We start from the raw sequence: 243,793 nt of genomic DNA on the forward strand, positions 1-243,793 counted from the left end.
ATTGAAACAGGAGTAAAAAAATAGTCAATTCTAACTAATTTTTTATGAGGGTAAGAATAAAACGTATACCCAGTATCTTGTGGTCTTAATTGCCCCCACACATCCACCAACCCATGGTCCTGTGCTAAGCTTGCCAACGCCTTGTATACTTTTGGTTTGCTGCCTTTGTACATAGCCAGCCCTTCCTTTATAGCAGTATTAGTCAAATTTATGTTCATATCTCCACAAATAATTATAGGTTGGGCCCAAGTAGTTAACTCAATATTCATTTCCACTAAAGCCTCTGGGTCATCTAAGTTTGAGCCATAAATATTACAAAGCGTTAGCTTCTTACCTTCTACACTTATTTCCGCTATTGCCCATCTTCCCTTTTTATCCGCCAAAGTTTTACCTATTACAGCAGTGTTGCCTTTAGACATAATAGCAACACCCCTAATCAGACTAGTTTGACCTGTAGCGGTTACAAGTGTATATCCCAATTCTCTTAAGACCAATCTCTTAGACCAAGGTAAGTGAGTCTCCTGTATGCATATGATATGTGGTCCTATATACCTCAATTCAGCAGCGACTTTCTGCCTTTTATTCACATTATTGAGTCCTGATACATTTAGAGAACAGATTTTTAAACGCTTAGTTGCCATTGAAAAAGTCTAGATAAATATCCTTTTAATCTAATATTTCGAGTTATATTCAAGATCCAAGTAATTTCTAAACACTCACATACAACAAAAAACATAATACTCCATACCAGCGCTAAATCACAATTAGACTTCTCAATTTGCAGTTCACTGTGCCCAAGAACTATTTTTTCCCACTTTTCCTCCCTACACCTCCCCACTGTGCCACCCACAACCCCCCCCCCCCAAACAAGTGTGCCCTTCCCCCCTCCCCAACCCTTTATTGAGGCTTTAGGACTTATGGTCCTCTTGATTGCGAGCTTGCCCCATTCTCCCTGCCTTCGCCCGCGAACTTAGTACTGATTTAAAGAAAAGAAAACGGCATGATATACTCATATGCGTCCTCCTACTGACCTGAGGCCTAGGCCGTATACATAATTACCCAGCTCTTAGATAAACCTCTAAAGATGTAGTATAATCATTATGTACTCATTTCACTACATAAGCTTACACATTAACTAAATCTAATTACATTGAATCCAAAAAAGTCTTAGCTGCCAGTGATGTTGTGAAATAATGAGTACGGTCTTTATAAACAATTTTCATTTTCGCAGGAAACATAAGATAGACCTGAGCTCCTTTGGATTGAAAAAGAGGAATAAGCTGTCGCAATTGCCATCTCAAATCCACCATTTGTTTACACAGATCCGGGCGGACAAAATATTCACAACCAAGTGCGCTGATTTTCTTATCTGGCCTTGCCTTCTTATATACTTCCTCTCGCGCTAAAAAGCTATTAAATGCCACTAATAAAGCTCTTGGTCTCTGATCGCGCTGTTCCGAATGGTTTGACCGTATTTTGAAAGGGAAACGGTGCGCTCTTTCAACTTCCCGGTCCCAATCCCATCTGGTTGAATCTGGGAATGATTTTTTAAGAAGCTCGATTATAAAGCCACGAGGATCTGACCCCTCTTTTCCTTCCATAATTTGTAAAAATCGCAAGTTATTTCTCCGCGCGCGATTTTCTAGATCAATGACTTTCCAGTTAATCTCTTCTTTATGGGTCAGTTGTTCGGCTATGATCCTCTTCTGATGTGTTACCTCATCCTCTAAAGGCGATATGCGCGTCTCAGCCTCAGTAACTCTGCCCAGGAACTCTGCATGAGATTTAGCCAGCCGCCTGACAGAATTTTGTAATTTTTTACATGAGTTCTGCACTCTTAGACTGTCTTGTCTATGCTCCTCTCTGTGTATCATGATGGTCTTGTAAATAAGCTCGAGTGATATCTCTTCATCTTGCTCCTCTCCAGACTGTGAGGCAGCTCCTGTGTGATCATAATGCCCATCCTGTGTCAACCGCAATCGGCGTACAGTCTGTCCAGACTGTCCATTCATTTGCTCAGAACTCCCATCTTCAGCCTCATAGCTGCTATTAAAGCTTCCTTCAGCCATACTCATCTGTACTGCATACTGTTGAGCAAGATCCTCCGTAGATGATATGGAGTGCTCTGAAAGAGAGTAAAAATCTGCAGAGTCTGTACTCTCAATTTATTTGACGGGGGTAATACCAGCAGGGAGACCAACATTATCTACAGCCTCTTGAACCATGACAGTCTCAACCGACTGTATCTCATTCTCTTCGCACAATCCTCCACCCTCACTGTCATCATTATTTAACTGTGCCTCTTCACTCAACAAATTATCAGAGCCTCCTTGTGGCCCCTGACCAGTCTCGATACGCTCTATCAGAGCCTCAACAGATTCTACAGGCACAGAATCATTACCAGAGTCCTGACGTGGAATGTGCTTTGTACCTTTTAAGAGCTCCTTATTTTTCATAGTATTAAAAAGTTCAGGAATACCTTTAGTCACTTTAACAGTCTTAACAGTCTTAGATGCCTCGTACAGTGCACTCTCCAACTCCTTCTCATGCATTCGTGGATTACCTTTTCCAGCCTTTTCAGGTTCCTTGGCCGGTGCCTCCGCTTGATTGTTGCCTTTGCTCGGAGTGTTCTGCGTAGGTGTTGAAGCAGCGTTATCTGCTCCCGAATTCGGACGCTCTCCCTGTATCTCAGCCTGTGTCTCAGTCCCGGGGGCGGCCTGCCCCCGGCCCCTTCGCCCCTTAGGAGGCATTTCTTAAATATTATATTTGCCAAGTGATTGCCAAATCCGAGACAGAAGCCGTGTCTCCGTTGTTATTCTTACGGCTCGGCTCTGCTCTCCGAGCCCCGACACCCGCGCTGCAGCTGCCACTGTAACCAGCGCGGTGCAGCCGCTACGGTCTCCTCTATCCCTCTCCAATCGAAGCCGTTACCAAAAGCAAAGTGTCCGCTTGCCGCTCCCAAGTTCTCCGAGACAGCCTCCACATACAATCCCTCATCAGCAATAGTAGCGGAGGTTATTTTGTCCTTCCATCAACTTTCCAAGCCCCAGCTTTCAGCCGAAGACGCCGAAGTTCGCAAGGTCAGGCAGAGCAGCTAGTTCACGCGACCGTTAAGGTCGCCATCTTGCCTCCCACCTTCGCCCTGTATTTTGAGTTTGACTGTATTTGTATAAGTATTGTGATAAAATCATTTGGTAAATTAATGTGGTTAGTGAGTCAGGTTTTTGCAATAAAGTGCAGTACTAAAAAATGTAGAATGTGTGCAGTCAGTTAAATGTTTTAGTTTGGTAAATGTGTTTTGGTAAAATTTATGGTTTTAAATAATTTGACTAGAATCACACTGAGCATCTGTGTAAATTAAGGATTTATAGTTGCACCTTTTTCCATAATCTTCGCCGTTTTTCCTGACAGTCTACCACTTTCTGCTTATACTGTCTGCTCTCTTGTGATATTTTCTCTCTTTCTTTATTTTTAATTGTCTTTCCTTATAGTGTTGCTTGTTGTCATAGTCCCTTCTGTACTCTAGGTGTCTCTCTGTCCTTATTGTCTCCTTTGTTTTTTAATAGTCTCCCTTCTTTTTATACTGGCTTCTCTGACATTTTACAGAATACATAGACTGCTGTATACAGTCTTAGGTAGATTTACAAGCCCCATGGGCTTGTTTCTTGTTTTATTGTGTCTCACTTTTGGGTGTAATGTTGATAAAAAAATAATGCAGCAAATTGGAAATGTATTTGGAAAATGTGTCATAATTGTCAACTGAAATGTAGTGGTTATATACATAGAATGTTTTCAGTCAGTTAAACATTTTATTATGGGAAATGTGTTTTGGTAAAATGTATGGTTTTAAATAATTTGTCTGCACCATCCCTCTCCCTCTGCCTGCACCCTCTCCTCCGCCTGCTGCTATTTTTACTCTTTTCTCTTCACCTTCTCCCCTCCTCCTACCCCATGGTTTGTCCCTCACAGTTCTCGGCTTTTCTGAAAGTCATTGAAATAAAGATATGAAATGTGCTTTGAATTTGTGCGTGCACTGCTGAAATAAGTTTAAATAGGCTTAGAGCAAAGGTGAGGCTGCAGAGCCGTGTTACATACATAGTGTAAGCAGGTGGTGTCACTGTATGTGAGGGTATCACCCGGTGCGGTCTGCACCCTCTCCACCCCTCTAGTGACACCACTGACAAGCCCCTTAGCCCCTTAGCCCCTTAGGCCTATGTCGTGTACTATTGTGTCTCACTTTTGGGTGTAATGTTGGCAAAAAAAGAATGTAGCAAATTGGAAATGTATTTGGAAAATGTGTCACAATTATCAACTGAAATGTAGTGGTTATATACATAGAATGTTTTCAGTCAGTTAAACATTTTAGTGTGGGAAATGTGTTTTGGTAAAATGTATGTTTTTTCTAGAATCACACTGAGCATCTATGTAAATTAAGGAATTATAGTTGCAGCTTTTTCCATAATCTTCACAATGTCTGCTGACAGTCTACCTGTGTCTGCTTATACTGTCTTCTCTGGATATTTTCCGTCTTTCTTTATTTTCACTTGTCTTTTGTTATAGTGCTGCTTATTCTAACATCGTAAAGTGACCGGGGAAGAAAAGTGGTGGACGGTCTTTCTCACTGCTGTGGAGCTCTCAGTCATGGCGGGGGGTCATTCTGGTTGGGGTTGCGGGTGGATTTGCCTTACCAGGCTGGTGGTGGGTATTGCCAGCCTGGCGGGGGCAATCTGCCTGCCATCGTAATGGGCCGAGTGTGTGTTTCTGCCCTCATTGTCTCGTCTCTCTCCTAATAGTCACACTTCTTTTTATACTCCCTTGTGTAACCTCTTTTTATATTGTCTCCTGTCTTCTCATACTATGTATCTTTCTTTTCATAGTCTCTCTTCTCTCCTCATACTGCTACCTTTCTCCTCATAATCCTCATTATCTCTTCATATGTTCCTGTCTTTTCATACTCTATTTATCCCCTTATACTCCATTGTCTGCTTATTTCCTCTTTTCTATTTATATTTCATATTGTCTTGTATTCCTCTTTCTCTTGTTGTAAGTCCTTCTATTTTCATATTCTTATGTTTGTTGTCATAATCTCTCCTGTCTTCTTATAAGTAATATCCACTATCCAGCGCCCCCCAACGCAAGTCGTTGTAACGTCTTGTGTTGTTATACCTGCGTTGTAAAGGCATGCGTGGTAAAGACATACAACCGCTAACAGTAGTGTGCGCAAAGTAAACAATACTGTGACTGTTTCTGTAAATAAGAGAAAAAACAGGAGTCATGGAACAACTTCAGAAAAAAATGTATATAGTAAAAGGAGGATCAATCAATTTAACGACATAAGAAGGAAGATGTTTTATAATAGAATTTTGTTAAATTTGAGTAAGTTAATAAAGAATTGTAAGAAGAAAACTACATTTTATAAGAAGAGAAAATGTATTGTGAATATAGTTAAGAAAGCCTTTGAATTAAAAAGAAAACTTTTTATTTTAGTAATCAATAGAATTCGATCACTTGATAAGCCAATCCATTTAATGAAGAGCAAAAGTAAATCGAGAAGAGTAATTAATAGAAATAATTTTTCTGAAGATTTTTTAGGTGAATAGAAACATAGTTCAAGTTCTGAGCCTTTTTTTAATGATGAGTCTTATTTTCAGAGTAATGAGTTGTTGTGTTGCATGCAGTTGACACTACAGGTCGTGCTTATGAGGTTAAAAATGGTTGTCCTATTGAGAAAGAGAAAATTGTTCTTAGAAATGTAGAAGAGGTGTTAGCTGATGAAGTTTTAGAGAGAAGTCCTAAACCTCCAGTGTACGCTTGGAATTGCAGTAGTATTTGTAGTGTACGGCAGGAATCTATTGTTTTTTTACTGAATTTCTTACGTAACTATACTAAGAAAAGTGTTAAACAAAAGATTCAGATGTTGCAAGGATTAGACCCTTGCAGAGTGAGAGAAAATACTGGTTTGCAAGGACACTCTTTGGCTTGTCTCTCTAGAAGATAGTGCAGAAATTGATATGTTAGTAGTAGGAAATATAGAAGAGAATGTACAACATTGCAGTACAGAAACATTTGAGCAAGAAATTACAAAGTTTAAGGTGATTTCAGTTGAAACACCAAATTATTCTTGTATTTGTTGTCGACGTACTCATTATAAAAATCAGACTAGGAATGTTGATTTGTATTTAAAATGTGAAAAAGAAAATAATAAGGAGTAGATGGAATTTGTAACTCATTTTTTGGTAGAGAATACTTTTGATTTGGGTTGTGATCAGCGTATTCGTAAATATTGTTATAACAAATTAGACGAAAATAAAATGCCTGCTAGAGCTGTGCATAATAATTTTGAGTTGATAAAAATTTCTGCTGAACTGGTGGATTTAAATACCTATGAGTGTATTCTTATTCAATGTGTGCATCCTTTTCAGGCTATTGTTCGTATGGAGCCTAAAACAGGGAAATTGCCTCCTTCAGATTTAGAGAGGATTAAAGGGAAGAGTTGTGTATTTGCCATTAGATTTAAAGAAAAATATTGAAACAGTTGGTGTAGAAAATGTAGAAGATGAACCTTTAGTTATTCTTGTTAATGGCGTACCTACATAGAATAAGAAAATCTGGCAGGAATTAGTGGATGTTAGGAAAGTAAAAAAAGGCAACGTTGTATCTGATGAAAAATAATCAATATTAAAAAGACGTGTTTATGAGTGAAGAAGAAATAACAGTAGAAGAAGATAGTGACTTGCCATCTGGACAAATTGAAAAAGTGGATGTGTCCAGAACTGAAGAAATCTACGAACACTACAGTGTTCATCCACTGCATTCCAAAGGAGTGATGGGGAATACTATAGAGTTATTACAAATGAAAGAAGCAAAGGGAAGTCCCATTATTGTGTGGGAAAAAAGCTTGGAAGCTCGTTGTTTCCCTCATTTGTTTCCCACAGGAACAGGAGGACGATATCATGACCGACCTGTGCAGGTTCCTGCATCTGAATAATGGACATTAAGATTGTATGCAGAAGATCCAAGATTTCGACAATGTATTCCGTATTTGTTTCATCAATTGATTGAGAGTGATTTGTCTGGACTTTCTTATGCAGTAAATCATATATTGAAAAAAGGTGTACATCTGCAAAATGTTTCGGCAAAGGAATTTATGGATAAAGTACACCAGAAAGATACTGTTTTGGAATCTCAGCTAATTATTCTCATGGCATGTCAGCATGGTACTAATGAGTACTCGTACCATCGTCATGGAGAACTTAAATGTATGCTAAGGAATTTAGGAACTCCTACATGGTTCCTTACTCTAAGCTGTGCTGAATATGCTTGGGATAATTTACTTCAATTTCTTCGAGAGGCAAATCCAAAGTACTAAATATTGAATACAAGACACCTGGAGAATTGTGCTCTTTGGATCCAGTTAATGTATGCAGTTATTTCAATCATAGATTTGAAGCTATGATGTCTTTTATCACCAATAAGAAAAATCCTCCTTTTGGAGAGCTTGTGGACTTCTTTTGGAGACAGGAGTATCAAGCAAGAGGTGCTCCTCACATACACATGCTAATATGGATGAAAGATGCTCCCAAATTTGGAACAGAGTCAGATGATACTGTGATGTCTTTTATTGAACAATACGCTACATGTGATATACCCAAAAGCACACAGAATAAGGACTTAAGACAACAGGTCTTACGATTCCAAAGCCATCGTTGTGGGAAATACTGTTGTAAAAGTACAAATCTAAGGATAAATTTTACACCAAATGCCGTTTTGCATTTCCACGTCCAGTAATGTCAAAAGGAAGAGTGAACAGTTTTATGTCATCTTCGCGACATACTATCACAAGAAAGTTTCCTAAAAATACCTACAACTTAAGAAGAAATGAAGAGTCGAAATACATTTTGTCCATGTGGAATGCTAACATGGATATTCAATATGTTGCAGACAATTTCAGTGCTGTTGCTCGATATGTAACATCATACATAACAAAATAAGAAAAGACAGAATTGAAGAAAATGTGAGAAGAGATTTCCCACAAGTAGAGTCTAAGTAAGAAATTATATACTTACAGTTTAAAGATGTTATCTCATCGAGAAATTGGAGTGTATGAATGCTCGGATTGCTTATCATCTGCAAGTCTATATTCCAAATCTAGAAGAATCATTTGGGTGAGTCTAGGTCTTGCTGCAACACGAAACCGAGTACTTTAACCTGTACAAGAAATTGAATATTTAGCTGAAAAGGAGCCAATAAGTACAGATATTGTGAAAACAAATATGTTGGATACATATTATCCAAACAGAAGTCATCATCTTGATAACATTTGCCTCTATGAAGTGCTGCAAAACTATATTTTTAAAATGAATATTACAGAAAATATCAATAATGGTATATATGCCGTGTTTGGTTCTGAAGAATTTCTGGTGAAACAAAGAAGAGGACATTTAATTAATCACCTTAAACTGAGTTGTGAAACACCTGACAAAAGGGAATTTTACTATTTAGCTCTTTTGCAACTTTTCAAGCCATGGCGGTCAGAATTAGAATTAATTGGAGATTTCGAGAGCTATGAAGATTCCTTCAATGCAACTAAAAATACTACAGAATGTCCTGTTTTTGCAAATTATGTGAACATGTTGAACAATGAAATTGAGCAAGAAGCTACAATTGCAGCTGAGATTGCTAGAGATAGTTCTCAAGAGAGTCAAACTTCTGCTTCGTTGAGTCAGGGCCCACTAGGAGAACCGATTGTTCAAAATGAAGCAGCAACTGCTATGGAAGAGGTGGAAACAGTGATGTATCAAGCTCAAGAAGATGTAAGAAACTTAGGAAACGTAGAAGAACAATTAAATGTTGAGCAGAAACAAATATATGAGCAAGTGAGAGAGCAGATTAACCATGGATTACTTCATGAAAAGAAAGAGTGCTCTTGCTCATCGTTTCAACCTATCCGATTGTACGTGAGTGGACAAGCTGGGACAGGAAAAAGTTTTTTAATTAAAGTAATTTCAACTTATCTACAGAAAACTACTGACTCGTATTTGTCTTGTGTTGTCACTGCTCCAACTGGGTTGGCAACACACAATATTAAAGGAAATACCTTACATCCTTTATTAATGCTACCAGTGGAGCATGAAAATAAATTAGAATACCACAAGCTATCTGGAGAAGCTTGTTTCGAAGTTTCAAGAGTCTTGAAGAAAATGAAACTTCTCATTATTGATGAGGTAAGCATGGAATCAAACGTAATGCTTGCATTTGTGCATTTGTGAATGCGCAAATTCTTAAAACAGAGTATGACGTATTATTTGGAGGAAAACACGTCATAGTTTTTGGAGATCTACTACAACTTACTCCTGTAAAAGGACAACCAGTGTTTAGAACACTGAAACATGAAGATACCAGAAAGTCTTTGGGAAGTATTGGAAATGTTAACATTTGGTCATTTTTGCAATATAAGGAACTTATTAGAAATATGCGTCAGGCAAATGATGCTGATTAAGGAACTATTCTTTAAGATATAGGAATAGGAAAAGTGACAGAACATGGCAAACAAGCTTTACAGAGACAATTGCTTCCCAATTTGTTTCCTGAGAAAATAAATATGAAAATTGCAGAAAACAAGTCTGTAATTTGCTTAATGCCAACACTACGTGAATGTTCTGTATTCAATGAAGAAATGTTAAAGTTGGAAAATGAAGAAATTATAAAATTGGAAGCTATTGACAAAATTGAACATGAAGGAATCACTATTATTTTGACTGAAAAGTTGAAGAAGAAATTGGATTCTTTAGAGAAGTCGATAAGTAAAACTGCTGGTTTAGAAAAGAATTTGTATGCATGTGTAAACTGTAGGGTAATTTTACGCCGTAGTTTGATTGTGGAAAAAGGTTTAGGAAATGGAGCAATGGGTAAAATTATTGATTTTGTTAATTATGTAAATAGAGATGGGATTGAATTCTTGAAGATCAAATTTGATGAAATTGCAGAAATACAACAATTTAGTCGTTGGTCATCTCGGTTCTTGCTTGTAAAAGATTTGTATGTACGCAGAAAACAGTTTCCCATTTGTTTGGCTTATGCGGTGACCATTCATAAATCTCAAGGTTTAAGTGTAGATGGTGCTTTAGTAAATATTGGAAGTACTATGTTTAAAGAGGGTGTGGCATATGTTGCTTTGTCCCGAGTCAGTACTTTATCTGGATTGTACTTGATTGATTTTGATGAGACAAAGGTTAGTGCAGATGCAAATTGTGTCAAAGAGTATAATAGATTAAGAAGAGAATATGCTCCCAATTTAGGTTAATATCCAGTATTTGAAAAGCGTGTGGTAGGTAGAAAAAGAAGATTCGAGAATATCTGTAGTGAAACTGTAGAGAAAGAAAAAAAACAAGATGAAGCTGTGTCTTCAAGCAAAAAGGACAGTGCTGAAGAGAATGTTGGTTATTGGTTTGAAAATAGTTGTGGTGTCAACTGCTATGCTAATGTAGTTGTTAATGTTGTTTTATTTCTTGAAAGTTTGCAACAGAAAATATTTGAAAATCGGGACGAAAGATTCTGTTCATTGTTGTATTCTGTTTATGAGAAATGTAGTAGAGATACAAGTAAAATACAAAGGGGTCCATTAGGATGGCGGGTGGGCTTTGCCCGCCCGCCACCCTATCGGTAAAAGGGACCGCCCGCCTTAGGGCGGGGGTCTCGACGCCAGCATTAGGATGTGCCCGCCACAGTGGCGGGCACATCCTGCATTTGTAGCATTGTGGCGGGCGGTGCTCTCAGCACCGCCCGCCACAATGCCAGAAATGCATTTCTGCATTTGCATTAACAAAGCGGCAGGCACTGCGCGGTGCCTGCCGCTTTGTTAATGCAAATGAAGGGGGGTACCACAGGTACCCCCCCATGTGCAATACCCCCCTCCTTCACTCTGGGGGCCCGCTTGGGGCCCCCAGAGTGAAGACCGCATGCCTTTCCGTGGCGGCCTCTCCGCCACGGAAAGGCATCACCCTCAGCCCATCGTAATATGTCTGGCGGTGTCTGCTTGACACCGCCACCATATGAATCATTTTCCGACCCGGCCGCAATGTGACCGGGGCGGAGAAGTGGCGGGCGGTGTTTTGCTCCGCCTAGGTCTCCCCCGCCATTCTAATATGGCGGGGGGAATACAGGGAAGGATGGCGGGCGGATTGCCCCCGCCAGGCTGGCGGTGGCTATTGCCAGCCTGGCGTGGGCAATCCGCCCGCCATCCTAATGGACCCCAAAGTGTTTCTGATATTCGAAATGTTTTGGACATATTTTCTGGTTCTGGTACACAGAATATTCAGCAAGATTGTCAGGAATTTTTAAAGTTTACGCTTAATGTACTGGAAGATGAAGGTATAGGTATTGAACATATTTTTGGCCTTTCTTATAAATGGCAATATGACTGTCAAAATTGTTTGTTTACATGTACTACTAATATAGACACAGAAGGATTCATATATTTGACTTTGGAGGAAATCTAAACTGGATTCAGCCAGGAACCTCTATCGAACCTCCCTCAATGCATATAAAAAACATATCACGCTTGCCAAAGCCGATTATTATGAATCCCGCTTAAGCAAGGCAGCCAACGTGCAGAAAGAGACTTTCAAGATTCTGTCGGAGTTGACTAAAAAACCAGACAGTGTCAAGTCCCCTATAAACTGTAATTCCTTTCAGGGATACTTTCTGGAGAAAGTAAGAATTATTATCCAGGAGATAAAAAGTGGTATGTCAAGTGGGATGGTTGCACACATAGCCCCTCATAAATCCGTTGACTGTTCCATCGCACTGTTTCCAGAGATTGACACTCTGAGTTTGCAACAGTTGATGGATAGAATCAAGTCTGGATCTCCAGCGGACCCGTGTCCACCTAAAGTCTTTCAGGCAGCCCGTCCCTTATTGGAGGAACGTGGCATCTCCCTACTAAACAGGTCCTTGGAGACAGGACAATTACCAGCAGAACTCAAAGAAGCGCGTGTGAGACCTTTGCTGAAAAAGCCAGGCGCTGACCCCGCAATATTAAAAAACTACAGGCCGATCTCTCAACTACCATTCCTCTCTAAAGTACTGGAACAACACGTACTAAAATCCCTGTCTATGTATCTGGAGTCTCACCATCTACTTCATGAGCGACAGGCAGGGTTTCGAGCGCATCATAGCACCGAGTTGGTGATGCTCTCGGTGCTGGATGAATTGAGAGGCCTGGCTGACGGTAAAAAACCGAGCGCCCTGATCTTGTTAGACCTTTCAGCGGCGTTCGATACCGTCAGCCATGCTTTGCTGCTGGAAAGATTGAGCGACTTTGGCATCAAAGGCCGGGCCTTCAGATGGCTGCAATCCTTTTTGTCAGGAAGGACCCAAAGAATACAACTTGGGGAAGAAACATCCGAAGTGGGGAAATTAGAATGTTGGGTGCCTCAGGGCTCGGCCCTGTCCCCACTTCTATTTAATCTATATCTGCAGCCTCTGATTGCTTCTTTGGCGCGCATGGGCTGCACAGTATTCAACTATGCGGACGACACGCAGCTGTTGCTGAGTGTCGACAACACCAGTGCCGCTCAAATCCATACTCAGAACATCTTGAGACATACAGTCCAATGGATGACAGGGAACCTTTTAAAAATCAACCCAGATAAGAATGAGGTACTGGTGATTCCATCCGCCACTTCACCATGGTGTGACCTCTACTGGCCCGCAGAGCTAGGCCCGGCTCCAAAACCTAGCCTGAATGTGAAGAGTCTGGGAATTAAATTAGACTGTGACCTATCAATGGGTAATCAGATCTCTTCAGTGGTGGGTAGCTGTACCAATATCATCCGACAGCTACGGAAGCTAGTACCCGTCATCTCCCAATCCATGCTACGCTCCATTGTCGCAGCCACCGTGCTCTCAAGGATAGACTATGGAAATGCCCTCTACCTTGGTCTGCCAAAAACCCTGACAAACAGGCTACAGGTGGTGATGAATGATGCTGCTCGACTCATTTTTAGATTGCCAAGACGAACTAAAGCATCTCCCCTGTTACAGAGCCTCCACTGGCTCCCTATTAAGGAGCGAGTGGAATTCAAAAGTTTATTTATAGCCCACAAAGCCATCTATGGCATGGCGCCTGCATACATTAAAGACCGTGTGGCGGTGTACAGCCCAATGAGAACTCTCAGATCCTCAGACTCTCAACTGTTGGTCTGCCCTCGGTATAAATTTGTCACCAAGGGTGGAAGAGCCTTCTCGGTGTTGGTTCCTCAACTATGGAACACACTACCTGAACCGCTGCGCAGGGAAGAGAACCTCCTACGCTTTAGAAAGGGGTTAAAAACGCTGCTGTTTAGGAGTTCCTTGAGTGCCAACTAGGGTAGTGGTTGCCTCTCTGTGTTGCTAAAGTTGTTGTTTGCACCATCGATTTCCGAGCGCTTAGAGGCCTGCAGGTGATTGGGCGCATTACAAATCAAAAATAACAATAACAACAACTTTACCAGACTGTGAATCAGTGTCTTTTAACAATCTAGTTAGAGGAGCTAGTCAAAACATGGAGTGTAGCAAATGTAAATCAGAAATGTCATCAGCATTATTTATACAAAGATACGGACAGTATGTTATTTTAATGCTGCAACGTTGTAGAGCTGATGGAAGAAAATTGGAAACTTTAATAAAAATCTTTGTAGCTGGTCAAGTTTCAATATCAGGAAGAACTTTTATAGCTGTTGCAATTATTTTTCATGATGGACCTTCTACAACATCTGGACATTACACTGTTTATTTAAAATGTCTGAAAGGTTGGATACATTGTAATGATAGTCAATTAGTTTTTAAGCAACGTCTGTCTAAAGAGTTACCAAATTCTTACCTAATATTTTTAAAGCCAAAATTTTAAGATCAAAATTTGGCCTTTTAGAATTACTGGTGTAAAGGTAGATTAGTCTGGTGTTGTGGAATATTTTGTAACTGAGGGTGTAGAGCTTGAAGGAAATCCTCTTGTTGATGTTGAGGAAGTGTAGCTGTATCATGTTGTGGGTGATGTGGCTGTCGCATGGGACTTTGAAGATCAGTTATGTGGATTGTAGGTTGTGTATATGGACAGTAGGTGTTGGTACTGTTTACAATGTAGTTGGCCAGCAGGAGTCATCTGAAGCTGAGGGGGTGGGTCCGAGGATGACTATCTTCATGTTGTGCGAGTTCAGATTTAGAGAGCTGCTCCTTAGACACTTGGTGATGTCCTTAATTACGTTGTAGCGGTTGTTTTTTATGGTATGTGGCTCCTTGGTGAGCAAGAGGATGAGATGGGTGTCGTCGACGTAAGCGATGATGTTGTGGTTGAGATGGCGGGATATTTGTGTGACGGTAGTCATGAAGATGTTGAATAGCGTTGGGCTGAGAGATCAACACTTGGGGACGGTGCAAATGATATCAGTGGTTTTGGATCAGAAGGCTGGAAAACAGATGCTAACAGTTACTATTAAACTACTTTCAAACTAAGAATTTTACGCATACTATTTGGCCATGCGGAAAAGTATCTGAAACCTTTAATAACTTTTTGTTCCAACTTTTCTCAGCATATATTTGTAAGTAACATTATTTACAATGGAATAACATTAATGATGGTATTTTGTTTTTTCAGGATTGTTTGACATATCTCATAGTTACGTAAGAAATTGGTCTTAGAAAAAAACATTTAAGATATGTATTATTTCTATTTTTTAGATTCTTATTGAGATTGTTTTTTTTTTTTTAAGATAATCTTCTTGATTGTCTTTTTTTTGCCCGCTGTTATGTGATGAGTACTATTGAACTCACTGTTTCTAGGGAAATTCAATATATTCTGAGAACAGCAAAAAAGGCAAATGAAATGCTTTAGAAATTATTTTGTGTTGTAAAAGATAAATTGTAACTATTTTTTTTGTCTTCTACAGATACTAAATTTGTAATAATTATTATTTTTTTTAATTTGTTATTTTGAAGGTAAGTATACCTAACTGTTAAAAATAATTGATGGAATGTACTTCTACAGAGATGTAGTAACAGAACGTCCATGGTGTAAAAAAGTTTGTAAAGACGGTTTGTATCTTTGAAACACATTTCAAGAAATTAAAAAATATATATACTGAGTGTACTTGTGTTCTTTGTATTTTACTACAACACATCAACTAGTTTGAAGCTGAATAGATATTTTTTTACTTTTTTTAGTACTGCATTTTATTATAATAGCCTTAGTTTGTTTTTTATACTGATAAAGAGTGACTGGTTTGAAAATGTTATAACTAAAAATTCATATAAGCAAATTTCATAGATATATCATATAAAGTAGTTGAGAATGGTTTTCGCATAATATTTTTTAAAGAGCAAAATAGTTGATAAAGCTAATTTTGTATTATGTATTAGGGAAAATGATAAAATGAAGTGTTTATGTTTTTCTGGAAGGAAAAACAACATAATAAAATTCACTATGGAAGAGGAGCAGAAGAATATGGAACAGAGGGGCATATTACCAAGCAATAGCGATAATTATCGCTATTGCTTGGTTAGCGGGAAAAAAATATCGCCGAGCACCGAGGATTTTTACCGCTGAGATACCTTGATATTATCAAGGTTTATCTCAAAAGCGGTAAAAATCCTGCGAAATACATGAATATCGCTGAAAAATCAGCGATATTCATGCATTATCATGACAATGCTCTTAGCCATGTTATCCACCTTCCATTGGATAACATGGCTAAGAACTGCTTTTAGCAGGCGTTAGCTTTTGGAGATATTTGCGCTTAGCGCGAATATTTCCAAAAGTTGTTAATAGGAGTTAGAGATGTTAGCGACTGTTTTTAGTCGCTAACATCTTGGCACGCCCACTTTGCATGGCATTAGCGATAATTATCGCTGACATGCAAAGTGGGCCCCTAAATGCCCGCTATCGCCTACAAGCTGTCGCTGACTGGTGTTAGCGACAGCTTGGTAATAGGGCGATAAAATTATCACCGCATTAGCGGGAAAAAGTCCAGCTAATGCGGCGATAATGCCCTTGGTAATATGCCCCAGAGTTTTGAAATTACTAACTCTCTGATAGAAGAGTTAAATATACCTTTCATGGAGAGTGAGAATGAAGAAGAAAGTATTGGTGCAGGAGATATTACGTGCGATTTTTTTGATGAAACTTTAGACGAGAATTTTCTTGAAGCGTTAAACGACATTGAGTTTCATGTTATGATGAAGAAAACTAAATTTCAGAAGAAATCATGCTGGAAGTTCTATTAAATTATGAAATGTTACAAAAATAAATTTATGATTAAAAAATAAAAATGGTTTGAGATACTCTTCTTGCAGAATTGTAATCATTCAGGTAGTATCCAAGTTCTCATGGCACAAACTGGGTCTTAGAACATAGACTGCTTCAAACCTTTATAGATTATGTATGCACTGTTCTATGCACCAGCAAACTTGTGTTTCATCATTTTTATTTCCAGGTGTATATCCTTTGACTTACAGCAAAGTGTCTGTGATTGGTGATTCTATATTGTACAGAGCTATTCAACAGAATATCCTTCAGTATGCACTGTGCTAAAAATTAATTATTTAAAATTCAGTAGGCAGTCTGCTTGCAGAACTGTAATCATCTAGTCAGTATCTAAATATTCATGGAGGACAGTACGTCTTAGGCTGTGGACTGCTTTAAACTTCCATAGACTATCCTTACAGTCTTCTATGTACCTACAAACTAGTGTTTTCTATATTGAATTCTCCAGTCTGTATTATCACACTTTCATCAATCACTCTCCCTCTACTGTTTCAGTATTGTATTGAGCCATACAGCACTATGTGCTTATATATAAACTATTAGAACATTGGAATGTTGGGATCTCCACTGATAACAATGGAGTGCTCTTGGCTTATAATGACTGGTATACGCCTGGAGCTCCAACATTCCAATGTTACTTTGCTCATTGCTCTGACTGTGAATAAAGGCTTCAGGGAGCCTGACGGGATTCCAATCCACTCACACTCTCTGAAGGCTTTGTTCTTTTTTGTTAGAACATTCTGCCTTCTAATGGTAGAATGTTATAATACTCTTATAGCCCTTTGTAGCTGGGCTATACCGGCTATTAAAGTCCCTCTCCCTTGTTAAAGGGCCTCACCTTCAACTCGGGCCTTTAATACTGAAAAGAGCCTTTAATAGCCGGTATAGCCCTTTACGGTGAGCTATAAGGCTATATTCTAAAAGTGAAGATGCTATATATTCAACCAGACAGTTGACATTCAATCAGCATGCAGCTTGTGCTCTGGAAGGTATGCGTAGTGTACGCATACTGTACAGAGTATAGTATAGAGTACAGTAAGCTTCTATAGATATACTTATGGTTTTACTTATGATTTTATGAGGATGGTTTCTAGTCACTTTTTGTGATGTTCTGTGGCACAACTGTCAGTGTAATATTTATCAGGCAGCACTAATGCATTCTTTTGGGTGTACTATTGCTTGATATATATCAAACCTTTTAATGTAGTATTCTGGGTTAAAGGGGTGTGCAATGGGTGTTGCTGGGGGTGTTTCTAGCAACACCTATGACCTTTTGACACTGCTCTACATTTACAAGAAATTGTCAATCTGAGGCACTGCAAAAAACTTATGCCTCCACAGGCGAGGCATAAAGAAGGTGCAATAGGGAAAAATAGTTTTATTTCTCCGCCTTTTTTTCTTTTCTCTATGTGTGCTGATTTCTGCAACATACGTAGAAAAAGGAAAAGTATCTTGAGATTATTTTTGTACAGAAAGGTTTGCCTATCCCTACAAAAATAATCATCTTTGCAACACAGATACCTTTGCTCCATTGTGCAAAGGTTTGTTCATTGGTGCAGGCAGATCACTGTGAACTAGCGCAAGGGAAAAAGATAGAAATATGCTGCATGTTATAGATATGGCACATTCCTGTTTTTTCTTTTGCCATGGGGAAACATAGCAGGAAGGCCTGCTGCACTTTACTAGGGTAAAATCTCATAAATGAGGCCTATGTGAGTAGTCAATTACTCATCGTGCAAAGTAGGCCCAAGGGCATCAAGTGCTTCAAACCCCTACAGACTGTGCATACATTGTTATATGCACCTGCAAATTTGCCTTTTTTATGTTGAATTTTGCAATTTCTATCTTTTCACTTCCAGTAAACACACTTTTACTCTTGGTATACTTTTCTAGTGACTCATTGAAGAGTGTGTAGTAAGGCATTCACTACATTAAAACAGTAATTAGTAGATGTACAATAACTGGTGGATCCCCAGAGATATGACAGTTATTGTGCACTGTGACATTACCACCATGGATGCATCATATTTAGAATGTGGTGCACTATGAGGCAAAAGTGGTGCAGATATGTGATGAATCTGTGCTGCGAAGATGGCACATTGCTTGATTTGCATTGCAAGCAAAATGCAGCTGCAGTAATGCTATTTGGGCCCTATGCTCATAATGATGTGTCAATCCGTACACCTGCTTCAAACAGGTGCAGGGTTTTGACGCAGTATAAGCCCAAAAGTGACTGAATGAAATCTTATAAATTTCACGTAGTCACTTTAAGGAGGCGTTCCTGCACCTGAACATCCCCCATCTATGCAGGAAAGCCCCCTTTTTGCACACGGCTTTACAATGTGACAACCTTCTAATTACGTCAGATTGTAAATAGTATACATCATGGTACATCTTTTGCACCACCGCTGTATCACAAATGTGATGCAACTGTTGTGTAAAAGAGGCACAAGGGGGTTGTAAAACTGCCCTTAATACATACAAATTCATCCACACAGTTTCACCAATAGTGCAAATTGAAGCATAGACTTGTAACATATTTATATGCATATGTTACATTCAAGTCCTTCAAAGGTACTACAGTATACTATAGGTAAACACCGTATAGATTTATGCTGTATCACATCCTTATAGTTTTGCACTTTCATATTCATTCATTTATTTATGAACTACACATTCTTTCTGACCAGTAGAGGTAGTTCTAAAAAGAACTGGTTTTGTTTCTATGTTGTTTTATATTTTTTTGTAGTTTTGTCAACAATTTTAGAAATATGGAACTTTTCCAAACAAAAAACTGTGGACCTGTATTAGAAATTGAAAAAAAAATCAGTTTGAGGGCATTGGTGGTGCTCCTGCCTCCTTACAATCAGGTCCGCTGACTGTTCCCCATAACATAAGAGTTTGTTGCAATATTTGCACTGGAACTTTATATTTGCAAACTGGGGAACAATTACATGCGTTGGGGTGCTTCCTGATGGTGATGCACTGGAGGTGCTTGCCACTGCAGGTGGTGGAACATTCTGTCGGCTACGTGTTGCCTTCCTCGCATAGTTATGTGGATGTAAATTCTTGACATGCCTGTCCATGATTGCAGTCCCAAATGAGTATTTTTTAGTCAGGTCCCCACGAGACAGTGTCACTTGGCATATATTGCAAGTGACCTTTGGAGCATTCACTTTCTTCTGACCATCTGGAAAACTAAAAAATGTCCAGACGAAAGCCTCCTTCTTCTGAGGAGGAGGAGGCTCAGGTAGATAAGAGTTCTCATCAGAAGAGTGGTCTGATGGTGATGGAGACCGAGCAGCCATATTAATAAGGTAGAGTTGCCTTGAAAGAAAATATCCTGCTTGTCTGAAAGTCCAAGTAGAATGAACATAATGGGAGGGGTCTTTCAATATTTGGAGTTGGAAGTATTATGAACCAATGAAATCTCTTCTTTTAATGTCACATGACTGTACATACTCTTACGGTGCGTGTACGCGGGACGTACGATCGTGATGTTCGTAATTTAAAAAAGTACGGTTCTTAAAAGTAAAAAGAAAAAAATTCTTGATTATCCCAGATAATGTCTACCGTTAAAATTTACAGGAAATACATCAATATATTGTTTTTAACATTATAAAACTTTCGGAGGTGCCCGTACGGGGGTCGTACAAGTGTAGATGACGTCACACGGAAGCGCTGATGCGCCGCGTAACGTCAAAACGTACTCGGGACGTACAATTTACAGTACAAATTATGGTGCGTTTACCGAACGCGTACGGTGCGACTATGTAAAAAAAAAGGAATAATATAAAATTTTATTTTTATATATATTTTTTTAAATAATTAATAAAGAAATATATGTTTGTATTTAGTTTTGTTATTATTTTACATTATAATATGAAATATAAATAAAACAAAATAATATGTAAATATTTATTTAAAAAATATTTAAATTTAATAAAACTGAATTTTTGTAAAATAATGAATAGATTTAAGAATTATCAATTACAAAACCTTTCAAATTCACAGAAAAACTCATAGGTTTCTTCCGCGTTATATTGAAAAATTAGCATTTAAAAAACCTTAGAAATTCACTGAAAAAACCATAGGTTTCACAAATGTTAGAGTTAAAAATTAGCATTTAAAAAACCTCACAAATTCACTGAAAAAACCATAGGTTTCACACATGTTATAGTTATCTGGACATTTCACTCATACAAAACCATTGAAATTCCCCGGCTATAGTTAACTATAACTCGCGCACTCGCAATGCACTGCTGATGATGTCACATATTACATCACTGATGACATCATCCAGTGAATGTTGTCTTTCAGAAAAAAAATATTTTTTATATATGTATATCTAAAGGTCGATGGAAGAATAAATGGGTAAATAAGTCTCTAAATGGATGTTTTTTTCGTTAAAGTGATTGCATAACTGACTTATTAAGTGTATCTTTGTGAATACATGGGTTAGTGAGTAATGTTTAAATATGTAAATATCTGTATCAGTCTCACACATTTTTTTGAATAAGTGGCTTCAAGGGTTGTTGAGTAGCTACATGAGTGTCTGTATAGGTTATTAGTTAATTTTTTGAGTATCAGTATGAGTGTCTGAGTGTCTATATGTTTCGGTGGGGGATATTACTTAGCTCATGGATGCAGGAATGAGTGACTCACTGTTTGTATGCGTTTTGAAGACAGCATGTGTGCAGGACTGTATTGGTGGATGAGTGTGTGTATAGGTGTGTTAGTGAGTGAATGACTGTCTCAATACTGTCTTTATGACTAAGTACATATGCTTTAAACTACTATATGTGAGTATTGGTGTATATAAGTGAGTATATATGAGAGTGAGAGATTGGAAGAGTTCCTGTATAACTAAGTAAGTATTTCTATAAGTAAGTAAGTATTTCTATAAGTAAGTTAGCTGAACTAACTATAACAGGGGAATTTTAATGGTTTTGTATGAGTGAAATGTCCAGCTAACTATAACATGTGTGAAATACGAAATAACTGCTTTGTGAGGCTAAGGTTTTCCCTGTTCTTTAAAGTGCATCTGTTTGTCAGTGTTTGCTGCTGCAGCTTTAGGTCTGCACTGGGAGTAACAACCTGATGGCTTTAGGGATCCCACACTGCTGTGGGCACTGGTGCTAAACTGCTGAAGGCAATTAGATCCCTATAGGAAGATACTTGGGTGCGGGTTAAAAGAAGTGCTGGCACAACGTCTCCAAATATAACAATGAATAATGGGCTCAAACAAGGATGTGTGCTGGCCCCCATCCTTTTTAACCTGCATACCGCAAATCTGGGGGATGCTCTGAACTTAGTTGCCCCTAGGCTTGGAAGTGGGAGGCTGCCGGTATTACAATATGCTGACGACACAGCCATAATGGACCATACGAAGGCGGGTCTACAAAGAGCCCTAAATGTGCTGAATCGATTCAATACCGACAACTGCTTGACAGTCAACCAGGGGAAGGCCTAAGTAATCATTTTTGGGAGCTACCATCTTAAAAGGAAAGCACAGTGGCAAATGGGAGACTTGCAAATCAGCACAGTGGTTTCATACAGCTTACTGGGGGTTTGTCTCTCAGAACGGGCCATGGTGAACGTCCATCTGAAACATCAGACCTCCAAGGCCAACAATGTTACACACTTGTTACAGCAACTGAGCCAACACCTGATAATCCCTTCTGCCGGACCAATACTGACTATCCTAAAAGCAAAATTGGTCCCAGCCTTTAACTATGGCCACCTGGCCTTCCCTGGGTCACTGGATGCCTTCCTAAACGCAGCCCAAGTCAAATCATATAAATCAGTGCTCCTCATCCCAAGGTCAGCCAGGAAATCACGGCTGAGATTGGAGCTAGGTCTGGGGAGGCCAGATTTGATGTGTCGGGGTAGATCATAAAGCTACATCTAAGGATTTTAAGCGCTCCAGCCGACTACTTAAGACATCAATTGAGATCCATTTTCGAGGGGACAGATTCGGCCTGGCACACCAGCCTTGGTAATGCTATCAATATACTGAAGATTGAGGAAGTGTCTCTACAGTCATCTGTAATCCCACTGAACGCTTTGAAAAAAGTGAGAAATAGACAAGTGCGTGAAATATCTTTTGAGCATTACACCAAGTTTCTCCGTTCAAACTCCCACCTAGATCCATTGAACAATTCCTACATGTCAGGAAAAGCGCAACCCTACCTAAGCGAGACCCTCACACCATAAGTCCGAAGCAAAATACTTTTTATGGGACTAATTACACTAGGAATTGCTGATTTTAACCCCGCATGGGTCCGCAAGGGGAAGCCAAAAATTGCAGGCTGTGTTACTACATGAGGGAATCTTGGTTGCACCTCCTATGCTGCTGCCCCAACCTGTACAACGAACGTTGGCGGCTCTTGCGCCCGATCTGCATTGCCAACGGAATAAAGACTTGTAGCAAAGCATCAGCGCTGTGCTTTTCCAAAACAAAAACTATGATCTTAGCAAGACTCGGGAAATTCATGCATCGGATCAGGGTCTCCCTAAAGGCCGCTAATGAATGCAACCAAATTCTGGCGACAGGCATGGCAAATCCAGCGGAAGCAAGCAGTCTGGCCCCCGATAAACACCCCTTCATTAGCCCTATCAAGATTGTGCTTTTATTGATTTCTAATGAGGTAATGATTTATAGATTTATTAAATAGAACATTTTTATTGGGGGCTCCATAAACTTGCGCAAGGGCACATCTTAATGATTTCAAACCTAGGTGCTTGTTGATCGAGTGGGTGCCGGGGGGGAGGCAATTTTACTAAACAAAAACTTGAGTTTCTCCATTTGGTATGTCTCTATTTTTTTAATACGTCGTTTGTCTTTACAGTAATGATTTTAATTAATTGAACAGTCAATAAAATTCATTCATTCACTGGTGCTTGGAATGACGTTAGCTAAGCACTTAAGCTTGCACTTATGCTTGTTCACAAAGCAGGCAAAGCTGACTTCACAGTAAACAAATGTGTAAGAGCCAGGAAGAAGGGAGAATAATACATATCTGCATTCGTATCAGTGCCCTTTTGAGGACCAGAAAGCGATGAGCTGCATCGCTGGTACATGCGTGAACATGTCAGCATCTTTATACCACACAAACCTGAATGAAGAGTAGTGACAGGGTCTGAGGTTCTGCCACGGGTTGTATTGAAGTCCAGTCAGACTCCAGGTGTCGGGCACGGTAGGCAAGATTGACAGGAATTCCATCAGTGAGCAGGATGTGGAGCAGGGGCGAGGCGTAAGTTGGGCAGAGTTTGATCTCTCTTACTATGATTGGGCCCAGAGTTATTCACACATCTCTGTATTAGAACCTGTGATTTGCAAGCACTACATCCCTGCAGTCCAAAGTTGCATAAACATTGCAGAAATAGGGGAATTACCCCACTGAGCACTCTAGTTGGTATTAAAACCTGGGATATTCAGTCCCTAGAGCCTTGCATCCTAGAGTTGCAAATAAAACATGTTGTAAGTACTCCAGTGAACTTTCTGGCTGGTAATGGAACATGTGATTCTCAAGATATACAAATCTATAGTCGACAAATAACCTCCAAGGAACGTATCCGTCCAGGTACTGGTGGCCTAGTGCCTACAGCAGTCTCCAATATTTGCATAAAACTCACATTTTAACCTTGAACTTTGATTTATAATTTTTTCACTTGCTATGGGGCATATTATCAAGAATCGGAGTTAAAATTATTGCCGTTTGAGCAGCAGAAAACTGCAGCTAAAGTGGCGATAATGGGTTTGATAATATACCCTTGAGAATTCCAATAGAAGCACATGTTCTGGTGTCATATTCTCTTGTGGTTCCTCCTCCAGTCTCTCCATTCTGCTCCTTTGTGTGTGACTTGGCCTGTCGGTGATTTGTCACTGCTGTTAGTGGTGCACCTGCAGCAGTTCTTGAACAAACATGGACAGGAGTGTCACAAAAGAAGCTTGGAATGTGACAGCAGATGGATAGCCAGGTCAGTGTAAGTAACCCTTAGGGACATGTCCACTCACTCGAGAGGTCAGAGTTTGCTCTTCATACTCAGTGGAGACGCCCCAGAGACCATAGTTGGGGTCCCTAGTCTGCAACTGTGGTGCGCCTCTTCACAAGCTCTTTTACTTCAATAAACCGGCAATTTGGCATTTATTTATCACTCCCGGCCCTCCTGCGAAGTTAGAGCCCTTCCATTGCTGATGCTTTGCAGCAGTTTTAAGATGATCTTAGAGCTGCTCGTTGCTCAAATGGTTGTAATTTCTGATATTTTATGTTTCTTCATTGGTTGACTTAGCTCTCCAGAAAGAGTCACTCATAGTCGTTGAATGTCACTCAAAAATATACTGAAATTATGAAAATGTCACACATAAGCAATCTGAAACCTTGGCAGCTATGTCAGTGCTGCCTGTGACATGCAACGGGCGCTTAATTTTTTGTTTATTTACATTATCTACCTTAATGCACACATCCTCACCAAAGCCGACTTAGTACATTAAAAAATGTTTCTTCCTACCTGATAAAAATTGGGGCCATCAGTAAACCAGTTTGAATGTAGCACAGCCTGGCACATGCGGAAGCCACAGGCGGAACCGCAATCAGACCAGAAAATGTTTACCTGCAACATGTACCGCCGAGAACATGTTGGAAGCAACATGGCCAAGCGGTGCAGTAAAGCACACTTTCCAAACGAGCCAAAAAGTGTTCAGGAGGGTACATCTGATATTTCTGTATGCTGCACTATTCGGGTGCTGGATTTCTATGCAGCAGCTATCAATATCATGAACTTGAAACATAAATCGGAATGGGAGCAGCTGCCTATTGCTACACACCAGGGGCCTCATTTATGAAAAGTGACGCATCGCTGCGTGAAAACAGCGATGCGTCACTTTTCACTGCACCCTCCTTGCAAGACCAATGATGCGTCATATTTACAGTATGATGCATCATGGCGCAAGGCGGTACAGATACGCCAGTATTTCTGACGTATCAGTCTGGCGCAAAAGTGACGCATTGCTGGAATGTGTCACAAAAGTGACGCAACTCCAGCAATGTGTACTTTCACATCGGGAAAGCCCCATGTGAAAGGGCCTGCGTCAGTCCTACGCCTGCTGTGAGGCAGGCGTAAGAAATTGACGCATTTTTGTCCTAGAAGTGGCGCAGTGAAATCTTATAGATTTCACTGCATCACTTCTATGACCCTGTCTTGCGTCAGAACGCCCCCCTGCATACATTATACCTGGCGTAGGTATAATGTAGCGCAGGGGTTTACAAAGTGAAACATCTACCTAGATGCGTCACTTTGTAAATATGGTGCAACATGGCACATTTTTTACGCTGCTGGTGCGTCACAAAAAGTGACGCACTGGTGGCGTAAAAGTGATGCACGACCTCATAAATGAGGCTGGGGGAGCGACCGAGCTCTTTGCCGGGCCGGTTTTCGGTCGATTTTGTTACAGGGGCCGATATTGCAGCTATACTGCAAAAAACGGCCCTGTAACAAAAACGGCCCCCACCCTTGCGGGGCACTGGGGGATTGACTGGTGCCCACAATGGCCAGTCCGGCCCTGGAAGCGCCCCATTAGAAATGTTCTTTCCCGGTCTGGCGAAACAAACCCTTCTGCCCAGCCCGCTGCAGCTGAAAGGTGTCCCGGTGCACCGCAGGCCTTCCCTGGACCCAGGGCGTGTAAGCAGGCTGCTGAAGAGGAAAAGGCCTATCTGTTAACTAACTGTCTAATACTTACCGAGCTGGAAAGCACAGATGGGATGTCACACAACTTTTATATCTCGTGGAACTTTTTTGGCAATTTTTATTTAATGTGAACTCGCTTTGGGGCATTACTCCACTTGCCCATAATCACAAGGTTTTGAGCCGAAGCCAGGACTTGTTAATTCCTGTTAATGAACACTTCCTCCCATCCTGTTTTCCACACCCAGCTGAATAGCAAAGCCAATCACGTTTTCTATATGTCCTGGCTCTCCAGCTTTTCCAATTTTCTGTTGCCCCTTTGTCTTTCTTTGTTTGTATATTTGTCTTCTATTGCTCTTGTGGCTGTCTGCTTTTTTCACAGTTCCCTTCTTTGCATTCTCTCTCGTGGCGTTCTTCTTCCTGTGTTAACCTCTGCGTCTTATTTCTTTGTGCATTAGTCTGCTTCTGTTTTATATCTTGTCTATGTACTGTTCCTCACGTCTTTCCCTTTTGTGGCCTGTCCTCTACTGTCCTTCTTGGTCCATTCCTGTCCCCTCTACCTGACTGTGTCTGTTGCTTTTACAGAGTGTGTGTTTCTGTGTCTGCCTTTCTCTCTGGCTCTCTTCAATGTTCTTTTGTTGTTCCCCTCTGTCACTTCTCTTTATTGGCTGGCGAGGCCAAGACATTAGGGGTCCCCGAAAGTGCCCAGTTAACATGTTCAAACGAAAGCTCAAACATGTATTGAGCAAGGAGCAATATCAACAAGATACATTTATTTTAGGCCTTAAGGCACCTTAAGGCTGCTTAGAATTTGTGGAGCAGATTTACAAGAACTGACGCATCTCTGCATTTTAACAGAGATGCGTCAGTTTAATTGCGTCACACATAAAAAACCTTGCGCCACCATGGATGTGTCGCATTTACAAACACAGCGCACCGTGGCGCAAGGATTGACAGATGCGTCACGCATCTGTTGTCGTAAAGGTAAAGCATTGCTGGAGTTGTGCCGCTACTGCGACGCAACTCCAGCAATGCTCAGGAATTGTGGTAAATAAATAATTAAATACCTGTACTATTTTTCGGAATAATTAATTAACAGATAGCTCAATAAATAAGAGTCAAGATTCGAGGTAGCTGGAGTTTGCAGGTTTTAATACAGCATAAAGGACAGGAACAGGACAACCTGCACGGGAATAGGATGGCAGCTGCCGGGGGGGCAGGAATAGGCTGAACTTTAATAACAGTACATTAGTATATATAGTTGAACAGTTGCATTGCAGTACATACAGTAGGCGTAGCAGTGGGTGGAGTTTGTAGCAGTCGCGAAAGATAAGGCAGAAAGTAGGTGTAACAAGAGGCGAATACATAGACATGTGATGTAAACGTAACAGAATATGTCATGGATGGGGCGGAAACATGGAGGGGGCTACCTAAGGAGCCGGGACCTCTGACCTAGTGGTGCGCGCAAGCTGGCAATGACGTGTTACTAGGAGAAGCTGGGGGCTATGACTTCTGCGCTAGAAGAGGAGACGAAAGTCTGGAGAGTCAGAGCGACATGTACCTAAACACTATCTAGTATCTGATATTTAGAGAACATGTTGATAGAATCCAAAAGTTATCAGGGCAAAGGCTAACAGACTCTTAAGACTGGTGCATGCATTATTCTACATGTAGTGCGTGTTGAGAAATATTAAATGACCATTAATACAGTATTTCTCTCACATGGAGACGAAAAGGCTAGACGATGACTAAAACTATTGATGCGATTCAGTAGCTTAGAAATGCAGAGAAGGAGGGCTGGACTGATAACTAGAATCATAACATACTCTTGGCAGACTGGCAGGCAGAGCCAGGCCGAGCCGGGCACTGTGAGGCAGGAAGTAAGTGAAGGGTCAGGGATACAGGTGGGGGCTGTATCGCTCCTCAGCGAGGGTTCAGGAGACAGGAGCTGAATCTGGTGTCCGGGCCCTTTTGAGGCCTAGAAACGGGGACTTTTACTGAATTAACGTGCACACTGTGAAACGTGGCAACATAGCTTTACATAGGCCTAATACTCGTAGCTTTCACGAGAACTGGAAACTGGCATACTAGAGATGGACACAACTAGAATTGCGTCTTTAATCGATCATAAGGGAATACATATGCATATTAATCATGCATATATAACATAAGATGGGGAACACGTAGGGACACAGAACATGGCAAAATTTACTTTTCCACATTCCCTCCTTGTCACTACGTTTCCATCAGGAAACATCAATATTCATGATACCATCTATCATTTCATACAGTATCATTTGCTCGTCTCGAATTGGCTTAGAACGGGACTTAGGACTAGGAATACAGGATGTAGCACAAATGCCGCAAATCGCAGGGCCACATTGTAAACAGAGGCAGCAACTGAAAATGATCATTACTGCTATACCTAGGAATGAGAATACTTTCCATCCCCAGACAGAAATTATACTCCAGAGCCAACCGGACCATGTCCAGGTGCCTGGATTTTGGTGTAACTGATGGGCAATTTTATGAAGTCTGGTTATAGCTGAATAAACAGACGGCGCGTTATTAGGAATGAAAATGCAGCAACTAGATCCGATGACTCTACATGCTCCTCCTCTATCGGCCAGTATGACGTCAAGAACGAGACGATTTTGGAGCACAACAAATCTCATAGCAGATTGCTCTTCAGTTAAGTTACCTAGAGCAGAAGTAGTCTCATTCACTACTGCTTCAAGGGTTCTGGTTAACCTACGTATTAGCTTACTGTTCTGGATGGGGCCTATAAAGAAGAAGAATCCTTTATTAAAGTCTGTATATTGTTCTAGAGCAGTTTCAGTTTGATCGACAATCGGGGACTCGATCTCCCTTCTATGTCTAATGTGTACTAGATGTGTGTTTCTGTGATAATCAGATGGGGCTAGAAAAACTGGTGGCAGTAGGAAGGCAATGTAACAGGTTCCATCCCAATCGAGGGGCAGACGAACATATGCGGTCTGACCACAAATAAAATATGAATGACGTGAGGCTTTGAAAATAGATTTCCCACTGTCACTATACTTGACAATAGTAGTACAATCACTATGTCCTACATGTGCGGAACCATTCTTTCGGACACATAATTCGCCTTTGACTGGTAGTACTGAAATAGCAGGCAAATCTGGAGTAGTATCAGACTGAACATTCAGGACCATAAAATTCGAAGAATAATTACCTAAATTATACACTTCATTTTCTAGATCTAACCCGGTTCTATGGGTAAGACCTTGCTTGTCTGGAAAACATGTACTGTTCAGAAGGGACATATCAGTTGAGGATGACGTTAACGTGGACCATGCTCCACACGAACCATTATGTGAAAATGGATAAGGAAAAGAGTGGCAGAACTCCCTTCGGTGTCTGGAAAGGGGGGAGTCGACCACACACCCAACAATTAGTGGCATTGCTGGTCTGGTGTGAATAATGCAACATTCTGATAAATGTATTGTTTCGCATAGCAAGACGATAGGATAGCTCGTGAGGAGGCAGATCACTGAATGTGTGCTCTACTGTAGCATTAGAAAACTTATTTACATGAGAAATTGAAAAACATAAATGCAATGCATAACTTGTGCAGGTAACCATCAAACTCAAAAATAGAAGAAAACATAGAATAACGATACATCTGATAGAGTTTTGACTAACTCTCTCACTATGGGGGTCTATCTCATACATGTCAGAAACCTGTCTAACCGTTTCACCCGAGGGGGACTTAGACAATTAAACTGGCTGACTTATTTTACTAGACCGGAGCTTCTTTTTATACTCCTGCTGCGGAGTTTCCTCTAACAGGGGAGGCTTGGAATCAAAGTTTGTAGCGGGACAGTCCTTAGAAATAGGGCAGTTTTTAAAGTTCTGGCAGTCCTTGAAAATGGAACAGTCCAAAGTTTTTATGCGACATCCATGAAATTTCTTGACGTGAGACAGGTGCACCCAGCCTTTTCTGCCTTCCAACTTCACGGCCGTGCAGGTGGTCAGAAGGACTTGCTTCGGTTCCTTCCAGCGAGGCTCCAGCGGACTTGAACGATCAAAATTCCGGACGAGGACCAGGCTTCCTGGAACGATTTCATGCGGTTTCACCTCGGTATTGTCTGGAAATGCAGCGGCAACCTGTGAACGACAAGAGTGTAGGGCAGACATCAAGGGAGCTAGGTAATCTGTCAGCATATTACTGGAAACATCGGTAATACTTCGGGGTCTAGGTGTACCCCACATGTTCGGGGGGCGGCCGAATACGACCTCATAAGGGGACAGACCTGATCTGGAATGTGCGACCATGCGCATATAAAACAAGGCGACTGGCAGAGCTACTAGCCAGTCTACACCTTTCTCTTTACAGACTTTGGCGATGCGGATTTTGAAGGTCTGATTATGTGTCTCTACGAGACCTGCTGCTTCAGGATGGCGTACACAATGAAACTTCCACTGGTACCCTAACAGAAGGGAAACATGCTTCATTAACTCAGATGAGAATGGCTGGCCGTTGTCTGAATACACGACCCTAGGGAGTCCATAGCGTGGGAAGAATTCACGAACCAGTTGCTTGGCAGTGGTCGCGGCTGTGTAATCTGGGACTGGATATGCTTCTGTCCACCTGGACAAGGCACATACAACTACAAGGACATACTTGAAACCTCGACATCGCTCCATCTGAATATAATCCATCTGGAGGACTTCAAAAGGGTGGTCAGGAGGCTGGAATCCCCCTTGTTCCACCGGGACACTTTTACCTGGATTGAACTGGCAACATATCATACAGGTACGGACTTTCTGCTTGGCTGCAGCTCGTAAATGCTTGTTGAACCAAATGTTCTGGATACTGTCTAACATGGCTTTTTCTCCTAAATGTGCAGGACTATGTGCGGTATTGATAATGACTTGAACCATAGAGTCGGGGAGAAACCATGTGGCTTTTCCCTTCGTCAACCATCCCTGATCTGTCTGGACCCCTCCTTGTTCGGACCATTTCCTGATTTCTTCGGGAGTAGCATGTGACTGGATATCGATGACATCTTGAGTGGGGTCCTTAACTGTCATACATGTAGTCGGATCTGGAGTGTGTGTCATGTTAACTGGAATGTCTGGAGTCTGGGCTGTGAGCTTGGCTGTTTGGTCTGCTAGATCATTACCTTGAGAAATAATGTCAGTGACTTTCGTATGTGCTTTGCACTTCATGATAGCGATAGCTGTCGGTAAATGTATTGCTTCTAACAGAGCTTGAATGAGGAGACCATGCTGAATCTTGGTTCCATGAGAAGTCATAAAACCTCTTTCTTGCCAGAGCACTCCAAAGTCGTGTACGACTCCGAATGCATAACGTGAATCTGTGTAAATGTTAACTTTCAAGTTCTTGGCACGTATGCAGGCTTGGGTCAGAGCAACTAGCTCTGCTGCTTGAGTGGACAGGGTGTCAATACGGTGTGTCTCTATAACTTCAGTGTCAGTAGTCACTGCATACGCGGCTACTAGTTCTCCTGTACTTGTTCTCATACATGAACCATCCACATAAAGTGTCAGGTCTTGATCTGGTAATGGAATATCTGTCAGGTCTTGTCTTGGCTTTGTCATAGTGTTAACTACTTCCACACAATCATGTGTGGCAGGATTTGAAGTAACTGACGGTAACAGTGTAGCAGGATTTAGAACGTTGCAGCGCCTGATTTCTATGTGTGGCTGGAACAGTGTCAATTCATAACCTGTTAAACGTGCAATTGTCAAGTGCTGAGTCTGTGTGCGGTTTAAAAGAACTTCCACGGAGTGTGGAACTTGTACTGTCAGGGGGTGTCCTAACACTATGGAATCACTTTGTCTGATAGCTAGAGCTGTGGCTGCAACTGACTTGAGGCACGCAGGCAGAGCCTGGGCTACTGGATCTAATGTGCTCGAAAAATAAGCACAGGGCTTGTATTGTCCTGCTTGATCTTGTGTGAGAACAGATAATGCTGTACCTTCGCGTTCTGTGACAAAAAGTGTAAAAGGCTTACTGTAGTTCGGTGTTGCTAGAACCGGTGCTTGGCATAAAGCTTTCTTTAATTCATTAAAAGCAAGTGTATATTCAGATGTCCAAGGGAGGACAGTCGATACGGCTGCCTCCTGTGTCGTTAACTGTATCAGTGGTTTGGCTAGAAATGCATACTGAGGAATCCATTGTCTGCAATAAGAAGTGAGGCCGATAAAAGCTCGTACCTCCTTCTGGGTCTTGGGCTGAGGAAGACTCGCTATTAACTGGATACGGTCAGGTGTCAACTGCCTACCCCTCTTGGACAGTAAGTGGCCTAAATAGATCACTTGCTGGACACAGAATTGAAGCTTCGAAGGGGACACCTTGTGCCCCATCTCGGCTAGGAAATACAGAACTGTAAGTGACGCTCGCTCGCAGTCACGTTCAGAACCGGCTGTGATCAGTAGATCATCGACATACTGGAGCAGGGCAGTGTCAGTTGGCATGTGAATATTGTCTAGTTGTCTTTTAAGTGCTTGACTGTATATGCTAGGACTTTCTGTGAAACCTTGAGGAGCTCGTGTGAATTTATAGCTCCTTCCATTTAAACAGAATCCGAAAAGGAACTGGCTGTCTGGATGAATGAGGACACTGAAAAATGCGTTCTTGAGGTCGATGACAGTAAAAAACGTGGCTTCAGAATCAATGGCTGTCAATAGGGAAGAAATATCTGGAACAACTGGGTACTGGGGAATGATACATTTATTAAGTTCTCGAAGGTCAATCACTAATCGATATACTGGAGGTGCATTTGGATCAGTACGTTTCATGACTGGAATGATAGGAGAATTACATACATTGGAGTCAGTTTCTACAACCACTCCTTGAGCAATGAGCTCGTCAATAATTTTGGATAGGGCTGCTACAGCCTCAGGCGGCAATCTGTACTGTCTGATTCGTGGTAACACTACACCTGGTTTCAGAGTCACACGGTGGGGTGTGATTTGCATAAAACCAACATCAGTTGGACCTTGTGCCCATAGATGCTGCGGGACATTCAGTAATCTTGGATCAAAATCACGTAATACATAGTGACCCTTAAAGTCACGTAAAAACAAACGTATTCCTTCTGGGGAGCAACAAATAACTGCACCTAATTCTTTCAATGTCTTAATGCCTAACAAATTTTCTGGACATGATTTCGTAAGTAACAGGTCAGTAGTACGGGACAATGGACCTACTTCTAGAGAAACTGGTTTGGATATCTCGTTTACAATTGGCTTTCCTGAAAATCCAAGGGAAACATTTCTAGAGCCTGAGAGCGGAGCCCCTGGAACCTCGTCATGACTGATAGTAGTCCTACTTGCCCCTGTATCAATCAGAAACTTTCTGTCTTTCCCTAATACTTGACTGTGAACATAGGGACCCTCTTGATCTACAGGTATCTCGATGAGAGGCAAGCCTACCTCCCTCTCTAGGCTGTTTCATGAATACTGCTGGTACTCTGGATACTCGGACTGTGCATACTGGTACATCTGCTGTGTAACATGCTGTGTTGCAGCTATAGGCTGCGGTGCTGGAGCTGTCTGTGGTGCATTCTGTGGTAACTGAGAAGTCTGTGAAACTTGTTCTTGTCTAGGCGGAGGACGTGGTCTTTCTTTAGTCTTACCGGTAGCTATGTTGTGTTTCAGAACTGCACACTCGTTTATAAAATGACCTGGCTGTTTACAGTAATTGCAGGTCCCTTTAACGGGAACCGCAGGATGACTGGCTTGATTCGGACCCCTCTTCTGACTGTCTTGAGGAATAGATTGTGCAACTAATACTTTCATTTTCGTGTCTTTCATACGTCTTCTCTCGTGTTCTTGCTCTTCTCTGATTCTATTCTGGTGATATTGAAGCATCTGAAGCATTTGGGACGGAGTATTAGCTTGCCAGGTACTCTCGACTTTCAAAACTCGATTCTTAACTTGTGGACTTGAATTCTCGACTAATTTAGTAACAAAAAGATGAGGGTATGACTCACTACTCGTCTTCAAACCACTGTTGATGCTAAAACATTTCTCAAACCTAGAATAAAAATCACTAGTATCTTCGTCTGGTTTCTGTTTACAGGCTGAGATTGCATCCCAGTCTTCCTTTGTCGTGGCTAGTAATCTTGGCAAAACTTGTATTAATAGCTCGGGTAGTTCTTTACATTTGTCCCCAAGACCGGTACCTGGTACTCGTATTTTATCTTCAGCTTCTAGAGCTGCCCAATCTATCTTTTTCTCTCCCACCTCCCATTCCTTTTCCTTGAGTTTTTCATATGTGCCCGCAGGCAACAGGACCTTTAACATTTTAATGATATCTGGATACGTGTATTCTCCCATACGGAGCATGTCTTTTAATTCACGGTGGAACCCTGCTGGATCTTTGTCGTGACAGGGAATTAACTTCTTCATTTCTAAGAGTTCCATCTTTGTAATCGGGGTGTAAACAAATACTCGTTGCATTTCACCACCCGGTGTCCTAACTGGGTGTACTTCTCGTAACGGATGCTGTCTATCTATGTAAAACGGTTTATTTTCTGGAGGTGAGACATGAACAAAATGTGGATTCAGAAATGTTCTATATTTGTGGCGCTGTTCTAGAATGATACTAATTAAATCGGTACCTAGACCTCTCCATCTATACTGGAGTAACTCGTTCAGAACATCATGTAACGGACCTGGATCGGAATGCTGACCCTCATACAGAGTGATGAGGTGCTGGATCATATACATACCCACCAGTCGCTGCTCGGCTGGGGGCAGTTTCAGAAACATTTGTGCCACTATTTCGTCTGGAAAAGTGGTAGAATCAGTAGCCCATCGGACTGCTGATCGGGCTTGTTCTTGTTCATGCATGGTACTAAGTTCACTATAACCGATACGTGATTTCAGAATGTGATCGGTAGCTTGAAATACTTGTTCCAGAGAACCTTGTTCTGGTGCTGGATGATAAAAGACTTTCTTGTGTTCTAGACGGGAATGTCGGTCGGGAAGTCTAGATTTACCTACATACGCTATTCTGGCGGGATTCTCGTCGTCTACCTCTTCAGTAGGAGAGTCATTTTCTTTCTCGCTTCCTAGAGCTTCTTTGCGTTGTTCGTGTAACCTTATTATTTCTTTACGTATTTTCTTGTACATACTCTCTATACTATTGAGTGTCTTGTGCTTACCCTCGGCTATATTATCACTCCACCTTGTCAGAATTTTCATTTCGTTCGGATCTTTAGTTGGGGAATCTTGTTCCCTAATTAAACAATTGATCAGAAACTTTAATAACATGAACTGGATCTCAGCTTTCCTGAGAGACATGACTTCACCAATACTTTCTGGATCGTCTCCTGTACGAATGAAACGATACATTCTGTCTAGATCTTCTTTCATTTTCGGTAGGGTGACCAAATACTCGGTCACCCGTCTTACACGCAATGAATATATGAGCATACTATCATCACCTGGGACTGGATCATAACGGCATTCAGTAAGAGCTCGTCTGATATCTGCAACGGACTGATATTTGGGCGTACGCTGTAACGCACGTTCATGTAACTCGACTAAGGTTATACGTTTGTTTGGCGGCGGGGTTCCCGGGGGACCTCCTCCCGCGGCCCCTAAGCTGGAATCGTCGACTGATACTCTTCGTGCTGGCAGAGTGACTGATGTAGCGGGAACTTGTAATGTAGGCTGGACCGGGGGTACCGTAACAGGTGCTGTAACAGGTGCCCCGGTGGCTGGAGGACCATGAATTACATTATTTACAGGAGCTGGTGGAACAGGATTTGCATATTCTGGGACTGTGTCGTCCAAATAGGACGAGAGAAAAATATCAGCTGCGGTCGGTTTGTGACGTAGCTTGGTCGGAACTAAGGGTGGCTGGAAATTACTGGATGCCTCCGGGGTTGCTTTTGGCAAGCCCTCGGCAAGAAGAGGATACATACCCTTAATGAGGGCATTTCTCTGTCTGTCTGACTGTTCGGTTTTAACTCGTTCACCTATTTCGATTAATTCCCTTTCTTGGGCTCTTTCTGAGGATTCTCTACTTAATTCTGACTTTCTGATTTCTTTTTCGGTTCTTTTATGAGATTCTTTGCGCCATAACTCGATGGCATCTTTCTGTGACTGTCTGGCTTTCTTTTTCCATAATGCTTCTTCTACTCGCATGATGCACTCGGCATCCCACGTACCTGATACGGGCCATCTATACTTTTCTTCTAATTCCTTGGTGTACTCCACCCATAAATCTAGATATAATATGGCACTTATGCCATGCTTATGATACATAAAATGACCTGGACTGTCCCTAGGCGGGACAGGAACTGCTTCCTCGAGCAGACATTTTCTGGTTCTTAGCTGACGCAATTTTGAGAACAGAGGCATGACGTGAACTGAGATCTGGACACAATACAATACACAATGAACACAATAATGACTTGAGACTGATCACTCATACCGCGACATTGAAAACACATTGAAATGACATTTAAAATAACAGTTCGAACAGAAACATTACCTGGAATACTTGAGAACAGAAACACATGAATTTCTCGAGAACAGAACTTACTAGAATTACTAGATGCACTGCTGAAACAGTACGAAACATACCGGTCTCATGAAGAGACACGTCAGGACCCGCATCCACCTAGGTGGACACTTCGTGTTGGATTTGCGTACCCAAACCCACGGACCAGAGACAAATTAATTGACCCTGTCTAGATACTACCCCAGCAACGGTACTCACCGGGCAGCAAGAACGGAAGGCCTCGGACTGGACTGGACTGCTACGACGACGGACTACGAACTTCGGACTTCAGTTACGGGTGGGCCTCCGGATACCTCGGACCTTGGACTCTCGGCTTGGGCTCTGGTCGGGACTCGCCGCGTTCCTCCACCGCCTCGTCTGGATGCTGGACCGCAACCTCCGTCTCCTCCGTGGGCCTGAGGGATACTTGAAGCAGAAATATCTGCACGTGGCCGGTATGGTTCCGTCACGGCTGCAGAGGGTCAGGGGGCTGGCGTGGCTTCTCCGGCGCGTGGGGAAAGGGCAAGTCCCTATTCGGGCGCCATAATGTGGTAAATAAATAATTAAATACCTGTACTATTTTTCGGAATAATTAATTAACAGATAGCTCAATAAATAAGAGTCAAGATTCGAGGTAGCTGGAGTTTGCAGGTTTTAATACAGCATAAAGGACAGGAACAGGACAACCTGCATGGGAATAGGATGGCAGCTGCCGGGGGGGCAGGAATAGGCTGAACTTTAATAACAGTACATTAGTATATATAGTTGAACAGTTGCATTGCAGTACATACAGTAGGCGTAGCAGTGGGTGGAGTTTGTAGCAGTCGCGAAAGATAAGGCAGAAAGTAGGTGTAACAAGAGGCGTATACATAGACATGTGATGTAAACGTAACAGAATATGTCATGGATGGGGCGGAAACATGGAGGGGGCTACCTAAGGAGCCGGGACCTCTGACCTAGTGGTGCGCGCAAGCTGGCAATGACGTGTTACTAGGAGAAGCTGGGGGCTATGACTTCTGCGCTAGAAGAGGAGACGAAAGTCTGGAGAGTCAGAGCGACATGTACCTAAACACTATCTAGTATCTGATATTTAGAGAACATGTTGATAGAATCCAAAAGTTATCAGGGCAAAGGCTAACAGACTCTTAAGACTGGTGCATGCATTATTCTACATGTAGTGCGTGTTGAGAAATATTAAATGACCATTAATACAGTATTTCTCTCACATGGAGACGAAAAGGCTAGACGATGACTAAAACTATTGATGCGATTCAGTAGCTTAGGAATGCAGAGAAGGAGGGCTGGACTGATAACTAGAATCATAACATACTCTTGGCAGACTGGCAGGCAGAGCCAGGCCGAGCCGGGCACTGTGAGGCAGGAAGTAAGTGAAGGGTCAGGGATACAGGTGGGGGCTGTATCGCTCCTCAGCGAGGATTCAGGAGACAGGAGCTGAATCTGGTGTCCGGGCCCTTTTGAGGCCTAGAAACGGGGACTTTTACTGAATTAACGTGCACACTGTGAAACGTGGCAACATAGCTTTACATAGGCCTAATACTCGTAGCTTTCACGAGAACTGGAAACTGGCATACTAGAGATGGACACAACTAGAATTGCGTCTTTAATCGATCATAAGGGAATACATATGCATATTAATCATGCATATATAACATAAGATGGGGAACACGTAGGGACACAGAACATGGCAAAATTTACTTTTCCACAGAATGCCTATTGCTATTGTGCTGCATCACTCCTTACGCCTGCTTCAAGCAGGCGTATGGTTTTGGCGCAGTGGTGTCGTAGAAGTGACGCATTAAATCTTGTAGATTTCACTATGTCACTTTTACGAGGATTTCTTGCGTCGGAACGCCCACCCTGTATACATTATACCTGACGCAGGTATAATGTGACGCATGGCGTTACAGCGTGATGCATCTCCCTGGATCAGAGGTCTTCAAACTTTTGTAGGTTGAGCCCCCCAGCCGAATTTTTTTAGATGTTGGGCCCCCCCACCATCTACTAAACAACAAACTTAGGGGTCTATTTAGAAATCCAGAAGTGATTCTATGCTTTTGTAATCATGTCAAAAGTACACGAGAAACAAACACAGCAGATCCAACAAACCATACCACCAAAAAGTGAAGCACCAGTAAACGTGAGTCACCCCTGGTTAAGGATTCCCATCAAAAGTCTTGTATGGATCAATATTCTCATTTGGTAGTCCTTATCGGGTATCGTGTCTCTTGATCATTGAGACTGGCATACCCCGACAACCAGTTAGGGGTAGCGACCCACAATCACTCGGTACTACCACATGATGTTGATACAATGGGAAGTGCAGTGCAAAAGCAAAAAACGTGGTGATTTAAAACAGGATAGGGAACCTAACACAAACCAGTTTTAATAAACGTTAGCCCCTTCCCCTTTAAAAACAAGAACAGTATAATAGCATCAACGCAGTCCACACAAATAGCTGCGAGGAGACCAACATTTTCAGCCCCAGTGGGAAAATTGCCCAGGCTTTCGTCAGGGTCTCTGTTCTACATACATGCTACTGCATTATGAGTGATAAACGTGTGAAAAACTAAACAAAAAAACACACAAGTGAAAACCAGAAAAGGATATAATTCTCCTTCAACTGTATCAACTCCTCTCTTCGGCACCTGGTCGATTTAGTACTGTATGTTGGGAACAAACATACCGGTAAATCACAATCAGTAAACATGGTCTGCTGACGGAGGTTACACTATACCTCAATTATTCTCAAATTCATTACTCACCCAGGGTGTCCGGGGAGTGGACCTCACCTCTTCCTGGACCTGGCTCAGGATATATGAGACCCCGCTCTAAAACAACAGAAACCCGCTCCGTCACTACACAGTGTAGAGGAAGCAAGTATTACTCTAATCTAACACTGTGAGTTTGACGAAGACACAAGGTCTCCTGTACATAGAGTACTTCAACAACTGTCAGAATACTATCAATACAAACTGCTGTCCACACCCACCACCAACCACTGACCTAATGGCCATGGGTATCATATTCACTAAAGTCCACAATCAAGTCAAGGCACACCTGTTGCACCATTAGTAGGAGAGATAAGGATATGTGTCCTACCTGTCCGTCGTTGTCTCTGGCTCTGAGACTGAGTCAGGGGGAGGCACTGAACATCCATTATTCTCCCTACTTGACTCGTCTTGTCCACCAGATTGAGCCAATCGGTGAAGATGTAGGAGGGGCACAGTGTGTAACCCCTAATTACTCAGCGTCCGCTGAGATGCCAAATAGGTTGAAAACCGGGGAGCCAGGTCCGTGTTACCGACTGCCCACGGTGTTTAGACAAATCATCGATGTTTGGGAACCCTCGCGCGTACTCTCGCGAGACTCCCGCATCGAAACTACAAAATGACGTCACGCGTCTGACTCTTGTAGTTCAATCATGCCCGGGCTCGGTGTGTTCGCCCTAACTGTTCAGCGTCCGCTGAGATGCCCAAGAAATGAAAAACAATGGGCCCAGTCCAAGTTAACGACTGGCCTCAGTATTAGGAAAAGTCCTTGATGCTTAGAGAGCCCTCGCGCATACTCTCGCGAGATTACCATATCAAAACTACACGATGACGTCATGCGTCTGGCTGTAGTAGTTCCAAGCTGCCATTTACGCCCTGTGCATAGATTAGTGTTTCGAGGTGGCTGCTAGTCGCTGTAAAATCACAAAACTGGAACCTCTCCATGCCTGATGATTTATAAGATATAAGCATGCAAAGAAACCCAGTCTGACCACTATAGTTATGTGCACAAGCCTTTGTGTAATGAAAAGTGATAAATACAATTATGAGTAATTAATCATCTGTTCATAACTGGACACCGCAAATGCGACAAGGCACACCCGCAAACTGCTCCACCATAACAGAAAGAGTCCACACAACAGGAAAGTCTGGTGTGGATGTGGCGCTACAAGATTATTACTATAGCCCAGTTTTCAACTATACACAGGTATTTAGAAGGCTGTTGGACAACAACATTAGTCACACCAGCCCTGTGCAGATCACACTAACAAACCTATGTGCCTCATATTACGATAGATTGACCCAGGGTATATCGTCGTTCAATCCTCGTCTGTCTGTGCCCAATTTAAAGACCCACTTTTGTTCACGTAAGAACAGAAATCTCGACACGTCACTCACATGTGGTGGGATGAATGGTTTTTCCAGGACATGCCACTTAAAGTCTGTTTCAGCATGATTGTGTGTTATGAAATGCTTAGTGAGTTTTGAGATGTCCTTTTTGCACCGAAAGGTGCTCCTGTGCTCTTGCATCCTTACGCGCACCTTCCGCGTGGTCATACCCACGTACCGTTCATTGCACGTGCAGGTAATGAGGTAAATTAAGTTAGTACTGTTGCAGTTTGAAAACTGCCGCAGTTCCCAAGGCCGATCAGTCCCAATGTCCACACTTGTGATTTTGGTAGTCAAAGGACAAACAGAACAGGCTCCGCATGGATGGTGGCCCACCACCGCAGGTAAGTCCCAAAGAGTGCCTACCTCTCTCCTAGGTGTAGCTTTAGGGCGAGTGTGAACTAGCTGGTCCCTTAGGCTTCTGGAGCGTTTAAATGCAAAGAGTGGAAAAGCAATTTTCTCTTTGCCGCTGTTTAAAATCCTCCAGTGTTTCTTAATCACTTTCTGGACATAGTTGGACTTAGAATTGAAAGTGGTCACTAGTGTCAGGCGATCCAGAGGTGGTTTCTCTGGGCGTGGTTCCAGTAACGCAGCCCGATGGTTGTTCGCTGCACGTTTGTATGAACGCTGGACCAGTTTCTTAGGGTAATGTCTTGCAGTCAACTGCTTAGATAGTTCGCCTGCATGTCGTTTGAACGTCTCTGTCCTGGAACAGTTCCGACGAACTCGAAGAAACTGTCCAAAAGGCAGATTCTCCCTCAGAGACTTCGGATGTTGGCTTTCGTACAACAGCAAAGAGTTCCTTGCCATAGGCTTGCGGTATAGCTCGCTCTCTAGGCCACTCTCTGTGCCTAGAGAGCGAGCTATACCGCAAGCCTATGGCAAGGAACTCTTTGCTGTTGTACGAAAGCCAACATCCGAAGTCTCTCTGGGCCACCATCCATGCGGAGCCTGTTCTGTTCTGTTTGTCCTTTGACTACCAAAATCACAAGTGTGGACATTGGGACTGATCGGCCTTGGGAACTGCGGCAGTTTTCAAACTGCAACAGTACTAACTTAATTTACCTCATTACCTGCACGTGCAATGAACGGTACGTGGGTATGACCACGCGGAAGGTGCGCGTAAGGATGCAAGAGCACAGGAGCACCTTTCGGTGCAAAAAGGACATCTCAAAACTCACTAAGCATTTCATAACACACAATCATGCTGAAACAGACTTTAAGTGGCATGTCCTGGAAAAACCATTCATCCCACCACATGTGAGTGACGTGTCGAGATTTCTGTTCTTACGTGAACAAAAGTGGGTCTTTAAATTGGGCACAGACAGACGAGGATTGAACGACGATATACCCTGGGTCAATCTATCGTAATATGAGGCACATAGGTTTGTTAGTGTGATCTGCACAGGGCTGGTGTGACTAATGTTGTTGTCCAACAGCCTTCTAAATACCTGTGTATAGTTGAAAACTGGGCTTTAGTAATACTCTTGTAGCGCCACATCCACACCAGACTTTCCTGTTGTGTGGACTCTTTCTGTTATGGTGGAGCAGTTTGCGGGTGTGCCTTGTCGCATTTGCGGTGTCCAGTTATGAACAGATGATTAATTACTCATAATTGTATTTATCACTTTTCATTACACAAAGGCTTGTGCACATAACTATAGTGGTCAGACTGGGTTTCTTTGCATGCTTATATCTTATAAATCATCAGGCATGGAGAGGTTCCAGTTTTGTGATTTTACAGCGACTAGCAGCCACCTCGAAACACTAATCTATGCACAGGGCGTAAATGGCAGCTTGGAACTACTACAGCCAGACGCATGACGTCATCGTGTAGTTTTGATATGGTAATCTCGCGAGAGTATGCGCGAGGGCTCTCTAAGCATCAAGGACTTTTCCTAATACTGAGGCCAGTCGTTAACTTGGACTGGGCCCATTGTTTTTCATTTCTTGGGCATCTCAGCGGACGCTGAACAGTTAGGGCGAACACACCGAGCCCGGGCATGATTGAACTACAAGAGTCAGACGCGTGACGTCATTTTGTAGTTTCGATGCGGGAGTCTCGCGAGAGTACGCGCGAGGGTTCCCAAACATCGATGATTTGTCTAAACACCGTGGGCAGTCGGTAACACGGACCTGGCTCCCCGGTTTTCAACCTATTTGGCATCTCAGCGGACGCTGAGTAATTAGGGGTTACACACTGTGCCCCTCCTACATCTTCACCGATTGGCTCAATCTGGTGGACAAGACGAGTCAAGTAGGGAGAATAATGGATGTTCAGTGCCTCCCCCTGACTCAGTCTCAGAGCCAGAGACAACGACGGACAGGTAGGACACATATCCTTATCTCTCCTACTAATGGTGCAACAGGTGTGCCTTGACTTGATTGTGGACTTTAGTGAATATGATACCCATGGCCATTAGGTCAGTGGTTGGTGGTGGGTGTGGATAGCAGTTTGTATTGATAGTATTCTGACAGTTGTTGAAGTACTCTATGTACAGGAGACCTTGTGTCTTCGTCAAACTCACAGTGTTAGATTAGAGTAATACTTGCTTCCTCTGCACTGTGTAGTGACGGAGCGGGTTTCTGTTGTTTTAGAGCGGGGTCTCATATATCCTGAGCCAGGTCCAGGAAGAGGTGAGGTCCACTCCCCGGACACCCTGGGTGAGTAATGAATTTGAGAATAATTGAGGTATAGTGTAACCTCCGTCAGCAGACCATGTTTACTGATTGTGATTTACCGGTATGTTTGTTCCCAACATACAGTACTAAATCGACCAGGTGCCGAAGAGAGGAGTTGATACAGTTGAAGGAGAATTATATCCTTTTCTGGTTTTCACTTGTGTGTTTTTTTGTTTAGTTTTTCACACGTTTATCACTCATAATGCAGTAGCATGTATGTAGAACAGAGACCCTGACGAAAGCCTGGGCAATTTTCCCACTGGGGCTGAAACATGTTGGTCTCCTCGCAGCTATTTGTGTGGACTGCGTTGATGCTATTATACTGTTCTTGTTTTTAAAGGGGAAGGGGCTAACGTTTATTAAAACTGGTTTGTGTTAGGTTCCCTATCCTGTTTTAAATCACCACGTTTTTTGCTTTTGCACTGCACTTCCCATTGTATCAACATCATGTGGTAGTACCGAGTGATTGTGGGTCGCTACCCCTAACTGGTTGTCGGGGTATGCCAGTCTCAATGATCAAGAGACACGATACCCGATAAGGACTACCAAATGAGAATATTGATCCATACAAGACTTTTGATGGGAATCCTTAACCAGGGGTGACTCACGTTTACTGGTGCTTCACTTTTTGGTGGTATGGTTTGTTGGATCTGCTGTGTTTGTTTCTCGTGTACTTTTGACATGATTACAAAAGCATAGAATCACTTCTGGATTTCTAAATAGACCCCTAAGTTTGTTGTTTAGTAGTCTGTTCCTGTGGGGGATACTACTTAGGCTTGGTCTTTTAAACGTCCCTCTAGCCCTGCAATACTGTGTAGTTATTCCCCCCCACCATCTGACAGAAATTTCTAGAATCTGGTACACTACATAATCGACTGCCACGTGCATATCACCGGCCATATTCGTCAAATAATGTTTAACACAATAAGAGTGTTTACACCAGCGACGTCCCACCCTCGCAAGACCTGTGCGACTCGCTGGCCACTTTCTTCCACCGCAAGATCACAGACATCCACGACAGTTTCAACGCCACGACCGACCCGACAACCACTGGGACCTCAACCCCCACGACCACCATCCGCTCCAACCGCCTGCTTTACTGGACCAACATCAACGACGATGACACCATCAAGATCATGAACACCATCCACTCCGGATCTCCGTCAGATCCATGCCCACACTACATCTTCAACAAAGCCAGCACATCAATCGCACCCCATCTCCGGAAAGTCATCAACACCTCCTTTGAGACAGCAACCTTCCTGGAGAGCTGGAAGCACGCTGAGATCAACGCCTCACTCAAGAAACCCAAGGCGGACCCCAAGGACCTCAAGAACTTCCGGCCCATCTCCCTGCTCCCGTTCCCGGCAAAGGTCATCGAGAAGACCGTCAAGGAACAACTGACCCGCTACCTCGAGGAGAAAAATATCCTGGACCCTTCCCAGTCCGGGTTCCGCAGCAACCACAGCACCGAGACTGCCCTCATCGCCGCAACCGATGACATCAAGTCCCTGCTGGACAACGGAGAAACGGCGGCCCTCATCCTCCTGGACCTGTCAGCCGCCTTCGACGCGGTCTGTCACCACACACTACGAGCACACCTCCACAACGCTGGGATCCAAGAGAAGGACCTGGACTGGACCACCTCCTTCCTCTCCAGCAGAACACAGAGCATCCGCCTTCCCCCCTTCCGCTCCGAAGTCACAGAGATCATCTGCGGCGTACCCCAGGGCTCATCCCTCAGCCCAACCCTGTTTAACATCTACATGGCACCGCTCACCAACGTCGCCCGTCGGCATGACCTCAACATCCTCTCCTATGCCGATGACACCCATCTGATACTCTCCCTCACCAAGGACCCCCACACCACCAAAACCAAACTTCACGAAGGAATGAAGCCGTTGATGAATGGATGAGGAACAGCCGACTGAAGCTGAACTCGGACAAGACGGAGGTCCTCATCCTCGGATCCAACCCTTCGGCCTGGGACGACTCCTCTGTGGTCGACCGCACTGGGAACCGCTCCAACACCCACTGACCACGCACGCAACCTAGGGGTCATCCTCGACTCCACCCTCTCCATGACTAAACAGGTCAACGCCGTCTCCTCCTCCTGCTTCAACACCCTACGCATGCTCCGTAGGATCTACAAGTGGATCCCCACTGAAACGAGAAGAAAAGTCACTAGGGGGCCCTTGTCAGCAGCAGGTTGGACTATGGAAACGCCCTCTACGCAGGAGCCTCGGCCAAACTCCTCAGACGGCTCCAACACATCCAGAACGCCTCTGCACGCCTGATCCTCGACATCCCTCGCCGCAGCCACATCACACTCCACCTGCACTGGCTCCCGGTCAACAAGAGGATAACCTTCAAGCTCCTCACCCACGCACACAAGGCACTCCACAACACCGGACCAACGTACCTCAACAGACGACTCAGCTTCTACACCCCCACTCGCCAGCTCCGCTCCGCCAACCTCGCCCTCTCTACAGTCCCCCGCTTCCGAAGAGCGACCTCAGGTGGCAGATCGTTCTCCCACCTCGCCGCCAAGACTTGGAACACCCTCCCCATCCACCCACGACAGACCAAAGACCTGCTGACCTTCTGAAAACTCCTCAAGACCTGGCTTTTTGAGCAGTAGCAGCATCTCCCACCCCAGGGCCTTGAGACCCTCACGGGTGAGTAGTGCGCTTTACAAATGATATGATTGATTGATTGATTGATAGTAAACTGCAGGTTTGTGAATGGGTGTGGTGAAATGACAGAGGCTTATTACACATCTCAAAACACAATTTTCCAAGATTAAATGTGCGCAAATTCTTTTTACTAGGATGCTTTCTTTTACACATGACCTAGATTAGTAATAACACCACCAACATAAATGTGTGGACCCATTTTGATCTAAGATTGCATGAAACAAAAACATTTCTCTGCAAATAGTAATAGACTCTCTCACATCAATCACATTAAAAAGAAATGAAACAAAACAGTATTTACAAGAATCTGTTTAGGACTTATTCCAGGCCATCAGGGCAAAAACAGAGCTGCCTCTATTAACCGCATGCGTGCGGGCGGAATTCCGCCCGTACGCTGAGTTTTTTTAAATCGCATGTTACGTGACGAGCTGGGCTCGTCATGAGCGTGCGAGGAGGCTACCTCATGACGAGCCCAGCTCGTCATGAGCGTGGAAGGGGTTAAGGGAACCCCTGAAAGGCTGGATTGCAGTGCTGGACTATTGTGCTACTCCTGAGGCGGAAAGCCGGGAGTCTGTTTTGAGCCTAATTTTAAATATTTTGTGTATTTACTGTTTTTAAAGCTGAAATTTGCACTTGTTCTACCTGGCACTTACCCTGATCGCGCAGTGCAGCTGACAACTAGCTCACACTGCCTGTCCCCCACAACGCTGCTTTCTGGGCGCCATTGGCACGCCGAGGGAGAGTGTAGCCACGCCCACACTTGCTGGCCACGCCCCCCCCCCTACCGCATCGCTTAAAGCGCGCTGAGAACGAGCGGCGCTTTACTATTGTGCTACTCCTGAGGCGGAAAGCCGGGAGTCTGTTTTGAGCCTAATTTTAAATATTTTGTGTATTTACTGTTTTTAAAGCTGAAATTTGCACTTGTTCTACCTGGCACTTACCCTGATCGCGCAGTGCAGCTGACAACTAGCTCACACTGCCTGTCCCCCACAACGCTGCTTTCTGGGCGCCATTGGCACGCCGAGGGAGAGTGTAGCCACGCCCACACTTGCTGGCCACGCCCCCCCCCTACCGCATCGCTTAAAGCGCGCTGAGAACGAGCGGCGCTTTACTATTGTGCTACTCCTGAGGCGGAAAGCCGGGAGTCTGTTTTGAGCCTAATTTTAAATATTTTGTGTATTTACTGTTTTTAAAGCTGAAATTTGCACTTGTTCTACCTGGCACTTACCCTGATCGCGCAGTGCAGCTGACAACTAGCTCACACTGCCTGTCCCCCACAACGCTGCTTTCTGGGCGCCATTGGCACGCCGAGGGAGAGTGTAGCCACGCCCACACTTGCTGGCCACGCCCCCCCCTACCGCATCGCTTAAAGCGCGCTGAGAACGAGCGGCGCTTTACTATTGTGCTACTCCTGAGGCGGAAAGCCGGGAGTCTGTTTTGAGCCTAATTTTAAATATTTTGTGTATTTTACTGTTTTTAAAGCTGAAATTTGCACTTGTTCTACCTGGCACTTACCCTGATCGCGCAGTGCAGCTGACAACTAGCTCACACTGCCTGTCCCCCACAACGCTGCTTTCTGGGCGCCATTGGCACGCCGAGGGGTAGAGTGTAGCCACGCCCACACTTGCTGGCCACGCCCCCCCCCTACCGCATCGCTTAAAGGGCGCTGAGAACGAGCGGCGCTTTACTATTGTGCTACTCCTGAGGCGGAAAGCCGGGAGTCTGTTTTGAGCCTAATTTTAAATATTTTGTGTATTTACTGTTTTTAAAGCTGAAATTTGCACTTGTTCTACCTGGCACTTACCCTGATCGCGCAGTGCAGCTGACAACTAGCTCACACTGCCTGTCCCCCACAACGCTGCTTTCTGGGCGCCATTGGCACGCCGAGGGAGAGTGTAGCCACGCCCACACTTGCTGGCCACGCCCCCTCTAACGTCATCAGTCGCCACTATAAACTATGTGTCAATATCGGAAGCGCAGCGGACGAGCGCAGCGGGCGCGCCGGTTGCGCGCCGAAGGCGCGCTAAAGGCAAGCTCGTCTGCGCTCGTCCGCGACGAGGACGCGACCAGCGCCTCCACCTCTGGCCTAATCGACTCGCAGCCCTCACGCTATACCCGGGACACATTGCTTTATTTACAAAGATCCGCACCCGAAGGTAAGCTTACCTTTGAGGACACTGCGTTTCCCCTAACTGACTTCTCCCGTAGGGGCCTGATCTCAGGAGGCCTATTGAATGTCCGATCACTACCTAAACACGCGACGGAAATTAGCCTCCTTATAGAAACACACTATCTTGATGTCCTGTTTCTAATCGAGACCTGGACGCAGGCCGATTGTAACATTGATCTTGCATCCGCATGTCCACTCAACTTTAATATCCTGCACCTCCCTAGACCAAAAGGCCGCGGGGCGGAGTTGGTATTATATTCCGTGCCTCCTGGACTGTTGACACTATAGACATAGACCCAGTGCCTGGGGTCGAGCTCCTCGGTCTGGCCATAAATTGCCACTTGGGAGATATCTTTACGGTCATTATTTGTTACCGGCCCCCAGGAGCCTTCCCCCTTCCGCAACAACAAGCACTTCTTACCACTTTCACAAATATGGCAACCTCCCATAACAAATTAATTATCGTGGGAGATTTTAATCTCTGGCCTAATGGCAACCTTGACACAGCACTAGACAACCTCTTGGTTTCTTGTGACAGTGTGGGGCTCCACCAACTAATAAGGCAACCTACCCACTCTGCAGGCAATCGACTAGATCTTATTTTTTCGAGTGCAGGCCTAACACAAGTGGGCAACATTCTGGCTATGAGCTGGACCGACCACTCACTCATCAAATTATACATCACTAGTACCACCGCTAACAAGCCCAAAAACTGTCTTCCAGCCGAATTTACATACCGGAACTGGAAAGCTCTAGGAAAGCCCGGCTCTGCCACCCCAGTCTTTAATATAGATGACAGTGTTTCCCCCACAAGCTCGGTGGAAAACAACTATAGAACCTTCAGTAGCAGGATAACATCCATCTCGGATTCCATTGTCCCTTTAAAACACGGTAATCCTAAAGGGCAAAGATCTGCTCCCTGGTTCACTGATTCTTTGAAAACCCTCAAGTCAGCTTGTAAGCAGGCCGAGAGGAAGTGAAGACACGGCTACTGTGACATCAATAAAACCCTTTGGAAAAATAAACTTATTGAATATAAAGCGGCTATCAGAGTGAGCAAATCGGCCTATTATTGCTCCTCAATCGTCAATGCAGCTAACAGCTCAAAAAACATATTTCAGATCTTAGAGAATCTTATACACCCGGACTGTGCGAAGAAAACTATCCCTCCATCCCAGACGCTCTGTGATAATCTCGCAGAGTTCTTTCTGGATAAAATTATGACAATCATTAATAACCTGGGATTCTCTCCATCCCAATACCCGCCTACCTCCCCTGCAACCTGCCCCACAAACTACCCCCCCAGTCTAGTCGGTTTGCCCAGGGAAAGTCTTCTGGCTTTCCCCCAGATTCCCGAAGCAGATTTTGAAAGACTGGCACTGGGCATCACCTCTGGGTCCCCTCTTGACCCACTGCCCCCAAAAATCTGGAAAGCATACGGGCACGAGCTATTCCACACCCTTCGGAGGATTTGCAACCAATCTCTCCACAGTGGAGTGGTTCCATACCCCTGGAAGCAAGCGTTAATCACCCCGCTTTTGAAAAAACCATCCCTGAATCCAGAATGCCTTTCCAATTTTCGACCCATATCGCTTCTGCCCTTTCCGGCGAAAGTGGTGGAGCGATGGGTCAGCACCTGCCTGTCATCCCACCTCGAGCAGAATCACGTTCTGGACGACTTCCAATTTGGATTTCGTCCAGTCCATGGCACTGAAACAGCTGTACTTACGGCCATGGAAGAACTCCGACTGCGTGCAGACAGGGGCCAGGCGGTGGCCTTGATCCTGCTGGACCTGTCTGCCGCATTCGATACCGTCAACCACGTGATCCTGCTAGAGAGGTTGAGAGCGGCGGGGGTTGATGGCTCAGCCCTGCTCTGGTTCCACTCTTTTCTCAGTGACAGGAAACAGGCTGTATCCCTCCCCCCTTTTCAATCTGCTTTTTCCCCAGTCCCTCACGGTGTACCCCAGGGTTCCTCTATCACTCCGATTCTCTTTAACGTTTACTTATTACCACTGGTCTCTCTCATTAAATCACATAACATGACCACAGTAAACTACGCAGACGATACCCAGCTTATTTTTTCCTGGGAGGGTGAAGACTCTATTACTTTAGAAGCATTCCACAACTGCCTGAGAGATACTGCGGGCTGGTTACACCATAACTCCCTCCAATTTAATTCCTCTAAAACCGAGGTCCTGTTCTGCCCAGCCAGCCGCATACCTCGCCCTTTGCCTGCTGATTTCTGGCCTCCGGAAAATTCAGACAACCCGCCACCTGTGGCCAGTGTTCGGAATTTGGGCGTCATGCTGAATAACAAACTGAGCATGGAAACACAGGTATCAAGAACTGTCGCCACCTGCTCGGCCCTTATGCGATCACTACGTAAAATCCTGCCACTACTTCCACTACCCGCTAGAGCACAGATAGTCAGGTGCACCATCCTTAGTCGCATTGACTATTGCAATGCTCTCCTGCTCAACTCCCCCTTGGTACTGCTGGACCGACTCCAACGCGTCCAGTCAGCAGCAGCCAAACTGGCCCTTGGATGGACCAGGAGATCTTCAACCACGGCTGCTTTAGCCGAGCTGCACTGGCTTCCCCTGAAGCAACGTATTGTCTTCAAGTCTCTTTGCTTGGTCTTTAAGGCATTACACGGGCTAGGACCTATACCTCTACAACGGATGTTCACCTGGTACACACCAACCAGAGCTCTGCGATCCGCTACCGCTCGACTTGTAATAGTACCCAGATTCAAGAGAGCTAGGATCGGGGGAAGATCATTCCGAGTGGCGGCTGCAAAGCTCTGGAACAGTTTGCCCGCTGACATTCGCCATACTTCACAGCTCCTGCCTTTTCGAAAACTAATAAAGACTTGGCTTTTCCCCTAGAATCCCCCTCCACTACCGTCTAACAATCTCCCACTGTTTCTATCTTAGGAGTAAGCCAACCCAGCGCCAGGATGCCTGCCAGGCGACAGTTGCGCTCTATAAGTGTTTTAAATAAATGTAAATATGTCCTTTTGTAATTTATGACAAAAACCTTGATGGGGTACGACATGCCCATACTTGTGTACAGGGGCGCAACTAGACCCGAACTTCGGGGGGAGGGGGGTAACACTCCCATCCATGGCTTGCCCTAGCATTGGTCGCACACTGTGCAACGGTCTGTTTTGGCGCCCCTCCTCCATTTCCTCTTTCTCCATGAATTCTCACTACCACTCATCAAACAATGCACCCCATGTCTCGAAAGCACCTTTCTGGCAAACATTTCATTTTTTTTATAGCGCTACTCATAGTTTACCCACACTCAGTTTTTTGATCTGCATGGTACACATTCTTTGTAGCAGGCACATTAAACCTCTGCGCTGTGTGGGTGTCAGGAGTTCCTATGTAACTGCACGTTGAGCGATGTGACACTGTGGGAGTAGGGTAAGGAGTGACTGCAGGGTGAGTGAGGTCAAATTGAATTTGGGTGCGGATGTAAGTGCAGAGTGGGACAAATGAATGTATGGTTAGTGATGGTCATGCATGAGTATGCACTTTGAGCAGTGAGTGGGACAGGTGAGTGAAGTGTCACATACGTGCAGGGTGAGTAGTGTGCTTGTGTGACTGCAGGGTGAGGTACAGAGTGAACAGCACAAGTGCAGTGTGCGTGCAGAGTGATCACTGTGAGTTCAGGGTGAGCGTGTGATCAGTGTAAGTCCATGGTGATCAGTGTGAGTGCCTGGTGATCAGTGTGAGTGCATTGTGGTCATTGTGAGTGCAGAATGATTACTGTGAGGGCAGGGTGAGTGGGTGAATGGTGTGAGTGCATGGTGATCAGAGTGAGTGCATGGTGATCAGAGTGAGTGCATGGTGATCAGAGTCAGTGCACGGTGATCATTGTGAGTGCAGAGTGATCAGTGTGAGTGCAGGGTGAGGGAGTGATCAGTGTGAGTGCATTGTGATCGCTGTGAGTGCAGGGTGAATGGTAGAAGTGCATGGTGATCAGTGTGAGTGCATTGAGATCGCTGTGATTGCAGGGTGAGAGGGTGAATGGTGTGAGTGCATGGTGATCAGTGTGAGTGCAGGGTGAATGGTGGGAGTGCATGGTGATCAGTGTGAGTGCAGGGTGAATGGTGGGAGTGCATGGTGATCAGCCTGAGTGCATTGAGATCGCTCTGAGTGCAGGGTGAGAGGGTGAATGGTGTGAGTGCATTGTGATCACTGTGAGTGCGGGGTGAGCATGAAAGTGAAGGGCGAGAATGAGTTGTCTGAATGCAGGGTGAATTCCCAGACACTTGAACTAACTCAGCAGGTTATTGACGGCAGTGTAGGGTTCCAGATATATTGAACTATTGCTATTATGGCATTAACCAGGGATCAGGGTGGAGGAAATAAATGTTCAGATCTTGCAACAAACTACCAGTTTTATGGTTAGGGTTGTCAGCTCATTATTTTGATGGCCCAGTTGGTACAAAAATAAACAGTCACCTAAAGCTATATTGTCAGCACTTGTCTGTGCATACTTCAAACAGCAAATATAAATAGTAGCACTTTTAATTGTGTTCTAGGGCTGCCTGAATGGTTCATGACTGCTAATAAAATGGAACAAAGACAGAAAAGTCACATTACAAATGTATACATATTTATTTATAAGCGTATTTGGTGTCACAACAAGCAATGTGTAGGAGGTTTAAAAAACACATGGCTGGCTGGCATTTTTCTTTGGTTGTATGACATTACAACGCATGCTTTTACATCGCATGCTTTTACAACGCGGTTTTTACAACGCATACCATTACAACGCATAGTGCTTTTAGGCGCTGGATAGTGAATAGTTTAATTTACTATCCCAACTCCAGTCCCCGTGGATAGTATGGAAGGTGTTGGATAGTACATTAAACATATTCCCTATCCTAGAGCGCCCCCCAGTGCAATGCGTTGTAATGGTGTGCGTTGTAAAAGTTGCGTTGTTAAGGCACTTTGTGGTAAAAGTTGCGTTGTAAAGGTTGTTTACCTTTTTCTTTTGGTAACTTGATGCCCTGTGGGCGGTGCCTGCCTGCCTGTGTAAATTTAAAAGAAACTTTGTCTCCTTTCTGCTGAGAGCTTCCTCCCAGGACGGGGTTAAACTGGTAGAGCTGAAATGATTCAGCTGCTTTGGGAGGCAGGATGTCTCCTTTGATAAAACTGAAAGCATAGACAGTCATTTCAGCTGCAGTGGGAGGTAAGGAGTCTCATCTGCTATGAAATCGAACACAAATGAACAGGACTGTCTGTTTGCTATCCTTTTTAGCAGAGGAGACACTGCCTCCCACTGCAGCCCAAGTATTTCAGCACTACTAATTAACCCCCTCCTGGGAAGGTTAACTGTTTACTCTTTACAGGACAAAAGCGCAAGTCGTTCCTTATCCATCCCCTCCTCCTCCAGCCCTCAGTTACTGGAGCTCGCCAATAAACAGATTCCTGTTTGAAAGGGGTGAAGACTTGCACGCCTCGGGACAGTAAAAGGAAGATCTTGATGTGGAGTGTGCGACCCCCTGAGAAAGTGTCGCACCCCCCTGGGTGGCGCGCCCCACAGATTGCAGAACTCTACCCTAGATGCATCACGTTGTAACTGTGTTGAAACGTGGCGCATTTTTTACAACGCCGCTGAGTCACGAAAGTGACGCAACAGCAGTGTAAAAGTGTTGCAAGGGGCTTGTAAATCTGCCCCTGTATTTCTGCTTTGGGGTGCCCGCTTCTCAACATCATCGTAACCTACAAACACTCAGGACTTATCTAATTTGGGATGATACTAACCGTTCCCGCAAGCATGAATGTTTAAATATATTGTTGCTCATAAAATGTTCTCACGACTTTCATGGTTACCTCGGGGAGCCGCTTGATGCAAGGACCCATCTCCCTAATGCAATAATCACACTGATCCCTTATTGCGAATGTGAGCTTTTTAGCGAAATATGGCAGCGCAGGGACTCACTTTACACCGCATCTGTTTGCTCCTGAGAAATGCCAGAGCTCGCAGCAGTGCTAAGAAGTGCTTCAGATAAAACATGTGCAGGGACTCTGAGACAGAGAGGTCCTTCTCATTACATCTCTGCCTGTAGTAGCACTAACCCTCGCCGGTTGTTTTCTCAATGTCTCAGACAAGGACGGGCCCCTGCAAAGTGGCTTGGGGCAGCTGTCTTACAAGTGTCTTGATTCGCTACTCACTTAGGTAACTTGATGGAGCAGTCCCAGCATTTCGATACTGCGCTTCTTGCAGTTGGGGGGTGAAACTGCCCATACACTCAGCCCCCTATCATACCCTAAAGGCCTTAATAGATGCGCACTGGCTTCTGGAAGTACTGGGTGTTCCTTGAAAAGTTCACATAGCTTAAAAACCTGGATTGGCGTCATAAACGGAGGAGGGCAGAAGGGCAGATGTTCCTGTATCCTACTTTAGGAGTCCAGGTTAGTTGGGCTGCGCTTTTGAGCGGCATACTTGCACAACACATGTTTTGTGGCCTAGTTACTATTCTTTCAGCATTTTAGGCCTGTTCTGCCCAGATAACGAGGTTATTTATAACGTGAAAAGCCTGAGGGGTTTTGCACCCACAGGGGCTTATGTTGTGGATTTTTCTAGTAGTAATATAGTATTTTTACATTTCTGGGTGACCTATAGTGATTGATGTATTTGTAGCCCTACCAAACTGCTTCATACTCACGCCCTGATTTTGTGATGTATGTTGTTTTTTCTCTCACTTTGCCAGGACTTGCATAGGATGCATAGCAGGGATGATTTATGTATGTTATAATCGGATGTTATGCTTATGTTGTGTTATACCTTGCTATGGCACGATCATGAGTATAATTTCAGGATTTGCATATTATATACCGTGATGGTGTTTTTTTGACGTGTATAACATATAGGTCTTTAACTTATTACACTAACTGTGATGTCATGACAATTGCCTTGTTGGTAAAGTGATTATTGCTTTATTGTGTTTTAGGCCATGTTTATTTGCAATACAGATGAATATTTGTATATACTACTGTGTAGTGTCTCTTTTGTTGTGTATTTATTGTGTCACTGGTGCGAGTGTGTTGCACAAATGCTTTACACGTTGTATTTGGGGATAAGTCTGACTGCTCTGTTCCAAGCTACCGGGGGTGAGCACAGGTTATCTTTGGTGTGTCACAACAAAAATGACTACAAAAAAGAAGAAGAGTAAGCAAGTACACAGTCTAAGTTGCTTGCGAAGGAAACCTTTTCCGGTTGATTTGAAAGCCCTCACTCACCAACCTGTTTGGTGACATGCTTCATCATCGAGCCCCACCGGGAGTGGCCGACGGAGGTTGACGTTACGGAGATCATCGACGTCGAGATGAGAAAAATCCTCCTAACTTAAGAGAATCTACTCCTCATCTGAGTCTCATTCCAGATCTCCTTTACTGGTTGAGATACCTGCGTCTCCCATCCAGGTCTCTTCTCCACTGAACTCAGCAGCTCCAGCAACGTCACTACCTCCAGCGTAACTGGCTTGGCCTCCTCGTCCAGTACCTCAGCTTCTGGGACTTCCAGCTTTACCAGCACCTGTACTGCCTGCTCCTGGGGTGCCTCAGACTCCTGCACACGCTCCTAGGAGATCACAGCCAAGGACGCGCCATCTCCCTCGACATGGACGCTCATACTCCTCCACAAGATCACACATTCACATCTTCACTCTTACCGCAGGTCAAAATCACACTCACACCACCAGCGCCATAGGGATACATCTTCTTCCACCAGCAACTATTCCTCTACGTTGACAGATTCGCCTCAACCTCGGACCTCTCCAATTGATGACATCAACACGTTTCAAAAGATCCTGGGTTGCGGTGCATCAAAAATGAACATACCTATGGAGACCCCTACCGTCATCTTTGAGACGCTTGACCAACTCATGCCCTCTAGACCGTTATTTCCACTAGTGCCAGGCCTCCTGGAGCCAGCCATGGAATTGTTCCTTACGCCTGGTGTAGCAAAATCAGCACTACCGAGGCACCAAAAGAAATATCAGCCACCAGTGCAGAATCCGCTGTTCTTGCGTGCCAACCCTCCTCCAAAATCAGTGGTGATTTTAGCTGCATGTAAATCTCACGCCACCTTTCCAGCTGCTGCTTCTCCCTCGATAAGGAGAGCAAAAAGGTGGATTTATCAGGATGTAAGATTTTCAGTTCAGATGCTATGTCTTTAAATGCGGCCAGTGCCACAGCCCTCTAAGGAAGGAACAACCGTGCCTTGTGGGATTCTATCCTCCATTTTGCAGACCACCTCCCAAAAGAGCACCAGGAAGATTTTCTAGAAATTGTCCAGGAGGCGGCTATTGTCTCAAATCAAGTCATCAGCGCGGCAGCGGACTCCCCACGAAATCACTTTACGTCAACATGCATGGCTGCGATTAACATCCCTGAAGCCAGACGCCCAGTTACATCTGCAGAATTTACCCTGTTCTAGCTCCACCCTCTTCGGATTGTACGCCAGCCATGAAATGACGAGAATGAAAACAGAAATTGATATCTTGAAAGCGATGGAATTAGAAAAATCTAAAGAACAACAACATTCTTTCCGCCCTTGCCACCTACGTTTCTCTGCACAAAGGGTTCAAACCCCTCAATGACAGTCAGGCAAATCGCAACAATACCAGCAACCGTACCAGTGGCTGTGCGAAACACAGAAAGGTTGAAACTCACAACAAACTAACCAGGGAGGACATCAACCCACTGCAGCAAAACCCTGAATCATCTCTTACCGCTCTTCTGTAACCCACTCCAGTAAGGGGAAGCATTGTGAATTATCTGGCAGAGTGGCAACGCATAACAACGGACACCTGGGTCTTAAATATTGTTAAACATGGCTATTGTCTCAGATTCACTGCCTCTCCTCTATCCATTCCTCCGAGGTTGTCCACGTCTCCCCTCAAGCTCTTACAAGAGGAAGTCAACACTCTGTGCCACAAGAAAGTGGTGGAACCAGTCCCTCTAAACCAACAAGGTAAAGTTATCTACTCCAGTTACTTCCTAGTGCAAAAGAAAGGCTGACAAGTTCAGGACGATTCTCGACCTTTGCAATCGTAAACACTTGGATCCAGAGGGGAAAATTCAGGATGCTAGCCTCACACCAAATTTACCCTCAACTTCAAGGGGGAAACTGGCTCTGTTCAATAGATCTACAAGACGCATATTTTTATAAATACTGATCGCAAGGTCCCATCAGAACTTGCTCAGGTTTGTTGTGGGAAATAACCACTACCAATATGTGGTTCTCCCATTCAGCCTCAAGTCAGTGGCCAGAACATTCTCCAAATGCATGGAGGTGGTGGCAGCGCACCTTCAGAAACACAAAATCTTTGTATATCCCTACCTGGACGATTCGCTGATCAGGGCATCCACATTCACAGAAGCCCAAGAACACTTTCTATGGACGTGCGATCTGCTTCATTGCTTGGGGCTGCACGTCAATGTTAAAAACTCCACGTCATCTCTGGTTCAGATTCTACATTACTTAGGAGCTATCATCAATACGTTGCATGAAAAGGTTTTTCCTTCGGAGGAACAACGGTAATCCATTCTCCTAAAATGTCTCAATCTTCAATGGATAACCCATCCATCAGTACGCATAGTTTCCTCTCTCCTCAGCTTGATGGTGTCCTGCATATTTCTGACTCCCAATGCTTGCCTCCACAGGTGCCATCTCCAGGAGGGCTTAGATGACCAGTGTAACCAGTTCTCAGGGAACTGGGAGCACAAGATCACTCTCTCAACTCATGCGGTGGAATCTCTGCAATCGGGGTGTTCACAGTAGAATCTCCTGAAGGGAATGCCTTTACAACACCATCCACGAACACAGACCATGGTCACGGATGCCTCACTGCTTAGGTGGGGAGCCCACATGGATCACCTACAGATACAAGGGCTGTTGTCCTCGAGAGAACAAACATATCATATCAACCTTCTGGAACTCTGAGCAGTACACCTGGCACTCTGGGCTTTTCCTCCTTCATTCACGACCAACAACCTCCTTGTTCAGACGGACAATACGACCAGCTTGTACTATGCAGGGGGTAACGCGGTCCATAGCCCTGTCGCAAGAAGCCCAATTGATCTGGCACTGGCTCTCATCATCAGGATTCTAACGTTAGTAGTTGTGCATCTGCCAGGGAAGCAGAATATCCACACAGATGCGCTCAGCAGGTTCTAGACAAAAACCACAAATGGGTGCTGAACGAAGAAGTCGTGCAAGGTATCTTCAGCTCTTGGGGCACACCTTCTACTGATCTGTTCACCACAGAGGAAAACAAAAAATGCCGCAACTTCGCCTCCAGATTTTAACATCCAAGGTCACTAGGGAATGCCCTATGGGTCGACTGGTAAAACAAATTTCTTTACGCTTTTCCTTCAATACCACAAATACTGGCGGTCCTGTACAAACTGGTGTCCACAACAGCTCAAATAATACTCATTGCCCCAGAATGGCCGAGGCAACTGTGGTTTCCAGACCTCCTTCACAAGTCTATCTGTCCACATCTCAGAGTGCCTTGCGGACTAGATCTTCTCATGAAGTTCGGAGGTCAACTGCTACACCCCAGCCTTTCCTCCTTGAGTTTGGCAGCATGGCTCCTGAGATAGTGCAGTATGGTCATCTAAATCTGCCCCAGGACTGTATGGACATTCTAAAAGAAGCGAAGCGACCATCTACATGAACAGCTTATGCTTTTAAATAGAAACAATTCTGTATTTGGTGCTCCTCCAAACTAATTGATCCCACTTCTTGCCAGGAAGAAGTCATTCTCCCATATTTATTACACCTTGCCAAATCTGGTCTTCAGTACTCCTCAATCAGAATCCACCTGTCTGCTCTCACAGCATGCAGGAAAAGTCCTTCACGAATCTCTTTCTTTGGCATTCCAGTTATTAAAGATTTCCTGAGGGATTTAAGAAGGTCTTCCCTCCCATTAGACGTCCTCCTCCTCCTCCATTGGATATGAATGAGGTACTGGCATCTTTTTCCGGGAGCTCTATTTCTGCCTATTATCAAAAACACGGTAAGACCCACTGCCAGGACCAGGGGGCGTTATCAAAAACACGATAAGACCCACTGCCAGGACCAGGGGGCGTTATCAAAAACACGATAAGACCCACTGCCAGGACCAGGGGGCGTTATCAAAAACACGATAAGACCCACTGCCAGGACCAGGGGGTGTTATCAAAAACACTGTAAGACCCACTGCCAGGACCAGGGGGTGTTATCAAAAACACGGTAAGACCCACTGCCAGGACCAGGGGGTGTTATCAAAAACACGGTAAGACCCACTGCCAGGACCAGGGGGTGTTATCAAAAACACGGTAAGACCCACTGCCAGGACCAGGGGGTGTTATCAAAAACACTGTAAGACCCACTGCCAGGACCAGGGGGTGTTATCAAAAACTCTGTAAGACCCACTGCCAGGACCAGGGGGTGTTATCAAAAACACTGTAAGACCCACTGCCAGGACCAGGGGGTGTTATCAAAAACTCTGTAAGACCCACTGCCAGGACCAGGGGGTGTTATCAAAAACACGGTAAGACCCAGTGCTAATGTGACGACAGTAGGGAGCATCGAAAAACGTGAGAGGGGCCAATGGAAGCTATGCTTAAGGGGTCCTTACACTCACATTAGGAACTGTTTCACTAAAATGCTGTTTTGGAAAGTAGTAAAAAGTCTATTTGTGATATGGATAATGCTGGTTTGTTAGTGATTTCCCTGAGTATGCCTTACTTTAATTAAGATTATTTCCATTTGGAATGTAAGCGATTTTGAAACAGAAATGCTAAAGTTTATTGGAGAATTAAAATGCACAAACTTGGTCCAAACGCATTGCAGCTATTTATATGAGCACGAGTTATGTAACAGAGGGATACAAGAAATATTTTGTTTGTAAGCATTCTCATTTTTTTTCTGACAGGGACAGGGAGTCTGTTTCAGGACTGGAGCAATGGCGAGGTATGTAGGGAAAGGCAGAGGCAGAGAGGCGGCCTGCTGCAAAGGGCTGCAGCTATCATTAGTGCAGCAGGTACACTGCATTGAGGCCCAGGAGTGTGAGGGGCTCACGGCACCTTCATTGTGTGGGGCAGAGATGTTTGATCAATTTTGGTTTTTGTGTTATGTATTTGCTCTTTAATGCTGGTCACATTTAGTGCAGACTTTGAGCTACAGAAAAGTGCCCCCTACGTTATCTCAAACTCCCAGCCCCCTACACTCAGTCTGACCACTCCCGCTCCTCCATGTCTCGCCAAAAAGGTTTGGAGGGGGCCGGACTTCAACATATTTTCTTTAGAGGGGCTGAGAGTGAAACAGTTTGCTGATCTCTGCCTTAGACTGAGGTCAGGCTGAACCCCCACCCATGGGTTAACGAAGGCCTCCCTTTGCCTCACGTATCATCATTAGTGCGTCAGGCCTTCTGAAACTGACATCATTTGTCGCGCATGCTCAGAGTGATGAATACTGGACCCCCGTGCCCCGCCAACCCTGCCCTTAACCCTCACCAATCCCATGCGCCATAGCTCGAGATGCTGTTTGCAGTGTGATGTTGTTTCCATCCCTTATCCCAGGTGGGACCCTGGTGCGGGGTTGTCAAGTGGCAGTAGGTCATTGGTCTTTGCTAATGAACACACGCGCACATTCCTGTGCGGTGTAACTGGCAGTGATTACGCGTTAAATACTCATTGAAACCGCCCTGGTTTCCAGCCCAGAGGGGATACTGTGCCTTCCCTCGAGTGCCTCTCCCTGTTTCCATCACTAATCATCTCCCCATGTCCAAGTTTCTGCTGACTTAGCCGGTGAGTTCCAGACTGTGAAGAATGGAGAGCACTTATGAGGTCAGAGGTCAGCTGATGACGCTCCGCTTTAGTGCACACCTTTCGGGATGACGTGCTTAGGCCATGACCCCTGACCCCTGCAGGGCCTGGGGGCTCTCGATGGAGCTCTGTAAGACGTGCAGCTGCACACGTTTCTGGGCAGCAGGAAGCATGTGTTGCTGTTGTCCTGGGAGGTGATTGACGTCTGACCCCCTACGGACCCCCCACCCCGCTCCTCGCTGTTATAAGGCACCCCAAGACCCATGAGAGGCAGGAGAAGGAGTGTGAAGAGCGAAGAGAAGAGAGACTCAGAAGAGGACATTATCCTGAGACTGTCGGCCATGGACGTCACCACAGCCGTCGCCATTGTGCTGTCTGTGCTGCACCTCACGCTGGGCAGACCCCTGGAGGTAAGGAGCCCCCCCCCCCTTGTATCTGACAGCTCACGCTGGGCCGACCCCTGGAGGTAAGGAGCCCCCCCCCCTGTATCTGACAGCTCACGCCCCCCAGAGAAGCAGCCGCACTTGATGAAGTCGAGAGAGGGTCGCGGTTGGTCTGCTAGAGACGCCTGACACCTGGTGCGAGGCCTCCTGAGGGCGTGGGACCAGCGCTTTGCGAACTGATAACTGAATGATAAATCTAGGCGCTATGGAATGTTCATGCCTGAAAGTGCACCCCTGGGCCTGGCAGCGGGTCTTACAGTGTTTTTAATTTTAGGCAGAGAGTTGCAAGTCCCTCCCAGTTTTGCAGTGTTTTTGATAAAAGGCAGAGAAAGAGCTCCTGGAAACGGGGTGAGTGCTGAAAGTGATAGGGGGGGGGGGGGGGGGGGGGCGCTCCGATGGAAAGGAGCGGAGGGGGAGCAGTGTTGAGGCTCCAGCCTGCGGATGAATCCTTGAATGCTGGAGGGACGGGGGTGCCCGGGGCTGTGGGCTGAACATAGGAAGAGAGGGCTGCGCGAGGGCACCTGGGAGGGTTACCAGCAGGGAGCGGGTTGTCTACAAGTCCATTTACCGAGTAACATAGTGTTAGTCCTGCTTCACACGGTGAGCTCACTCACACACGGGCGCAATTACTTCAAGGGGCACACACGGTCAACATTGGAGCTAGGACGATGCGCAGCGCTCCACATACTGGTGAAACACTTGTGGGAAGTGCACCGAGGCAGCTGCCACTGGGAAACACATAATACTGCTTTATTGTCCTGAGCAAGATAAGTACACAGGTCTCGGGAGGAAGGAAAGCCTGGCCTGGCCATGAAGGCGGGACTGGGGGAAACATCCTTTACAACGCAACTTTTACTACGCAGTGCCTTTACAACGCAAACCATTACAACGCATTGCGCTGGAGGGCGCTCTAGGATAGGGAATAGGTTTAATTTACTGTCCAACACCTTCCCTACTATCCACGGGGACTGGAGTTGGAATAGTAAATTAAACTATTCACTATCCAGCGCCCCAAAGCACTATGCGTTGTAATGGTATGCGTTGTAAAAACCGCGTTGTAAAAGCATGCGATGTAAAAGCATACGTTGTAATGTCATACATCCCGGGACTGGTGCTCGTTGTAGCACGGTCGGGCTGGGGCAAACAACAGACCCGAACACTAAAATAAAAGTGGCCCCGTTAGCGCAGCAGAGCTGAGTAACCAGCGGCCACGTTTGCAAAGCGGGCTAGTGTTGAACTTGAAAGACGCGCTGGTTTGTTGTGCTGTGTGCCTTGTGTTTCCTGCGGGCACTGTTTGTGGTAATATCAGAAAAACCCTCAGTAAACCCGCCCCAGCAGACCATAACAGCGGCCCACGCTGACCTGTCAGAGCAGTCGACGGGGGCGGCCCGGTCACCCCACAGGCCAGTCCGACCTCGAACTCGGCACGAGCCAGGTGTGTTTGTGGCCCTTGTGTCCGTGCATTATTAGGAGTCACGCGCGGCTCAGGGCGGCGTCGGGGGGAGCTCGATCCTTGACAGTTTTGTCGAATGACTCTGGGCAGCAGGTTTGACAAATCCGACCTGCATTGCATATTTATAGATGGGATTTATCAGACAAGAGAGGGGAAGGCGGATGGTACCTGCTGTCTGATTTACAGAGGGCAGGTATTTCATATCACATTATTGTAAAGTTAGAGTTCAGTAAAGTCGCTCAGTGCTTCGAAGCCCCATGTTCGCTGCTGAGACGGCTCAGCGAGTGAAGCGATTTCTGCCCCAGTGGTTTCAGTTTCCGTTTCGTGAGCTCAGGCGGTGTATTCGAGCTGTCTGACTCGTTACTTGTGAGTAATATGTCTGTTTTGTTGCTTATTTCACTGCTTCTTATCTGGCCATGAGATCAGTGGCGTCACTAGGGTTGGTGTCACCCGGTGCGGGTAACTCATGGTGTCACCCCCTCACAACTTACCGGATGGACCAACTCACCCCCTGCCGGCACCATCTTTCCCTCAGCCTACACCATCTCACCCTCTGCCTGCACCATCTCCCCTCTGCCTGCACTATCTCCCCTCTGGTTGCACCATCTCTCCATGTGTCCACACCATCTCCCCTCTGCCTGCACCATCTCTCCCTCTCCCTCTGCCTTCACCATCTCCCTTCTGCATGCACCATCTCCCCTCCGCCTGCACCATCTCACCCCCTGCCTGCACCATCTCTCCCTCTGCCTGCACCATCTCCTTCTGCCTGCACCATCTCCACTCTGCCTGCACCATCTCTCCCTCTGCCTGCACCATCTCTCCCTCTGCCTGCACCATCTCACCCTCTGCCTGCACCATCTCCCCTCTGCCTGCACGATTTCTTCCTTTGTCCACACTGTCTCCCCTCTGCCTGCACCATCTCTCCCTCTGCCTGCACCATCTCTCCCTCTGCCTGCACCATCTCTCCCTCTGCCTGCACCATCTCATCCTCTGCCTGCACCATCTCCCCTCTGCCTGCACGATTTCTCCCTTTGTCCACACTATCTCCCCTCTGCCTGCACCATCTCTCCCTCTGCCTGCACCATCTCTCCCTCTGCCTGCACCATCTCCCCTCCACCTGCAACATCTCTCCCTCTGTCTGCACCATCTCCCCTCCGCCTGCACCATCTCCACTCTGCCTGCACCATCTCTCCCTCTGCCTGCACCATCTCTCCCTCTGCCTGCACCATCTCACCCTCTGCCTGCACCATCTCCCCTCTGCCTGCACGATTTCTTCCTTTGTCCACACTGTCTCCCCTCTGCCTGCACCATCTCTCCCTCTGCCTGCACCATCTCTCCCTCTGCCTGCACCATCTCTCCCTCTGCCTGCACCATCTCATCCTCTGCCTGCACCATCTCCCCTCTGCCTGCACGATTTCTCCCTTTGTCCACACCATCTCCCCTCTGCCTGCACCATCTCTCCCTCTGCCTGCACCATCTCTCCCTCTGCCTGCACCATCTCCCCTCCACCTGCAACATCTCTCCCTCTGTCTGCACCATCTCCCCTCCGCCTGCACCATCTCACCCCCTGCCTGCACCATCTCACCCTCTGCTGCTTGCACCATCTCCCCTCTGCCTGCACCATCCCCCCTCTGCCTGCACCATCTCTCCCTTTGTCCACACTGTCTCCCTACCGCCTGCACCCTCTCTCTCTCTGCCTTTCTGCCTGCACCATCTCACCCTCTGCCTGCACCATCTCCCCTCTGCCTGCACCATCTCTCCCTTTGTCCACACTATCTCCCCTCTGCCTGCACCATCTCTCCCTCTGCCTGCACTATCTCTCCCTCTGCCTGCACCATCTCTCCCTCTTCCTGCACCATCTCCCCTCCGCCTGCACCATCTCTCCCTCTGTCTGCACCATCTCCCGTCCGCCTGACCATCTCTCCCTTTGTCCACACCATCTCCCTTCCGCCTGCACCATCTCTCTCTGCCTGCACCATGTCCCCTCCGCCTGCACCATCTCCCCCTCAGCCTGCACCATCTCACCCTCTGCCTGCACCATCTCACCCTCTGCCTGCACCATCTCTTCCTCTACCTTCACCTTCTCCCTCTCTGCCTGCACCATCTGCCTCCTCGCCTGCACCATCTCCCCCTCTGCCTGCACCATCTCCCCTCCGCTGCACCATCTCACCCCCTGCCTGCACCATCTCTCTCTCTGCCTGCACCATCTCACCCTCTGCCTGCACCATCTCCCCTCTGCCTGCACCATCTCTCCCTCTGCCTGCACCATCTCCCCTCCGCCTGCACCATCTCACCCTCTGCCTGCACCATCTCCCTCTCTGCCTGCACCATCCCTCCCCCTCTGCCTGCACCCCCTCCCCTACCTGCTGCTCTTTTAACACTTTCCTCATCCCCTTCTCCACCCCCACCCCCATGGTTTCTCCCTCACAGTTCTCGGCTTTTCTCAAAGTGACTGAAATTAACACGTGAAATGTGCTTTGAATTCGTGCGCTCGCCCCTGAGGACAAGTTTAAATAGACACAGAGCAGAGGCAAAGCTGCAGAGCTGTGTTACATACACAGCATAACCAGATGGTGTCACCCCATGTGAGGGTGTCACCCGGTGCGGTCCGCACCACCCCCCTAGTGACGCCACTGCAGGAGATGTGTCTGACACCAGAATGCCGGCTCCTGCACCAGGATGTTTCAGACAGAGGATGTACATACAAACGGGCAGTCCTGTGTACATTAAGGGCGCGTGCGCAGCTTACAAGCTCTCCTTTGCCTTAGACATCACAGGTTCTCAAGGCTGTCAGTAGAAGATCGTCAACAGACAGCTTGCCGCCTTCCTCGAGACGAACGGATCCCTTGACCCCTCGCAGTCCGGTTTCAGAGCCAACCACAGCACCGAGACCGCCCTCATCGCAGCCACCGACGACATCCGAGCCCTGCTCGACAACGGGGAAACAGCGGCACTCATCCTCCTGGACCTCTCTGCTGCGTTCGACACTGTCTGCCACCGCACCCTAGTTCAACGCCTCAGCAACATCGGCATCCAAGAGAAGGCACTGGAGTGGATCACCTCATTCCTCGCCGGAAGAACACAGAGAGTCCGCCTCCCCCCGTTTCGATCCGAGGCCACCGAAGTCATCTGCGGCGTTCCGCAAGGATCTTCACTCAGCCCCACCCTCTTCAATGTCTACATGAGACCTCTTGCAGCCATCGCACGCCAACACAACCTCAACATCATCTCCTACGCCGACGACACCCAGCTGATCCTCTCCCTCACCAGAGACCCCGACACCGCCAGAACCTGCCTACACGAAGGGATGAAAGACGTCGCCGAGTGGATGAAGAACAGCCGCCTGAAACTGAACTCAGACGAGACGGAAGTCCTCATCCTGGGACCATCGCCCTCCACCTGGGACGACTCCTGGTGGCCCCCCGCCCTGGGCACCGCACCCAAGCCAACCGACCACGCACCCAACCTGGGCTTCATCCTGGACTCTTCCCTCTCGATGACCAGACAAGTCAACGCCGTCTCCTCTTCGTGCTTCAACACCCTGTGTATGCTCCGAAAGATCTTCCGATGGATCCCGACCGAAACCAGGAAGACGGTCACCCAAGCACTCGTCACCAGCCGACTGGACTACGGAAACACCCTCTATGCCGGAACCACAGCCAAGCTACAGAAAAAACTCCAACGCATCCAGAACGGCTCCGGCCGACTCATCCTGGACATCCCCCGACGCAGCCACATCTCCGGCCACCTGAAAGACCTGCACTGGCTCCCCGTCAACAAGAGGATCACGTTTCGGCTCCTCACCCACGCACACAAGTCTCTCCACGACCTGGGCCCCAAGTACCTCAACGACCGCCTGACCTTCTACACGCCCACCTGCCAGCTACGGTCCACCAGCCTCGCCCTCGCCGCCGTACCACGCATCCGAAGAGCCACCGCCGGAGGAAGATCCTTCTCCTACCTGGCGGCCAAGACATGGAACTCCCTCCCCATCCACCTTCGGCTGACCCAGGACCATCTCGCCTTCAGGAGACAACTCAAGACCTGGCTGTTCGAGCAGTAGCATACCCCTTCTCCCAAGCGCCTTGAGACCCTTCCGGGTGAGTAGTGCGCTATACAAGTGTTATGATTGATTGATTGATTGAGTAGTCTCACTCCTACATTCAGTGTGATAGTGTGTGTAGTGTCTGGGTAATGACAATCTCATGCCACCCTCTAAGGCGCGTGGAAGCTGCATTATTTCCGTTGAAGGAGCTGCAGAGCTCTGCATGGTTCCCATCCTTTCCTCACCTGCCTCTTACTTCACCTCTTCCTCCTTCCTCCCCCTTCAATTGTGTTGTCTTCTTTTAAAATTTTAACCCAAGTGCTATTCTTCTTTTGCATTGGATTATTTAATGCTATTGATATGTCGCTTTTATGAAATAGATTATCAACATCTAGCTCTCAAAGCTCCGCGTGAAGCATGGTAAAAGAACAATTCAATATTGTCTTTGATTGATTTATCTGTCTGGAAATTTCCTCCCAGGATTTCCATCGATTCCCTGAGAGGAAATCCTCAATCTTCTCGAAGCCATTGTCCTTCCATAATCGCGCTATATTTTTGTCCAGGCATCCCCCTTCCCCGAAACTGAGATTAGTTAAAGCAGTTGAACCCCTTATTCTAAAGATACCATAACATTTCAGGAGCTGGGTTTTCTGTTTAAATAGCTACTGTAAGGACTTATAACGTACCTTCTTTGGATATTTCGTGATTGTGGCGGGATCAATAATTTTAGTTTCCAACAACATCTTCCTCATAAAAAAATTATCCGTCTCGTGATCGTCTAAGAAAAAAAACCTAATACTATGGTGTGCGAAAGTAGCAAAACAATATTCTCTAATGTTTGGGAGGGACAACCCTCCCTGTAGAGACGAAAGGTGCAAAGTGCTCAGTGCGAGTCTTGGAATTTTTCTTGCCCAGAGAAAGGAGGAAATCATGGCATCCACTTTTTAAAAAAAAGAGAACTGTATTGCGCAGGGGGCTGCATTAAAAAGGAAGTTAAAAAGAGGTAAAATAGACATACGTATTAGAGCAGCCCCTCCCATTATAGACAACGGTAATAGATTCCAACGATTTAATTGGGAACCAACCTTTTTTAACAGAGGTATATAATTTAACGAATACAGATCTTCCAAGTTATCGGAGATAAATATTCCCAGGTATCTCTTTGGTCTTGTATTATAGATAATCCTAAATTCCGGCAATAAAGTGTCTACAGTGCAGTTGGCTAAAATTATTTCCGTCTGGTTAACATTAATCTTATAACCCCCTAACTTTTGAAAATCAGAGAACATTTTTAAAATTTTTGCCTGACTTGAGGGCTTAAGATCTAAAAACAGGGCAATGTTGTCGGCATATAATTTAATATTTGTCATGCCGGCTACGGGTACTGTGTCGGTCATTGTGCCCCTGATTGCAATCGCCAGAGGTTCAATAAATAAGGCAAATAAAATTGGCGACAAAGGGCAGCCTTGGCGCGTGCCTCTGCTGACCTGGCATGTCCCAATGTTAAAATTATTAATAATAATCTGTGCCCTAGAATTCATATAGAGTTGTTTCAATAGAAAAATAAAAACAATTGGAAAATCGAAGCTGTGCAAAATTGCAAAAAGGCAGTTCCATGACACCAAATCGAAAGCTTTTTCTGCATCTAATAGCCAAACTTGCGCTTTCACCTTATTAGTCTTAAAATAGTCCAGTGCCTCCAGTAAAAATTTTGTATTCGTGTGGAGGTGCCTTCCAGCTATAAAACCCCACTGGTCGGGGACAATAAGAGGCCCTACTATTTTATTCAACCGGTTCGTTAAAAGTTTCGTAAACATTTTATAATCTGTGTTTAAAAGACTTATGGGCCTGTATGAATTAATGTTTTCCTTATCCTTTCCCTTTTTTAAAATGCTAACCACCACTGCCGAATGAAAAGAGTCCGGTGGTGATCCTCCTTTTATAAAAAAATTGGCTAGTAGTAAAAATTTGTTACGTAGAGTACCCTAAAAAATTTTTTAAAATTCCACGGGGAGCCCGTCCTCGCCGTTAGCCTTACAGTTGGGGAGAGAACAAATTACCTCATCAAGTTCTGACTTTGTAAACTCCTTGGTCAACAGTTTATTCCCCTCAGAATTTAATTTAGGTATTTCTAGTGTCTCTAAAATTTCCACAATCATTTCGGATGCAACTCCTTCAGTAGCTTGGGAAACTCCCTCATAATGTTTTAAAAACAACTCACCGATAGAAGCTGTACTCTTCACCTGCACTTTGGTAACAGGGTCAATTAATTGCTCTATCCTATTTCGGGCCTGATTTTCTTTGGCTTGCCACTCCGAAAGTTTCCCGGTATATTCACTATCTTCGTATAAGTTTTGAACATAAAGATTGCTATTGATCTCGCCTAAATCATAATAAAAATCCTTCATCTTTCTCTTAGCTTCGGATACCCTTTGTCCCGAAAGTGAGGATCTCGCCCTATAATGTTCTTGGGTTGCCTGCGAAAGGTTCGTTTGTAATTTAATTTTCACCTCCCTTCTTGCCTTCTGCTCTGGGATTTCTTTGGAGGTAATTATTCACCGCAAAGGGGCCTTTAATGCAGATCGTGTTCAGCGCCGAGATGCCCTAGGGCCTTTGTTCGTGCTATATAAATGTTTTAATAAATAAATAAATAAATAAATAAAGGGGCTGTACCTCTGTTTCGTTCAAAGAACTCCTCAATCTCTTCCTCAATATCTGCACAACATTGAATATCCGAGAGGTTCAAATTGTTGAAGTACCATCTCCTAGGTGCCTCTGTTTCTTGCCTCCCTATTCTTATCTCCATATAGAGTGCTGCATGATCTGAAAACGCGTTTGGTAGATGAGCATACTTATGTACCTCTAACCCGTATGATGTTAACAAAAAGTCTAGCCTAGATGCTGTGTTATATTTCCCAGTGTGGCAAGAGTATTCACGTTTAAGAGTATTACAGGAGCGCCAATGATCGATAACATCTAGATCAAGTTTGCAACTTTGTATGGCAATAGCAACTTGGGGTTTATTCTGGCGTCGATTTTTTTAAATAATAATAATAATAATAATAAAAACATTTATTAAGCGCCTGAATACACTAAAAACAGTGCGTCTCCGCGCTAGGATGCGTTCCAACACAACTAAGAAATCGGGATCAGACCACGGAAAAGAGAGGGGACATGGAAGAGAAACCCTAGATTTAAACTAAACTTCAGGAAATAAATAGGTCTTCAGTTTCTGCCGGAACCTGATTTCTGACGGCTCCATCCGCAGCTCAACAGGAAGTTCATTCCATTGTTTGCTGGCCAGGGATCTGAAAGATCGCCCTCCCATCTGTGCTTTATAAATGCGGGGAATCGAAAACTGCATGCCGCCCATGGATCTCAAAAGACGCCTAGGACGGTAGATAGTTAGCAACTTGTGAAGGTAGACCGGGCCCCTGCCATGTGCAATACGATGGCTAATGCACAAGGTCTTGAACCGAGTGCCTTCCCGCATGGGGAGCCAGTGCAAGCTCTGAAGCGCGCGTTTTCCTGACAACCTCCTCGGCAGCTTCAGAACAAGCCTGGCTGCCGCCTTTTGGACACGTTGCAACTGGGTCATTCCCCTTTTACTGAGGCCACAGAGCAGGGCATTCCCATAATCAAGATGGGACGTAACCAGTGCATGGACCAAAGTTTTCCTGTCTCTAATAGGTAAGAGATCCAAGATTTTACGCAGGACCTTCAATATGCCATAGCATAACCCCGCCATCTTACCTATGTGTTGGGAGTATGTTAGATTGGAGTCCAAAAGAACACCCAGATTCTTTACAGTGTCAGAGGGAATAGGTGTAGGACCCAGGTCAGTGGGCCACCAGGCTGAAGTCCAGATTGAAGGAGAGGAGCCAATCACAAGAAGTTCAGTCTTATTACCGTTTAGGCGAAGGCAGTTACACTTCAGTTTGCCAGAGCCACAAGACACGCAGAGAAATTATCCGCCGTCTCAACTGGGTTGTGGGATAGAGTAACCACCAGTTGCGTATCATCCGCATATGATACGATATCCACCCCATACGATTCCACCATCCTGGCCAGGGGTTCCATATACAGATTAAACAGTACAGGACTTAGAATGGAACCCTGCAGGACCCCTTGATTTAAATGCGAGGCGTGGATCTGAAGGGGCGGCAATGTATTTGAAATTTCCTACCCGCCAGGAAGGAGACCATCCATTCGTGCGCCGGGCCAGAAACTCCGATTTCGCTCAGACGGGCAAGCAGTCTAGAGTGCGATACGGTATCAAATGCCGCACTTAAGTCCAGCAATATCAGGGCGGCTGTTTGTCCTTCATCCACTTTCTGTCGAAGCAATTCTGTGGAAATAAGGAGGGCAGTTTCAGTCGAATGCTTCGCCCTAAATCCAGATTGGGAGGGGTGTAAAAGATGGTTATCTTCCACAAATTTTACCAACTGATTGGTGACCAGTTTTGCCACCCCCTTGGTACAGAACGGTAAGAGAGAGATGGGCCTCAGATTGTCCAAGTGAGAGATGTTCAGGTTAGCCTTCTTTTTAATCGGGACTACCTGTGCAAGTTTCCATTCCTCAGGCACTTGCCTTTCTTGAAAGGAAAGAAGAGCTAGATTGCCTATATAGCTCCATAGGAGGTGAACATGGTTCCTAAGAATTTTAGGGGGAGCAACATCCGAAGGGGAACCTGACTGGATGCTCATAATTATCTTTATCAGCTCCTCCCTCGGAGGGACCATGAATTCTTTAGGACAGGCGTTCATAGTCGGTCCTTTGCCGATGTCCCTATCCAATACTTCTTCAGCTGTCCCCTGTTGAAAAGACACATATATCCGCTCCACCTTGTTTACAAAGTCATCAGCGATAGATTCGCATATTTCAGGGGAGACGAGGTCTTTGGTCTCTGTCCTAGTAAGTGCTGTGAGCTCCTTATAGATGGAGAAGAGCTCCTTGGAGGAGTTTTCGGCAGATACAATCCTCTCTTTAAAGAATAGTATTTTCGCCTTATTAATCCGCCCATGGTACTCCTTCAAACTGTTCTTATATAACTCTTCCAGGACATCATCGTAGTCTTTGCGCCACAGACGTTCCAGTTTTTTACATCTGGCTTTAGCTGCACACAGTTCCTCATTGTACCAAGGGGCGGACTTAGTCCTGCGTGCTGGGGCTTTAAGGGTCCATGGGGCCACCATATCTAATGCCTTTGATATCCATTTATCATACCCTTCCGTGCTTCCTTAAAAGTTTTACTGAGTGGAGGTTTCCCCAGCATAAGCATAGATTCAAATGTCTCCTGACTAAAGTTGTTCCATTTCCTACGTTTCAGAAAAATAGGTCGCTTAAGTATATCCCTTCTGGGTCTGCCTGTTATTGTGATTGGGATAAGATGATGGTCAGACCACGGAATTCTAATTGGGGGAAGCACCCTAATTCCGTTCCAGTTAGAAAATATGGGATCCAGAAGATGACCCGCCTGATGCGTTGGCATCTCACACAAGAGAGTGAGCATCAGGGATTTCAGAGAGGAGATCATAGATTGGGCCTCTACACATTTCGCATCTTCAAAGTGTAGGTTAAGATCACCTAGTATGAGGAATTTGTTATAGCGTAAGGCCGGTTGGGTCACCGATTCCAATAGGCTATCAACAAACAGTGTAGAGCCCCCAGGGGGACGATAAATGAGATAGCCCAAGATAGTACACTCAGGGGAGATTTTAATGGAAAAGAGACCAGCTTCACAGTTACTAATTTTTACTTGCTCCAATGAGCACTCGAACTTTGTATTGTATACCATTGCAATGCCTCCCCCTCTTTGGACCCCTCTATCAATTCTCAGCAAACTGTATGCTGGAGGGAGAGCCTCCAAGATCTCAGGTGAGGAAGATTCATCTAACCACGTGTCCGTTAAAAACATCAAATTTGCGTGGTAATCGGTGAGGACATCATAGATGTCTAAACTATGTTTTTTAAATGAGCGGCAGTTGACTAATAACCCCCTTAATTGGTCCCCACTTTGGATGTTCGTCAGGGCTAGGGCAGGATTAAAATGACACGCCCTACACTTCTGCGCCCCATCTACCGCCAAAATACTGTGAATACAGGCTGCATTAACAGAAGGGCGGAGACTCATCAATTGCTCAACCGTGTATTTTATGTTTTTTACCTGTCTCCCGGAGTTGATAACAGGACTCCAGGCCTCTGGCCGCAGACGGTCGCGGACGGGAGCGGACGGGCGCAGACGGGCTTGCCTTGTGCGCGCCTTTGGCACGCACTCGGCGCGCCCGCTGCGCGGACGCTGACCTGACGTCATTATATGGGGTCCAGCAATAAAAAAAACTAGAGCGCTACCCTGAGCGCAGAGTATGCAGGAAGTGGTGTATTCCTCACCCTCCGCGCAAACGCCCACAATGAACGCGGCGGACCGGGGCGGGACCAAGAAGGAAGATACAAGTAATTACGAAGCTAAGTAAGCAGTGAGTGACAATTTAAAAAATATTCAGCAGGTTATAGCAGCATATTGTTTAAAACACACAAGAGTACAATTCATTAAAAATGCGGGTCCAATTCACTGCGTAAGCCTCCCCTTCACCCCCCACACCGTGGTAGTCTTAAGAGATCGAGTGGAGGTATCTGTCACTGCCACTGACAGAGTTCGCATCGCATTTTAGATGAATCGACTAAGGGATTTTGTAAAAATTTGAAATCCCCTCCCCCATATTATTTGCCCAGGCAGACCAGTTAGGGCTTGTTTTAATTGTAAGATTGGGAGGGGGTCGTCTATAACTGGTGCATAAATTGTAGCTAATATTATATTTGCATGATTTAATTTACCATATGCAAGCGCCGATCTACCATTGGAGTCTGTAAGTGACCCTTCTAGGGAGAAGCCGACATGTCTTCCTATTAAAATGCATACTCCCCTCTGTGAAAGCCCGGCTACTGAAGAAATTTTGTGCCCTACCCATCCCTTAAAAATTTTGTCAGAGTCAGCCTGGGTTTTATGATGGGTTTCTTGAAAATAGATAACATCCGGACTGAGACTTTTTAACCAGCACTCGATAGCATTTTTTTTAAGAACGTTGTTCAGACCATTTGCATTATAAGAAACAAACTTTAGCATATTACACTTTTAGTTAAGATACTTAAGAAAGAGAATACAGATAAGATCTATTCGAGGTGAGTTTCAACCTGCAAAATTGTTGGGCCAGGCAGAGCCTTGCTTCAGATGTATAGGAAAACAACTCCGGAAGATGGCCGCCGAGTAGGAGCTCTCTTGCAAGAGCTCCAGGGTAGGGATCTCTGTATCGGAAAATATCCCTCGTTATACCCACCATCCAGCCGTTTCCCTCGACCTTCAAGCCTCGCTACAAGCAACTGGATTAGCATAAAGAAAAGAAAAATATCTCCCACTTACCTGGACGACGCTCTACACTGATACGACCGGGACCTTCCTGCCTCATCGATCCCCTCCTGCCTGGGCACCTCGAGGATGTCTCGCCGTTCACGCTGGAGACCCGACACTCCTCCTGGCCCCCAACCGCCCAACGATTAACCCGCCTGCAGGGTCCGGCCTGGATTGCCACAGAGACCTTAACATCGGGTCTGTGCTTTCTGCTCAGAGGCTGCATGTGCTGGGCAGCATCTTCCTTTCATCGCCGCCGTGCGCCTGGGAGTACACGGCTCATTCCCTGCTTCCTCAGAGTGAGGTCTGTGCTCTCTGCTCAGAGGCTGCATGTGCTGGGAAGCATCTTCCTTTCATCGCCGCCGTGCACCTGGGAGTACACGGCTCATTCCCTGCCTCCTCAGAGTGCCTGTAATCTGCCAGGCGCCTTGGAACGTTTCAGCGCTCACACTCCTTCCGCGGCTTGCACAGTCTGCCGCCCAGCTCTTCATGCCCATTTCACGGCCTCGATGCTGGATGACCCGACTGCCCAACCAACTTCTGATTGTGCGTCGTCCCTCCACCGGATAAAATTGCTGCTGGTGTGGTGATCCCACACAAACACAAGGTGAGACCTGCCCCTTGCGCTGCCTTGTCCCTGCTCAGGCTTCAGAATCCGACATTGCTCACGCTTCTCCCTAACACCCCTCATCTCACTTAACCTTGTGAGATAAGACTCACAAGTTCAGCTGATTGGATTCTGAACAGAGATTGCAGGATAATTTGGAATTCAATATCGGCACCAAGTGAGGCCTTCCTCGCCAATGCCTGAAATACCCTAATTCTTTAGGTAATTGCTGGTTTAACTTGAGAAAAGACACCTCCTGGAAACGCTGATTATAAATTGCGTAACTTGAGAAAAGTCACCTCCAGGGAGCGCCGATTATAAATTGTTTTAACTTGAGAAAAGACACCTTCTGGGAGCGCTGATTATACATTTAGGGTTTCATATTTGTAGTGGCAGAGCAGAGTGAAATTCAGGAGCTAAGCAGCGCTGACATCAATGGAGTAATAACAGCTGAAACAATATTGCGTGATCTAATCTAGCCTTACAAAATGGTGCCAAGCCAAGATCTGACGACTTCGAGGCCCCTCAAGATGGACGCGCTGCCACTAGAACAAAAGAGCCACTTTTTCAACTGAAACACTCCTGACTTATTTTTCCTTGGAATTTTAAATTGCTCCCTTCCTTAGCCTGGAGCTCCACCTTGTGGCCTTATCCTGAACTTCGTCCCACTATGTTGACGTATCCTACATGTCCTGTTAAATTATTTTTTTCTCGATCTGCCCCGCATATGCTTTTTTTATGGTTTTGACTTTTGATGTTTCTAACTAGCGCCAGATATTATATGTCTTAATTATCTTCCACTGCTCTATGGCCCATAACCTTCTTTTATGTATCTGTGATATGATTGTTTTGATTCGCTGGACTGTTTTACCAATGCACCCAACTTGTGAATATGTGCAGTCTAATGACCCAGTACTCTTGGTCCTAAATCCCAGCGATCCTCACCCTGTATAGCTTTGCGGGGATTGATTGTTTGCTGTTTTTGGGGATATTTCAACATTGCCTTAATATTGCTTCCACCATATGCAACGGTGATGTGATTTGTCTGTTTCGCTGGACTTTGTTCTGCTCACTCCCTTCGTATCTTACTTAACTCATATTCTCTTGACGAAGGTGGAGACACGCCCACACGTGAGACCACGCCCACCCGCAGGCATTCTTAAGCGCTGTCTACGAGCGCTGTCTACGAGCGCTGACTACGAGCGCGCCATTTGAATGTGTGTTAACCTCTGAGGCGGAAGCCGGAGGACTTGTTCCTTTTAAAATTGTATTTTCTGTCTTTTTAAAAACAAAATACTCACTCTCACTAGCACTCTCCACCGCGCCGAGCAATCTCCCGCATACCCCCTGACACAGCGGATCCTTTCGCTGCACCAGGGATTTCCCTCTACCGCCATCGCGGCTCGAAGGCGGAGACACGCCCACACGTGAGACCACGCCCTCTCCCCTCCCTTCAAATGTGCCAGCCACGCAAGCGCAGCGGACGAGCGCAGCGGGAGCGCCGTTTGCGCGCCGAAGGCGCGCTTAAGGCAAACCCGTCTGCGCCCGTCCGCGCTCGAACGGGCTCAGGGCTACAATCCCTGCCGGAACAAGCTCCCACCAGGGTAATATACTCGCGCCGAGACCTTCTCAGTCTCAGACCCACCAACAACAGCACCTGCAACTATGTTCATGACCTAGACGGTCAATTCACTAGCTGCACAATTTGCCACCCAGCCCAGCTACAACTATCCATTCCACGCGTCTCTCACCCGGGCCTTAAACTTGCCTCATTGAACTGCAGGTCACTCCCCATGCATGCCCTGCTCATTAACCACCTAATAGAAGACCACGAACTAGACATTCTATTCCTCACGGAAACGTGGATCACCGACCACTCGGACTCAGACGTGGTCTTAGCCCTTCCCCCGGACTATAATATCCGGTCCCAACAACGTCCATCTGGCAGAGGAGGCGGACTGGCCATCCTCTACAGGAATCATTTTTCCTGTAGAACCTACGATGCCCACATCTTGGACTCTGAAAGCCTTCATTTCACCATCCAGCTAGCACCGACTAGCACGCTGTCAGGCCTCCTAGTTTATCGCTCCCCTGGCCACTATGGCCCGTTTGCTAGCGCCCTCTTAGAGTCAATAGCTTCTTTGGCCCATTCCACCTCCAATTTCACTATACTAGGAGACCTAAACATCCATTTCGACGACCCCCTTGACATTGGGGCAGCCGATTTGATCACTGACCTGGCGGCCTATGGCCTCATACTTACCAACTCCGGAGCCACACACACTAAGGGTCATTTACTAGACCCTGTGTTTACTAACCTCCACACCCTACAAACCAAAGAGTCCCTCCCCCTCCCGTGGACGGACCATTTTTTGGTCCCCTTCCGCTTACCAGGGGATTTTAGGAAACCCCATAAACCCGCCACCTATACTAGGGATAGAGCATGGTCCAGACTTTCGGCTGAGGATTGGGCCAAAGCCCTGGACCAGGCAACCCCTAGTCCATCGGAGGACCCAGCCACCGCGGACAGAAAGTTCAGGGAGTGGATCTCAACCTCCCTCGACTCCATCCTCCCCATAAAAACCCGTGAGGATAAAAACGGGAAAACTGGGTCAGCTCCATGGTACAGCCCGGAACTAAGAACTCTCCGCATTGAGTGTAAAAAAACGGAGCGACTATGGAGAAGGGACTGGCTCCATACTAACAAGGACGCCTACCGTAGGTCGGTGAGATCTTACAAAGCCGCCTTGAGGTGCACCAAAGCCGCATATTATGACACCAGAATAAGGAATGCCACCAACTCAGCGAGAGAATCTTACCTCATCGCCAAAGAACTGCTGAAAATACCGGCGCCCCCTTCTTACAATTCATCTTCGCCGGACAGAAGCGATGAACTGGCAACCTACTTCGACTCTAAAATCACCCGTATCCTAGTCTCCCTCCCGCCTCCTAGTCTACCTAATCACATGTACTCTGACGCACTCACCAATCAGACAGGAAATATACTGCCCCCACAACTCACTGCCTTTAGGGCAGTATCATTGGACGAAGTAGGATCAGCCCTGGCCAAACTGAATAGCGGCTCCCCCCTTGACCCCGTACCAATCAGATTCCTGAAAGCAGTCGTTCCCACTATCCTCCCCACCATCACGGAACTCATCAACATCTCGCTATCCCAGGGCTCTGTTCCACCGAGCTGGAAGAGCGCTGTAGTTAAGGCTCTTCTCAAAAAGCCCCAACTAGACCCCTCCGACTTGGCCAATTATCGGCCAATCTCGCTCCTCCCCAGTATCAGCAAAATAGCCGAGAAACTGGTAAACGTCCAACTGTCCCAGTTCCTTGAATCAAACAACCTTCTACGTCGGTCCCAAACTGGGTTCCGCCCTGGCCACGGTACAGACACCGCCCTCCTCGCTGTCATCGAGGAGGCTAGGTGCATTCTGGATTCAGGAGGGTCAGTGGCAGTGATCCTCCTGGACCTCAGTGCAGCCTTTGACACGGTGAATCACTGTGTCCTACTCCACCGGCTGGCCATGGCGGGACTCGCGGACACGGCGCTTGCGTGGATAGAATCTCTCCTATCAGGCCGCTCTTTCCAGGTATGGGACGGCAATTCCCGCTCAGCCCCTTTCCCCCTCACTAGTGGAGTTCCCCAGGGGTCGTCATTAAGCCCTACTTTGTTCAACGCTTATATGGCCCCCCTTGAGGATGTCGTCTCCCCTTTCGGAATCAAGATAGTGAGCTATGCGGACGACACGCAACTGGTCGTCTCACTCTCTCATCTTGACAATCACCCGGACAATCTGTTGAACTGCCTCCAGGAAATCCACCACTGGATGTGCGAGTCATCATTGAAGCTCAACGGATCGAAAACCGAAGTCATGCTCATGGGCAAGAAATGGTCCACCATCCCACCTTCGGTCTGGCCAGACGCTTTCGGTGAGGTGCCCTCCCCGAAACCAGAAATCAAGACCTTGGGAGTCTGGCTTGAACCGGAGTTGTCCATGAAGACCCAGGCAGCCAAAACAGCAGGCACCTGCTTCGGACTTATGCGTTCCATCCGTAAAATCCTCCCACTACTCCCGCCCCTATCTAGGAAACTCTTGATTCAAGGTTTGATCCTTGCCCGGCTAGACTATAGCAATGCTGTCTATCTGGGAGCCCCTAAATCTACCCTGGCCAAACTCCAGCGAACTCAAAACGCGGCAGCCCGGCTCCTTATGGACCTCCCTTCCAGAACCTCTGCCAGACCAGCGCTGAAGGCCCTACATTGGCTTCCAGTGCGGCAGAGGGTAGAATTCAAGGCGATGTGCACTGCCCACAAACTCCTCAATGGTCTTGGCCCTTCTATCCTGAGAGACATGGTCACCCCCTACAAGGCCCCTAGACCCCTACGCTCTGACAACGAACGCCTGGCCACCGTCCCGAGATTCAGGAAGGCACGCACTGGCGGTAGACGGTTCGCAGTAAAAGCGTCTGCAGGATGGAACTCACTCCCCCGCTTCCTGCGACTGGAACCCTGCCACCTCCTCTTCCGTAAAAAACTGAAAACTCTGCTTTTCCCCAAATAAGCTCCCCTTCCCCCTCTGGTCTTCACTTGTATCATTAGCGCGGGGATGCCTCCGGGTCACCAGGCGCTTTATAAATCGCTAAATAAATAAATAAAAAATAAAATGCACAAAAAAATACTTCAAAAAAGAACAAATAATTAAGAAATGATTGGGGAGGAGGAGCATTTAAAGTGCAATAGTGCAAGCTGTGCTTAAAGGACATAACGCCCTTATGTGCAAAATATGCAATTCTCATCATCCGTATAGAAGGCAGGTATGCAACTACCATATTTAAAGTGCAAATACGTGCTAATTATACGAAACCCGAGATAGGAGGTCAGAGCGGGCAATAGTATAAAAACCATGCTACTAGGGGTAGGGAATCTATGACCTCCTGTATCTGACCAATGTGCAAAAGAGCAAAATAAAGTGCAACTGATAGAAGACTCAGACCTTACAGCCTTTTCCACTCTGAAAGAGGTTATCATGGTTATGCAATATTGTCAATGTAAAAGGTCAAGGCGAGCAATAGTGTAAAGACCATGCTACTAAGGACAGGGAATCCATGACCTCCTATATCTGACCTCTGTGTAAAAAAAGCAAATAAGGTGCAACTAATAAAAGACTCAGACCTTACCACCTTTTCCGCTCTTAAACAGGTTGACATGGTTTAAACAACACTACCATGATTACTTATAATAAGACACCATATCTTAGATCTTAGATATCTTCCCATATTGAGAAGAAAGAAAAAAAAATCCCCTCCTTCTTTTTTTTTTTTTTTTGCAGAGTTTTATATAGCGCGAACTAGACCCGAACCGAATCGGGTATCAGAGCGCTTTACATAGCACCAGTTACGTTACAACAGGACACACATTAATTTTAGGCACAGGGAGATTAAGTGATTTGCCCAGAATCACAGGAGGTTTTTGGCGTTGTTACCGAGACTAGAACCCTGATCCCCAGGTCCGAGGTCGAGCCCCCTACCCGTTAGGCCAACTCCTCTCCCTTCCTCCCCCTTCGAGTCCATCTCGTTTTCACACCTGTCCCCAGGCAGTTCTTGTCTGGGCCTCGATGCCCTCTGGTCTGCTACAGTTCGTGGTCAGCAAGAGAACTGACCTATGTGAATCTCAGGGCCCTGTGGCGAGCTAGATAGAGCACTGACCTATGGGTGCGTTAGTGCCCTGTGGTCAGCTAGAGCACTGACCTATGGGTGCCTCAGTGCCCTGTGGTCAGCTAGCACATGGACATGTGTGCCTCAGTGCCCTGTGGTCAGCTAGAACAGTGATTTCCCTGCCCTGTGGTCAGCCGGAGGAGTGACCCATGTTGACCTCAGTGCCCTGTTCTCAGTTAGGTACAAAAGGGGGTGGTGATGGACGGAGCATCTGAACCAATCAAACACTCACACCCAGTCAAAAGATCTGGGTTTAATCCATCACCGTTCTTTAGCCCACACTGCCACCCCAGTTCAGACATGGCCATATGCAAATCAGTCTGACCCTGTGCCTCATGGGAACAGTCCAGCCTGAACTGCCAAGCCATGCCTTCCCTGGACCTGAAACCAGCTTCCTAGGACCGGTTTCTGGCATTCCAGCCATCTTCAGCCAGGCTTTCTTGAATCCGTGGCAAAGTGAGCAGGGGACTCACGTATGAGCATACCCTGCCAACTTATTGCGAACAAAGCGGTACAAAAGGGGGTGGTGATGGACGAAGCATCTGAACCAATCAAACACTCACACCCAGTCAAAAGGTCTGGGTTTAATCCATCATCGTTCTTTAGCCCACACTGCCACCCCAGTTCAGACATGGCCATATGCAAATCAGTCTGACCTCTGTTCTCAGTTAGAGCACAGACCTGTGTGGTCCATTGTCTCTTCAGTTGGGTCCATTACATCTGCCCACACTGACAGAGTTAGATGTTAGGACATTTGCTTACATCCACAGATGTAAGACGAGGCTCAGTGATTGTCTCTTTCCCACGTAGATAGTGTCTCCTTGGGGCTTCTGTTGATTGTGTCTCCTTGAGGCATCTGTTGATTGTGTCTCCCTTGAGGCTTCTGTTTATTGTGTCTCCTTGAGGCTTCTGTTGATTGTGTCTCCTTAATGTTTCTGTTGACTCTCTTTGATGCTTCTGTTGATTGTGTCTCCTTGATGCTTCTGCTGATAGTGTCTCCTTGATGCTTCTATTGATTGTGTCTCCTTGAGGCTTCTGTTGATTGTGTCTCCTTGATGCTTCTGTTGAGTCTCCTTGATGCTTCCGTTGATAGTGTCTCCTTGAGGCTTCTGTTGATTGTGTCTCCTCGAGGCTTCTGTTGATTGTGTCTCCTTGATGCTTCTGTTAAGTCTCTTTGATGCTTCTGTTGATTGTGTCTCCTTGAGACTTCTGTTGATTGTGTCTCCTTGATGCTTCTGTTGAGTCTCCTTGATGCTTCTGTTGATTGTGTCTCCTTCTGTTGATAGTGTCTCCTTGATGCTTCTGTTGATTGTGTCTCCTTGATGCTTCTGTTGATAGTGTCTCCTTGCTTCTGTTGATTGTGTCTCCTTGAGGCTTCTGTTGATTGTGTCTCCTTGATGCTTCTGTTGAGTCTCCTTGATGCTTCTGTTGATTGTTGATAGTGTCTCCTTGATGCTTCTGTTGTGTCTCCTTAATGCGTCTGTTGATAGTGTCTCCTTGATGCTTCTGCTGATTGTTGATAGTGTCTCCTTGATGCTTCTGTTGATTGTTGATAGTGTCTCCTTGATGCTTCCGTTGTGTCTCCTTGAGGCTTCTGTTGATTGTGTCTCCTTGATGCTTCTATTGATTGTGTCTGTTGAGTCTGCTTGATGCTTCTTTTGATAGTGTCTCCTTGAGGCTTCTGTTGATTGTGTCTCCTTGAGGCTTCTGTTGATTGTGTCTCCTTGATGCTTCTGTTGAGTCTCTTTGATGCTTCTGTTGATTGTGTCTCCTTGAGGCTTCTGTTGATTGTGTCTCCTTGATGCTTCTGTTGAGTCTCCTGGAGGCTTCTGTTGATTGTGTCTCCTTAAGGCTTCTGTTGAGTCTCCTTGATGCTTCTGCTGATTGTGTATCCTTGATGTGTCTGTTGAGTCTCTTTGAGGCTTCTGTTGATAGTGTCTCCTTGATGCTTCTGTTGATTGTATCTCCTTGATGCTTCTGTTGATAGTGTCTCCTTGATGCTTCTGTTGAGTCTCCTTGATGCTTCTGTTGATTGTGTCTCTTTGAGGCTTCTGTTGATTGTGTCTCCTTGATGCTTCTGTTGAGTCTCCTTGATGCTTCTGTTGATTGTGTCTCCTTGAGGCTTCTGTTGTTTGTGTCTCCTTGATGCTTATGTTGAGTCTCCTTGATGCTTCTGTTGATTGTGTCTCCTTGATGCTTCAGTTGATTGTGTCTCTTTGAGGCTTCTGTTGATTGTGTCTCCTTGATGCTTCTGTTGAGTCTCCTTGATGCTTCTGTTGATTGTGTCTCCTTGAGGCTTCTGTTGTTTGTGTCTCCTTGATGCTTATGTTGAGTCTCCTTGATGCTTCTGTTGATTGTGTCTCCTTGAGGCTTCTGTTGATAGTGTCTCCGTGAGGCTTCTTGGGTGCCCTTTCTCACCGTGACAGTGAACTTCTGTCATCTTCTAGAGCAGGGTAGTTGGTGTCATTCTAGTTGGTTTCCAGGTCTTCATATTCTAACTCAACTGGGCTCTAGAGTTCCCAGGTATGTCTTGGAGTGGGAAATGTTTCAAATCGGCTCTCGGCCATTGGCTTTCATGGTTGTCAGCCGTTCCGGGCTGTGGCTCGCGTTAGCGCAGTATGGCATTCTGGGTCACCCACTCTTCATAGTCTGTGTTTGCTTCAGTAATGCCCAGTCACATACACCGATGCCAGCGGTGCATGCATGCCTTCTCTTGTTGGTAAGCTGTTTCATCTTTTTTTGCCCTTCCGGTCTTGCAGACGTACCTCTACAGATGTGGCTGTGGGAATGTCTCTGTCCTGCTAGGAATGAGGGTGCGGGTCTGTTGTCCCAGCATCAGTCATTGCCCGGTGGGACTGTGTGGGGTGGGGTGTTGCACTATACCCTCAGAATAATGTTGAGATTCTATTGGACAGTTCAAGAGACTGATCAATACGGCTTGACACAGCAGGCTGACACAACGAACAGGAATATCAGGGACACTGCAGGACCGACCCGCCCAGATGGGGCCCTTCCCACGAGCAAAAGCTTTGGCCCACTACTAAGGATAACAACAGCATTTTCAAGCAAGTGCAGAGGTACTGGAACCATATGTACGGGCAGTAAATCCCAGCCACATCGTGTTATCTCGTTCACTCACTCCCTCCTGGAAGATAGTCCCACGAAAACAGCACAGCAGGAACAACAATCTAAAAAGCTCCGTACAAGCGTCAAGCAAGACCACTGCCAAAGTTGACATCCAAAATACACGGAAAGCAAACACCATAACGCAATTGCAAAACATTAATTTGGAATTGTCACAAAACTTGCTGGATTGCTGCTTTTGCTCGAGGGACCCAGACGCATCTGTGCCTTAAAAGCGGCGCAGGAGTTGCGTCGCAAGCGCAACACAGCTCCAGCAATGCTCTGGGGGGCCCTATTGTTACAATGCTGCGTCAATCCTAACGCCTGCTTCAAGCAGGCGCAGGGTTTTGATGCAGCATGGGCCCAAAAGTGACTGAGTAAAATCTTGTAGATTTCACTCAGCCACTTTTAGGAGGTGTTCCTGCGCCGGAACGCCCCCCCCCCCAGCGCAGGACCGCCTCCTTCTGGTGCAGGGCTTCACAACGTGATGCATCTCCCAGATGCGGTACAAAAGGGGGTGGTGATGGACGGAGCATCAGAATCAATCAAACACTCACACCCAGTCAAAAGATCTGGGTTTGATCCATCACCGTTCTTTAGCCCACTCTGCCACCCCAGTTCAGACATGGCTATATGCAAATCAGTCTGACCCTGTGCCTCATGGGAACAGTCCAGCCCGAACTGCCAAGCCATGCCTTCCCTGGACCGGAAACAAGCTTCCGAGGACCGGTTTCTGGCATTCCAGCCGTCTTCAGTCCGGCTTGCTTGAATCCCGTGGCAAAGTGAGCAAGGGACTCACATCTGAGCATACGCTGCCACACTTATGGCGGCCAAAGCGGTACAAAAGGGGTTGTGATGGACGGAGCATCAGAACCAATCAAACACTCACACCCAGTCAAAAGATCTGGGTTTGATCCATCACCGTTCTTTAGCCCACTCTGCCACCCCAGTTCAGACATGGCTATATGCAAATCAGTCTGACCCTGTGCCTCATGGGAACAGTCCAGCCCGAACTGCCAAGCCATGCCTTCCCTGGACCGGAAACAAGCTTCTGAGGACCGGTTTCTGGCATTCCAGCCGTCTTCAGCCTGGCTTGTTTGAATCCAGTGGCAAAGTGAGCAAGGGACTCACGTCTGAGCATACCCTGCCACACTTATGGCGGCCAAAGCGGTACAAAAGGGGGTGGTGATGGACGGAGCATCAGAACCAATCAAACACTCACACCCAGTCAAAAGATCTGGGTTTGATCCATCACTGTTCTTTAGCCCACTCTGCCACCCCAGTTCTGACATGGCTATATGCAAATCAGTCTGACCCTGTGCCTCATGGGAACAGCCCAGCCCGAACTGCCAAGCCATGCCTTTCCTGGAACGGAAACAAGCTTCCGAGGACCAGTTTCTGGCATTCCAGCCGTCTTCAGCCCGGCTTGCTTGAATCCAGTGGCAAAGTGAGCAAGGGACTCACATCTGTGCATACCCTGCCACACTTATGGCGGCCAAAGCGGTACAAAAGGGGGTGGTGATGGACGGAGCATCAGAACCAATCAAACACTCACACCCAGTCAAAAGATCTGGGTTTGATCCATCACCGTTCTTTAGCCCACTCTGCCACCCCAGTTCAGACATGGCTATATGCAAATCAGTCTGACCCTGTGCCTCATGGGAACAGTCCAGCCCGAACTGCCAAGCCATGCCTTCCCTGGACCGGAAACAAGCTTCCGAGGACCGGTTTCTGGCGTTCCAGCCGTCTTCAGCCCGGCTGTAGAGCTTGCGAAGCAAACAGAGGGTGTTGAAGCAGGAGGAGGAGACGGCATTGACTTGTTGGGTCATTGACAGAGAGGAGTCCAAGATGAAACACAGGTTGCGTGCGTGTTCTCATTCACCGGTGCATGGAGATTTGAGTTGTAAATGGGGGCCAGTTATCAGTTTTGATGACCTGTGGATTTCCCCAGACAACAAACACCTCATCTAGTGCATGGATGATGGAGTTGGAGCTGGTTGATGTCATTGACTTAGCTACAGCGAAGCATGAAGCGCGAGTTCTTGTCCCTTACAACATAGATGTATTTGCCTGACTTCAGGGAGCTAAAAAATACTTAGAACATTTTGCCAGACTCGGTCAGAAAGTGACAACCTCTACAGTGGGAGGTGGAGAGAGTTCCCCTTAACTGCTTGGCAAGGGGCACCGGCTTGCAGTGTCTCTTCAACTAGGTTGTGGAATCCTACCTGGTCTCCTATAGCTCTTTTTTGTGGCAACTATCCCCCAATGTACCTTATGTGCTAGGTCTACAATTTGTTGCTGTTTAGTTGTTGGGCTTATGAGACACTTCTCTCTGAGCCCATCGGAGGTGACTGCAAGTTCATCTTACATGTGACAAAATGTGGAGATCTCACTTTCGGCTCCCGTTGTCTTTTCAAGGTGTTTCCTTTTGTCTTGTTCTTTCTCTTCTTTACTTCCTATGGTTGGGGTCACTGAGTGTGTTCTCAAATAGTTTGGACAGGGACAGATCACGCTGTGACTTGGTTTTCGATGATGTAAACATAGTCTTTGGCTCTGAATTTTCTGTTATTGTAGGCCAGTAACAAATGCCGTGACATGTAATAAATCCACATTTGTAAAGCGCACAATCACCCGTAAGGGTCTCTAGGCACTGGGGGCCGTCGGGAAGATTAAGCAAGCTATAGCCCAGAGTTACATGGTGCTGTGCTAATCTGCCGCCGGTGCCGGGGATCGAATTGTGATCCCCAGATTCCGGAGTCAGTCGCCCTAGCCACGGCTGGGTTGTCGTCTTTCCCTGGTTTGTGGATTATGGAGTAGATGGATTCTTTTAGGCAAATCTCCCACCTCTTCATGCGTTGTCGCATTTTTTGCTGTTGGATTTCTGAAGATTGTTGTGAGGACCTGATGGTCTGTGTTACTATGGTGAAGTCCTTCCTATACACAAAGACAAGATAGTGTTCGCAGGCTCGCACAATGGCTAGGCAGTCTTTCCGTTGCTAATACGCCCTTTTAGTGCCTGTGAGGCTTCGACTATCATAGAATACAACATGCCTCTGTTCGAATCCTTTCTTGGGTTGGGCCAATATGGCACAGTCCTACTGAGCTGGCATCAACAGTTAATTCGGTGCATAGTGTAGAGTCAAACTAAGGTATGCTAGTGATGTGATGTGATGTGAAAGATTCTTATATAGCGCAACTAACACCTGAAGGTTTCTTGGCGCTTGTGTGGGGGAGGCAGAAAAGAAAAGGTGAAAAAGAGCTAATTATAGGCTTCAGTGAACAAAAAAGTTTTTAGAAGAGATCTGAACCTGATATAGGTGGAGGGTAGCCTTAGAGAGAGGGGAAGGGCATTCCAGAAAGAAGGGGCTAAAAAAGAAAACCTAAGGCCGCCGTGTTTCTTCCTCTTAAATCTAGGGACTGTCAGCAAGGCCAGCTGAGACGAACGAAGGCTGCGAGAGGGAACATAGGGGTGAAGAAGGGAAGAAATAAATGAGGGGCCTCCGCCTGCAAGGGATTTAAAAATTATGCAGCCTAGTTTAAACTTGCAGCGAGCAGTGTCCGGTAGCCAATGTAGGCTTTTCAAAAGGGGGCGAACGTGTTGATGTCTGGGTTGGTGAGAGATGAGGCGGGCGGCCTGATTTTGGATCAGCTGCAGTCTTTTGGTCAGATAGTCGGGAATGCCTACATAGAGTGCATTTGCGTAGTCAATTCGTGAAATGACTAACGCCAATAAAGCCAGAGTGAGGGCCTCGGTGGTGAGGAGGCGAGAGATTTTGCGGATCTTCCTAAGCTGGAAATGACTGGAAGATACTACCGCATTAATCTGGGACTTCATTGAGAGGTCACTACTAATAATGACCCCCAGGCTTTTTGCAGAGTTGACTGGGCAAGGTGGACTGCCCAGTCTTGTTGGCCAGAAGGAGGGCTGCCAAAGGTTAGGAGATCCCCCGACAAGCACTAGCTCGGTCTTGTCGGGGCTGAGCTTAAGATGGTTTGAGCTCATCCAATCGCTGATGAAACAGAGGGTGGTTTGAAAAGTGGAGATTGACTGATCCGAAGGGTCGATGGTAAAGACCAGTTGAATGTCATCCGCGTAATTAAACGAGGTGACATTCAGGCTGCGGAGGGAACGGATCAGGGGAGCCAGATATAGATTAAAAAGAAGTGGGGACAGGGAGGATCCCTGGGGCACGCCACAGGTTAGCCCAACCTGACCGGCTGAAAACTGAGACAGCCTGACAGCTTGTTTGCGTTCAGACAAAAAAGAGTGGACCCAGTTAAGGGCAGTACCCCGAATGCCGGCTTCTCTGACACGGTCAACAGGAATATCATGGTCGACCGTGTCAAAGGCGGCTGACAGGTCCAGCAGGACCAGGGCCTGACAGATGTTAGCGTCAGCCCCTCTACGCAGTTCCTCCATAACAGAGAGTATGACAGCCTCTGTAGAGTGCGCGGGTCTAAACCCGGCCTGCTGGGAGTCTAGAAAACCGGATTCCTCGATAAAGGTGCTGAGAGTATTGGTAACATGTGACTCCAGCACCTTACTGAGGAAGGGAAGAAGAGATATGGGGCGAAAGTTACTCATTATCAGAGGGTCTGCCGAGGGCTTTTTTAAAATAGCCACCACCTCTGCCTGCTTAAAAGAGCAGGGGATCTCACCCATAGCCAGAGAGTTGTTCAGAAGGGCCAGGGGGGGTTCAGGGCATACGGAGAAGGCTTCACGAAGAACGATGGGAGGGCAGCAGTCGCTCGGTGAGCCAGAGGAGACTTTATGAAGCAAAGTAACAAAGCCTTCCTTCGAAATGGGAGGGATCTGGGATAGGGTATGGAAATCAAATGGAGGGCAGGAAGCGTCCAATAAAGGGAGAATAGGCGGGACTTGAGTAGAAATACTGTTTTTAATCTTAGTTATCTTATCGATAAAAAAATGGTTGAGGGAGTCACAAAGTGACTGGGAAGGGAGAGGTGCAATGGTAACTCTGTTAGGGTTGGATAACTCCTCTACTATGGAGAAGATGTCTTTGGATTTATTGGTGGAGTCCAGGATCTTTTTTGAAAAATACACTGTCTTAGCTAAAGATATGGCTGCTTTGTACTCTTTGAGTAAGGTGGAAAATGCCAATTTTGTATCTAAGCTATAGCCCCGGCGCCAACGCCATTCAGCCTGTCGGAGGCCAAGTTTCAGGGCTTTAAGTTCCTCAGTGAACCACCTTTGGGCGTCATGACGGCGCCTGGCTCTGATCGACTTTAAAGGTGCCACAGAGTCAGAAGCAGAGGTGAGCCAACTGGTCAGTTCCTGGGCTTGTGTGTTGATGGATCCGAGGCTGGAGGGGGCAGAAATACTGAGAAGGGAGGTGAATTGACTAAGATCCGCCCTGCTCCAATTACGAGCAGAAAAATTAGTCTCTAGGGCATTGGTGACAATAAGGGGCATAGCTAGGGAAAAGGTGATCATGTAGTGATCGGACCATAAGCAAGGAAGGACCAGGGGAGTGGAGATGTCCAGACAAGAGGTCCAGACCTGGTCCAAAATGTGGCCCTTAATATGTGTAGGTGAATGAATGTGCTGGAAGCAATTTAGGCCCAACATAAGGTCGGAAAAGGCTAAAGAGCATGGGGATTCATGAGGGTCAGAGGGCAGTAGTTAAAATCGCCAGCGACCAGGATATTCGTGTTATTGACAGCGAGTTGAAACATGAGATCGCCAAACTGAGCAGAAAAATTGGGCATGGGCTGGGGAGGGCGATAGACCAGGACACATATAAGAGATGAGCCAGGCTGCTCCAGCCTGAGTGCTAGACAGTCGGTCATGTGAATAGTAGGGATGACTACAGGAGAAAAGCGAATTGAGTGCTTAATAATGGCTGCCACACCTCCGCCAGGTTTACCGGGGGAGCGGTTTGCCTGGAGGATATAGTAGCCCGGCGGAATAGCCGCGAGGATATCAGGGGACGAGTCCTCATTGAGCCAAGTCTCGGTAAGAAGTAAAAGGTCAGGTTGCTCGGATCCCAGGAGTTGAAATATATCAAGCTGATGACTCACCAAGGAACGGGTATTAAGATACATTTCTGAGAGCTTGGGTTTGTGGGTCCTAATGGAGGGGGAAGGGCTGAGCCGAGAAGGCCGGGCGGGGGAATTGGGAGCATCAGAAAAGGCTAGGATTTCCGGAAAGGCTCTTCTAGACATAGATAGGCCCGGTGAAGAGTATCTAAGTGAGGGCTCAGGGGGAGGGAGTGCGGAGTCATGAAGATGGACAAGATCCGACCGGGTATATATCAGGTGACGGGCAGAATGGCATGCCCCGTGCCCCGGTCAGACATGGACGAGCGCAGACGGGCTTAACTCAGGCGCAACTCCGGCGCGCCTTCGTCGCGCCCGCTGCGCTCGTCCGCTGCGCTCGTCCGCTGCGCTAACACATAGGGCACGTTTAAATAGGGCCGGATCTCGGGGGTGTGGCGATGAAGTAGTGGTGCTACTGGCTCACATCTAGATAGCTTGGAAGATTTGTTCCTATTCCTGTGTGTACTCGAACCTGCAACCTTGTTTTGTGAATTCCTTTTAACCCGTTGAGTGCTCATGACGAGCTCAGCTCGTCATGATGCACGGTTGAGCTGCACTCATGACGAGCTCAGCTCGTCACGGCCGTTGGAACTTTCGGACGCGGGGATAATTTCCCAGCTGTGCTGAACGTTCCAAAACGGGTGTGGCTGTGACCAGCTCAGCTCGTCATGAGTGCAGCTCCACTGTGCCTCATGATGAGCTGAGCTCGTCACAAGCACAGCAGCACGGCGCGCGGCCCCCCTCCCCCCGCAGTGAAGGGGTTAAGGGGCTGCTCATGGTGGCTTAGTTCTTGATGCATCTAGAGCTTCCTAGTGACATGCAGAACCTGTGTACCGTGGTGTAGAGGTGTGTCTCGTGTAGGAGCCTGTACTGGAAGCATACCCTTCCAGGACAACATTGGCTGCCTAGACAAACTCTGTAAGATTACACACACTGAATGTGTGCTATGCAGTGAAGCATGTTGAATGTTTCGAGAACGTAAAATATTCCTCCTTCTTAGCACCTTCTTCAAGGAGGCAATAGCTTTAGTCACAAAGCCTGGTCTGGCTGTCCCTCTAGAGTGGTTTGTTTGGAAAACTATGGAAATTTATGCAGATGCACTCAAGTAACACCCAAGTACTGCTCCTTGATGCAAAGTGGCGCAAAGCAGTGAGGAACACTATTTATGCTGAGAAATGGGCACCGTTTGAGCACTAAAGACCGTTAACACTTAAACGTTAGTGCCCTTGAAGTCTTTGCAGGAGTTTGTGCCCGTGCAAAGTTTTTGTAAATCTGTGCAGAGGAGAGTAGAAACAAACCAAGGGCCATATTTTCAAGAAAGGGCGATACATTATCGCCGCTTTTATCGGCAGGAAACTGCCACTAAAGCGGCGATAATAGGCTTGATAATATGCCCTTGTGAATTCCCATAGAAGCCCAGGTTCTGGTGTAACCTGGGCTTCTATGGGAATTCACAAGGGCAGATTATCAAGCCCATTATTGCTGCTTTAACTGCAGTTTCCTGCCGATAAAAGCGGCGATAATGAATCGCCCTGTCTTGATAATATGGCCCCAAGTTAGTTAAACGTTTGTTGTTGAGGCCTCTTTAGAGTTCAAAATTGTTAAAGCCATTGAGATTCGCTCACTTGAAATATTGCAGTGAATGTTTATTATTGTGAGTTGTTGTGGATTTAATAGACAGATTACCAAGGAAGTGAAAGACCCACCGGCAATCATGGGCATTCAGTGGAGCACATGCCTTTTTAGGTTGGGGCTTCTGACCCAATGTCTGCCATGCTTTTTTCATAGCAGGAAAGAAACAATAGGGCAGATTTACAAGTCCCTTGCGCTACTTTTGCTACACTTTTCCCACGTAAAAAATTACGCAAAAGTGTCACAAGGGCCTTGTAAATAAGCCCCAATGTCCCTAAACGTTGGAAGAATAAACCTAGGGGCAGATGTAGGTAATTTCCATTTTGCGATTCGCAAATAGCGTTTTTTAAGGAATCGGTATTTGAGCATAGCAAAATGAATGTAGGTAATAATTTGCAAATTTTTTGCGAATCTCTAACATTCCTTATTTGCGATTAGCAAATTGCGAATCGCAATTAAGGAATGAGTGTCCATTCATTCCTATGGGCCAAAAGGCCCATTGGAATGAATGGGGATACATTGTCAAATTGCGATTTTCTGCGAGAAAATTGCAATTTGAGAATAGCAATTCCAAGGGTGCCATGGTGTCCAAAGGACACCTGTTGCACCACTGGAATGTGTCTGTAAGTACATGTGCCGTACATACATGCCCTAAGGGCATGTCTGTGCGCCACATGGAACTCAGAATAAAAAAAAAAAATCATTTTGAAAGGAAATCGCAAAATACCATCTACTTGAAGTAGGTGGTATTTTGCGATTCCTTATGCAAAAATCGCAATTTTTAAGGCACCCCTACATATTTTTAAGGCACCCCGTCCTGACTCGTCAGAAGCGGTCGCTCCTCCTCACGCTGCTTCCCCGACCTTCATTGTGGTATCGTGACCTGCATTTAACTGCGCCAGATTTGTTGATTTATTCTCCTTCGTGAGCCAGATCGCCACTTAGCGCTCCATTAACTTACAACTTGTGCAGATTGACATATTAGCGTAGCGCTACTCCCAATTGTGCTGATTAGCATATTAACATAGCGCTAGCCTTCCATAGCGCGCTGCAACGCTCTGCTTTGTTTGTGCTGCCTGCATTCAACTTTTTGATTAATTGTGTCCCAACCCTGCATTGAATTTGGCCGACTGCCATCTTGTCTAGCTTGTTGTTGTTTTGCCTTCCCTCCCCGGATCCCTACCCCGCCTCCCGCCTCCCAGCTGCTCCGCCCTTGCCCCTCCCCCCTCCACTATCTATATATGACAGATGTCTTTTCGCGCAGCAATCACGCGCAGCGGAAGCGCCCGATGTGTGCCGAAGGTAAGCCCGTCTACGCCCGTCCGCGCCTGGACCGCGCCCAGCGCCATACCCCCTGGTCCTCGCAAACCGCTCCCCTCCCGCATAATGTATGACGCCGCCACCCTCCTAGCCCTTAACCCCGGACACTCCCCTCTATGCTGCGTAGCTTCCCCAGGCCACACCCATGGACCCTTCGCCTGCCACTCCTGCAAATATACCAGCATCAAGACCCATACCACTTCCACTAACCCCAAACACAGCTCCGACTCCAACCACCTGAAGTGCATCCTGCTGAACACCCGCTCAATCCACAGACACGCCACCGAACTCTGGGATCTACTCGACACTACATCACCGGACGTCGCCTTCCTTACTGAAACATGGATGAACGCATCATCAACACCCGACATCGCCATAGCCATCCCGGACAATTACAAGATCATCCGAAAAGACCGCACCGCCAAAACAGGAGGAGGCATCGCCATCGTCCATAAGAACACCATCAAAATCACGACCAGCTCCGACGATAACCTTACAACCGCCGAACACCTTCACTTCCAGATCCACACCGACCCGATGACCACACTCAGAGGCACCCTCATCTACAGGCCTCCAGGAACCCGTAAACAATTCAGCAAAGACATCACTGACTTCATCAGTCCACATGCCCTCGCCTCCGAGAACTACATTCTACTAGGAGACCTCAACTTCCACCTGGAAAAGAAAAACGACAGCAACACCGCCACCCTTCTTGACAACCTAGCCAATCTCGGCCTCAAACAACTTGTTGACACCCCCACCCATTCAGCCGGACATACGCTCGACCCAATCTTCACCTCAAGCAAACACATCTCCTTCGATCGCACCACAGCTCTCCATTGGACGGACCACAGCTGTGTTCACTTCAGCTACAAAACCACCTCGACCCACAACCCCCCACAACCTATTCCCCGAAGAAAATGGAACAAAATCACCACCGACCAACTCCTCACATCGCTCAACCAAAACCCACCCGCCCTCTCATCGGACCCAAACCAAGCTGCCATTAAATTCAAACAATGGATCACTCACAGCGCTGACGAATTAGCACCCTTGAAAAACCATCACACCAAACAAGACAGCAAAAAGGCCCCCTGGTTCAACGATGACCTTAAGAAATCCAAGAAACTTTGCCGTACTCTCGAGAAAACATGGAGAAAAAACCCAACCACCGACAACATGACCACCTTCAAGGCAGCCACCCGCAAACACCACCAGCTGATTCGATCCACCAAGAAATCAGCATTCAAGAATCGACTCGACAACAACGCCCATAACAGCAAGGAACTATTCAACATCGTCAAAGAATTCACCAACCCCACCGCAGCCTCAAACGACATCACTCCCTCCCAAGACCTCTGCGATTTGCTATCCTCCTTCTTCTACAACAAAATTGCCGACATACATAACAGCTTCGAAAACAGCTCCAACGAACAATGCTCTCCACCCCCCTCAGAACCTAAACCGCCCTCTAACAACCTCAGCGCATGGAACCCAATCACCACTGAAGACACCATCCGCCTAATGAACTCCATCCACTCTGGCTCGCCAACCGACCCATGTCCCCACCACATCTTCAACAAAGCAGACTCCATCATCGCACCCCATCTCCGTGATGTCATCAACTGCTCCTTCAACTCTGCTACCTTCCCAGAAAGCTGGAAACATGCCGAAGTCAGCGCCCTCCTGAAGAAACCCACAGCAGACCCCTCTGAACTTAGAAACTACCGCCCCATATCCCTCCTCCCATTCCCGGCCAAAGTCATTGAGAAAGCCGTCAATAGCCAACTCGCCGCCTTCCTCGAATCCAACAACTCCCTCGATCCCTCACAGTCCGGCTTTCGAGCCAAACACAGCACCGAAACCGCCCTCATCGCAGCAACAGACGACATCCGAACACTACTGGACAACGGAGAAACAGTGGCCCTCATTCTACTCGACCTCTCCGCCACCTTCAACACTGTCTGTCACAGCACCATCATACAACGCCTCAGCAACATCGGCATAAAAGGAAAAGCCCTGGACTGGATCATCTCGTTCCTAGCTGGGAGAACTCAGAGAGTCCAACTTCCCCCATTCAAATCAGAGGCCACTGAAGTCATCTGCGGTGTACCACAAGGATCATCACTCAGTCCCACCCTCTTCAACGTTTACATGAGTCCACTCGCTTCCATCGCGCGTCAACACAACCTTAACATCATCTCCTACGCTGACGACACCCAGCTGATCCTTTCCCTCACCAAAGACCCCAACACCGCCAAGACCAATCTTCACGAAGGCATGAAAGAAGTAGCCGTATGGATGAAAAACAGCCGCCTAAAACTTAATTCGGACAAAACGGAAGTGCTCATCCTAGGATCATCCCCTCTGCCTGGAACGACTCAGGGTGGCCTTCGGATCTGGGCTCAGCACCCATACCCACAGACCACGCACGTAACCTTGACTTCATCCTAGACTCCTCACTCTCGATGACCAAACAAGTCAACGCCGTCTTATCCTCCTGCTTCAACGTACTTCGTATGCTCAACAAAATCTTCCATTGGATCCCCGCCGAGACAAGAAAGACTGTCACCCACGCACTGGTTACGAGCCGACTAGACTACGGAAACACCCTCTACGCCGGAATTACAGCCAAATTACAGAAAAAACTCCAACGCATCCAAAACGCATCAGCGAGACTCATCTTGGACATCCCTCGCCAAGATCACATTACCGGCCACCTGAAAGACCTCCACTGGCTTCCCGTCAACAAGAGAATAACATTCCGTCTCCTCACCCACGCACACAAGGCCCTCTACAAACTAGGGCCCGAATGCCTCAACACTCGACTATCCTTCTACACACCCAGCCGCCAACTAAGATCCTCCAATCAAGGCCTCGCCGCAGTTCCGCGTATCCAAAGATCCACCATGGGAGGTAGATCCTTTTCCTACTTGGCAGCCAAGACCTGGAACTCACTCCCCACTCACCTCCGCCTTATACAGAACCACATCTCCTTCAGAAAAGAACTTAAAACCTGGCTATTCGATAAATAACGAACCCCTTCCCCAAGTGCCTTGAGACCCTCTGGGTGAGTAGTGCGCTATATAAATTCTTGAACTTGAACTTGAACATAGCATGCCACCTACATACCAAATGGGCGTTTGCGAATTAAGGCGTTTGTGATTTGCAAAAGCCTTCCTACATATGCCCTCTAGTGTGCTAGGGACAATCATTTTTCATTAAAAAAAAAATCCAGTCATTCGGTTTTGTTGGCCTGGCTAGTGTGGCATTGTGCACATTCAGAAAATGTGCTTCTGCATATTGGCAGAAGAACTTTCAGCATAATAGCCAATCATATGCAGGAAACTTTCTGGCCTGTTATTTGCCTTGATAGTCGCTGGCTCTATATACTGTGTGATTGAGCATAAAATAAAACCTATTGAATTATGCAGGTGCAGATTGTAATACATCTCTATTGTTTCTTCCACAGTTGGCCATCAGTGAGCAAATAACTGGTAAGCAAACAAGAATACCTTTAAACAAGAAATGTACATTGACCGTCAGAGAAGGGTGGATTGTCTTTGCTGACAAAAAAAGATTGTTTTTCATTTGAAACCTAAATTGTGCTCTATTGGCTCAGTGTTTGAGGCTGGGTTAGAATATGGTGCACACTTATTTAAGTGGGCACCCTGCACTAATCCAGACAACCCTTATGGCGATGTTAGTGGTCTTAGACAACCTTAGAAAGCTCTCTAAATGGTAGCTGTGGAGAGCAGCCTTCAGGAGTGTAAAGCATCTTGTTTTACCAGAACGTAATCTTATAGGTATAGATTAAGGGAAATAGAACGACACAGAATATTTACAAAAAATAAGTATTTAGTATAAGACACCCACAAACACATACACATATCTCCTACCCGGCGATATACCCAATTTACACAATACTTTGCAATAAAAACAGGTAGTTAGCACAAATACACAATGATCAACAGGGGGAGACCAAACCATATACTACACGGGGTGCTCCGAGGACTTTCTTGCCATATTGCTGGGGGCCACTTACCTGCCTGTTGCTGTCGCTGTCCTCCTCCTCTCGCTCGCCGCTGCCGCAGCCCACCACCAACGCAGCGCGGCTAAGGAGCGAGGAGAACCTCAACCCCCAGAAGCCCTAGCGGCGGAAGCCGCCCACACAGCGCCCGGAGGCGCTTAAATCAGCACAGAGCCCCGGTGGAGCGGGTGCTCCGAGGACTTTCTTGCCATATTGCTGGGGCCCACACCGAGCCCGGAGGTGCTTCAATCAGCACAGAGCCCCCGCATCGCGGGACGCGCGCGGGCCGCGCCGGGCGAAGCCCGGGACGCGGACGGGCCCGTTTTAGCCCCTTCTAGGCCGGACAAGGACGTGACAGACCATCCCTCTAACATTCATCAGTTTATCTAAGGTTAGTGAGCAGCAGCTAATACTCTGTTTGTAAATTCATTAACAGTTAGTGGAATCCCCCCGGTTAATATATCTGCTACTCCATCTACTGGGAGGGACATTAGAACATCCACGGGAGGAATGCTAATGGGCACTTTGGACAATTTTTTAGTTAGAGTGTCCTCAGCTCTAGCAAAGGACATTGAGCTAACGGAAAAAAGACTGTCCTTGGACATTGCCTTCGATAAAAGATCTTCTTTGGGTGGGCTAGCCGAAGTTCGGTCTCCAGACTTGCAACGGATTGACATCCAAGTCTCTATAATATCTTCGGGGGGGGGGGGAGAGAGGAGTCAGTCACCAGTTTTAGCTGGGCCCTCGACATGTCAGCCACCCTGTCCTATCACTACAACTACAACAGACAAGAGACTGGCTAAAAAAACATGCACTCTGACTGAGATCACACGTTCACCCAATATTAAGACCCGGTCAGCTAGCAGTGCCAGTGCCAAGGCGGGGTTGTCCCAAAATTTACAGGGCTTGCCAGGAAAGCGGAAACATATTGGTGCTATAGCACAGATATCTGGGAGGAAAACAAAATTAGGGACAGTCTCTTCGCTTAACAACTCCCTAACTCAAGGTCCTCCTCATAACTCTGAAAGCTCAATCCCTCCAAGTGAAGGAAGTACACCTCGTGTGGAAGAAACGGGTCTGAGCAAGATGGGACCATCATTTTGGACAAGGCTGGAACGCCTCCTTAAGAAGGCTTGTGTATTATTATGTGAAAGATTGGACTCAATTGAATCTAGATTGGTGTGCCTTGAACTGTCGGTTGCTTCATCACGGGCTAGGGAGGGAAAGCAAATTAGTGGGTCAACCAATAATCAAGTAGGTGTCCTTGGGTCAAATGTAACAGTTGTAGACCCTGCCCCCAAAGTATTGAGTGAAGAGAGTGACAGTGGTAACCTGGCAGGCCCCCGGGTTCAATGCCCTGTATCGGCCCGAATAATATGTTAACCGCCAAACGATCTAGAGATAGGGATAGGCCGCAGTCAAGGGAGCCCAGCCAGTCGGTAATTCACCAGGGGAGATGACAATGTGTGGGTCAAGCCCCAGTTCTTTTTCTGCTCTTGCAATTTCTGATGATAAAGCACCCACGGCAGAGGTTAAATAGGAAATAATTGACGGCAACGTTCTACGTGATTTAGCGTTGGCATTCTCCTGGTCAGGTGAACGATGTAATTTGCGCTTACCCATTTCTTCTTGGAGCAACGACATGGGGTGGCCCAGCCCGGCCTCCTTCCGCCCGACGGCCACAGACGGCCCGCCCTTTGCCCGGGCTTTGCCTGGCGCTCCCACGCAGCGGGGGCCTCAGGTTGAGTATGTAGGGGGCGCGATGACCATTGGGCGGGGCTGAGCTGCGAACGCAGACCAGGTGGTGCAGGTCACGCAGGGACTCCTGGATGACTGAGTCCCTGCAGTGCTCAGGCACCCCTCTCAGCACCCCTCCGCCGCCCGCAGCACAGCGTCCAGACCGGCAGCAACAACACCTCCCCGGGTGTCTCCAGGCACGAAGCGGCACCCGTGGAGCGGGTGCGGCGAGTTGTGGGCTCTGTCCCCAGAAGTTCCTCCACCGCTGTTCTGCTAATTCAAGGCTCCACACAGTGTTAGAAACAGAAGCAGTTCCCGTGTGTGATCAGGGAACACCGGGATAAAAGGGAGCAATGACCATTGGGCGGGGCTGAGCTGCGAACGCAGACCTGGTGGTGCAGGTCACGCAGGGACTCCTGGATGACTGAGTCCCTGCAGCACTCAGGCAGCCCTCTCAGCACCCCTCCAACGCCCGCAGCACAGCGTCCAGACCGGCAGCAACAACACCTCCCCGGGTGTCTCCAGGCACGAAGCGGCACCCGCGGAGCGGTGTGGCGAGTTGTGGGCTCCTTCCCCAGAAGTTCCTCCACCTCAGTTCTGCTAAATCAAGGCTCCACACAGTGTTAGAAACAGAAGCAGTTCCCGTGTGTGATCAGGGAGCACCGGGATTTAAAGGGCGCGATGACCATTGGGTGGGGCTGAGCTGCGAACGCAGACCTGGTGGTGCAGGTCACGCAGGGACTCCTGGATGACTGAGTCCCTGCAGCGCTCAGGCAGCCCTCTCAGCACCCCTCCACCGCCCGCAGCACAGCGTCCAGACCGGCAGCAACAACACCTCCCCGGGTGTCTCCCGGCACGGAGCGGCACCCGCGGAGCGGGTGCGGCGAGTTGTGGGCTCTGTCCCCAGAAGTTCCTCCACCGCTGTTCTGCTAAATCAAGGCTCCACACAGTGTTAGAAACAGAAGCAGTTCCCGTGTGTGATCAGGGAACACCGGGATTTAAAGGGCGCGATGACCATTGGGCGGGGCTGAGCTGCGAACGCAGACCAGGTGGTGCAGGTCACGCAGGGACTCCTGGATGACTGAGTCCCTGCAGCGCTCAGGAAGCCCTCTCAGCAGCCCTCCGCCGCCCGCAGCACAGCGTCCAGACCGGCAACAAAAACACCTCCCCGGGTGTCTCCCGGCATGAAGCGGCACCCGCGGAGCGGGCGCGGCGAGTTGTGGGCTCTGTCCCCAGGAGTTCCTCCACCGCTGTTCTGCTAAATCAAGGCTCCACACAGTGTTAGAAACAGTAGCAGTATTTTTTCAGTATCCAGTCTACCACTTTTAAGTGAACAGTACAGTCACATTGCATTAGGGCTTCTATACATTTAAAAGGACAGTAGCAACAGTTTTCAGTTGGGTTCCTGAAATGGACAGAAGAAACCCATCTAATCAGGCATTCTATACCTTTCAGTGGGCAGTACCAATGTTTCAGAAGGAAGCTTCCATAGCATTAAGTGGACACTTCCAACACTTTACATCAGGGCTTCCAGTACCTTAAAGTGGACTGTTCCAACACTCTACGATTGAGCTTCAGTAGCTTTACATGGACAGTATTAACATTTCTCATCATGCCTTCTGTATTATTAAATGGACAGTCTCAACCCTTCACAATGTCTTTTCTCATCAGGGCTTCTGCACAGTATCAACACAGCTAATCAAGCATTCTGTGCCTTTAAGGCAACAGTAACACAACTCATGAGAGCCTCAATTCATATGTGTGAACAGTACCAGCACTTTTCTTCAGGCTTTCTAGACATTAAGGGGGATTTTTATTAAATTAGTGGCGCTGGGCAGGACAGGAAAGCGCCGTATTCATCCAATACGGAGCATTGCTGTCTTTCCTTCTTGCAATTGCACCGTTTTGGCTGTCTAGTGCCAACGCAGGCACCCTTGCACCATGGTGTCAGAGTGCCTCCGTTGCTTGCAGGATTGTTTTTTGTGCAGCAAGGGACACCTTCCTGCACAAAAACGATTCTGAGAGGCTGTTTAATTTTTCTTTGTGAGCTAGAGAGTGCAGCATATGTAGAAAGAAGAAAAACAGAAGAAAAATGAATATATTTCTCCTTGTTAGGCCTTGCCTGGGGAGGCATAAGATTTTGGCACATTCTCATCGTTTGGGATGCCCAAACAACGTATCGGTTCTCGACCCAAAGAGTTGTTCCCTTCTATAGCCCAGTTGGGCCTGGATGCGAAATCAAACATCCTGAAAGTGTGTCAGATGAAATGTATAGTGTATAGCTGATGCCAAATGTAATATACAGCGACTGTTTCACTCTCCTTGCCTGTCCTAAACCTCTTTTGTTTTCACCACAAATTTTTCTGTCCTTTCCTTCTTGCCTTTCTTTCGCTCTCAAAATACAGACAGAAGGGGCTAGCTATATAAACACCAATGTAAAAACGACTACTACGCATTCTAGGCTAACTCTGTAACAGCAGTGGTGATTGTATTCTTTATAAAAATAATAAAAAAAGAAAAGAAAAAGAAAAAAAAAGATTTTGGCACATTCTCAGGTTTATAGGTCCTTGAAAATCTGAGAATGCTTCAAAAACCATGGGAGTTGTGTGGTAACACCCTCTGCAACGCCCATGGACGCACGCGTCATTTGCACAGAGTAAGGCAGCACAGCGATGTGCACTGCATTGCATTACTCCAGAGTTTTTGAAGCCATTCAGAGCCTCGCAAAGTGGCCTTTGCGTGACTTCATGAATCTGACTTAGAGTCTTGCCTCACACATGTACCACTTAGTGGCCTGATGCAAATGTGATGCAAGCCTCTCATAAATATGTCCTTGAGTCTACAGTAAACGATTACAGTGCCAAATTCTGTTTATATTGGTCCACAAACGCAGTCCTGTGCTCCGCACAACTTTAACAGAAGCCAAGCGATGGATGGGATTGACGTGGAAGAGTGAGGCTATATGGATGTAGATTCACTTCTCGGAATCTATGTGGGATTCTGGTGCCTTTGTGAACACATTATGGTTTCTTTGAGCCCTCAGTAGGTGCAAGGGTGCCACATTCTCTGACGTGTTCTCACATCCAGTTTATAACACTTGTCACATGTCACTTTCACCCTAGATTCCACGGTGCTGGAGCAGGTCCTACAAGCCCTCAAGTCTATCCCAGAAGACTGTAAGGAGGCCCAGGACATCCTTAGGACAATCATCAAGGCACAAACTGGTGAGTGACTGAGAGCAGGCAAGTGCCTGAGACAAGTCTTCTGGTCTGAGGAAAGGTTCAGGGCAACAGAGTAAGAGAGGAGGGGAGGGGAAGGGACCAGGCGTGGAGAGGGGAAGGGAAGTCGAGGAGATGGGGATGGGGAGAAGAGGAGAAGGCACGAGAAATTATCAGAAGCTGGGACTAAGGATGAGATTAGAGGACTACAGATGAAAAGAGAAGATAGGAAAGAGGAGAGGATGCGAGGGGAGAAGAGATAAGGAAAGCAGAGAAGACACAAGAGGGGAGGAGAGGGAAAAGAGAGAGGAAAGGAGAAGAGATGAGAGGAGAGGAGAGTGGAGTGGAGTAGAAAAGCAGAGAAGAGAGAAGTAGAGAGGAGTGTAGAGAAGAAGCAAAGAGAAGAGAAAAGTTAATAGGAAAGAAGAGGGGTGAGGAAAGCAATAAAGGAGAGAAGAGTAAAAAAGAAGAGATGAGAAGATAGAGAGAGAGAGGGGAGCTGAAATGATAATGGGGTAGAGAAGACGAGGACGGAGGAGAGGAGATGGGTTGCACAAGAATTCAAACGAGAAAAGAATTCTTACATGCAATGTTGTCATCAAAATATGTCGGGTTTTTTTTCGGACAATTGTGCCAACTCATTTTAATACTGTGAGTTTGGTATCCTACATCTGCTCTAAATGCAGATACATCTGTTCACGTCCAGAACATTCGTTTAGGGGCTGGGGAATAACATGTTACCCTTTAGGGTTGGGAAGGGGTCGGGTGGCATTTCGCTTATTTTCCCTTTGGTTTTGTTTGAGTCAAACGGCAAGAAGAGCTGCTTGCAATAATTATGGTGATATTCTTATAATGTCATGATGCTGTTGCATGCGATAATTATGCAGTATGAGTTGAATGTTTTTGCAAAATTAACTGCTGTAAGATGTAAACTTTGTAGTATGTTGTCTATGTTCATTGTTTTAAGATATATAAATGTAGCACCAAAATACCTTTCTTTTGAATGAGAAAGGTTGTTAATCAGCTGAAACACGTCTCTATTCTATGTCGAGGGAGGCCCAACGCATTCAAAGGCAGTGATTTCTGCAGTCTTCGAGTGCTTGCTCTCTTCTTTGAAGGACCTTGGGACTACAAAAAATCACATGGTCACAGCAAAAACTGTTGGTCGCTTCTTATTGGGTGTGCTTACCTATGATAAAGGCTCACTGGGAGCCGATCGCTTTCAAGTGTCGCCGCCCACCCCATTATGTTTAACAAAGCACCTATGCTCCAAGTAAAGTTTCAGAGCTCTTTTCTCTTTGGATATTGAATCGACAGGTTTCTCCGTGCCTGTTTTGCTGAAACCACCCTGGAGGGTCTGTGACTCACTATCATATGAGTACTTGTGTGATTACTGCAAGCGCAGCTTTGTGAGCCCGACCCGCTTGCCCCCACTTTAGAAAAAGAAATGGACAATTCCCTGATTTAAATATTTACTGTGGCTGCAAGAAAGGGAGACTTGGGGCGCTGGTTGGCAAAGGACATCGGGAGATTTGGCGACGATATGTAACACTACTCAACGGAGCGCCATGCCATGAAAATACTTTTATGTGTGGTTACAGTGCAAGATACAGAGGCAAAACAACAACGTCCACTGCCAATAACTGTCCAAGAAGCGCCCCTAGCCGTAAGCATTGGTGGAACTGAACACTCATTCGCCGCTCACCAGAACAGAAACGCCTAACTGCCTGATCCAAAGATGGTGGCGAAACAGGGACCATTGACTGTCGAAGCGCTCCTCTTAACAATAGGGCAAGGAGCAATACCTGCAATTTAAAAACCCTCATAGAATACCCAGAGAAGAACTGTATACACTGGCCTCAAAGACATACACTGAGCAGAACTGTATACACTGGTCCCAAAAGCGCCCGAAGCACTGAGTTTACTGGGATACCTGTCACTGAGATGGCTGCTCAACAGAACAGAAGAGCCTGACCCAAAGATGATGGCGCATTGAGCACACATACTGACCTACCACCTCTCATAACAATTGCTTGAGGATCAGCTCAGTTAATATACAAACCCAAAGGTAGAAGTAGAGGACAAACAGAGAGAAGCTTCTAAGGGAGAATCAAACAGCTGCTCTGAGTGATAAGCTGCAAAAAGTCTCCCCCGAGCGGCAGGAATGGCCCCCTTCCACTGCCATTAAGAACAAGATTGTACTCCGGAGAATCTTTGGAAAAGAACAAAGACAGGGACTACCCACCGACACAGCGACACTTGAATTACTATCCTACAAAAAAACGCAGACCCAGGATCTTGAGAAACAGGTCATATTACCCCTCTGTCTGTTCCCAAAAGGGAAGATTCCAACCTACACTAATCACTCACTAAGCTGACCAATGCCCTCGACACCCACCTCCACTGCCCTCATGGTCCTACTAAACATGTCAATACGAACCACTGAGGCACAGACCCCTAATATCGAAAGGCTCACCACACTACATCTCCCCACAGCACACAATGCCAGTTAAGATGGTGGCTCCAGGCCATATTTGACCTATACCATCTGTTAAAGCTTATAACTTCCCCCCCACGGAAACATAACAAACCTATCCCTAAGGGAGTCATCCTCCCATCCGACTAAAACATAATGCCATATGCCACACTAACTTACATCAGCCCCTCCACACTGAATTAACTAAAACCACATGACCTGAACTCCTTCTCTATCAGTTTCTCCCCGAACCTTGCACCGAAAGCAAAAAGAAAATTCAAGCACAGACTGATCAGACAACACCCAGATGCACTATTCGCGAACATATATCACTACTCCTCCAAAGGACAGATGAAAATGGATCTAATTTTTCACACGGAAAGACACGAAAATTGGAACTCCATTCTCAGATCACAGCCACACATATCCAAAACAACTAACACCCCCTATAGCTGCAAACTGACTATCTGAATACCTAACTGCCCTATGCAGAGCGGTACCACCTCTGCGACCATCTACTCTAATGGCACAGTCCTGATCCAAGCCAGTAATGACAACCTAGATGCATTTGACTCCCTCTTCCCCTTGCTAAGAAATGCCTCCTCTCTCACACATCCCCCAGGCCTGACCTACTCCCAATCCCTGCACAGCCTGACATGACAGGAGAGCCCACAAACCAACCCGACGCCCTGTGCCAACACACCAACCTTTCCCCTAGACACCAACCGCACCGACATTCTCCCCGCATAAAACAGCGCAATAAATGCACCCTCTCCAATTCTAAGCGGAGGGACACCGTGAACAAGGCTCTCCAAACCCTTGCTGACTGCCACCTACCCCCCTCATATCACCACCACCAAATAACAACGAACGACCCCAACCCACTGTCAACGACCCTCAATGACCTCCCTCTACCCACACGCAAGAGGACGAGGAAACCACAACACGATCTACCACACCCCATGCCCACGGCCCCTCACAGAGTCAATACTGACAGCGAAAAAAAAAAAAGGCGACACAACATTGATAAGCTCCCTCCTTCTCAGGGCGTCCCCACTCTCAACACCCCCACCACCACCTCTGGGGAGACTGCACATCGTCTCGTCCTGCTAGAAACCCAGTGAGAAACTATAATCCCGGGCCTTAATCAAATTGCACTGAACCTTGCCGCACTCCGAAAGCCCAGCCAACGCCCTCACCTGATTCCCACCTTATCCAGCTCCACACACCAAAGGACTTCCAAGGCTCTGTGCCCCAGCCGATCGCAACCGTCCTCTCGAACCAGAAACAGAGACCCATAAGAACAAGATCTTCAAAGTCCCCAAGCGAAGCGTCGAATCTTGCCTCCTCATACAACACTTCCTCCACTGGCTCCCCAAACTCCAAGATCCAGGTGATCACGGGACTCAGAAGACACCACTCCCCTCCAAGATCCCTAAGACGCCCTGCCTTCCTCACCAAAATCCCCAGGGCCCCCCTAATGAAGACACCCAAAAAGAGGGTACTTCCACCAAGTGCATGCTAATAAACTGCAGATCAGCCACCAAACATGCAACAGAGCTAGCAGAATCAATCCTCAAACATGACATAGACAACACGTTCATCACCGAGACGTGGCTAAAAGATTTCTCTTCCCCAATAATGGATATGCTGGTGCCCCAGGCTTTGCAATCGTCAACAAAGACAGAAAAGACCAACGAGGAGGGGGTATAGCAATCATACAAAAGAACATCTCCATAACGGAACATCTCCTCTACCATCCGCCAGGCAACAACACCACATTCGGAGAACACTTGTTGGAATTGATAGCACACTGCTCACTCCGAGACTCAAAAAAAATCATTCTAGGTGACCTCAACCTACACTGGAACGAAGAAAACAGCTCGCTAATCCAAACCCTGAATGAGCTCCTACGCACCAACAACCTTACCCAAAACTGCTCAGAGGAAACTCATAACAGAGGAGCTATCCTAGATGCCATTATTGCCCAACGAGAGACAGTGGCGATAGACCACATCCTGCCCGTTGACTGGTCCAACCACCACATCATCATATTCCACATCAACCAAACGAACCGATACCTACCCCACACGCACGACCCCCCCTAAATGGGTGAAAAATCTAACTCAGATTCCCTTGGCTGACCTAGAGGAAAAGGTAAGCTCTCTCCTTCCCATCCCCTCAGAGGATCTCGAACAACAGAACTCATCTCCCATTACAACTCAACTATGACCTCCATTCTGGATCAGTTAGCCTGCTTGAAACTAAAAAGAGTGAGGAATATTCCAAAAGACTACTAAGAGCTTCAGAAAGACGCTGGCGGAACAACCCTTCCAAAACCCTCCACGATCAACTCAAATCAGTTTGCAGGAAGTACAACAAACACATAACGAAAAAAACTATTTTTTCTGCAGCGCTCTAGACAAAGCAAATAACAGGCCCAAATAACTCTTCAACCTCATTAGGCAGCAAACTTCCAAACCCCCTACATCCTCAGGTCAGTCCTCCAAAGATCGGCGCAACAACTTCACCAACTATTCCAATGACAAAATCTCCAAGATCGGGCTTTCACTGGACAACAACCATGGCCCCCCTCACAAGATCCCAGCACCAGGGATAGAAGATTTCACACCCAAGAACCCCCCTAAACCCTGGAAATCCTTCAACCCCATCCCAGAAGCAGAGATATTCAAACTTATCTCCACCTCCAAACCCTCATCCCACGTCCTAGATCCAATACCCACCCAACTGGCCAAAATGCTTAAACTCTCCCTAGCCCTGCTCTGGAGCAAGATCATAAATAGCTCACTAAAAGGGCTTCAGAAAAGGCTGCAGCACTGAGACTGAAATCCTCAACGTCATATACGATATCCACAAGTCACTCGATACAGACCATTGGTGCCTACTCATACTCCTAGACCTATCGGCAGCCTTGGAAACGGTTGATCATAACCAGCTCATTAAGGTCCTCCAAGAAAGGGTAGGTGTAGATGAGGTGGTTTTACTCTGGTTCTCCTCCTTCCTCCACAACCTTACCCAAAGAATAAAAATCAAAAACTTCTCATCCGACTTACACCCCGTCAGCAGGGGTGTCCCCCAAGGAACAGTACTTTCCCTGCAACTTTTCAACATCTACATGTGACCCCTCACCAACATGCTTAAAAAAGCCAACATTCCTTTACACCTCTATGCAGATGACACCCAGATCTATCTCGAAACCTCCTCCATTGATGACATTCAGAGACTCAACGATACTCTAAGAGAAGTTCAACACTGGCCATCATTAAATCATCTAAAACTCATCCAAGACAAAACCGAAATCCTCCTCACCTCCAATAAAGAAGAGAACCCCCAAATCCTAGAATGGCTAAAAGCTATTGATGCTCTCAACAGCAATCTCACCATATCCGACTCTGTCAAATTGCTGGGAATCACCCTAGACCCAAAACTTGACATGGCTAAAGACATCTAGAACTCTGCAAAGAGCGCCTTTCTCAACTTGAAACTACTCAACAAAATAAAACACTTTATCCTGCCCAAGGGCCTCAAACAAGTGACTCAATCGCTGGTGCTGTCTAGACGTGAATACCATCCTCACAGGTACAGCAAAATCCCACTTAGCTCCCGTCAGCACAACCCTCAACGCAGCAGCCAGAATGGTCACCAGAGTTAAGAATTATGATCACATCTCACCCGCACTTAGAGAACTAAAATGTCTCCCACTTGAAATGCGTTCCAGCTTCAGAACTGCCTGCCTAACGCACAAAGCCCTGCACACAGGGATACCACACTACCTGGCCTCCAAACTCAAAAAGGCCGGCCAGACAAGGAACCTCAGGAGCACCAACACTCTACTCCTCATCCACCTGAAAACATGCACAAAAAAAACGCTGCCCGGTGCTTCCCTGGAAATGCGCCCAAAATCTGGAACTCCATTCAAGTCCATATCAGGACCATCCCCTCCTTTGTAAAATTCAAAAGACAGCTCAAAGACCTCTTCATCAATCGGTCTCTCCTGAACCGATAGCTACCGTCGAAGTCCACTAGCCAAAACACACTGCAGCGCACTTTAATCGGGAAATTAAGACTTCTACCTCCTCCACCTCCCTGACCCCTGCCTCTATCCCACCTCCCCGTAGGAGGCACAGTTCAAGCCAACAGGCACACAACTTGAATACTACTTGACGTCCATGCATTAACTTACAAAGCGCCTTGAGACAATATGTATACTTCTTGCCAGATTGTGTGACTCATGCATGACAACTGTTGTAAAGCGCTCCGATACCTTAGAGTCTGGCCAGCGCTATATAAAACTCCTAACTAAATAATAATAAATAAATAAATATTAACATTCCGGCATGGTGCAATCTGGGCATCGAAGGACCTTGGGACTACAAAAAATCGCTAGGTCACAGCAACAACTGTTGGTCGCTTCGTATTGGGTGTGGCTCCCTATAATAAAGGCTCAATGAGAACCAAAACGTGTCAGGTGTCACCGCCCACCCCGTAATGTTTACTAAAGCACCTGTGCTCCAAGTAGAGTTTCAGCACTCTTTTCTCATTGGATATTGAATCAACAGGCTTCTCTATGCCTGTTTTGCTGAAACCACCGTGCAGGGCCTGTGGCTTGCTTACATCCGAGTACTTGTGTGATTACTGCGAGCGCAGCTTTGTGAGCCCGACTCGCTTTTTCCCACCTTAAAAAAAGAAAAGGACACTGCCCTGAGTTAAATATTCACTGTGGCGGCAAGAAAGGCAAACGTGAGGTGTTATTTGCCTCGTTCCGACTTGGGGCGCTGATTGCCAAAGGACATTGGGAGCTTTGGTGATGATATTTACCACTACTCAACGGAGCGCCATGCAATGAAAATACTTTTATGGGTGCCTCCAGTGCAAGATACAGTGGCAAAACAACAAAGTGCACTGCAGTCCACTGTGAATATTAACATTTCGGCATGGTGCAGTCTGGGCATCAAAGGCCCCTGGGACTACAAAAAATCACGTGATCAGAGCAACAAATGTTGCTTGCTTCGTATTGGGTGTGCCTACCTATGATTAAGGCTCATTGGGAGCCGAAACGCGTCAGTTGTCGCCGCGTACCCCGTAATGTTTTATAAAGTACCTGTGCTCCAAGTGGAGTTTCAGTGCTCTTTTTTTCTTTGGATATTGAATCGACAGGCTGCTCTCTGGCAGTTTTGCTGAATCCGGTGTGCAGGGTCTGTGGCTCGCTTTCATCCGAGTACTTGTGTGATTACTGCGAGCGCAGCTTTATGAGCCCGACTCGCTTTTCCCCACTTTAAAAAAAGAAAAGGACACTGCCCTGAGTTGAATATTCACTGTGGCGGCAAGAAAGGGAAATATGAGGTGTCATTTGCCTCTTTGCAACTTGTGGTGCTGGTTGCCAAAGGACATTGGGAGATTTGGCGACGATCTGTAACACTACTCAACGGAGCACCATGCAATGAAAATACTTTTATGGGTGGCTACAGTACAAGATACAGTGGCAAAACAACAACATGCACTGCAGTCCACTGTGAATATTAACATTCCGGCATGGTGCACTCTGAGCATCGAAAGACCTTGGGACAGCAAAAAATCACGTGGTTACAGCAACAACTGTTTGTCGCTTCGTATTGGGTGTGCATACCTATGATTAAGGCTCACTGGGAGCCGAAACGCGTCAGGTGTCGCCGCCCACCCCGTAACGTTTAATAAAGCATCCATGCTCCATGTAGAGTTTCAGCGCTCTTTTCTCTTTGGATATATATAATATATATATCTCAACTGCCACTCTAACGTCATTCCGGCTGTCGCCTTGAAAACACCAGAGCATGGACCACAGTTTGGTGCAGAATCAGCGTTTATTTGCTCTTCTCATGCACAGCCATGACGCGTTTCGACCCCTGAGGGCCTTGATCACAACTAATGTTGAATACCGGATTCTCAATTAGCTAAGATAACCGATTTTCAGAAATCATAGGTGGAACGGTAGGTGAGAAAATATTACGTGTTTAAGCCCATAACTAAGACTGTTTTTGCACTGTGGCTTTCTTGTCGAATGCGCATCTGTATTTTAAAGAATTAAGTTTAAGGATTAAAGGAATAAAGACAAAGTTTTTCTACAATCAAAACTTGACCATTTTCTTTTTCAATTGGGAAGCAATCTGGTATACTTTGTTCTGCTGTATATTATGGTCTATAATTGCCTTCATAAATAGTCCACTTGTATGTTTCGAGTGCAGGGACATTTGTGTTTACTAATTGACCACTAATCCTTTTGGGTTCTGGTAGTGTACTACTCTCCGAGAAAGCTCCTCGACGCCTTGGCAGGGTTAGTAAGCGCTATATAAATGCAAATACAGTGCAATTCAATGTATTTCTCATATCCAGATTTTCTAAAAAAAAAACTCAATTTATTGAGCGATAAAATGAAAAATGTCCAACGTCTGCGGCTGTTAGTGAGACTATGCTACAATGCCTTTACTTGTCCTCCCCCCAACACTGCTGGTTACGATCTCTTCCACTGTATACCTCTTGCTTCAGGCCTCCATTTCATTTCCATTGAGCACTGGTCATGTTTTATTCGGTAAAGGGAATGAAATTCGCTGGTATTCTATAAAAAGAATGTTTATTTTCAGTGCACAATGCTCTATTGAAACATGTAAACATTTTACAAGCTTTTCCAAAGGGAAGTTGAGGCAATGATGCTGTTTGATTACATGACAAATTCTAGAAAAGGAATTTTGTTTACTTTCACAATAAACCATATTGCAAATTCTTAGCTCAATCAAGTGACTGTTCAGTATTTCTGAAAATCACATTACTGTTGAATTGGTAATGTGAAATAGATGCCACACACCGGCAAAGTGTGACACAGAATTAGGACAAGTAAAACCACATGAACACAACCCGCAGTAAATCAGGGCCGAGGAGAGAACCAGGACTCGCCTAGAGGTATCTCTTTAACCCCTTCGCTGCGGCGGCTATTCCGCCGCAGCGCTAAGGGGGAGGCGGGGCTGCGCGGCGGTCCCGTGCTCGTGTCGGAACCGCTCCGTCACGGCCCTCGGGTGAGCTGTGCTTGTGACGGAACGGTTCCGTCACGGACCCGCCCGCCCATTAGAACGTCAGCGCAGGCGTGGAATTCGCGCCACGCAGGCGCGGCGAGCGGGCCGTGACGGAACCGTTCCGTCACCAGCACAGCCCATCCGAGGCTCGTGACGGAACGGTTCCGTCACGAGCATGGGAGGGGTTAAGAGAGATCTCCAGGATGGTCCTCAGAGCAGGAGACAGACCGCTCCAGACAGAGACAGCAACCACGTCTCCGGATTAGAGGCAAGAGAAACCAAGCCTTGAAAGAGAGGATAAACAAAACTGGAAACTAAAAACAGAGAGAAACAGAAGCTAGCGGAAAAGTGCGAGAGTGAGAAGAGAGTGGGTGAGGAAGAATGGGGAAGAAAGGTAAATAAAGAGACAGGAAGATGGGAGAGAAATATAGGGACAGAGAGACAGAGGGAGTGAAAAGAGAGGAAGAGGAAGACAGATGCGGTGTCAGAGGAAGAAAGAAAGAGAGGACGTTTGAGAAAGTTACTCAGAAAAAGCGAGAGCGAGAGAGAGGTCTGGAGTGAGCTGGAAAGAAGAATAGACAGAGATTGTGGGAGAAGGAGGAAGAGAAAGCGGGGGAGAAGCTACGAGAGAGAGCGAAACAGAGTGAAAGAGAAGTGGAGAGAGAACGAGAGAGAGCGAGGGGCAGAGAAGCAGGGATTGAAGGTGAGAGGAGAGGAACAGAGTGATTCTAGCAGTAAACACACTGGGGCTTATTTACAACCCTTGCGACACCCGTCGGTCACTTTTCCCATGTTAAAAATGACACTACCTGGTCACATTGTGTTTTATGCACTCGTGAAGTGATGACGTCTATATATTAAATATTAAATGTCACGTGCTCACTGTTATAACATATTTTAACATGAATCTTCTTTGCAGATTACTCCCACACACTACTCTTGTAGGCTAGGCATACACACACAGCACAATATTAATTCAAAAAGTAAACCAGAACCTGTTCTTTTATATATCACAAAGCTACACGTGGAAATGCGCAGAAAGATGTTTATCTGCAGTCTCATCCAGGCCTATTTCATTCACATGTCCGGGACTAATATTCACTCAGACCCACAGATAGTAAAAGTACTCAAATGTCAGGGATTAAGTGTTGCTTTATATGTTTGTAGGCTCTACAGAATTAAAGGAAGCTGTCTTATCTCTCCAAAGACTGGCAGAGCAGAAGGGTGAAGCAACAAAGAGCGTAAAATTCATCTTCACTCAAATTCTGGAATCCAACAAAGGTAAGAGAGACAACACTGCTAACAAAGAATAGTCCAAAACATGGACTTTCTGAGTGAGTGGTGGAGAGTAATAGACATTGATCGGAAATTGGGTTACTAGTTGAAGTAGGTGAAACCCTACTCAACCACAATCTCAGTCAGGGTGAAACACAAGCAAACCCCAAATGAACCTGGGCTTAACCCTCTGGTAGCTTGGCACAAAATAGTCAGGCTTAACTTGGAGACAATGTGTAAAGTATTTATGCAGAACTTCAAACAGTAATAAAGTAAAAACACAACCCAAGCAAAATCCCACACTATTTCAGAAAAATAGAGTAAAATGTAATGAATTATTTGACACTAATCCAATTAGTGGAAGCAGAGTTATGCAATTTTGAAGATGTAGGTAAAAGTAGTGCTTAAAAGCACAAAGCGCCATATGCGGTTAACTGGTTGTGCCGAACCGGGACAAAGTGTAAAATTCAGACTAACCACGATACTGTGCAGGCCAGATACGACTATCATATTAGACCTGCTGAGCAGTGTACCTTAAATCCTAGTTCTCAAGCGTTGCCTCATGCAGCAGCAGTCCAGAGAAGCAGTGAGGTCTTCATTTATGAAGTGTTGAGGATGAATCTTGCAGGGGCTGTTCCGATGAGCTGTGAGGGCTTCAATGAAGTCTGCTGGGAAGGCTGAGATGCAGGTTTGCATCGTAGCTGCATTGGTTTCGATGAGGCACTTAGGAGAGCTGTGTCGGGTTTACATCGCGTTGTGTTGGTTCTGGTGAGACCACAGCTGAGTTGGCAGCTCACCTGTAAACCTGCTTCCAAGGGTTCAGCACTTGAGGGGCACCACTCGAAGCAGGAATGGGTCCAGGTGCCGGGTTCAAGATGGTTGGAGCCTTTTGTCTTCCTAAGGCTCTGTTCAGTAGGCCAGTTAACTAGCAATTGTGGTCACTCTGGTGGTCCTGGGTTGAATATGCAGGTCCAGGCCTTTCCACTCATGTAACAGGGTAGCAGGGTAGCATAACAGTCCTTATTCTGAGTCTTCTACTGGTCCAGAAGTGTACTGAACAGTTGGGCCTGGGAGTTCACTACTTACACCTAATGCCCTTTGGAGTGGGAGAAGCTTTTGAACAATCCCCTACAGACATTCTTGGAATTTCCTGCCTCAGTGCCCTGGCCCTAACATATCTGGGGCACAAAAGACTAGTACCCTTTGTGGGTGTGCTGAGGCAGAGCCTTTGTAATGTGCAAGTGTGGTAGGTGACAGTTCCCCTCTTCATCCTGAAAGAGATGGCCCTTCATGCAAACACCTAATCCACCTTTGTCTCACTGTTGGGGAGTAATACACAAAGACCAACTGCCAGCTACACCCAGTCATGTGACCCATGATATAGGCAGCAAGCACCAAATGGTTGTGACATGAAACTGCCAACTTTTAAAAAGTGGCATGTTCAGAATTGCGACTTAAAATCCAACTTTACCATTAACGATAACTTTAAATTACAATATTTTAGAGACCAAACTCTGCAATCTTACCTGCTCCCATTTGAAAGGTATCACTTATTAATGTAATAAGGTAATCCAATGTTATCACATGGGAGAGGTAGGCCTTGCAAATGTCAGAGTTTTTCACTACCAGTGGCCAGATGTAGGTAAATCTCATTTACCGATTCATAAATACCGAATTTTACCGATTCGGTATTTATGAATCTGTAAATGAGATGTAGGTAAAAATTCGGTATTTTTTACCGAATCGGAAAGATTCGGTATTTACCGATTCGGTAAATACTGAATCGGTATTTGCTATTGAATCCTATGGGCCTTGAAGCCCATAGGATTCAATAGCAAATACTGATTCGGTATTTACCGAATCGGTAAAAATACCGAATTGCTAAGGGGGACAGGGTGTCACTCTGACACCCTGTTGCACCCCTGTAACTGGCTTTTGCGCCATGTGGCACACATTCATGCCCTTAGGGCATGTCTGTGTGCCACATAGCACAGGTGTACTTGCACAGATGTGCATGTACACAAGAATTCGTAATTTACCATGCAATTGTATTGCATGGTAAATACCGAATTCTCAAGGCCCTGTAGCACTGTTAGAAGGGCTACCTACATCTTGAAATACATATTCGGTAATTTTACCGAATGGTAATTTTACCGAATCGGTAAACTTTACAGAATCAGTAAATTTACCGATTCTGTAATTTTAACGATTCGGTAAAATTACCGAATCAGTAAAATTACCGAATATGTCCGTTTTTTGTGCCCCTACATCTCCATAGCCCTTTACCGGTCGGAAACGGCCGAAAATCGGTATTTTCGTCCGATTCCGACCGGTAAAGGGCTACCTACATCTGGCCCCAGGACTTGTAAAACTTAAAAGTACATGTACTTAAAAGTACATGTCCTACTTTATAACTACACTGAACTCTGTTCTATTGGCTGCTAAGACCTATCCTAGGGGATACCTATATGTATTACAAAGGAAGATTTGGGCCTGGCAAAAGGTTTATTTTGCTAGGTGAAAATGTCAGTTAGAAGCTGCACACAGTGGCTGCAGTGCCAAGCCTGAGACATGTTTTAAAGGCTACTGAAGTGGTTGGCTGCAGGCCCACCAGTAGGACTTAATTCACAGGGATTGGTTACTTGTAGTACCACTTTACTAGGGTCTTACAAATTAATTAAATGTGCCAATTAGGTGTAAGCCAATGTTACTAAGTTTTAGGGAGGGAGCACAAGCACTTTAGCACTGGTTAGCAATGGTAAAGTGTGCAGAGCCCTAAGGCCAGCAAAAACATGTAGTCAACAAAACCAGGAGGATTGCTGGCAAAAAGTTGGGGAAAACCACACCAAGTATGCTAGGCCCAACAGACATGTTGAGATACATTCCTATGTGGGAGTGAGGGGGAGAGTTTTTGTGAAGAATGGTGGGTTTGACAAAGGATGGTAAAGGAGGGCGGTGATGTGAACATCTACACAATTTATTGACAGTAGAGTAGGATGGGCCAAGTGGGCATCTGAGTGTGCATACTAGGCCATTGTGTCTGACGGAGGGTCACAGAGGTCAGATGTGTGCTTGTCTGAAGAGCGAGGATGTACAGCTATGGAGAGGGTATGCCATAATGGTAGTTTAATGTAAATGTGTTTGGAGGGAGGGAGTGGTTGTGCATGTCTTGTGGTATTTACCTTTTGTTGGGATGATGCAAACTTTATTGGGGATCCCAGATTGGCATTTATCAAGAAACCCATAGAGTGATAAGAATTGGGGAAGGGAACCAGCTTTGAGTCTTGGTGCTTATGATTCTCGGCAACTCAGTTAATCTCCTTGTGACTAAAGCAAGTAAAACATTTATTGAATTTTACCTTGTGTATTGTAATCTGGTGCTCATAAAACAGCAAAAAAATCCTCAAACTTCCCAGATGCATTTTCTTCTGTGAGTATGCCAGCGATTGGCAGCTAAGCAAAAAGTCTCTTATTTTTCAGGCCAGAATGTCCCTTCCCATCCCTGTCAGCATCTTGATTAAAAAATGTGAGTGAAAGAAGGTGTTCAAGAGGGTGGTCTCATTAAGGTGGAAAGTGAATGAATACTTTTTGAAGGGTGATATCATGTGTTAAAGCAGGTGACCCAATTGAACTCGATAGAGGCTTTTTTGATGGCAGGGCGGTGACTGAAAGTCATTTCGATTTTTCACAGCCGGCTGGGCAGAAAATCTGGATTACAGGATTACAGAATACAGATAAAGAATTTATCTAAAAAGTTTAAAAATACACTATATTTTACAAATAAAGTGTACTACGGTGTATTTTCAATTGTTTACATAGTTACTTTTTCAAAAAAATAAGTAACACAGCACCGCAATATTACCCAGAAAAATTGTACTACTTGAAATCTTGTTTTTTTAAAAATATGTAAAAAAAATGCACTGCACTACACAATAATTAAAGATATAGGGCCAGATGTAGGAAGCCAAACTGCGAACGTAAACACTAAAAATCGCAGAATTTCAGCATTTGCAATCGCAATTTGCCTGTGAGCAATGTAGGTAGGCAAATACCCGCACGCAAAATAAGGAATCGCAAAAATTGTGATTCCTTATTTTGTGCAAGCATTTAGAGAATCACAATTTGCGATTCCCTAAATGCTATGCTGGTAGGCATCGCAAATTGTGATTTTGCCTTAATGAATAGCAAAATACCACCAACTTTGAGTTCGGGTATTTTGCGTTTTCATTTCAAAAAGCACTTTTTGGCTTTTTACAGAGTGCCATGTGGGACACATACATGCCGTTAGGGCATGTATGTGCTCCACGTGCACACATGCACATTTCAGGGGTGCAACAGGGTGTTCTTTTGAAACCCTTGCACCCTTGAAATTGCGCCTGCAATTTGCCAGTGTCTCTTGGTTACTCGCAAATTGCGGGCACATATCCTATGCATTCCTATGGGCATATTGGTCCATAGGAATGAATGGTTTCTGGCTCTCTTCATGGAGTTCATGACATGACGTCAGGGATATTCTCTCTGTCTCAATTTTTTAGCAAGGATTTGTGCCTCAGTTTTATAGTCAGCTATAGAGATACTATTTGTCCTAATGCGCAAAAATTGCCCAAAGGGCAAGTTATCTTTAAGGGCTCTCGGGTGGTGACTACTGTACAATGACAAACTGTTCCTGTTTGTAGGTTTCTTGTAGTGAGTAGTGTTCAAGTGTCCATCTTGGTGTCTGATGTTGAGATCCAAGAACGGGACACAGGAGTCTGTTATGGTGTGGGTGAAATTGAGATATTCATTCTGTTTGTTAATCCATTGGCAAAAGGTTTAGCAGGTAGTTAGATCTCCTTTCCAAAAAATGAGAATACCATCTACGTACCTTTGCCACAACCTCAAGTTGTTGATATATGGGTTGCGTGGGTGTAGGATGACCTGCTCCTCAAAGGCGGCCATATAGAGGCAAAATGCAAAGACTATCACAGTTCTTTTCAACATACTCAAACAACCCTAAACCTTCTTTATAAACTAGGTTTCACAGTCAACGCAGTTAAATCTCACCTGCAACTTTTACAAATACAGCCTTTCTTAGGGGTTATCCTCAATTCACAAATAGAAATAGCTTACCTAAATGCAGTACGGATTCAATCTTTCAAAACCCTCATCCTGCTGTTTCAGCCATAATCATAGGCACCTGTCCAATAAATAGAGGCACTTCAGGGGTGCAACAGGGTGTTCTTTTGAAACCCTTGCATCCTTGAAATTGCGCCTGCAATTTGCCAGTGTCTCTTGGTTACTCACAAATTGCGGGCACAAATCCTATTCATTCCTATGGGCCTACTGGCCCATAGGAATGAATGGTTACTGGCTCTCTTCATGGAGTTCATGACACACCCTTCTCTGATCACTACTGCAATAACCATTGGTTAACCTCCGGATGGAGGAAGCATACAAAACGAACCAGATGATGATGCTGCCACGTTTTTAAGAACAGGGTGGAGAATCAAGATATACCGCCTTTCCTGACCTCTGTATGTGAATGAGAGTTTTTTTATAGGTATCCTACACGAAATTTCCAAACCCTGGTTACTCAGGTCAAGTAAGTGATCCAATCCCCTGCCACCTTTTGATATTCATCAATAAATAGAGGCACCAGACAAGGGAGTCCTCTTCCACCGATTTTATTTGCATTATTTATAGAGCCACTAGCATTAGCAATCAGACAGAAAAAGGTGTATACCCTCCCCCTTCAAGGGATGGCTAAAATAAAACTGTATGCTGATGATATTCTTTTTTTAAATCCTAAAAATGACACCCAGGTGGAAATCAAGAGGATTTTCTCAGATTTCCAGGCAATAGGAGGCTATAAAATAAATAAGTCCAAAATGGAGATCTTACTATGCAACTGTTCTACCGACTCATTATTGCCAGATTTTGGAACCGTCTACAACACTCACCCAAAGAGATACTTAGGGATCTATGTGACGGAGAAAGTAGAAGATATATTCCATTTGAACTATACCCCGTTGATCCAAAAAGTGAAACGCCTTTTAGCATGATGGAACCAACTCCCATTACTAATATTTGGTCGAGTGGCACTAATTTGTATGTCTATTCTGCCATTATTTAACGTCCTATTTACCGCGGCCCCGTGAGCACTACAAGCATAATTTTTTTAAAGCGATAGATAGCATGTTTTCCTCCTTCTTATGGTCTAATAAAACACTGAGGCTGGCACTGGGCACTTTAAGCTACCCTGTTGCTGAGGGAGGGTTGTCCCTTCCAAATATTAGGAACTACTAACACACAAGTTTTGCACATAATAGCTGTAGATTTTTATCTGAATCAGACCCCCCGGAGGCAGATCATTTCTTTATGAATAAAATCTTAATGGAGTATAATATTGTTGATCCTACTAGAATAGTTAAGTACCCTAAGAAAGTACGATATAAGACCCTCCAATGGATGTTTAAGCAAAAATCTCAATTCCTAACATTTTATGGTATTCCAAGAATCAATAGCTCGACAAGGCTGTCCCATTTTTATACGGAGGAGAGATGTTTGTTAGATATCTGTATTTTTAAAAAAATAGGAAGAAAATGGGTATGCACAGATTCTGGATTTTGCCATAGGCAACTGCTGGAAGTCATGGCCCGATATAGAAATGGGGCTCCTACACACTAAAGCAATATTGAAATGGTCATTCATCATAATTAATCCCCTTTTGGAAAATTTGACTTAAGAAATATATCTTTAAGAGCAGGCATCAGTGAAGTATTTGATACCCCGACACACAGTCGTCGGTCAGTGCATGAGTCAACATTTTTGACGAAAATAAGTCTCTCCCCGTATATGAAAAAATTTGAGGGGATGCAGCTCTCAAAACTAGCTAGGAGCAGAATTAATAAACTAAATGTTTCAGCACCGAGAGGCGCAAATCTTAAGCGTATGCAATTTTATTCATAATGGCTAATCTATAGGACTCCTTCTTTCCTACATAATATCTATACCATAAATTGAAGACAGGTGTCTTTGCTGCGCTAAAGAGAATGGTGGCACCTGGTCACACATTGTCTGGGAATGTTAAAGAATCACCAAAGATCCCTCCATTTCCATCGACATATCCATTGCAGTTTTGAGGTGCTCTCCCAATAGAATGCTAAGCACCACACAAGAAGAGTGCTTATACATTGCAGCACTAGTAGCAAGATCTTTAATCTTACAGAGCTGGCGAACCAATAAGATACCTTCCTTCCAAGCCTGGAGAGTGAAACTAAGCAAAATCAAAGAATGTAAAAAAAAATGCTTTAAGATCAGGGTCATCAAGGAAGGGAGCTCCTTGGGGAACTAGTCCAGAGTCAAGGGAAAATGTCTTCAATTGAAAGGCTTAAAATGGGCTGAGGAGGTGGCTGGTTTTGGATCGAATAGCTAAGCCTGAGATAGTTTGAATCTCGATGGTTTACCTCCGAAACTATTGTTATTCTATGTTATGCATTTATGCACTTTATGTATCTCTTACTTTTTGCCATATGAATGTTCCGTTCCTTTTCTGCAACATGTTTACTTGTAAGACAGTTTCAGTATGTATATCCTTAATGTTTTGCACTTTGCACTGTGGATCTGTACTGTTGTATCTTTTCTCTGTACGGTGTTTAACTGTAAGGCAGCTCAAGTATCAATACCCTGATCGTCGTGCACTATACACTTTATTTTGCAGTACTGTATTTCTGTATCCTCTTGAACTCTCAATAAAAAAAATCTGAAAAAAAATCCTGCTATTTCAGCCAAGCAAACAGTTACCAGTTAGAACTGTTAAGTATTTACTAGTAACTATGGCACCATGCACATCAATAGAGCCACATTCCAGGCTCAAGATGCGACCATTACAGCAATGCCTAGTCAATCAATGGTCTCAAGTGGAGGGTCAGCTAGAGGATCTAGTGTTGATCAGCTGCCAAGATTGCCACTGTATGCAATTGCGAAAGTCGCCTATTCTCCTAAAGGGACGGCTGTTTCTAGACCCTGTACCGCAGAGGACCATAACAACTGTTGCACCACTTACATAGACCTGTTGGCAACTGCAGAAAATGCATAATGACTAAACTTTGCCTCAAGGTTCCAACACACTCAATCCAAGGGCAATGCACTATGGGTGAGCTGGTCAGGGATATTTGCTTACGCTTTCCACCTCTCCTACAGCTTCTGTTTTTGGTTACCAAACTTCAACATGCATCTCTAACCCTCATCCATTAACTTTGTACATGTCCCACGTTTAAATACCATGCACCCTACCTTTTGGGCTAAGCAGCTAGTGAATATTATGTAATTTCTCAAAATTCCAATTTGGAGTAGGTGCAATCTGCCTCACGTCATTAATATTAATGAGGATGGTCACAAGTTGTGACTTACTCTGATTGGATGCCATCACAGGGATGGTGGCCAGCTGGTGACAAAGATTACAATATCATGAAATAATTTACAAGTTCCTAAAAGAGGATTAGTACATATTAGAAAACAATTTTACCTTCCTCAAACAGCAAATCCGATGTTTGCAACTATACAAATGTTTTATACATCAGGTCTGTGGTTATCCTATGATATGTTTTTTAAAGGGACCATCTATACACTTTAAATATATAATATTACAAATATATTGACAAAATATAGTTTCTTATAGGAAAATATGAAAACCATTCCTGACATTTTCCAGTAGCCCAGGGTCAGACACAGTACCTAGAAGCATTATATCTTTACAATAGTAAATTAAGCATTTGCTTAAAAGATTATTATGTTCTCCTTCTTTACAACTGGTTGAGCTTACAATACTTCAGCTGTTGCTGACTAAAAAGCAGCACACTGTTTTAGGACTTACAGAGGGTCCCCCGTCTCCTGCATTGCAAGTTGGAAAGGGACAGAAAACACTCTATAATTGTTTGTTATTTACTTTTAGAATAGCAGTTGCCTCTTGGATGGAAATGACTAACACCTTAGTTTGTACTGATGATCTGATGGACAAAGAGTTTGATCAAAAACCATAACTCTGCAGCGAACTCAATCATGGGTGCATATATTTAATTCAACCGCTTGCCAATTACATCTCACCCTTCATGTTCAGAACGGGAGCTCCCATATTTCCCCCGAAGTCCACGGAAGATCTTCAAATTGCCCAAAAGAGGTGCTTTGATATCTTCTAAGAATGGAGAGTATTGGTAGTCAGTGGACGATGACTTTGCCATGGGTTTGAATATTGGTCAGTATACAACTGAAACTGGCATGATAAAAGTTATAGATGCCAGTAGTTAGCACCCATGTTCCAATGGGGGGCTGAGCCTGGAAATCTGACATGGTTGGGGCCAATGTGTGCCTACCTCAGATGCCGCTGCACTGCTTGGCTTGGTTTGGTGGCCGCATATTCCTTCTCAAATGACTAACCTATTATCATAGAGGCAACTACTTTCAATGAGTTTGTTATTCGGTGAGACAAGATCAACCAGATTATAACCTGTGTTTAAAACAACCAGAATGTAATCTGAATTCAGATTAACCAAAATGTAATCTGTGTTTAGATCAACCAGAATGTAATATGTGTTTCTGCTGTCTGATAAAGAATGCTGTTCCTTAATCTTCAGAATATCAGTGTATGCAGCAAGAGTGTCTAACAAACCAAGATATTCTGCTTGCAAGCAACAGTCCCCTACTCAAGCCCTTATTTCCTCTTTTTCCAGGAAGTCCAATCCTTTTGTTCCAGGGTGACATCAGGAAGCAGCTGACCCGCAGTGCTGTGACGTGTAATCAATGCATCTGGCCAAGCTCCACAAATGGGGGCGTCATTGTGCCCTTCGTTATAGCTCCTGAATTTAGTGAGATATATGTATTGTTCTTCTATATACTAGGTGGTTACAGCACTGTGCATTATGACTGGGCTCCTGGTGGAGGGGGATAAGCCCTTTAACCATATCGTCTCCAGAGAGTGTATGCCACAGTGGCGTATCAGGCTTTCTACTCATCACTGTCTTTTGTAAAGTCCTCATGTAAAACTGACTGGTTGGGAGGAAAACTTTATACTTGGTGACATCAGGAGCGAGTACTCCTTCTGCATATACTGCTTGATGTGTGTAATCAGAGGGCGGGTTACTAGATTATCTTAAGTGCATGTTAACTTCTTCATAATACATGCTGATGAGACTTAGGGGGATTTTCTTCCCAATATAGGCTATGGGGAGTTAGGGGTTGGTGGTTCTCCTTCACAATACAAGCTGATAGGATTTAGGGGTTGTCCTATTCTATACAGGCTGATGGTTCTCCTTCTCAAAACAGGCTGATGGGAGTTAGGGGTTCTGCTTAACAATACAGGCTGAGGGGAATTAGGGACTGATGGCTCTTCTTCACAATACAGGCTGATAGGATTTAGGGGTTGTCCTACTCAATACAGGCTGATGGTTCTCCTTCACAACATAGGCTGATGGGAGCTAGAGTTTCTCCCACACAAGATCATGCAGAAGTATTTGAAGCAGAGGTCAGGCTGATAGAAGGAGGTCTTCATTTATACCACTGGTTACTGGAGGGGTCCTCGTCCACCTTGCATGTAGACAGAGATATGAGGTCTCCTTCATACCACTGGTGAGTGTCCACATTCACTCCGGGGTTCCTAGTAGTATGAGTTCTCTTTCAGACAGTTGAGCTTGGATGGGGTCATCACCTAGAGTGCGAGCTCAGTGGGGATGAGGGTCTCCTCAATACAGTGGTTATTGGTTGCTCTTGATGGAACACCCAGGCTCCTTCCAAATACTGGTTAAGGCATCTTTGCAGAATCAGGAGATAGAGAACACCTGCACAGTATTGGCTAATATGGGGTGGAGTAAACACCTGGTGCCTTTGAAGACCATTGCAATGTGGATGAAATCAATTGCAGGTTTACTACCTCCCAAGAGTTGTCTGATTTTTCCATAGATCAATCTTCAAATGACAAGTATGCTGATTCTCAGTGCAGCTGCTATATTTGTGTTTTGTGAGCTCCAGGAAGTTCTGGTGTAGATGTCAGTGTCACCCTCCTTCCATCCTAACTTTACTTTCAATCCTTTGTGTCCCACCCTCACCCAGGCGATAGCTCCAAGACTCTGATCCGGGAAGCACTACAGGAGTTTAACATGCTGACCTGCGTCCACTTCACTGACCGCATTATGGAGACTGACTACTTGAACATCGGCTCTGGGACGGGGTAAGTCTTATCAGAACCTACAGACATAAACACAGAATCTCATCTGGACATAATGCCAAGGCTAGTTTCTACCTCTTACCTCATGTATTTGTGAAACCCTTGTGTTGTCATCTCCACAATAATAATCATGAAAGCAGACTTGAATCAGCAGGTCTACTACTATTACAAAGTGACACACAAGGCCCTATTCCAGGTCTATACCTGCACATTGCTCACCGTTAGCACAGTGGTGCGACAAGGATGGACACCATCTACTCTGTGAGCAGAAAGACATCTGAGACATGTTTTCCTCCTTACAGAGATAGCATTCTAATTTGCATGGTGCTGTTCAAAGAGCTTCAAGCATATTTCTCGATGCCGCTCTGCATGCTGCTGGTTACTCTGATTTCCTAGGGTCTAAACGTAGGGCACATCTAAGGTGAGGACTCAGGCTTCCCAGTTCATATCCCACAAGTGTGCTCCTGGAGCACATCTAGGTGAAACAGCTATATATAAAACGTTCCTGTTGAGTAATTTCCTTCCTTCCTTACCTTTACATGTGCTGACATTGTCTAATTCTGAAATTCAAGTAATAGCCGCAAAGGGGATTACAAAAATGCCCAAAACTGTAAGCAATATTACACAAAACTCTGGTCTGCCATTGTACCCCTATTTTAGGTCAAAGCCTACCAGACAGCGCAGCTGTCTTGGTTTGCTAACAACATCTTGGGGACATTTGTAAAACTTCCCTGGGAATGCATTCCGCCCATTTCTTACCATTAGCTTTGTGGTTTTTAGCTCAAATTTGCTTGCTTTCTATTTTCTGGCTTTATTTGCTTTAGGCTTTCCATCTTGAGTTTACCCCTTCCATTGCCTAAACCTTATTTACTGTATGCTTCCACCAGTGCTCTATTTCTATAAACAGGACTTTAAATCATGTTCTTATTTTGTGAGAATTGCTGTACGTTCAAAGACAGAGGTCAAATGTCAGGTGCTGTCTTCCAGTGAGCTTGCTGTTTACTTTTCTTTCTCCGACTTCAAAGAGAGAGAATTTATGTGACAATCATGCTGGCTTCTGGTGGTGTACTTGAGGAAGACTGTACAATGCTGTTATGTTTTTTCTAGCACACAACACAATGTTAATGTCTGCAAATGAACTGTGCAGATAATTCAGAATATATCAGAACAAGAAAAGCACAAAGGGAGCGCATTCTTTAGTAATTATGAAGTGTGATGGGAACAAATATTTAAAAATGAGCAAAACAAATCAGTACACTAAGGGGGAATATGTATAAGCACCTTGCAACACCAGAGCATCACGTGTTGTGACGCTATGGTGGCGCAAATCACAAATTCATATTTATGAGGCCACGCAAAGCTACTATGTGTTGCTTTGAATGGCTTCATAGATATAGAGTAAGTAAGACAAGGCAGCGCAAATCGCTTCATTGCCTTACTTTGTGCTTGGGAGGTGTTCCATTGGTGCTCCCATGGATTTTGACACTTACCCAGATTTACGAGACCATGTAAATTCGGGGAAGCACCAGAACCTCATGCCTCCTGTGGTGAGGCATAACAAGGAGAAATAACTTCATTTCTCCTTGTTTTTTCCTCTTTCTATGTGTGCTGCATACTTCATCACACATAGAAAGAGGAAAACACCTCTTAGGATTGTTTCTGTGTTGGAAGGTGCCACTTCCCGCACAAAAACAATCCTGTTGACAACACAGGCACCCTTGCACCGTGGTGCAAGGGTGCCTGCATTGGCACTGGGCTGCAGAAACGGCACCAGTGCAGGGGGAAAGGACAGGAATGCACTTTATTGCATAAAAACGGTGCATTCCTGCCCTTTCACTTTGGCTCAGGGCAGTACAGGAAGCTGACTTGCACCTCTGCACTGCCCTACGCCAGATCCCCATGAATAAGGGCCTAGATGATGATTTGCTGCACTGCCCTACGCCAAATCCCCATAAATGAGGGCCTAGGTGAGGACATTTCCACAAATTATAGTTTGTCTGCTATATACTGTTATCAGTAAAACTGAGCAAATGTATTGGCCAGTTTAATTGAAGATGTGTATTCTGTAATGCCAGTTCAGTACCACACCAGGCATACTTCACTTTACTCCACTCCACACCACTTCAATTTTATGTGCACCAATTCACACTGTCCCTCCACCCCACTCCTTACTGCGTCACTGCACTCTACTCTGCACAAATGTAATTTGTACTTGTAAAGCGCACTAATACCCCAACTGGGGTGTCCTGGCGCTGTAACGCATACCGCTGTGGAACCCTTCCTGGCTTTTCCCTGTGAAGTGCCCCCTCCTGGGCACCCCCAAGGTGAGGCCAGGCATCCCAGCGCTGTTGGGGCCGTTGTGGAGATTAAGCAAGCTATTGCCCAGAGTTGCAGAGTGGGAACCATAATTAGAGTAGGCACCGTGGCGAGAATTATCAGGTCCGAGGAAATTGAGCCCAAGACCCGCCGAGGCGGGAATTGAACCCTGGTCACGGGCCAGACCTCTGCATCAGGGTCTGCCGCTCTAACCATTGAGCCACACTTCTCCACCCAATATCCAATCCCCAATCCAATACCCAAATCCATTTATCACCTCTTTACTCCACACCGCTCTACCCTATGCCAATGTGTTCTACCTCACAATACTATACTATGCACCACTGTACTCTTTGCAACTGCACTCTACTCAGTGCCACTCCATGCTACACCGGTGCACTCTACCAAACAACCCTATGCCACTCTAATCTACTCTCCACTCTATGCTGCTTTACTCTCCACCACTGCACTCCACGCCAATCTACCCTGCACCACCGCATGCTACACCACCATACTCTGTACCACTATACTCGGTGCCACTATACTCTATGCCACCTCACTCTATGCCACTGCCCTATACACCATTATACTCTACATCACTACACTCTATTCCACTCTATTTTACTCTGCAACACTGTACTATACACCAGTGCACTCAATGCCACTCTACTCTGCACCACTCTAGGGCAGAGCACTCCACGTCAATGCACTCTACACCACATCACTATATGTTAATGCACTCTACACCAAAACACTCTATGCCACTACACTTTACCCTGCACCACTCCACTCTAGTCTGCATCACTCCACTCTATGCTACTTTACTCTGCAACATTGCACTCTCAGTCATTGAACTCTACGCCGTTCTTCTCTGCACCACTGCACTTTACTCTAAACCACCCTACTGCACTCTACAACAATGCACTGTATGTCACTACACTCTACACCACTCTACTTTGAATTTCCCCACTCTACACCATTAAAATCTACCCTGCGCCACTCCACTCCGTTCTATGCCCCTGCACTCTACGCCACTGCACTCAATGCCAATAAACTCCACACCACTTTACTCAAAACCAATACACTCTATGCCATTGCACTGTACACCACTGCAACCTACTGTTCGACACTCCATTCTGCTTTATTCTACGCCTCTGCACTCTACGCAAGTGCACTCTACGTCACTCCACTTAACACCACTTTACTCAAACCCACTATACTTTACACCACTATACTCTACTCTACACCATTGCAAACTATGTCAGTTTACTCTTTACCGATCTATGCCACTGCACTTTACGCCACTCTAAACCACTGCACTCTACAAAACTCTACTCTGTGCCGTTGCACTATGCGCCGCTGCACTCTGCGCCACTAAACTCTGTGCCACTCTACTCTGCCCCATGCACTCTCTTCCACTACACTCTATTCTACTCTAATCTACTATGCAACATTGCATTCTATGACACTGCAGTCCACCCCACTACACTCTACGCCTCTCTACACTCAACTATGCACTACTGCACCACTGCAGTCTACAACACTCCACGCTACGCCACTCAAGTCTGCCCTTCTACTCTGTGCCACTGCACTCTATGCCACAACTCCATTGATAACTTTATTTCGGCCACCAGGACCATAAAAGCACATAATAAAACACATTTACATAATACAATTTAGAATAAATATGTTAGTGATAATAATAAATTAGGCATGTTATAAAAACAACCAAGATAAAAACTGATAAAACCATGTAAAGTAGTTATCATGAGAATTCAATAATTGTCAGCAAAAACAATAGCAAAAAGTTAATCAGGTAATCATTGAGTAAGGGAGTTACGTTGCTTCTGCCACATTGCGTTTAAAAAGCGGGACACTGCAAAGACTATTGGGGGGTTTGTGTCTCTCAGAGCCGTGGAACAATCCCTGAATCCGAGGTTCCTGCAGATTGGTTTGACCCAGCATCTGAGTGCTGCCTGGTATTTAGGACAGAAAAAGAGTACATGAGTTTTGTTTTCTAGATGGTAATTACATGATGGGCACTCCGTGGTTTCGTTGGTAACCCATTTACTAGTAAAGTATTTAATTGGCAAACTGCCCATTCTGAACTGCATGTACAATTTCCTCAATATTGCCGGGAAGATCACATCCAGAAACTGCTCCATTTTGTACTCTACTTTTACCTCTAGGAACTGGGAAGTCAACTTGCCGAGTCTAGTACTCCTGTGCAAGAGAGTAAGGTTGAATTGCCTAAATTGGTGCACCAGGTTAGCCTTAGTTATTGTTGCGCAAGCTACTTCTGGTGTTTCCCACATCTCTTGCAGACCAATCCTAGTGGTATAATTCTTAATGTGATTTAACCATGGAATCTTTTTATCTCTGAAATCTGCCCAGACATTGCTAAACTCATTCTTGTAGGCAGATAATTCAGGAGAAATCCACAGTCTTCTCCAGAATATTAGTGGTCTTAGTGCCGCCTCCTCTTCAATGGGGAGGAGCCCTAGATCCAGTCTAAAGGGTAGTAGGGGCGTACTGACAGGCAGCCCCAACAGGTTCCTCATAAATGTATTTTCAATTTTCGTGAGGTTAGTAAACTTGCTGTGTCCCCATAGCTCAGCTCCATACATTGATGCTGCTCTAACCTGAACTTTGTAAATTTCTAAGGGAGGTGCAGCAGGCTTGGAGGCCGAGAGTCTATACATTTTGGTTAGCCCTCCTATTTTTTGTCCCATTTTGAGAGCCGCCTTTGACAGCTGGGTACCCCAATTCAGATGTTCTTCGAGCGTAATTCCCAGATACTCAAAGGTTTTCACCCTCTCTAGAGGAGTACCATCTATTACTGGGTTTTGGCGGGTCTTACTGGGGGGGTTGAAAATCATAAACTTGGTTTTAGCCAAATTGATTTCCAGTCCTCTCAGTGCACAGAAGTTCGCAAAACCGTCCAGGACACGTTGCAACCCCATTGAAGTTCTGAAAACCAACAAGGTGTCATCCGCGAACATCAATGCGGGCACACCGCCTGAGGCCAGCCTCGGGGCATCGATGTCCTTTATGCCCACCAAATGGTCCACGAGGCCGTTTATATAAATACTGAAAAGGGTAGGGGCCAGGACGCACCCCTGGCGTACTAACTTTCCTACCGGAAACCGTTTGGAAATCTCTCCTTGTCTCCCACACCTGACCTGAGCATAAGTTTCTGTGTGTAGCCTGATTAGGACATCCAAAAGGTAAGGGGGTAGACCTAGTTCTGCGAGAACTTTCCACAGTTTCCCCCTAGGCACTAGATCGAATGCAGACTTCAGGTCCACAAAAATGAGGTAGAGGCTGCCACCCTCTACACTCACTGCCCTCCAATAAAGGACCTGGAGTCTGAATAACTGATTAGTGGTTAGCGTGCCTGCCCTGAAGCCAGCCTGGAGAGGAGTCAAGATCTCATTTTCCTCAATCCAAGCTTGCACCCTACCTAGGGTAATTCGACCCATCAGCTTCTGAGTGTTATCTATTAGACTGATGGGCCTGTAATTTGATGGTAGGAGAGGGCAGCCTTTTTTGTAAATGGGTACTATTTCTGCCGCCCCGCCAACTTTCAGGTGGATCCATTCCCCTCAGGATAGAGTTGTAGAGCACACAGAGATAAGGGGCCCATATTTCAGGTTGGGACCTAAACAGGTCCCCGGGAAGTCTGTCCAATCCGGGTGCCTTATTTGGCACTAGTTGTTAATAGCAGATAGAACTTATAGAAGAGTAATTTCCTGTTCCCCACCCAATGGGTACTCATGGGTAGGGGAGGGGGCAAAAGATGCTAATGCATCTACACTTAAACAAGCGTACAAAGATCCAAAGTGTCCCTCCCATATAATCGGGGCTATATTAAATTCAATTGCCACTTTAGGCTCTTGCCCACCACCACTCACTATGGCCCAGAACGATTTTGAATCTCTATTCTGGAGCGTAACTCTCAATTCCTCCCATTTGTTAGCATCCCAATCTTTCTTGGCGTTTATAATGGCCCGCTTATATAGATGTCTGTGTTCCTTGATACCTGTCTTATCTTTCGCTTTAATTGCTTCTAATAAATCTTTCTTGATACTTCAGCAAGACGAGTTATACCAAGGATGTGACGGCAGGGGTTTTGCCTTTATGCTAACTTTTGGGTAAAACATATCCTGGAGACTAGCAGTCAGCTGGCTATGGATTTCTAGTGGCCTGGTCGCCTGGCCAGCTTGCGGGCACATTTGCACCACCTCTGCCATTTCCTTAAGATAAGGCACGACCCACTGATAAATACTTGCCAATTTGTCTGGGCAATCCTGAATATAGGGCCATTTTAACCTCCTCCTATTGTTATGTAGCAGGAATGGCTCGTGTACTAGTGGGAGTGGTTCAAGATTGTTCACCAGGCCCCAACTTCCTGGCTTGAGTGACATAACTAGAGCATTATGGTCACTGTCACTCCTTCTAACGATCTGAAAATCTGAAATCCTATCCCAGGAGCGACACTCAAACATAATATAGTCTATAATTGAGCCATGCCCTTCTCTATTAAACGTATTTTGCCCCGGACTATCTAATTTAAACCACCCGTTACAGGCCCTCAGTGAAAAGGACAGTGTTAAGGAATTTATTTGGAGGACCAACGGAGTCCACGCTCTTACAGGGGGAATGCATGGTTCCATAATGTTCCAAAGTTGGTTCTCACTATCCTCATCAATCTCATTACTCTTATTGTCTATGGGTTCAAACTGGGAGTTGAAGTCCCCCCTACTATTAAAATGGTCTCAGGGTCTAGAGTTGGCAAGTAATTACTAAGATGTTCTACAGTTATAGATTCTGACCCATTCTGAGTCGGCCTAGAGTAGACATTGATTAAGGCAAGTCTTTTTCCGGTTGGCAATGTTAAGAGGACACATTGGATGTCAATTGAGTTTGTAGGCAAGTGCTCTGCTGTTGCACTGAGGTGCGTACCTATCCAAATACTAAGGCCTCCCGAAGGTCTACCCCTGGTCTTTTTTGTAGCCATTATGTCAAATATAGCATAACCAGTTCGTTTATTGCTTTCGAGAGCCAATGTTTCCTGTAGTAGACAGATATCATGCTTGCCTATAAATGTATCCGAGGCAGGGCATAATAGTTTGTTTTTGATCCCTTCAAGGTTCCATGAGAGGATAAGTATACTCCCTTGTTTCACTCGTGGTCCATCCACGTGGACTTTCTCCACTTCTCAGTCTGCTGTCACTAAAGTCCCCTCATCTAATTGGGATGTTTCGCTTGGACTGCCCTCCTCCACGTTCAGATGAATGGTTCCTATTTCAACTTGCCGATTTGTCGACTTCACCCCAACTGGATTTATTTCATCGTTCCTCCCAATACTCATATTGTTACCACTCCTTCTTCTGAAAGTCACCCCCTTAGTCTCACTACTGTGCAACCCAAGCTGTGCTTCAGGGTGATCAGCTCCTCCTGGAAAGGGGTTTACAACAACAGTATCCCTTCTCGCGGGAGCAACTGGTGTTGTCACACTGCGCCTCAACTGTCAATCAACAAGATCCAAAGTGCTGAAACGGTTATAGTGATAAAACATGGCCAAGTCTGGCGTACAATTCTGGGGCCCGGACCACATGTCCCTCTCTGCCTGCACATAGTGATCAAAGTTGGCCCTTGTCTCCCACAATTCCCTTCTTGGTGTTCTATCTGGATTGGCAGCGATAGAGACGGCCGGATAAAAATGGGTCAAGGGTAGGGATTGAATCTGTGTCATTGATCTACCCATTGGCCAGTTACAAATGTGATCTACAGCCCTTCTGTCCCTAAAATTAATCACCACGCTGTCGCCCTGTATCTGTTTGGCCCGTGTGCCTAGCCAAGCCACACGCCTTGCGAAAAGGATCTCACCGGAGACTTGATTTGGAAGCGACCTATTTTGTCTCAGCCAATGAATGCATTTGTTTTTAAGGTCTCTATATGTTTCTCTTTTCCCTTCCTTCAATTCAGGAACCTCTGCTAATACTACCACATATGGTGTGGACTCTGGGGGAAGGTCAAGGCGAGAAAGGGCATTTAGATCCTGTGGCGGGTTTACCCTGTTTGTAGATTTTTTAATCTCCTCCCCGCCTCTTTCCTGGCCCTGCTCAGCCCTAATTTCACTTTCCCCAGTATTTGGCAAATCATTTCTTCTTGAACAATAATCATTTAAGGGTAGTGCAGTTGGTATTGCTTGAGCAGCATTGCAGACGTCTGTTATTACGGGGTTAGGCACCACAGTAACTGGTATAGGGGGCGTTACAGGCCCTTCATTGGTTACTGCCCCACAATCAGCCCGCATTCCACCCCCAGCATGCACAGTAGAAAAGAGTGTCTCTAAATGGGTCAACCTAGCTTCTATAGAGTTCAATCTGTCATAAATAGGTAGACACGTCTCAGTAAAAACAAGCTCCAGTTTGACCTAAAAGTCTTCTCCTTGGTCAAAGTTGGCCGTCTTTCCAGTGTCTATATTTGTCGTAGATAGGTGCCCAGCCGTCTGAGGAGACTCCACAGTAGGTATAGACATTTGGTGCCGATTAGATTCCTGATCCTCGTGCACTTGAGTTTTGGCCTTCTTGTTAAAGTTATTTTTGTTCAAGGCCCCGCCTCGCTTTCTTTTAACTGCAGGATCAGGTGCCGTATTGGTGTACATGGGTTTGGCTCTGTTGGTGGACCGCGATCTAAGTCTCGGTTTAGCTATTTCCTGGCTTTCATGGGCGGTTGAATCAAGTGGTAAACCAGTTACAGCAGTGTTCGCGATTTCTAAGACTCTCGGGGTACTGGTTGAAGCCATCTGTGGTTGTAAAACCTCTCCTTCGAGGGTGGGAGTTAAGGCTACAATCTCGACCAATTGTGTAGTTACTGGTGACAAAGCTTGGGCAATCTCACCCAGTGATGACCGTTTGTGAGAAAGTAGTTCTGTGGAGAGTCTTTTTTCTGTGAGCTCAATCTCATGGGACAGCAATCTAGAAGCTCTTATTAGGAATTGATCTAAGGTGCCCACAATTGTTGTTCCACCAGTGAGGGATTTTCTTCCCTTTCCTTGCTTGTTGGTATTCATGGCAGCCTTGCATTAGTGCTGTAATAACAGGTTAGAAAATGTAAGGTTACAACAATGAGCTAATAGTCTCTGACCTTTAGTGCGGTGTTGAATGCAGTCAAAGGGGTGGCCCCGCCCCGTCCCTGGACATTCTCGGACGGGCTCAGACGGGCCCGCCCACGCGCACGTCCCGCAGGGCCAGAAGTAGAAACTAGCTAAATAGCCACCAGTAGCAAGTGGGTGTGGTTGGCGCCTGCCGCGTCCTCCCGCAGCCTCCTGGTAGGTCAGTGTGCTTCAGTAGACTTCATCAAACTCGCGCTGCGTCTCCCGCTTCAGGTCCGTTTTTTAAGTGCTCTGGTAGCAAGGGGGTGTGGCCGCCGCCTGCCGCGTCCTCCCGCAGCCTCCTGGTAGGTCTGTGTGCTTCAGTGGACTTCAGCAAACTCGCGCTGCGTCTCCCGTACCTATTTACCTCATATGGTCACCATCTGTGACCACGGCCCTCCAGGGCCGTGATGAAGGGAGATCCAGCCTCCTCACTTGCCTCTGGAGTACTGGTCCCAATCGCAATGTACAGGAAATGTCCACTCGTGCAGTTGTTAGTCTCTTTCTCCTCCCACTCTCCTGGGGCCGATTGCCCCCCGATACTGCTGCTCCTCAGCCCTCCGTCTCCTCTGCTCTCCGTCTCGCTTCTCTCCCTGTTCGTCGCCTCGCTGTTTCTGTCGTCCTCCCACTCCTCTCGCCGAGCCACAACTCTGTCACACCACATTACGCCACTCTGATCTACTGTGCACCACTGTACTCTGTGCCACTTCACACTATTCTGCACCACTCTAGTCCATGGCAATGCACTCTACCCCACTCTACTATTCTCCACTGCACTCTAATGTGCACCACTCCACTCTAATCTGATACCATCTACGTTACGCCACTGCACTCGGTGCCACCTACCCTGCGCCACTGAACTCTACTCGTCACCTCTGCACTCTACGCCACTATACTCTACAGCGCTATACTCTAGGCTACTGCACTCTATGCCACTGCACTCTCTGCCATTGTTCTCTACATCACCACATTCTATGCCACTCTATTTTACTCTGCACCACTGTACTCTACTCCACTGCTCTCTACACTACTCTACTCTGCACTAGTGTGTGACACTACACTTCCCACCAATACAGTATACGCCACTTTACTATTTGCTAATGCACTCTATGACAGTGCACTCTACATCACTACACTGTACCCTGCACCATTCCACTCCACTCTGCATCACTCCACTCTACGCTACTTCACTCTACTCTGCAACACTGCACTCTTCATCACTCTACTTTACTCGACAACAATGCACTCCAGGCAAGGGTAGGGGTGTCAGGGAGAGGGGCAGTAAAACATAGGCTCACAGGTACAAGAAAGCAGAGGAATGAAGAGAGGCAATGGTTTATCAAGTTTGCCACAATGACTACCACGAAAAAGGCAAACAGGAGCTCCCCAGACACCCAATCCCTCATCCTCATGAGCACCATGGAGTGTTGGAAATCTGGGAAATAGTGGATTGAAAAGTGCCTTAACCAGGTAATTACAGTGAAAACTGGCTAAAAATATAGAGAATGTTGTAAGTGGTTTGCCCTTTTACTCACTATCAGATACATTCTTCTGAAAAAGTCATCGTAAGTAGTACATTAGTGAGCACAAAAGATGTGTAACATTGGTCGTAACTGGATAGTGTTGATTACTAGGGGTGGGTGGGACTTGGTTTTGAATTTTCAACGTAGGGTTTTTAATAAAAACGTGTGGCAAATAATCACACTGATGCAGAAACATGGTTCAAACCTATATTTAAGGATAATTGTGCAGAGGAAGCCCTCAATAAGGGCTAGATGTAAGTAATTCCGATGTACCTACTCTTAAATACCGAATTTTACCGATTCGGTATTTAAGAGTAGGTAAATAGGAAGGAGGCAGAAGTAGGTAATTTTAAATTCAGAATTATTGAATCTGTAACATTCGGTATTTACCGATTCTGTAAATACAGAATCGGTATTTCCCATTGATTCCTATGGGCTTTGAAGGCCATCGGAATCAATGGTAAATACCGATTCTGTATTTCTGTATTTACAGAATCGGTAAATACCGAATCCTGTAAGGGTGCAGGGGGTGTCACTTTGACACCCTCTAGCACCCCTAGTACAGGCTTGTGTGACATCTGGCACACATACATGCCCTAAGGGCATGTCTGTGTGTCACATTGCACAGGTGTGCATGCACAGATGTGCATGCACACCTGATTTCGGTATTTTACCACACAATAGGATTGTGTGGTAAAATACCGACTCTTAAGGGCCTGTGGCACTGTAAACTGTGCCACCTACAATTTGAATTACAGAATCGGTATATTTACCGATTCGGTAATTTACCGAATCGGTAATTTTACCGAATCGGTAAATATACCGATTCTGTAATTTTCAGCCCCCTACATCTGAAAACCCTAATACCGGTCGGAAACGGCCGAAATCTCCCGTTTCCGACCGGTATTAGGACTCCTACATCTGGCCCCTAATTTCTTGTTTTTTTTTGTTTTTAAACATTTGTATTAGATTTAATCATAAAAACAAGAGTAAATGTGGAGTTTGATTTAGCTGGGAGAGGAAGTGGACATGAGTCACAAAAATCTACCTACTTCCCCACTGAGATTCACTATCCCTATTCCCACCCTGCAGTTGAGTGTAAAGCACTGTGAGGAAGGAGGGGAAAAGGCTGAGGGACAGGACCTTTGACTGTGATGCGGTTGATGAGCGCCCAGGGTTCCACAGCAGCCATTTTGGAAGGCTGAGCCCAGGCGCTGACCAATCAGAGGATTGGAGCAGATCATTGTTCCACACAAGCCACAATGGCAGTGTTGACTCCAGTGCAGTGAGACAGATGGAGTCTGGCCCACTGCCGTAACTGCACACTGGAAGGAATCAAGTGGACAAGGCAATGGGTGACAGACCACAAGGGGAAGGTGCACGACAGTGGAGGGGATCCCACAGGAAATGGCTGGGAGGACTCAAGTGACCTTCAGACCATGAGTGCTCCATGAAGAGGGCATATATATGAGGGGTCTCCCCCCTGAAGATACAGTCCTTTCGGTTGGAACTCCTAACAAGAGCTCAATGGGAAGGTAGGGGTACCTCATGCTCTGGCTACTCTTTCCACCTTGAATAACTGCGTAGCAGCTGGCCACATACAAGCGGGGTCAGACCCGCTTGTGGCCATTGTAGAGTCATGGCATGTAGAGAACTGAGGGTATATAGAGGCTGTGACATTGGAAACGAGCAGCCTAATGCAACAGCTTCTCCTCGTCATCTCTAGGCAGTTACTTCTAGCAGCAAAGAAAGGACAGATAGTGGTGTCAAGAGCCCCCGATCCCTGGGAGAGGAGAGTCCTCAAGGCCTCGCTTGGCGGGTGAGATGAGGTGAGGTGAGCCGAGGTCCAAATTTACTTAGAAACCCACTGATGAATCATGTAGAGGGTGAGCCCCTGCTGCCTGTGCTCAATTCCCCTTTTAATCCTTCTGTCCACATAATTCGGAAGGCTGCTACTGTGTGACATTGGAACAGGATAGTGGTAGTTGCTGGGTACCCACTCTTGGCAAGTGGCAACCACCCTGGTGAATGTGGCATCGATGCGGCTTGCATCGAGGCTCCCAGTGAGCCTTTCCAGGTTGCCCTTCTCCCATCCTGCTGTTTCAGACGGGTTACCACATACAGTTAGTAGGCAATAGTAGCTAACAACAATAGTGTACAGTAAGAGCGGCCCAAGTGCTTGCCTACCCTCCAATCCTCCAGATCCCTGCACTGGCACCTTCTATTAAAGGGTGCATTTCCCACGCTCCCAGGAATATACATACAGATAATCTGGACTTTGCCGGTGGTCAAGATGCGTTAACAGCACTCTGCATTTTTAAACTCTTAAAGTATTTTGTACTTACATAAAGACAATCTGGTCTTTGCCATTCATTTAGATGTTCTAACAGAACTTTGCTTTTGGAGATGTTATTTCCTTTGAGGATTTTAATCATGGTAGATTTACAACATGGCTTTGACAAAGATTGCTCCTCGTAAATTCTTCCCTTTGCTTGTGGGGTCGAGCAAGGGATCATTCAGCCCCACCTTTTTTAATATATACTCACAACCACTGTCAGATATTGGAGCCCCCTTTGGAATCTCTATAGTCTTCTATGTGGATGACACCCAGCTGTTTTCCTCCCTTGCCTCAGATTCGAATCCCCTAGCATCTACTCTTGAACCCTGCCTGGAGCAGGTTGCCAGCTGGATGAATAAGTCCTGTCTGAAGTTTAATGGAGCTAAAACAGAACTAATGATTCTTGGGAACAGTGCATCTAACAAGCAAAGTCTGAGTAGGTCTACTGGCCATGCCCCCCCCCAACCCCTAAGGCTGTTATAAAAAGCTTGAGGATGTGGTATGGAGATACTTTGACAATTGAAGTCCAGGCCACTAAAATCTTGTCAGTTGTTTTGAAATGTCACTCAATCGCCTGTCCTTGCTCTTGCAGACCTCGAGACAAGTGGTGGTACAAGCTCTCATCTTATCTTGCCTGGACTACAGTAACTCACGCTACCTGGGGTCTCCTAAAGGAAAGAGTAAACCTGAAAATTGAAAGTTGTGCAAAATGCAGCTACACACAGTCTGCTTGGAATTCCCAGATCACAGTCAGTTAGAGAAGGACTGAGGGCCAGATGTAGGAGAATTGTATTTACCGATTCATAAATACCGAATTTTACTGATTCGGTATTTATGAATCGGTAAATATCAAGGAGGGAGATTTAGGAAGAATCGGTAATTGAATTACCGATTCTTTAAAATTCGGTATTTACCGATTCGGTAAATACCGATTCGGTATTTCCTATTGATTCCTATGGGCTGGAAAGCCTATAGGAATCAATGGGAAATACCGATTCGGTAATTACCGAATCGGTAAATACCGATTCCTGCAAGGGTGCAGGGGGTGTCACTTTGACACCCTCTAGCACCCCAAATACAGGCATGTGTGCCATGTGGCACACAGACATGCCCTAAGGGCATGTCTGTCTGTCACATGGCATAGGTGTGCATGCACACATGTGCATGCACACCTGGATTCGGTATTTTACCACCCAATTGAATTGGGTGGTAAAATACCGATTCTGTAAGGCCTTTGGGACTCTGAAGAGTCCCACCTACATCTGCAAGTTACCGAATCGGTGAAAATACCGATTCGGTAAATTTACAGATTCGGTAAATTTACCGAATCGGTAAAATTGCCCCCCTACATGCCAATTCTTAAATACCGGACCGGTATTTAGGCTCCTACATCTGGCCCTGAGAGATCTACATTAACGTCCGATTTCCCACAGAATAGAATTAAAGTCACTATATCACCCAACAAGCTTTACAGGGTCAAGGTCTACTTACCCTACGCCATTTCGTCATACCCATATCCCTAACAGATCACTTCGATCTTTGAACCTTCATTTGGCCACCATCCCTGTTATTAAAAGAGCTAGAAGGGGTGGTTGATCCTTCAGTTTTAATGCTGCAAAGCTCTAGCATTCTCTTCCCTTGGCTAGCTGAGCTATAGAGAATGAATTACGTTTCCAGAAAGCGCTTAAAACCTGGCTTTTTTTAATAGATTGAGGGGCATATTACCAACGATTAGCGATATTTATCGCTAACGAGGCTTAGCAACGATTTTTTTATCGCTAAGCATCGCCGGAAATTATCGCAGAGATAACTGGCTATTAGCAAGGATTATTTCAGAAGTGATAAAAATCCTTGCGCTAACTGCCAAATGAGAGATTATCGCTGGAAAACCAACAATAATCTCTCGAAGTTTGGCGTTAGCTTGATGATAGGGGCTCACAAACTTAGCCATGATATCCACCTTCCATAGGATATAATGGCTAAGTCAGGAAAATACCAGGTGTAAAAAAAGCAGCGCTAACCACGGTTAGCGCTAGCGAAATCCTTGATAGTAGGAGAAATGTAGCTTAACAACATTTCTCCTATTATTTTTCTCTGGAACGCACCCTTTGCATCTCATTAGAGATGCAAGGGGAAGCGTAGAGAAAATGCGAATATGCGTGTTAGCACCCTGTTGCTGATAGGGAGATCATTTTATCTCCGCTTTCTTGGCTTTTAAAGCCAAAAAAGCGAAGACAAATCCCTTGATAATATGCCCCTTAGTTTTAGGTTTTAGGTATGTTTCTCGTTCTGTTATAGTGCTACCACAGGTCGCCATGCACTTTATAAATGGTCTCATAGTGGGCTTTCGCGGCTGCCAGCATGGGATCCGGTGTTCCTGCTACAAGAAATGCCTCGCCCGGAAAACAGGTGCTTTCCGGTGACTGGGCACCGCTGAAGCAAATGGCGATGCGGTGAGGTGGTTCCGGCAGAAACATCATTTTGTTGAGGGGTCGCCCTCAACCCCGAGTTTATGTCTGATTGTAAATACATCCATGCTGCCAGGTATTTGCCTCTGCTCCAGGTTCATCCATTTATTAAAAAGTCCGACCCAGCTAAAACAACAATTGTTGACTTGTGCCTGCTTATAGTAACTGTTTATTGTGGGGCATAATGGGACCGGTAGTCCCGAGGGGTGTGTTGTACAGGCTCAAATATTGACATTGAGTTTAAAATACATTCGATGTTGGAAAATGTGACCCCGAGGTGAGACTATTCAATCAATCAATCAATCATGCCATTTGTATAGCGCACTACTCACTCGGGAGGGTCTCAAGGTGCTTGGGGGGAGGGGTATGCTACTGCTCGAACAGCCAGGTCTTGAGTTGTTTCCTGAAGGCGAGATGGTCCTGGGTCAGCCGAAGGTGGAAGGGGAGGGAGTTCCAAGTCTTGGCAGCCAGGTAAGAGAAGGATCTTCCTCCGGCGGTGGCTCTTCGGATGCGTGGTACGGCTGCGAGGGCGAGGCTGGTGGACCGTAGCTGGCGGGTGGGCATGTAGAAGGTCAGGCGGTCGTTGAGGTACTTGGGGCCCAGGTCGTGGAGAGACTTGTGTGCGTGGGTGAGGAGCCGGAACGTGATCCTCTTGTCGACGGGGAGCCAGTGCAGGTTCCTCAGATGGCTGGAGATGTGGCTGCGTCGGGGGGACATCAAGGATGAGTCGGGCGGAGGCGTTCTGGATGCGCTGGAGTCTTTTCTGTAGCTTATCATCCGATCTCTTCACAAACAATTATGGCAGCTTGGCAGGCAACCTTTTCAACAATTTTAAACATGTGCAGCTGAGAGCAAAGGACGCGATGAACGGATGAACGGAAATATTATCGGCTCGAGGGAGCTTTCTGGGTCTAAGGTGCCTGACATTTTGGACTAACAGTCATGTTCGGCAGCATGGACTTTTCAGTATATTTTAATTATATTACTTGATACAGACTTTACAGGACTACGAGTTTGGCTGAAGATTTTATTTGCCTTCAGAATTCTTACTGTGGCGTAATTTATTGCATATGTCTTATTTACTCTGTATGCTCCAATGGGATTCCCCATCAGTTGAGTTTACATAGTTCGCGAAATCTATTTTTACGTTATGTTTGACCTGTTATGTTGCAGACTTCATACTGTATTTCACATACACACACATGCATTATTTGGGCATTGTGACGATTGGTTACACAAGAATGTGTTTTCTATGTCCATTATGAGGTCCAGTGGGAAGGGCTATATAATGTGCTTGATTAATGGCGCCAAACTAGATTGACAAAGGCCTCTGTGCAGGCTGAAACGCGTCTCTTGTACCTGGGATTGACGGCGACATGATTAATTAAATTGATGCCGAATCCTGAAACCACTTCGTGCCTGTGCCTTCTTCCATGGAGTTTGTCTTTGTGAGAGCTGGATGTTCTGTTCATATATATATATATATATATTTGGTGTCTCTCCGTTCTTTTCGGAGATGAAAGGATCTCTTGGTGACATATATATATATATATATATTCACTGAAAAAACCATAGGTTATAGACCATATATAGTTAGGAATTAGCATTTAAAAAACCTTATTTTACTCACACAAAACCATTGAAATTCCATATATAGTTAGTTGCACTAACTATATATCGCGCACCTGCAATCCACTGCTGATCATGTCACATATTACATCATTCATGACATGGTCAGTGACATCACTGATGACATCACTGATGACATCTCAAATGACATCACTGATGACATCACTGATGACAACATCCAGTGACTGTATGTTTCTGTAAAGTTAAAATATATCTTACATATTGAAGAATGAGTGGATGTATAAGTGTCTGGATGAAGGATTTAGTAGGTGCGTGACTGACTGTATGAGTGAGTGATTAAATGTGTCTCACTGAATGCATGGGTTAGTGACTAAACTGTCTTAATTTGTGCATCATTATGTCTGTTGTTCTGTAAACTGCTGCATGTGTTGATCATTAGCTATACGAGAGGCTATATGTGTTATTAATTGCTTGCCCAAGTATTTCTATGGGAGATTGAGTTTGTGTGGGGGTGGCTGGAAGGTGTGTGACTCTATGCATAGATGTGTGAACAGTTTATTCACTAGGTGTATGAGTTCAAGAGTGCATGTGGAAACAGCTACATGGGCAGTTGACTGTGTGCATGAGTGTATTGATGAGTGAATGGATATCTCAATGCTACATGTCATAGTAAGTACATATGTAAAACACAGTACATGTGAGAGTTGGCATATATAAATAACTGTGCATGAGAGCCACCGAATGAGTGAGTGGTTGTATCGATCATTGTGAACTTGTATCAGGGATTGTATAAGAGAGTAAATATGTGTTAGTATATGTTTCAATAAGTAAGGTGTGTTTAACTGTATAGTTGAAGAAATGGAGATGAGATTGTTTCTTTGCATGACTGACTGGGTGTGTGAGTAACTCCATGGATGAGTGGAAGTGTGTGAGTGTCTGTATACACTGAGTGTATCTAAGGTTATATTAGAGTCTGAAGAGGTTTATCGTATTAGCACAAGAATGATGTCAAATGAGATGTCATCAGTGATGTCATCAGTGATGTCATTTGAGATGTCATCAGTGATGTCATCAGTGATGTCACTGACCATGTCATGAATGATGTAATATGTGACATGATCAGCAGTGGATTGCAGGTGCGCGATATATAGTTAGTGCAACTAACTATATATGGAATTTCAATGGTTTTGTGTGAGTAAAATAAGGTTTTTTAAATGCTAATTCCTAACTATATATGGTCTATAACCTATGGTTTTTTCAGTGAATTTTCAAGGTTTTGTAAATGCTAATTCCTAACTATATATGGTCTATAACCTATGGTTTTTTCAGTGAATTTCAATGGTTTTTTAATAGCAAATATCATAAGCTGTCGAATGTCAAGTACGTGGTAAGTGAAAACATTTTCGTGTTTATGCACACTGATCTGCTTTGAATGCTGCCCCCCCCCCCCCTCATTTCTATTAGGAGTACTCTCTCTTTGCAGATAGTGAAAGGTAGTTAACGCAGGTCTTTGCCCCCATTGTAATCCGTCGTGCCTGCTTCTCTCTCCATTTGATTGATTGTTATCCAAGTATTTACTGTTTTAGAATTAGTTCTCTTTGGTTCATTCTCTATTTACAAACAAACACAGAGTCGCAATACTCTGTTCAGTCTTTGCAGATAACGAAAAATCGTGTAAAAAAAAAAGAAAAGGAATCGAGCAAAATCAGTAGGCCACTAATGGGATCTCTTTTTGACCTCGCTAAAATAGAAACATTAGGAACAACCCCTCATGACAAATACAAAACTAGTGAGATGAACTGAACTCCACACAATGATGGCTGCAAAACAACTCGGCTCCGCCACCCACCCCGCCCAAAATAACGATAAAGAACGGCTGCCATGATTGGTTGCGGAATGACCACGACGGAGCTACGAAATGGTGCTGCTCTCATGCTAACCCCAGCTTCAGTCTGAAACATCCAGAAACACTGTAGACTACCAATTCGATCAGTTCCGGTAGCGCCCCAATGTAACCCGGTAGAGAAGAACTAGCTCTCCCCTCTTTGACTGATGGTTCTTGTTGCCTGTCCCTTCTGTTGTCATTTAACAGAACTATTTAGCCTGCTGAAAGGGGTTGTGTTCCAACCGCTGGTTGGTGGAGACATTTTGACTATATTCTGTACCTGCGTTGTCGCGTAATGCGTCATATGACGCGCCGCGTTAGCGCATCCGGAAGTCATCCGGGGCGCGCAGCGCGTAACGTAAGCATAACAAGTCATGTGACTTGTTAATAAAACTTTTCATTGGTTCATTTTACTTTTCTTATTGTAATGATGAAAGGCTTGGTCATATGACCTAAAAATTACGCTTTTCATTACTTCCGAACATTATTTTTTCTTAAATATATGTTATAATGTTCCAGGCTAATGTACTTTCCCGGAAATTTTACAACTGTCCTGCAAGTAAAATATATTCTTTTTTCGAGAAAAAGAGCGTTTCTTCGTCCCATGACGGAGCCGTTGAGCAAAAGAGGGTCGACCTGCTGTCTTAGTCGCCGATACGCCTGAATATGAGATTCTTATCGATCACTTTATGTTGCAGGAATAGAAAACACAACAGCCCTTGACCATTTATCTTTACTGCGTTCCTTCGTATTATACCTTTTACCCTTCATGTAATTGGTCTGCTTTATTTCACTTGCCTTTTAATGATTCTAAAACAGTCACTATTATTAAAAACTTTACCAATGTATATACTACTACCATGTTTTCTTTTAAAAACCTTTATTGAGAAAATTTCATTATACAAATACGAGCCTATAACCACGTGGGCCTGCCACAGAGCAAACTGTAATCGTATATGATGAATAGACATTTACACTGTAGAGGAACGTAACGGGCGGGCCATTAGGTTGCAAGAACTAAGGTGTCTAACAGTTACGGAATCGGTGGACGTACATTTTATAATTAAAATACGACAGGGCCAGTTACAATAAAATTATCTAGATATACATTTGCGGGCAAGTACCATGGGTGACGTTAATTCGAACTTTCAACAGTACAGTAATCAATAACACATCAGAACTTAATATCAATAGGGATGTCGAAATATTCAATCAATTTTCGTCCCCGCCCGCCATGTGCTTCAAAACTGCATACGTATCTCGTGATTTCAAGGTTCCGCTACTTCGTTGTTTTTCTCTAAAAATGTTTATATGTTATTACTATTTTTGTTTTCTTGTATATATTTATAAATTATTAAAGTTTTATAATCTTACTACTTTGTCGGAGTGCTATATATTTTTAATGTGACACATAATTGTAAAAACTTTGATGTACAAAGAGTCATCCCTGGAATCTTCCGCTTCACGCTCGGTCCCCTCCCCAATCACAATACAGGATGGTTTTCAGATAATAGCAACGCTTCTGCTGTGACGGATCTCATCGAGTGTGGGCCTTGATCTACTATAACTCCTTTGAAGAGGGGTGATTCTTTACAGCTGTGGCCATAAACTACATCTGCAGGGCTAGCTGATAGCCTAGGACCGGCCTGGACAATCGGACACAGAGGAAAAGGAGTGTCAGAGGGTGCGGTAGTGAATAGGGCGAAAGGGAGGTGTCGGGCGGGCACAGGGTGTGATTCTCAGGGAAGAGCAGCGCAGATGGGGGGAGGTTTATTACCCATGCATAAGACAGAGAGCGGGGGTGACCACTGCCTGGGTGAGATGCTTGCGAGGGTGGGGAGCCATGCTAAGGATCGACAGCGTGCACAGAGTGGGTCTGGTCAAGGCATCTAAAATGGCTGCCGTGCACGACAAAAGTGTGGCATTTGAAAAAAGACAAGATGGCGCACACAATGTTTTTCAACAATTCCTGATTTCCTTCGAATCGAACGTTAACAGACGTTGGGGCATATTACCAAAGTTAAGCGATATTTATCCCTAACGATGCATTGCAAAGATTTTTTTACCGTCAGAAATTATCGAAGATAAACCTTGCTATTATCAAGGTTTATCGCAAATACGATAAAAAACGAGCGCAATGCATTAATATCGCTGAAAACTCCGCGATATTCATGCATTACCGAGCTAATGCTCTTAGCCATGTTATCCACCTCCCATTGGATAACATGGCTAAGAACTGCTCAGGGCAGCTGTTACTTTTTGGAGATATTCGCGCTTATCTCGAATATTTCCAAAAGTTGATAATAGGAGATAGCGATGTTAGCGACTGTTTCCAGTCGCTAACATCTTGGCATGCCCACTTTGCATGTCATTAGTGATAAATATCACTCACATGCAAAGTGGGACCCAAGATGGTCGCTATCTCCTACTAGCCGTCGCTAACTGGTGTTAGCAACAGCTAGGTAATACAGATATAATTTTATCTCCGCGAAGCGGAGCGCTGTTACAGATATATATCTTGTTTTTGAACGTTAATTTCTCAAAATGCACTGAAGCACATATATTGAGACATAGCAAAGGCACATCGGGCTACCAGTCCCTAATATTTTACCAAGTTTCGTGCAAATCCATTCAGCCGTTCGATTATTATTATTATTTTTTTTTTTTGCCCCGCGGGGCCCTTTTAAAACCTCCACATCAAACCTAGGGGGTCAGCGAGGATCTACTATGCCCCCTTATGGTCATTTGCCCCTTCGCTTTGGCCTCCTCTTGTCTCTCGATCCTACCGAGAGACAAGATGGCGGCCGCTACGTACTGTTTGGAATGTTTACAGACACCGGAGAGCCAATCAGCTTCGCTTCGCAAAGCTCCGTAACGCGAAAAGTACGCGAAGCGGTGCGCTGTTACAGATATATATCTTTTTTTGAACGTTAATTTCTCAAAATCCACTGAAGCACATATATTGAGACCTAGCAAAGGCACATCGGGCTACCAGTCCCTACAATTTTGCCAAGTTTCGTGCAAATCCATTCAGCCGTTCGATTATTATTATTATTATTTTTTTTTGCCCCGCGGGGCCCTTTTAAAACCTCCACATCAAACCTAGGGGGTCAGCGAGGATCTACTATGCCCCCTTATAGTTATTTCCCCCTTTGTTTTGACCTCCTCTTGTCTCTCGATCCTACCGAGAGACAAGATGGCGGCCGCTACGGACTGTTTGGAATGTTGACAGACGCCGGAGAACCAATCAGCTTCGCTTCACAAAGCTCCGTTGCGCGAAAAGTCCGCGAACCAGTGCGCTGCCTGGTCCGCGCTTACAGATATATATCTTTTTTTAAACGTTAATTTCTCAAAATCCACTGGAGCACATACATTGAGACCTACAAAAGGCACATCGGGCTACCAGTCCCTACAATTTTGCCAAGTTTCGTGCAAATCCATTCAGCCGTTCGGGCTAAAAGTGAGGCCAACCGCCCTATGGAAAACTCAATGTTAAAAACACGTTTTGGGACCCCCCTTTTTTCTCGGCCCCCACTGGACGAACCCCCCCCCAAATTTTCAAGGGCTGCTCAGAAACAAAATGTGCCATTTTCCTGAAAATTTCAGCCAATTCCGTCCACAAACGCCAAAGTTATTAGACATAGAATTTTCAAAAAACCCATAGAGAAAAAATCCTAACTATATATACCTACTGGCGACCGCCAGTAGGTAATATATATTTATATATATATATGTTTATTTTTGTGTCTAGGAAATACTGTGTCTATCTTTCCATGTAATGAGTTTTAGTAACTGATCATGATTAAATGTATCTCAAGTGACTTGACATAGACCTGAAGCAAGTAAACATATGCTAGCCGCATTGCACTCAGCAAGTTCATACTGTCCCAGAATGGGAAGAAATTATTAAAAGAAGAGAAAATGCTTGAACCAAAGAAAATATCTCATGGAAAGAAGACCACAGTGACAGAGGTGGCACCAGAAGTGAAAATAACTCCAAGAGTTGATACTATGTACTGCACCCATCAGGCAGCAGGGGAGCTTTGTTAATTAATACAATACTACTACTAAAATAATACAAAGTGCTATTCACAAATCTATGAGTGTAAATGTCTACTTCCACCTCTCCTTTCTATGGGAAGATAGACACACATGTAGGTTTACTGCATAGTTGTAAATGTTGGATTGACCAGGGGAGTGGCATAGGGAGGAGTAAAGAGGCTATTAGGAAAGTGTTTAGAGATGGATATGCACTAACCCACCCAACAGTAATCCCATTTGTAGTCTCAAAATGTATTTCTAAAGTTACTGTAGCCAAAACGTGGCCCAAAGCAGTGGAAATTGCTCCAATACAGAGCAGAAATAAGTCCAGAACCACGCTTGGCCAACCGCTCATACTGCAACCCACTGTTATAGAAAATAATAAAAGTAGCAACATTTAAAAATCTATAGAAAAAAAATATTTTAAGTAGTGAAAATATAAATACATATTTCATCTTAAAAAACTAAAAATAGAACATATTTAATATTTTAATATATTTTACCAACCTTTTTTGAATGTATACATTATTGTACAACACATTTTTGTTTATAATTAAATGACTTTAAAATAATTGCATACATTCACTTTTAGTAATCATTATTTCATAATAAAAGATATAATGGTTTTACTTTAAATGGGAATTTATTTTTTATTTAAACATTTTTAATTTAATATAAATAAATTAATTAAAGATTTAATTCATGATGAAGGTAATGCTGCTGAAACTTTTTTATGTTGGTCTAAATTCATAGTAAATATATAAATTCAATTCACCAAAGTCTGCCAAGAAAGCTGTTCGCCTGCCAATTGAACATTGGTGCCAGCTGTGGCCGCAGTCAGCTACATTACATGCAAAATTCAGTCCACAGTTCGAGGAAAGAGGCGGCACACCATTCCACTGGTATTTTAGAGCATCAGAGGGCGATTACTAACTTGGATTCTAATTATCCAGTCACCAGACACTTCTACAATGCACACAACCGTGGTAAAAAACGACATACTTTTTGTGGCATTGATAGGATCCTGAAACACATCCGGGGAGGGGACAGAGAAAAACAACTACGTATCCTCTAATCAAGGTACATGATTGGCCTAAAAACAAGGATCCATTATGGACTCAATAGGGAGGAAGAACTGTGTACCCATATAGGCATATAATGAATTATGTACCCTTGCCATTATGTCCGTATCTTTAGTTACGGGACCATGTCCTTTTAACGGATTTTTGTAAATAGATGAATATTTTCCCCTTTCCCAACTTTTTCCTCCTGATATTGGGTAGGAGAATAACCCGATATATAATTTTATTTTATCTTATACATTGGGCGCACTTTCACATGGGACCTAGAAATTGTGGCCATTGGCTAGGGGCACTTGCCCACGGTATTCCCTTTGAATCATCCATCACACAGGACCCTTAAAAGGAATACCCTTGATCATTGTCTTTTGGGCATGTTCCCGTGTGACTTATTGGCATATATCCACCGCATATATTAAGTGGAATATATGAGATTTCAGCTTCCGTCGCAGTATAGGTCCATATAGAATTTTGGGCACAAGAAAAGTGTTTCACATGTTTGGATTACACAGGAATTACAGTTATACTCAGCCTCAACCCACACATTCCTTAGTTTACTACCCTATGTAAGGCTAGAAGATGTCAAGTAGAATAGGTATTATTACTCAACAATAATTTTGGGTTTATGCTGTATTGTTTATTCAGCATACTGTAATTTTATGACTGTGATGCGGGGACCCTGTTTCTATAATTTGGAGTGCCAGGTAATGTATTAGCATTTGCTATTGTCTAATTACAGACCACCTGATAAGAGGTATGGTAATAATATAACTGGCGCTCATATTACTTATGGGAACTCGTTTTTGTTCCTTTGTGGATTTACGGTAAACTGTATTACAGCGGTCCCCATTTTTCTCACTATTTTGGCTTATAAACACCATTGCTGAGCAATATGAAATTCATTCTGAGATCAATTAGAATTATCCTGTTGATGAATGGAGGTATTTTGGAAATGATTAGTATTTCTTCTATTTCTATCATTTTGTCGCAACGATAATATTATGTTTTCAAATCAGTATTTTACTTAAAAAAAATATGGATTGTATATTTGAAATTTATGTACTCATATTATTCATTATGAATATCATTTCTTTGTAATCATGTATTATTCATCCATTTGGAGTGTAATGTTGCGGTGTTACCTCTATGTCTATCATGATGTCATGAATTTAAAACGGCGACTAAGGTAATGTCAAGCAACTTGACAAAGGCCGTTTTATGGCTGAATGGCTGAAACGCATTGTTCTTGGGGAATAAAGTATTCGACCGTGGAATGGTGTACCGCCTATTTTGTAAATATATAAATTTAAATATAAATAATTTACATTAATATTTAACATGACAATATATTCACTAAATGTGTTTGTGTTCAATAAGCGCTTACTTATACTTTACCATAGGAAGACTCCACAGTCAGGGAACATTTTAATTATCAGCCTCTAAAGCTAAAATATTCTAAGCTTGTGTACTGCATCTGTTTCCTTTAAAAAAGGTTGGAAAAAGCGTTTGTCTTTTTACATATTCGATGCTAATGATTCTCAAATTATTTCAGATGATCAAAATGTAGCCAAAATAAGCTGCAGATAAGCTTTTATGAATGAGGATACTCTGGGGAAATGTATTAATGAAACATATATTAAAAAATGTTCAGGGATCTAGCAAGTTTGGGTTGCTTCAGGACTTTTAATGTGGATTGCCCTGGCTGGTTGTGTTGCATTCTGCATCGTTTCAGAATCATCGGGTTTATTCCTGCCGTATCCTTGTATCCCTATTTTCTAATGGGATAGTACAGGGAAAAGAATGCCATTCTTTTAGAATGAACACATCTTTGCTTTTGAAAAGGTGAATCTGACATAGTGATGTTAGCAGACAGTATCAAAGTTTAGATCTAGAAAGTTGAACCCTACCTCCCTGCGCATACAGGACTGGCCATGAAATACCTGTCCCATAAATACATGATGGTTAATGGAGAGTCACACAGCTTTTTCCCAGCTGCTAGATGGGTTCCATAATAAAGCTGGCAGGTCCTCTTCATTGCATTATAATTATAATGTGACACCCATCACACAGCTCAGACATGGCATGACACTGGCCCTCATAAAATCTCTGATGGGTCTTTTGCTTTGATCTCACTCTGGTGGATGGTTGGGTGAAGTGCTGCAGACCATGAGTTTGAAGGCCAAAAGATTCAACACAATGTTGTACCCTTCTATGCTTGAAAAAATAGTACCCCAGAGTCGGGCAATTATCAGGGGGCTGCTAGAGTTTGAATCTACCACAGATGCCTTCAGAAGAAAGAGAAGCTTCATACCTCTGACTCCAGATCACCAACCACACACAGTCTAAACAGCACAGGTCCTCTAACTTCACTCACCAGCAGCTCCCTAGGTTATGCCAGGAGAAGCATTTTGATCCCAGTTTCTCTGCAGTGTCCCATATATTCTTTCTTGCCTTCTCTTCAAGACCAATCTGATCTTCCTAAGGTCAGAAACAATCTTGTAGTGGGCACAGGTTTAAAGGTATTCCAAATATTCAAACTTTACAGTGTCCATTTTTTCCTCTTCTACAAGTACATTTTCTTCTATTTTTATGCGAGGGACTTCTTCAAACCCATGTTCTCCTGACACATACAGTTTAAAAAACAAACTATGGGGGCGTGGCCAAGATGGCAGCCGGAGCAGACGCCTAAACGAGTGGCTCCTCGTCCCGGACCCCCTTAACACCCCTTACAGCTAGCTGAATCCCCCACTTGCCCTGGTGAGCGGCGTTTCCTGGGCCAGTGAGTACGGGGCTCCACCTGTGGTGTGCAGATTGCGGCAAGCGAGGCGCCTGGGACCCTCGACGGCGACGTGTTCCGGAGCAGGCCGGGGCTCACCCGGGAGCAGTTGGACGCACTGGTGGCCTAAGATCGGGCCACTCCCTGGCCGGGAGCTGGCCGGAGCCCTGTCGGTGTCACTCTGCAGATGACCGATGGGACAGTGTGCTGAGCTGGAGCCCGGCGCCATAGACCCATCTGCGGTGTAGTGAGGAGCGGCCCCGGAGCACTAATCGAGGCCCCGGCGCGGGCCTACACCCACGAGCCCTCCAGCAAGCAGCGCGGCCGCCGGACGATACAGTGGGCCGATCGCCCAAGGGGGGCCATCCCAGAGGTGAGCAGCGGGGAGTGTGGCAGTGTCGGGGGGCTGGGAGTTCGTGTCCCCGGCGGGAGGAGTAGAGAGCCCCTACCGGCGCCAGCCCTAGAGCACCTCTGCGAGTCAGTACCGGGCGGCCGGCAGCATCGGAGGCCCGCACGACCAAGGGGAAGAGCCCGGGAACATTGAGAGACGAGGCCGCACTGGGCCTTCGCGAAGCCCCGAGGCGGAGTTGGGGGCCCTGCCCGAGGGAGCAGCTCGGACTCGGGGGGCATAAATTGAGCCCCCGGCGCGAGGCCGAGCGGGACCTGCCCGGCTCCGACCGACACAGGCCTAGGGCGGCACATTGAGTCGGTACCGGGAGGCTGCAGCGGCTGCGACAAAGGGGGGCCCAGAGACATTTGAGGGCCGGGGCCACACGGGGCTTCCACGGGACCCCGGGGCAAGGTTTGGAGATCTGCCCACGGGGGTGGCACAGACTCGGGGGTGGAAATCGAGCCCCCGGTGCGAGGCCTAGACAGGCCTGCTCGGCCCCAACCACGAGAGCCCCACCACACACGAGGCGAGGGTCCGGGAGCGGTCGGAGGGGCCAACTGCCAGCACATAGGCACAGGATCCCGAGCGATACGCCCAGGGGCGCAACCCGCGGCCTGATGAAGGGCAGAAAGGGTTAGGGGGCGATTGTCGAGCCCCCCGGGAGGACTCTGCAGAGACCGGCCCTGCAGCATCAGGAGGCCCAGACCCTTGATATAGCCGGCGACAAGGGGTGAGGCGTCCCCACATCAGCTGCAAGAGTGGAGCCCAGGGGCTGTGGAGCACGTCGGCGGGGCCCGCGGAGTTGCCAGATTACAAGGTTGGCGAGCATCCTGCGCGGAGCCGCGTGCCTCTAGCCCAGCCTAGACCTGATCCGGGAGAGGGGCCGGGGGGCGGGGTTCTACTTCCCCCTCACACAAGTCGGGCCCCCCAGCACCGACACTGAGCGGCCTCCTGGGTGGGGGACATCGCGGCCACCCTGCACAGGGGTCACGACATGGCGAACCGCAGGGGAGGACGCACAATCCCCGACATGCTGGCCAGGGGCAGCCCCAAAGGGACGAAGAGCCCGGAACAGGAGCAGCCGGCGGAACATCCCAAAACACAGCCGGAAGGGGAGATCCCCATCACGAGGGCCTTCATGGAGACCCTCTTCAGCTCCCTCAGAGAGGATTTCCAGACACTTAAGCAGGAAATGGCCGGGGAGCACAGGGAGGTCGGGTGCGACGTCGACGGCCTTGGGGAACGTGTGGCGGCGGTGGAGGACTCGGTGAACAATAGGAGCGGGGAGATCAAACTCTTGCAACAGGAGATCGTCAGACTACAGGACCAACAAACAGACCTGCAGGCGCATTCTGAGGACCTTGAGAACCGCTCTCGTCGCAACAACATACGGGTCCGAGGAGTGCCGTCTAAATCAGAGGGGAGTGACATGACGGCCTTCCTGCAAGAGCTGTTTCGAGACATACTGGGGGAACCAGAAGAATTTGAAGTCCGGATAGACCGAGCACACAGGGTGGGCCTGGCTCGCCGGGCTCCTGCTCCGCCGCCTGACATCCTGGCCTTTCTTCCTGACTACCCAATAAAAAAGCGCATTCTGAAAATGGCAAGGCAGAAACAACCTCTTCAGTTCCGGGGCTATGCGGTGGCGCTCTTTCAGGACTTGTCGGTTATCACATTATAGAAAAGGAAAGCGTTCAGGGTAGTCACAACCTTCTTAAGGGATGAAGGGGTTCCCTACTCCTGGGGACACCCCTTCAGGCTCATCTTCAAATGGAAGGGGACCATTTGAAGATGAGCCTCTCCTAGATACTTGCGCACTGCTGGGCATCACCGTGGAGGCCGACGACGAAGAGGAGAGCACGTCCCCGCGGTCCTCCCCGGCGAATTCTCAGTCAAGGGCAGGCGATGGCTGGCAGCATGTGCGACGGTGGCGCTCCCACAAAAGCACTCTCAAACCGGATCCCACAACTATGGCTCAAGAACACGTGGCGGCGATTCATGAAGTCGCCAACGACACTTCCCCTGGAACATGATGTCACACTGTCGGGGGGCTCTGAATGAACGCATCTTCCTAGCATGGGGTGGGGGGGCAGGACAGGGGGCCACCGAGGTTGCCTTGGTCACACGTTTCCTCACTTCGAAAGACACCACGGGCCTGAAAAGAGACAGGCCCGGGACAATGATTCCTAGTTTGGGGTTTGACTTTATTTATTTATTTATTTATTTATTGTTGGCATTTGTACAGCGCTCTGTTACCCGTAGGTGTCCTGGCGCTAAGTGTTGCTCCTGAGATAGAGGCTGGTCAGGGAATCAGATGGTAAACAGCCATGTCTTTAAAGCTCTTCTAAAGGCCATGTGATCCGTAATTTTTCTGAGGGCATGAGGCAAGGCATTCCAAGCTTTGGCTGCGCCCAGCACAAAGCTTCTGCCTCCCCAGCGGGCTCTCTTGATACGAGGCACCGCGATCAGCCCCATGTCAGCTGATCTGAGGTTTCTAGTCGGCCGGTACCAATAAAAGTACCGCCGAAAGAATAAGGGTCCCTTGCCTTGTAAGGACTTGAATACTAGGCATAATGCTTTAAAAACAATTCTCTTTCGCATTGGAAGCCAATGCAGCTTGACCAGCTCCTGAGACACGGGGACAAATATCGGAATCTCCAAAATGAGTCTAGCCGCCGCATTTTGTAGTACCTGAAGTTTATTGAGTACCCCCTGTTGGGCCCCAAGAAAAAGACTGTTGCAGTAATCCAACTTTGCCATGACCAATGTTGTGACCACTGTTTTCCTATCGTTGCCAGGGATAAATGGAAGGATCTTACAAATGGATTTGAGCAGGTAGGCCACCGAGGAAGATAGTGCATTGACCTGGGGACGAAAAGTGAGTTGATCATCGATCAACACCCCCAGGTTTTTCACCTTCGCTACTGGGGTAGGGGCCTTGCCCATCTCGTCTGGCCACCAGCTTGGGCTCCAGAAGTTAGAGTTTGAACCAAACACTATAACTTTGGTTTTAGCCGAATTTAATTTAAGGCTGTTAACTGCCATCCAGTTTCCAACCGCCAGCATACAATCCTGGAGATTCCTAGCTACACATTCTTCCATCCCTGGTAATACCGACACCACAATCTGGGTGTTGTCAGCATATGATGTGAGATCAAAACCATGTGCCCGAATTACAGGAGCCAATGAGCTGACATAAACGTTGAATAACGTAGGACTCAGAGACGAGCCCTGAGGGACTCCACAGGGCACGATGAAGGGTTTTGACTCATATTCTCCTAAGGCCACCGTCTGGACTCTGCCGGACAGGAAGGCTTTAAGTATGTCAGTATGTATGTATGTCAAGCGGTTTCCCTTGGACTCCGCAGGCCTTCAAACGGTCAAGTAAAATCCCATGGTGGACCGTGTCGAAAGCCGCGGAGAGGTCCAGCAGCACCAGGGCAGCCCTCCCTCCCGCATCGGTCACCGCTCTAATCTCCTCAGTTGTTTTAATGAGGGTGGATTCCGTGCTATGGTGAGGTCTAAAACCATGTGGAGAGGGGTCCAGAGATTGAGTGGTAGCCAGAAAGGAGCTTAGTTGAGTGTTCAGTGCCTTTTCTATTAATTTAGCTGGTAAAGGGAGCCTAGCTATTGGGCTGTAGTTATTTGGGTCCCTAATATCCAGGTTAGGTTTTTTTAGTAGGGGCAAAATTGATGCCTGTTTCCAACACGCTGGGAAACCTCCTGTAGCAAGCATTTTGTTAAAAACGGTCACCAGCGATGAAACTATCAGATCTGGGGCCATTTTTATCACAGCCACCGGACAGGGTCTGATGGAGCACCTGATTTTGCTGCTAACAGTAGCCGCCTAATTTCTTCCCCATTTGCTGGCGAAAAACTATCCAGAATTTGTCTTGAGGATGACTGCATAACGTCTTCTAAAGAGACCGTCTGGCTATTCAACCTCTCCTGACTAGAGAAGGCTTTAAAAATCGTCTCTACCTTACCTAGAAAGAATCTGGCAAGATCTTCACATAATTCAGAACTTGCAGGAATGGCCGCGGGCACCGGGTCAGCCAAAGCTGCCACCATAGTAAACAGTTCCTTCGCAGAGTTCTTAGCCAAGTTTATACGATTGGTATAGTACTCTTGTTTTGCATTCCCCACCGTTTTTTTGTATGTTAAGAGACTTTATTTAAGAAGCATTCTGTCACTTTCCCTGTATTCCTTCCGCCAAACCCTTTTCATGTTTTTTACATTCCAACTTGTGATTTCTTAATTCCTCCGAAAACCACGGCGCTGAGGGCTGGGCTCTGGTCAGGAGGCGTAGTTTGGGTGGGGCTAAGATGTTACAGGCTTTCTCAATCCAGCTACTATGGGCGAGCGCCGCCGCCTCCACCTCTAATGGAGGGGGCTCCTTTGAGGAGAGCAAATACTCTTCCAATGCGCTACCCTCAATTTTATTCCAGGCCCTGCATACCTTGGCTACTTTAGGCGGGCATCCCCCACCTTGGGATTTAGGCACAGAGATGGCAAATAGCAGCGCCCTGTGATCGGTCGAGGTGAGCGGTAAAGATTTAGTAAAGCCCAGAGTGGGGTGGTTCGAGAAAATCCCGTCTAGGGTATGGCAGGCCTTATGCGTGGGACCACTAACCAGTTGTTTAAGCTTGGCGCCATCCATCAGGTCAATAAATGCGATGGTGTCCGCATCCGTGGGGTTTTCTAAATGAAAATTAAAGTCTGTAAAGTCCTTAGAGCAGAGTCCCTCCTCCAGAATACTTCCCACAGAGCTCAGGAAGATGTTTTTAGAACCAGCGGGTCTATAGACTAAACAACCATTAAAAGAATGATGATTGCCTAAGGTAAAATTAAAAGCTACCGCTTCACAGCCGTCCACCGTCAACGGGTGAAAGAGGGCGTTGAAGGGGTTATGATAGATAACTGCCAGACCTCCACCTTTCCTCAGTGGCCGGTCTCTCGTAAAACTAAGGTAGCCAGGGGGAGTGGCATTAACTAAGTCCGGGCCCGAAGCGGCATCCGTCCATGATTCAGTCACAAAAGTGATTTTAATATTTTCTTCCTGTATTAACAGTGCACACTCCAAGCTGTGCTTTACCAACGATCTAGCATTCAACAGGAGGCACTCAAAATTACATCCTATTGCTGTATAATTTACTTGATGTACTCTGGATAGGACCTTAATCGGGGACATTAATACGGCTGGGATCGCTCTCATACACCCTGAGCATGCACACGGGCCTGATGATTGGTCCTTATTCAGATTTAGTACTATGCAATTGGGTTTTCTCCCTTGTCCCATCAGGTCTCGCAATGTTTCTGCGCTATATGTCACCCTATTTGGATCCCCCCTAGTGTAACCGGCAGGGTGCGTGGCCCTAGGCCCGGGCCAGGCTCGGACGGGCGCAGATGGGCTTGCCTTTGGCGCGCTGCGCGCGTCCGCTGTGCGGTCGCGTCATCGCGACCTTTATGCAACAGGGGAACAGTGGAGGAGAAAGACTAGACTGGTCGGCCTTGGCCCACCACAAGATGCCGGCCGTCCAGGCGAGCGTCGATTCGCAGTTCCCCCCTCCCTGTCTCCGACCTTGTGCTAGGCAAAGGGCACAGGCGCTCGTGAATCAGCCTGCCCCTCCTGCCTGAAAATCAATATTATTTAAAAATGTGGGGTAAGTTGATAAAAAATCCCTCCGTAACTTGGGAGCAGCGCACCGGCCCCAGTAAAACACAATAGCACACAGTAAGAGTTAAAAGATAATAAAAACAATGTAGCCTCCCTAGCTCCCGGCTCACGCCTCCGGAGCAATTATTTAGTAGGGAGTTACTGGTTGGGGTTAGGGAGGGATCCGGGTGGGACTTGGGGAGCAGGACGGGAGGGGTGGTTGAGGGACATAAGAGGGAGGAGGGGAGGGCCGGGAACGGGGGAGATTCGGGAGGGGTGGGAGGGAAGGGGGGGGCGGCCCTCCTTGTCCAAGATCCTTTTCTTTTGAAATTCTACGTAATGCCACACAAGAAGCGCCGCGCAGCACAGGCCCGAATACCCGCTTAAGATGTCCCGTCCACTTAAAATTCTTTCCCTCAATGTGCGAGGGCTTAATAAGCGTAGGGCGATACTCTCCCTCCTGGAACATACCGCGGCTGATATATGCCTCCTACAGGAGACGCATTTGCTGCCAAAAGATCATCACCGCCTTAAATCTCGGTCCTTCACCCTGCAATTTTTTTCCTCGGCAGCTAAGAAGGTTGCGGGAGTAGCAATCTTAGTATCCAAATCCTTTCAGGGACAGGCCCTACAGAAGGAAGCAGAGAATAAAGGCAGGCTGCTCATACACCGCTTCATGATTGGGGGACACACACTACTAGTGGGTTCCATTTACGCACCTAACGAGAGACAGGAGAAATTCCTCCACACAGCACTAGAGACGGCCACAGCTAACACACACCCACACCTACTCCTGGGAGGGGATCTCAACATAGTGTTCCCCAACACGGCAGATTGCAATAACCAAAGTTACGGGCAAGTAGGGGTACTTTCTAAAGCAGGTCACGCCCATCTCTCAGACCTAGCCCTGGCTGACCTATGGAGACATTTTCATCCGCAAGCCACGGCTTACACCCACTACTCGGCAGCACATAAGTCTTACGCACGGCTTGATTATTTTCTATGCTCCCTGCAACTAGTCCTCCGCACACAAGACGTGGAGATCCTCCTGACCTCCCTGTCGGATCATTCCCCGATGTTGGCAGCTTTCATCTTCCCGAGTATGCCCGGTCCGCAACAGCACTGGCACTTACGGGACACCCTGCTCCAGAGCCCTACCATAGTGGAGCGAATTGGGACCGCCATCACTCAATTTCTCACTCACAGCGCCAATACGGATACTACTAAGGCCACCCAATGGGCCGCGCTCAAGGCAGTCCTCCGGGGAGAATTCATCTCCATAGCATCGGCTAATAACAGAGAACGTGGTCAGAAAAGAGCAAAAATAGCCCAGCGTGTCACGGAGCTCGAGCAGATGCACCAGCGCACGGGAGCGGCACGGGCATGGCGCCAACTCTGCACAGAGAGGAAAATGCTGGCAGCCATAGACCAGGACGTAGTGGAGTACGTCGCCATACGTCTCCGGCATGCCTACTATACCGGGGGAGATCGTTGCGGGAAGCTTTTGGCGAGTAAATTACGTGAGCAACGTCAAAGGCAGGGCATTCGCACTATTAGGTCCAATCGAGGTGAGCAGATCACGGATGATGCGGCGATTGCCGCAGCATTCGGAGACTTCTACGCCGACTTATATGCGGCAGACACTCTTGACGTACAAGCAGGCCAGGCATATTTGGAGAGTGCGTCCCTCCCGTCCTTGAACGAGGCGCAAGCAGAGTTCCTCGAGCGGCCTATTGGGCTAGATGAGGTGATATCGGCGATATCCCGCCTCAAACTAGGGAAATCGCTGGGCCCGATGGCTACTCAGCGGCCTTCTACAAAACCTACTGCCACCAGGTGGCTCCGATTCTATGAGACCTCTTCAACACCTTTGACTAACCAGGTGCAATCCCTGCAGACCTATTGGAAGCGGCGATATCGGTTCTACCTAAACCAGGCCGTGACCACACCCAGTGTAGCTCCTACAGACCGATCTCCCTTCTAAATATTGATCTTAAGCTCTATACTGGAATTCTGGCAAACAGATTGGCATCGTACATACAGCAGTTAATGGAAACTGACCAGGCAGGCTTCATCCCCCAACGACAGACCAGCGACAACACCAAACGAGTCCTCCATCTCATAGAGGCAGGGTCTCTGACGAGGCCAGGCTGCATGTTGCTCACCATCGATGCCCAGAAGGCCTTCGATAGGGTACACTGGCCCTATCTAGAACTCGTGCTGCGGCGATTCGGTGTAGGGGAGTCTCTCTGCAACCGCATATTGAATTGCAATCGCCAGCCTAACGTTACGGTTTGGGTTAACGGGCACACCTCCCCGCGTTTTCCAATAGGCAGGGGCACCAGACAAGGGTGTCCTCTTTCCCCAATCTTGTTTGCGCTCTACATGGAGCCGTTGGCGCAGCAGATCCGGCAGCACGACCTCATTAAAGGGATCAAATTCGGCGGAGACATACACAAGATTAGCCTGTATGCAGATGACATTCTGCTCTCCCTGACAGAACCGATGCAATCCCTTAGGGCCCTCTTTATTGAGCTCCATACCTTCGTGATGGCATCCGGTTTTAAAATTAATATAGAGAAGTCAGAGACCCTGAACCTATCTTTGTCAGTGGAGGTGCTCGCCGATGCCAAGGGTGCGTTTGATCTGAAATGGTCCGACTCCCCGATCCCATACCTGGGAGTCCTATTGGCCCGACCTTACAGGCTACCGCAGACGCCAACTATGCCAGGCTCCGCTCCCGCCTCAACGAAGACCTCAGGAGATGGAAGCGGCACCCGCTCTCCTGGCTAGGGCGGATTGCGGCCGTCAAGATGGCCTTGCTGCCGCAATTCCTTTACGTGTTCCAGACCCTCCCGCTACGCCCCCCAATGGGCTGGCTCCAACGAACGCAGTCTGATTTGGCACGCTTCATCTGGTACGGTCGCTGTCAGCGCTTCAGGCATGCCATCGCTATACTCCACCCCGAACACAGCGGGGTAGTGGTAGCTGATCTTACTTTATATTACCAAGCAACACAACTTCGCACCCTGGTGGAATGGCACCAATTAGAGTCAGGTAAAAATTGGCTCTTTCAGGACAAGGCAGTAGCTGCCAGACCCCTCCAGGGAATTCCGTTCCTGCCTCGTGGCCATAGGCCCCCCAACCTATACGCGTCACAAATCACAAGCACGGTCCCGGAGGTGTGGGACAGGGTGGCGGTCAAACATGGCCTTACTTCGTTCCCCTCCCCGATGACCCCGCTCTTCGATTACCCCGTTTCTCCCCAGGCCTGGATCCTAAGGCGTTTGCAGCCTGGAGGCGCACGCCCTGCAGGGATCTGGGGCACCTATTCGACCTGAACGGGATCCTTCCCTTTCAGAAATTGAAGGAGAACTATGGCATATCGGAAGCGGATCGCCTGCCCTACCTGCAAGCTCAACACTACAGCCAACAATCAGGCCAGGCGCACAACGCTTTGTCACCTCATACGAAAAGTGGTTATTGACACGCACCTCAGATAAGAAACTGATCTCAGACCTCTACCAACAACTCCTCCTTACCAATCAACAACTCCTCCTTACCAATCAATACACATACAACGCAGGGAGGGTCAGGTGGGAGAGAGACTTGGGGAGACAACTTACACATAAAGAATGGGGAGGCATATACCACAGGGCCAGGCACTCGGCCTATCACACCGGGCTCACGAGACCCTGACCAAAGTGGCCACCTACTGGTACCACACACCAGAACGCTTACACCACTGGGATCCCCGCGTCAGTGACCATTGCTGGAGGGGCTGTGGAGAACTCGGCACGTTAGAACACTTGTTTTGGAGTTGTGACCGCCTGCAGCCCTACCGAAATTCCATCCTGGATGAGATAGACTCCCATTTAGACACTCAGCTTCCCAGATTCCCAGCCTATGTTCTCCTCGGGCTCCCCAACACACTAATGTATCCCTTGAAATCCAGGAGGGGAAGACTTATAGCGATAGCATTAGGGGCAGCTGTCCAGAACATTGTGACGCACTGGAGGACCACCCAGCCCCCCCCCCATACTCCGGCTGGCTACACAGATTGAGGATGATACTAGGGATGGAGTAGTTATCACTGGCAAAGGCGGGACGAGGAGAGGAGTTTGCTGCACTCTGGCGGCCGTTTCTGACCTTACTTACGGGAGAATTCAGGGAACTAAGCTGTCCCCGGTACCTGCGCTTACTGCGTTTAGCAGGCACCCCAATTGAAGAACCCAAAGCTAAGCCGTGCAAACGAAAGACCCAAACTGAGGTTTAATGTGCATCCTCACACTCGGACAGAGGGCTGTCTTATCACACTTTGCTTTTCTTTCTTCTTGCTTTGCTTAAATGGACAAGGAGGGGGCGAGGGTGGGTTGAGGGGGGAAGAGGGGGGGAGAATTTGAGAACAATATTCCCCGCGGCTGGAACCCTCTCCAACGGACTCACACTTGGTGGGGGTTCCTTGCACGTGGTTCAGCACTGACGTATCGAATGACGGATTTGGTCTCTTTGTTTTTCCTGTTTTGATGAAAACAATAAAAGATTTAAACCATAAAAAACAAACTATTGAAAATTGATTTTAAGGAGTAAACCTTTGCAGCGTTATGTACCCTATACAATCGTCATCCTTTCCTCTTCAACACAAGTTGTGCTTTTCCACATGGACAGAATCAGTTGCCCCACAGCCCCTCTCCCCTTTATCATGGTTCATGTTTAATTTGCAAGCTTTTAACTACATATCCTCCTATCTCTTCTCCTCCTTCCCATATTACTACATGCTTTGGACAGCCCACACATGCATTACAATTGACTAATAATTACTAACTGCAAACACCACAACACTCAGTCTGTGGTCTATGGAGAAGAAGAAATCTGTTGTACTACTGCATGACGACCGTCCTCACAATAGTTGTCTTTCTACAGCTGCTGGTCCTACATTGGGAAGATTGGCGGGAGTCAGTTTGTTTCAGTGGAGGAAGCGGGTTGCATGTCAAAAGGCATCATACAACATGAGATTGAGCACGCCTTGGGGATCTACCACGAGCACACAAGATCGGACCGCGACCAATATGTGGACATCCTGTGGTACAACATAGCTGAGGGTATGGATTTCGTCTACTGTCATGTTCTGTAAGATTGTAGAGAATGCTTGTGTTACATAGAGAATTCTCTGCTTGTCAAAGTATGAAGGGGATCCTGGAAGCAGAAGTGGGAAGGTGTACAGTATATAGCAGTTTATATGTTTCTTACCATCCCACACAAAACAGCTAACTCTTCCTGTATAGTTGCTGCAAAAGTCATCCTGCACCCATATCCATGATGTGACAGCTTTAGATGTCATTAGCTACATCTGAATACAAAGACATTACTTCTATTTTTGAAAAAAATATGAACACATCAAAACCCATGAGCAACCTTCTGGAACAGAATATTACAGTAGAAGAAATCAGAAAAAAAGTTAATAGGGACATATATCTACTACTATGGTTTGGAGTGGATGTTCATAGTGGAAGTTTAGGTCAATAGTTATGATGGTGTGATAGGATTTTTGAAGTATGTGCAATTGCATTTCATTAGATTCCATGTAGATGACCCCTTCTTGTTGCAGTGATCAAAATGGGGCGAGCGTGATCTGATATATGTATAAAGTGATGTAAACAGAGACTCACATTTTTTCACCTGGTCTCTGAGTACTGGGACCCTTTTAGAGGGCTAAACGAGCCAGTCGGCACAAAAAATCACCTGGCACTGGGGGCTCCTGATCCACTGCAATTGAACAAATGGAAAAGAGATATGGATTTGTGCATGATGGCTGAGAAGACAATATGAAGGAATAGAGCTATCCAAGTAAATAGACAAAAATATGGGGATGTTGGCAATCACATAGGGAAAAATGAGACAGAGACAAACAGGGCCTGAATCACAAAAGTAAACTTAGACGTTTGGTCTAAACTTAGATCAAACGTCTACGTGTATGAATATGGGAATTCACAAAGGGTATTTACGGGTACTATCTTTATATGTGCACTCGGGCAGGGATCCGTCGGACCAAAAACCTAATTTTATCTTTGTGAATAAGGCACTTAGAGCATGGACTTTTGGTGGTGGTGGGGGATGAGTGGTCTGCCTTGCAGACTGCAGTCAGGGAAACCAGAGAAACTCCTGTGAAGCGGTGTGATATTTGCTGTTCTCTGTACTTAATGGCGCATGAAAATGCAAATGTGGCTCTTACGTTAACAATAAAATGTTATGAAAAAAATAAAAAATTATAAAAGTGTAGTTGGTCCAGAAAAGAAGTTGATGCATGACATGAATGTGTAGTCGAGGTCCAGGATATTTCCTTCACTGTGGATGGCCTGTGCGATTAATTCTGAGATATTGGCGGTGGCCAGCAGCACAAGAAGAGCGTTCTTCAGGGTCAACATGAACAGATCACCTTTAAAGTTGAAGTCATCCTAGAATATTTTTGTAATCCATGTGCAAGCAGCCATATCAAGTTTTACAATTTCAGCACTGAGTGATGAGTTCTGACTAGATGGTCAGTAGATTCAGTGATGTGCGACAGTCTACATGGCTATTAGAAGAAGGTGTCAGGAGAAGACTTCAAAGTACTTGAACATCAGTTGTGACTGTGGTGTGGAGGGCCATGTCATTCAGTATTTAATTGTTACTCCTCCTCATTGGTGACACCTCATAATGGTCAAAGTGTATCTTTACAGTAGTTTATAATTTATTGTCTGATTACTTAAAATCTTTGCAATGCCTTAAAAATGCCAACACACATTAGTTATGCTAAAAACAAATTAAAATATTCTAGTAGATTCACTATGGACGTGAAACATGGAGTCGCGAAGGGGGGTTAGCAGGTCTAGTATCAAAGTACCACGTGCCATGGGTCAGATCAAAAGCAAGAACTTTATACGAAGATTAAGACACGAAGATTGCAAAATAATTAACTTATGCTAGCAAACAGTTCAATAAAAAAGCCACAACAAAATGGTAAAACAAATAGAATCATTAAGAACATGGACCATCGGATCCCCAAATAAGAAAAAGCAACATGGAGGACAAGAGTCCAAATAATTCAAATGCCTTGTGCCATAATTCAAAATCAAAGCAGGTGCAGTATGCGGTGATTAGAAGACAATGCAAAGTGTTTACCTTATGTGTTCAAACTTTTGAAAACACGCATTGGCAAAGCTAACAGGTCTCTACAATCCAAGAGGTATCTGCTCTGGCAATTGAAATGCAATTGTGTGTGTATGGCTCTGGGGCTGTTTTTATTGATATACACAAATGCATTAACATTGCCAACGCCTAAAGCTCTCATTTTGTCGAGACCTATTGGATTTAGCAATGCTTGTTTTATGTGCAAACGGATGTGCAACCCCACCAGACTTATTACCGCTCACGACAAAACTATAAAATTACTTCAACTCCTTTTAATTGCTAGTCTAGCTGCTTTCAACTTTTGCAGCAACCCTATTCATGCAACTAAAGTAAGTTGCAAAGATACATTGAGGAATGTTATGTTATGTTACATAAATTTGTAACGCGCACAGCTACTCATGAGTATCCCGGCGAAGTGCCCACCAGGGTATGGAACAAGAATCGGACAAAGAGATGTGTTTTTAGTTTCTTCTTAAAAACCATTGGTTACTGAATAAAACGCAGGACAAGAGGAAGAGCATTCCAGGCAGCAGCAGCCTTCACTGCAAAGGACCTGCCCCCATGCCTCTGAAGCTTGAAGCGGGGAATCTGAGCAAAACGTAGGGATGAGGAGCGAAGGGGGCGTGTAGGAACATAGAACAAAAAACGTCCCTGCAGGTAAAGAAGACCACAGCCATGAAGGGCATAATGGCCCAGGAACAGTGATTTAAATTTGACTCTTTCCACCACTAGGGGCCAATGAAGGCATCACAACTGAAGTCGGGCACTGTTCCCAGCTGATGTGCCCAGTAGGAGTCTAGCTGCCGCGTTCTGAACCACCTGTAACTTCCTCAACAGGTAGCCCGGAATGCCAGCAAAAAGGGCATTGGCATAGTCCAGCCGTGACAGGATCAGTGCACAAGTCACCTTCTGAGAGTTTTGAGAAGGCCAGAACAACAGCCGGCCAGCTTCGTAATGTGTGTTGAAAAGGAAAGACCCTCATCAAACCATACCCCCAGATTTTTAGTGGGCTTCCCTGTGGAGGTAGGCAATGGAAACTCAGGAGGTCAAAGGAGCTCTCGAAAGTTAGGAGGGAATTTCCCAAACAACAGAATCTCTGACTTCTCTTCATTGCACTTGAGCTGTGCACCTGTCAGCCATTTAAAAATAGAGGATAGACAGTGTTGAACCAGAAGCACAGAATCTGCATCTTTGTCCTAGGTGAAAAGAAGCTGGGTGTCATCAGCATAGGCCATCACTTTGGCCCCCAACTCCTCCGCAGATGTATCAGCGGAGTCACATAGATATTAAAGAAAAGGGGGCTAAGGGAGGATCCCTGGGGGACTCCTGTAGTCACTGGCTGAGGGGAGGAGGAAAATAGTGAGAGCCAAATCTTCTCAACTCGACTCTCCAAAAAAGACTAGAGCCAAACCCAAGCGGCACCCACCACACCTATCCTGGCCAATCGTGCCAGGAGAAGTGAGTGCGGGACCTTGTCGAATGCCGCCGAGAGGTCCTGCAATATTAATGCAGCCCTCCCACTGGCATCCAAACACTCACAAGTGGCCTCTGACACCGCAACCAGAACTGATTCTGTACTATGGGATGCCCGGAACTCTGATTGGGCTGGATGCAGGAGCGCCTCCCTTTCCACAAATTCCGTAAGCTGTTTGTTAGCCACTTTCTCACACACCTTGGCCAAAGCAGGAAGGAGGGAGATAGGCCAATAGTTGCCGGGGCTAAGGGGGTCCAATGACAGCTTTTTTAGAAGTGGCAAGATTTTAGCCAACTTCCAAGCCTGTGGCACCACCCCTTTCTTAAGGGATATATTAATGATGGTATTCACTTCTGTGTTCATGGTGGCTGCCATTGCTGCCAATAGCCTAGCTGGACAGGGGTCCGAGGGTGAACCAGACTTTAGACCCTTTATAATTTTTAAGGATTCCATGGGGTCAACTGTCCTAAATGTGGACAGGGTTGGCAGATTGGGAATCCACTGGCACCCCAATGCTGGTGTCACAGAGTGTGAACGTACCTGAATAGTCCGGATCTTATCCCTAAAAAACAAGAGAGAGTATTACACCAGGTAGTCGAAGATGGCGACACGTTAGCTTGGACCAGGAGAGTGGTAAATCACTGAATGATAGAGAAAATTTCTTTTGAGCTGTTACTGGCTGATTCAATGCGGGCTGAATAAAATTGCCCTTTAGCCAACGTAACAGCATCATAGTATACTTTTTGTCTGTCTCTGAGCTTCCGCTTTTCTGCCGGACAATATCCATCCTTGCGCCAAGCCCGCTCAAGGAGCTTACAATCATGCTTCAGAGCTTTCAGCGTCGGATTATACCAGGGTTTAGATGGAGATTCCCTAGCCAGCCTGACAGGCCGTGGTGGGACCACATGGCTACTGCCTTGGCAACCCAGCTAGTGAACCTATCCAAATGCTCCTCTAGCTCACCTGCTAAAACGGGTCTAGAAGTTTCCAAGGTCAGGTTGAACTTAAGCGGGTCAATTTTCCCAAAAGCTGGTTTACAGCATGAGCGGGCTAGCGGCTCAGCATTGGACACTTCCCACGAAAAATAGGTTAGAAAATGATCTGACCAAGAGACCGGACAGTGATCCTTCACAAGGATAGGAAAGTTGGTACACATAGGGTCAAGGATATGGCCGGCCTGATGAGTGGGAAGGATGACATGCTGGTCAAGTTGAACCAGATGTAAAATATCCAGCAGATCACATGCATCCTTAGTATCTGCTTTATCCAGATGGATGTTAAGATCACCCAGGACCATGTAGTGAGCAAATCTAACTGCCCTAGAACTTATTGTGTCCCCCCAAGCCTGGAGAAAGGATCCCACCTGGCCAGGGGGCGTATAAATCAAGGAGCCACCTAGGGTAAAATATGCAGAGAAACGAATGCTGAAGTCAAGAGCTCAGAACTTATAAACCATCCACGTATCACTCAAACGGGTGCACTCCCGCAAATAAGCACAAGCATTGGCAAAACTGAATGTGAAATTTCACGCACTGTGGTGCACCCGGCACAGCACATGTTTTAGTATTTAATCCCGTCTTGACTCAGAGGTAGTAGGTACATATTTATGCCCACATTTATTTATTTGCTCAGTACTCATGCTTGTAGTAGCAACTCAACCTTAAACACAAACCTGCAGGAAAGGTGACTGAGCCTGCTCAGCCCTCCTTGGTTAGGAGTCTATATTTGGTTTCACATAGAGCTGAAAAAGGGTTTACTTATCTTTACAAACCTCACAAGTGAAACTGAAATATAGTAAAGCCACAACCCCACATTTACCCATATGACCCATCTTTTAGAGTCAATCAGAGAGTCCTGGGCATTTTCTTTTACTAATTTGTAATCAAAAGCAAGCAGGGCAGTCTGTCTTTCCCTTGTGTTGCTTAGGTAATATCTAGTACCTTAAGTTGGATGAAAAATAAGTTGGGAAAGTCTCTAGAGCAGTGGTCTTCAAACTTTTTAATGCACCCTCCCCTCTGAAGATAAATAATTGGGTATCCATCAGATTTTTTCACAATTATTCCACTAAAATGATAATGTTTAAAAATGTTTAGACTTATTTAAACATTACAGTGAAATTGAGTTACCGTTTTAAAAATGCATTTTAATACATGATTGATAAACATACTGTTCTGCTCAGGGAGGCCTTACTCATTTTTAAAAGTATCCACAGTGTGATTAATAGAAATGGGTGTGGGGGTTTTAAAGAATATTTGGAGTCCCTTCCCTTTTGACACCTTCTCCCAGCCAGGATATAAAGTACAAAAGAAGTTACTAATGGCACACTACAGAGCATCCTTCTGCTCCCCATTTTTTCTGCGTAAAACAAAGCACTGTTATCAGAATTTTGCTACTTTAAGCCAGAGCCTTGCGCCCCCACCTCCCCGGAACAGTTGAGTTTGAAGACCCCTGCTCTAGAAGGAGCATGGCCAAAGAAGCGTGCCCAGAAAATCTAAAAATGAGCAAGAACAATTCAATTAAGGGCGGAGCTTTACACAAGTACACCAACATCCTGTGCTTCAAACAGCTACAGCAGTTGGTTTTGCCAATGCTTGTTAGCTGTATTAGTTATATAAACAATGATTTTGTTGTGAAGGATTAGAATTGGAATTGTTTCAATTCTGAAAATACAAGTCTCATAGGCAAGGGTCTCTCCCCCTTTTTTATGCACATCTTTTGGCCGTTTCTGCCCCCCCTCATGGGCAGGTCAGCTATAAGTTTAGGCTCATCTGCCTCCAGGGGGGCAGGAAACCACTAGATAGCAGGAAATGTTTCTGTGTGTGTGAACTGGAGTACAACTGATGATCTACGTGTGCTGTAATTTGGCTGACACTGTGTGTACTGGCATTTTGCTGGCACGTGTGATGGCTTTCGCTTGGCTGGCGGTGTGTGTGGACTAGTGCTTGGAGGCATTGTGTGTGAACTGGTGCTTGCCTGGTGGTGTATATGGATTGGCACTTGGCTAGCAGTGTGCATGGATTGGAGCTTGGCTGGTAATGTGCTTGGATGACACATGGATGGCGCTTGACTGGTGGTGTGCGTGGACTGGCGCTTGGCTGGTGGTGTGAGTGGACTGTCACTTGGCTGGCAGTGTGGCTTCAATGGATTCCCCAGCATTTTCATATCCTGAGAATATTAGTTAAATTTGAGGTTGCAGGGGATTCTGGGTAAGACAATGTTGGCAGATCCATGCAAGCCACACCTCCCTGGGCTCCCCCTGGGGTCTCCTATTTAGAAATGTCTGGGTTTGGTAGGTTTCCCTTGATGGTTTCCAGGACCAAAACACAGATGCACCCTTTGCGAAACCCGGTTGTTTTGTGATAGGTAGGGTGGGAACCTGCATTTATGATCCCGGGCTAGTCGGTCATCTATTTTCTGACCCCCTGAGGCGAGAGCCCTTGTGCTCTTGTGAGTCAGAAACAAAGCCTACTTGGGGTGGAGGTGCTTCTCACCTACCCCCAAGCAGGAACAGCATTCAGAGCGGTGAGCTTCAAAGGCTTCCTGTCCTTTGCTATGGTAGCCAGGGCCCCTCCAGCTAGTGGAGATGCCCACCCCCCTGACCATGCCCCACTTGCGGCAGCAAGCTGGGCAGGAGAGTTAGTTATCAGGAGAGGTGTGTCCCCTCTCAGCCAGGACCACCCCTAAGTTGTCACGAGCTGAAGTGACCCCCTCCTTATAAAATCCTCCATGTTGGATGAAAGAATTTTAGCCAATAGGATTAGAGAATGACCCCTCCTCAAAGGGAGGGGACATACTAAGGGTGTGGTCAGCCTAAAGGTAAGGAGCCCATTGGCTACTGCCTGCCAGTACCAGCAACACGCCTAAATTCAGTATTTAGAGGCACCCCTGATTCATGAGCCTCAGATTCCTGCAACCTAAGAAGAAGAAGGGCAAAGAAGACGCCGTGCAGCAAAGTCTGAAGATGACTACTGACTTGGGCCCAGCCCTACCGGCCTGTCTCCAGCTAAAGACCCTGCAAAGAAGCAACGCTTGTCCTATGGCCAGCGACTTCCTTAAACCTGAGAAAGGCTCCCTACTCTTCAACAAAGACCAGATCTCCAGAGTAAAATGGCCCTGTCTAACTACAAGGACTTTGGATCTAGCTGGAACCTCAACTCCTGCCCAGTCTGAATGGCTCACCTGTCCAGTGAAGTTACCCCAGCGATCTTGACCTTTACACCAACTGTGGCTGACCTCTCCTGGACTCCACAAAGACACCTGCCGCCTTATCACAACTGTGGGGAGCCCTGCTGATGCTGCCCAGGCATCTTCTGACACCTCTACATACCTACCAAACTGTTGGTCACCTTCGTCCAGCCTCCTGGTCTGAGCCTGAAGCCACTTTGTGCAATCAATATTTCTCTTTGCTTGCATTGAGCACCTGACACTAATCTGCACCCAGCACCCTGTGCCCTGAACCCATGGGTACTCACCGCAACCTCTACCTCTTGTGAGTACCCCCAGTCTCCATTAGGCCCAGTAATCTCTGCACCTGGCCATCCCAGTGCTACTGGTGGTGCAGTACCTTTCTTGATCTGAACCTTGCCTAGTGTTGGTCCAAATCTCCGGAGACTGAATGTGTAAGTCGAGTACTTACCTGTAAATGCATATAACTCTTTTCCTCCCATTGGGTTGCTTTGCATTAAGTGTCTATCTTTTTCATTATTATTGATTGACACCACCAAATATTTTGAGTATCACTGTAAAGTATTCTGAGTGTCTTTTTGCAAACACAATCGCACTGTACCTGAAAAGTATTGCTATTTCAAACTGGTACTTACCGGCAACTGAGTTTCTCTTTGTTCTAAAATAAAAGTAACAAAGTAATATTTTTGTACAAACAATTGGTCTTGGATTCAGTCTTTGAGTGTATACCCATTTCTTACCTGAGTGTGTGCAGCAAATGCTTAACACAGGCCTCCCATAAGCCTGACTGCTCAACCACACTAACACAAAAGGGAGTAAGGTTTTATCTACTTTAACCTCTGTAAAGCCTCTGGGGATCCACTGTACTCTGTGCATACTATACCTTACTTATATATAAAGAGCCAGCTTCATACATACGCGAATCAGTAAGCCTATAAGAGGTGCACGCTTTGTCCCATCCATATATGGTGTGCTAACACGGACTAACGGTCTCTTGTTGCTGAGCTAGAGTGCAATTATAAGTCACAAGTGATGTCTTTGAGAAAGCCCTACATTGTGCTGCGTTAGAAGTAGTTTACTTCAGCAGAATATATCATTTAACCAAAGGTCCCATATAAGCTGTGCACCTTCTACGGGGCCGATTCACAGAACTAACTTAAGACAAAATCCTAAACTTACTCCTTTTGGTATTTACAACAAGGGGTGGTGAGGGACAGAGTCTCTGAATTAAGCAGAATACTCTCACCCAGTCAAAAGATCAGGGCTAGATCCAACACCGTTTTTTAGCTCATTGCACCATCCCAGTTTCAGAACCTGGCTGTATGCAAATTAGTCTGTTCCTGTCCCAGTGCATGATGGGAACAGGGCAAACCAAACTACAAAAGCCAATTCTTACACTGGGAAGGAAACAAGCTTCCGGGGACCGGTTTCTGGCATTACAGCCGTCTTCAGCCCGGCTTGCTTGAATCCTGATGGTGCAATGAGCAAGGGACTCATGTCTGAGTATACCCTTCCACGCTTAGGGTGGACAAAATTATTTACAACAAGGGGTGGTGAGGGACAGAGTCTCTGAATTAAGCAGAATACTCTCACCCAGTCAAAAGATCAGGGCTAGATCCAACACCGTTTTTTAGCTCATTGCACCATCCCAGTTTCAGAACCTGGCTGTATGAAAATTAGTCTGTTCCTGTCCCAGTGCATGATGGGAACAGGGCAAACCAAACTACAAAAGCCAATTCTTACACTGGGAAGGAAACAAGCTTCCGGGGACCGGTTTCTGGCATTACAGCCGTCTTCGGCCCGGCTTGCTTGAATCCTGATGGTGCAATGAGCAAGGGACTCATGTCTGAGTATACCCTTCCACGCTTAGGGTGGACAAAATTATTTACAACAAGGGGTGGTGAGGGACAGAGTCTCTGAATTAAGCAGAATACTCTCACCCAGTCAAAAGATCAGGGCTAGATCCAACACCGTTTTTTAGCTCATTGCACCATCCCAGTTTCAGAACCTGGCTGTATGCAAATTAGTCTGTTCCTGTCCCAGTGCATGATGGGAACAGGGCAAACCAAACTACAAAAGCCAATTCTTACACTGGGAAGGAAACAAGCTTCCGGGGACCGATTTCTGGCATTACAGCCGTCTTCGGCCCGGCTTGCTTGAATCCTGATGGTGCAATGAGCAAGGGACTCATGTCTGAGTATACCCTTCCACGCTTAGGGTGGACAAAATTATTTACAACAAGGGGTGGTGAGGGACAGAGTCTCTGAATTAAGCAGAATACTCTCACCCAGTCAAAAGATCAGGGCTAGATCCAACACCGTTTTTTAGCTCATTGCACCATCCCAGTTTCAGAACCTGGCTGTATGCAAATTAGTCTGTTCCTGTCCCAGTGCATGATGGGAACAGGGCAAACCAAACTACAAAAGCCAATTCTTACACTGGGAAGGAAACAAGCTTCCGGGGACCGGTTTCTGGCATTACAGCCGTCTTCGGCACGGCTTGCTTGAATCCTGATGGTGCAATGAGCAAGGGACTCATGTCTGAGTATACCCTTCCACGCTTAGGGTGGACAAAATTATTTACAACAAGGGGTGGTGAGGGACAGAGTCTCTGAATTAAGCAGAATACTCTCACCCAATCAAAAGATCAGGGCTAGATCCAACACCGTTTTTTAGCTCATTGCACCATCCCAGTTTCAGAACCTGGCTGTATGCAAATTAGTCTGTTCCTGTCCCAGTGCATGATGGGAACAGGGCAAACCAAACTACAAAAGCCAATTCTTACACTGGGAAGGAAACAAGCTTCCGGGGACCGGTTTCTGGCATTACAGCCGTCTTCGGCCCGGCTTGCTTGAATCCTGATGGTGCAATGAACAAGGGACTCATGTCTGAGTATACCCTTCCACGCTTAGGGTGGACAAAATTATTTACAACAAGGGGTGGTGAGGGACAGAGTCTCTGAATTAAGCAGAATACTCTCACCCAGTCAAAAGATCAGGGCTAGATCCAACACCGTTTTTTAGCTCATTGCACCATCCCAGTTTCAGAACCTGGCTGTATGCAAATTAGTCTGTTCCTGTCCTAGTGCATGATGGGAACAGGGCAAACCAAACTACAAAAGCCAATTCTTACACTGGGAAGGAAACAAGCTTCCGGGGACCGGTTTCTGGCATTACAGCCGTCTTCGGCCCGGCTTGCTTGAATCCTGATGGTGCAATGAGCAAGGGACTCATGTCTGAGTATACCCTTCCACGCTTAGGGTGGACAAAATTATTTACAACAAGGGGTGGTGAGGGACAGAGTCTCTGAATTAAGCAGAATACTCTCACCCAGTCAAAAGATCAGGGCTAGATCCAACACCGTTTTTTAGCTCATTGCACCATCCCAGTTTCAGAACCTGGCTGTATGCAAATTAGTCTGTTCCTGTCCTAGTGCATGATGGGAACAGGGCAAACCAAACTACAAAAGCCAATTCTTACACTGGGAAGGAAACAAGCTTCCGGGGACCGGTTTCTGGCATAATAATAATTTTGTCCACCCTAAGCGTGGAAGGGTATACTCAGATGTGAGTCCCTTGCTCATTGCACCATCAGGATTCAAGCAAGCCGGGCCGAAGATGCCTGAAATGGCAGAAACCGGTCCCCGGAAGCTTGTTTCCTTCCCAGTGTAAGAATTGGCTTTTGTAGTCTGGTCTGCCCTGTTCCCATGATGCACTGGGCCAGGGACAGACTAATTTGCATACAGCCAGGTTCTGAAACTGGGATGGTGCAATGAGCTAAAAAACGGTGTTGGATCTAGCCCTGATCTCTTGACTGGGTGAGAGTACTCTGCTTAATTCAGAGACTCTGTCCATCACCACCCCTTGTTGTAAATAATTTTGTCCACCCTAAGCGTGGAAGGGTATACTCAGATGTGAGTCCCTTGCTCATTGCACCATCAGGATTCAAGCAAGCCGGGCCGAAGACGCCTGAAATGGCAGAAACCGGTCCCCGGAAGCTTGTTTCCTTCCCAGTGTAAGAATTGGCTTTTGTAGTCTGGTCTGCCCTGTTCCCATGATGCACTGGGCCAGGGACAGACTAATTTGCATACAGCCAGGTTCTGAAACTGGGATGGTGCAATGAGCAAAAAAACGGTGTTGGATCTAGCCCTGATCTCTTGACTGGGTGAGAGTACTCTGCTTAATTCAGAGACTCTGTCCATCACCACCCCTTGTTGTTAATAATTTTGTCCACCCTAAGCGTGGAAGGGTATACTCAGATGTGAGTCCCTTGCTCATTGCACCATCAGGATTCAAGCAAGCCGGGCCGAAGACGCCTGAAATGGCAGAAACCGGTCCCCGGAAGCTTGTTTCCTTCCCAGTGTAAGAATTGGCTTTTGTAGTCTGGTCTGCCCTGTTCCCATGATGCACTGGGCCAGGGACAGACTAATTTGCATACAGCCAGGTTCTGAAACTGGGATGGTGCAATGAGCTAAAAAACGGTGTTGGATCTAGCCCTGATCTCTTGACTGGGTGAGAGTACTCTGTTTAATTCAGAGACTCTGTCCATCACCACCCCTTGTTGTAAATAATTTTGTCCACCCTAAGCGTGGAAGGGTATACTCAGATGTGAGTCCCTTGCTCATTGCACCATCAGGATTCAAGCAAGCCGGGCCGAAGACGCCTGAAATGGCAGAAACCGGTCCCCGGAAGCTTGTTTCCTTCCCAGTGTACGAATTGGCTTTTGTAGTCTGGTCTGCCCTGTTCCCATGATGCACTGGGCCAGGGACAGACTCATTTGCATACAGCCAGGTTCTGAAACTGGGATGGTGTAATGAGCTAAAAAACGGTGTTGGATCTAGCCCTGATCTCTTGACTGGGTGAGAGTACTCTGCTTAATTCAGAGACTCTGTCCATCACCACCCCTTGTTGTAAATAATTTTGTCCACCCTAAGCGTGGAAGGGTATACTCAGATGTGAGTCCCTTGCTCATTGCACCATCAGGATTCTAGCAAGCCGGGCCGAAGACGCCTGAAATGGCAGAAACCGGTCCCCGGAAGCTTGTTTCCTTCCCAGTGTAATAATTGGCTTTTGTAGTCTGGTCTGCCCTGTTCCCATGATGCACTGGGCCAGGGACAGACTAATTTGCATACAGCCAGGGTCTGAAACTGGGATGGTGCAATGAGCTAAAAAACGGTGTTGGATCTAGCCCTGATCTCTTGACTGGGTGAGAGTACTCTGCTTAATTCAGAGACTCTGTCCAGCACCACCCCTTGTTGTAAATACTCCTTTTGGTAATCACAGAAGGCATTTAGTAGATTTTGTCTTAAGTTTGACTTAAGACAAACTTAAGACAGACTTAAGACAGATTTAAGACAAACTTAAGACAGACTGAAGACAAAATCCTTACTAAAGTCTGTCTTAAGTCTGTCTTAAGTCTGTCTTAAGTTGTCTTTAGTCTGTCTTAAGTCTTTCTTAAGTTTGTCCTAAGTCGAACTTAAGACAAAATCCTAACATTACTACTACTAAATGCCTTCTGTGAATACCAAAAGTAGTACGTTTAGGATTTTATCTTAGGTTAGTTCTGTGAATCGGGCCCTACATGCCATATCATCACTGAATATCACATAACTGAGCAAGACAAAGTGGATTCCATGCATGACAGAAAAACATGATTCCTCAGGAGCCTTTAGTTAGAAAGGGGCTTTCAATTCATTAGGCAGTGTTAAAATAAATGTTTTACTTTACGGATGACTAATTTGTTTGTTTCACCCAACGCAGGTGACTGGAGCAATTTTGCGCTAGATGACGGCAGTACCTTGGGCCTTCCATATGACTATGCGTCAGTGATGCACTACGACAGGTAAGGTGCTGCTCATGGGGCTGGAGTGCGGGTTTGCATGACAAGAGATACCAGATAATGAAAACTTGCTTTTATTACAGAAGCACAAAATATAAGTCTGTCCCCAGCTTTCAAACTAAAATCCATAACAAACTATGCGTCACTTAAATAATTCCTTTGGCTAACATGGAAAAAGGTATTAACTATCCTAGAGTGTAGTAAATATTGTAGTCATTATTAAATTCAGAGTAATCATGAGCCGAGATATCAAATTCCTTTCGAAACTGCAAAGCAGATTAAGGTGCAAGTTTGGACCCTAAATCTGACTGCGGAACACCTCATATCCTGAGCCGTGATACCCTGTGAGGGAAGTCATTTAAGTAGTAGAAAGTCCTGTCAGACTCCTTGCCTCGGGTAGTGGAGGACACTGAGAGTTTCAACTGTCAATGAGTGGGAGGTCTTACATTAAACCTGGTCTCAACAATTCTTCAAAGCTGCATTGAAAGTTCCAAGTGTCATCTTATCCATTCTTCTAAGGGATTAAAGATAATGTAAACCTCTCAAGCACTCGTGGAGAAGTGTGGCTCACTGATCAGAGCGGCAGACCCTGATGCAGAAGTCTGGCCCAGGACCAGGGTTCAATTCCCGTCGCGGCAGGGTCTTGGGCTCAATGTCCTCAGACCCGATAATTCTCGCCTCGGTGCCTACTCTAATCATGGGTCCCACTCTGCAACTCTGGGCAATAGCTTGCTTAATCTCCACACCGGCCCAAACAACGCTAGGATGCCTGGCTTCACCTTGGGGTGCCCAGGAGTGGGCACCTCACAGGAACAGGCCAGGATGGGTTCCTCAGCGGTATTCGTACAGCGCATAGAGACTTCTGGGTGATAGGCGCTTTACAAATGCAAATTAACATAACATAACTCTAAACATGAAGACCTGGATGCTGCAGAACTGGGCTTCAATACACTGCCCTAGAAGGTATATTTTTAAGAGCGGAATGGGGTGTAGCTGATACCTTCTTTGGTCAAACAATTCAAAAAGGCCGACAATTATGTTCATTGTCGCCATGCTTATCTTGATAGTGAAGTGTGGTGGTGAAGGGGAAAGAATGTGGTCTGACGGCTAGATTGCCGACTTCATAGCTGAGAAACTAAGGTTCGAGCCTCTGGGTCACGTCCACATCCTGTGTTTTTGGGCAAATCACTTAATCTCCCTGTGCCTACCAAAACAAAAATGAATATGTCCTTGTGTAACGTAACTGGTGCTCATGTAAAGCACTCCAATACCTTTGGGTCGAGTTTGCGCTATATAAATCTGCAAAAAAAAAAGTGTCTCCGAATATCTTCACCATGAAAAGAAGCGAATGGAAGACAAGACTGATCTGTCATGTATTCCTATAGGTTCTGAATCGATCCCCCTATTCCTGACCCTATTCTAGTTAAACAAACCAACAAGTTAACTAGCAGTCAGCCCATGAGGCAGAAAACCCCCATGATGCAGATACCGTTATCTGACGCAGTCACACTACAGCACAGGAACGTGTTATCTGATTAGGTCATAACGCTTGCGATCTAATTAGACAAGCGATATTCCTCCAGCCCCTGATAAGGCATACGGAGTTCTCATAACAAATCAAACCTATGACAACCTGGGCAAAACCCTGCGGCCATTGTTTTGATTTCACAGAGAACTTCAGTAAAAGAATGTGCTAACGAGCAAGTCGTATGACATCCTTATTGACGTATCTATGTCCATCCTTACGTCAATCTCGGCACCTTAAAGGTATAAATATTACCGATCTTGCCCTATGCAAACACACGCGTGGTGACGAGACGAAGCAGCCATACTTGCCGAAGCCAAGAGCAGAGCAGACCCCGCTGGCAGCAGCCCCGCCTTCCTGACGCGCTGAGAGACGCGCTGCTTTCTCCTGCCGAGAATCCAGCACCGGCGTTTCCGGGTAGCCCTCGCAGGCAGCCTGGAATATCGAGACCAGAGAGAGAGATACCATTCCTCATTCATCCTAACTTCCAGGTACAGAACTGAATAACCCCTCACAGAGAATTCTTTAGTTATTCACTTGGCAAAAACAAACTTAACTTAAACTGTAACTTTCTATTCCCGCCCACGTATTAGACTTAGGTCAGGTACACGGGGTAGGCGTATCTAGAAACACCAGTTGAGTACGTTTAGTCAAATGTATATATGTGTATGTAATATATTTTATTCATTTTAAAACATCTTATGGCTTAGAAACCATATCAATGTTTTTACAGTATTATTTTATACTATTGCTTTTAATGTATGCACTTTACTTAACTATAAGTATTGCAATAATATCGATCCATTTCTCTTGTATGAGAAAAGAGACTGATCAATAAATAACACCTTTTTATTGAACACGCCCGTCTCTTCCTTTTCTCTACAATCTGATGAGACTAAGAATGCACGTACTGACTGAGTAAAATAATTTGCCTTTTGTTCACACGACTCTCGAGATTTACTCTTGATTAGGGGAGAGCAAAGTTGTCATGTTCTATGGTTGTCAGAAACTAAATCCCTTCTTGTCTAATCAGGGAAGTTAAGTCCTCCTTGAACATTCGAGAAAGTTTCTAGTGAACTCTGAGCTAAGCTGGCAAACCCAAAACTTTAAGTCTAGTATCGACAGTAGTAGACCTAGTTAACGTCTGTCTAGGCCTTTACTGCTGTAGGTATTATTCCAATGCGCAGAGCCTATTGGGATGATAGGAACTACACTACATGGCGCCCAACGCGTTTGGAAAGGGCGATAAAACTAACGTAAGACATTTAGAGTAACTCAGTCGTGCTTTCTCACTCAGACCCCTTTTCCCAAATACTCCAAAGACGTCTGGAGTGGGTGAAAGGTTATATCCGCCAGACCTCGCAGGAGGGAACTCCTATGTATGGTTCTTGGTATAGTCAACGTTGAAGGATAAACAGTTCCAAAATATTGTGCATCTAATCTTTGTGTCCATAAGAAACCTGATCTGCAAACAAAAGAAATAACCTTCAGGACAGTAAAATGTCAGACAATGAAGAAGAAAGAGAGGCAGTTAGATTAGCAGCTGAACTCGCAGCGGCTGATACTGCAGCACTAGATGCGGACGGGGATATAATACTCATCCCGGTCATCAAAAGGAGATCTATAACCCTGAAACTTATAGAAAATGGACTGACACCTAGAGGTGGCACAGTCATATTCGTAATTGAGGCACACGAATATCGGCAGACAGAGGTATACTATTCATGGATACATTTTCCAGCAGCAAATGCTGTAACAAAGTACTTCCACTATTACAAAATAGAGGAACCTCCTAATGAGTACACTCCTTTCGAGGAGGTGGAAGTACCACTCAAATTCCAAGAGCATTTGCTCTTATTTGATGGCGCCCTAAAACATAATAATCACATCACCAGGCTCGGTCCTTTAGGTAGACCAGGAGCAACGTGGCCGGTCCTAGCCGGATACACACCACATCCAGACATCAATGGGATATCTGTAGCAGAGCTGTTAACACAGCTAAAACAATTAATAAAAATTCATAGACAATTAGTTCAGTATGTGATGCGGACTTCAACAATTCAGCCAGCGATTAAACTTCCACAGCTGACCCCTCACCAGGGGAACACAAATAAAATTACACCACAGAACATCCAATCCTGCCTAGGTAAAGTACCGGCTAAACGGGAACAAATACCATTCTGGTTGGCACAGAAAATTACCCAAATAGAGGCGGTGTTTCCTGACACAACCCCGCTAGAAAAGCACAGGATTCTGACTATCTGTCTCCCAATGGGAATCGCACCACACATAGAGGACTGTGACACTTGGGGTACAGTCTTTGCTTCCATCTACACAAAAACGCACGGTGTTCCATCCATTTCGGTAATACCAGATGTGCTAAAACAAATTCAAGATGAATATGGTCCTGAACCCGCTTTAACTCTTGGTATGAAATTACTAAAAGACTTCAAGCAGGTCTCGGCTATATTATTAGCCAACATAAAGGGAGAAGCAGCAAACGTGGCGATCCGCCAGAGGTTAAAAGAGACAGATATAGCAGACCAACCAGCTGAAATTGCCAGAATCATAGAAAAATCCTATGAGGAACTAGGTAGAGATAGTTTAGGTGGAATACCAGTAAAACCACAACTGACTGAAAGTCCAGAAAAAATATTTTTTAATAATAATTCACCAAAAAAGAACTGGGATGGAAACAAACAATCCAATCCTAAAGAAAAGAAATTCCAGTCCAGAGGAAGGTCTCCTAGGCGAAGAGAGAAATCTCCGAACCAAAGACACAGGTCACCCCAGAGTGACCCCTCTGGGAAAAGATATAACCTTAGAAATAGGGATAATATAAAAAAGCCTGATAGATATCAAGACATTGATACACGTCCCTCTCAATCTTTTCAGACTTCCTCGCAGAAATCGGAAAGAAGAGGACGATCAGAACAAAGAGAAGAGCACACCAAGTCCAAAGACAAGGAACCTGCTCAGCTAAAAAAGAAATTACAATTTCCAAAAAAGAAGGTAGCCAGTATCAAGGTAGTTAACAATGCCGAGAATACTGAGGACACAACTGAAAAACGGAGAGTGGGCTCAGACAATGCTAGACAGTGCAGCAGAAGTGAGCATAGCTCGCAAAGTCCTTATGAATCATCTGGAGACAGTGGACACGAATGAATATCTTCAAGTGGAAACTGCGGACACCAGAGTTAGCAAACCTCACAAAATATACGAAATAACATTGCGTATAGAGGGGGATAAGACTAGGAAAATAAGGGGACTATTTTGGGATAATCTCTCCAAGGGCTATGATATCCTTCTAGCTGAAAAAGACTGGCCACCAGAGTTTGTCAGGGAGTGCCCTCATGGCGAAGAAGTAATTATGCCTGCCTTCTCAAATCAAATTCCAATTCATAAAAAATACACACTTGCTAGAAAGTGGGCAGTGGCTCTAGCTCCTGCTTTATATAAAAATCACGTGGGATGGGATGAGGATTCTCCTCCTCACAAAATCCAGTTAAAATCACAACCAACTGCACAAAGGCAGTACCCAATTAAGCAAGAAGCTAAAAAACAGGTAAATGAAATACTAGATCAGCTAGAATACCAGGGGGTGATTGAAACTTGCACCTCACAAATGAACAACCCTTTGTTTCCGGTCTCCAAACCAGACAACTCATATCGTCTAGTTTTGGATTACCGACACCTTAACACATGTTGCAAAACTTTTGCAGTGCAAAACTCACATAGTGCTGCACTAATGAATAACATAGTGCGCAAAAAATACAAAACAACATTAGACATCTCTAATGGATTCTTTTGTCAAAACATAGCACCAGAGAGCAGATATTTAACTGCATTCTCAATAAATGGCACTCAAAAACAATTCTGTCGGTTAGCCCAGGGGTACAAGAACAGCCCGGGGGTATTCTCAGCGAGAGTAACAGAATTACTACAACTATATGATGATAAAGCATTATCTTATGTCGATGACATTTACTTAACAGATGATGACTTGGAGACTCACTTGAAAAGAGTGAACACCATAATACTTGGGTTCGCTGCAGAGGGTTACAAATTCAACTTTAAAAAATCCAGAATTGCCCATCTGAAAGTCCTGTTCTTAGGATATGAATTATCAAGTGAAGGCAAAAGCCTGGCCGACAATTTCCTAGAGAAATGTGCCGTAATCCAAGCACCTAGAACACTAAAAAACCTACAGTCGATTCTAGGCTTCCTAAATTTCGGAAGAACATACATTGCAAATTACGCAGAAAGGGTCAAACCCCTTTATGATCTGATAAAACCAGATTTTAAAAGATCCCATTGGACTCAAATACACACAGAAATTTTGAGATCCCTACAAACAGACATGCTAATTAAAACAAAATTAGAAACACGTGATAACACACGCAATCTTGTGATTCGAGTCATCCCAGGGAGATGCGGATTCACATACCTAACCTCTAATGAGGGAGAAAAGGTACCAATTGCATTTAAATCACACTTGTACACTAAGGCTGAAATGAAATTTAGCCCTACGGAAAAAATTCTAACTGCAACACAGACAGCTATAGCAAAAGAACGAGCCCTGGCACAAGGTAAACGAATAATAATCGTGACACCGATACCAGCCTTAGAGGCTGTAACAAAAGCAAGCATTCCGAATGCTAAAGCACTCCATCCAAGATGGAGACAATGGGCTAACTCTCTTGCTGCAACAGACGTAGCATACGAATTTGATCCCAACTTAAAAACACAAGAATTTTTCCAATATGAATTTGAATGTCCTCCTCCGACCGAAATTCTGCCTCTAGACCACTACGGCTGTATAATATATACAGACGGATCAGCACAACCCGCAGTGGGGGGTAAGCCAGCTTACAGTGCTGCGTGCGCGATCGTTAAAGGTCGCTGGCACGAAGGAAAATTTAAACCAGCAATCACTAAAACACAATCTTTAGGAGATTGTACAGCTCAGCGAGCTGAACTACTGGCATTCAAGATGGCGCTTGAAAATACCGATCGAGAATTCCCCACACTCATAGTGTGCGATTCGTATTATTGCGTTCAGTCTTACAATGAATACTTGCAGATCTGGCTTCAGAATGGTTTCAAGGATGCGAAAGGTGGCACAATCAAGCATAAAATGCTCTGGGAACAAGTAGTTCTCTTACAAAAAGAACTACCAAAGACTCACGTGATACATACACTGAGTCATCAACGTGATGGCGTTCACGTTGCAGGGAATTCATTGGCTGATGAGGCCGCGAAGGCAGCTGTGCAAACGGCTTCCGTAGCTGCCATCACCCGGTCAAAAACAAAAATAGACAGCGAAATATTACAAGCTGTCAGCGCTTCAGAAAAGGATTCGATAGAAACACTCACTGAGTCATCAGCGTGATGGCGTTCACGTTGCAGGGAATTCATTGGCTGAAACAGCCACAGCGGCAGCCACTAAAGCGGCTCCCGTAGTTCGAAAAAAGCGTACATTAAAATACATTGACGGTGAAACAGTGCTGGCGGTGAAAACGTCATCAAAAGGCGACTGCTCAGCGTTACCGATCAACTATCCACTCAATACTCATACATAACTGATGCAAACAATGTTCCTTTTGCTCGAATCCCTGGAGTGGGGGATAGGGCAATTCCAAACATGGAACATAGGTTAGGACTAATAATAGCGGCACACGAAGGGCTTGCTTCTATCCATGCTGGCGTCTCAGCCACAGTATCATTATTAAAACAGAGATACTGGTGGCCACAAATGAGAAGACAAACAAGGAACTATGTTCTAGAATGTGAGATATGTCAAAAAATGAAAGTATCAACTGTGAGACGTCCAGCTCAGACGCCCCTTCTAATCTCGGATAAACCATTAGCCTGTGTTTACCTAGACCACTGTGGTCCCTTACAAAGGGATGGTAACTATAAATATATCCTGGTCGCAGTGGATTCATGCACGAGATTCATATGGATGTGGCCCCAGCGAACGGCTGACGCCAGAACTGTTATAAAAGATTTGCGAGTCTTTATCGGCACATACGCAATTGGCATGCTGCATTCAGACCACTGTCCTGCTTTTAGCTCTCGGGCTTATAAGGAGGCCATGGTCAGCATGGGCGTGCAATTGCGGTACTCTTGTCCATTTCACCCTGAGGGGAACGGAATTGTTGAAAGAAAAAACCGTGACATAAAGCAATCTATAACGGCGAAGGTATTAGGTTCGGGAGCTGGGTGGGTCAAACATCTAATAAGTGTCCAACGTAGTCTCAATAACTTGCCAAGAAATTCTCTGAAGGGATTCAGTGCATACGAATTATTATTTGGAACTAGGATGATGATCTCTGACATTGATAGTCAGACTTCAGTGGTGAAAGAAAAAAGCTTTGCTATCAAAGAACGTTTGGCTATTTTGCAGGACTTAAACAAAACAAGAAAAGACCTGAGCAACATAAAGTTGAAACAACAGCCAACAACCACTGAAGAACCACCACCTGTCCCAGCAAGACCTGTCTGGATTCCAAAAGTCGGGGATCTAGTCAGGGAAAAGATCGCGGTAAAGAAGGAATTTGGGCCTTCTTACGGAAAAGCAGTTCCTGTCTTGTCTGTCAACGGGACAAGATCAGTTGTACTACCGCCACTTGCTGGTAAAAAGGAGAACCGAGTTGTATCCATCGACCTGGTAAAACCACAACATGTGGCCGATAACAAACAGTAGGCCAAGTGGACTCCCAATAAGTAGCAGAACACCAAGGTTTGCTACCAGTACAGAGGTCCTAACGAAGAGGCTCATCACATTCGAAACGCCTACAGAAGAACAACAAGGACTATGCAGCAATGCAATAGAACTCAGACCTCTGAAAACCCAAATAAAAACATTTAGCAGAGACACACCAATCTATAATGAAGTACCAAGTGAAAATGCAAGAAACAGAAATCCTGAACCAATTGGAACAATTGACAGAACTGCATCCGGCTACTTCATAAACTTCGATGATTCCTCTGAAGGCTTCAGTGAATCAAAGACACAGCCATCATCAAAAAGCTTTAAAGATAAAGCTAAGGAACTTTTGAAACAACTGAAACAAACATATCTGATTTCCCCATGGATTGAATTTTGGGTGGGTTTTGGTGCATTTATCCTCATACTTTGGCTCATCATGATACTAACGCTTCATTGAGGGAAAATATGCAAAAATGGACACAGCAAGTCAGAAAATCAACTTGATCCTCAAACCACACACATCTTCACACGTCGAGAAAAGAGAACTTTCTTCAGCCAACTTCACAGCCAATCCGATACCTGGTGGGGTAGCCTGGGACAACACTGACTATGAAATTTATGGTCCGGTCGAAATCCTGAAATATCCACACCAAATTAAGATCTCATTGAGTGACTTTGCAAAACCAAACTCATTTGCTGATGATTGGGACTTCGAAAGCATTAATAATATGATGTCTGACTTAGTAATGTCTGCTAAATTTACCAAACATGATTATTTGCAGGGTTCTACAAATTATGATAGTATGTATTGCTATTACCACTATGGTAACCAGTTTTTACATAGATCTGCACAACCTAGAAATGTTTTAAATTATAATCAATGGGAACATTGTGCAACACCTCCAAAAGGGAGCTCAAGAACCGTTTACGACAAATATTCATATTTTTCAGGTTTTAACACAAGTAATGCTGAAACATTTTATTTTAAATTGTCAAACAAAACAGGGACCAAGACCATGATAACCAACACAAAATTGTTATATTCAGACTCATTCTTTGAAAAAATTAATACTTTTGGATTTGATTATTGGGACAAAAATGTTGAATTGAAAAGTGTTTGGGGTACAAAAGAATGGCAAGTACAGGGTATAGAAGCTTTGTTTAGAGCCTGCATGATCCCAGAACAAATGATATTTTTAAATGACACTGTTCAACAAACCACCTGTCTTGGCCTAGCCAAAATCAAAGATTTAAATAAACCGTCTATCCCAAAGCCAACAATGTTTAGCAATAACTCTGATACAGATGAAGAGATAGACGTAAACCATATATTAAACCAAAACAGAACACATCCTGATTGGAAACAGTGGTTGATCTGGCCCGCAGATACTAATAACTGTCAAGACAGATTCCTGAACAAAACACAGGGGTTCAAAATGACCAGGCCAGACCCTAGATATCCTTAAAGACATCACCCAGGGATAATAACCACCTACAGTGTGGGCAAATTATGCCTTCAATGGCTGCAAACTTCCACACTGGCAGAAATTAAGCAACACCTAACTTTACTTACTGATGGTGCTGACTTGCGTGATTTCACCTTGGGACCACGCAAACAGCGTCAAAAGCGTTTCATAGCAGCCTCTGTATATGCAGCATACAATGAGGCCTGGAAGGTTACTCAAATTGAAACAGCAGAGAGAATACGGGAAATTGACCGTATTAATTTGGAAAAATCACTTTCTGTAGTGGACAATGGGTTAATGACTCTGTCCTCCAGAATTTTTTCTTTGAACAGCATTGTGTCTTCAGCAATCGATATATTATTGCAAGACTTACTGTTATTACAACACATTCAGTCACAATTGCGTTCTATTGTACAGCTTGGCTGGACGTTACAAAATCTGCGTTCAGGCTATGTGCCTTGGCGTCTAATCAACACAACGTCATTATTCCAAATCTTTAACCTTACTGATAGACAAATCAGTATGGCACAAAAGGGTGCTGATTATACAATCTTGAGCATTGAAAAACTCGAAAGATTACCAGTGACAATGTCAGAACGACCTGTCAGTGAATGGATAATACATGGGATAATAAATATTCCAATCTCAACCTTCAGGTTTCAATACTGCCAAAAATATATACAGGCTGGCATGTACGAGAAATTGGGAAAGGGGTACCTTAAAACAACATGGAACCTGCCCTATTCACATGCATGTGTCAGTAATAAAGGACAGAAAGTGTTTCTCAGTGGCAACAATTGTGCGATGTCACTAAGTGGCACACTTCTGTGTAATGGAATTAGTTTGCATGGAGCCTGTGAAGGGAATTCATACAACCTTTCATGTCACCAGCAAGGCGCACCTGCAACAGAAATAGAACCATTCTTTCAAAGACTCTATAATGGGAGTTACATCCTTATTGTAGACCGCAGATGTTGTAGTCTTATGCCCGGGACTCCTTATCTAGTAACTACGACTGCGAAGGTCAAGTGCTGTGGACGCTCATTGTTCCCCAGCTCCTTCCCAGACAGGGAGGCAAGGGCATGGCCCGATTTGAAAATTACTTCTATTCGAATAGATACTTTAAGCAGAATGAAAACAGTGCTTCTTCAGGCGCCTACCAGGCTCTCGTCATCAAAAGAAACGTATGATCTACAAGTCGCAAGGACAACTGCAGAGATACATACATTATTATCAACTAATTCCCCCGTACATTTCGCGGAAATCCTGAATGAAATCTTAAATATTTCTGATACCAATGGGGTCTCAAGGGTATTTAAGACAGTATTTTCGATGGCATTAACACCATTCAAAGCCATACTGGGTATTTTTCCAGATTTCGTCCATTCGATTTTTGGCGGACTTCCCCTGATCTTGGGACTAATTGCAGGAATCCTATTCTTAGTCCTTATTTTTCGTTATGGCAACCCATGTCACAGACAAAACTCTTGCGACAAGGGAAGAAACAATCCTAGCCATTGGATACCGGGACCGGATATCAAAAATCCTGGGACTCTCCCGGCATAGAGACCTGAACATGACTTGGTTTCTATCATTTCGACCAATGTGGCAAAGATGTGTTTTACCTGTATTAAGGTGTCTGCTATGCGGAGAAGAATGCGTGTTAGACACCTGTCTGACGCTACAATCGGATGCGCCGATGGATGCAGAAACATTGTTGAGCCCGATCAAGGTTCATGCTTTGTGCTGCCCTCAAAGGCTACCAATCCTGATGACGGCATTCATGGAAGCTTCACCACTACGATTGATGGGTAGTGAAGTTCAAGATGAAAGCAGCATCGAACAGGTACGACCTTCTGTCAGCAATGCGAATCAGAATGTCAACGGAGACAATCATGCACAAGAATGCATGATTACACCTATTTCCGAGTTAGTGGAACTTTCCCAGGAAGCTGTTGACAGTTTTTTCGAAAGCCTAAATGATATGATGTTCTCACCCGAACAGAAATAGAGACTTTTGAGCAAGCTCGCACACGGCGTTCCCTGAATTCGGCCTTCAACTTTAAATAATAAAGTCACATGAACAAATTTTCCCTCCAGTTCACGGACAGCAACTCTTTCAGAAGCCCCAATTCATTTTTTCGGTTTTTCGGGACACTTATCTTCTGCTTAAAGTAAGAAACTATTCCTAAAGAACTAAGATTTCTATTTTTTAGATACTTTATAGACTTTAGCTGCCCGCTGGTATGTTCACAAATATTTTATTCTGTGATGGAATGGTCTCGAAACTTTTTTCTGTATTTAAGAAACCATTTCATGTGTAATTCTCATATTCCAAATAAGCAATAATGTATACAAATGCGTGATTACTTTAGCATTATTCCATAGCTTGAGTGCATACAGTATATATGTCTGCAAAATTTCCGTATATTTGAAGAATTTCAAAATGCATTTATGTATTTTGGGGTGGTAAGGTATACACACTACTCTATAGTATGTTGTACTATGTTATACTATGCCTAGATTAGTAAATATGTCCATAGTTAGCGTGGAGTGGGTGTCATGTATTCCTATAGGTTCTGAATCGATCCCCCTATTCCTGACCCTATTCTAGTTAAACAAACCAACAAGTTAACTAGCAGTCAGCCCATGAGGCAGAAAACCCCCATGATGCAGATACCGTTATCTGACGCAGTCACACTACGGCACAGGAACGTGTTATCTGATTAGGTCATAACGCTTGCGATCTAATTAGACAAGCGATATTCCTCCAGCCCCTGATAAGGCATACGGAGTTCTCATAACAAATCAAACCTATGACAACCTGGGCAAAACCCTGCGGCCATTGTTTTGATTTCACAGAGAACTTCAGTAAAAGAATGTGCTAACGAGCAAGTCGTATGACATCCTTATTGACGTATCTATGTCCATCCTTACGTCAATCTCGGCACCTTAAAGGTATAAATATTACCGATCTTGCCCTATGCAAACACACGCGTGGTGACGAGTCGGAGCAGCCATACTTGCCGAAGCCAAGAGCAGAGCAGACCCCGCTGGCAGCAGCCCCGCCTTCCTGACGCGCTGAGAGACGCGCTGCTTTCTCCTGCCGAGAATCCAGCACCGGCGTTTCCGGGTAGCCCTCGCAGGCAGCCTGGAATATCGAGACCAGAGAGAGAGATACCATTCCTCATTCATCCTAACTTCCAGGTACAGAACTGAATAACCCCTCACAGAGAATTCTTTAGTTATTCACTTGGCAAAAACAAACTTAACTTAAACTGTAACTTTCTATTCCCGCCCACGTATTAGACTTAGGTCAGGTACACGGGGTAGGCGTATCTAGGAACACCAGTTGAGTACGTTTAGTCAAATGTATATATGTGTATGTAATATATTTTATTCATTTTAAAACATCTTATGGCTTAGAAACCATATCAATGTTTTTACAGTATTATTTTATACTATTGCTTTTAATGTATGCACTTTACAAGTATTGCAATAATATCGATCCATTTCTCTTGTATGAGAAAAGAGACTGATCAATAAATAACACCTTTTTATTGAACACGCCCGTCTCTTCCTTTTCTCTACAATCTGATGAGACTAAGAATGCACGTACTGACTGAGTAAAATAATTTGCCTTTTGTTCACACGACTCTCGAGATTTACTCTTGATTAGGGGAGAGCAAAGTTGTCATGTTCTATGGTTGTCAGAAACTAAATCCCTTCTTGTCTAATCAGGGAAGTAAAGTCCTCCTTGAACATTCGAGAAAGTTTCTAGTGAACTCTGAGCTAAGCTGGCAAACCCAAAACTTTAAGTCTAGTATCGACAGTAGTAGACCTAGTTAACGTCTGTCTAGGCCTTTACTGCTGTAGGTATTATTCCAATGCGCAGAGCCTATTGGGATGATAGGAACTACACTACAGATCACAGTTGAAGCTTTTGAGAAACCTGGTCATGTTTCTTGATTTTGCCGGTCAAGAAGTGGGCCCTCCTGATATCAGTATCCGGCTCTCTAAGTCAAATCAACTATAGTAACTGGCCTCAATGTGAATTGTTATAAACCTCAGGGTGTGGATGGCTCTAGGGCAGCCTCCAGGGTTCTTGCGTTTTACTTCTAAGACAAATTGTAACTCTTACTCTGTAGATGTTATTATAATTTTTTGTGACCCAAATGCTAGGATCACAGTTGATATACGGACATATGGTGTTCTAACTGAGCAGATTATTAATTGATGGATATCCGATCTAGTGACCCTTTCATAATGCCAAGGCTAGTTTTTCCTGCACAGCAGTGAAAAGTGAAGATGGATTCCAGTGGCTGTCAGGCACTCTTGCAGCAGCCGCAAGCAGACTAGTGCACTGTCGTGTGGGCCGCCCGCAGATTCCCAGCTCTTGCAAAAAAAAAAAGCAAATTCAAAGTGCATATGAAAGCAGTCATGGACCAAGCATCAGCCCTAGTGGGCACAACTGTCATGCAGTTGTATATATGTCACCAAGCAAATGCCATCACTCACAGTGTAAGACTGCCAATGGATGAAGTGGGCAGAAGGAAAATGTGAATGCCACTGCTGAAGAGGGCTGACTAAAAACCTCTCTCTCTCTCTATATATATATATATATATATATATATATATATATACATAGCAATTTATATATATATATATATATATACATATATATATATATCCAAAACAATAGTTGTCTCTTGCCGTAAATCAGACGCTGCGGCCCAAATTGCTTCCTTAGTGAATTTAATGGCACAATTTACCCGAAGCGTTTCGCAGCATCCGCTGCTTGTTCATGAGTACGGGTATGTTGAAAATCAATAAAGTTATACAAAGCCAAACATCATGGGACATTCCATGAACAACAAGTGAAAACAAACTATACATTTCTTTTTGGGTTTAGTGGATTTTCGTAATAAAACAGAGCTGATATCTGCATTAATTCCATACAAATTAACAGACATTAATCAATATCATGCTTCATGACAATTCCAATCAAATTAAACAGTAGCTTAATTGAAAAAGAACATTCGTTCTCAGATTCAAAATTACATGTCCCATGGATTCATGGTAGTCCGCTTAAACCTTTAAACGAGGAAGCCTCCCCATTATTTTCATGCCATTATTGTACCCTGAACTCACCCATATAATTCATACCCCTGTGGGCAATCAAGGCAACGCATCTTTCTATTATCCTATCGCAGACTTTTACGGGTTTGACGCTGCAATTGAATAGTCGTTGCTGCACAGCGAATTATTGACACGGTGTTGCTTGCACCCTTGGCTCACCATACACCTGCTGAACATGCTATTGTACAAAATAGAACCCGAGTGGGTATTTGATACAGTCAATGTCATTTGCACTAACAGGAGTCTATCTCCAATGTCATTTGTTGTGCTTAAATTTAGCCCAAGTGGGCATAAGGTACAGAAATAATAAATACGAAGGAACGAAAAAGGAATTTCACCAAAAGGTCAAAAATTCTCTAATATGAATCGACTGCAGATACTTTTGCTCTTTAACTTCATCAGGTGAATCCATCAGACCACAAATAATCTGAAATTTAGAAAAAGAGAATGCACTGATTAAAATCATTGTGAATACATTGATAACATACACACCCAAATTAAAATTAGGAGACGATGAAAAACCGTATCAGCTAAAACTTCTCATGAAAACAATTTAAAACAGACAAGCAGTGACCAATATTTTAGCCCAAATGTAAAGCAAGTGCCTCGTCTACATTGTGGCCTGATGGTTGCAATGTGTGAAAATTAATTTTCATCCTCGATTCAACCCGTCTTGGTTCTTTCAATCTATCACCCCCTCCCTCTCTTGCTTAGGGATGCAATCCAAGACAACAAATGATAATCGACTGGTATTTTGTCTATGATTTGCAAAAAAGTGGCATGCAATTGGGTACTGTTTGTCATGATGAGTTATAGCCCTTAGATGCTCCAAAACCCTCTTTTCAGCCTTATGGATCGTACTACCAATATAGTACATATTGCACGGGCACCTAAGGGCATAAATTGCATATTTAGTATCACATGATACACGCTTCCTAATCTTGAAAGTACCACATTCAGCAGAGAACTTAACAGCCTTACAACTGGAGCTGTACTTACAGGCCTTGCATCTGCCACATACAAAGAACCCTTGTACAGCCCCACGTAGTTTTCTAGTTACTTTGGGTAGTGTGGCAGGACATATCATATCTTGGAAGGACTGAGCCTTCCTATATGTAATTAGTGGCGCATCGCCAATGCATTTTTTAAAATCTGGATACGTTTGCAGAATACTCCAATGTTTGTCAAGACATTTCCTAATATCATATGATTTGTTACTGAATGTCGTAATAAACCTTATTTTCTCTAACTCTGGATTATTGGTTGTTTTGTCCTTGATCTGTAACAGGTCATCTCTATTTCTAGCCTCAACCTTTTTACATGCTGTCGCTATACATGCCCCACTGTAACCTCTTTCCTTAAATCGTTTAGTCATAGTTTCCTATTTTTTTGGTCTAACCCTCCAAAGTACTACAGTTTTTTTTTGCCCGCAGCAATTCCGCAAAGGGGATACTTTGAATAAGGTTTTTGGGGTGGCAACTGCGAGCATGTAACATACTGTCACCTGCTGTGCTTTTACGGTACAATGTAGTCTCAATTTTACTGTTGATCACCTCTAACATCACATCAAGTAATTCCATTTTTTTAGTACCTAGTTGACATGTGAATGTTAAGTTCAAATCATTGTTGTTCAATACAAATCTTCTGCTTCGGTAGGCTTGCCCTCACAAATACAGAAAACATCGTCGATATATCTTGACCAAACTTTCACATGTCTTTGATAAGGTTCCAGGACCCAGACCATCTGCTCTTCCCACCAGCCTAGGTATAAACACGCAAAGCTGGGGGCGCAGCAGGTGCCCATCGCGGTCCCAAGAACCTGACGGTATATCTGGTTATTGAAAATAAAGAATTTTTTTGTAAGGCATGTAAGCATCATATCAATTAACATTTCCATGTGTAAAAGGTAAGACAATGATCTTTCTCCAAGGAAATGTCTACAAGCCTTAATCCCCAACTCGTGGGGAATACTAGTGTATAGACTATTTACGTCTAGACAACGATGGGCACCTGCTTCACCTCCAGCTTTGTGTGTTTATACCTAGGATGGTGGGATGAGCAGGTGTATAGTCTGTTTTCACTTGTTGTTCATGGAATGTCACATGATGTTTGGTTTTGTATAACTTTATTGATTTTCAACATGCCCATACTCGTGAAGAAGCGTCGGGTAGATTGTGCCACTAAATTCACTAAGGAAGTAATTTGGGCCATAGCGTGTTTGTCTGACTTGCGTCCAAAACTGACACAAGAATAAATGTGAACTTATGGTTGGATTTTTCCCGCCAAAATGCTCTTAACTATGCAAGGAGGCGTAATTGCATAATTATCATAACGCTGTGTCAAAGAGTAACATGGAATTACAGAGATGGCTTCTATGTTTGAAATTCCGCCAAGGCCTAGGTGTGACCTTCCTCTGGAGTTCCTATACTCTTATTCAGCGAAGACAAAAATTGGTTAATCTGCAAAAGACCAACATTATCATTGAAAATTCTAGGTTAATGGACATTGCTATGTGGGGCCCAAGTGAATGCGGAAAACTGATGAGTAAATGTGTGTATTTAGGGTCACCAGTCTGCTAGACAAAGTCAAAGAACTCATGACAACAACTGTTCTACATTTCTATGGCCCTCATTGGGCTCCTCTGCAACTCATTCAACTAAGGTGTTCTCCGCTGAAGGCCTGCTCGTTGGTGCACTAAATGAGGGTGGTTTTTTCTGTCGGAGTCTCATATGAAGGAGTTTTTACGCCTCTCTACGTTGACTCCTTTGGAACTAGTTTGTTTAGTTTTGCATCTTATTTATTTAGGACGAGACTAGTGATGGTAACTGGTAATTTCTATTTAACAAAAGTGTTGCTTAGAAGACTCCCAGCAGTGGTCAATGAATACATGTGTCACATTTGTAAGTTTTGAAAAAAAAAAATATATATATATATATATAGTTATTTTAAGCTTTGCACAAATTACCTAAAAATAAAAATGCATAGCGTTGTTACGTTCCAAACACAGCTATTGTAACAATGTTCTGACAATTCGCCAGGTGTTCCTGCTCTCAATTCCAGTTGACCAGCTGCAAATTTTTTCATTGGGTCCAGTCACAATCCATACAGTTGTATATATTGGTTTAACTATGTTACACAGAAATAGTTGTGGACGTTCTAGCAGTTAGAAATGCAAATTAAACCAATAGATACCATTTGACACTAATTGCAAGTTCTAAACTACAACTGTAATTACCTGCCATATTCTGTATCGCAGTTTGACTTTCCAAAACCTATATTCTACCTAGTGGACACAGCAGACCGCACTCGTAGATGGCCTTCTGGAGTTTCACCCCGTACTGTCTCTGGCTTATGAATCACCTACATAAATAACATATTTAATTGTAGCTGGAAGGTGGTTCCATGCATTTACCAGTCACTTATCATAACTCTGTGTACTTCAGCCACACCTCTGCTAGAGGAAGCCTTTCAGTATGATTGAACTGCAAGGCATGTGACTGTCTAGCTCTATGTCTAGCTTTCTTGTACTTAAGCTACACCTCAACTAGATGAAGGCTGTTTGCGCCATGAGGTGATTCAATATCTAAAATTTGTTTTTGCAGTTTTATATAGCACAAATCCGACCTGAAGGTATTGGAGTGCTTTTCATGAGCTCCAGTTACACACAGAAGGACACATTTATTTTTGTTTCTTAGGGACGGGGAGATTAATTGATTTGCCCAGAATCACAGGATATTGAGCTGCCACCGAGACTTGAACCTGATTCCACAGTTTCAAAGTCGGCAGTTCAGATCCTAACGCCACACACTTTTCCATCCTGCATCTCTCTTGACCTCCCCCATATGTAACAGATTTAAGTTTGTGATGCAAGCTTTTAATTGATTCCTGCAGATATGAGTTTTCAAACACATCTGGGCAACCAAGCATACTTCCAATACCGGACCCCACAGTGGAAATTGGACAGCGGTATGGACTCAGTAACCTGGACGTGGCTAAAGTCAACAAGCTGTACAACTGCAGTAAGTGCTCACCTCTCGTAAATAAACATAGCAGCCAAATGTAGGAAAGAGGCTTTGTTGTTGTGCTAATTTATCATAGCGTGGGGCTGCGTTACAGCCAGCCCTCTGCACCACTCCTGATCTATGAATTGGGCTCAGGACAAAATGTCGGCTTGCACTGAGACAATCATGGCCGCCCTCATCAATAATAATGTTGCTTGTATCAGTTGAGTGCAGCAAAGTGAAAGCGACATCAGTGGTGGGAGGGAGACTGCAGGTGTCCTTGGTTCTTTGTAATTGCTGCCTAATTTAGCTAAAGCCATATGTTTGCACATGCGCAGTGAATGGTTACTGGCTGTTCTGGTGCAGCAGTAAACATTGGTAGTTTCAGGCAGCCCTTCGCAAGTCCAGGAGAGGTCACAAAGCTTTTGTTTATTGCGTTATGAGTTGCAAGCAGGGAGGATGCCCCTGTTGGTGCTACTATTCTCTTGTGACACATAAAGCGCTCGCAGGTTTTGTGTGCATTGGGGCTCGCAGCAGCAGTCACCGATCGCAATCAATATTTATACATGGCGAATTCTAGCTTGGCATTTTCAAAATCAGCTGCAAGGTGTGCCTGTGTATGTTGAATTTAAAGTTACTCCATAATGCCAATAGGACATCTACTTAACAATGGCATGTGGGGTTCTGTTAGGAGAATGAGCTAAGAGAACAATCGACGGTGAGGTACATAGTTAGCGGGCAATAAGACAGGTGGTACCAGATGGCATACATAGGCGAAGGTAGCCTCCTCTGGGCGACTACATGCTGCTTACAATTCTGAATATGTAAAGCACACTCCCAATCAGGTACCAGTACCCTGCACTGGCAATGGTATGAATAGAGGTACAAAATTTGTTGAATGTCCAGTTGTTTCCAGGTAATGGAGTATTTCCAAGTAGACACATCGAATTCATCAAATAAGTGTGGTCTCCAACTACTCACATGCCAAGATGATCTATTTTTAAATGTAATGAAACCTTTGACATGTCCATCAAAAGAGGTAAATTGGCTTTCAAGATCACGCAGGTACAGTGTTGAGATGTGAAAGTCTGAACAAGCCTTAAACTTCCCTTTTATTACATATACGTCAGCCCTAAGTTAGACCCTAGATTACCCATAGTGGAGTGTGCTATGTTTTAAAAGGTAGGACATCTACTATTAAGTTTTACATGTCCTGATAGTAAAAAACCCCCAAAATATCTTTTGCACTGTTGTGAAGCCTACCCGTCCCATTGGGGATTTCTTGTTGTATTTAATAAGTGTAACTCCAAGTGGAAAGAGGTACAGCTGTCATGTTAAAGTACCTATGGAATTATAATGATACATTGTCTTTAATGGTAAAGTCAAATTTATCACTACAATTTTAAAAATAGGACTTTTAGAAAGTTGCCGTTTTTCTGCCCTTAGCCCTGTGTGCCTGCTGCCTGTCTGCAATACATGTCTGCGGTGAATGATAGCTGGGCCTTGTGAATTCCCTCTAAACAGTCACACACGATGGGAGCTTAAGTGTGACTTGATGGGCCTTAAAACCACTCGGATCCTAAGGCATGTCCAGCGATATGCATGTAATTTCCATTGAAATGAATGGCAACTCCATGACGAGTTACCCTTGTCATTAGCACCGAAGGGGTTAATCGGCCATTAACTGGCTTGATGGTGCGGTGGAACTGAGGACTGCCTCACTTACACCTGAATAGGCTATGTCTTATCCCAACACAAATCACTGCTTAACCGCTGTAGTGAGTCTGGAGCCAGGGTAGAAAGAAAGGACCTCTCTGCACTTCAAAGACCCTTGTTTGAAGCCACCCCCACTTCAAAGGCACAACTGGGTTTAGGTACTGGACCGCTGACCCCACCACTTCAGTACATTTCTGGACCTGTGAAGATTTTGCCAGGAAGAAGGGCCGTTCTGCTGTTAAAGGACTGCCACTCTGCTGGACTGCAGCTCTGGAAGAACTGCTTTTATGCTGTGCTGACCTGCCTGTTGCGTTCTGACCTCCTTGCGTGGGGGGGGAAGGCCTGTACCTGCATTACTTCAACCCAGAGCTGCTCTAAGGGTTTGTGTGCCAACAGCACCTGGACTCTGACATCTGAGACTCTTGCCCTGCCAAGTGGTGCCAATGCAGTACTGTGTCCTTTGAAGTGGGTATAAAGTGCTGTAACTCCCAAAATCCTCACAACGATGATACTACCCTGGTCAGAACCAACACATCTCACTTGATGCTGATGCAAGGACTAAGGATAATGCTATGCTGTCTGTGTGGTTCTTTGCCTCCAGCCTTGACACATCGCCTACAGTCTGCGGTACAACAACGATGCATCACCTATGAATTCTGTACTTCCTGCTTTATGCGTCTCAGCACTGTGGACGGTGCAACTAAGGTACTTTTCAGCAAGACCAGCTTGATTCTTTTATCCGACCTATGCTCCATCGCTGTTTGCATGAACTTTTGGATTTACCCGTTCAAGCATAACCAGATAGCCAGGTTGGCACTTTATGCTTTTAAGCATTACAATTCAAGATATTCTTTAAAAATTCATAACTCCGGTTCTACTTATTGACGTTTTGGTATTGTTTTGATCAATAAATTGATCTCTATTTTTCTAACCAGGTGTGGGTTATTTTTGTGTGGTGTTTTCACAGTTTTTACTGTTTTAAGTGTTGCACAAATACTTTTTCTATTGCCTCCTAAGTTAAGCCTGCCTGCTCTGTGTCAAGCTACCAGAGGGTAAGCACAGGCTAATTTATGGTGTGTCACTGTCTAACCCTCACTAGGATTGTGGTCCCTACTTGGACAAGGTGCATACTTCTGCCAACTAGAGACTCAGTTTCTAACAGACCCAATAACAGCATCATATTTATTAAATATTTACATTATACATATAGACAGTTTGATGCATAGGCAGACAAACAGTACAATTTCATTAAGCCATTTGCCCACGTGCGATCTATTTAAAATATCCAAGTACATGATTTAAAAGTGCAAATTAGTTTTGCAATTCATTATAATGTAAATTTATACTCCTAAATCGATTTAACACATGCAACATTACACCAGAATTGTGTTGTAATACATGATACAAAATATGCTCCCAGAGGCGTTGTGAGGAAGTGGGGTGTACTATAATGAATGGTCGTGTGACCACACTATGTAATACACAATTACCAACCCCTTTAGTTCTGGTAGATTTCGCCTGTAAAACCCTCAGTAGCTATGGCACTGAGCAGCAAGACTTATACAAAGGAACAAATGTAAAGCATTTAAACAGCAGCAAAACAGTTGGAGAAGAAATCGAAATGACACTTAGAAAATCTGACACCAATTCATAAAAGTAAACTGTATGTTTACAAGACTATCGACACTAGAATAAAAAAGATACACCAGAGGATGCCTGAGATATAGATTTTACAAGTAATATTAAATCAACGCAACTTCAAGGAAACTTTAGGTGAGTGTCAATGCGGTTGGTTAGAAGTACTTGGGGTGACCAACTCTTGCAGGGAGCTAATCAGAGAGACCAGCAAAGTCTTCAAGGACAATTACTTTTACAGGAGAACCAGCCCTTCAGCATCCAAGGCACTTTATCCACATTGTAATGGGTTCCTATGGAGTGGGCCTAATACAAGTGCTGAAGATGCTCCAATGATGTTGTGGATGCAATGAGGTCGGCAGGGATGTTCATGCAGGGATTCCTCAGTCCACGAAGATGGTGAGGAGGTCCTTGTTGCAGTGTTGATGTCCTATGAAGTCCTCTCCGATCTGGCTGGAATTCAGGCGCCACTGGAATACCAGTTGCCTGGATTCACGGTCACAGGCCAATCCTTCCTGGGTCGATAACTCACCTCCTGAGATTCAGCAAGCTAAGGTACAACTCTGTGCGTTGGGTCTTGACCCTCTGTGCTGCACAGTGGCAATGGTAGCAGCTTGAAGTCTTGGTGCTACCAACTTGTCCCAGCAGGCTTCTCCAGCTGTTGTGTCCCTGTTCTGCAGATACGAGGTCAGTCAGCTGGTCCTTGGAGTTCTCTTGGCTTGACTGGGCTCTTGAAGATTATGTCTCTTTGGGAAGGACATGGCAGACACAGTCCCTCTCTTCAATGGCCACCAGGTGAAGCAGAAGCAGTCTTCGACAGTGCAGACTCCATCGCTAGTCCCTTGGTGCAGCAGTGCAGTCCTTATTTGCTTCTTCTTCCAAGTCAGTCGAGATATTGGTGCCAGGTGTACGCCATTTAACTTCTGAAAATGCCCTCAAGATAGGATGAGGTTGGTAGCCAATGGGCGACTAGGTTCCCTTGCTTCTGATTACCACTTCCTGTGAAGTGTGGCATCTGGCTATCACAGGATGCATCATTCTGCCCACTCCCAACATGGCAACACCCCCCTCTTTCGACGCTCATTGCTCCCTACCCCCCCAGAGGTGTGGCTACCAAGGGGCTACGCGCCCTGGAAAAACCAGTTTGACAACTAGCTTCTCCTCTCCTGTCCCTAGTGCCAGCCTGTCTGCAGACACAATAGAGAAGCCCCTCTCCCAAGTGTTATCCATTTGACCTTCAAAGGCAGCTTCTCCTTTGAACCTCTCCTTTTGAGCTATCACTGTTGGGTCTTACCGCAAAAGACAGGTAACACCTTTCTCCAATGTGGGCCGCTAGTGTGTACTTTCCTGGGAGTCATTAGCACTGCTTCCCAGGAGGGCAGAAAGCTGTCTGGAGGACAAGTCCCGTGTATATTAGTAAACGGGCACTGGAAACTTTGAGTACTAAAGTGGCAACTTCTAAAGGTGCCCTTTGCCCACCAGTGACATTAAGTTTGCTCTAACGATTAAATCAGATTTAGTGCACTGATTCTTTTGATACCAAACAGCACCAACCTTCTTAGTCCTACTCAGAAGTTAGCAGGGTTCGGGTGCCAGCCTGTAACTCTGTACTTATCAATGGGGCTACTAGCCTTTCCACAGTAAAAACACTAACTTAAAGTTGTTACTGCTGGAACATGTAAAAGTTAGGCCTTCCATAGGGGTAACTTACATACCTTAACAAGCATTTGCAATGCAATAGGACCTTATACATTTGTAGCTATGAAGCACCTTATCCTGGGCAAAGTGATTCTGGCATTTTACTAACCTCTGCTGGTCGTTTTCTATCAAGACAGTTAAATAGAGGCAGTTTCTAGAAAAACAGAAATTCATAAGCAAAAGCAAAGGCAGACAAGTCTTGGGGTAATGCTCCAAATCCCACACAAAGTACATATAACAGATCTTCTAGTTAGCGCAAGCCTGTTTTAGGCTCGTCCTAAAAAAAGGAGGTTTGGGCTTTGCCATTACTGTAAGTAGTAAAGTCGAGTTAGAAGTTTTAAACTGAACTTCCAGTCTTCAGTGGCAGACTGGGAGCCATGTTTTACCTTGTCATACTTGTGGGGGCAAGACTAGCGCTGCAATCCATGAGAGACACACTAACTTACAGGTCCTGGGTACACCTGGTACGATATACTAGAGGCTTACACGTAAAGTAGGCTATGCCAATTGGGGACACACCTATTTAACATACACTATTTTGGGGTGGGTCAGATCATATGCACTGAATCGTGTTTAGCAGGACTCAGGGCATGCCAGAGCCATAACAACTGTACCTAGTAGTCAAAATGGGGGCACAAAATTATGATAAACCTCCCAAAATCCTGTTTCCGTGAAATAAGCATTTTGATGCAAGAATGTTTTGTAAGCTAGGTAAACACTGAAGGAAACTGGACTTCATTGCCACCATTTGAGCTACTAGAACTACTAGATGCTGTTTTTGTCGACTGTGAGAGTGCATTTAGCTTGCTAACTAGACTCCAGTGGCAGTGTTTGTTCCATAAAACTGTACACATGTTCAATCGTAACCCAATTGGCAAGGACTTTTGCACCCCTGAACGTCCCTGATAAATTGTACCTATGGTAACCAGTGTATGGATACTATAGAGGGTCCCTGTGGGCTGCAGCATTTATTAGGCCACTCAAAGGGACCTTTACCCAATCTATATGCACACTGCCATTGCAGTATGCATGAAATGGTGAAAGCCATTCTGACAAAACGACACAACACACTCCCTGTGTACCATGCCAATATGCACTGCATATACTGAATGTACATCACCCCTGTAGAAGGCCTTTAGCCCTAAGGCAGGCTGCATAATAGTATATGTGAGGGCACCTCTGCATGAGCAGGTATGCCCCTGTGATGCCTAATTCCAATACTTGGGCAGTGAATGTGTTCAGGCAGCCATGTTAAAGATATGTACTGGGCACTGGTCATATCGAGTTACCCAGCTACATGACAGCTGCACTAAAAATGATGGCGTTTGGTATGAAACACCTCATCTTAATAAATCGATACTGATGCCAGTATAAAAAATGTTGTGACATTCACCCAGAGGGCACCTCAGAAGTGCTCTGAAAACCCACTAATCCTCCAGTGCGCTGGCTGGCTGGTATCATCCAGCCTGCCACTACAGACACATTTCTGACCTCCTGTAGGTAAGAGCCCATGCTCTCTCAGGCCAGAAAGAATGCCTGCTCTGGCGGAAGGTGTTCACCCCTCCTGCAGCAGGATGGCTAGTGAAATCAGCATATCAAGGACAGAGACTTCAAAACCTCTGCCACCTTGCTTATGCCATGGCTTCTTCCCATCTGCAGCCTCCGATACCAATTCTGGCCCCATGAGGTATGTTCATGAGATATTCCACTTGTTCTCAGTTTAAATCACGTGAACTCACTATCCCCCGCTAAGCTTAGGATATTATATTCACTTACCGTTCACGGCTCGACCACTGCGTTGATCAATCTTCACCTTGCCCAAAACCACCCCTATTCCCCCCCACCCCCCACTACTGCGGACTTTTAAACTGACAACGATGCCAGTTCGCATGGAGATATACTGGTAAAGCACAGGAATGCACACTCAAGGTGTATTCCTCACACCTAGGAATGCGTCCTGACCACAAGCGCATGTCCACCTTCTGTCGTATAACTGTTCAATATTCTCTCTATGTCAAACATTGTATATAACAAGTCACTTACATTAATTTACGCACCACTGTGCATAGCTAAATGCATGTCCTTGCTGTACCATGGATAGGTTGATTGTTTTCCATTGAGCGTTAGTCTTGACAGACTACTTTGTTTTTTCTCCAATTTCCTCCCCCGCAGGCATTGTGTTAAACACCAGGCACTTTATTTACATAGTCCTGATGATGATCCCTGTATCATAAGAGCTTGGGATCGAAACGTCGTCGACAATAATCAGTACCACTTCTGTTTGAATTCCATAGAATTTATGGTGACTGTTGATGGTTAGCTTGCTTGACTCTATGACCACAACAAGCAACCAAAGCTCTTTTGTTGCCTGAAAACCCCTTTATGTCGTTTGCGTTGTATGTTTTCTCTGTCATTTTTTTCCCATGTTGGATGCAGGGTTGTGTCCCGTTCATTACATGTGTCGCTTCTTATGTATAAGATTTCTTCAAATATATTGCCTCTTAAAATTCTCTGTCCGGCTGGAAAGTCTCTAGTACCCATCAAGGTCTATATGTTATCTGTTCTGTGTATAACTTACTTAAGGACCATTGTTCTAAAAAATAACGGCTTCTTTCCAGACTTGGGTAGTGCCAACCCCTGCCGTGAGGCCATTTGTCACCAGAGCAGTCAGGAAATTAGTTAGTCAGAAGGCTGGTCACACTTTCAGGCTAGTCAAACCCATAAGGTGGGCCGCCTGACAAGTACAGTTGAGAAAGGGTATCACCATAATGTTTTTGGTGAACTCTGGGTGAGGAATATGCCCACTCTTCACAGTTAGTGGCCATATAGGGGATTGCAGTCACCCCAGAGGAAAGTCACTGATTGGCTACTACCTTAAACTCCCCTAGTAGGCTGGAATGCGTGAGAATACAGGCCCTGCACCGATATTGGTGCCAAATCCTGCCGGCTGTGTGCACCAAGACAATCATGAAGATTGACTCATCCAGGAGCTGACTAGCCAGACCATATTCTGGGTAGACTGTTCACCCCTTCAAAAACTAAGCAGTATCTCCATTGGGGTGGAGTAACCACCCCCCTGAAGGGGCAGGGCCGACTGCACTAACCCTGCACTTCTTCCTGCTGACCATTGAGTCCACAGAGGAAGCATCTCGCTAGGAAGAAGTCTTTGCTGTTCCAGGAGGTCAGATCTAGCTCCTTGTTAAGTTTGGAAACTCCAGGCCCTCCAGGAGACGCCCAGCACGAATACCCTTTACTGCAACCAAGGCTTGTTGTGTGTCCAGTACAGCACCACTGCTGCCAAAGCGGACCCTCCCAATGAGGGACTTCAGGATCCCTTAGGCCTTCATTGAGAGTGTCCCTACTGCCCTGTTTTCTCCCCATCTCCAGCTCACCAAAGCCAATTGAGAAACTCTAGCTGCAGCAATGTGCCGGACAAAGCACCTTTGCACTCGATCCCAAGTTCACAGAACCCAACTGTGTCCCTGTGCTCCAGAGATCTCAAGACCTGAACCCCTCTTTGGGTTCCGCCCGACATGGGTCCAAGTCTCCCTTTGCATGCTCTGTTGTTTTGACAGGTACCTTTAAATCTGATGGTACTTTGGACCTTGGCCCCAAAGCACCTTAAGTCATAATGGGGACCCTCTACAACCGTTCACAAATATAAGTATGCAATATATGTGTTTCCGATAGGATAACATAATCGCGTTCAAGGCTCATGCCTCAAATCTGACAGTTCTGCTATTTATGCAGTTTTGCTATTAAATCTATACCTCCGAAAGTACTTACCTGATACTCATGATCATGGTATCTAAAAATATATAAAATCTGTACTATTTTTCTAACGTGGTCTCAGATTTCCTTCTTGGGTGTATGTCTCACTTATCGACTTTGAGTTCAACAAACACTGAACACTACCATCTGATAAGCCTAAGCTGCTCTATTGCACTACCACAAAAAGAGGACTTCGGATTATTAATTTAAGCCATGAAAACAAATAGGATCGCCTGTACCTTTTTGCACGGTTTGCTCCTATAATGGTACTACCACATAAAAAGCTAGCTTCCTACCTTGATGGATCAGCTGTGGAGTGCAAGACTTTGAATTTGCTGATGCAACTTTGTCTATAGGTAATTCCACAAAGAAATATACATTAGTCAAAATATTTTTGACTATTTTTCGATTTTTTAAATCTTTTTCTACATTTTCTAATCTGAACTGCTTGGACCTTGTATTGAGTCCTTGAGTCAATTGCTTTAGAAATTTTTAAAAGTGTAATAGTAAGTTAGGCCCTGAAAGTCTTTCAGAACTTTTTTTACATTTCTAAAAAAGTCCCAACTGTACTATAAATGTCTGGCTCAGAGGAGATTGTGCAGGCACTCAACCTGACCCCTTTTCTGCAGCTTAGTATGCAGCAGTTAAGATAGAATCCCCACCTGATTGACCCTCACCCTACAGTACACATTTCTAAGAGCAAGAATCCAGAATGTGGAATGTAGTGAGAGAATAGCACATCACCACAGAGTTGTTCCACAGGGAGCCAGGTTGTAATCCATGCCCAGGTGATTTTTTTCGGCTGAGGATCCCTCAACGCCTCAGGGAAAACCGAGGAGGTGCAGGTTGTTTCAGCAGACCCAGTTTTCTGCATCTTCTGCTCATTCCTTAATAGCTTAGAAGTAGAGAGGCGCCCGACAAAGGCCTTTAGTACATGTACCATATGCTCACGTTCTGAATTACCACCCTCAGCCCCAGAAACCCTGTCCACAAAGTAATGCAAATATTGGCGCAGGAGGGCAACATCAACCCTGACCTCACCGATCTTAGTTAGCCTGTATGGCGTGCAGGATATAGTAAGTGGTGGCCATTTCCGGAGGCCCGGACCTCACCAGCATTCTTAGGGAGCTCATGTGAGGGAGTGGTGTACCTATCAATCGTCTTTTGGGCTGTGAGAAGGGCGGGCGGTCCCTGCCCATGAGGGTTGACAATTACAAGAGTCAGGCCACAAGCTCCAAAGTGAATGAGGGCAACACACTTGCACCACAATTTCTGTGCTGGTATGGGCAGCATGAGCAGTTAGCAGAGGCGGCCCGGCACAGATCAGGGGTAGCGGGGTCTTGGATGGGGTCGAGGAGGAAGGGGAATATAAAAAGAAAATGTTAATAAAACTAAACACTTGCCGTATCTCTGTGTCCCGCGACTCTGCTCCGTCTCTCCGCATTTGGACTCAGCCTGAAGAACAGCATCCAGGAAGCACACCCAGGCTCCCCTGTCCAATCACAACACTGCATTGCATCTGAGCAACAAACCATGCCGTGGTTCGGCGCTCAGATGGAGACTGGGGGCTTGGACATGTTTACCACACAGGTTGTAATGCATCCTGCATGGAGAACATGCAAAGTGCGCATGACTGTGTGGCCGGCCCCAGAGGGCCAGCCAAGCATTCATGCGCACTTGGAGGAGGCAAACCACTCCTCCCCTGCCCTTCTCTAAGCACAGAACAGCACCACCAGCCAGCAAAGCAGCTGGAAACAATCAAATGATAATAACTTCAAGTTATTATCATTTTATTTTTCCTTTCCTCAAACTGCTTAATAACAGTGATGCAACCCTCCTCCACCATAGAGGAGGAGCTGCACTGGCAGTTAGCCCTATGGGTCAGGAGATAGGCAGGGCCATGTGCATAGCCCTAGGCCATCAAGGAACCAAGAAGTAGTGAGAGAGAGAGAGAGAGAGGAAGGGCAGCGACTCCCGAAGTTACCTAGTGCACTGTATGAGCAGGGTCAGGCCATGGCCAGCTGAGTGCGCCCCACTCATTACCCGCAGTGAAGCCCAGGAGGCCCCGGACCGGTCGATCCAGACCTCACCAGTCCAGAGCAGCAGCTCTGTGCTGAGTGTGGGCAGTCCGTATGGTGCACCGAGCCCCCTCAGCAGGCGGATTGAGGGTGACTTGGCCAGCCAAACACTCCAATGGTATCCCATCTGCATGTAGCTGTGGTGCAGCTGGGGCTACCCCGTCAGAAACTGTGGCCCCCAGTCAACTTGGCTACGCACATAGAGCACTGGCTGCACAAACCAGGCACATCCACAGGCAAGGGGTAGCAACAGGAGGCACAGCCAATAGCCAGGATACCCATCGGTTCGTTCACACCAAGCAGAGTCAAGCTAGCAGTAGGATGAATCCCAATGCGGGGGTAGGGCACACAAGCTCTTCATAAAGCCTTCACCTTCTAGGATGGTCCAATCACTTCCCCCCATGGAGATCTATTTTACATCTCAACAGTACTGTACATTATCATACACTAAATTATTTTTTTATCAAATATACATTGCACAGCTAGGAATCCTTTTTTGTTATTATAACAGTAGTAGGCATTTTTATGTTTATAGTGAGGACTCCCCTATGTGTCTTTCTTGTCTGTATCTTCATTGTTTTTTTTACCTATTTCACTTTTTACATTGTTCCTTTATCCTATTGGGTTTCCTTTAATGTTTATTTCCCATTGTTTTCCCTTTTATTGATATTTCCATTGTTAACTCTATTTCATCTCTTATCCTTTGTTCTTCTTTTGGTTTCAAGTTAAAAAAAAAAACTTTGCAAAAACCAATACGTCTGGCTTTAATGTCCCAACACATATAAATACAACCATGCCCAAATGCTGTTTCCATATGTTGGAACATTAAAGCCACACCTGGTGGCTTTAATGTGCTAACCAAGCCAACCCCAAGCCAAAGCTTGTTACCAAACAGTTGTCGAAGCCCATGTTTGGAAAGCTTTAGCTTAAGTACTTTTATTTTGATGCAACGCTCCATGTGCTTTCCAGCAGTAACCCTCTTGAGGTTGAAGTGCATTTCTAGTACGTCCTCTTTAACGTTTGTCATAATATGTTTGTCTGTCTGTTGTTGATTGGTTGTTGTCTTTCATTAGATCGCTGTAGCACCTTGCTATCTGATCCACAGGGATCCTTTTCAACACCCAACTTTCCAGGCTTGTACCAAAATGGAGCAAACTGCCGGTGGCTGATCCGTCTTTCATCAAATAAGGTGACTTCATAAGTTTGCATTCCTTCAAGTACAAGTTCACAACCAATTTATTGGGACAACTGCCAGTAAAACATTGTAAAACTATAAAACAGTTGCTTAATAAAAGTTAGAATTCCTTTGTTTGTATGTTTTAGAGGCTCATTCAGAGTTGGCAGAGTGGAAGACCCACCTTAAGTGGGGTTCCCAACCCTTCAAACTATCATTAAGAGGTGAAGCAGCCACTAAATGTCATTGGAGTTATCACCAGCCCCAACAGTTGCTAGTTAGTGGTGGTGATCTCTCTGCCACAGGGCTGCCAGCTTTAATGCATTATGGCATCTCTCCTATTTAGGTTCCCCAGATATGTATATCTGCACAATTTATATCATTATTTACGTTATGTGCTGGGCATTGTGCTTTATAGCCATGTTTCAATCAATGTTCAATTACTGTGCATTGTTTGGAGTAGTGACCCTTTCAAGGGTGGTGAACAAAGGGCGCTCCCTTACCTCCAGCTCCAGTATGTAGATCTATGGAAACGTGGCAACATAAGGGGATTGTAAGTATTCAAAGACAACTAAGATATGGCATAATCAGAGAGGTTATATCAGAGCTCTTATATAATGAGATTACTGCCATAATTTGTTGCTCAACTACAAGGCACCAAAGGGGCAGGTGGATTTTGTTACGGGACAAGTAGCTTTATGAAGCAACCTGCCCCATGGACAAGTAGATATTTTATTAAATTCTACCCCCTGAATGTTTTCTGACTTCTACTCATCACCCTGTGGCTGGTTAAGAATAGGTTATTGACAGTATTCAATGTGCTTTTCTTGTCTCCATAACATTTATGGCCATAACTCTTTTTATTTCTGTCATGCAAGATTTCTTTGCAGCTCAATAACTTTGATGTCCAGCTCACCGCAGATTGCTCTGCTGATTTCATCAATGTTTATGATGGTGCCAATACATCATCCCCAGTTCTACTGAAGAAGGCATGTGGGAAGTTGGATCTCCCGGCGCTTGTGTCTTCCGGAAGCATGATGCTGGTGGTGTTTGTCAGTGATGGGACCGTCGCAGCCCATGGTTTTCAAGCCTCGTACAGAACAGGTAAGCCTGTTCTTCTTCAGGCTTTGTATTTTAAGTAACTCTTTGCAGTGGTGTAGCGAAACTTGAGGGGGCCCCCACGGTGGCCCGACCCAACACCTACCACTTTTCCCCACTGCCCAAAAATCTGGAATATTTTTATTTAAAACCTCCAACATTTAATGATATACCGCTATATTGTCTTGCTCAAAGTTCTAATAATTAAGTGGGAAACACTCTTAACATATAAACTACACAATTTGTAACATTTTCAAGAGCAGACAGCAATCAGAAAAATGCCAAGAAGCGATCCTTTTGTCTTAGGAACTGCCTATCGCTGAAGAACAAAGAAAAACTGCGTTGGGTCTGAATTAGAATTTACATTGATGGACAACAACCTGGAACTTTGAAAAACAAACCCAAACCTGCAATTTTATAGACTCGACTGACAATATACATGAGGAGTACACAAGATATAACTTGGTATTCTGCTAAATCCAAGAGAAATAGACTGATAAATTATCTGCATGTCACACACAAGGGCTGTGAACTGAGGAAGCAATTTCAATTTCTACTGTCATGTCTCAATTAGTAAGCTGGACAAAATAGACCGGAAAATGAGGCCAAGGATGAAAACTATTTGAATGCTTCAGAACATTGATGCAGATGTTTGTCTGTTTGAATGTATCATTTCTGTAGTGTAAACAATGCTATTTATAAGAATTAAGGTATATACATTACAGATAAGTGCAAGCAACATAACACAGCTTCTTTCTGCACCTCTCTTGCTTCTTTCTGCAGCTCACTTGCCTCTTTCAGCACCTTTGTTGCTTTTTTCTACAGATCTCTTGCCTCTTTCTGCACCTCTCTTGCCTCTTTCGGCACCTCTGTTGCTTCTTTCCGCACCCCTGTTCCCTCTTTCGGCACCCCTTGTCCCTATCTGTCCAACTCTCTTGCCTCTTTCTACTGCTCTCTTCCCTCTTTCTGCATCACTCTTGCCTCTCTCTGTACCTCTGTTGCTTCTAGCTGCACTTCTCTTGCCTCTTTCTGCATCATTTGTGCCTCTTCTAGCATCTCTGTTGCGTCTTTCTGCACTTTTCTTCCTTCTTTCCGCACCCCTAGTGCCTCCTTCTGCACCATTGTTGCTTATTTCTGCACTTCTTTTGGTTCTTTCTGCACTTCTCATGCCTATTTCTGCACCCTTCGTGCCTCTTTCAGCACCTCTGTTGCCTCTTTCTGCACCTCGTTTGCTCTTTCTGCACCCTTCACACCTGTTCAGCACCACTGTTGGTTCTTTCTGCACTGAGCTTACTTTTTGCTGTACCTCACTTACCTCTTTCTGCACTTCTCTTCCTTCTTTCAGCACCCCTCCTGCCTCTTTCTGTAACACTCTTCCCTCTTTGTGCACCCCTCCTACCTTTTTTCTGCAATCGTCTTGCCTCTTTTTGCACCTCTGTTGGTTCTTTCTCCACTGCTCTTACTTCTTTCTGTACCTCACTTGCCTCTTTCTGCACCCCTGTTCCCTGTTTCTGCACCTTTTCTGCCTGTTTCTGCACCTCTCTTGCCTATTTATGCACCTCTGAGTTAGAGGTGCTTTTAATCCCCCTGCTCTATTATGTACTAGGGCCTTACAGGGGAGGTCATGACAATCTCAGGGATTCACCAACCCATAGTGTACCCTAGTGTATGTTGGCGTTTTCACTGTGTTCTAGGTGTCTTTCAGCATAGCACTGGCTACGGTCGAGGCATTTGGAATATCTTTTATTGTTTAAGTGAATTAAAACCATAACAATATCGTAATACAAATTGGGTATCCATATAAAATGATTAAAAAGTATTTAAAAAAGAAAAAAAGACATGTTAATTATTTAGTCCTGAAGAACGGAGGCAGTGTCCTTATCATGAGGCCAATTCAAATTTGTTAATTATTCTGTAACATCTTTTTGCTGTCGAGTTATGGTTTTTGTACGTAGTAACTTAGCAAACATTATAGTCAGAGTCATTTACCACCAGTACCAGTCAGTAAAATGTTGAGGGCACCGGATGTCTTTGAAACAAGGCCTCTTTCTGCACCTCTGTTGGTTCTTTCTACATATCTCTTACTTCTTTTTGCACTTTTCTTCATCTGCTTTGAAATTCACTGAAAAAACCATAGGTTTCAGTGATGTTATAGTTAGATATTAGCCTTTAAAAAAACATAGAAATTCACTGAAAAAAACCATAGGTTTCAGGGACCTTATAGTTAGCTGGACATTTCACTCGTACAAAACCAGAGAAATTCGTCCGGTATAGTTAGTTGAGCTAACTATAACTCGCGCCCCCGCAATGCACTGCTGATGACGTCACATATTACATCCTTCATGACATGGTCAGTGACATCAATGATGACATCACATGCTTGTAATGCTTGAAATGGAAATATAAAAGTGTAATTACTCTAAGATCTCCTATTAAAAGTAGTGCACCAGTGCTGAGAAAGGCAGGTACTTTCTCTTTCAAATTTTAGAAGTGCAGGCACTGAGTACCAGACAGCACCTGCCCATTTAAAGTATTGGTTGCATGGGACTGCACATGTACCACGCAGTCATGGAACCACCCATAACACACCCCCATGAGGCAAAGTCGTGCAAAGCGCATGCTTTTCTTAACACTACCTCCTAAAGAAATTTCTGGATTACAAACTGTAGCAAACAGATGAAAATGGGTCAGGCTTTCAAACAGAAAATAATTTCTTTAACTCTCTCCCTCTTTACTGCTTTGTAGGCAGTAAACATTTTGATGGAATTAGAAACTCTTTAGCGTTATGGTCTCATTGAAAGTTAACATAATGATAATGGTGATTGGAGGAGAGAAGCACACAGTGTGAATCATGCAAACCCTCTCAATCTTGAGAAGTATTAACTATTAGGAGGGTACCATGACAGAGGCAGCTCTGAAAACACCAAATTACTGGCAACAACCAGCAGCTCTACTGAACTGAATTCTATCCAGTATCGGGGTATCTTTCATAGATTCACATGCTTGAATCATTACCCGTCGTCGAGATGGGAGTCCGACGGTAAAATAATCAAGAAGTATTCAACAAATAGCATAGGCTATAACGACCCTAGGCCATGTATTTGATAGCCTATCTACGTTCTTTTTAAAAAAGGAACACATTTTGCATACAACCAATCAGCTGCCAGCACCCTCTGTAACACTCCCAGCAGAGGCAGATTCCCTCAGATTGTCTAGAAAAGCGCTTTTCTACTATGGCCGCAGTCACAATCAGGGTGGTGAATGCTTTGGCCATTATCGGCCATTGTGACCGACAGATGTGGTCGGACATGGTAGCTTTGGTGGACCTAGTACCAGAAGAGAAAAGTTAGGAGGCTAGAAAGTTCTTGTTGGAAGGGAAACGTGTAGCATCAGAGACCATCAACTGCATCTTTGGATTTAGTCAATTCTGGTTTCAGACAATTTGCGGATGCCTCCGTACTGAGAAGATAGGGAAGGTTGACGTCGTGTGGAAGGGAGTCTCCCTGAAGGCTTCTCAATTATTTTCCTACAACTACTGGAATTTTCTACAAGCTTGACATCATGTCTGACAAGAAAGGCCTTTTCTGCCCATGTAAAACCTGTGGCAGAAAAAGGGTTTATGTGGATGATCCACATAAGGATTGTATATATTTCCTGCATCCTAAACATGAGGTAAGAGAATGCAAAATCTGCCGTACCTTTTTCTCAAAGACTATCAAGGATAGAGAAGGAGCTTGTGTTTATGGGGCCAGGCCACTATACACCAGGCACTTTCTTCAGATGGCTACAGTAATAAATCCACTAAGATGCAGGTCACAGGACAATTCCTCTGCAGGAGGTAAGAAACACCACAAACCTTCTCATGTTGCCAAGGACTTTAAGAAGAAGAAAGTCAGGAAGAGCTCCTGAGCGCCTGCTTTATCTGGGCCTACTACATCTTCCAGAAAGGAATAAGACCACCCAGAGACTCTTCTTCAGTCCCTTTGAGGCATAATTCTTGCAAAAAATCTTTGTCGACGATGTTACCATACTCCTCGATGACGATAAGAATTACATTGTTTGCACCGTCGGCGAAAACAACTGTGACAACGACGACAATATTGGGTCCTATACCGTTGATGTGTGTCTCACTCTATAAAAGGCCGCCGACGTCAGGATCACTGTCGACGGCAACATCATTGACGACCGTTGACACACTTCCGTTGGCGAAAACATCATCAGCGTAGACACCATTGATGAAGATACCATCGATGAATGACTCATCGACAAAAACTCCTCTGACGAATCTGCCCAACCAGCTGCATCAGCACTGTCAAGGACTGTTACTCATACTACTAAGGTAACCAAAACATTTCTACTTCCAGCCATGTCAGTGTTCAGTAAGGTATCAGCTTTAATCCTGTTGCATCTCTTGGACATAGAGCTGCACGTAAAATGTCAAGAAGAGGAGAATGAGAAGAATGAGGATTACCGTAATGAAGACCAGTATTATCAACAGAGCTATGTGGCCCCACCTCGTCACTACCAGCCTTATGGTTTTCAACCAGAACCGTGTCCTAGAGACATGACCCACCTACCGCCTTCTCTCATCCAAGACCCGCAAGCAATGTTGGCGAATTACAGGCAAAGGTTTCCACCGCAAGGGGATCAACTTGAGAAACCGCAGCCTCAGGCAGACCCACCAAGTACGCCAGGCTTGCCACCACCAGTTACACCTACTATTACTCCTCGGGAAGCAGACCCTATCACAAAGGACATGTCTGCTTCAGATGAAGATAGAGAGAAAGGCAAACTACCAGATCTTCTCCAGATGCTTCAAATGATTATATCATACCAACACCCTCTCCTCCACATTTACCAACAGATTCTCGCCAAGAGGATATTGGAAGATTCCATAGCTAATGAAAAGAGCATCCATCAGATTCCACTTGCCAATGTCAATCTAGCAGTCTGACTGCTTCCTGTATGATTTCTGGGAGGACTCAACGAAATCTCTGCACTCTTTACCCATTATTGGCTATATATGGCAAGAGGGTGTCAAGATTATGAAGACACCTGCAACTGTACATCAGGTGCTCCCACAAATTGATAAAAATAAATTGAGCTCCGGAGGATTCTCCATCTTGCCTCAAAGGACACCCCAGAGCAGATTTGGTCATTTCTCAAGCAGCGCAAAGAAGATCTAAAAACCCTGCTACTCTAATCACTACTCCGCCTGATAAGAAGGGCAGCAGGATGGACATTGTAGCAAAGGGCTTTTCTACTGTGGCCGCAGTCACAATCAGGGTGGTGAATGCTTTAGCCATTATCGGCCATTATGACTGACAGATGTGGTTGGACATGGGAGCTTTGGTGGACCTAATGCCAGAAGAGAAAAGTTAGGATGCTACAAAGTTCTTGTTGGAAGGGAAATGTGCAGCGTCAGAGACCATCAACTGCACTATGGATGTAGTCAATACTGGTTTTAGACAATTGTCGGATGCCTCCGTACTGAGAAGATAGGGATGGTTGAAGGCTACCAACTTTAGACCAGAAGTGCAACCAAAGATTTTAGATATGTCTTTTGATGACAATACTCTATTTGCAAAGGATATAGATGAAGCCCTCTTGGCTATTAAGACCGAAATAGAGGAGGTCCCTTTACCTCAAAGAGGAAGAGGTTTCTATTCTTGTTTTTTCTTGATTAAGAAGAGATCAGAGGAATGTTGACCAATACTAGATCTCAGCAATCTCAACAGGTTCCTCAGGAAACAAACTTTCAGAATGGTAACACTCTCCGAGATTCATCATCGTCTCAAAGAGGAGACTTTATGACCTCACTCGACATGGAAGGCACATACTTTCACATCCCTATCCATCAAAAGCAATGGAAATGTTTAAGATTTACAGTGGCTGGTACCCACTACCAATACAAAGTATTTCTGTTTGGCCTCAAATCAGCTCCAAACGTCTTTACCAAGTGCCTTTCTCCGGTAGCCTCAGTCCTACGATCTCAAGGTCTCCATGTATTCCCATAACCGGACGACTGGCTACTCAAAGCACCAATGGCACAGAAAGCCAATCAAACTACCAACGCTTGCCTTCAGCTGTTCAGGATGCTAGGGCTCACTGCGAACACAGAAAAGTCCTCACTCCTTCCCAGTCAAGTCATATGGTTCCTAGGAGCTATGATAGATACCATTCAATTCAAAGCTTTCCTCTCAGAAGAGAGGCAAATACGATTGCAGCAGCTAGCAAAGATCGTGTAAAAAAAAAAAGGGGTCCGTTTTTGTACCAACATACAAATCACTCCTGGGAAAGTGTTCATCAGCAATAGGCTTAAAACCACTAGCCAGGCTAAGGGTTAGGCCCGTACAGGAAAAACTCCAGCATCAGTGGCTGCAAGCCTCAGGATTCTTTGAGGATATGATTCAGATCATGGCACGCATGAGGGTAGCCCTGTAATGGTGGTTTCACAAGCCAATTCTCTCAAAGGGACTTACCTTCCTTCAAATGATCCCAGATTTAATTTTAATGACAGACGTGTCTATGGGTTGCTGGGGAGGCCACCCGCAAGAGGTACAAATCCAGGGCAAATGGTCCAGTGCGCAAAAGTTACAACACATTAGCAGGTAAGAGCTCAAGGCTATCTTCCTATCTCTTCAGGCTTTCCTGCCAAGGATAATAAGATAGGATAATAAGTAATGCTACAAAAACAAAGTTCATGACATTTAACCCCCATAAATCATTTAGAAGCCACATCATGCTAGGTGGGGCACAACTGGAGAGAGTCAGAACCTTTGATTATCGTGGTGTCAGACTCTCTGATCAAATGTCTTGGAAGCCCCACCTAGCCAAGATTCTTTTCGGTCATAAACGCGTGACCGAAGCACTAGGGAAAGAACATCGTTCCTCACAAAGTTGATTAGTTGCCCCGGCGCTCACGGTTTACGACACCAAAGCAGTCAGCATAGCTCTTTACGGAGCTGAGCTGTGGGGGCTAGACAATATCGACGACATCTCCAGATCTGAACATAAGTTCCTGGGGAACCTGGTAATGCTCCCCTGCAGCACACCTTTGACTCGCCTTAAAACTTGACATGGGCAGACGCTCATTTAGAGACATAGCAAAATTGCATCCACTGCTCTTCTGGGCTCTCATTAGGTGGACCCTAGAACTTTCCAAGTATGCCGAAGCACTTACTGAGGTCATACACCTAGATGTCAACCACAGAATTAAATGGACCTCAGACATCAGGAAATCCTTGACAGTACTGGGCTTTCAAGGATACTGAGATAGACAAGACCCACCAAGCACAAATCAATCAATCAATCAATCATAGCATTTGTATCGCGCGCTACTCTCCCGGAAGGGACTCAAGGCGCTAGGGGGAAGGGTCGCTACCGCTCGAACAGCCAGGTCTTGAGTTGTTTCCTGAAGGCGAGGTGGTCCTGTGTCAGCCGGAGGTGGATGGGGAGGGAGTTCCATGTCTTGGCTGCCAGGTAGGAGAAGGATCTTCCTCCGGCGGTGGCTCTTCGGATGCGTGGTACGGCGGCGAGGGTGAGGCTTGTAGAGCGTAGCTGGCGGGTGGGTGTGTAGAAGGTCAGGCGGTCGTTGAGGTACTTGAAGGAAATCAAGCGGATGTACTGGGATTGGGTGGCCAGCCAGGAAATCAGTATGCCCAACGCAGGCAGACTGAATTTAATTTAATTTAAGCAATTTGTAGAGCGCGCAAATACCCGTGAGTGTCTCGGCGCTAAGGACGTAGATCATGAGACATGAGAATAACTTGTTGTGCTGCATTTCTAAGCTGCTTCGTTACTTTAGTCTGTACAGTGAGAGCCGAGACCGTCAAGGTTATCTTAGACACTGTAGCTGTTGTTCTAATTGATCAGCGCACGTTCTAGACATAACACATATGCAGCTGTGGCCCCCTCTGATATTGGTGTGTTTAATAATGCACTGCGTAGGCATGATCACACACTCTTGGAGAACATTCGTATGCTGAGAGCTTTTGCAGAATTTGTTTGTGCTGGTATGAGAGTATAACAAAAGAGTGTTCTTGTTTTCCACATTCCCTGAGGTATCCTAAGTCGCATGTTCCGGGTTGTCTAATCATTGGTATTTTTGCTATAGGACGAATAGCCAATGAGACACTGATGCTAGTCTGGTAGGGGATGTTGGGTACTAAGGTGAGTTATGGCACACCCTAATTCACTAAGGTCCTAAGTCTCTGTGCACAGTTCTGTGTAGGAGCAGAATCCCTGCAACAAGGCAACATTGGTTCCTGCAACTTCTCCTGCTGTTGAAATTGAAACCCATATGCCCCCAACCGACACCATCTCTCCTGACCAGAGACAAGGGGCAAGAATGTGACCCGGACCGATGTCCCTTCACTTGAATGCCTGGCTCCTGAGTTCTTAAAGCTCAGGGACATGAATAACGCACAAGACTAAAGAGATGCAATTGCAAAATCAAGAGCCGAAAGCATTCAAAAGACGTACCAACTAAAGTGGAAACAGTTCTGCTACTGCTGCCAAATTGCACCTGAGTAGTGTAGTACACAATTCCAGACAGCACACAGCACACTCCCCATCCCACAAACCACAAGTTCACATTTGAAAAAGGCTTTGTGAGTTCAACCAACTCTTTAAATTTCAGGCAATTCAGATTTTGTCAACCTGTAATTAGCCAGAGCTGTGTGGATGAAGTACATCTGCAGATGTAGTGTTTGTTTATGCATCATAATGCTCTTTCACTAAGGTCCTTTTTCACACTGAGGGACTATGATGAGAGCACACTGGTAATACAAAGAGAAATGGTGTACAGTGCCTGTTGCATTTCCTATACCCACCACAGAAACAGTTATGGCTTATGCAGAGTTTAAACATTCAGTACCTTAGCTACACTTTGTTTTTTTTGCTGAACTTTGTATACAAATGTCTTTTTCAGGGGCCTAGATGTGTCAGGCTACGTGGTAATTAGGGCCTTCATATTCGCAGATGGCACCAGGGACATCTTAAGGAATTTGGGGCCCAAGCATATTTTGGTGGCCCACAGTTTTGAATTTATGATCATATTACTGCTGTTTCATGCCCTCTTTGGCCGAGTCACTGGCAGTGCACAGACACACTCATCCAAATTCTAAATGTGTTTACATGTAATATTCAGGGATAGTAATGTGTGTTTTCAATATTGTGACACAGCAGCTATTTGCTAATTTTATTTCAAATAATCTCTGTGATATTCTCCCATTTCTCATATGTGAGGTCCTGATTTAATCTAAAAGAAACTATTTTATGGATGTTGCATGAAACCTAAAAACATTTCTGTCTAAAATGTCTGTAATAGACACACATATCACCAATGTTGAAAATAAAGCAAAGGAAAGTGGTATTTAAAACAATCTGTTTAAGAATCATTTAATGCAATCAGGGCGAGACTCTGCAGAACAGAACTGGTTCCATTAGGAGGCCCCCTAAAAGTCTGGGGCCCTGGCCAAAGCCCACTATGCTCATGCCTGAAAACGTCTCTGGATGGCATCGGCCTTTAATGGATTCAACAATCTCCCATCCAGTAATGGCAGCTTACGTGGCTGCAATCATGTCCTGGGGAAGGTAAAGGAGGCCCTTGCAGTAGGCGCGCCCAAGGATATGGCTCGATAAACATGATTCGGCCCAGAGCACTTAGAATCAGACCTGTGCACAGGCAAGGAACAGAAGATGAGAATGTACTGAGCATGAAAGGAAGTGTGAGGTAGGATAGCAGCCCATCGCAAAATGGTGGGCACGGAAATGCAAGTAGCAGGGTGGCCAGAAACAGTCCTGCAGGCAAAGGGGTACCAAACCCTACACACACAAACAATTTGAAAAGATGTCTTGCAGCACCTCACATTGGTTCGCAACTGGAAACCCAAAGGCATGTACATTTTAGTATGAAGCATCCAAATCTGCTCAAGCGGCATGTGAATTCGAACACTTAGTAGCTATATATAAGTTTGCTTTTAAAATATGTGCAAACGTTATTTGGCCAGTAGAAATTCATGTTTTTTTCCAATACACTCCATTGCCATAAAAGAGGCCCATGTGACCAAGCATACCCCTCCATCACCTCCTCCCCCACAAATGCACAAAAACATACTGACACCGGGCCCTCCGATGGAGCAAATTAAATGTGGCTGAGAGGCTCGAGTCTCACAACGCAAGCAGGCCGTGAACCCTAAATAAAAGCAGCCCCCACCGCAGAGAAGTAGAGAACATTCCAACTAGTACTCAGGCCAACACTACATGAAATGGTGAGGGAATACTACTATTTGTCTCCTTGTCTCTGGGATTTTGCAGCATATGCCCCATCACTTCCTATGGTGGTAATGTGTTTGGGAACGTGCTTCTTGACTTTCCTATCCTATCATTCGTGGCCAGCTGCGCGCCCGGCCCTCTAGCCTTGAGCTGGGAACATGCTGCCCATGTTCATGTATCCTACCCTTCCCCTGATACCTTCAGATGCTCCTGGGTTCGGAGCCGCTCACCCGGTCTTCTCATCACCCATCCTTTCACGTTTCACCCTTACTCCATCGTCACTGAGGGGGCCCCTGGAGGCTGGAGCATGGGGCCTATGTTACGTTTTACACCCATGTCTCCTAGACTCACCTGAGGCCTTCAGCTTCGGTACCAGGCAGCAGTAGACCGTGGCCAGCAATTATTAAATTATGACCTCCTGGTCCCTCTCAGTCCCTCATACCCACCGGCCATCTCACGTACAGTTTCAATTTCACATAACAATACCACTTAATCCTGCCCCACCCTATGGGTGAAGACCACGCAGCTGCCAGTACGCATGCACCATTTAGTTTGCGAGGCCAGTGAGCGTAACGTTAAAACTACATCCCGAACACGTCATGGACTCTGCTGTCAGCGAGTGTAGTATTGTGTGCGCTCCTCATGGAGGGAGCCCCATGAGAGCAGGGGCCCCCCACAAAACAGGGGCTGCGGGGGCCTATGTTATGCTCATTACCCTGTGGGTGCGGACCTCCCTGCTGCCTGATTTCTTTTAGATTCTGCTTAGTTTTGTTCTTTGGAGTTATTTTTACTCACTGCATTCTGTAATTTCCTAGCTAAACATATGTAAACCTTTTGTTTTTGTCCTATCTTCTTGCAGTGACATGTGACAGCACCTCCGCACAGGACAATGGTATTGTCACCTCACCCGGGTACCCCCTGGAGTACCCCAATGACATGGACTGTGTCATGGCCATTCTGGCTCCAGCAGGATACAAGGTATGTGCAGCCCAGTCTGGAAAGAGGTCTTTTGGCATCTTAAACACTTGCTGAAGATAAAGGCTGATTCAAATGTTTCTGTGTATACACGTGTCCTACATACATTTAGAAGCTGAAATGGAGGAGGAGGTAATGCAGCAGTCTTATCGTGTTACCTAGTGATGGCACCAAATAAAAGCAAAAGGCCTGAACATTTTTCCATGTACAGGGAGCATTTTAGAGATAAAATATAAATTTGCCTGGATTGCACCTTACTCAATAGTGTCTCTTTCTATGAACTACACCTCTTTTCTGTCATTTTTCTCATTTAGTCATTTGACAGCTTCCAAGGATCAGAAAAACAACAGTGCTGTGCAAATAGCAACAGTCTAACATACAAGGGGATGATCCTCTTGAGGTGTAAAAGGGGCGGGAACAGGAAACTCAAACATACATAACATGACCCCCCCCCCCTCAATCATGAATTGATATTTTACCTTAGTAGACGTGTAGTCCTTACGCGTACCCTGGGGCATTGAAGGCCTCTGATTTCTATCTTGGTGTGCTCTCCCCCACTCCTCACTCCATGTCACTCCTCAATCTATCAAGTTCCTAGTCTTTTAGCAGCATCTATATATAGATCCCTTATTCCGAACAAGCAAATAGCATCAGCACCTAGAACTAGGAAATCTAATGGAAAAGTGCAAATCATACAGTCTCTGTCTTCAGGTCTCTAAGCTTTAGATCCACTTCTGTGTGTTTGTATTAAATATTATAGTTCATAAGTCTGTCCTTGTTTTTCAAAACCACGTCAGTGAATTTGTGCCTACTCTGAGTTCATTCATATTATATAAATTAAGCAAATGAATGATTGTATTCCATATTCTAAAGTATGAGGGAAAAGCTCTCCCCTCTCACAACAGCATGGTGCATGACATGTGCAGCTACAAGATTTGTGAGGGCGGACAGGCATGGCTGATGCCCTCTGCCAGATTCTGGGCTTCAGTTCTGTTAATGAAGCTATGACTTTACAGTCCACTAGGTTTTAGCACAGATAGTGAGTATGTACTAGCATAGGTAACAAAGACTGAGGTGGTAGCTGAAAGGTGTATGCTGGTGGTTGAAAGGAGTGTGTTAATTGTTAGCATGTTTACTGCTCTAGTTTGTAGAGGAGCATGGGACTTGTTCTTAGAGGGGAAAGGTGTAAAAGAGGGTTAAGTTTGAGTGCATTTGTGTGTGCGTGCAGGGTGCTGGTAGTTGGAGATATGAAGGCGCTTGCGGTTTAGAGCAGCATAGCGCCTGTGGACATAACGAGTAGTTGTCCTGCTGCAGGCACCTTCATTCTGCCAATAGTCTGACAAGTGCACTAATAATTGGGTATGGCTGTGTTTGAAGGTGAAACCAAGGTTGGTGTTGGGTAGTGGTAAAATGAAAGGGTTCATGCAAGGAGTGCACTCTCTGGTGTGGAAAGTGTTGTGAGCTGGAAGGGCTGTATTTACAGTGAACCTGTATTTCACAGATCTCAATGACCTTCACCCAGTTTGATCTTGAAAACTTTCCTGGATGTGGCTCTGATTACCTGATTATCAACGATGGTGCCCGCTCCACATCAAAGACTATAGGCAAATACTGTGGCAATATCCAAATCCCACATCTGGTCTCCACCGGACGCTCACTGCTGCTGCAGTTCCACAGTGACAGCTGGGTGAACGCAGCTGGCTTCCAGGCAAATTACTCCTTCGGTAAGTTTTAGGGTAAAGGCGGGATTCAAGAAAAAAAACATTTAGCTGATCATTAAAATACAAAGTTTATGAGGTAGACCTTTGGGTGACTTTTGATTTAGGTCAAAGCAAATGAGACACATTTTGATAGAAGTGAGAGATTTTCCATCCGATAAAGTGGCGTTCTTAACTACTTCCACCTGGGTGGCAGATGAAAACCCACCATGTTTACGATTGTCTGCCAAGGTGACAGCATTTCGAAGTGGTTGTGTCTGCCCAGGTGCGTAGCTTCGGGGGGGGAGTTTGGGGTGTTACACCTCCTAATAAGTTTATATTCTAGAAAATAGTTGGGTGCAGGTGCTTTCAGTTGGGTATGTTGAGGTGTCTGCCGGATTTCACTAGGATTTGTTTCATACATACAGACAAAAACACAGAACACTCTCTCCATTTCTCTGTTTTAAAAGTCTTCAAAAATGTTCGTAGGTTTACAGTCTCCGCCGCTTTTGACACGGTGGACCATACCATCTTGCTCTCACGTGTCAGAGCGGCGGGAATCGAGGGCTCAGCCCTGGTCTGGCTATCGTCCTTCCTGAGGGACCGCACCCAGGCGGTTCGGTTGGGGGATTTCACGACTACCCCACTCCACGTCACTTGTGGTGTTCCCCAGGGTTCCTCACTTTCTCCTTTACTCTTTAACCTATACATTTTTCCTTTAATCTTTGCGCTCCAGCAGCTGGAGGTCACCGTATATAACTATGCGGATGACCTCCAGCTCATTTTCAGTCTCTCCTCTTCTCCCCACTCTATTTCTAATTTCCAGTCTATTATGATTTTTATCAGGGACTGGATGAACCACAACCATCTCAAATTGAACCCGGACAAAACCGAGTTGGTTCTCACAGGTGGTTCTTCCAGTTCCTGGAACTCTCTTTTTTGGCCCCCTTCGTTTGGCCCTTCCCCCACTCCTTCCTCCACAGTCAAAACCCTGGGTGTTAAGGTGAATAACCAACTCACCTTACACTCACAAATTAGCTCTGTCGTCTCCTCCTGTTTCCTCACTCTCCGCACTATTCGCACTGTTTCTCTTTTCTTTTCCCCTCTGGCACTTAAACTGATCATGTCCGCTCTGGTGATTTCGCGGCTGGATTACGCCAACGCCCTGTACAACGGCATCCCTGCGTACAGCCTGCGGAAGCTCCAGATGGTTCAGAACCAAGCGGCACGATTGGTGTATGGTCTTTCGCGCTCTCATCACTCTACACCCCTCCTTAGGGAGCTTCATTGGCTCCCTGTCAAGGAACGTTCCCTTTTTAAAACTGGTTGTATGATTTTCCAGGCTCGCCAGGGGTCTGCTCCCGCTTTTATTTCCTCCTTGATCAATGAATATGCTCCTGCCAGAGAGCTTCGATCATCGTCCAAATCTCTCCTCCAAATTCCGCGTTACAAACGAAAAAAGTGGGGAGGAGCCAATTTTTCAACTCTGGCTCCCACCTTCTGGAACTCCCTCCCCGACCATTTACGATTTGCCTCCCTTTATCCTTCCTTCCGCAAAGACCTTAAAACTTTTTTGTTTAAACAAGCCTTTTCTCTGTAAATTGTGCCTCATGTTATTTCCTGGGCCAGCCATCCACAGCTCCGTTTTGCTTAACCTTGTCTACACAGTGCCAAGAAACCGCAGGGTGTATGCTGCGCTCTACAAATGTTTTAAATTCTAAATTCTAAATTCTAATATGGCGTCTTCCCTCATTTATTACCCCTACCAATCTGCATTCTTCTCCGTTTCCATTGGCCATTAACCGCATGCGTGCGGCTGCGATTTTTGCACTGTGCGGCTATTTACGAAAAGCCGCGTTACATGACGAGCTGAGCTTGTCATGAGCATGCGAGCGGCGCAACTCATGACGAGCTCAGCTCGTCCTGCGCATGGAAGGGGTTAAGCCTCTCTCATGCGCCCTGGTCCGTATATATTTAGGTCGAGCCTAAGGCGGCAGCGAACATATGCTGCTCGCTTTGCAAGCCATGCAGCATTCAGTATGGCATGGAAGCTATGTGGTAGCTCCACCCACTCTACACCCATATTTTTCATTGGCTTAGGTCTTAAATGCTGCCTTCTGATTGGTTTAGGTTTGTTAGTCCCTCTGCATGACGGCCATGTCGTCATTTGTATCCTCCCATGGCTACTGGCCCCTTTACTTCAAACACTATTTTTTTCACCTGCCGGCTTCTCGGCCACCCCACCCCGCACTCCCGTTAGTACCTTCTCGCCCGCCCGCACTTCTGTTTCCAATGTAATAGGTCTTGCGTAAATGGGAGTCCTATTGCATTGCAAATTCTTGTTTATAAAGTCCTTTCTGTGACATACGGGGCAGATTTGATAACCTGGCATGCCTCTGTTTGCACTTGCGTCTCTCTGGCCTTTCTACTGTTCTGGTTACTTCCTGCTGCAGGCCCGTCGCTCGCTGTGTTCCAAAGGGGGCGGGAACGGGTGAGTTGGGAGTAGGCTGTAGTGGAGTTTGCGAGTAGGGGAAGGGGTTTCAAGGGGAGCTCGTGACAGAATAATTTCCTAGTGAGGTTTGCATAGGGACGTTCCGAAAATTGTTGCAGTTGGAAATCTAATAGTTGGCTGGTTGTAGCGCCATGTTAAAGAGACCTGGCATTTTGCTTTAGCTACCTCGTTCACCCTTACCTCAATGGTTCCTATTCTGAAAATGTATAAAGTTGCCATTTGGTGGCACTGCAGTCTCCGTTATTTAGCTATAATTATCAGGTCCTGTCGTAGTCTTAATTTCCACCGCCCTAGATACCTCATCGACTTGAACCGATTTTCTTTAATTTTTTCTCCCAATGAAACTGTTACGGTTTGATTCACAGCTAACAGTTCTCACTCAAGTGAACTCTTACAATACATATTGAGCTCACTGGGTTTTTGAGGATAAGTGTGGCTATGTAACCAGTGCTGTGTCGTAGTTGTGCTCCAGGATGTGAGACTGCACACTGCTGAGTTAGATTTGAAGAGTGTTGATGGTAAATTAAACAGTCTATGCCTGTCTGCAAATTGGGGGAAAAAAACTTTCAGAATTTACTTTTTACTTGTCGAATATAATAGCACTGGCTATTTCCTCTTGATTCTTCATCATTCTTTATTTTTCACAGCTCCCATGGCAGGGTCTGACCACTATAATTTTTCCATCAAAATTATCGGACCTTTTACCCCTATCCTTCCACTTCCCAGGGTAAAAGTGGAGTTAAATGTATTTTACTGTAAATTTCTGGATAAATATTTCATATCAAATACTTATTAACGTGTTTTTATAAATCAGTACTGTGATTGTGTCTTTGTTTGCCAATCGATGCTTTATTGGTCTGGTTTACCAAATTGCAGGAGCACGCATGGACCTAGGAAACATGGCGTGGCTGACCACATTCCGTCCATCACCTTGTGTGTTTTGCTGTTCACCCTATGTGGGAAGGGTATACCCAGACGTGGGTCCCGTGCTCACTTCGCCACTGGAGTCAAGCTATCCTGGCTGAAGACGGCTGATAGCCAGAAACCGGTCCTCGGTAGCTTGTTTTCGGTCCATGGAAGACATGGCTTGGCAGTTCGGGCTGGACTGTTCCCATGAGGCACAGGGTCAAGACTGATTTGCATATGGACATGTCTGAACTGGGGGGACGTGGTGAGCAAAATAACGATGGATTAAACCCAGATCTGTGCCTGGGGGTGAGTGTTTTGCCAATGTGCAACATTCCGTCCATCACCTTGTGTGTTTGGCCATTCCTTCACTTTCAGGAGTTCAAACATATTGGAATTGAACAAGGGGAAATAGCACAGCATTTACAGAGGATTGCAGGTTGTTAGTGAAGTAAACACCAAAATCCGCAGGCTGATTCCATAAAACTTAAAATATGCAATAATTAACGCGTCCAATAAAATCTAATCATCTCAATGTTGTATCGAATGTGATAATTATTGAATTCAAATGGGCCAGCTCGTAAATCGGCCCTTTTTGTAATGCATGTATGTTAGCGAAAAGGCTGCTTTAGCATTACAATCAGTGGTCAAAGGGTATAAAAATACTTAGGAACTGTAATCCAAAGTTCAAGAGAAGATCCCGGTGACCGGGTCAGTGGATGTGTGAACCTGGTCAGCGACATTGCTGAAAGGGGTGTACAATACTATTTTGTTTTTTGTGATGTTTTCTCTTACAGAAAAATGCATACAAAATATTTGGGGCCAGATGTAGGTAATTTCTATTTACCAATTCCTAAATACCGTATTTTACCAATTCGGTATTTAAGAATTGGTAAATAGAATGTAGGTAAACAATCGGTACATTTTACCGATTCGGTAATATTCTTTATTACTGATTCGGTATTTACCGAATCGGTAATAAGGAATACCTTCCCATTCATTCCTATGGGCCTGGAGGCCATTCACTATTACCGATTCGGTAATAGGGGGAGCATATTCAAGGGTGGCAGGGTGTCTCATTGACACCCTGTTGCACCCCTGAATCGTGCATGTGTGCACATGTGGCGCACATACATGCCCTAAGGGCATGTATGTCTGCCACATGGCGCTTTTAAAAAAGTACAAAATTGCTTTCTTAAAGGTATTCTGTATTTACCACCAACTTGTAGTTGGTGGTAAATAACGAATCCTTAAACCAAAAATGCTCCCTACATAGGATTTAAGGATTTGGTAATTTACTGATTCCTTAAATTAAGGAATCAGTATTTTACCGATTCATTAAAATAACGAATCGGTAAATGACCGAATCCTTAAATCCAGCCTCCTACATTGCAAAGGGCTAAATAGCGGTCGGTAACGGGAAATGTACTGATTTTCGGCCGTTACAGACCGGTATTAGCCCACCTACATATGGCCCATGGTCCCTGTACCTTGGAAAGGGCTACCTTACCTTGACTAGAGTCAGTGACATTGAGGTTATGTAAGGTCTCTGCAGTAGGAGCTATAGCCCACTGGTCTGTCTCATAATTGGAGCCAGTGACCAGTGTCTCACTTAAGCCTCTGCAGTACATACAATAACCCACCAAACATTCTCATTGGGATTTGCATTTGTGGCCTGCAGAATACACTCAGATCTCAATTATAAGTTTTCAGATATATCTGAATCTGTCCCCTACAGACTATCTGGCAGATGCATCAAAGTTATGTTTTGCGAGTCCTTAATAGCGAATTTTAAGGGATCGCTATTAAAGGATCGCAAAACGGGATGCATGTAGGAATCGCAATGTTATTAGCGATTCCTACAGATTCCTTATTTGCGATTCGGTAATAGCTAATCGCTAATAAGGAATGGCTTTCCCATTCATTATTAGCGATTAGCTATTACCGAATCGCTAATGTTCCGCTATTTCAAGGGTGCCAGGGTGTCCAAAGGACACACTGGTGCACCCCTGAAATGGACCTGTGCACAAATGTAACACACACACATGCCCTAAGGGCATGTGTGTGCGCAACATGTAACTTTGAAAAATGCACAAAAGTGCATTTTTCAAAGTTTTAGCAAATTACCACGAAGTTCAACTTCATGGTAATTTGCTCCCCCTATTAGCGAATTCGCTATTTTTTTGGGTTTCATGCATTGCATTTAAGGAATCTCATTTTGGGATTCCTTAAATGCAAGAGCAATTTAAGGAATCGCTATTTAGAGATTCCTTAAATTGCGATTTCTGCATTTGGGATGATGCATCCCAAATGCAAAAATACAGGGAGCAAACGGGCAGATTCTGAGAATCTGTCCGTTTGCTCCCGGTATTTTCTTTGATGCATCTGCCTGTAAGTGCCCTAATGCTCTCTTTCTCCATGCCACTTCACTCTGTTGCTTCCCCCATCCACGTTCTCTCTCAAAACCAGTAATAGCCGTTCAGGAATAGTGTAGAAAGTCTTTTTGTAAAAAAAAAATGCTTGAGAACATTATTCGCAACACTTCCCACCCACTGCCTTCTTTGATTACAAGTGAGCCAAACAGTGTGAGCGAGCTACAACTTAGCACTACACGCTTCACCCCACAAAAAGAAGGCAGAGGGAGAGCAACTTTGTCCTATTCATGCTTTTCCGCTATTCACTAACCAGCTAGTATAGAAACCTATCAGGATCAGCTTACCTTAGGCTACGCGCAATAAAGAATCTAGCACGGATTTCAAACATGCATTCCTGTATCACACTGCATGGCCCAGTGTGTAGTAATTGCATAGCACTTTAATTGCTGGAGTGCAGGATAATGTGCTGCATAGCTAAACGCGTATAAGGTCGCAAAGGCGAGACCTATTGGCTATGCCAATGCTTGTTACATATGTCAGCGCCATTGTTGGGAAATCTGAAGCTCACTCCATGTTTCCTGCTGACCAAGGTACGCCCCTGTGGCTAACATGTGAGGAGCTGCTTTGGTGGAGAAACATCTCAGTGCAAAATCAACCAGCTCATGGGAAATCTTCAGATTTGCTCCTAGAATGGGGTACACTGATAGGGATCACTTTAGTACTCTTTCTGAAGAGCTGCGGGATAGCACAGCATGTCTGGGACATTATATATCCCTTTTAAATAGTGGTCCTGCATATACATGATACCACCTGATGCTATAACTAACTTGTTCCAATGAAAGTTGTCCATTTGAACAAGTTAGTTCTAGCATCAAGGGAAGGAGCACTCGCCTCAGAATTAATCCTATTTCACATACATCTAGGGTGCAAAAACGAGATAATTTAGTTAACATAAACTGGCTCTGCTTTACTGCTTGTGAGTGCAAGAAGCTGGCTTTCCATGTAGTGCACCAAAATGAGGTACACTCTGTAGAAAGTCCAGGCTACCCTTATTGGTTTACAGGGCTTTCATTAATAATTCCAATTGTTCGCTTTGTAGTATGTGGGATAGCTGTGTAGGCTTATCAGCGGTTAGTGTTAAGCCTTTTTTGTACACAGAGTGCAAAAATGAGATACACACTCAAGAAGAAACGGGATACAAATTTAGAAAAATAACATCGATTTTTATATAATTTTAGACACCAACTATATCGTAATCGGGTAAGTACTTTAGATGTTTTAGATTTTTACAGAAAAAAACAATAGGCAATGACAGCGGTCAGATTTGAGGCATGAGCCTCGAACGCGGTCATGTTATCCTATTCAAGTTCAAGTTCAAGTTCAAAAGACTTTTATTCAAATTTTATAAAATTCATAAAAGTACCACATTAAAAACAGTTCAATTACATAATACAAATTTACAAAGTTCAAAATTATTAAAAATCTAATACAGTTCTCATAAGACTATTTTCAGGGGTTTTCCATCATTTTGCGTACACATGTTATAAGTCTCAAAAAAGTGCTAGTGCGATAGATTAATTCATCAGTGTCCAGGGAAAGTAACATTAAGTAAGACTCCCCTAATGAAAGGGGTCTGTGTTTTCTAAAATAAGGAGTTAAAAACCAGTTAATATATTTTAAAGAAAATTTACAGAAGAATAAAAAGTGCAAATCATTCTGTTTACTGATACCATCACACGGACATGGATTGTAATCTGTTGTATGCTGATAGCCCAAGGGAAAGCCCAGTAAAAATTTTACTGAACCCGCCCTTAGCCGAAACAGCAGTGATCTCTCCCAGTTAGTCATGGGTAGGGTGAGGTATGGTACAAGTGTTTTCCTGCTTAAATCATTCAACATGTAACTCACAACAGTTGATTTAGGGGTTTCCCTTTCCAATCGTTCAGAGTTATAAAGTGCGTACAGTGCTTGTTTAACCTCAATTTTATCATTTGGTTCAATCCTGCTTGGGTCGGAGAAAAGATCTTCCCTGTTCACGGAACTCAGTGTTTTTAAGACTCCCGCAAGCCAGGGGATCGACATGCCATGGTCACATTTGAGACAATCTTTTATATTATTTTGTGTTAAAGTGGCTGAATTATTCCTCCAGACCCTGATCCAGAAAAGAGCTGGTCTAGATCTAATAAAATCACGTACATAGGGGAATGTAGTTCCTCGTGGCAAATAAATTCAGAAGTTGAGATTGGGGCACCCAGTATTTTCCTGCAAAATCGACCTTCCTCTCGCTGGATACTGGGATTTTTTCTCAGTCCCCAAACCTCAGCCCCGTATGTCGCTACCGGTAAGCACTGGAACCTAAAAATTTTTTAAATGGCTCTAGTGGCACCTATTTTCTTTGGGCGCGACAAACTCAGGATGGAGTTGGTGGCTTTCGAGAACTTGCCCATGGTGTGGGCCGTATGCCCACTCTATGAGCCGTTCGCAGCGAAAGCCAAACCTAAGTACGGGAATGTAGTTACAGATTCTAGTTTATCTGTCCCTATATGTATGGTGTTGAGCTTTCGTTTTCCGGGTCCACATGGCATAATAAAAGATTTTTTTAAATTGACGCGCAGGTCTAAGCCCTCCATGTGTTGGACAAAACCTTTAACAAGTGAGCGAAGGGCATTTGTTATCCTATTCATTTCATAGGTACACTTACAGATGCCTTGCAGGACTGTTTTTCTTGGCCAATGTCCAAGAAAACACCAACAGTTCAAGTTTACCTGCCCTGGGGTATCCGGATGCAGAGCTACTGTATGCAGTGGTAGCCCTGAATGCTATACACTAAAGTCAATGGGGAAAAGTACCTGTAAGAGAAAAGACTGCAAGTTCAGACTGGGGGACCAGTCCGACAGAACCCAAGGGGTGGGGAAGAGCTCCTAACCATCTCAGGACCCCAGAAACAATGTCAGGTTACTTGAGCCCGGGCTGGGGACTCGGGGGCAGACGTGTCTTTTTCAGCGAGTCGGTGAGTTAAAGTTTCTCATGTTTCTTGGTATACCTGCAGAAGAGGTGAAAGAAACACAGCAGGGCCATTTTCAGTTTGGCATTATTCTCTCTCGAAGACCTCGATGTGCAGGTAGGTTTTGGTGGCAGTGGTGTTCCGACTGAACACAAACAAGCCTTGGTGCTTGCAGCTAACTCCGGTACTCAGGGTATTGGTGCGGGCAGCTCATAAAGGTCCTAGCATCTCCTAATTAGGCAAATTGTGACCTCAGGGAGCAATTTATGGAGTGCTGGACCACATGGCCAGCAACATGGTGAACCAGGTAGATGCCAATTGGCGCCTGCAAGGGTATGGCTCCTCCAGCCCAAGGGCAATGCAAACTGGTTGTCGAAGTGCTGGGCAGTCTTCCAAGAATAAGCGAGGGTGCACAGAGTTGGATGTGCCTGATCTATGCAATTGTTGAGGTTCCATTAGTTAGGCAGGGTTTGGTCATTGTCAGGCCTCAGTTCTCGTGGTGACTGCTCTTCTTTTGTCGTGGTTACTTCTCTTCTTTTGGCCACTTCAGTTCCCAGAAAGTTAAATCTGAAATCCTGGTGTCAGGGGGCCAACTAAATACTAAATTTCGTGGTGTTGAGAAGAGTGAGGGATAGCAGCTAATGGGCTACATAGTCCTGGCGACACTACAACCCATATATAACCACTTCCTTTGGAGAGTGGGCATAACCCACTAGCAGGACCTCATGCCCGCTCCCCTTGCGACTGTCCTCCTGTCCTGCTAGCCAGCAGTCCGCTACCCTCTGCTGCCTTCGGTTTTGTGTCTCCTCTGCTTGTTTTTCTGCCTCAATTTTGCTTTTTGCTTCTCGTTCTGATCATTATTGAGTCTCTTTCTTCTTATTTCGGACCTTTATTTTGCCTTGTTCTGGTCGTTTCTTACCTTTATTCTGCCTCTGTCTGCTTGCTACTGCCCTCTATTTTGCCTCTTTATGCTAACTTCTGACCTTTTTTCATGTCTTTTTCTGGTCGTTTCTGACCTTACACTGCCTCCTCCTGTTCTCTTACGATCTGTATTTTGCATCTTTCTGCTCATTTCTATCCTTTATTTTGCCTCTTTCTGCTAGTTTCTGACCTTTATTCTGCCTCTTTCTGCTCGTTTTTCACCTTTATTCTGCCTCTTTCTGCTCGCTACTGACTTTTATTCTCCCTCTTTCTGCTCGTTTTTGACCTTTATTCTGCCTCTTTCTGCTCACTTCTGTCCTTTATTCTGCCTCTTTCTGCTAGTTTCTGACCTTCTTTTTGCCTCTTTCTGCCCATTTTCCCCCTCTTCCCGCATTCTCCTTTCTCCCGCCAATTCTCTACTCCCACCACACAGCGCCCTGCCCTCCCACTCAGGACCTACTTAATGGAGGCCGCAGCATGACCCGATTGAGCAGGTCCTCGTGCCAGCTCCCTCTGTGATGGTCCTCCTGTCCAGTTTGCCCGCAGTACAGTACCCTCTGCTGCCTTCAGTTTTGTGTGTTTTCTGCTCTTTTTTCACCTCTTCTCTGCTCGCTCCTGCCCTCTATTTTGCCTTTTTCTGCAAATTTCTGACCTTTCTGTTTTTAACTTTATTCTGATGTTGCATCCACAGTGCCCAGATACCCCTAGGAGTGACAGTACTCCGCTATACAAATGCTGATTGATTGACAGAACCCAGTCCCAGAGTTCCTAAATCCACCAAAAACAAGATGGTGGTACCCTTCTTTCGTGGAGCACATTATGTAGCCCACCCTAGGGATGTGACTAGACTGGTGGTTCAACACGCCTACTGCATATCTATTTTCCCACCTGTCCTGCTGTAAAATGGGCCTCAGGGCAGTGGGTGGCATATCCCAGGTCTGGGGGAAAGCCGGGGTTGCATATCAAAGGTGCTTTGAAGCCGCTGGCCTTGATATGCTAAATAAATAGGCATCTGCTGGAAGAGGTGTGAACACTTTCCTCCAGAGCAGGCATTGTTTCTGACCTCAGAGAGCGCAGGCTCTCACCTGCAGGGGAACAAAAGCTGATCTATGTTGGCAGGCTGGTCAACACCAGTCAGCCAGCACACTAGACACTGATAGGTGTTTCAAGCGGCCCCTCCAAGGTGCCCTCTGGGTGCATTTCATAATAAATCTGGTACTGGCAGCAGTTCATATATATTAAGACAAGATGTTTAAAACCAAACACCATAGGTTTCAGTAAAGCCACCATGTAGCTGGGAAACTCATAATGACCAGTGCCCAGTACATATACTAAAGATGGCTTCGCTATTCACTTCTACTATATAGGAAGTGAACTGGACAGCACAGGGGCATATCTGCTCATATAATAGAATGCACCCTGCCTTAGGGCTATAATGCCTGCTGTAGGGGTGACTTACATATATCATCTGCATTAACGTTAGCACGGCACACAGTGAGTTTGCCATGCCATGGTTTCACACATGGTTTCACCATGTCACGCAGCCTGCAATGTCAGTCTGCATACAATTTGTATGTGGGTCCCTTAGGGTGGCATAATACATGCCGCAGCCTTTACCTACCTTCTTTAGTGCCCATTCCCTAGGTACCAAGCGTACCATTTACAAGGAACTTACAGGGTTGCTAAAGTGTGTACCAATTGTAACACAATTAGACCATTTTACCTTGTTTTTACGAAAAGAGCACTTGCACTGGAGCCTGGTTAGCAGACTTTAATGCACTGTCAAAGCCGAAAACAGGCACCTAGTACTTCTAAAGGGGGCAATGAGTGGGGAGACAACTGCAACATTCCAGTTTCCCACAGTCTGAACAGGTGGCTTTTTTGTGTAGAGCTAGGGGCTTATTTAAGAGAGCCCTGTATCACTTTTGCACCACGTAACGTAGTACATGCGTGACACAGGGCTCTGAATCTGATTTAGAAAGCCACACAAAGCCACCCTGCTTGGCTTTGAGTGGCCCCTTAAATTATGAGTAAGGCAACGCAGCGCAAATTGCTGCATTGCCTTACTTTGCTCTCGGGAATTGTTCGATGAGCGTTTCAGTTTTTTTTTCCATGCAACACCTAAGGATTTTGATTTTGACCCAGATTTACCAAATCATGTGAACCTTCGGAAGCACCAAATCCTTACGCCTCCCGAGATGAGGCGCAACAAGGAGAAATATGTTTATTTCTAATAATTATTTACTCTTTTCCTGTGTGAGGAAAGCACATATTAGGATTGTTTCTGTGCAGGAGGGCCCCCGTTCAAAACAATCCTGGGTGCAACAGAGGCATCCTTGCACCATGGTGCATGTGTGCCTACGTTGGTGCAAGGCTGTCGATACGGCACCAGCACAGGGAGAAAGGACAGGAATGCACTGTATTTCAGAAATACAATGCTTTCCTGGCGTAGGGCAGTGCAGCAGGGTGACTTGCTGTGCTGCCCTATGGCAAAATCCTATAAATAAGTGCATTAGCCCTTTTTGAAAGCTATACGTTTACAACGCCTATACCAGAACAGCATGGAAAAGTATAGTTTTCTCAAAATGTAATCATTAGCATTGCTGTCATAAACTTTAACTCTCTTAACAGAGTGAGGCAAACATCTCTCTGGTAAATACTTATCTGCACCCGCCTGTGTGCGACAGAATCTACACCGGAAGAGATATTAATTTAGACCAATTTCAGATTATGGGGCTGACATATCAAAACAATACAGAAGGTGATCTAAATGTAGACTTTCATCATTTGCATGAGTTCTAAATAGTGAATAGGAGAACAAACTTTGTCTAGCAGCGCTGCAGCTAGATAATTCAAAGAAACCCTGTTAGACCTGCCACAGTTGGTGGTGTTCTTTCAAACATATTGTGGTAGCCATCCAAACATTTTCCCTTTCAACCCTCCTGTTTTGCTAAATAATTTTTGTTAGCTTTAGGACTCTGTGCACTTTATCACTGCTAACAAGTGCTAACGTGCTTGTGCCCTCTCCATAAAACATGGAACAATTGACCTACAGCTAATGACACATTTAATTCACTTGAAAGTCCCTATTCTCTTGTAAGGTATTTCCATTTGTCTTGCCTATCTTCAGAAGGCCTGCAAAGACACATAAGAAAGAGACAGATTATATACCTAGGCTATAATGGCCAGATTATTCATCCTGGAGACCAAAAAGAGCCAGAATAAAGAATTTTAGGATAATTTGAGATGATTTGCAAGCAGCATGATTATCCCTCAAAAAACCTTTATTATGATAGAGATAGGGGAGAGGAGGGCTGGCATTATATGTCTAACAAATACACTTTAAAAGCCAAGATACCACCAATACCCCATCATGCGCAGCAGTTGGCAGTTACTTCAGTTCTTTTTTCTGGCTCCCTCTAACATGAATCTGGAGCATTGAGCTCGTCCAAATTTTGCCTTTTTCTTCAAAATTCTTAATTTTAGTGACTACCTTTTTATTTGGCTTCTGTCTGTCTCTGGCTTGTTTGTCTTTTTCTGGGAGAAAAAAAGGCCAAGACAGATCCTCATGAGGTGTGTATAATATGCCTCCAAGAAGATCAGGTTCCTGAGTCTTGCCATAACTGTAGAAACTTAACAATATGCATCCCGGGAACACAAGAGAGGATCCGCCTTCATGGGACAGAGGAGCGTAGAAGACTACAGTCACAGTCTGAAGGTGGGACCTCAGGGCAAGGAGAAGGTCAGACCTCTACCAGGCCTCTGCCATCTGCCTCTGAAGGGAGTACCAGTAAGAAAATGGCTTAAAAATGCCATTGGTCTCAATTGACGTCGAGAACATCGACGTTAAGGAGAGGTATGGCACTGATCTGTACTCTGTCTATCCCCGGTTCCACATCGAGCAAACACCACGGATCAGGCTCGGGGCCAGGATTTTCGATGTCGAGAACTACTCCATCGGCCCACAGGCTCTTTTGATATCAAGGAGTCCATTGAGGTTGCCGTTGAGACCCTGATTGATGTCGAGGCACTGACGAAGATCGACGTTGAAGCATACTCGAACGTCAAGGCATGTTCCGGCTCACCGTCGAAAAGCAGGTCAACGTCAAGGCATCCTGGTTCGTCAACGTCGAGAACTCTTTTGACGTCATCCAGGCAACAGGAGGCTAGAAAAAAGACAACTTGCTTCCACACCTCCCCTGATTCGGAGTACCTTAGAGAATATTCCCCACCTTTAGAGGTCCAGCCATCTTCTCCACCTCCTACGCCACTGTATCCTCCACCATGGTCTTCTACTCTGCCTACTCCACCATGCCTCCAGCTGCATCAGTCACTCAAGACACAGGGCCCGATTCACAGAATGAACTTAAGACTAAATCCTTAACTTACTACTATTTGGTATTCACATAATGCACTTACTACTTTCGGGATTCACAGAGTGAACTTACTACATTAGGGATTCACAGAATAAACGTACTACTTTCGGTATTCACAGAATAGATTTAAGACTACTAACTCTAAATCCAAACTCGGGCCGGAAATTCTGGCCCGGAGGCGGAGCTTCTGGCTTTGGGGCGGAGCTTGCGGCCCGGAGGTGGAGCTGGCGGCTTGGAGGCGGAGCTTCCAGCTCGGAGGTGGGGATTTTAGCCATGCTGAAATCTCCACCTCCGGGCCGCAAGCTCCGACTCCGGGCCGGAAGCTCCGCCTCCGGGCCGGAAGCTCTGCCTCCGGGCCGCAAGCTCCGGCCCCAAGCCAGAAGCTCCGCCTCCGGGCCGGAATTTCCGGCCCGAGTTCGGACTTAGAGTTAGTAGTCTTAAATCTATTCTGTGAATACCGAAAGTAGTAAGTTTATTCTGTGAATCCCAAAAGTAGTAAGTGCATTCTGTGAATAGTAGTAAGTTTAGGATTAAGTCTTAAGTTCATTCTGTGAATCGGGCCCACAGATCTCGATCCAGGTCGCGCCATCATTCCAGACACCATCCTCAAAGCTCAGGGCACACTTCTTCATTTTCCAGGTGATCCCATCACCCCATCATCATAATCATTCACGTTCTTGGTCAAGACACATGTCCTCCACTTCTACTGGACGTTATACCCCAATACTTTGTGGGGCACATGCATCATTGGTTTTTGCATTCGCAATCGGTGCGAATCGTTAAAATCGGCCGTTTGCGAATGCAAAAACCATTTTTGGGATGCATCAAACTTTGTTGCACAATTCGCTTTTTTTTGCACTTCCAAAAAAAGCGAATGCATTTAAGGAATCGCATTTGTGCGATTCCTTAAATGCAATGCATCATTTTTTCTAAAATTGCGAATTTGGAATTTGGAAGTGCAAATTAACACGAGGTTGAACCTCGTGTTAATTTGCGAAAATGTTTACAAAAACTAAAAAATGCATTTTTTAAAGTGTCATGTTACAGACACACATGTCCTTAGGACATGTGTGTGTGAAACATGCACTTTCAAATACATTTCAGGGGTGCAGGGCGGGGTCCTTTGGACCCCCCCTGCACCCGTGGAATGCATCAACAAATTGCGAATTCTTAACTGCCTTCCCATTGACTCCTATGGGCCTTTCGGCCCATAGGAATCAATGGGAATTGCGAAAATGCACTTTGGAATTCGCTATTTATTTGAGAATCGGTAAAAATTGCAATTTTTACCGATTCGCAAATAAATAGTGAAATAAATGATGCATAGCATTTTGCAATTCTTAATTTGCGATTCGGTAATTTTCGCAAATTAAGAATCGCAAAAGCTATCAATGATGCATGTGCCCCTCTGTCTCTCCACTAACACGTATATCATTAGCATTTGATGTGACCACATTTCAAGAAGTAGCACTCTATTTTGAAATCATTCCGAGATGAAGACAGAAATGGGCACTTTGAAGTCAGTCGGCTTAGAGAGACCCAGGGAACCGAACAAATCCTTCCGACCATACCAACGCGAGGGAGCAAGCAACTATTTGGATCAAAATCCTGAATCTTTACTACCCCCTCTTCTGTTACCCACTCTGGAGGGGGGAAGCATCCGACATTATCTGGCAGAGTGGCAAAACATAACGCAAGACACCAGGGTACTGATTAATATACACAATGGATATCTGCGGTTCTCCAGTCCTCCACTATCCTTACTTCTGAAACCATCCAGCTATCAAATTCCATGGTTACGAGCGGAGGTCACTATCCTTTCACAAAAGCTGGCCGTGGAACCTGTTCCTCACCAACAATGAGGTACAGGCATGTATTCCATGTACATTCTCATCAAAAAGAAAGACAAAAACGACTTCAGACCCATTCTCAACCTCAAAACAATCAACAAGTAGATCCGGCGAGAGAAATTCTGGTTGCTGGCATTACACCAAATGTATCCCAAATTACACCAGGGGGATTGGCTCTGCTCCGTCGACCTTCAAGATGTGTACTTTTATATACCAATCGCCAGAAAGCATTGAAAGTTCTTGAGGTTCGTAGTGGGGCAGGACCATTTTCAATACCATGTTCTTCCATTTGGCCTGACGTCAGCACCCAGGACATTTTCCAAGTGCATAGCAGTATTGGCTGCCCATCTCAGCAGACTCAAGATATTCATCTACCCATAATTAGACGATTGGCTAATCAAGGCGTCCACGTCTCAGGAAACTCAACCTCATCACAATTCGGCTTGCGATCTCCTACAGAGACTAGGTCTTCAGGTCAATCACATCAAGTTGGCCGCACTGAAAGTGTTTCATCTGTTGTTCAGATCCCACTCCCTTCTTGTTCAGCCGGACAACACCACAGCCATGCCGTGTAGATTCCACTAATACTGGCAGTCCTCATTAAGTTGTCCCAGTCCACAACCAAGATGATCCTCATAGCTCCAGTGGGCCAGAACAATGGTGGTTCACGGACCTTCTTCACCAGTCCGTCCATCCACATTTATAGCTGCCATGCAGACCAGACCTGCTTACAAAATTCAGTGGCCAGATGGTACACCACAATCTCTCCTTTTTTAATTCAGCACTATGGCTCCTGAGCTAATGCAGAATGGACATTGGAATCTGCTGCAGGACTGCATGGAGATCCTCCAAGAAGCAAAGCAGTCTTCCACACGTTCCGCATATGCCTTTGAATGGAAGAGATTTTGCATATGGTGTTGATCTATGAACGAGGACTCTACCACTTGCCAGGAAGATGTCATTTTTCCATGCCTTGGCAAAATCTAGATGGCAATTCTCTTCTTTAAAGGTTCACCTGGCAGTTCTTACTGCCTGCAGCAAATGTCCTTCACAAACCTCTTTTTTCAGAATCCTAGTCAACAGGGATTTCCTAGAGTGTTTAAAGAAGGATTTTCCTGCCATTAGGCTCCCTTCCTCTCCTTGGGAGCTTAATGTAGTCCTTTCATGCCTTATGCAGGACCCCTTCAAGCCCATACACAAGGCATCTCTCCAACACTTTTCTTGGAAAACCGCTTTCTTTATGGTGACAACATCTGTCCACAGGGTTAGAGAAATCCAAACACTCTGCTCTCATGAAACATACACTGCATTTCATTCTAGCAAAGTTGTTATGAGAACTCACCCAAAGTTCCTCCCTAAAGTTGTTTCGGACTTCCATGTCAACCAGACAATCTCATTGCTTGCCTTCTTTCAGAATCCCTCTACGTGAGTCCACTACCAAATTACATTACGTTTTTCAACATGATAACACACAGATCATGCTAAACCCAAACTGAGTGATCTTGATACCTCTAGACTTCAGTACTTTGCCCAAGCTCTTAACTGGGAACTGGTTCTGCAGCAAATGCCAGCTCCCCTTCTGTTTTTTGAATCACCACTGGATAAGATGAAGAGGAGAGGGGTCATTTTCCTCCATTCTCCTTGGGAAGATGAGGGTGTGATGTTAAATCCCCCTGACACTTAGGCAAGGAATCTCCTTGCCATTGTGTGACCCGTGAAGAGGCCATTCCCGCCCTCACCAATGGGGTAGGGGAGGGGAAGGAGTGTAGTTAACTGCGTCCTCTCGAGGCATTGCCAAGAATGAATAGTGCTGCATGCACTCTCTCGCTGTACTACAGTCTTTATTTATATACTTGTTTTGTTTTCTGCACAATGTTTGTAAATATTGACGAGGAAAACACTTGTGAGCAACCATTGTACCAGTGCGTGCATACTCTGAATGAATGAATGAATGAATAAATGAATGAATGCATGGGGGACTTATAGAACACGTGGCTAAAATACAATGTCCCGCCCCTGAAGCAGCCAAACAAGAAGGCATAGGAGGCAGGTGGACCAAGCACAGTGACCCTAAGCACTGGAGGAAAAGAAACACGTTTTTAGCTGCTTCCTGAAGGAGGCCTCCAGAGGGATCCTACAGAGGTTACATGGAAGCCTGTTCCATGCTTTAGTTGCAAGAAATGAGAAGGCTTTACCTCCTTTCTTCATGTGCTAAATGCAGGGGACAGCCGGCAGAGCGGCTGACGCAGTGCGCAGCACTCTGGAAGGACCCTAGGGCACAGATCTCCTAGCAAGGTATCCTGGATTAGCTTGAAACACTGCCTATGAATCAGGATGAGGGATTTACATAAGACCCTCCTCCTGACAGGCAACCAGCATCAGGAGTTAGGAACAGGAGAGATGGAAGTGCAGCCACAAAAACACAGAACCCTTGCAGCAGAGCTTTGAACCACCTGAAGGCGACCTGACAAGGCTCCCAAGACACCAAGGTAGAGGGCATTGGCATAATCTAGGCGCAATGTAATAAAGGCATGGACAAATGTTTTCCTCCAATGGAGTGGCAAAAGGAACAGAACTTTCCTAAGAGTGTGGAGCATTGGCCCACTACAGTGGGGATCCGAGATTGCATGGACAAAAGATTGTCAGACTTAACCCCCAAGGGCCTCATTTATGAGGCTATGCATCACTTTTACGCCGCCGGTGCGTCACTTTTTGTGACGCACCAGTGGCGTAAAAAATGCGCCTTGTTGTGCCATATTTACCAAGTGACGCATCTAGGTAGATGCGTCACTTTGTAAACCCCTGCGCCACATTATACCTGCGCCAGGTATAATGTATCCAAGGGGGGCGTATTGACGCAAGAGAGGGTCATGGAAGTGACGCAGTGAAATCTATGAGATTTCACTGCGCCACTTCTAGTACTCAAATGCGTCAAAATCTTGCGGCGGCCTCACAGCAGGCGTAAGACTTACGCAAGCCCTTTCACATGGGGATTGCCCCATGTGAAAGGACACATTGCTGGAGTTGCGTCACTTTTGTGACACACTCCAGCAAAGCTGACGTATCTGTAACTCCTTGCGACATAATGCTTCATACTGTAACTATGACACATCCAGCATGTAACAAGGAGGGCGCAGTGAAAAGTGACGCATCGCTGTTTTCACGCAGTGATGCGTCACTTTTCATAAATGAGGCCCCAAGTTTTTAACTACCAAAGCAGTGGGGGTGTGGGGGCAGCAGTGCAGAGGGCCAGAGGTCTTCCCACCACTTTGAGGCAATGAATCCGAACAGAATCATCTGTTCTAGTGGTGTTGCATTTGAGCCGGCTGCTCTGCATCCATTTGAAGACAGCAAGATGCTATTGAATGGGCACGCCCCAGTGGGCATTCGTGACATTTATGAAAAATGTATATAGTTTGATAAGGAAAGTCAGTACTTTGCCCTATATATGTAAAACAGCTGAATAGATTTTTACCTAACAAAAGGCACTAAAGGACCAAATGGACCTGATGCCATAATTAATTGGTAACCATCCACTCAGTAGTATTCTAGTATTGCAATTATGCCCACAGAAAATGTTTCTATGGGAAATCACGTTATATTGGTATCAAAAATAATTTTGGGATTCACCTTATAACTTTTAAAATGTTTGTTGGAGCTCCAGTAAATGTGGCTCGCTGTTTAGATTTCCTGCATTATACTATTTACACCACATTTGACACAGATTGGTTGAATGAAAGCAAAGGTACTAAGGGTGCAAACATCTTATTACTTATGAAGTGAGGTGCCAACCTTAGCCACAACTATGTGTCCCTGATATATACTTAAATAATATAAATCTATGTAGTTATGGTTAGCATTGTGTTTCCATAGGAAATGGCTTTATTTGGTTTGCCAATAACTTTGAAGCCATTTGACAAATCTTCACAAACTTTCCAAAAAAGTGCTCTTGTTTGCTTAGGTCCTTAGAAAGTTACGCAGTGATTTCTCACGCAGTGGCAGAGAAAAAGGGGGATCTCAATATGCAAATTCCATATAGATATTTGGAATGTGCTACTGCCAAAATGGCTCAATGGAGTTACACCAAATATGGCAGGTAGCTAGATCTTGTTCTACAAAGTGAGCTTTTTTTTTCTTTGGTGTAAATCCGTTCAGTAGTTTTTGAGAAATTAAGGGTAAAAAATATTTGTATATCTTGACCATTGGTAAAAATAAAAAAAATGTTAGCAATTTCATTGATTGAGGGGCCTTTCTCAGAGTGAGCGCTCTGATTGGCTTGCTGCAACATAATTAGAAATGTTGCGGCAGCCTTTACGGGATACTGGGATTTAGTCCTCTGGCCTGAAAAAGCTTAAAAAAGATTTTAAAAGGAATATAGGGGGAAGAGTAGGTATACCATGCACCCTAGCCCTTGTAGATGACTCTACTGGCCAGTGAACCATTTCCATTTTTACTATATTTATATCTCACCAAAAGGGGCATTTTTGTTACTGGTGGCATTGCTAAGTAGGGCTTTTCCAGGAGTCTGTAAGAATCCTTTTTTAAAACATTATTAATTAACCATTAATGTAAGCCCCCCTTTATGATTGTGAGCTTTGTAAATAATGTCTCTTTCCAAGGAAGGGCTTACAGAATTACGAAAGCTGGGATTGTTGTGGACCTGAGGCATCCCCAGGTGCAAGGAGTTCAGGAGCCTTAGGCAAATTAAATGTTCGTGTAAACCCTTTGCCAAAGCAGAATGACAGTTTGAGGACAGTTTAGTGTAGTCTGGCTCTGTGTGGCTTGGTTCTTTTTTGGTGGCTATGTTGTAATGCACCTGTCCACAATAGCATTAGTGTAGCCAGGCCCATGTCTGATTTACCCAGGTGCAGGACAAGGTCTCAGTGAATCAGTTGACTCTAAACACGCGCAGAGAGACAGGCTGAGTGATCCACAAGCCCAGTCTGGGATCATCTCCTGCTTCCTATGTCCTTTCTGTTTCCACTACTTCTCCCGCCATTTGCACCTACACTTCTCTTCCTATAACGGAGATCTGTGAGTGCAGTGGTCATTTCTGGCAGAGTGAGAGGGAGCTTGTGTGCCCTAGTGGCCACTCTCCCTAGGCATTGCACAGTCCACCGTCTAGCTGAGGTCTTTCACCCTGATATCTCACTTCGAGCTTTGTGCTGTGTTCCGTTCTGGAGTGGCCCAGTTGGCGAAGACGAATCTGAGACAAGTACTCCACAGGTTGTAAAATAATAAAGTACTACCAATACCACTACCACCATCAATACTACCACCAATACCACCGCCAATAACACCAATAGCACCACCAGTACCACCACCAACGCCACCACCACCACCAATACCACCACCACCAATTCCACCACCACAACAACCACCAATACCGCCACCACCACCAATACCACCACCAACTCCATCAATACCACCAGCAATACCACCACCACCAATACCACCACTAGTACCACCACCAATACCACCACCAATACCACCACCACCGCCAATACCATCACCACCAATACCACCAATACCACCACCACCATTACCACCACCACCAATACAACTACCACCACCAATACCACCACCAATATCACCACCACCAATCCAATACCACCACCATCAATAACACCACTAATACCACCATCACCAATACCACCGCCAAAATAACACCACCAATACCACCACCACTAACACCACCACCACCAATACCACCACCACGATACAACCACCACCGCCAATACCACCAATACCACGACCACCAATACCACCCCACCAATACTACCACCACTACCACCATGAATACCACCACTACCACCAATACCACCACCAATAGCACCACCAGCAATACCACCACCAGCAATACCACCACCACCAATACCACCACCAGCAATACCACCACCACCAATACCACTACCGCCACCAACACCAGTACTACCACCAGTACCACCACAACCACCAATACCACCACCATTATTACCACCACCAATACTACCACCACCAATACCACCAGTAGATAGATAGATAGGTAGATAGATATGCCTATACATATATGTTCATATGTTTTTTTATATATGCACACACGCTAAGAAAGTATAACAAAGAGAGATTAATATATTTGAATAGTCAGAGAAAACCTCAATTATTAAGTTATCTACACAGAAATTGTTTGAATGATGAAAGAAACATAGAGGTGAAACATAAAATCAGAAGCAATAGAACGAAGATGTGGTATATACGTTTTTAAGAAACATTGTGATATGTTTTGTCTCTTAGTGAAATCGCGATGAAGTCTGCTGGATGGAGGCCAAAGTGAAGGTGGAAACGCTGCTCCTAGAGTCAATGAGCGTTAAAGAAGAATCCATCTCTCATCAGGACTCTGGCTTCGGAGGCAGCTGAAGCCCAAGACTGGATCTATAAATATTCCAGAGTCCACTCGAAGGTGTGAGCTGCTCACTGCAGAGACGCCAGGCCTCAGAGCTCACCTCCACACCCCTCCCTCAAATGTTTACATGTTTCATCTGTTCTAACCCACTCCTCTGCAGCACACACTGCCTCTCAACCTTAAAGCCCACAGTTTAATGTGAAGACACTCCCTTGTGTGTATTATACCTTGGCCTCTGCAGCGCCTAGAAGTAAGGATGTGATGCAAAAGCACTATTAGGATTCTAAATCTAAGCACCCTGGCAGACACTAGATGACAGTGTGCAACTCGAAAGTATTATCTAAATGTATGTATATGTTATTTAATATATAGTAAAGTATTAAATGTATTTCAACCAATCTATTGTGTTCTATCTGATTATTACAGTGATTAAATTATGTTGTTTTGTTTGCTCTGCCTTCTTAAAATGCAAATAAAAACTATGGGGCATATTTACGTCTTCTGGCGCATCTCTGCAAATCAGCTGGGATGCACTAGAACAGATGCGTCATGTAATTCCCCCCTTGCGCCACCACAGATGCGTCGCATTTACAATGCGGCGCACCCCTGGTGCAAGGAGGGGCAGATGCGTGACGCATCTTGAGGCGCACAGGCGGCGCATTGCTGGAGTCGCGTCGCAAGAGCGACGCAACTCCTGCAATGCACAGGGGCTGCCCATACTCAAC

The 243,793-nt window shown here is 45.3% G+C and overlaps 1 protein-coding gene across 1 annotated transcript; it reads left to right on the plus strand.

The window, feature by feature from the left end:
• Window positions 1–61,401: 61,401 nt before the first annotated feature.
• Window positions 61,402–243,457, plus strand: LOC144826359 (astacin-like metalloendopeptidase). The gene is made up of 14 exons (XM_078684687.1): window positions 61,402–61,487; window positions 96,362–96,386; window positions 101,779–101,880; window positions 112,582–112,695; window positions 122,397–122,531; window positions 123,772–123,889; window positions 162,035–162,213; window positions 175,698–175,779; window positions 194,513–194,640; window positions 206,594–206,709; window positions 207,573–207,798; window positions 218,930–219,048; window positions 220,547–220,769; window positions 242,960–243,457. Exons 1-14 carry the CDS (start codon window positions 61,419–61,421, stop codon window positions 242,971–242,973), a joined length of 1,650 nt encoding a protein of 549 aa, XP_078540813.1. The 5' UTR covers window positions 61,402–61,418; the 3' UTR covers window positions 242,974–243,457.
• Window positions 243,458–243,793: the final 336 nt, after the last annotated feature.

This window comes from Lissotriton helveticus, chromosome 3_2, assembly GCF_964261635.1.
Source record: "Lissotriton helveticus chromosome 3_2, aLisHel1.1, whole genome shotgun sequence".
In the NCBI taxonomy this organism is placed as follows: Eukaryota; Metazoa; Chordata; class Amphibia; order Caudata; family Salamandridae; genus Lissotriton; species Lissotriton helveticus.

What these genes read in the sequence shown, in the direction of transcription:
- LOC144826359 (XM_078684687.1), top strand. Translation starts at nt 61,419, where the DNA reads ATGGACGTCACCACAGCCGTCGCCATTGTGCTGTCTGTGCTGCACCTC. An exon ending in AATCATCAAGGCACAAACTG is followed by an intron (nt 101,881 to 112,581) that starts GTGAGTGACTGA and finishes ATATGTTTGTAG; the next exon opens with GCTCTACAGAATTAAAGGAA. An exon ending in CAACAAGCTGTACAACTGCA is followed by an intron (nt 194,641 to 206,593) that starts GTAAGTGCTCAC and finishes GTCTTTCATTAG; the next exon opens with ATCGCTGTAGCACCTTGCTA.